The sequence below is a fragment of the Pelodiscus sinensis genome, chromosome 16, assembly GCF_049634645.1.
Source record: "Pelodiscus sinensis isolate JC-2024 chromosome 16, ASM4963464v1, whole genome shotgun sequence".
Classification (NCBI taxonomy): domain Eukaryota; kingdom Metazoa; phylum Chordata; order Testudines; family Trionychidae; genus Pelodiscus; species Pelodiscus sinensis.
Window position 1 is genome coordinate 20584255 of NC_134726.1, and position 243793 is coordinate 20828047.

Genomic DNA, 243793 nt, shown 5'->3' on the forward strand with positions numbered 1-243793 from the left:
ATGTTTACCTTGACCTAAAGCAATTTTTAAAACTTTTTTGTTCACCAAAAATAAGAAAGTTTTCATTTTTGGTTTAACCCTCTCCTCCCCCCATAAGATTTTTCTTTTAGTTGCCAAGAAGCTGACAATCAGTTTGTCAGGCTCTGGAGAAAATGATTAGCCACTGCTGTAGTATCACAGTGTTCAGGATGTCCAGCTTTATCTGGCGATGCTCTCTGTGAACTAGAATCCTGCTCTCAGCAGAAGGGCATGGGAGCCATCTCCCTGTCCAAGTATTCTTGGAGCTTTCCCTTTCAGAAAACGGTGGGGGGAGGGAGCAGCACAATACTGAGCAGATGGCACCAAGAACATTAAGAGCTAGTGGTTTGCTGCCCAGACTCCGTTATGGTGTCTCTTCAGTAATGTTTTTATGGTTCCATCAATCTTATTTAAACTTCAGTGTAAATAAATTGCAGCACATTCACAGTCAGAGCACAGTGCTCTGACTCACCCAGTCCCAGCAGAAAGACATTAAATTAATTTTAGAATGAATTCAAATACATTTTGTTTCATCTTCTACAGCTAAGAGGTCTCTATGTCATACATTAGGGCAAAGCAACATAGGGTGTCTAACAGGTGGGCTTTAAATAGGCGGAAAGAAGCCTCATTAGAACTGAACTCATGAATTATGTAGGTCTACATATAAATGCTCTTTCCTAGCATCCCCCATCTCATTTGTTTGGTGGGGGAGGAGAGATAACTGTCATAAGGGAAAGATATCCCTTATTTTAAGAGGAATAAGGGATCTTTTGGAAAAGGCTTTATTTTCCGAAAGATCCACATCTAGACTGGCGCTTTTTTCCAGCAAAGCTCCGAGACGGAAAAAAGCGGCAGCCATTTTTATGCTAATGAAGCGGGGGGGATTTAAATCCCCACTTCATTTGCAATTGCGATATGTCTAATTTGCATCCCTTTTACGGAAAAGGGATGCAGTCTAGATACAGCCCTTGAGTATTTGTATGGACTTCAGATTTACTCTCTTGTCACTAGGCCCAGGTCTACACTAGGGAGTTATTTTGAAATAACCCCCCTTATTCTGGTGGGAACTGCACAAGAACGAGGACATTAGGGACAGACATATAACACTCAAAAGTTCTATTAGTAGTTTACACATGCTGCATCCAGAGGACTCTCTCAGATGTTTGTTTCAATGCTCCTTTGGCTAGTCAAATTTCAGGGCTTTGTAGGATTGTTTCTGTCAAGAAGAGAGATGGATGGCACAAATCAGGTATATCCTTCGGTGTAATTTTGTTCATTTACAAAAAAGGTAGGCAAAGTCCTGCTTCTCTGAACACTGGAAACAAACAGCAGGCAGTTTCCTGGCTCAGAAATTCCAAGTGGGCCACTCTAGCAAGCTCTGTGCCCAAGAAGCTCGGTCTCTGCTTCCTGTCAGTCACACTCCCGTCTCCTTCGGCAGGTTTTCTGCCTCGCACACCCGCAGCTGGCACAATATCCTAGCCCTTGCGTTTATAACTGGGGAAATCTCTCAGTCCACACAGATGAGCCTAGATCTACCATGCAGCCCATTGTCTTGGGAGGTAGCCTTTCCTGCCTTCAGTAGGTCTTTGTTAGGTACATTTAATTGTTCATTCCACTGAGTATGAATGTGTGTGCTTGGCTTGAACAAGGCTTGGGATTGTCTTTGGATCAGGGGCTACCCTCTGCACTCTCCCCAGTACCAGGGCAGCCATTGACACCTTTCTGCGTAGCAATATGATAACGATTGGAGAGGTGCCTGAGTCACACAACTGGGCTAAGCCAGATTTGGATCTGAATATAAACTTCAAAAATCGGAGCTGTTCAGACTCGGTGTTCCAGTTCAGCCCCTTACAGAGACGGATCTGAGCCACACGTTTTTGGGCTGGATCGGCATTAACCCCTTCATTTTCCAGGGTGTAGTTAGATTTGCTTGGGGTGTTTCAAGCTGGGCACCCATAAATCAAGATGTCCCCAAATTAGTGCAGGTATGTGGGCCGCTACTCCCATCTAGATCATAGACTGAAACCATTGTTGGAACTCCCATGTGTGCCCGGTGTGAGTGTACCAAGACAAGGCAACCATTTTTGTGTATGTTCACTGAGGTGCATGGACAGTCTCATGGTTGGGGGTATTAAATTTATGGTCCAAGGATGGGTACTGCATCCCTGTACTGTTTTTAAAGCTCAGCAATTTATGATGTGTGGTCCTGGCTTAGGCACTGTCTTAGGAAACAGGAGACTTTGATTCTAATCCCAGCTCTGCCGCTGATGTGCTTTGCGACCTCAGGCAGTCTCTTTAACTGCTCTATGCCTCAGTTTCCCCAACTGTGAAACAGGTATGTTTCTTTTTCAGGCACTTTGAAATGTATAGATGAAACATGCTGTGTGAGAGCTAAGTATCATCATCCTATATATCAGAATAATACTCTTAAACTCTTAATAATACTCTTAATATCTCCGAATTTATATTAAAAGAAAGAGAATTCATCCAAGACCAGTCTCTGAAAACTTGTGAGATGACACAAATGGCAAAAATGATGTTATTTTCTCACCCAGTTTATTTACTGGAAAGGCATGTGTGGGTACTTGTAAGATGGCTTTATTTTCAAAGGATGAAATGATGTTGAGATGGGAGTTATGATGGCAGTAGTGTCAGGGAGTTGCAGTAACATTTTTCCAGGTGGTTATAGCATAGGAATTCAGCAGGTGTGATTTACAGCGACTACAGCAAATGAACAATGGGCTAAACGTAATGACATTGCAGGAAATGCAAATGTTGTCCTGGCACCCGTGGTCTTCTGCCTTGTGCCTCGCACTTCATCACAAATGCCCCCCCGTTCACTGCACCACCCACTTTGCAGGAGTGCTGTGCAGGTGCAGAAGGACTAAGCAGGCCCTGTGTCACTCAGAGCAACCACTTCTCCTAAACTGCACAGCACCCACAGGACTGGATCCTGCAAGGTGCAGAGCAACCTCAGCTCCTAGTGCAGTTACTGAAAAAGGAACGTGCACCTGCCCTTGCAGACTGAGCTGTAGGTGCAGTACATAAAGGGACTGCTGCAGGGGAGAAGCTTGGCTATGCAGGAGCTGTGTTGTAATGGGCATGATTTCAAAATCTACCACTTATCCATTTTCAGGTGATTCCAACTCTGTGAGTGCAACCAAGAGAATACAGAAGTGCTGAGGAAGATGGGGTTCCTCTGGTAATGGTCACACGTGTCGTACCTGGAAAAAATGACCTAAACATTTCCACTTGCAGCAAACAGAACCTATAGCCCCCACATTCCTCATTTATATCAGATTAGAAGATTTGCCCGGCGTTGCTTGGGTCCTTAACTCAAATAAGGTTTTTTTTTCTTCATTTAAATCATTGCAGTGGGTTGGGGTTGGGGATGAAGAGTTCAATATGCAGGGGTTCAGAGAGAGGACAACCCCAGAGCTCTGTCACCACAACAGCTTGGGGCCAGGTGAGAAGTGCCTGTCCATGGCTGCTGCAGATGCAGTGGTCACACCTGGAGAAGGGGTGCATGCATGTTCCCTGGCTGGGGGACAGACAGACACAAAGACAAACAGACACACAAACAGACAAACTCTCTCAAATATATAGTAGATAGCTATTCCTTTCTCCACCTATGCCCCTGCTGGCTCAGTGGGGTTATAGCTGTCCTGATTCCCATCTCTGACCCCTGGCTGTCCCCCATGGTCATTCTTCAGTATTACTGTCCCTCCTGCCAGACCCCTCTCCTTCCATTTTATAGGAAACAATCGAATTCCAGGCACATCCTATTGTCCTGGCATAAATAAACCCTGACCTTGCTGAATTTGGTGGTCCTAGCTCTTACCATTTAGGAGGAGTTCCTGAACTAATGAACTCACAGATGGATGGACCACAGACAGACAGACATACTTTCTAAGGGTATGTCTCCACTACAACGTTAGTTCGAACTAACAGACGTTAGTTCGAACTAACTTTCCTAGGCGCTACACTAGCGCTCCGTTAGTTCGAACTTAATTTGAACTAATGGAGCGCTTAGTTCGAACTAGGTAAACCTCATTTTACGAGGACTAACGCCTAGTTCGAACTAGCTAGTTCGAACTAAGGGCTGTGTAGCCCTTTAGTTCGAACTAGTGGGAGGCTAGCCCTCCCCAGGTTTCCCTGGTGGCCACTCTGGCCAACACCAGGGAAACTCTATACCCCCCTCCCGGCCCCGGACCCCTTAAAGGGGCACGGGCTGGCTATGGTGCCCGTGCCAGGTGCAAGCCTGTCAGCACCCAGCTAGCAGACCCTGCACCTGGCACGGCACAGAGCCACCCACCCGATGCCCCCCAGCCCACCCCCTCTTGCCGGGACCAGGCTGGCGGCTCCCGGGAGCTTGCCCTGGACCGCAAGAGGCGGGCACCTTCCTGGGCTAGTGCGGACATCGTGGACCTCGTCCACGATCTCCGCACTAGGCACAGGAAAGTGGCTGGCTAGGGCAGGAGAGCTGCCAGCCTGGCCACCCAGGAGCAGGTGTGCATGAAAATCAAGGGGGTCCACTGAGACCCCCGACCCTGAGCCCTGAGCTTACAATGGCCGTCCTGGGTCAGACCAAAGGTCCATCTAGCCCAGTAGCCTGTCTGCCAACAGCGGCCAACCCTAGGGACCCTGGAGGGGATGGACCGAAGACAGTGACCAAGCCATTTGTCTCGTGCCATCCCTCTCCAGCCTTCCACAAACTTTGGGCAGAGACACCACTCCTACCCCCTGGCTAATACCACTCCATGGACCCAACCTCCATGACTTGATCTCACTTGCCTTTAAACTCTGTTCTAGTTGTAGCCTTCACAGCCTCCTGCAGCAAGGAGTTCCGCAGGTTAACTATTTGCTTTCTGAAGAACAACTTTCTCTTGCTAGTTTGAAGCCGGCTACCCATTCCTTTCCTTTGGTGTCCTCTAGTCCTTCTTTATGGGAACTCAGGAAGAACTTTTCTGAATGCACCGTCTCCACCCAACCCCTGCTTTTAGAGACCTCTATCCTGTCCCCCCTCCGTCTCCTCTTTTCTAAGCTGAACAGTCCCAGTCTCTGTAGCCTTTCTTCATCTGGGACCTGTTCCCAACCCCTGATCATGTTAGTTGCCCTCCCTTCTCCCAGCCTTTCTCTTCCCCTCTCCCACCTCCTTTTCCCAGTCTCCCCCAGTTTTGTTCAATAAAGACAGAGTCAATGTTGGAAGAAACGTTATCTTTATTTTGTACATCAATAAGAAGGGGGTCTAGGGAAGGGTAAGTGGAAGGAGGTGAGGGAGGAATGGGGTACGAGCCCCCGATGGGGAGGACTGGGCTGGCTCTGCGGGCTTCTGGGGGTGGAAGCTCTTCTGCAGCCCCCCAATTGCCCCCTCTCCCCAGATGGCAGCCTGCGGCAAGTGCAGCCGGGCTGATGGCCGAGTGGTGTGATGTGCCCAGTGTGGGTACTCCGGGCACTCCAAGCCAGAACTTCTTTGCAAGCGGGGCACCCCTTAGAACTGTGTGTCCGGGGTGGGGGTCGGGACTCTTTAAGCGCAGCCCTCGGCTAGCCTGAGACAGCATCTCCATGCTCTAAATCCTCCTTTTATGCCCTGCCGGCACTGCTTCCAGCCATCCTTAAGCCCTGTTCAGAGTCCACTCAATGTGGACTTGCTAGTTCGAATTAGCAAAACGCTAATTCGAACTAGTTTTTAGTTCTAGACGCGTTAGTTCGAATTAGCTAAGTTAGTTCGAACTAGCGCTGTAGTGTAGACGTACCCTCAGATATATAGCGGATTGTGTTTTTGCATGTAAAGGAAGTTATGTGAGATGTCAGGGGGGAAAGTCAGAAAAATGATTTTCAGCAGATCTTGTCTAAATACGAATATCATCAATGCATATGAAATTCTAAGAATTGTGTTGCATGGTCTTCACTAAAATATGCTGCGAGTTTGGGAGGCACCCAGATACTAGCTTTACAGGGCCAATGCACCAAGTGGGTGCCGTAGAACACACTCACCAGCCGCTGTCCTGTGAGGGAGCTGCAATGCAATGACTCACCCCCATGAGAACACATCATGGGGATTGCTCAGCCTTGCCTGGGGACTCAGCAATGCCCAGCAGACATGCCTGTACTTGGTATTCTCCAAGCACGTGACCTAAGGACATAAAATCCAAACATGGGGTAGGGCTATACTTGGCCTTTCTCCTTGACCCACCTGTGCTGCAAACAACAAGCAGACTGAGAAGACTGGAGATTCCAACTGCTAGGACTAGCCCAGATTTCATAGGTGAAATCTGTGTATTATGGACTGTAGTATCCAGTGGGATGAGAAAAACTGCTCAATCTACTTACTTCCTAGCCTAATAGGGTCAGGGATTTATACTGCATGTTTATATTTTCTTTTGGGAACTACTACAACTTTTTGCCTAACATTTATAGTCACGTAAATTCTATTTTTGTCATCAATAAACTTCTTTTACCATTTACCTTTTCCTATGAGCTTGTGTGAGGTGTGTGGCAAATCGGCTGAAGTTTAATAAAAGCTGGTGTATGTGCACTCTCCACTGATGAAATGGTGAACCAGTTAATACATTAGATGATATATCCCTGAGTACAGGGATGGAAGCTGGGGTGATCCCATCACTCTCTCATCATTCCTATGCGTGTCATTAGCAGGTGCTGTTTCTGTGGCCACCCTGCCTATCTGCTTGAAGTCCTGATGCAGCCTCCTGCACACTAGATTTATAGAGACCTACATGGGTGCAAAATTGGTATCTGCATCTGCAAAAACAATCTGCAGATATCCATGGGTTTGCAGGGCTCTGTAGATTGATTGCTGTAAGGAAGATGAGAATCCAGCTAACTTGTATTCTCTCTCTTGGGGTCATGAAAGGTGTCAGAGAAAGAACCCTGGAGAGGTGCACAATAACCAGCATAAACATCCCTAGCACTTCACCTTTAGCTTCAGCACTTTTTTTGAAATAGAAGGCAGCTCCATCTCAGTGCTTATTAAATGTTTGGTCTTTCTGCAAAGCCTGCCAATAATATTCACTATGCTGGTAATTTGCCATCATATCACACAATCTCTATGACCTGATTGATGCCTCCGACCATTGCAGCCCCAGATAGTCATCAGATGACCTAAAGCTTCAGAGGGGTAGCCGAGTTAGTCTGTGTGGCTGTGTCCAGACTCAGGGGTATTTTCAAAAAAAGTAGCCTTTTTTCGAAAAAACTTCACCTGCGTCTAGACTGCAGCCGCGTTCTTTCGAAATTAAATTGAAAGAACGCGGCTTTTCTTTCGACGGCGGTAAACCTCATTTCACGAGGAAGAACGCCTTTTTTCAAAAGTGCTCTTTTGAAAAAAGGCGTTCTTGAATGTAAACAGGGGTTTTTCGAAAGAGAGCATCCAGACTGCCTGGATGCTCTCTTTCAAAAAAGTGGCTTGCTTTTTCGAAAGTTCCGCTTGCAGTCTAGACGCTCTTTTTCGAAAGAGGCTTGCAGTCTAGACATAGCCTAATTGGAAAACCATAAAAGACTATGAATAATCTAGCAGCACCTTAAAGACCAACAAAACATGTAGATGGTATCATGAGCTTTCATAGGCACAACCCACTTCGGCAAGGTAGAGGTGAGTGCCCACGAAAGCTCATGATACCATCTACATGTTTCGTTAGTCTTTTAGGTGCTGCTAGACTATCAGATGACCTAATAGGTTTACCATTGGTCCCACAGAAGCACAGTTCTCCTCATCTCTAGCATCCCCTGCCAGCAGTCAGGCCAGTCCAGAAGTGCTTTCCTTTCTGGGAGGTAATGACTCAGCCCTTTGGACAGGTCACTATTGGAGTCTGCCCCATTCTGGGGCTTAGGAATTTCAGAATCTGACAACATACTTAGAAGTCCAAGAGCCTTCAGTCAATGTTCCCTCTAATTTTTTTCCATCTATGAGCAGAATAAATGTTATGCATGAATGTGCATCACCAGTAAAGTCACGGACGTTAAACCTTTTCTTGGTAACACACACATACACACACACACACACACACACACACTGCCCTGACCGCCTGACAAGCAGCCCCAACAGCCTCTGAAGAGTGAAAGCATAGGAATATAAGGACTGCCATACTCGATCGGACCCCAGCGTCCAGGCAGTCCTGTTTCCTGTCTCCCCCAGAGACTAGCCTGAGTCATGTCTACTGAATTCATCCAAGCAGCTGGAGATGGTTTTATTTTCCCTTAAAACAAGCAAGTAAAGATTTTATTTCCTGACATCACATCTCAGCCGTGTGTGGCTGTATCTTTTGTGCAGAACATGGACAGAATTGGAACCCAGCTGTAGTTCACCACGCTGGGAAAACCAGGCCTTGGCTGTGCACCCTGTGAAACGTTGCAAGGACCAGGCCAGCTGTCAGGGCCTGCCCATGACCACTCACCATCACTGATGGATGCAAAGGCAGGAACAAGGGCCTGCATGTACCTGTGCAATGTTTGGATTCAAATGAGAGCGGCTTTCACTCAGAAAAGGGCATTTGTTTGTTTGTTTATTAGAGTTCAGCATCTCCACAATTTATTTTTCCTCTGCAGGGGAAGTCATGTATTGACAGCCCTACATGCCTGATATGTCACTACACTAGATGTCATAGTCAAGTAGAGAATTTACAGATTCCCACCCTCTCCCTCCCCCGTGGCATGCGTTCCTAGGAGAGGAGCACATAACCCATGTTTCCATCAGCATAGGAAACGAGGACAAGAAGGAGTGGGTGGCTGTTCATGGTAGCTTTTCAGAGCGGCCATATTGGTTCTCCTTTCCGGATCCTGGCTCTGTGCTAAGCGCTATGTCCAACAAGGCGAATGGTACAAGCGACCTCCCCGAGAAGGGGCGGGGGCTCATGTTTCCTCCCTGCAAAACTCTCAAGAGGGAGGATCTGTATGGCAGTGGATACTCCAGCCCAACTCATTTCCTTCCCCAATCTCTCCAGCCTGTTGCTACACAACATGCTTCACGGCATATTGGAGACCCACATGGGGCCTTCCCCACTGCCTACCCCTGCAGCACAGTGGAGTGCCACAGTCCTGTTGCAGCAAAGGGGATCCCCAGGGCTCGCCCCAAAAGCAATGGGCAGAAGGGAAAATGCCACAAGTCAGTCTCTTACCAAGGATGCCCCCACTCAGAATGGCACAGCAGTAATCCAAATGCATAGCATGATCACTGCTGTTTGCAGAGAGGATGCCAGCTACACCGTAGCCCCTACAGCTCAAGGTTTCTAGCCCAAAGAACATACCAAAGAAAGGGCAAACAAATTTCTTTTGTAGTAAAAAGGTTTCGTTTTAGAACAAGTAGCAACTAATCAACTGTTCAATCAACTAATCAATACGGAGTGGGGAACCTAAGGCTCAGGGGCTGGATGTGGCTCTCAGCTTGCCTGGATCTGGCCCCCAATGCCTGGGGCTCCCTGTTGGGCTGGAGCACACAACATCTACTAGCCTGGGCCCCCCCTAGGCTCTGGTGTGTGAGGGGAATATGGAGAGTGCCTTTTTCCTATTCAGTCAGGGGCCACACCAGTGCGGGTTTGATTTGGGTTTTTTTTGCTTCTCACGTGTGTGCAGCCCCTGAGTGATTTTTCTGTAGGTCAGCAGCCCCCAACCCAAAAAAAGTTCCTACCCCAGTTTAACTAGTGCATTGTCAGAGATAGCGAAGGAGCTGTGTGAAATAAAATATAATTGATCATTTCATAAACATAACGGCATGAAAAATACTGTTGGCATCTGACAGCATGTCAGAGCTTTCTCACCCCTTTCCAGCCATGGTATTAATACACTGCCCATGAGATCCTACATTACATTTGCTCAGTAGGGTCCATATCCCTCAGTCTTTAGCAGACGAAAATCCCATTAAAACCATTAGTCCCAGTAGCAATTACAATTCTCATGAGCCTTGTAACAACTGAAAAATAAATTCCATCCACCAGAAAAATTTAATATTGAATCCTATGCAATTATTTTTCAGATGCCTGTTTTTTTTCCTTTTAGAAGCAACATATTAAAAATGCTGTGTCTGTATGAACCCAGACAGTTTAAACACTCATTGAAGCATGACCTATCCCAGTACTATTATTCATCAATAAAGACTGGAGTTACTATAGTAACTGGATGACATCACAGCTGCTTTGCTCCATATTTGTCCAGCACATTTCTTCTTTCTTTCTTCCCTTTGCCTCTCTTTCTCCCTCCCTTTGAAAAATGGTTGCCAGAGCCATAGCATCTATAAGGGAGCACAGAGAACTTAGTGATATGGATGATGTGAAACCTTTCGGAGCTTTAAAAATAAATGTCTGTGTTCAAGTACAGTAGGACTCAAACCAACCTGATGGACTCAAATAATCTAAATAGCTCCCAAACTTTGGAAAAGTTCATCCCCGGATCCTATTTCTAGAGCAAACTGAACCGAATTATAGCCTGAAATACCCTGGGGTCTGATTCTGTACAGAATGGGAAAAAATCACTTCTATACAAAAGGGACAATGCTTGAGTCCAACATTAATAATGATGGTCATTTCCCTGAAAATACACATCTGTTTAATTTTAAGTAGCCTTAATGAAATCAATGGGACTATTCACAGGCTTATATTAAGGACATCTGCAAGTGTTTGCAGGATCAGTGGCTGGTAATGTATGTTGGGATACATTACTTTATTTGACTAATGCGGTGCAAACTGAGAGGCCAGTTGTGGAACACTGGTGAACAGTTATTCACGTGAGACTTCCACTAAATCAAGGGCAGGCCACTGATGCACAGAAATATCAGTCGGGGGCAGCAAACAAGTAAGAAGTAAAAAAACCCCAACAAAAACAAAACCCTCACTGATGTGGCCCCTAACTGAGAAGGAGAAAGTCACTCCCCACGTTCTCCTCCCACATCAGAGCCTAGGGGTGCCCAGCCCTGTGGTGGGGAAATGGGGTGGCTGGAGTACTACTGCGGGCTCCCTAATATTGGGGTCCCCTGAGCCTCAGAGGCTGGATCCAGGCAAGCCAGGGACAGCATCCAGCCCCCGGGCCTGAGGTTCTCTAACCCTGCACTAAATGAAAGCTAAGACTGGCAACAAATCTAGTTATTGCTGAAGGGAGCATCTATGAAAGTACTCACGTGAATAAGTGATGCTCAAAATGTGTAAAAAGTTGGAAAAAATCAGATTTCAATGTAGCATTGAAGCATTGTTTCAAGTGTGATTTTTATACATTTTTTCTGATTCTTTATAACTTGTACTTTGATGTAATCCATAAGGGCTAAACTCTGGGTAGATATAATTCATCCCCATTTCTAAATGGGAAAGTGATGTGCAGAGAGGTAAATAACTTGTCCAAGATCATAGAGCCAGAAATTGGATTAGAACCTACATCTCATAGTTCCTAGACCACTAACTACAACACAAATGTTTTTAGTTCCCCATCTGAAGACTAGTTTGGATTCTATTGGTGATTGATTTCTCCCTAAAAATACTGGTGGTGTTTCACAGTTTGATCAAATTATAAATGGCCTAGAACAGTGGTTCCCAAACTTTTTGGCATCACGCCCCCCTTTTTGATTTTTGAAAAACCCTCCCCCCACTCCCCCAAATAGCAGCAATACTTGTTGAGAAAAAAAAAGAAAAAAAAACTGAGCAGGGCAGCAAAACTTGATAAGGGGGGAGGCTGGGTCGCCTCGCACCCCCCCTGAAATTTCTTCATGCCCCCCCCATTTGGGAACCCATGGCCTAGAAAACATAACCTATGAGGGAAGACTGAAAGAATTGGGTTTGTTTAGTTTCCACGTCTACACTAAGAAATTATTTCGAATTTACTAAATTCAACTTATGGACTCCCAATTTAACAAATTCAAACTTCCACATCTTCACTATGAGAAAGCATCAAAATTAGTCCAAGGCAGGCTCTGTTAATGTGGAGGCACTACCTTAGACACAAAGACCCAGAAAACACTCTGGGGGGCTGCAGAAGGCCTCATGGAGGCCAATTAGTTTGAATTAGTGGCACTGGAGCATCCACACTAATGCTATTTCGGATGTACAAGTTCAGAATGAGTGTTATTGCTCATGAAAAGAAGGAATACAGAGTTTGAATTCCGCAAGCCCTTGTTTTGGAATAACGAGCTTGGTAGTGTGGATGCATCACTTACAAGTTTGAACTTGGGGGTGATTATTTCTCACTAGTGTAGACAGACCTGAGAGGTGAGATGATAGCCGTTTCTAAGTACCTAAAAGGGTGTTGCAAGGAAGAGGGAGAAAAATTGTTCTCCTTGACCTCTGATGATAGGACAAGAAACAATGGGCTTAAGTTGCCATGGGGGAGATTTAGGTTGGACATTAGGAAAAACTTCCTAACTGTCAGGGTGGTTAAATACTGGAATAAATTGCCTAGGGAGGTTGTGGAATTTCCATCACTGGAGATATTTAAGAGCAGGTTGGATAGACATCTAGCAGGGATAATCTAGATTCTAGAAGGTGATTGGTCCTGCCGTGAGGTCAGGGGACTGGACTTGATGACCTCTCAAGGTCCCTTCCAGTTCTAGTACAGCCGCTCCCTGAGTTGCGAACGGTCGAGTTACGACCATTCACACTTACGACCAAAGCTTCCATGGAGCGGTCGTAAAGGCGGTCCCCGAGTTACAAACGTGAGCCACGCTTATGAACAGCGCGGTCACAAGTAACTCAATGGGATCCGAGTTACGAACAGATCAAGTTATGGCCAAGTGTTTGGTCCGTAACTCGTTCGTAACTCGGAGAGAGGCTGTATTCTGTTTCCATGAAAATTGAAAAATTCTTCTTGTAAAGATTTTGGAGAAAAGTTATCCATAAATAGCAAAACAGAAGCAGGCAACTAATATATCTAAATAGCTGAAGTGTTTAATAATATCCAACAACACCAACTGTACAGCCTACCAAGAATGTCTAGTATTTCACCACAAGCCTGTATACTGCAACCTGTTTAACACAAGTAGTTGTACATATCTCTTGATTTAGTCTACAAACCTCTATATTTTTTTGAAGTTTCTTCTTACATTTTCTGTTTCCTTTCCTCTTTGAAAAGGCAAGCCTTGCAGATAAACCCTTCTCGAACTATGCAAGTGGGGGAAAAAAAGTGTTTCTGTATTGATGGATATCACTGTACCTGCTGATACCCTGGAACTGTCAAAACAGAATCCATTTTCTCTTTCGGAGGGAATGAAGCTGGTGGATTTTCATGGTTATGCCTGTGACGGATGGATGTGTCAAACCAATATTCTGGGCAATTATGCTTAGCACAGAACATGATGCTCACCAGAAAATGAACAGACATTATGCTTTCTAAAGTTCAGTTTTGAAAGCTACTGTGACTAGTGGCAGTATTTATCATTCAGCCTTCAGCAATGCACAAGCAGTAAAAAATAAAACCAGCAGTACAATACAGCACATTTACTAGTGCATCGTAAAGTCCATCACCAAACTCTAAGGAAAGTGCTAACTATATAGCTCTAGGGATTATTAACTCACACTCATGAGGACATTAATAAGCTTATTTGGAACGCTTTAAGGGCAACTGCAGATTATGTGGGGTTAAATCTTGCTTTGTACACCTATGCAAGGCCTGTCTGTAGAGAAAGCAAAGCATTTTTGTTGCATGGTAAGTTGAGGGGGAGGGGGTGAAGAGCCCATGCAGTGGTGCAAAAGCAAAGGAAACATCTGCCATGACTCTGCAATGCTTGGTGAATGTAACAAGGGCATAGACAGTGAGCTGGTGTCCACTATGAAGCCATGGTTGCCAAACCCTGAGAAGGCAGGACACAGCAGGCCATGTTCTCTCACCCCACTATGACCTACTAGCTGTACAGGTCTAACAATCCTGACATACTTGTTGGGGTTGAAGAGTCCTTTCAAGCGAGCCCGCTGATGGGGAGGGGAGACAAAAGGGGGCAATTGTGCTAGAGCCTAGCGATTCTAAGGGCCTGCGCTTAAATTGCCACCAGAGAGCTGTGTGGCACTCTCTGGGCGGTGCTGAGGGCTGGGGTAAGGTTACTATATTTGACCTATCAAAAAAAGAGGACACTCCTGAGAGGGTGTGTATCTGTATCAGTATCTACCAGCTCCCGTTGTATTAATGTGTTATCTAGAGTACATTGATACAACGGGAGCTGGTAGATACTGATACAGATATACTCCCTCTCAGGAGTGTCCTCTTTTTTGAAAGGTCAAATATGGTAACACTAGGTTGGGGTGAAGTTCTCGTTGCACCAGCCATGCCCCTTCTGTCTGAAGCACTGTGCCTTGCAGGAGTCTGGGACCGCCCCCCACTAGAGTCCAGCATGGCTGTCAGGTCCCTTATCACCAAGTTCTCTTCAGAGCAGCCTCCGTTCACCTGCCTGTGCCTTGTGCCATTTCCTGGAATTTGTCCCTTGAAATGAGTGAGAAGAGCAACTCCCTGGTCTGACATGCTCTGTGCAGCTTCTGCACACTTCGGCAAAAGGAAGCTCCCTTTCCATTCACCCGGTTGGGCAGCCAACTGGCAACACAGCCCAGGGCTCCCACTTCGAGCTGTAGCTGCAAGAGATGCACAGCAGTTCTGGCCACTGGAGAGGAAATGCGGCTAATCAGTGATATTTGCTCCAGTGTCTTCGCACCAGCTGAGCCCCCCAAACTGTGCTTCCTGCTTATTTGTAGGGGTGTGTATCACAGGCACCACTGCTGCCAAGAGTTAATGGAGCTCTCCCTGTCACTCAGCTGGTAGGAAGCAGTGCAGGAAATTCCACAAGAGTGCAGCGCATGCAGCGGAGTGACATCTGCAAAGCTCCCTTTGGCAGGGCCTGTGCAGGTTTGTTACCAGCCTTAGTGCTCATTCTGTGCTTTATTTAGCCAAGGTGCTGCACCTCCAGTGTAGAGAATGGGATCTGGTAGCAGGGTTCCAGTTCCAAAGAAAGTCTCTTGAATCTACAGCCCGCTGCTTCAGAAAAAAAACACCCCTACTCCCTGGTTCCCTGCTTGTTTGTAGGGCTGGTTGCTCGTGACATGCTTTCTGAGTGGAAAACTCTCAGCACCCTTCTTAGTGGGCCAAAGGGTCCCTAGAATTAGTGCTGGTTGTGCGACAGTGAGATATTGCTTTCCACGCAGTTCTCCCTTGAGGAATCTGGAAAGTGTCAGTGTGGCTGGTCCTTGCAGACATGGGGATTTTGCTCCTACCTTGGTGCATCCACACAGGGCTGGCCAGAATCTACCCTTCAATCTCCACACTATCTTGGTGAAAGTGTTTGCTGCACCTCCAGGAGGTACAACACCCACAGATGCGACTTTAAGCTCCCCTCACACTCTTGGCAGTCTGGTTGATTGGGACCATTCCACCCTCTTGAGTAACTTAGAGCAACCCTGGGCTGCCAATGGCCAGCTGAGAAGCTTGGAGCTGCCCCAAATCTGGTAGTGCCATATGCCGCAGCATCCCTCTCCTGTCCCCCCTCACGCCTTCTATGTCTGTAGCTACTTGTTTACTCATGGAGCCACATACAGGGCCAGTGGATGCGGGAACTGAGGCGGGGGGAGATAATTTCTCCTTGACCTTTTGGTTGCACAAATAAGTAAGCTAATGGGAATTTTTGCTGCATAAAGACTGCAGCACTCAACAATTAAAGGAGAGCCATTTAAAAAATATCAAAAAACTCCACAGGACCACAGAGATTAGAGTAGTGTGCCAAGTAAGGATTGGTAAAGCTTTCCTTGAAAACACAAGCTGCTAACATAGCTCCTCTCCAACCTTCCTGATTTACACAGGGTGACTATATTTTCCCTATGCTGAATACAGGACCCTTGGGAAAATTACCCATTTTCAAGCAAGTTCAATGGCAACCAATAAGAATTATGCAGGACAAATGTTCAACTTAACATCAAGTTGACTGAGACCCTATTAAAAAAAAGTGATGCCTAGTTGGAGTCTTTTTATTTACCTTCTTATCTTTAAGGCTTTAGTGCTCACACAGGGAAAGGTGACACACACTCCTGTACCTTTCTCTCACACAGAGGGAAAGACCAACCATCCCGACCTTCCCTGCCTGATCCTCTCCACACTCTATGCCAGGCTGGGCCCCGGAACAGGCCTGCCTGGTCTGGTACCTGATGTCATGTAATCCTGAGGCAAAGGAAGTGGGGAGCCCCATGCAGGGTCATATGACTCCTCCTCAGATTTCAGCCAGTGGCTATGTCCACACAGCAGGCTTCTTTCGGAAGAAGTTTTTCGGGAAGAGATCTTCCAAAAAAACTTCTTTTGAAAGAGAGTGCCCATCCTGCCAAAGCGCACTGAAAAAGCAATCCGCTTTTTCAACAGATAGTGTCCACACTGCATGGACACTATTTTGCATGTAAGCTGTGATTTACTATGGGCAGAGTGGCCATCAGGACACCTGTGCTTTTTCCTCTTCCCCATCCACACCTGCCTTTTTGCGAAAGAGCTCTTTCGGAAAAAGGCTTCTTCCTCGTAGAAAGAGGTTTGCCAATGTCGGAAAACCCCCTCCATTCTTTCAGGGTTTTGGTTTGGTTTGTTTTTGAAGGAATGCAATTGCAATGTGAATGTAAGTGTAGTTTTTTTGGAAAAACAAATGTTTTTCTGAAAAAAAACCACTGTAGTGTAGACATACCCAGAGTTCACACCAAAATGCACTACGAGGAAGGGGAGGGATGTGTGTCCAGTTGCTGTGGAAGGAGTGGGGGAAGGGATGACCTGCCCCATGTCTTTGCAGAGCTCATCTTTCCCTCACCTCACTTCCCTATGACTGGAAACAGCTTGTCCCTTCCTGGCTACACAGTGTCAAAAAGTAACTAACACCTCCAGGCTGCTGCTGGCCACCAACATAACCTAGTCACCTCCTATCCCACGCCTACTGTGTGAGCAGGAAAGGAGAAAGCCCTAAGGATGCATTACACACCAGGGTCCGGGAAACCTGACTGCCGGGGCTTCAGTGAACTCAGCAGAAGGATGGGTCAGTAGGGGAAGGTGCCAAGGGAACGGAGAAGCCTGCCTGCAAATGCCACAGCTCACAACATGTAGCCAGTGCCAGACAGTAATGGGATGGGAGTGGGGGAGAGTCCTGCTGGCTGAGAGCTGGCATGTAGCACAGGCTGTACTGATGAACCAGTAGGGAGAGCAGCTGGCCCTGTACACTGCAGATTTGCTCTGTCACCAGCCTGGCACACCCACTTCCATCTTCAACCACTGGACCCTCCCACTCACTTTTAAGAAAAAGTTGGGACACCTGCAGGAGAGCTTAAATACAAGACTGTCCCTTTAAAAATGAGATATCTGGTCACCCTCGATCTGCATAACCAAAAGATGGCAGCACTCCCTCACTTATGTACTGTATCATACTGAGCACCCTCCTTTTAAGGACATATCACAGGCATTACGTTAAGATTTGCACAGGAGTTATAATTGCAGATGCGGAACTAGAGTGGAATTTTTCCTGCATCATCTGCCTTAGCAAGTCTGGCTGTAACAATAAAACCATTAAACTCTCCACTAATCGGTGATTTGTCTTAGTCTTTGTTCAATCACTCTCCCAATTTTTGTGTCATCCACAAACTGTCAGTGATGATCAGGTTATTGATGATAATACTAAATAGCATAGAGCCAAGAACCAGTCTGTGTAGGATTCAATAGAAATATATTTGCCCTGTAGTAATTCCCCATTTACCATTACATTTAGTAGTACATATCAGTTTTTAATTCATTTAATGTCTGCCATGTTTATTTTGTATCATTCTAATTTCTTAATCAAAATGTTGTGCAGTAGTTCAAATATCTTACAGAAGTCTAACTATGTTACTGCAGCACTATTACCGTTAGAAACCAAATTGTGATCTCATAAAATATATAAAATTAGTTGGATAAGATCTATTTTCTATAAATTTGGTGATTGGCATTAATTATATTAGCTTTTTTTAAATTCTTTATGAATTTAGGCCCATATTGATTGTTCCATTATTTTGCACAGGGTCAATTATCAGTCTGACCGGTATTTATAATTACTTAGGTCATCTTATTTACTCTTTTAAAATATTGGCATGACATAAGGTTTCTTCCATCCTCTGAAACTTGATTTGTTAAAAATCAAACATAGTGGATCAGAGAGTTTCTGAGACAGTTCTTTTAAAATTCTTGGATGTACAATATCAAGACCTGCTGATTTAAAGGTGATTAATTTTAGTAGCTACTGTTTAACATTCTCCTTAGTTAACATTGGAATGGAAATATTTCATTATCCTCATATGATGTATATATATCATCTGGCTTTTTCCTTCACACAGAACAAATATTTTATTGAACTCTTCCCTGCATAATTATTGATAAATGTACTATTTCCGGCTAGTAGTATACTACTATTAGTATAAGGATTCCTTTTGCTCCTAGTATTTAAATGTCTCCTCATTGTCCTTAGCTCTATTGGCCATAGATTCCTCCTTGCATTGGTTTGCTTCCCTTATCAATTTTCTATAATTTAGATTTACTGTCAACTTTCCCTTTTTCTCCTTTATTTTTTTCTTTATTATTAATGCTTTCGGGCTCCTCTAAGACAGATGGGTATCCCAAGCTGCCTCTTCTTCTGGGTCTTTTTCCTGCTTTAACTTCTTTCTTCAACCTATCACGCCTCTTCAGTTGCAACAGCTAAGGTCAATCAAGTTCTCCAGGATTATCAGAGATCTCTGACTCCTTTTTAACCCCTTCTGCTCCTGTGCAGAATCAATGCACCTGATCATGTCTTCTTTCTTGATTGCATGAATGTGACTTTGTGAACACTTGGAAAATGTTCTTAAACATTATTATTCAGATTTATTTTCAGTTGCCAATCATCATTCATTTTTTTTTCTTTTTAAGTTCTTTCTCCCTGCTGATTTAGCTTTTAACTGTTTTCAGCAGTATGAAACTATCCATAGTAAGGCATCAGGTATATATATATAGGGCTGAAAATAGTTGTAGGGACTGGGGCACCCTGAACCAGGCCCGGCATCCTTAGCAAGGGGGGTGGCTCTGAGCCCCTGGAAGTAGCAGAGTGTCAGGTGGAAGGGATGATGTTGGGGCAGAGTTCCTCCCCATTACTCCTTCATGGCCGGTGGCCAGAAGCCCAGGGACTGCAGCCGTGGAAACTGAGAACCCCAGGCCATTTTAAATGGATGGACACTAGGACTACTGCTCCTTTTGCTCCCTCCTGTTGGCAGCCCTGCCGTTGCCTCTTTTGCCCCTGGATGCAGGTCAGTCCAATGGCTAATTCTTACTTGTGTGCTGCACCAGCATTCACTGGTGGTAAACAGCTTTCTCTTCCCTGATCTGTGGTGTCACTTTAAAAGGTCTCCCCCAGGCAAGGAAGGGGGAAGAAAAGAGTGAGGGACAGAAAGGAGGAAGTGCTGTGTGAGCCGAGGACTGACAAGCAGGTACCAAAGGAAAGGTTCTGGGAGGGATTGTTTGTGGAAGTGGCCCAGGGAAAAGCTCCCAGATGGTGAGTGGCAGTAACCCTGCCTATTGCTGCTGCCTTAGGGTCCCTGGGCTGGAACCTGTAGGAGTGGGTGGGCCCGGGTTCCCCACAACCTCCCCCACAACATCTCAACCTCTGCCTTGAGAAGAGAGATAGAAAATATATTACTGGTTGGGACTGTGTTGTGTTCGCACATAGCCAGTGTGATCTAAGCAATCAATAACTTTTAATTCAGTGATCAGTTTTTATCTGTCAAGACAAGGTCGAATAGAGAATTTCCATATGCTGGATGAAACACTTGTGGAATTGCAATGTTTTCAAGAACAATGTTTAGAAAGTCCAAAGATTTTTTTAGTATTGGTGGCATGACAGTTACAGCCTACATAGCTCAGAGGCAGTTTTCTCACTCTATGTTTTATAGACATATGCTTAAAGAGCCAGCCATCCTGTTTTCTAATGGTCTGTAGCCAGCACCTAATGGAACCCCATCTTGTGCTTATCTCTAGACTATCGATCCATACAAGATTATTGGCTTCCAAGCTGTGAGTCTCTTGAGAACAGGTAATGCCACTTTTGATACAGAGTTCTACTCCTAATTCTCTTTTGCCCACTCCATTCTTCCTAAATCGCTTATAACCAAGGGCGGCCCAAGACGAGCTGCCGGCGACTGGCGCCCCAGGCGGAATGTGCGATCAGCGCCCCGCCTCCGAGACGAGTTGACAGCAACTGGAGCCCTAGGCAGAATGCGCGATCGGTGCCCCCGCATCCAAAGCCCACAACGGCGGTGCCTCATCATTGGGCGCCCCATTTAACGTGGCGTCCTAGGCAACTGCCGAGTCTACCTATATGCACGGGCCGCCCCTGCTTATAACTGGTGATTTTAACATTCCAACCATGTCAATTTTCCCATCAGGTTTAAGTAATACCACCAAGGTCACATTTATGCTCATAAGTAACCAATTCCAATTCCTCTTGTTTATTACCCAGCCCCCCAGCATTGGTGTCTAGGCAATTATAGAACTTCTTCTCTGTGTCCCTTGTTGCTTTGATACATTTTGTTCTTGAATTCTTGATTTTGTGCTAAATGAATGCTCACTTATTCCTCCATTTTACCCTCCCATTTTGTTGTCACATTTAATAGCCTTGCACCCTAAATCATCAGAAGAGTCTGAGCTCATCCATTGCAGAGATCTAGTAGGTGGATGGTACAACGACCTGAATTATAATCAAGGAAGTTATAAATGTCACGATAGGTTTAAGGCAAGTTCCTCAGAAAACAAGTAGAAGTGCCAAAGTGTCATAATTTGGACAAACTGGGAATTCATCATCAGCGACGTGAAAGGTGACTGGCTTCACTGAGATGTCAGGGAGCTAGTAGAAGTAGAGGTAGAGCTCGGCCTATTGAAAGAAAAGGTGTGCATGGGTATGTCACACTTCCCCGGTGTACATGACTGAGACCTTATCCACGCACAGAAGTTGAACTCATCCAGGGCCCATCCCGGCTGGTGCCCTACGCAGCCCACCACTGATACCACTCCTAGGGAGAGAAGTGGCCGCTCCACATGGGGGGCTGAATCTGTGGGGGAAAAGGGGCTGCCAGCTTTCCCAGACCAGATGCCAGTTACTGTGAAGATGTCTAGTCCCTCTGGTCCAGGAGAGTTGACACCCTGGAACATGGCTGGAGGAATCCAGGGTAGGAGCAGGCAGTCACACAGCTGGCCAGAGAGAAGTTGTGCTTTTAAGGGGAAAGCGCCACTTTCCTCCAGCCACCCGCTGTGCAGCTGTCCCCTACTCAGTCCTCCAGCCCACTAAGATATCTGGTGAGTGGGGGCTTGGTGCTGAGCCCTGGAGAGATGACTAGGAGATGGGGATGGGGGTGGCTGGACTGGCAGTGAGCTGGGCGTGGCAGCAGGTGAATGGGGGGGGGGGGTTGGCTGGAGCAACTCTGAGCTAGGGGCAGGGCCGGTGAATGGAGCAGGGGGCAGCTGGACAGGCATTGAGCTGGGGAGGGCGGAGCGGGCTGAGGACAGCCAGAGCCCTAAGCAGCATGTGGCTGCCTAGGGCACTATGAAATTTGGGGCAATTTGGTACCCCAAATTTCATAGTGCTCTATGAGGTTGCATGTTTTACATATGGGTAGAGATGGCCCTGAACCCGTGTAACTAATAATCAGTTTAAAAACACAAGGTAAACTGATCTAACTGTGTCAACAGAGGGTTTTGCTCCAGGTTCACTAAATCATGCCAAAGATATTATGTTAATTAAGCTGATGCTGTGTCTGTTTTTAGACAAGACCTAAGAGGAAGGTGAGATGGTAGATAAGGCCTGAGCCCTGGAGGGAAGGTGGCCGGGGGATGGGGCAAGGGGCTGCCAGACCACCGCTGAGGGGCTACTAGGGATGAGGTGGGTGCAGCTGGACTGGCTTTGAGCTGGGGGGAGGGAGTGGCAGGGAGGAGTTGGCGGGGTTGCCAGACTAGTGCTGATCCCTTTCCTTCTTTAACTGATTCTTGCCCCCAGGGTACTCATCTCTAATGTTTCCAGCAGTAGAATGCCGCACATAGCCTCTCACTAGTGTTTTGGAAAGCTCTCCTGTCAGATCAGAACTTCAGTACTGAAAATATAGCTTTAATATTGTGTATCCAGTAACTTTCCATGATGCCTACATATGTCTGTTGTCTCTATTTATATCACAATCTGTGTGCAAAAGCAATACATACTGAGCATATTGAAATCGCGTGCATAGCAATAGCATTTTGTCCTGTACTTTGAGTGGTTACTTACGTTTGTGCAAAGTGATGCAAAGGGATGTGAAAATGCTACTGTCTGCGGTTAGTTGCACTTACATCTACTTTGCACTGGTGTTGATGACTGAATGCGATGCAACAGACGTAATGGAAAGTTGGTATGTTCATAAATGAATTTTGGCTAAAACAATCTATCTAAGACATAACATTCATATACAGATCCTCCAACCCCACTACCACCACTCATTGATGACTTGGATTACTCTTGCCTTCTCAGCAAAGGTCTTAGGCCTCATTTACACTGAAAGCATATGTCGAACTTAGCTGCATTAGGTCAATTTTCTAAACAATGAGTTGACACCACCAAGCCTGTTCCATTGACTTTAAGGCCCATTACAGTTGATTTCTATACTCCTGCTTTCACAAGGAGTAACTGCTAAATTCAACCTTGCATGGTCAACATTGCCGTAATGCAAACGCAGCGCTTTGAAGGTCGATGGTTTCGGCCTCCAAGTGGTGTCCCATAGTTCCCTGTAGTGACCGCTCTGGCAGGACTTGTGACTCTCCTGCTCTCCAACAGGAGAAGCCCTGGGAAAATTTGAATTTCATTTCTTGTATGGCCATCATGATGAGCAGACCTCAGAGGAGGCAGCACATCTGAGCAGCACACCTGACCATTGAGCTCCCTGAGTTCCCAGGATCACAGATGAGTACCAGCAAGGAGTGTGCAGGAGGTCCTGGACTTCATTGCTGTGTGGGGAGAGGAATCTGATCTCGCAGAACTGCAAAGAAGCAAAAGAAACGTTGAGATCTATGCCAAGATTGCCCAGGGCAGGGAGGAGAAAGGACATGCCAGGAACACCGAGCAGTGCTGAGTGAAAATAAAGGAGCTCAGGCAGTTGTATCAAAAGATAAAGAAGGCAAATGGACAGTCTGGAGCATCGCTGCAAACATGTCACTTGTATGAGCAACTGCATGTGATCACTCAACCAGCTTCCCTAGCCAGTTCATAGATTCCTCCCAAGACACTCAGGCAGCCTGAGGCAGCAGCGTGGAGGAAGAGGATGAGGAGGAGAATGGCCAGCAGGCGAGCAGAGCAAGCAGGCAAGCAACCGAGGTCACCAAGAGCCGAGAGCTTTTTTTAAACATTGGAGCCAGCCCCCTCCTCCCAGGATGTCTCCTAGTTGGGCCCTGATCACAGGGAAGGGCACTTTTGTTGAGTTCACATTTTGTATTGTGCTAAAAGTAGGTTAAGGCAATTGGGTGTAATCAGTGGTGGTCAATCTGCCTACACAGCAGGAGTCTCTGGAACAGCTTATTAATGTGTCTGGAGACGGGGGGGGGAATCTTCCCTGCACATCTCCATAGAGTTCTCATAGAAAAACTCTTTCGTCCTTTTTACAAGGTTTCTGGGGAGATTCCATCCAGTCTGATTCCACCCTCTACAGCAGTGAGTGGTCTGGCATCATTGAAGCACAAAGCAGTGCAGCATAAGGCCCAGATTTCTGGCCACATTCAGTCAGCATCTGCTCCCTGTCACTGTGCAATTCAGAGAAGACTGATATCGCGCATGGCAATCTGGAAGGGGAAGCTATTAGTCCCTGCCTCAGCAGTAAACCTGTTTGTTCATCCGCAAGGAAGCCTGGCTTGAGACCCCTGCCCTCCTCTTTTGCCATGTCCAGGCCCCCACCCCTCCCACCTGACCACTCCTGCGGGAAGTGAAAATTGCACTCTCCCAGCAAACGGGGTTGCCAAAAAACCAGGTGCCATGTGATCCCCTGTCCTGCCTGTAGGCTCCTGCCTTGTTTTGTCCCTTGCCACCAAACAAAGACCAGCTGCACCCCTGAGAACTTTTGTGTGTTCCTGCTGCAAAGTGGGCAGCTAAAAGCATAACTGTGGCCTTGTACACAACAATCCCTATTGTCTTTAGACAGACCTTCCTTTTATTCTAACAGATGAGGCTTTATGTTTTACAATGTAGTTCCTGTAACGTCTGCCCTTCACTTTTCATTATAGTGGGAACAGCTGTGAGCCCGCTTCATACTCCCAAGGCTGGCCTTCTCACAACCAAAAGGCAAATTGTAAACAATACTTAAAGCTTTTTTAGCTGTAATTGGAATTTCCACAGTGGCTATGAGGGCAGCCTTCATGCTGAAGCGCAATATCATTTATGACACTAGTGTGCAGGAACGCAGTAGAAGAAGCCATAAAACATTTTTCACATTGCTTGAATAAAATGGCACAATCCTGTAAAAGAGCGAAGCAATCAGGTCAGTCAGAGTTGAGAATGCTCAGCATTGTACGAGATTGAGCTCCTAGTGTTTACTTCATAAGCACCATTTTTCAAAACTAATTATTTTGTTTTATGTTGTAGCCAGGAAAGGAAAGTGAAAGAAGTGGTTTGTTCTCTTTCATGGCTCTGCAATAGTGCTGACATGGAAGGGTGCTGTCCCTCAGTAGGATGGCCACAGGGTCAGAAATGCCAGGAGGAATTGTTTATTTTTAAACACTCGTAACAGGTCATTCACAATGAGAAGAGTTTCTTTTCTATTGGATGTGTAGACTGCTGGTGTGAACAAAGTGGGGCTGTTTTTCCTTAAGGATATGTTGTTGGGATGCTGGGAAAATGTCTCTTTTAAATTCAGCTAAAGTCTTACAGGATCACAGCTGTCCCTGTCCATCATGAGGAACAAAAGCAAACCGTAAATGAAGGGAATCAGACAGGGCTTAACAACTGAGATTTATCATCTCAGAGGAGCTGAAACAGGCAAGCCTCCTTTTAGATGTCCTTTTAGGTAAGGACAAATGGCAGAGTTAAGAAAAGTTTTTCCAATAAAAGTATTTCCTCAAAAGAGCATCTAGATTGGCACGGATGCTTTTGCGCAAAAGCATCCATGCCCAGTATAGACGCGCTTTTGCGCAAGAAAGCTCCGATGGCCATTTTAGCTATCAGGCTTTCTTTCGCAAAAAATTAAGGTGTCTGTCTACACTGGCCCTCTTGCGCAAGTATTCTTGTGCAAGAGAGCTTATTCCTGAGCGGGAGCGTCAAAGTATTTGCGCAAGAAGCACTGAATTCTTACATTAGAATGTCAGTGCTCTTGCGCAAATTCAAGCAGCCAGTGTAGACAGCTGGCATGTTTTTGTGCAAAAGCGTGTGCTTTTACGCAAAATCTTGCCAGTCTAGACGCACCCCAGAAGTAGCTTTTTCTGTCTTGTAAAAACACAGTGGATTGTTGTATTAATCGCTGTCATGACTCATTTGCACTAGAAAGTGGAAACATGATGTGAGCATAGTAGAAATATACTGTTCTTGTGGGCCCCACACCGCAAAAATGCATTGACTCCTTTGCCATGCTTCATTCAGCTCATGAAGTCCAGGAGCATGGACACAATCCATGATAAAGAGATGCAACCAGAAATAGCAGATTTAATTAGAAAGTTTAACACAAGCTGTGTCATCTAAGCTAAAGGATGAGCACTGGAAAACACCTGTCCCCATTCGTGTGCACTGAGCAAATGGGTAGGTACTTTTACCCCCACTTTACAGATGGGGAACGGAGGTATAGAAAGACAATGATTTGCCTAATGTTCCATAGTAAGTCTACAGCAGAGCAAGGAATTAAACTGAGGTTTCTTAAGTGTCTTAACCACCTTAAGCTCAAATGCACAGACTCATTCCTGGCTGAGGAAACACAGGCTCTTTTTCGAACATTATTTTTTCAGGGGCTAATGCTTTAGAACAGTGGTTCCCAAACTTTCCAGCATCACGCCCCCTTTTTGATTTTTGAGAAACCCTCATGCCCCCCCCCCCAAAAAAAAATAGCAGCAAAACTTGGGGTGGAATTGATGGGGGTGTGCATGGCTGGGTCGCCTCACGCCCCCCGGAATTTCTTCACACCCTTATTCAGGGGCAGACTGGCAATCAAAATAGGCCCGGGAAATGGGTTGAGAACAGCCCACTTTTTCACATCAAAGAATTTTTTTTTTAATTTACTCTTTGACCCCCATTAGCCACACCCCTGACCCCTGTTAACCACGCCCCTGATCCCCATTAGCCACACTCTCTGACTCCCATTAGCTAGACCTCTGGAGGTAACACTCTCGGGGCAAGATGGACACATGACCAGAAGTAAAAGGTGTCATGTGACCCCCTCTCTAAGGACTTTTCCCACCATGCGCCTACCAATAGGGATTAGTTTGGCCCCTACCAAACCTCCCTCATGCCACTATCCTGCAATTGCATTAACTCAATATGTGTGACATTAAGTCGGAGGTGGAGGGGGCGGAGAGGCTGGGGGGAGTGTTCCCTCTAAGAGTTTCCTCCAATGAGCAGGATGAATTTTGTGTTATGCACCAGAACTGAGTTCACGTGGCTTGTTTGGATTTGTCACTGTTGCACCCAAGTTATTAATAAATATCTTAGGGTATGTCTACACTACAAAGTTAGTTCGAACTAACGGACATTAGTTCGAACTAACTTTAATAGGCGCTACACTAGTGCTCCGCTAGTTCGAATTTGAATCGAACTAGCGGAGCGCTTAGTTTGAACTAGGTAAACCTCATTCCACGAGGATTAAGCCTAGTTCGAACTAGCTAGTTCGAATTAAGGGGTGTGTAGCCCCTTAATTCGAACTAGTGGGAGGCTAGCCCTCCCCAGGTTTCCCTGGTGGCCACTCTGGCCAACACCAGGGAAACTCTATGCCCCCCTCCCGGCCCCGGACCCCTTAAAGGGGCACGGGCTGGCTAAGGTGCCCGTGCCAGGTGCAAGCCTGCCAGCACCCAGCCAGCAGACCCTGCACCTGGCACAGCACAGAGCCACCCACCCGATGTCCCCCAGCCCACCCCCTCTTCCCGGGACTAGGCTGGCGGCTCCCGGGAGCTTGCCCTGGACCGCAAGAGGCGGGCACCTTCCCGGGCTAGTGCGGACATCGTGGACCTCGTCCACGATCTCCGCACTAGGCACAGGAAAGTGGCCGTCTAGGGCAGGAGAGCTGCCAGCCTGGCCACCCAGGAGCAGGTGTGCATGAAAATCAAGGGGTCCACTGAGACCCCCGACCCTGAGCCCTGAGCTTACAATGGCCGTCCTGGGTCAGACCAAAGGTCCATCTAGCCCAGTAGCCTGTCTGCTGACAGCGGCCAACCCTAGGGATCCTGGAGGGGATGGACCGAAGACAGTGACCAAGCCATTTGTCTCGTGCCATCCCTCTCCAGCCTTCCACAAACTTTGGGCAGGGACACCACTCCTACCCCCTGGCTAAGACCACTCCATGGACCCAACCTCCATGACTTGATCTCACTTCCCTTTCCACTCTGTTCTAGTTGTAGCCTTCACAGCCTCCTGCAGCAAGGAGTTCCGCAGGTTAACTATTTGCTTTGTCAAGAACAACAACTTTCTCTCAGTAGTTTGAAGCCTGCTACCCATTCCTTTCCTTTGGTGTCCTCTAGTCCTTCTTTATGGGAACTCAGGAAGAACTTTTCTGAATGCACCGTCTCCACCCAACCCCTGCTTTTAGAGACCTCTATCCTGTCCCCCCTCCGTCTCCTCTTTTCTAAGCTGAACAGTCCCAGTCTCTGTAGCCTTTCTTCATCTGGGACCTGTTCCCAACCCCTGATCATGTTAGTTGCCCTCCCTTCTCCCAGCCTTTCTCTTCCCCTCTCCCACCTCCTTTTCCCAGTCTCCCCCAGTTTTATTCAATAAAGACAGAGTCAATGTTGGAAGAAACGTTATCTTTATTTTGTACATCAATAAGAAGGGGGGCTAGGGAAGGGTAAGTGGAAGGAGGTGAGGGAGGAATGGGGTACGAGCCCCCGATGGGGAGGACTGGGCTGGCTCTGCGGGCTTCTGGGGGTGGAAGCTCTCCTGCAGCCCCCCAATTGCCCCCTCTCCCCAGATGGCAGCCTGCGGCAAGTGCAGCCGGGCTGATGGCCGAGTGGTGTGATGTGCCCAGTGTGGGTACTCCGGGCACTCCAAGCCAGAACTTCTTTGCAAGCGGGGCACCCCTTAGAACTGTGTGTCCGGGGTGGGGGTCGGGACCCTTTAAGCGCAGCCCTCGGCTAGCCTGAGACAGCATCTCCATGCTCTAAGTCCTCCTCTGATGCCCTGCCGGCACTGCTTCCGGCCATCCTTAAGCTCTGTTCAGAGTCCACTCAATGTGGACTTGCTAGTTTGAATTAGCAAAATGCTAATTCGAACTAGTTTTTAGTTCTAGACGCGTTAGTTCGAATTAGCTTAGTTCGAATTAACTAATTCGAACTAAGTTAGTTCGAACTAGCGCTGTAGTGTAGACATACCCTTATAAACCTCTCCCTTTTCCCTCTGCTGCCCTGTCTCCTCCCCTTACTCCATCAGCTCCCCTGGTGCCTGCTGCTCCCCCACCCCTCATCCTCCTCTGATGTCCTGACTCCTGCCCTTCTCATTGCCCTCAGCCCTTCTGCGACCTGCCCCCCTCCACTAGCCCTTCTCTCCCCCCTGTGCCCACTCCTCCAGTAGTCCCACTCTGATCATGTGAGCTACCCTTCCTCATCCCCTCTCCTAACACCTCCCTGTACACACCAGCTCTGCCTCTCTCCTCTGGTGCTGGTCCCTCCCCTGAAGGTGTCTGCCCTTCTGCTTCACCCTCAGAATCCCCTGGCACCTGCACCTTCCCTTACTCCTGCACCGTCTCGGTGCCCCCCCCCTCACTGTCCCTGCCCCCTTTGCCTTCTTTTTCCCTAATATCCACCCCCTCATCACCCTCTGCCCCCATTCCCCTCATGCCCCGGTGCCCTCACACATGACTTGCTCCATCCCCACCTTCCTCATGCCCACCCCTTCTTTCAAGCCTTCTCCCAGCACCTCCCCCTCCCTCTCTAGCTCCCAATGCCCTTACCCTCTCCTCTCCCAGCATAAACCTGTGCCCCCTCCTCCCTGCCCTTTTCCTCATTGACTGCACTTGGACCCCTGGCATTTGTCTTTCCTCCACCCTGTCCTTTGGTGCCTTCCCCTTCTCCTGACCTGCCCTCCTCCCCTCAGCACAAGCCCCTTTCTCTCCCACCCCTTCTCCCTATTTTCCTTCCTCCCCTCCCCCACCTCCTGCCTTCCAGTTTGCAGTGCTGGAGTCTGTGTTTGGGCCCCAGCTGCTTCCGGGACTCCAGACCACTTCCTGGGCCTGGAGTTGGGTCACGTGGTGCAACTCTGGGCTGGGCGGTTTTAAAGTCTTGGGCTGTGATGTCACAGCATGCCCAGGCGTCTCCCCTCTCAGCTGTTGCGCGGTGTTTGAGCACGCCGCGCATGTGCTCCGTTGGCCCCACCATGCCCCTTACATGGCTGGCGCCAGGGAATTTAAAGTGTGGGGCTGCGGAGCCCCGTCACAATGCTCCTCCTCCAGCAGCCGCCAGCCGGCCCTTTGGCCCTTCAGAGGACTGTCCACCGGGAAATTCCCAGTATCCCACCAGGAATGCCCATTTTCACTGGTGGGTGCCACAACTCTGCCTACAAAGATGCATGTTAATTTGGGGTTTGCAAGTGCAGCTGCTGCAGTTGGCCCAGTGACGCATTTATTAAGATGATTACTTCCAATTCCCCAGAAGTCTATCCCAAGTACTAATTTAAACCCTGGCAGAGGGTCCATGTTGAGATTGAAGTGTACATTTCCAATCACCTCAGAAACAGCTGGAGAGAAGGGTAGGAGTTGTGAAATACACAGTGAAAATTAGAAGGTGGGAAGGTCCGATGGGGGAAACATTAAAAGACATGTTTGGCTTGGCTAAATGATGACAAAAGCCTTGATCCTGCAAACTGCTCTGTATGCACAGAACCCTGGGGACCCATGGAGCCAACAGGGGAAGAAACACAGTAATCTGCTTACGGAGAGCAGTTTGCAAGTTCAGGGCCTTAGAGGGAAGATACCAATTTGTACTAGGATTTCAAAGGTAAAAACCAGCAAGGGGCAACCTAGGCTAGTGAATGTGCCACATGAGTGGCCCTCCTGCATCTCAGTGGGCTGCAAGATGGTCATAACCAAGATGGTCTCCTGGGATAGAGTAGTTTTGCTAACTGCACTTGTGTATCTAGAATTTGCAGGATGCACCAATTGCTCTAGCACTTTGTCTGGGTGCAGAGATAGTGAACGGTTTTCCCAATGTTGTGTGCAATCAGCACACATCTTACTTCACGTGCCTTTTCTTTAAGTTTAAAAAACTACATGGCTGAAAACCAGCAGAATCTGACAACACTGTGCATGGGCAGCAGCAAACTAACTGACTTATGGGCCACACACAGAACCCCAGTGGCTGCTTGCACCCTCCACCCCCACCCCGCCACTGACCTAGGACTTACTTTGAACCTGTTTGAGGCTGGGATTTGCTGTAGGCTTTTTCACTGTGCCAAAATATAAGAAAGCAGGGGAAGGGAGCAGCTGCACGAATGCAGCATTTGTATGGCATTAATTTGCCAGGGAACAAGCTTAACAACTCTGCAACACAGTCCCCTCTTCACATGGCATGAAAATAGCAGTTTGTTGACCAGAGAGTATTACCATGCTAAAAAAGATGAAGGTAGGTCAATGGAAAGCTAAGCCTGCTGTATGAAGTTGTTTATATTAAGACTCTTATCTGCAACATGGGCTAATGGCACAATAAGAGCATGTTCTGTTAAGATAATCATATCTATAGTACATTAAGATATGAGCTGAGTCAGAGCGGAGTGTGTCTAGCCCCTGAGGGGCATATTTAGCAGAAATCCTGAGGACTATGACTATGATAGAGGATGCTACATAGGCTCTTATGATTCAGCTGTTGCAGAGCTGAACTAAATGAGACACTCCCTTTTCCTCAGGGCTTCTCTACACAGAGCAGCAATCAATGCTATGGGGCGGGGCAGGAGTGATTTCTAAAACATGTGAGTGTGCTGTTCATTCATTAGTCTATGTAGGCTCTGCTAGTGCTCACTAAACGTTCACCAGGGAAAGATTAGTGCTCACCCACTGGGCCTAGGTGCACCAATGCAGTGCATCGTGTTGAGAAATCACACCTTGGGAGAGTGGCTTGCTCCACCCTATAGACAAGCCCTCAGTCTCTGGGTTTAGGATACATTCACATGGCTGTTATGGCAGTGATGGGCTAGTGAATCAAACACAGAGCATCTTGGGAAGAAGCTCCCAGAAAGAAGTGAAGTGGAAAAGCTTGAGGGATTGGGAATGTGTCCCTGTCCATACTTAGGGCTTTGTGGAAATGGATCTCCCGGGGTTCAATTTAGCAGGTCTCCTAAGGACCTGCTAAATCACCTGTTGATTGTGCCCCCATTGACTTTGGTACTCAACTGGGTCATGAGGAGTAAGGGAAGCTGATGGGAGACTTTCTTCACCTCTCACACTGGTAACACCGCAGAAATTCAACCTAAAGTACATTGACTACAGCTACACTATTTATGTAGCTGGAGTTGCGTATCTTAGGTCGGCTTTCTCCCCGAGTGTAGACCTAGCCTTAGGAAGTTTAACAAAAACATTCCTCTGGGTCTGCTGCTAGTTCAGCTGCTCTGCTGACAACATGGGTGGGAGACCCGTTGAAGGCTTTTTTGTTATGTATAGTACAGTAGCATTTAGAGGCAACAACTGGCCCTGCTGTGGTAGTCGATAAATGAGCATCCGATAAGGAGTTCACTGTCTGTGGCCACCTGACCCTACAAACACACGTGTATATCACTTTAAGTACATGAGCAGTTTCGCTGAAGTCACGGAACTACTCACATGTGTTAAGCACATGTACAAGTGTTTGCAGTAGGGATGTTAAATATCGGTTCATTGAATAGTCGAGTAACCTCAAGAATTCTTATTGCTTAGTCAACTATTCTATAGTCCCTGGGGGCGGGGCTGGCAGCCAGTGCGCTCCGGCCTCGCTCCTGAGGAACCCCTCACCACTCTGCACTTTTGCCTCTCTATCAGAGGCAGCAGTGCAGGGTGCCAGGTGGGAGCTGGTCCACCAGGGGAGCCAGTTTAAAAACCAGCTCCCCTCGTGGACCGGTTGCCTGTCACCCAGTGCTGCTGCCTCAGCAGGGGGTGGCAGCAGCCTCTGTCTAGGGTGGGTCTGAGCTCCTGGACCTGGTGTGAGCCAGAACTGAGCCAGGCTGCCTGCCCGCCTGGCTCCTAATACATTTTAAATGCAGAGCTGCAGCAGGGCTAGGTCCCAGATACATTTCATGCCAGGAGTGAGATGGACTGCCAGCCTGCTAAATTTACTGGCAAGTGGGGGGGGGGGGAGGCGGAGGAGGGGGAAGGGGGGAGGAAGAGGAATGTGTGTAGTCTATAGCATTAACCTATGAACATTTGCTTATCGGCTACACTATTACATCTCTAGTTTGCAGGGTCAGGTACTAAACAGACAAGGCAGCTTGAGGGTGACATGGGAAGCTGTATCCTCATTTCTTGGAGAGGGAGTAGTAACTAGGGATGTAAAATGTGTTTATTTTGGTAAATGTGTAACAATTGGAATTTTCAGCTGTTACATGTTTACACTTGGGCGGGGGTGGGGGGGGTGGGGGGGGTGGGGAGGAGAGGTGGCTCCGCAGGTGCTGGTACATGTCAAGAGCTGGTTTCATTCCTGTAAGATGGTGCAAGGCAGTAGTGGGTGGGGGAGGGAGGCGGAGCCAGTGCTCACAGAGCCGCTTGTCCCCCCACCCCTGCGCATACCAGCTCCTACCTGCTCTCCTTTTTCTCCACCCTCCCAGCAAAGGGGGGGCCACAGCACCCCATGAGCACCAGTCCCCGCCGCATAGCTGCCTCTGATACAGGGGCAGTGGTGTGCGAGGGGAATGTAGGGAGTGTCTTTCTCCTCAGTCAGAGGTCACGACAGTGAGGGTGTGGGGGTGTTTTGTTTTTTGCTTCTCACGTGTGTGGCCCCCAACTGATTTCTTGTAGGTTAGTGGCCCCCGAATCAAAAAAGGTACCCCACCTCTGATTTACACGATCACATCCCTAGTAGTGACAGTAAAGTCTGCGCACACTTGACAGCAGTAGACAGGAATTTTAGGGCCCAATAATGCAAGCTTTTTCTTGGGTAGCACCTAGTCACATGTGTTGTCCCATCACCTTCCAGTAGGACTAGTTTGTGACGCACTATTACAGAACAGGGCCCAGAGTTACCACACGTTTGAAGGGTACGTCTTCATTTTGTTGATTACCTTAGGCTCCTCTTCTGCAATTTGTATACATGGTTCTTTGTTATATTGATTGCCTCACTGTTATGTATTAATCATTACAGATTTTGTTTCATGGGACCCGTGAGGATAGCTACACAAATGGAATAATAAGGGGAGTAAGTTCCTTTTAATTTGCCTTTCTACTAAGTTGTTTCATCCAGTGTTTAAGTGCCAGGTAAGTCCTCACAGCCCTGTTTCTGCCTAAGGCACTGATCCTACAATGCACAGGTAGGCTGCTGCACACATAAGGAGTCCCAAGTCAATGTGCAGCAGTCCCCCAGCATACAGCGGGTGACAGGATTGGGGCTTATAGGAGAGTGATAAATAGCAGAATTCCCCTGGTCACTTGTTTCTGTTGGATTTTGCATTGGTGGACATGCATGATGGGAGTGAGCTTGTAACTAAACTCCCTCACATGAAAAGAGACAAAGGTTTATATCTTTTAAAAACCAATTTGTTTGTTTTAAACTAAAGTGATTTTAAAACAAAAAGTAGTCCTGTGGCACCTTAGGGTACGTCTACACTACAGCATTATTTCAAAATATCTTATTTTGAAATAGTTAATTTGAAATAAGTTATTTCAAAATAACACGTCTACACAAAAATGCATTTCGAACAGTGTTTTGCTATTTCGAAATAGCACGTCCACACTGAGTGGACGCTGAATCGCATTTAAGGCCGGCCGGATCCATGTCCAGCAGGGAATCAGGTCAGGAGTTACTTTGTGTGGCTGCTGCCTAAGGTTATCTGAGGCCTGTGCTTAAAGGGACCCCCCTGGACAGCCAGCTCTCAGGTGTCCCTGCTTGCTTGCCTACCTCGATGAGGGACAGCAAAGCATTTTGTCTCTGCGTACTCTGGTTGCCCTCACTCAGGACACCACAGCACTCTGCAACATGGAGCCAGAGCTGCCCCTGGGCACTCTGGTGCTTCTCGTGGATGCGTTGTTGTGAGCATGGCTTCCACCCTGAGGAGCACTAAGCGCCACCCTGGTCTGCCCCACTGGGGGCTTATGCCTCATTCCTCCCTCACGTCCTTCCATTTACCCCTCCCTAACCCCCTTCCTGATGTAAAATAAAGTACACATATTTTCATAAACACAAACTCTCTTTATTTAACATAACTGAGAGGGAGAGGGGGATGAAACTCTGGTGAGACTGGGGAAAGGAGGCAGGAGAGAGGAGGAGAGAGTGTGGGAGAGCGGAGGGGGAAACCTGGGAGGAGGGAGCTGGAAGGGGGAAGCAAGGAGAAGAAGGGGGAGGGGAAACTCAGGGCTCAGGGTTGGGGGTCTCGCTGGACCAACTTTATTTTTTCATGAAAACCTGCTCCTGGGTTTGCATGTGGCCTTTGGTGGCCAGGCTGGCAGCTATCCTGACATAGATGGCAGCGTTCCTCTGTCTAGTGCAGAGATCATGGACGTTGGGGGCATCCCCCCCAAAACCTGAATAAGGTGCATGATCTCCACCCTGGACCAGGAAGGTACCCGGCTTCTCCAGGCCCTGGCAGGCTCCTGGGAGCTGGCAGACTGCTCCTGGTAAGCAGTGGAGGGCTGGCTGCCAGTGGCTTGCTGGCTCATGTTTTGGGGCCACTGGGTCGGGGCAGTGACTGCTGGCTCTGTGCTGGCAGGCTTGGAGCTGGCACAGGCACTGTGGCCAGAGTCAACCCCTTTAAGAGCTTCGGGGAGGGGGACGGAGAGGAGTGTTCTTGGTGGAGGCTGGAGTGGCCACCAGGGCACCCTGGGAAGGCTGGAGGCCCCCTGTTTCGATATGTGTGTCTACACAGCACTTATTTCGAAATAACTATTTCGAATTTGGTGTTATTCCTCGCGGAATGAGGTTTACTAAATTCAAAATAAGTGCTCCGCTATTTCGAATTAATTTTGAAATAGTGGTTTGGCTGCGTAGATGCTAGTAAAGTTATTTCGAAATAACGGCTGTTATTTCAAAATAACTTTGCTGAGTAGACATATCCTCAGAGACTAACAAAAATATATATAGTATCATGAACTTTCATGGATAAAACCCACTTCCTCAGATGATGAAGTGGATCTTACCCATGAAAGCTCATGATTCTAACTATTTTTGTTAGTCTCAAAGGGTATGTCTACACTACCACCCTAGTTCGAACTAGGGTGCTTAATGTAGGCAACCAAAGTTGCAAATGAAGCCCGGGATTTGAATTTCCCGGGCTTCATTTGCATCTTGCTGGGCACCGCCATCTTAAAATCCCGGCTAGTTCGGACTCCATGCCCGCGGCTACACGCGGCACGGACTCGGTAGTTCGGATTAGGCTTCCTATTCCGAACTCCCAGTACACCTCGTGCCTCATGCCACGAGGTGTACCGGTAGTTCGGAATAGGAAGCCTAATCCGAACTACCGAGTCCGTGCCGCGTGTAGCCGCGGGCATGGAGTCCGAACTAGCCGGGATTTTAAGATGGCGGTGCCCAGCAAGATGCAAATGAAGCCCGGGAAATTCAAATCCCGGGCTTCATTTGCAACTTTGGTTGCCTACATTAAGCACCCTAGTTCGAACTAGGGTGGTAGTGTAGACATACCCAAAGGTGCCACAGGACCACTCATTAGTCTGTAACTTGAAAAACAAACTACCCCTCAGACTTTTTAAGGTGATTTTGAGAGAGAACAATCTTTCTGAAGAGAGTTCTGTCTGATTTGACAATAGGACCCACAGATGCCATTACTTTGCCATGGTTTAATATGAGGGCACACTGTTCTGCTTCAGTCTTTCTGCAGCCTCTGTCAGTAAGTTCTGCTAAGCATGGACCCTCAAGTTAAAAGCAAATTGCAGCATCAGGTACATTGCTGCTGAGTGCATGGGAGAAACAAGTCTGGAAAGCGCCCAGGACAGAAACTAATTAACAACAGTGTGACATGAAACCCGTGGTTTTCTATTTCTCTCATTTAAATTTCATTATCTTCCAGTATCACCTCAGAACAAGTCCCCACTGAGTTGTTTCAGCATGAAGGGGTCTTTTATTATGTGAGTGTTTCTGAAGATGTTGCACTGCACCAACACAGGGAATGAGAAGAAAGCCAAAGACCTTCCTGTCAGGTAGAAAGCTAGGTTGTGCCTGTCCCCTGCTGGGCTTTTCTACAGTGACACAAGGCCTATTTTCCATAAGCTGGTCTCTGAACTCTTCTGAGCACTGATGCCCTGCCTAGGTATCAGCCATTTCAGAAAGATCTGGGAGATTCCCCTCTCTAGTCAGCAAACCCAGGACTGCAAATAGAGGGGAACATGCAGTAGCATTTAAGGGTGTGTTCCCTGCGTGTGCCTGGGAGTCCTGTGTGTACCCTGAACAGAGTGTCTCCCTGAGCTATCCCAAAGTACTATGGCTCCATGTTGCCCCAATTGAATTAAGACAGGGGTCTCAAACTCCCAGCCCATGGGCCATCCCCAGCTGGAGCGATTGTGCAATCTGGCCTGGGCCTCAGGGATCACAGAGGGGGCCCAGCGTGGCTGCAGTGGGTGCGCCCCCTGTGCTCCCCGTGGCAGCAGGATCTGTGGGTAAGCAGAGTGCCGGGTGCTCCACTTCCCCCATGGTTCCTGTCTCTGTGGGATGTGCAGGGGGGACCAACCACTGTGCCTCCCCACACCAGGTCCCCTCTCTCCCCCCATGATCCCCAAAGCCACATCCTCGGGGGATGGGATCCCATGGGGAGAGAGGGCAGGGCAATGTACGAAAGGGGCAGGATTTGGGGCCAGAACAGGCCCTGCCTTCCCAGCCTTCTGGTAGTCCCCAGCTGAATTGCACAATCCTCCTGGCTGGGGATGGCCTGCAGGCCGGGAGTTTGAGATGCCAGGTTGAGATAAGCTTGTAACATGCAGTGACACTGCAGTAACACTGCAGTGTTCAGGCAGTATCCCGTCCTGGGGTCTCCCTGATACGATCTCTACCTGTACTGCAAAAGTATTTGAATCTAGCATCAGATCCTGTTTCCAAGAACTAGTTCTCTGGTCCTTCCTTGGTTTTAAGCACTACACTTTACTGTATGGGCTGTATAAAAAAATATTATAAGGGTGGAAGATTATCACAGTATAATTGCCTGTGTTCCTGCACCTATAGATTTCCATTTGACAGGGGGAAGACAGCTTAGTCTTCAAGCAGAATCTCTCTGTGTGCTGCTCATCCATCACATGAAATGGAAAACAGGGATGCATGATAACCTCCCAGTTTGGTGGGCATGCTCAAGACAATCTTTTTAATCCTCTCATAGGAGCCAGCATCTCAAAGGCTGATCTGGAAATGTTTTCTTGGAGCTCCCTTTGTTAAAAGAAAATTTGTAAAATGTTTTCCCTGAAGTGGAGAAAATTGCTACGTCAGATGCTCCGAGAGCCCCACTTTGTATTTTTCTCTGCACTGCTAGATTAGCATTGCTCCATCCTTTCTGTGCATAAAGCTAATACAAAGAGCGATAGGCATGGACTGAAAAGTTCAGACCCAAACTTTTTGAAGGGAGGGAATGTGAGGTTCAAAGCAAAACCCCAGATGCATGTCAAATCCAACCAATGGAGGAAAAGTATACACACACAGCATTCTTTGCCAGTGTTTTTTATCTGTATTTAAAACAGAAATTAGTTTCCATTGCAAGATTTGTTTAAAAACTTTGAGATAGTTGTTGTATTTGGAAAAAATAATTAATTACAATTTAAAAGAAAAGCTTCAAAACAAAAGCTAGTGGCAAAACACAGACTAAAAATTGAGACAAGCAGAATATTAAAAGTCAGAATATTAAAAGTCAGAGGAAACATTGCATTTTTCACTCAGAGTGGATTAAGAGAGTGGAGGACTGTGGGAAAGTAGAAGCAATAATAGGTATGGAATAAAGGGTATGTCTACACTACAAAGTTAATTCGAACTAACAGACGTTAGTTCGAATTAACTTTGATAGGCGCTACACTAGCGCTCCGCTAGTTCGAACTTAATTCGAACTAGCGGAGCGCTTAATTCGAACTAGGTAAACCTCATTTTACGAGGACTAACTCCTAGTTCGAATTAGCTAGTTCGAATTAAGGGGCTGTGTAACCACTTAATTCGAACTAGTGGGAGGCTAGTCCTCCCCAGCTTGCCCTGGTGGCCACTCTGGCCAACACCAGGCAAACTCTACTGCCCCCCTCCGGGCCCTGGAGCCCTTAAAGGGCCACGGGCTGGCTACACTGTTTGTGCCAGTTGCAAGCCTGCCAGCACCCAGCCAGCAGAGCCTGCACCTGCCACAAAATGAGCCAGCCACCCGATGCCATCCAGCCCCCCACTGCTCCCCAGGACCAGCCTGGTGGCTCCCAGGAGCCTGCCCGGGGACCAAGAGGCGGGCGCCCGCTTGGTCAAGTGCAGAGATTGTGGACCTCATCCAGATTTGGAGGGAAGCCTCCAATGTCCACGATCTCCGCACTAGCCACAGGAACGTGGCCGTCTACAGCCGCATGGCTGCCAGCCTGGCCGCCAGAGGCCACCAGCGCAGCCGGGAGCAGGTCCACTGCAAAATTAAGGACCTGCAGCAGTCCTACTCCTGGGCCTGCCTGCCAGGGGCCGACCCGGAGGCCTGCCCCCACTTTCAGGCTCTGGGCCGCATCCTCGAGGCTCACGCCGTCCATGCCCCCCAGGTGGTGATTGTCCACGGGGCAGAGGGACCACTCCCGGACACGGAGGAGGAGGAGCCGGAGGACGCCAAGAGCCAGGAGCCTGCCAGGAGCCTGCCCAGGACCCAGGACCCCCGAGGCACCTCACTGAGCACGTCTCCTGTGTCGTCCGAGGCTGGGGAGGCCTCCACCTGTGAGTACCATCATGCTCCCCTTATGTGTACGGAGGGGTGGGGGGGACAGGGAGCCCAGGGGCCGTGCGCCTGGGCCTTGCCCACCACGGAGCAGCAGCTGGGTGTCATGCAGGGGCCCTGGCCTTGCAGAGGGGGGCTGGGTTTCACCCACCTGGGCCCAGGGGGTATGTCTACACTACAAAGTTAATTCGAACTAACAGACGTTAGTTCGAATTAACTTTGATAGACGCTACACATGCAAACCGCTAGTTCGAACTTAATTCGAACTAGCGGAGCGCTTAATTCGAACTAGGTAAACCTCATTTTACAAGGACTAACGCCTAGTTCGAATTAGCTAGTTCGAATTAAGGGCTGTGTAGCCACTTAATTCAAACTAGTGGGAGGCTAGCCCTCCCCAGCTTTCCCTGGTGGCCACTCTGGCCAACACCAGGGAAACTCGTCTGCCCCCCTTCCGGCCCCGGAGCCCTTAAAGGGGCACGGGCTGGCTACGGTGCCCGTGCCAGGTGCAAGCCTGCCAGCACCCAGCCATCAGACCCTGCACCTGGCACGGCTCAAGCCAGCCACCTGCTGCTACCCAGCCCTCCGCCCTCTTCCCGGGACCAGACTGGCGGCTCCCGGGAGCCTGCCCAAATCCGCAAGAGGTGGGCACCCGCCTGGTCTAGTGCAGACATCGTGGACTTCATCCACGACCTCCACACTAGGCACAGGAAAGTGGCCGTCTAGGGCAGGATAGCTGCCAGCCTGGCCACCCGGGAGCAGGTTTGCATGAAAATCAAGGTGGTCCACTGAGACCCCTGACCCTGAGCCCTGAGCTTAGAATGGCCGTACTGGGTCAGACCAAAGGTCCATCTAGCCCAGTAGCCTGTCTGCCGACAGCGGCCAACCCTAGGAACCCTGGAGGGGATGGACCGAAGACAATGACCAAACCATTTGTCTCGTGCCATCCATCTCCAGCCTTCCACAAACAGAGGCCAGGGACACCATTTCTACCCCCTGGCTAATAGTACTCCATGGACCCAACCTCCATGACTTTATCTCACTTCTCTTTAAACTCTGTTCTAGTTCTAGCCTTCACAGCCTCCTACAGCAAGGAGTTCCACAGGTTGACTATTTGCTTTGTGAAGAAGAACTTTCTGTTGTTAGTTTGAAGCCTGCTACCCATTCATTTCATTTGTGTCCTTTAGTCCTTATATTATGCTAGTTCGAATGAAGAACTTTTCTTTATGCACCCTCTCCACACCACTCATACTTTTATAGACCTCTATCATATCCCCCCTCAGTCTCCTCTTTTCTAAGCTGAAAAGTCTCTGTCTCTTTAGCCTCTCTTCATATGGGACCTGTTCCAACCCCTGATCATTTTAGTTGCCCTCCCCTCTCCCACCCTCTCTCTTCCCCTCTCCCACCTCCTTTTCCCAGTCTCCCCGAGTTTTGTTCAATAAAGAGAGTTTCTATTTTTGAACACACGTGTCCTTTATTTGGTACATCAGGAAGGGGGCCTAGGGAGGAGTAAGTGGAAGGAGGTGAGGGAGGAATGGGGTACGAGCCCCCAATGGGGAGGACTGGGCTGGCTCTGCAGGTTTCTCAGGGTGGAAGCTCTCCTGAAGCCTCTTGATTGACCCCCCCCCCCGATGGAAGCCTGCGGCAAGTGCAGCCAGGCTGATGTCCGAGTGCAGTGATGTGCCGAGTGTGGGCACTCAGGGCACTCCAAGCCAGGACTGCTTTGCAAGTGGGGAACCCCTGAGAGCTGTCTGTCCGGGGTGGGGGTTGGGTTCCTTTAAGCACAGCCCTCAGCTAGCCTGAGGCAGCAGCTCCACGCTCTAAGTCCTAATCTGATGCCCGGCCAGCACTGCTTCCGGCCATCCTTAACCTCGGTTCAGGGTCCACTCAGTGTGGACATGCTAGTTCGAATTAGCAAAACGCTAATTCGAACTAATTTTTTAGTCTAGATGCACTAGTTCGAATTAGCTTAGTTCGAATTAACTAATTCGAATTAAGTTAGTTCGAATTAGCGCTGTAGTGTAGACATACCCCTCGGAGAATTGAGCACTGCTCTTGTTTCACCACAGCCGCAGCACCTGGGACTGCAGGGCGCACCACCCCGCCTGCAGCAGCCGCCTGCGCCCGGGCCAGCAGGCGTGCCAGGAACCAGGAGGACTACCAGCGGCGGCACCTCTGGTTCCTGGAGCAGCTGCTCCGCAACCAGGAGCACTGGGTCTGGGAGGACCTTCGGCTGCACCAGCAGATTTTGGAGGTTCTGGAGGAGCAGAGCCGTGCCCTCAGAGGCCACCTCCAGACCCTGGTCGACAGGTTCCTGCCTCCTCCTGCTCCAGCTCCTGCAGCTGCCCCAGCTCTCGCTCCTCCTCCCACCCCTGCTGCCCCTGCTCCCCCTGCTCCCCCTGCCCCTGCTCCCCCTCCCATTCCTGCTCCCCCTCCCGCTTCCTCCGCCCCCCGTCCCTCCTGCCCCACCCTCCACACCTGCTCCCCCCCGAGGTCCCCGCACCCGCAGTGTTGCGAGATGGGAGAGCCAGCCGGACCCCCAAACCTGAGCTTTCCCTTCCCTTCCTCCCCTTCCCCCCCATTCCAGCTCCCCCTCCCAGGTTTCACCCTCCCTTCTCCCACCCTCACTCCTCCCTCCCCCCACCCCAGTTATGTACAATAAAAAGAGATTTTGTTTGCCAAAACAGGTGTCTTTATTTTACATTACTTAGGAGGGGCGGTTAGGGAGGGGAAAGGGGAAGGGGGGAGGGTGGAAGAAGGCCCAAGTGGGGCATGCAGGGAGAGTTCAGTCCTCCTTCTCCACCTGGAAGCTCTTCCGCAGAGCTTCCCGGATCCGGACGGCCCCCCGCTGGGCTTCCCGGACGGCGGCAGTGCAGGGCTGAGCGTACTGGCCAGCCATGCAGTCAGCCTCAGCCATCCAGGCTGGCAGGAAAGCCTCCCCCTTTCGCTCACACAAATTGTGTAGCACAGAACATGCTGCCACCACGGGAGGGATGTTGTGCTCGGCGAGGTCGAGGCGGGTAAGGAGGCACCTAAATCGGGCTTTCAGTTGCCCGAAGACCCCCTCGATCACGATGCGGGCCCTGGTCAGCCTTGCATTGAAGGCCTGGTGGGAGGGGTTGAGGTGCCCCATGTAGGGCTTCATGAGCCAGGGCTGTAGGGGGTAGGCCGAATCCCCCACCAGGCAGACGGGCATGTCCACGTCTCCGACCCTGATGTAGTGGTCGGGGAAGAAGGTCCCGGCCTGCAGTCTCTGGCACATGGAGGAGTTCCGGTACACCCGGGCGTCGTGTGCTTTGCCGGACCAGCCCACATGAATGTCCGTGAACTGTCCCCGGTGGTCACACACGGCCTGCAGGATCACGGAGAAGTACCCCTTGCGGTTCACGTACTGGGAGGCCTGGTGTTCCGGGGCACGGATGGGGATGTGCGTCCCGTCGATGGCCCCCCCCCCGCAGTTGGGGAAGCCGAGGGCGCCGAACCCCCGGATGACGGCGTCCAGGTCGGCGAGGCGGACCACCCTGCAGAGCAGCACCCGGTTGATGGCCTTGACCACCTGCGGAGAGACACAGCAAAGCACGAATCAGTGGGGCGCCCGGGTGGCTGGGAGTGTTCGTGCCCTGGCAGTGCCCCGCGCCAGCAACCCCCCCGGGCGGCATGTAGTACGGCCAGGAGAGACCGGCCCCTCCAGTGTGGGGCACTTTTGCCTCCCCTCCCAACCCCCGTTTTCCCTGGGGCGGCCCATCCCCTCCTTGCAGCCCCCCATTGCCCCCTGTCCAGTGGCCAGTGAGTGCCGTACCTGCATGAGCACCGCTCCGACGGTGGATCTCCCCATGCTGAACTGGTTCCCGACGGATCAGTAGCTGTCCGGCGTGGAGAGCTTCCAGAGGGCGATGGCCACACGCTTCTGGAGGGGGATGGCAGGCCTCATGCGAGTGTCCCTTCTGCGCAGAGCAGGGACGAGCCACTCACAGAGCTCCAGGAAGGTGTCCCTCTTCATTCTGAAGTTCTGGGTCCACTGTTGGTCTCCCCAGCTCTCCAGGACGATGCGGTCCCACCAGTCGCTGCTGGTGTCCAGATGCCAGATGCGGTGGGGCATGCCGGCGCCCGGGCGCCGCCGCATCTGCACCATGGCCCCCAGCGTGGCCAGGCGGAGAGGCAGGGAGCTGACGTGCACCAGGTGGTGCACGGCAGCCTCCACCTATAGCTGGCAGGCTTGCAGCAGCAAGTCCAGAAACTGCACCAGAAAGTGCAGGGGGAGCTCTGGCTCCATGTTGCCACCTGTGGCAGCGTTCCCGAAGGGAAGCACCGACACAGACGGGCACAGAGACCAACGCTTTGCTGTCCCTTGGTGAGGTAGGCAAGCAAGCAGGAAAAGCTGAGAACAAGCTGTCCAGGGGGGTCCCCTTTAAGCATGAGCCTCAGATAGCCTCAGACAGCAGCCACACAAAGCAACTACTGACCTGATGCCATGCCAGAACCAGTTTCAGCCGCCCTTAAATGCCCCCCTGCGTCCAATCAGTGTGGACGCGCTAGTTCAAATTAGCAAAACGCTAATTCGAACTAGTTTTTAAGTCTAGCTGCGCTAGTTCGAATTAGCTTAGTTCGAATTAACTAATTCAAACTAAGTTAGTTCGAATTAGCGCTGTAGTGTAGACATACCCAAAGAGAGGAGAAAGGTATTAAGAGGAATAATGTGACACTGGTTAAGTGTGTGACTGTCTTGCTTTAGTCCAACATCTAAGATAACCTATTACTATTGCCCACTATTGGAGCGACTTTAGTCCAACGTAAGTGGCAAAAGACTGTGGTTTAGGTCTGAAGGCCACACAAAATGCAGAACCCCGAAAAGATTCACAAAAGAATGCCAAAGTGTACATACCCCAAGTGGACTAGCTATGTTATCCAATACATATGTTAGATGTAACATGCCACATGAATGGGTATTATATACATGGGATTAATATGCACATAGATGTATGTGTGAACTGAATGCACTCTGTTCACCCATATCATGTGTCCCACAACACTTAGCAAAGCTGAAGTCAATTCTGGCTTTAGAAAATAGGAAGCCAGCCAAAGTCAAGATACATGAATAGTTGTAATGTACCTCTACATCCAGTCAGTTTGAGATGTCTTCTCTTTTTTTGGATATCACAAGCAAACAACAAAATAAGGAACAATTCTGGACTGGTGAGTTGGATTTTAGTGTTGTGTAAAGAGTTTTTATACTTGTAAAATCATATTACAAATACTACTGGCTGAAATGTATATTTGAAGCACACTGTGAAAGGTAAGGGGTGTTACTAGCAAAGGTGCACTAGTAAGCTAAATTTGGTGTGGGGCCAACTAGATGGTAAATGCCTTTGTCCCAGAAGGTGGTCCAACCTGGAAACCACTTTATCTATCACTGGCGGATTTCTCCAGTCCGAAATAAACACAGACACGAATGTCAAATTTAAAAGATATATTGAATACAACAGATAACAGAACACTATGCTCAGTGGGTTCGTCTAGACTGGCAACATTTTGCGCGAAAGCAACTTCTTGCCAGCTGTCTAAATTGGCCACGAGAATTTGCGCAAGAACACTGATGATCTAATGTAAGATTGTCAGTGTTCTTGAGCAAGAACTCTGATGCTCCCGCTCGGGAAAAAGCCCTCTTGTACAAGTGTTCTTGCGCAAGAGGGCCAGGGACAGGAATTTTTTGCATAAGAAAGCCCCGATGGCGAAAATGGCCACTGGAGTTTTCTTGTACAAAACTGCATCTATACTGGGCACAAATGCTCTATCAGAGGCAGCAGCAGCATGGGTGCCAGGTGGGAGACGATCCGCAAGAGGAGCCAGTTTAAAAACCAGCTCTCTATGCAGACTGGCTCCCACCTGCCACCCTGCGCTGCAGCCTCTTCCCGGGGTGGGTCTGGGCTCATCATGCCTCTGATAGAAGCAGCAGTACTGGGCGGGGGCAGGTGGCACCACTTTTAAGCCAGCTTCCCCCAGCACCAGCTCCTACACCACCCTGCGCTGCTGCCTCTATCAGAGGCAGCAGCCTGATGGAGAACAGTGAAGCTGCCTTGAAGCAGTCTCTGCCCATGACAAGCCCAGGCCGGCCATGGTCAGAGGCTGATATAGAGGCAGCAGCTGCTGATACAGCAGCCCCTGTCCATGGGGAGCTGAAACAGAGGCAGCAAGGGGGAGAATGTGAGTAGTCAACTAGATTAATTGATAAACCTAGGCTTATCAGTTAATTGACTAGTCGACTACTCATTCACATCCCTAGTACTGCCTGATACTCAGGAACTGCTTCTCACTCTTCCATAAATGCTGGCAGGGTTTGTATTTCCTCTGACCCTATTCTGTTACACCTACTTGCTTCTGTTTCCCTCTTTCCTCTCTAATAGTCCCGTGGCATCTTAGGGACCAACAAATATATAGGATCATGAGCTTTTGTGAGTAAAACCCGCTTCATCAAGCTGCCATAGGACTACTCACTGTTTTTAAAGTTCCAGACTAACATGGCTACCCCTCAAAGACAACTAGGTCATTCAGACAACATTTCTCCATTTCCCTTTTAAGAGTTTATCCTCCCACAACACGCAAACAAACAAGGATGTATAGCCATTTTGCTTTTCTGAATTCTCTGCTGACCCAACAAATGTAACACACACACACACCAGCAACTAGATGTGTGAAACTGTTGGAGAGGGGTCAAGGACTTGCATTCGAATGGTACAATGCCAGCCCCACTTGGCAAATAGCATATGATAGTCTAGGCAAATATGTGCCCACATTCTTTAGCCAATTATGGCAGGTTATGATCCCAGATCTGTTTATCTTCCTTAAAAGTCTAAGCAGTATTACAATATTTAGCTCTTGTCAGAATAACCAATAATTGGCCTCAGAGCCTACTGACAAAGGAATGAATGGGGACCAATTATGGGTTAGCCAGAAACTACAGCTCTCTCCTACTTCCTGTATTGTAAAATTTTATTCTGATCATGTTGTCTGTTTTACTTAAATGAGTGTCATGGAAAATGGCGAGTTAATTTTCAGGCTAATTCCTAATTTCATTCACCCTCCTGTCCACATATGATGAGCTGTAGGGCCAAACTGTGGTAAAAGACTAAAACTTAATGGACTGTGATGGATCTGCACCCATGTACCTCAAGGATGGGTTTGTCTTCACATCCACCGTGACATCAGCCTTATTGCCACTTGGGATTATTCCTGGCTCTGCCACTGACCTGCTGAGTGACCTTTGGCAAATCACTTCACCTCTGTTTCCTGTCCAAAATACAGAAGTTATTTACATCCTTTGTGAAGTGTTTTGAGATCTTCTAATGAAAAGCACTGCATGAAAGCTAATTATTATTACTGACACAGCTCCCAGTAAGTATATAACCCTGAGGCTGTGTCTAGGCTACAAATTTTTGTCAGAAAAAGGTACGTAAAATGCATGGTGCTATGCATTTTGCATACCTTTTTCCTATTCTTTTGTCAGAAGAGGCTTTTCCGACATTTGGTCCGTTTAGACTGGACCAAATGTCAGAAAAAAACCCTCTTTTCGAAGCCCCCTTCTTCAGGAGCTTCTGAAAAGAGCACGTTTGCTCTTCTGCAAAAAAAAAAAAAAAAAAAAAAAGAGCAGAAGAGCAAATGCATTCCCTGGACATGAAGGCATTTTTTCCTCTGGTATCCCGAAAACCCCCACAGTCTAGCCGTACCGTGAGTGAGCAATATTTTATGAAAAAGAAAAGATTCTTCAGGAAATGCTGAGTGTTAACCATGTTTAAATGGCTTCTTTTTCTTCATTGCAAAAGACCAGCATTTTGCCTGTGGATTAGTTTGAACCTTACTGCAACAGGGCTGAGAATGACAGGCCTTGTCAGAAGCTCATCTGTTCTCAGTTAGTGAGTGAACAGAAGAGAATCCCTGTTGAGATTCCAATGTCTTGAGTAGATTACAGATAAATATGGGTTCCCCCAGGAACTCTTCTGCCTGGGGAGAAAGAATGTGTGTGAAGTGTAAAATTGTTACTTACAGTGATGACACATTTTAACAAGGGAGGCGGCTGGTGTCAATCAATAGATTTCATAACAACGCAGTTAGGTCTCTGTTTTTAAACTTATATTTAGCAGAGAGACACATTTTAAACAGCACTTTGCCATCCTTAAAATGGGAATATCCCTCAATCTGATGGGCTGGATTCTGCACTGATCTACATGCCCTGCAACTCCAGGAAAATCAATGAAGATGCACAGCATGAAAGAGCAGAATTTGTCCCCCTGCTCTTTATATAAAATGTAGTATATGTAGTAATAAGTGTTTTTGCAATTGTTTCAATTACTAGAAGATTAACCCAGTGTTGCTAAGGTCTTTAACTCAAGTAATTTTGGGGGGTTTTTGAAAATAAAATGAATGTATACGTGTTTCATTTAAAACCATTGTTCTGGGGATGAGGGGTTCGGTATGCAGGATGCCCCAGGAAGAGAGGCATGTGCCAGCCCTCTCACCGCAGCTGCTTGGGACCAGGTGAGAAGCTCCTCTCCATGGTTGCTGCCTCTCCAGTGGGCACAGCTGAGGGAGGGGTGCATGTCCCCCAGATTGGTCAGGTCCAGGTTCATCTGCCCCTGTGCTCCCTAGCCAGAGTGAGGATTGCAGAAAACTGCACTTTCCCATCACTCCCTGATGAAGGGGAACAGCCAGCAATGTTCCCATATGAATGGAGGGTAGGGGAAAGTTTCAGTGCCCCACCCTCCCTAAAGGGCGTCTGAGTGTTAAGAGGCTTGAGGATGGGGCAGTCCCAGGGGGGTGAGGGGCCCTCCACCAGGCAGACCCTTTCACTTGCCTGATGAGTCTCTCTTTTTGGGGGCCATGTCTACCCTGAGAGATAAGGTCGAATTTTTTAAGGTCAATTTTTTTAGCAGCCAGTTTTGTAAAGTTCAAGGTGCATGTCCCAACTGTGCATAAGCATTTGACGTAGTTTGAAGTAATGCGGCCTCCGTAAAGAGACTGCTGTTGAGTTTGAGAGTGGTGCACTATGGGTAGATATCCCACGGTGCTTGTGCCCCTTTGCATTCTGGGTTATGTTCTCAGCACAGACTGGGACCAAAACTGTGCAGCAGGTAGTTCTGGATACATGTTGTCAGTGTCCCATAATGCACTCATTCCCTCCCCCCGCCTCCCATTCAAACCAATGGCAAACAGTCTTTTTGTACCCTTTTTTCTCCTGTTGGTTATCCACGCAGACACCATGGCAGCATCAGCATGGAACACATCATGGATCCCATTGTGCATCAAAGCATGATGATAATGTTAACCTTGGTGCGCCTAATGCTGGAATATGTCCAGTGTGTATCCAGGGTTCGCCATAATGAGGAAGAATCTTGGCAACCGTGAATATAACTCAAGTGCTTTGCAGAAGAGTGAGTGAATTGCAAATGCCGCCAGGACTCAATCCTATTGATACAGTGGAATGCTTGTTCTGGTGCTGTCAGATAAGCACAGATGAGTGGAACCTCTCTGTTATGCAGGATTGGGATGATCAGCAGTGGCTGCAAAACTTTCACATGCATAAGGCCACATTCATGGAAGTTTGTGAGGGTATGTCTACACTACCCCGCTAGTTCGAACTAGCGGGGTAATGTATGCATACCGCACTTGCTAATGAAGCCCGGGATTTGAATTTCCCGGGCTTCATTAGCATAAGCGGGGAGCCGCCATTTTTAAATCCCCGCTGCTTCGAACCCCGTGTAGCGCGGCTACACGGGGCTCGAACTAGGTAGTTCGGACTAGGGTCCTATTCCGAACTACCGGTACTCCTCGTGAAACGAGGTGTACCGGTAGTTCGGAATAGGCACCCTAGTCCGAACTACCTAGTTCGAGCCCCGTGTAGCCGCGCTACACGGGGTTCGAAGCAGCGGGGATTTAAAAATGGCGGCTCCCCGCTTATGCTAATGAAGCCCGGGAAATTCAAATCCCGGGCTTCATTAGCAAGTGCGGTATGCATACATTACCCCGCTAGTTCGAACTAGCGGGGTAGTGTAGACATACCCTGAATTACTTTCCCTGGCCCTGAAGTGCAAGAATACCAGAATGAGAACTGGCCTGACAGCGGAGAAACTAGTCCTGTGAAAGCTTGCAATACCAGAAAGCTACTGGTCAGTTGGGAATCAATTCAGAGTGGGAAAATCTTCAGTGGGAGCTGTTGTGAACCAAGTAGCCAAAGGTATCAATACCCTTCTGCTACAGTGGATAGAGACTCTGGGAAGAGTGGAGGACACAGGGGAGGGTTTTGCCTCAGTGGGGTTCCCTAAATGAGGTGGGGTGATTGATGGAATGCACATCCCCATTTTAGCACATGACCACCTTGCCAAGCAGTACACAAGCTGCAAGGGATACTTCTTGATGGTGCTGCAGGTACTGGTAGATCACAATGGCTGTTTCACCAACATCACCGTGCAATGGCTGGAAAAGGTGCATGATGCACGCATCTTTAGGAACTCCTGCTTCTTCAGCAAGCTGCAACTTTTTTTCAGACCAGAAAATTACCGTTGGAGACATTGAAATGCCAATAGTGATGCTTGGCAACCCAGCCTTCCCTTGCTCCTATGGCTCATGAACCTGTACACAGGCAGCCTGGATAGCAGACAGGAGCAGTTCAACTACAGGCTGAGCAAGTGCAGAATGGTGGCAGAATATGCTTCTGGGCACTCAAAGGGAAGGTTCCACAATCTACTGACTAGGCTAACCCTCTGCAAAGGCAACATTCCAATTGTGGTGGAAACCTGTTGTGTGCTCCATAACATTTGTTAGCACAAGTGGGAAAAGGATCCATCAGGGTGGACTGCTGAGGCACAGCATCTAGCCAGGGACTTTGAGCAGACACCAGGGCAGTAAGGAGAGTACAGCCAGGGGCAGTGCAAATCAGAGAAGCTTTGAAAGTAGTAGCAGAGGAGGGCATGGGCCCATGTGGAGCCCATGTGTTCAAAACCCCCCAATTACTGGGAGAGTGCAACTTTCCCTGCCAACAAGAGCAGGCGGCTGGGAGGGAAGACATGTGCTTGCGGGCATGGCAGCAGGACAGGGGTTCATGCAGCACCCTGTGTTCAGCACCTCTTCCTGCAGGAATGAACAGGAGGGATTGAAGTTGGAGGGAGTCTGGGTGTAATGGCAGTGCAGGGGCTCAAACTATGCTTCATTCACTAGGGGATGAGCAAGCAAAGGTTTACTGCATCAGCTAATAGCTTTCTCAGTTCATCCAGGTCGCCATGCGCGATATCAGCCTTCTCCGAATCACACAGAGTGACAGGGAGCGGATGCTGACTGAATGTGACCAGAAACCTGGACCTTATGCTGCACTGCATCTGCACTACCAGAAAGACAACCATGCAAGATCAAATTTTGTGGTCATGCCTCATGAAAGCAGGCCCTTAAAGTTGATGGAACAAACATGGTGATGTGGACTCATTGTTTAGAACAGGGCTACTCAACACACGATCCGTGGGCCACAGGCGGCCCATGGCCTGTTTGTTTGCAGCCCGCGGCATGATTTGGGTCTACACAGGGCTCAACACACAGACTGCGGGTGGGAGTCAAAACAAAAAAGTAGTCAATATCGTTGTCTTCTATTGATATGCGTTTTAGTAGTTAAATTCCTGGACAGTCATTGCTCATTAAAAGTGCTGTCATAAGGGTGGAAATCAGATAAATATTGCATTTTATTAATATCAGCAGAACTGACTTAAATGGGGCCTGTGTAGTCTTGCCTTAATCTTTGTATTCATGCCCATCAGTGTGAAAGAAGCTATTTGCATATATTTGCCTGTATATGCAATCACACATAAATTGTGGCCCTAGGCATGTGCTGTGAGTATCATTGTGGCCCAAAGTTGAGTAGCCCTGATTTAGAAAATCGACCTAATGCAGCTAAGTTCAATCTAAACTCCCAGGCTACGTCTACACTAGTGCGACCTTGTGCAAAAGCAGCCGCTCTTGCGCAAAAACCTGCTGCCTGTGTGTTCTTGTGCAAGTAAACTGACATTCTAATGTATAAAATCAGGGCTTCTTGCATGAGAACTCTGACACTCTCGCTCAGGAATAAGCCCTCTTGCGCTAGAGCTCTTCCAGAAGAGGCCAGTGTAGACAGGCAACATGAATTTCTTGCGCAAGAAAGCCCTATGGTTAAAATGGCCATCAGAGCTTTCTTGCGCAAGAGAGCATCTACACTGGCATGGATGCTCTTGCGCAAAAGCACATCTCTTGCACAAAAGCACATGCCAGTGTAGACACTCTCTTCTGGAAGAGTTTTTGCAGAACTCCTCTGCAAAAGAGTTTTTGCGTGAGAACGCACCAGTGTAGACGTAGCCCCAATGTATATCATGGTTTTAAGAGCAGCAATCCCATTCCAGGCACATCCCATTTTCCTGGCGCAACTAAGCCCTTACCTTGCTTTAAATTATGATAAGAGGAATTTGGTGATCCTAACTCTTACTACTTAGGAGATTACCCCATCCTTAATATTTTTATCTGTATCCATAAAATCCTCATGTCAGCTGGATTTCCAAACTTGGAGTCAGATCCAAACTTCGCTGAAATCAATAGAAGAACTTTCCATTGACTTCAACAGGTTTTGGACGATGCATTGGCAATAGGAAAATTACCTTACACAATGCCTAGCTCTGTTATGTGAATAATTAATATTTTCCCACATAAATTCTCTATTGTCATTTGAAAGGCCCAGCTATTCAAAGATATGTAGGTGCCTAATCCCTATTGATTTCAATTTATTTCAATTGGCGTTAGGCATCTAACAACCTTTGACGATCCAGGCAAAACTGATGATAACGTTCTTTGTATCCTTGACTAAATTTTTCCCTTGGGTTGGGGGAGGGGTTGCAAAGTTTCACCCCAGAGATGACTTTATTTTGGGAGAAACGATTCCTTTCATATGGCCTGTATTTTGGACAAGTAGGTGGCAATGTTTCTAAGGTGCATTGGGATTCATTGGGATGAAGAGAGCTATATAATTGTCAAGATGGTAACTATTAATGGCAGCATCGTTGTCTGGTAACAGAGTGTGCATGGCTATGGATCATTTTCCTCAGTGGAAATGATGTTTCTAGTCTCTTAGCCAACAACTGATCTCCACATAAATACTTTTGACTGTCCATTCCCATTTCTGAGGCTAGTACTATTAAAAGAGTGATTATCTGGACAAAAGGAACAATGGTGGAATGCACTCCTGGAATGTGATCTTAATCATGTAATCAGGGCTGTGCAATTACAGATCAACAAGTCAATTATGCTCCTGGGCGACTCTAGTCAGGTAGAAAATAGTTTACATGACATGGTCTCTCGAGACCGAAGGATTACCAATTGTGTAAACTATATTTTTCCCCACCAGGTCATACCAATGAGGAACAAGCTTCTCCCTCTGCTGACATTTGTGTCTATTAGTCAGAAGAAACAATTAAACATTTCAGTGATTGTTGGGTATTTCTTGGTTCCCAAATCCAACAAATTAATAAGGCTGGGAAGTGAACTGCCTGAAAACAGGGTTTCTTGTTTGCATGATCAAGTTCCATGTGACGGCAAACAGGGCTGTGCTATTAAAAGTGTTATTTTTAATGCATAAGTGACTCCAAGGAAGAAAATATTTCCAGCAGATGAGTCTCTCTACTGGCAAGCACAGGCAGGCGTGCTGGAAAAATGTGTATGGGGGAGGTGAAAGCCATTGAACCAAACTGTAAACCCTCTATATAATGGACGCCACTCAAGCCAGGGGATGCTGCACCACCCACCACACCCCCTAGCTCCAGCACCAATGAGCAACAGAAGCTGTCCTGACTTTTCTTTTAAAAAGGGCAACTTGTCCCCTATTTTCATCTCTAGTGCTCCCCCTGCTGGTCAGTCACTGTCAGTGTAGCTGCAGCCACCTCCTGTTTGTGGTTGGCAGGTGAATGCGGCAGGTGGTGGCCAGCAGGTGGAGCTCTCAAACAGGGTGCAGAGGCTGGTAGGAGAAGAGGCAGCCTATGTGTGATAGAAGGGTAGGAGCATGGGGGTAAGTGAGGGGTGTGTGCCACCCCTCCTCATGGTCACCCTAAAGCAGGGGACCTGCCAGGCCTTTCCCCGGCATCTGCTGCAGGACTTGAAATCTGGATCCCAGGTGGCCCTTCTGAAATTTCCACCTCTGAAGCCCTGATCTGTGGGGCACGCCCTGAACCACACAGTTGAAGCCCTGATCCTCAGCACGCCCCTCTCCCTGGATAGCAGCCCCAATCCCTGGCATATCCCTCCCTCCTGGGTAGCAGCAAAAATCCTCCACACTCCCTCCCACGAGGGCTGAAGCCAGAAACCCTGGCAACCCCTACAGGGCTGAAAACAGGAGCTGAGGGGCTGATGCCCCAAGCCCCACTCAGACGAAGTTGAAGCTGGGAGCACCAGGACTGAATCTTGTATCCCACACACGCCCCATACAGCAGAAGCCCCCAAGCCCATTGACAGAGCTGGGAAGCACTGGGGATGTTGTGCCCCCCTCCCTGCAAACTTCAGTGGAAGAGACCAGACCCACCACTCCTCTCCCCCCGCCCTGGGGCCAGTTTGGAGACAGGAAGCTGGAGCTGAGCAGGGCAGAGCAGCTGTTCTTCTGGCTGATGCCATGGCACAGGCAGCTGTGCTGTTCCCTCCTCTCCTGCCACTGCTGCTGATGCAAGGGGGTTGAAACTGCCCCTCAGATCCCAGCCCCCTTTTCTCACACAGCCGGTAAGAGACACTTCATGTCTGGTAGTGCCCTCAGGGAACAGCCCTCCTGACACACAGCCCCTATCTACCCCTTCTATAATCCCTGAAGTATTCTGCTGTGCGCAGACTTAGCTCCCTCTGGCCACCATAACTCCTAGTTACCCCCGCCCCCAGAACTAGCCCTTGGCGACACAGTCCCTAGTGGCTCCCTCTGATGGGATAAACACAAACATTATTGAATTTTCTTCTTTACCATATGAAACATCTGATAAGCAGGGCAGATTTCTATAGCAAGTGGATGAGGCTCTTAGGCTACGTCTAGACAGTGGTGCTATTTTGGGATACAGCACGTGTCCTGAAATAGCTATTCCACATCTTTAAACACGCTTGTAATTTTGAAATAGATTTCGAAATAATGGGCACGCTATTCCAGTGTCCCTGTAACCCTTGTTCCACGAGGGTTAAAACAATATTCTGACAAGTTCCTTATTTCAAAATTAGATCAAAATAAGATACGCAATTTGAGCTATGCACATTGCATCTCTTATTTCGGCTCACAGGTGCAGCGTACATGCACCTTTAGGCCATGTCTACACTGCACTCTAAACTCGAAATAAGATACCCAATTTGCGTACTTATTTCAAGTTTATTTTGAAATAAGCTATTTCAAAATTTGGAGCTGTCTACGCAGCACCAAATTTTGAAATAAAGTGCTATTTTGAGTCATCCCTTAACCTTCGTAGAATGAGGGTTGCCGAAATAATGCACCTGTTATTTCAAAATAATGGGTGGCTTGCAAAGACACGGGGGAGCTATTTCGGGATACACTGAATTATAGACATACCCTTAGTGAATAGCTTGTTGGGCTGTGTGCAGATGATACCGATACAAATTCTGGTGGTGCTAAATGTGCTGGGAAAAACAACATATGGTGAAAACTGCAAGTCAAGTTAGGGGAAAGATTTTTGGTTTTGGTTGTGGTGCTCACATCATTCATAACTGCTGCAAAAAGCAGCTGTCAATCTTCCAATTGTTGTGGAGCCCTTTAGTGTGAAAGTGTATAAATATTTTCACATTTATACTGTTCCTATTGAAGAACTGAAAGACTTTTCCCAATTTGTTGACCTTGAGAAGTTTAAATTGTTAGAGAATGGCAGCACACAATTTCTTCCTGTGGGACCAGCACTAGACAGAATTTTGTTGATTTTTGATGGGCACAGGGCATATTTTCTCTCTCAAGACACATTCCCAACACTGTTCAAGAAAGGCTTCAGTGACTCTTGCACAAAACTGGGGCTTACTTTGGCTAGTAAGCAAATAGCCACCTTTCTGAAGTCGGTAGAGGCAATTGAGAAAAACGACTCATAGGTGACAAAAGTTGCACTGCATATTCCTACCCTTTAAAATAATTTAGCATGAGGCTCAGAGAAAGATTTGTCATATCACATACAGACCCTGCAGCAGTCTTTGGTTGAGGTGACGGTGAGGAAATTAAGGAACAGTAATTTTACAATGCAGTAAAGAATTTTTATTCAACATCTCTGAAGTACTTGGAGCACTGGAAACCTGTCTGTGAGTGCACAGAAAAGCTTGAGTGGGCCCTGTTGAGAAGCATGCTGGTGTGAGAGAACATACTGAGCAGTCTTGCCTTTGCCACACAACAATTCCAAACCTACGTTTGATAGAAAATCATCTTTTTGAAGAATGAACAAATGCAAACCCACTAATATCTTGTCACATGTTCCCCACGGTGTCTCCTGAGGGAATGCGGACCAGGCCATGACTCCCAGCCCCTCCTTCCCAATGGTGTCTCCTTTATCGGGGCTGGGCCAAGACATTTTCCAGTGCCCCTGGCAGCTCTGGGAGTATGGGGCTAGGAACAGGTCAGGGTTCCCAGTTTTCCTGGCATCTCTTCCTGTAGGAAGCAGGGCCAGCCCAATGTATCTGCCCCCCCACTCCCCCACACACACATTGTTTCCTGGTGAGAGGGCTGGGGCGGTGCTGTATGGCCCTGATAGTGGTTCAAGGGCTGAGGATCAGGGAGTAGAAGTTTGGAGCTATGGGACCACTTACCCAGTCAAGTGCCCGGCAAAATGGTGAGCCCCTTGTCCCAGCTAGCCACTGTCTTGCTAGTGTGTCTGTCCATGGTAGTCACTCCACAGATTGAAATTTCCATCTTTTAATCTCATTGAATATCCTGTTGCTCTTCGTGCAGCTAAGGAAGCGTGTGCGGAGGTAGGAGGAGGTGTTGCTCCTGCTCCTGTTTTTTCCAGGTACTGGACAGGTCTCTGTTGTGAATTAGAGCAACCTAGGTACTGCTCTAATTTACTTTCACTATTTATGGCTCCAAAAAGCTTTTATGTAGGCAGGGATGCCTGAGGCGCAGGTATAAGCAGTCACACTCATGCTTGCACTGGCAATAAGCAGGAGGGTGTGGGCAGCCACTACATCAGTAGTGGGCAGCCAAGACTATTGAGTGGGCCATGAGAGTGGCCTTCCTTTGTCTCAGTGGACCACATGAGCAATGGTGGGCAACCTGTGACTTGCAGCCCACTGGGGTTCCACCTGCAGCCCATGCCCCCTATCGTGCACTGGGGACCCACACTTCCTACTCCTTCCCCTTCCTCCCGGCACTTTCAGAGTATCATGAATCCACTCATTTGCTTTCTGTCCCCACTCCGTCCCTCCCTCCCAGAGCTGGAATGCTGCAAATCAGCTGTTCAAGGGAAGGGAGAGGAACCAGAACAGAGTGAGAATCAGTAGATCTATGGCATTCTGAAAGTGCTGGGAGGGTGTGGAAGGAGTAGGAAGTGCAGGGCACCAGAGTGGCAGTGCACAAGAGAGGTGTGGGGGAAGAGAGCAGACTGGAGCGGGGGCTGGGGGGGACAGACTGCAGGTTGCCCACTACTGTTTTACATCATCTGAGGATCCCCGATATGCAGAAAAAATTCTCCCAGCAGGCAGCTAATTCAGGCTAGAATGATGCAAAATGGTCAGGCCCCAAATCTTCAGAAATGGTAATACTCCATCCTGGCAATACACCTTCTGGAGGGACAGAACCTCAATGGGAGTCAAACAGAACAGATCCCTAGGCTCCAGTACTCTGACTTGCAGACAGTGGCACACTTCATATTCCAATAGTGGCTGGATTCTGTTCCTACTGACATCCCTTTTCAGGCTGGATAAAATCAAATTTTTAAATTTAAATCAGATTTTGTAAAATGTCAATTAAATTCATGTTTATTTTTTAAAAACTAAACAATTTTAAAATGAATTTTGAAAATTGACAGCCAAAGATAAGGCTTAAGCTTATAATATATTAATATATTTAAAACTAATAATAACTATTGTTATATGCAATAATAAGCTGTACATGTTTGCTGCCAAACTTAAAAGTAAATCAAAGAACTGAACTTGTGGAAGTTACCAGCTAAACATCTAGAACCAGAGCTTTGTCAAGTATTTAAGCAATAAGCTTTTCTGCTAGTGCAGAGAAAGTATTTTCTTAATTTCAGATAGTTTGTTTCAATGACTAGTTTATAATAAAAACTAGGTGTGATAGGGTGAGATCTATTAGCTTTGGGTACGTCTAAACTACATGGCTCCGTCAACGGAGCCATGTAGATTTGTTTGTTTGGCAAAGTCAAATGAAGCCGCCATTTAAAAGATCGCGGCTTCATTTAAATTTACATGGCTGCCGCGCTGAGCCGACAAACAGCTGATCAGCTGTTTGTCCGCTCAGCGTGCTAGTCTAGACGCTCCCCTGCCGACATCAAAGCCCTTTGTCGGCAGCCCTGGTAAACCTCATCCCACGAGGAATAATCATTTAAATCGCGGCTTCATTTGACTTTGCCTGTGTGTCTAATCTACATGCCTCTGACGACAGAGGCATGTAGTCTAGACACAGCCTTTAATACCATGGAGGACCTGGTGACCAGAAATGATTATTTCAGTTATCTAATCGGTGAATTCAGATAAGATTTCCTTTGTTTATTAAATCAGTTAATTTAAATGAAAAATGTGTTAGGATACATTTGATATAAAGCATATGCCTTATATATCTAGCATATTTAAGGTCGTTAAAATAACACTAAAATACAGTTTTGTGCATTTAATTGAATTTGCATTTGCATCCAAATTGAACTTTACAACAAATCACAAGTAAAAAACATAATCGTCATCTAGTAAATAAGAAATGCGTAATTTTCTAACATAACACAAATTTTAAAATCTAAATAAATGTAAGTTAAGCTATGTAATTGCTTAAATAAATGTGTATAGATGTAGTGTATCCTCTTGCTTTACAAAAAAGAAGTACTACATTTAGTGTAAAGACTATTTTCAGCTGAAAATCAAAATTCCTTTTAGAAAATAATAAAAAAGTAGAAATGCAAAGCACAATTGAAATAAACAATCTAAATCAAGGTTTCCTTCTCAGTGACTTACATCATGATTAAAATTGGTGATTTAAATTGCTCTCATTTTAAGACCATCCATCCTGCCTCCTCCTAATTTACTGTGAGGAAGTGGGAGGAAGAAAAAGCTTGTGCATTTATTTATTTTTTATAATAGACATCAACATGTTTTCCTTCATCAGACTCTGGTTAACGCCAGTGAACTGATGTCCATAAAAGCTCAATATTGATTTTAAAATAAAAAAAATCCCAATTAACCATTCAAATAGATTAGTTTAAAATAACTCAAATGAAAGCATTTGCTGTGCGGCATAACTCATACTCATTAGTATTAACGGCTCTTAATAAAATAGACTAGAGGGGCAATGACACTGTGGGCCTGCTGAGATCATCTGGTTCCTGCTGGTAAGCAGACAGGGCTGTGTGCTGAATTCTTTATAAACGATCTCAGGCAGCGAGCTGCTGTTTACAGACTGACTGCTCCAGAAGCCGTGTAATTCCCTGGCAAAAAGCCCCAAGCCACAGAGAGCCGTGTTTCATAGAGTGTCTGTGCTACCGATTTGATCGGCCACATCATCTAATGCCGGCGGAGGGTTTGATAGAATTGCTTGTAAGGTTTGTTGGGAGTTCAGTGGTGTAGCGAGGAGTGTGGGGGGGCAGTTGCCCCCCAGGTGCAACACGAGGGGGGCACCAATTTATTCCCCCTCTGCTACCCCTGTCATCCCTTGGCTTTCCTGCTTCTTCTTAGGGTTGCCAGATGATTTCCACAAAAATAATGGACACACTTAACATTACATCACAATCTACATTACATCTTGTTTAGAAAATACTGGACACTTATATTTTCTCAATTTCTTTCCAGAACAGAAAGCTCAAATACTGGACTGTCCGGTTCAAAACCAGACACCTGGCAGCCCTACTCCTCTTCCACCTGGGCTGGAGCCTCCTCCCCACCTCAAGTCCGACCTTCCTCCATCTCTGCCAGGGGGTTAGTGTGTCCAGGAAGGCTGGCCCCAAACTGGAGGGGGCAGGGCAAGAGGCGGTACAAGCTCCCACCCCTCCTTCCAAGGTCGGGCTCAGCCGTGTGCCAGGTTCGGGGCCCCACCGCATGGCGGGGGTGGGAGGGAAAGAGAGAGGTGCAAGTTCAGCCTTTGCCACCGGGTACATAACACCCTTGCTACACCACTGCGGGAGTTACTAATTCCTTCTAAGCTTTTTGTGAAACCATGGAGCCAAAGGATCAGTATCTGTTGCGTCATTTAAAAGACTGATCCTTGCAGATCTACCCAGTCTGAATAACATTGTTTTTGTATATTCAGGAGGAGATATGCAAGGGCACAAATTGGAGACAAACCATCATCACTCATTGACTTTTAATAGCAAAGACAACCGCACTGGCTTTTGTGCCTTTGAAAATCCCTTGCAGAATTCACGGGAGCGTCAGCTGCACTCAGCACGCTCCTAGCACTTGGTGCTACTCCGGTGATGCTGAGCTGCTACAATCCCAGTTAAACCCATGGAAAGTCAGTGGGATTTAATCGTGTGCTTAAAATTAAGCATGTGTTGAAGATCTTTGTTGAATACAAAAAAAAATCATGACAATGACATGATTCTACCTGCTGTTTGCACATATCGTCAGACTGCTACACAGCTAATCACACTTCAGTATGCTACCTGCTGTGGACAAGGCCAGAACTGGATTACCAGGGTGACTGAGGTACACTGGCAGACGGGGGAGGAAAGGAGTTTATACATGGCATGCTCTCTCAGTCTGCTTTTATAGAACCAGATTCAAATCTCATTCAAATCAAGAAAAGACTCATTAGCTAGAAGAAGTCTTAAACTCAGCCAATAGTCCCTTACTTGATCCTATTTTCAGTGATACAGAAGCAGATTCACAGTATTCAAGCTGATCAGAAAATCATACAGGGTATGTCTACACTACAGCGCTAATTCAAACTAACTTAGTTCGAATTAGTTAATTTGAACTAAGCTAATTCGAACTAGCACATCTAGAACTAAAAACTAGTTCGAATTAGCGTTTTGCTAATTCGAACTAGCGTGTCCACACTGATTGGACGCTGGGGAGAATTTAAGGGCGGCTGAAACCGGTTCTGGCAGGGCATCAGGTCAGTAGTTGCTTTGTGTGGCTGCTGTCTGAGGCTATCTGAGGCTCGTGCTTAAAGGGACCCCCCTGGACAGCCGGTTCTCAGCTTTTCCGCTTGCTTGCCTACCTCGCCGAGGTACAGCAAAGCGTTTTTGTCTGCACCCATCTGTGTCGGTGCTTTCCTTCAGGGACACTGCCGCAGGTGGCAACATGGAGCCAGAGCTCGCCCTGCACTTTCTGGTGCAGTTTATGTACTTGCTGCTGCAAGCCTGCCAGCAATGGCTGGAGGCTGCCTGGTTCCACCTGGTGCACATCAGGGAGCAGGGGCAGCAGGGGTGGGAGGAGGAGCGAGAGCTAGGGCAGCCGCAGGAGCCGGAGCAGGAGGAGGCAGGAACCGGTCCACCAGGGTCTGGAGGGGGCCTCTGAGGCCATGGCCCTGCTCCTCCAGCACATCCACACTCCGCTGGCGCAGCCAAAGGTCTTCCTGGACCCAGTGCTCCTGGTTGCGGAGCAGCTGCTCCATGAACTGGAGGTGCCGCCGCTGGTAGTCCTCCTCATTCCTGGCACACCTGCTGGCCCGGGCGCGGGTGGCTGTTGCAGGCGGGGTGGTGCGCCCTGCAGTCCCAGCTGCTGCGGCTGTGGTGAAACAAGAGCAGCGGTCAGTTCTCCCTGGAGACAAGGTGGGTGAAACCCAGCCCCCCTCTGCAAGGCCAAGGCCCCTGCATGACACCCAGCTGCTGCTCCATGGTGGGCAAGGCCCAGGCGCACAGTCCCTGGGCTCCCTCTCCCTCCAACCCCCCCGTACACATAAGGGGAGTATGATGGTACTCACAGGTGGAGGCCTCCCCGGCCTCGGACGACACAAGTGAGGTGGTCTGTGGGGTTCCTCGGGGGTCCTGGGTCCTGGGTCCTGGGCAGGCTCCCGGCAGGCTCCTGGCTCGCGGCATCCTCCGGCTCCTCCTCCTCGGTGTCCAAGACGGGTCCCTCTGCCCCGGGGTCGATGACCACCCGGGGGGCATGGACGGCGTGAGCCTCAGAATGCGGTCCAGGGCCTGAAAGTGGGGGCAGGCCTCCGGGTCAGCCCCTGGCAGGCAGGCCCGGGAGTAGGACTGCCGCAGGTCCTTTATTTTACAGCGGACCTGCTCCTGGGTCCGCTGGTGGCCTCTGGCGGCCAGGCTGTCAGCCATGCGGCCGTAGACTGCCGCGTTCCTGTGGCTAGTGCAGAGATCGTGGACATTGGAGGCTTCCCTCCAAACCTCGATGAGGTCCATGATCTCTGCACTAGACCAAGCGGGCGCCCGCCTCTTGCGGCCCCGAGCAGGCTCCTGGGAGCCGCCAGGCTGATCCCGGGAAGAGGCGGAGGGCTGGGTGGCATCGGGTGGCTGGCTCATGGCGTGTCAGGTGCAGGGTCTGCTGGCTGGGTGCTGGCAGGCTTGCAACTGGCACAAACTGTGTAGCCAGCCCGTGCCCCTTTAAGGGCTCCGGGGCCGGGAGAGGGGCAGACAAGTTTCCCTGTGTTGGCCAGAGTGGCCACCAGGGAAAGCTGGGAAGGGCTAGCCTCCCACTAGTTCGAATTAAGTGGCTACACAGCCCTTAATTCGAACTACTTAATTCGAACTAGGCGTTAGTCCTCCTAGAATGAGGTTTACCTAGTTTGAATTAAGCGCTCTGCTAGTTTGAATTAAGTTCGAACTAGCGGAGCGCTAGTGTAGTGCCTATCAAAGTTAATTTGAACTAACGCCTGTTAATTCGAATTAACTTTGTAGTGTAGACATACCCACACTGAGCCCAGGTTTCAGACATAGGCTGATAGAGAGGCTGACAGAGCATTTGGATGCATAAATAGCCATTTTATGTGCTTAGAGATTAATCTGAACATCCAGTTGCACAATATGAATAACCTATTAAGGTCCTGATGTTTGAAAATCAGATCCAACTAGTCAACTTGTCAGTCTCTCTAGAAAACTTTACTGAAACGTAGGACTTTCATTTTAAATAGCATTTAACAAAAATTCATATTTCAGCTTCCCCAATTAGTCAAATTAAATTTTGCTAATGAGTGGCATATGCAGCAGCTTCCTATGGAATATAAACAGCCTGCAATTAAGATCTGTAAATCCATCTCAGACAACAAATCACTCAGAACTTTAAAATGAAGAAACTGAACATGCCATTCTGTAGAAGTAAGTGACCAGCATGTAAATGGGGGAAGCCAGTGGCCATGGATGATGATGAAGAGATTTTAAGTATTTTAACAAATCACTACTTTATCTGTGGGTGAGATTCTGAACTCAGTTACAGCAAGAGCTATCAGTTGTTTGCGTCCTAGCCTTGAAGAACTATAGAGAAAATGAACCACGTTCACCCTTGGAATTAACTCCCTTGAACCTCAGTGAGTTGCACTCACGCCAGGTCTAAATGGGCCAAGACCTTGAGGGGCAAGGAAGATGGAGGGTGAAAAAGGCAGGTGGGCCTTGTTCTGTTCCACTTGTTGGAGGCATTGACTGATGCCCCAGCTACTTTCCTTGTGGCTGTACAGATGATGGCTTGTGCAACCCACTTTTAACTGTGTACTAACTAGTATTAAACTCATACATTTCACATGCTTAATCTTCTGGCAGAAAATAATTACCACAGATTCACAAGAATGGCTACTAGCCCAACAAGTCACAGAATGCCAGGGAAATTTTCCTCTGCAGGCTAATTTGATTAATTATCTCTCCTTTCTCAGTACACTTTGCAGTTCCTTTTGGAGATAGCAGATGCTAATTAAGACAACATGTTTCGCACATGACCTTGAAGGGCCAAGCGATACTTTGCATGAAATATCTTATGATCCCCACCTGCATCCAATTGATTTGTTAATTCTGGAGAATGGTTTAATACTGAGACCAGTGTCTACAAAATTAAATTATTAAAATGTTGAGAAGCAGGAAGGGAACAACCATCACCAAGCAGCCTGGATTTGGCTCTGAAACCCTCTTTCCATAAAATATAGAAACACTTTTGCTTCCATGTAAGGTATTTATACTGAGCTGTGAACTGTAGTCTTTTGATTTATTGGCTTTGAAGTCAAGCTTTTATGTACATCAGACATCAATAGAGATGGTGATTACAGAAATCAGCTGTTCTATCTGCCATAAAAATGGTTTAATTGTAGGACCTGAGTGGCGGGAAGATAGCCTTGATTGTTGGTCCTCCAAATGTCTGAGTTATAAGCATAGCTCATGTGGAAAACATGAGTGAAGCTCAGACTTTTCTCTCAGTAGCAGAGTATTCATAATTGTACTTTGCTCCCAGACAATTGTTTTGTCTCCTGGTCATTCTCTCTGATATGGCAAATTGTCAGCAAGGCCAATGGTAACCTGTGGATTCCTTGCAATCTGTATCAAGAATTCCACAAATATGTGAAAGGGGAGGGGTTCTGTCAGCAAGTGGATAGGGCAAGAAATAAGAGCTGAAAAGGGAAGAGCATCTGAGGAAAGCACAGGAGACTGTACTAAGAATAGATCTTTCATGGAATGTCTGAGAGGCAAGAGGACAATGGAAGTGGTATCAGAAGTGTAGGAACCTGGAAGGAATTTGGGTAGAAGAGAACAGGTTGCAGGAAGGAAGAGTTTGGAGCAGGCATCAGGAATTCAGTCTGTGTGTACATGGTTGGAATGTTAGCTACAGCTTCTCTATAAACAGTTCTTTAATCAAGGGGCAGTTTAGTTCAATTCTTATTTTTACTCAGCATGCAGTACGTGAAACAAGAAGTGAGACTGGATCTGTTGAGGAATGCAGAGGGAAGGCCAGCCACTGAAGAATCAGGTATGGTAGTGATTCTGTAGCTAAGGTAGATCTAGAATGGCTGTAGTGAGTAATTAGAGAAGTTGTGGCACAGCAATCTTCAAAGCAGAAGGTATTTCCAATAGAATTTCCATAATTAAATATGAGTTTTGTTCAGCCTAGTTATGAGTCTATTTATGCTTCTCTGGAATGAGTCAGAGAATAGTGATGGTAAAGTCTTTGAACTAAAAATGAAGTTTAGGTTTGTAAATGCATCTTTGTCTTCAAAAACTCGTTAAATTTGCTTGATCGCTAGCCACCCTGGAGAACAGCAGATGCTCCATTAGGAGTGCCGTGTCTTTTGTTCTTTACACAACAAACCTAATACAAAGAAACCTGCATTTACTAACTTTATGTAACATGAAAGTCCTCACTACATATACACGCTGCTGCCCTAACAGGGGTTTGGTGGCTTCTCAAATACAGAAGATGTGGAGGACCACTAATGGGCTCACAAACTGTTTAAAGGGACAGTACCCAATTCTTACACACTACAAGGTGTCGTTCTCGATTTCTGCTTTCCCATCTCAGCAATAAAGCCTTTAAGAAAAGTCCACTGTGGCATGCAGCACAGAGATTACCAGTATGCCCCCTCTTGCCACATGTAGGCACCAACAAATCACATATAGATACGCTTTATATTTTTGAATGATCAAAATAATTCCTCATGAGCTAGAAAGGCAAGTGAAAAAAAGTCAAGCTCAGTCACAGAAGAATAAAGATGTGGAGGCAGGAGCTGAGCCCATTTACAAAAGGCTACAGAAACACAGGCTAGTCAGCACACTAAAATATCATACAGTGATTTCTATCTACTGCTCTCTATACTATCCTCTGAAAGCTAAATACAGTATTTATATTCCAACTAATTTATTTTGTAATTGTGGTAAAAATATGAAAGCCAGCCATGTTTCAGTAACAGCACGCTGAGATACAAAATCCAACATAAAAATACAGGAGTAAGCAAGTCATTTTGAAGTGAGGTGAAACCTGGAGGAAAGCAAGACAAATCAGATTCCAGAAAGGTGAACCATGGTCTGGAAAGTTGAGAGCCACTGACCCAATTCACACAGCTCATTTTGGAGCTACCAGAGTGAAAAAACCAGTAAGAATGATGGTTTCTTTATAGACACCTCTATAATTCTAGCATGCTACAGTGCCCTGGTCTACACTAGGGAGTGATTTCAAAATAACCCCCCTTGGGTCAAATTTATAAGTGGAGTGTCCATACTACCAAACCCATTATTTCAAAATAATGGGATGGTTATTTTGAAATCTGTATTCCTGCTTTTCTCATGGAATAACGTTAATTTCAAAATAGTTATTTCAGAATAGCGTTCGTGGGGACGCTCCGGTGCTGCTATTTCGAAATAATTGGCCTCCAGGGACCTCTCACACCTGCGCTTCTGACCACTCTGGCCACACCTGCCATCTCCACTGCTCCCCTCTTCCTGTGGAGCTTAAAACTCCTGGCAGCCAAAGAAGGGCTTCTCACGCATGGCCAGCTTTGGAAGCCCCGTGCGAGACAGCAACCAGCAAGGCATCCATGAACCACCCCAACACTCCCTCAGAGCCTCCCATGGCTGCCAGAATTCCTGCTGTTCCCTCGACTGCCACTAGCCAGGGACACAGGGGAGCTCTGGTCTGGACTGGTGCAGAGATCCTGGACCTTATCGAGATCTGTGGGGAGGATACCAACCTCCAGGATCCCCACACCAGAAAGAGAAACACAGAGGTCTATAGCCAGATTGCCACCATGCTGGCTAAGAAAGGCCACACCCAGACACTGGACCAATGCCGGATGAAAATCAAAGAGTTCTGGCAGGCCTACCACAATGCCATTGAGCAGACCAGATGCTCTCAGGTGGCACAGCTGCCACTACTACTACTAGCCATTCTAGGAGGGTGGCCAGCCACCTCCCCTATCATTTTGGACACACCTGGTGTCAGCCTCCAGGAGGGTGGGGTAGTGGACGAGGAAGAGAAGGAGATGGAAGAGGCCAGCCAGGCAACCATTCCAGACCTGCTCCTCACCCTGGAGCCAGTCTCCCTCTCCCAAGATGTCTCCCAGGCTTCGGATGAACCCGAGGAAGGTACTTCGGGTGAGTTCTATAACATTCCCTATGTACACATAGGAGCAGATGATGGGCTGCACACTTCTCTCTCAGCCTACGGGCTGCAAAACAGCCTATTCATGTGAAGAATCAGTCTGGAGCACTCAGCCCCATGATGCTCTCACACAGGAACCCTATGGTCTTTCTCACAAGGTTCTTGGAGACGACTGCCTAATTCTGACCTCTGAGGCAGGACACCTTACATATGGAGATATACCTATCTCTGAAGAGATCATTGAATCCACTCCCCTGCCCTTGTGGCAGGACCAAGTACCATTCCTGACATTTATCCCAGATTCCTAAATGGCCCCCTCAAGGATTGAACTAACAACCTGGAATTTAGCAGGCCAATGCTCAAACTACTAAGCTATCCTCCTTCGCCCGACAAGCCACCTTCCTACAACAAGCCACCACTAAGGAGTCTGTGGTCATGGACCCACACAGCAGTGCAGAGGACATTGATCCCATGCATGGGAACCTGCTGGGGGAGGAAGAGGAGGGCAACCCAGTAGCACTGTCTCCAGCAAGCGGCATCTGCCACTCATACGCACCTCCCCCAACACACACACCCCAGCAGGCAGGGATAGATGTTCTTTCTCTGCGCGACACAGACAGTGCCAGACCTGATGTGTGTGGGACACAGTAAGAAGCTGAGCTATCCCATCCCCCCCCCCCTATCTGCAGGCTCCTGGCCTGGCTGGCACCTTCCCATGCCTTCATGTCCCGGAGCCTGGGTGCGGTGATGCTCCCCTGCGATGTCTATGCCCCGGCTAGAAAGTGCCCACTGTCTAGGCAACATATGGACCATTGTGCGAACCAAGACCTTTGGTATTGACTCAGAGATTAGGGCTAGGCTTCATACACAGTGTCTCCTGGGATGACTGACCTTGTCACTTTTCTTCACAGCTGAGCCAGCTGTGAGCTTGGTGTGTCCCCCACCTCCCACGCCATCTACCCAACTCTGCAGGATCCACAGGAGGAAACGTACCCACAAGGACCTCCTGAGGGACCTCCTGGCCTTCCTTCAGTTCCTCATCCAGGGTATTGAGGAAGAGAGCCAGCAGCAGGCTGCCAATTGGGAGGAGCACCAAGCCACCCAGGAGGAGCACTGGGCTGACTGGGAACAAAGGAGGGTTGCCTGAGATCAGCTGGGGTGCCAGCATGATGCCATGTGCTCCTCCCTCACCTCGGTGTTGGAGCACATGGCATCCTGCATAGAGTGGGCCACCATAGAGTGGTGGAGTCCAGGCCGCACATGTAGGGCTTCATGTGCCAGGGAGCAAGGGAGAGGCTGTGTCACCCAGGATCACAATGGGCATGTTCATCTCCCCAACTCTAGTGGTGCAGTTGGGGAAAAAAGTGCCAGCGTGCATGATCAGGCCATAACAGGCAGGAGTTCCAGAAGGTGTGGGCATCATGCGCCTTTTCCAATCGGCCAATATTGATGCTGATGTCAGTGAAGTGGCCCATGTGATCCACAAGGACCTGCAGCACCATGGAGAAGTACCCCTTCTGGTTGATGTAGTCTGAAGCATGGTGGTCAGGGGCCAGGATGGGAATGTGCATGCCATCTGTGGCCTTCCCTCCCCTCCCCACAGTTGTAGAAGCCCATGGCAGCAAAGCCATCGACGATTGTGTCCATGTTTTCCAGAGTCACGACCCTCCGTAGCAGCACCTGATTGATCGCTGTGGCTACCTGCAGGAGTACAGCCCCAACTGTGAATTTCCCCACGGTGAACTGGTTCCTGACAGAGCAGCAGCTGTCCAGTGTGGTGAGCTTCCACATTGCAATGGCCACATGCTTCTGCATGGGGATGGCGGGTTGCATGTAGGTTGTCCTGTCTCCTGAGGCCAGAGGTGACTCACTCACAGAGCTCCAGGAAGATGGCCTTCCGCATGCAGGAGTTCTGCAGCCACTGCTGGTCATCCCATCCCTGCATGACAATGCGATCCCACCAGTCTGAGTTTGTGTCCTGCCATCAGAAGCGGCGTTCCATAGTGTCCAGGAGATTGAGGGGCATGTGCAGCAGCAGGAACACCAGGATCTGGGTGAGTAGGGATGTGGTCCATGCTGGGGTTCATTCTGGTCCTCTTTCTGCTGGAGCAACATGCAGGAAATCTGGATAAATTGAGCCATGAGATGCAGCACGAGGCTCATGAGCAGCAGCTCCGGCTCCATTCTTTGAGTGCTGTGGCATCCGCAAGGGCAACCAGAGCACACTGCTTCCCTTTTGTGTCCCATGAGGGGGGAGGCATTGGAAGAGCTGTGCATTAGATGCAGCCGTAGAGAGGAGCCCCTGAAAGCAGGCATTGCAGCTTGCCTGACCAAGCAGCCACAGGAAGTATCTGCCCTCCTGGTGCCCTCCCCAGAGTGCTTCCTGGGGCGCTAAGTCTGAGGCAGTCTCCAGTCAATGTGGACGCGCTATTTCAGAATAATTCGTACTGATTTTGATGCTTCAATGAAGTGGGAACACGTTATTTTGATTTTGTTAAATCGGGAGTTGTGTCAATTTTTCTTATTTCAAAATAATTGCCTAGTGTAGACATGACCTTAGAGAGAGCTTCTCTGAGGAGCCCTTGAATTCTTGGTAGACAGTTGGTGGAAAACCCCTGGGCTTCCTGACCTGCCATACTGGGGATAGAGGGTCACCTAGGGCTTGGTCAGTAGAGCAAGCAGTTGACAGTGAGAATAGGATTGTTTCTCCTTCTGGTCTGTGGAGGTGCTAGATAGCTTGGGGGCAGTAGCCCACCCACAAGCACGCAAGACCCTGCTTGTTCTCTTTGGCTCCTCTGAATCCAGAGAGCAAGTGACTGGAGGGAGGCACCAGATATCTACTCTATTGACAGGTTGACGGGAGAAAAATGACCACTAGATGTGACTGGAACCTTCAGTTTTTTGATTCGGTGCATTAATGGGAGAGGCCCAATTGGTAAAGTTCAGAAGCAGACTTTCCTTCAAAGTTTGATGAGCAGGATTTAGTGGCAGACCTTCTCTAGTGACACTTAAATGAGCTTCCCACGGAAGACCTTTAATCATTTCTCTGAAATAGGTCCATAAAATCCTAAGGGCGCAGAGAAACCCTTGTTACTGTGTAGGCGTTAGAACAGAGTAGAACTCCTTTGGGCCCCATAACATAATGGGAAAACTCTGGATTCCCGACATGACTCATTTAATGAAAGCAATGCAAAGAAGAAATGTCAGCATGGTGTTGTGGGATTGTGGTTTTTTTTGTTTTGTTTTGCTCTGGATTTTTTTGCAATGCCTCTATTGTACTATGAAAACTGATTGGGTGGGAGCACTGCATCAAAGGAAACGCCCTGTAATGAATCTAAATATATGGTGGTCCTGTAGCACCTTACTGGCTAACAAACATATATATATAGTATCATGAATTTATGTGGGCACAACCCACTTCTTCAGATAAATCTCTTTTGAAGAAGTGGGTTGTGCCCACGAAAGCTCATGATCTTATTTATATATTTTTGTTAGTCTCTAAAGCGCTCCAGGACCACTTGTTTTTTAATTTTTTTTTAAGTTACAGACTAACGTGGCTACCCCTCTGAGACTAAATATATGGATTTCTTTCAGCTCTGTACTCGTGACTGCAAGAGTCTTGATAGATTGTAGACTCTAGCTTGTAGACTCTAGCTATGTCTACGCTGTGGCTATGTCTACACTGGCAGGTTTTGGCGCAAGAACATCTTGCGCAAGGGTTCTTGTGCAAGAACTCTTGCGCAAGAACACATCCACACTGCCATGTGCTTTTGCGCAAGAGCATCCATGGCAGTTTGGACGCTCTCTTGCGCAAGAATTCTCTCATTGCTATTTTAGCCATAGGGTTTTCTTGCGCGAGAAACCCCTGCCATGTGTCCAACTGCGCTCTTGCGCAAGAGAGCTTATTCCTCATGGGGAGAGGAATAACTCTTCCAGAAGAAGCCCTGTTTTCCGACGCTGTACTGTATATTTACTTGCGCAAGAACTCACATGCAGTGTAGACACCCGGCAAGTTTTTGCACAAAAACAGCTGTTCTTGCACAAAAAGCCTGCAATGTAGATGTAGCCAACGAGTTTTTGTGGCAGAAAATATACTAATGAGGGACTCATTAACATAAGTCATGATCTCATTTGCATATTTTCCGCTGATCCGTTTTTGCGCTGGGGTTTTTGCTCAAAAACAAGCAGTGTAGATGTTTCCTTTTTGCGCAAAAAAACCCTTTTTGTGCAAGATCAGTATACCTCCTTTTTTGAGGCATAAGGAACTTGTGCAAAAAGGGGTTTTCGTCCACACTGCTTGTTTATGCGCAAAAAACCCTAGTGAAAAAACGGATTGGCAGAAAATATGCAAATGAGATAGCGATGTATGCTAATGAGTCTCATTAGCATATTTTCTGCAGTAAAAACTCGTAGTGGAGATGTAGCCTCTAGGTGAAGTTTTTCCTGCTGTGTCTGTTCAAGACAGAAGCAATGGTAGGAAAATGCTGCCTGATGTTTGGGCCAAATAAGTAAAAATTGAAGGATGCTGGACAAGCCTAACGGACAGTTTTTAAGTATGTCCTTTTCCAAGCCCCCAATATCTCCTGCTAATCACTTAAATCTTTGCATCAGAATTATTTTAATTAACTCTCCCAATTAATAACTGTTGGTAAATTACTACCTGATTATCAGAAGTAGCTGCTTTATACATCAATATAGAAGTTCTCTTTATTTCATGACTCTGACAACTATCTGCAAGGCACCCTATCCAATTATTAATGCCATCCCTTCATGCTCATGTCATAATGACATTTCATGACCAGGAAGTCTACATTCACTAAAGGCACATTGTGTACTTGAACCGGTTCTCCTAAACTATGCTACATAGTTGTACAATATGACTCCAAAGCACCAGAGAATAGATGGCTACAACAGATAACTCAAAGATCCACTACCTAAGAACAACATGGGCAAATAAATTCCAAGGTGACCTTTAACGGTGCATTATAGTTGTAAATGTTATTTCTATCTTGTTTCACTGTTGCAGACTTGCATTCCCTTCTATTTTCCCAGCAAAATAAAATCCACAGTAACTTTCTGTAGGAGATATATTCACTCTTTTTTCTTGTTGAGCATTTATTTAGGGTCATAACTTTGCATGACACTTTACAGAGATCAATAAAAACCACACTCTTGCTTCAGAAAGCTTCCAATTAAAATTGCACAAACAACAGCAGGGATGAGGCTTAGAGCTAATAATAATAATTAATAATATAATATATATTTATAAATCCTGTTCAACAGAGACTGAGTCTGACAAGAAGTGGGGAGGAAGGGGAAGGGGAGAAGATAGCACCAGAGAGGAATTAATCATGAAAGTAAGACAAGGAAAGTGGGATTGAAAGAAGAGAGTAAGAATTCTTGGCATAGAGGAAGAGGTATGGGGGGATAGTGAAACAAGAGGCGCTACAAGGGCATGAGGTGCAGAACCAATGGGAAATAAGAGGGAGGCAGGAGTTGAGCAGTCGCAAGCATTAAGATCAAGGTTGTTATGCTGGACAGTGTTACTGTTTGCCATAAGGTACGTCTTTGCAAGGAAGACAATCACAGACCTGATTATAGCCAATGATTGTACTAAGTACCCTTTTCACAGGCTAAATGGAAAAAACAATTAATGTCTGTTTATGTACTGAGAGAGCTGAAAACGATAGATGGTACTGCAACACTAGCAGACCCTGGTCATCTGTGGGCGGAATTGAACCTGGGACCCCTGGAGCTTAGTGCATAAACCTCTACTTAGCATAATCTAAAAGTCAACAACGGCCTCTGAGCTAAGGCTGTAGAGCAGACTCTTTCTGTCTGCAGATGGTCTCAGTGCCTCTAGCTGGTACAGTACATCACATCCAGAAGGTGTGGGGGTTATGCTACCACCCAAGAAAACAGAGCTAATGGCAAGGCCCAAGCAAAAACTCAGAGGTTATGTCTATATTGCACTCTCTTGTGCAAGAAAATATGCAAATGAGGCAAAGCAGTGAATATCGCCATGCCTCATTTGCATACTTAATGAGCTGCCATTTTTGCTCAAGGGCTTTTGCACAAAAACGAGCCATGTACACGGCTTCTTTTTGCGCAAAACCCCCCTCTTGCACAAGAGCCATTCTTCCTAGGAAAAAAGCGGCAGAACGGCTCTTGCGCAAGAGGAGATTTTTGCACAAAAAGCAGCTATATAGGCGCAAAAGCCCCTTGCACAAAATGGCGGCTCATTAAGTATGCAAATGAGGTGCAGCGATATTCACCACTTTGCCTCATTTGCATATTTTCTTGTTCAAGAGAGCGCAGTATAGACGTAGCCAGAGAGATTGAGGGATTTCCTTTGGACTGGTTGCAAACACAGCGGTTAGGGATTGTTTGGCAACAATTTGCACACCTGAGAAGCAGGAAAGACAGCGGAGAGATGCAGCCATGTACATGGCCCTGAAAGGCAACAGGCACATTGTTGCCTGGACCTGGAACTCAATAGAGAGGCAGGTTTGGTGATTTCAGAGCAAGGAAACTGCCTGCTGCTGTTTGTTCCTACTGTGTTCAGGGAAACAGAACTTTATGATTCTTTGTAAATAAACAGAATTGTACCAATCAGTGTGTCTGATTGTAATATCAATTCTTCCTTCTAAAGGAAACAAGCCTGCAAAGCCCAACTATTGAGTAACCACTCAGGCCAAAGAGGAAAGGAAGACAAAAGTGTGAATTGCATGCAAGTAAAAAGGCTTGGGGGAGTAAGGTGCACCTCCTCCAGAGGAATTCACAACAGTGATAGTTCCTGGGGTGGTTCGTAATGCCAGTGCATGTAGGAGTATACAGCAAAGTGCCTGATTAAAATTAAATTAATATTTCATCATGCAATTTGAAGCGTTTCCTGTTTTTAAACTTATATTCCAAAGGTTAATAAAAGTGTATTTTAAAAGCTGCACTTATAAACTCAGAAGCAAAAGCCTAATTATTCCATTAGTTTTCCCTAATGGGTTAGATATCCATTTTGTACACAAAAGATGGATTATCAGAAGATCTGATATAACATCTCTTCATTCCTATTTTATCATCTTGTCTACATTAAAAAAGAGAGGTGGAAGGCACTGATGTCAAACATGTTTCAGAAATTAGACAAATACTCTGCTGCTAACACTGACTTCCTAAAGAGCGCTTGTTTTCTCATAACTAGCATCTGAGGTTCTATGTTGACTGTGTCTCAATGATGTTCTGCTCAAATCTGCCCAATCTACAGAAAAAAAGATGTTCATTCCTATCTACTAGCCCTGAAAATACAAGCAGCATTCTGGTAAGGTCTGGTTTCCAGAGGCGTGGAGTATCAGGAATTCTTATTGAAGTCAGCTGCAGGTAAGAATATAAGGCCATACTGGGACAGCCCAGTATCTTGTGTCTGACAGCAGTCAGATCATCATCACCTCTGCAAATCAGATCCTAAAAGTCAAACTGGATCCTTTCTAGTTTATGCATCACCTGCAATAAAGACTAAAACTAAGGCCAAGTCTATATTACGGGGGAAGGTCGGCTTGGGTACTCAATTTGTAACTTATGCCAAACTTCAGCATCATTCCTACAGTGGGAGGTTGACAGGAGAAACACTTCCATCAACTTCCCTTACTCCTTGTGACAGCAAACAATGAGGCGTACTGGAGCCAATGGAGCACCCTCAGCATTTGATTTAGTGGATCTTTAGTAGACCCACTAAATCAAATGCCAGAAGATTGACCGCCACAGCATTGCTCTTTCTGAAAGTTTAGACATGGCCTAAGTTAACAGGATTCATGACACAGAACAGAACCAGCTCCTTCTCCCACAGCTGTGCCAGCTCTATAAAGTGAAACAGAGAAAAGTAGTATAACCGTGCTTTGGTCTGAATTTTCCAGAAATACCTAAGGTTGCGAAACCATTGATCTCCCATGAAAATTCAAACTCAAATATAGAGTTTATATTGTATGTGAACCACAGAATGGAGTCAAGGGATATTTCTCATTTTACGGCACTACCGAGCCCCTGTATAAACTGATGAAATTCCACGCCACTTGTCACCATGACTAGCTGAGCTCGTCAAAGTTAACATGTATACAGGCGACATATCTTGAGAGTTGGCTCAGTATTTCATGGTTGTGGGGTTATCCCTGAGGGTCATTTGCTCAGTTCATACATACATTCATGATCGAAGTAGAGGTTGGGGATTGGAGGGAAATTTAGTCGCTGCCACAGACTGATCCTTACTTCCTGTGCCTGAGGTGAGGATTCAGGTGTCCTGTCAGGGCAAAGTATCTGTTGGGATGGTCTGCTCTTAGAGACTAATGGAACTAGGCAGTTTCTTGGGCTGCACGACACTGTTGTGCCAAGCAGATTGGTAATGGTGATTCATTAGGACTGTATACCAGTCTTTTGTCTCTGCCATTGAAAAAGTGGCCTTAGGCATCCTCTTCCACAACTTCATCCTCAAAGGTTACATGACCTAGACCTTGGTTTCCAAATGATTTTCAACAAACAAAGCTAAAGGGAAGATGTTAAGACAGCTAGATGGTACGTTATCTGTGTCCTGGAAACCTGGTATATGATATTCAATAATAAATATTATTGGCTTTCATGTGTGTGTGGGGGGGAGGGTTCTAACTATATTCTGAGATCTCACCATACCATGAAATCCCAGTCGCAATTTTTTTCTAAGGAATCACACTTCAGCTAGTATTCTCCTAGCCCGTGGAGAAAACCACAAATACATTCTCCCTATCTGTTTGGAAGTGGTCAGCGAGTGGGTCATGAATTCCATGATTGCATAGGAAGATTGGCAGGGAATGTGTGGAGTAAAATTAGAAAATGTATCAGGTTTAACAGGCTAGTATTACAAAATTATGTACACTACTATATGCTGAAAAGAAGGCAACATTTTATTAGTGCTCCCTTGCAACACAAAGGTTGTTGTGCAAGGCTCAACCACACCTGTCAAGCATTTCCCCTTCAAATGTAACAAACATAAAGGCATTGTGTTCAGACAGTTCTCTCAAGAAGAGAAAATGCACCACTGAAATATTTAGGTAATTTCAGCCTAATATTGAACAGTGACAAATTGATACAGAATGTATAACTGGATGCCTTTATTGTTCACTTTTAGTTGAAGTGAGGAAACATGAGGCCAATTTAGCCCACACTAGATTTCCATGGGAGGGACCTAGTTGTAACGTACATACTGTTCCAGCAAAGTTTCAGTTCAGAAATCTGGTACATAATTATAACAAAATCAACCAAATAAAAGCATTTATGACAAGGAGCAATATACCAATGCAACTATTCCAAAGTTGTAAAATGATGTAATCCAGGGCCAATAATGACATTTTTGAGAAACACAACAATAAATATGTAGTTGACATGGTAACTAGAACCTCTGGGCCTAGATTTTTACAGGTCATGAAATATAGCCATATTTAAAGAAAGACACAATAACATTGGTAAACTCATGAACAGATGCCATTCAATATTTCTGATAACTGTCATCCTTGGTTTTGTACCCTTCCCAGAGCAAGGAAAATAATAATTGTGCCCAACTAAATCAGCAGCCCTGTACATCTATAGGCTAAATTCTGCCCATAGAACACACATACTGTCCCTTTGACTGCTGTTTGCATGAGCAAAGCATGCAGGATTTCGACCATTCATTGTATTTGTGCATTACTTCTGAATTTTTAAAATTCTATTACCACGCTTTCATTGTGTATTTTTCTTTGCCCATGTTAATAATTCAAAAAATCTTTTTACCTTTTAACACACATGTATCCAGCACCATCCCTGAATGTGACACTTCACAGACTATAGAAAAGATATGCAGCCGGGTCCTCTCCCTGGCCTTTTTGCACCACTCCAGCAGTGCAAACGGGCCGTATTTGGGCTCAGCCTCACCAAGGGTGTGTCTAGACTACATGGCTCCCTCGACGGAGCCATGTAGATGAGTGTACTCGGCAAAGGGAAATGATGCGACAATTTAAATAATCGCCGCTTCATTTACATCAAAATGGCCACCGCGCTGTGCTGATCAGCTGATTGTCGGCACAGCGCAGTAGTCTAGATGGGGATCAGCCAACCCCAGAACCCTTTGTCATCAGATCCTATAAGCTTCGTTTCACGAGGCATAAAGGATCTGATGACAAAGGGTTCTGGGGTTGGCTGATCCCCGTCTAGACTAATGCGCTGTGCCGACAATCAGCTGATCGGCACAGCGCGGTGGCCATTTTGATGTGCCGGTTCCTTGTGCGCGGTGGCCATTTTGATGTAAATGAAGTGGCAATTATTTAAATCAACGCTTCATTTCCCTTTGCTGAGTACACTCATCTACATGGATCCATTGACGGAGCCATGTAGTCTAGACACACCCTTGGTGAGGATTCTCCTCGGATAGAGGAATCTCCTGTTAGTACAAAGCTGGGGGGAGCTCCTACTCCACACCTAAAGTTTGCACTGAAAGGGATTTGCTGGGGCTTTTCACTGAGGAAAAAATGCATGACTGGAACGGGCTATGTTCTACTGAAACTGAGCAAGCAGATGGCAGGCTATGTTCCTCCAATGGGGCTAAGGGCAATTAGAGCTGCTCTAAGACTGCTCTAAACTATGCCAGGAGCGTATATCATTTTTAACTAAAGCATTCTGACTGATTCACAATTTTTGTGCTGGTTAGTAGCCATTTCTCTACTGTATCACCTACATCCTGGCTCTTTGGCTTTCAGTGCTTTTTAAAAAAAACAAAAAACAAAAAACCTGAAAACCATACTAAAATTCCTTGTTGCATGTATTGTATTTCTCTTAAGTAGCTGTGGCAATTTTCAGCCCAGAATGAATTTTTATAACCAAGTTATTAAGCCCATACAAATCAGGGGATTTTAGTAAAAACATAGACTCCCCTTTCAACAAAGTGTACCCAAAGCACTGCAACAAAAGTAGAGGAAGGCAAGTTCACTGAGCAAAGTTCTCCATTAGGACACCTACTAAGCATAAATATTTCCTGGTCCAAAACCTTAATTCAACCTTGGTCCTGCTTGCTCAACCATCATTTCTTTAGTGTGATTATCCATTCAGTGGCATCTCCAAGTTTAAATTTATACCTCAGTGATTTCTGGAGCAGTTCATCCCTCTGAGGAGAAAACAAACACAAGGACAGGAAACAAACATATCACTGCTCTCTTGAGCAGAAACAGCTGTATCCACAGCTGGTCCAGAACACTGCTGTGTAAAGCCCGTGGTAGCTTAGTAATCTTCTTAGTCTTCTTGAGTGTGAAAAATGTGAGGAAAAATTATTGTGGAGGACAACGTTTCAACCAGCAAAACAAATCCACGAGGGGGGCTTTAACATGTAACTTCACACTTACACAACCGATCTAAAACATTCTTAGAACTTTATCGTATCTTTTTGTTCGACTTTCACTTAAAGGGCACCTAACAGCTAAGCCCATCAATTTGTGCTGGTTCCTTGATCAGTCATGTAAGGTTTCACCGTATTTCTGAAATTAGTGCAAGTAGATGTTTAATTAAAGGTGGCCGCTTTGTGCTCTGTGCAGTTTTTACTCATGCCAAAATCCTATTCTTCATGCTCTGATCTGCTGGACATCTGATTGGAAGAATGACCAACTGTCTTTCATGCTTAAAAATCTGTTTCTCACCCGATCCATACTCCAATATGCCTATAAGGAAATTTGTTCCACAACAATTCACTTTTCTCAATTAGCCTTAAGTCTTTCCAGTTTACTCATTGATAGCATAAGAAATAGCTGCTAAAAGTTGGAGCAAAATAAGCCTCCATCTGAACATAAGAAAAGCCTCAGCTAAGCAAACATGTGCTGGACAATATGAGAATCTGGGCACACCCCATAGGGCCAAATGCAGCTCACCTCAGTCACATGAGCACCCTTGTTGGCTTCACTGAGGTTGCTTGCATAGGGAAGGCAAGAGGGGATTTGGCCTAAAAGGCTTTCTAAAATGAATTTGTAATGCAGGGTGGGTAACAGACAATATTGTTAGACATCAATGTTCCCTCTTTTTTCACCATGTGCAGAATAAATTGCATTATGTGCATCAAGGTATGTGTGGATGTATGCCACCAGTAGAAACACATGCTCCTGGCTGTGGGCACAGTGGGCCCTCTTCTAAGCAGCTGGATGGCATTTGAATCTCTCCTGGTTGGCCGCTCAAGCATTCAGCTTGCCAGGAACACTGTTAGACACGCTAAATGGTTGTATATTAAATACTAAGGCATGGATTAGGCTTTACCTTTGGATCCCTACTCTAAATCTGGACAATTCTAAAATGTAGGGAGATGCCAAGTGCAATAGAATTGACAAACAATTGTGTTCACTTATGACAGCTGCACAGAACAATGTGTATTACATCATCATTGAAAGGGAACCAATCCTGATGCTCCATGGACATTGAATTCATTTTCTTTTATTTCAGTCTCCTGCCTTCAGGAAACTCAATTAAAACTACAATTGACACATTGCATTTAATTTGGATATTAGCTTTTTTTATTCTCCACATGGAAAAGCAGGAGATCCAGTAACCAGAGACCAGAGCTAGTTTAAAACTCTATCAGAAGAGACATAATTAACCCATTTAGCTAGTTAATTCCCTTATAGCATAATCAATCTTCTTCAGTCAGATTTTGGAGGACAAATTGATTTTTCTGTGGGTCAGTGACCCCCCAACCCAAAAAAGGTTCCCCACCTCTGCCATAAATAAGAAAATATTGAAACCTTTTGGGTTGGACATAAATTAATAGTTTACTTTATTTAAAATGAAGTTTGTTAAACTAACGTGAGAGAGTTAAAACATTTAATCTGTTTCACAATTTAAAGTAAACTGTTCTCCCTAGCTGCGGTTGGTTCAGAAAATATGGTCGTCATACCCAGCCTGCCCCTGGCTCCTTCCTCCCTTTCCCTTCATCCCCCTGGTACAAAGATCTGCAAATAAGTTAAATCTTGGCATGCCACTTCTGAAAGGTTGCCTACTCCTGCCCTAAACAGTTGTTCTAAATCTCTCTTTCACAAGCTAAACAGCCTACTACCTCGGGCCCGATTCTTCTCTCGGTTCAATCTTAGATGTTTTCAGCAGACACCTTAGGAGGCAAATGGGTGGATTTCCTGGTGGCTGGCAACTGTTTAATTGTTTGGTTCCTCTTCCCCCTTATATCCCTTTTGCCGAAGGTGAGAATTCTTTTTGCTCAGTTCAAACTTTTCTGACCTCGAGTAGAACAATACAAGATCCAGAATGGGTTTCAGCATCAGTTAGTTGGGCCACATGTCCTGGAATGACCAACCATAATCTGGGACTACAGAAAAAACAGAAGCATCCACAGATCATTGACTTGATCACCGAGCCATTAAGTTTCTAGAGCATCAGTGATGGCCTTCTTAGCACATTTAGAATTATAAATAGATCCACACTCCTTATTTCTAACTTCACATACAATGAATGACACAGGCACAAAATAGGATATACATACTCAGCAGATTAAATTGACATGTTACGTTAGGGTATTTTGTCTAAAGCATCTTTGAGTTATACATTTTCATAAGCCAATTCTCATAAGACATGGGGGAGGGCTATGGCACATACGTCACTTTAAGCATGTTAATAGTCCCAATTGATTTTAAGTGCACACACAAAGGTGTATCTCCCTGGTTTGTCAGCATCACATCTGGCAGTCAGCACCAGCCAAGGAGGGGAGCAGATTTATTTTGTTTAGTTTGTGTTTGATCTGTGAGTGGGTGTTGTGCTATTTCGTTTTTGATTGTTCAGTTTCTTTTCTTCCTTGGTTATTTTATTACCTGGCTATTTTGTTTTTGCGTAGCTGCAATGATGGGTTTTCTGTAATACAAACCCTAGCGTGGGTAGCTGATATAATTTATCTTTATATTTGTTTGGGGATTTTTTTTTTATGAGCAACCTCACTTCCACAGTAAATAAATAAATGAAATCTACCTTCTGAACTGCAGACTATGTTCTCCGATTCCAAAACTAAGGCACTACAGAATAAAGCAAGTTATTAATGAGGGTGAAAGCTCATGGAACAAAGAACTCTGATGAGCAGTCTGGCCAGCTGAGGAAAACAGCTCTACAACTTTCCTTATCCCAGAAATCAGTCTTTTTTGCTGACCACAGTCCTCAGCAAAGTGGCTAATCTTTTTAATTAACAAGTAAAAGTGCAGCAATGCAAAACAACAAGGCCCAAAGTAGCACAGACTTTACATTCCCAGCTATAGTGAAGAAGAAAGAAAGGGTGTGTCTAGACTATTGAGTTTTGTCGACAAAAGTGGACTTTTGTCGACAAAATTATACCTGCATCTACACTACCGCTGAGTTCTGTCGACATAACATAGACAGAACTCAGCAGTTTTGTCAACGCTGGTAAACCTCATTTTACGCGGCATTACACTTTCTGTCGACAGAGTTCTGTCGACAGAAGGTGTTATTGCCTGTAGGGTTGCGTCTAGACTACAGGGTTTTGTCGACAAAGCAGCTTGCTTTGTCGAGAGAACTGAATGTGTCTAGACGCTCTATGTCGACAGAAGTTTTGTCGACAATATCTGTCGACAAAACTTCCGTAGACAAAACCCTGTAGTCTAGATGTACCCAAAATTACAAAATGTTTAGAGGGGTGGAAAATTCAGCCCAGACCCAGCCTGAAAAGTCTCAGTTAGAAACCAAAGAGGAAAATCCCGTGCTGATTGCCTGCTCCCTGGGCAGGCTGTCTGCTTGCCATATGCCATTAACACTAGTGCACCTTAGGAAGGAGCTAATAGAAAAAGTTATTTGTCTTTGCATGTCCTGTCTATTGAAAGTTAGGAAATAAAATAATATAGAATTAAAAGTGAACATGATCTGTGCTGTCTTGATCCTCTTCCGGTGCCCTCCCTCTCATCGTGTATCTAAAGGCAGCTCTCATTCTCTCCTCAGCTTCCTTGCCATCATTCCAATTATCTCCCTCTTTCGCCTTCACCGGACCACTCCAGCCTCTCCCCATTGCCCTAGGATTTCTTACGTGATTAGTTACATAACATGGCACCTAAAGACCCAGTCCCAGGTCAGGGTCCTTTTGTGCTAGGCATGGTACAAGAGGGTCCAGTCTAATTGACAAAGAGTCATCAGGGAAACAAGCAAGGAGGGGCAAAGCGAGTTGCCCAGTGTTTCACAGCCATTCAGTGGCAGAGCCAGGAATGCTACACAGGACTTGTGACTGACAGTCCAATGCCCTGTTCCCAGGACCTCTCTTGCTACCTCTTATGCTCTGCTTCAGTCACCTCTTTCTCTTTGGCTATGTCTAGACTGCAGTATACAAAGTTGTGACTTTTTATATTGGAACAAATATTTCCTTTACCACCGTTCCTTCAGGATTACAGTGCTTTTGGGTTCTTGTTTCACTCTTTTTTGCAAAAAAGGACAAATTTGTTACATGGCAGAATAACCAATAACTTATATGATATATACAAAGCACATCTTTGCAACTGGTCATTGTTTAACTAAAAAAAGCCAGGTTATTAGTATTAGTAGTATTAGTATTTATTGACTGTGGATTGCAAAAACTAGTGCAGTGGGAACATAAGAACATAAGAAATATTTCTCTTAAATTGAAAGAATGTTTTACAAATTACTAATAAAAATGCAAAACAGCTAAAACCATGTGCAGCTGGGGATGCTTCTGTTACAATTTTATAGATTTAGGGGCCAGATCTTCAGCTGATATAAACAGGTCGATACAAGCAATGTCCTTGGTATTTTGTGCACCTTGTCATACTCAGCTGACAGTTCCCCTCCATGTTCTGTGTCTTCTGGACTCACATCTGCACTCACAAGATGGACATTTCTGTCCTCAGATGCTCCTACTAAGGAAGAACAGATAAATCCAATGGGAGGACAATTTTGTAGCATTTCCTGATCCTGTTGTTCCTCTCTTATTGGTTTTATTACGGGAAAAGAAGAGTTATCACTCTGATTCTCCTTTTATTATTTTTAGCACGGTAGTACCTTGAGGCCTGAAGATCAGGCCTATGTTCTGCCAGATACTATGCTACACTCCTTACAATCTAAATAGACTTGCCAAAGTAGATGCACCATTTTACAGAAGGGAAACTGAGGCACAAAGGCTAGTGACTCATCCACGGTCACATAGGAAGGCTGGGGCGGAGCAAGGAACTGAATCCAGGTCTCTGAAGTTGTGCCTTTACTACAGGATTATCCTTCTAGCACTGTTTTCAGCCTTGCCTTGAGTAAAAGGGACTGGACTAGATGACCTCTCAACGATCCTTCCATGCCTACATTTTCATGATTTTATGACGTTAAGTAGTTTTCAGGGAACTTTGTGTGTGTGTGTGTGTGTGTGTGTGTGTGTGTGTGTGTGTGTGTGTGTGTGTGTGTGTGTGAGATAGAGAGACGCAGAGAGAACTGTGGGTATGGTCCAACTAGACTAAGGTCTTGCTTGATATGGTTGGTTGCTCCACACCATCCCAGGGTTTCATTCTTTTGCTGTTTGTCTCACACAGCAGGGAGCCTCTCAACCTTTGGTTTTTTTATATTGCCGCTGTCCTACATATTATCCGTCCCTCTGCACAGCGGGTGAAAACACAGCATTGACTAAACACTCAGCCTTGGCCGTGCCTCTCAACTTTCATGTCTTGAACTGGCATCATTTGGCACTTTACTGTGAGGGCCAGTTCCATTGAAAAGGAAGCAGGGAATCATTACAAGTATTAAGTAGAGCGAATGGACAGCTGAGTTGTGGGATGACAGATGTATTAGCTGGAGCCAATACTACCAAAGAGCCAATTATATTTTTATCCAAAGGAGGAATCATCTCAGAAAGAGATTTCTACTGGAAGGCTTGTTGTTTTTTTAACCTTTACACCTGTGTCAAGAGCATGCTAAAATCTGAGGGCTAATTGCCTTTGAAACAGATGAGTGAAAGCTCTCCTCATCTCCTACCATGTATCTGCTGCCCAAAACCTCTTGTTGGTCCTTATTTGTCTAGAACTGAATGCGTATCAATGAAGCTAAGAATATAAGAATGGCTCTACTGGTCAGACCAATGGTCCATCCAGCTCAGTATCCTGTCTGCCAACAGTGGCCAATGCCGGATGCCCCAGAGGGAGGGAACACAACAGGTAATTCTCTTGTGATCCCTCCCCTGTCACCCACCTCCAGAGAAACAGAGGCTACGGATGCCATTCCTACCCATCCTGGCTAATAGAGTCCCTCCGAGGACTCTTGTGCATTTCAAAGCTGGCATGTTGCATGCAGCCCGGAGTCAGTGGGACTTCGACTAGTCAGCCCGTTCCACGAGGAGTAACGGTAGTTCGAATTAGCCTAATTCGAACTACCTACTCCATGCCGCGTGTAGCCACAGGCACGGAGTCCGAACTACCGGGGATTTAAAAATGGCAGCACCCGGCAAGATGCAAATGAAGCCCGGAATATTTAAATCCCGGGCTTCATTTGCAACTTCGATTGACTACATTAACCACCCTAGTTCGAACTAGGGTGGTAGTGTAGACATACCCTAAGATATTTTCTGTCTTATTCTCTATTCCTTTTTTAATTATTCCTAACATTCTACAGTGAAACCTGATTTATCGGCACTCTGTTAACCAGAAAACTTTGTTAACTGGCATTGTCCCCAGCCACAATACTGTCACATCTTCAGGTGCACAGACCTGGCTTGGTTTACCATGATTGGCTTAACAATTTTTTATTTAAGAAGTACTAATCATCTTTAACTCAAAATAGAAATGTGAGACCAACTGCCTCATACTACAATACTTCAATATTTAAAAACTTGAGTTTTACTATTATTGTCCATTGGTTTTTCCTAGGTTGATGAGACCCTCAGATAACCAGAATTTTTAGATAACCAGAAAGCCCTAATCCTTGAGCGTGCCAGATAACACAGGTTTTACTGTATTTGCTTTTTTGTCTGCCACTGCATATTGAGTGGATGTTTTCAGAGAACTATCCAAAATGACTCCAAGATCTCTCTTGAGTAGTTGTAGCCAAATTAGTCTCCATCATATTGTATGTATAATTGGCATTATTTTTTCCAATGTGCATTACTTCACATTTATCAACATTAAATTTCATTTGCCATTTTGTTGCCCAATCACTTAGTTTGGTGAGATCTTTTTGAAGCTCTTCACAGTCTGCTTTGGTCTTAACTATCTTGAGTAGTTTGGTATCATCTGCAAATTTTGGCACCTCACTGTTTACCCCTTTCTGTATAGCATTTATAAATAAGTTGAATAGGATTGGTCCAAGGACAAAGTGTTGGGGGACCCCACTAGTTACCTCTCCACTTCAGTAGCTCCCTTTGTGAAAGATTGTACAGCAACCACCAGGTTCCTGCAAGGTGCAGTGTGCTTGGGCCTCCATCCTTCTATCATGTAAGCAACTTCTTAATTCTAAGCAGCTGTAGTATGTGGGCATATCACACACTGTAATCTCAGGTTCTCTCTTTCCCATAGAAAGGGCCATAGAATCTCAGGTTCTCTCTTTCCTCCTTCCAGATGAAAATAATCATCTTGCTAAAGTGTGTGGTTATGAAAACAAAGCTGCCCATAGAAGAAGTGGTTCAGGATTTGTTGTGACTGCTTGGAGCTTAAGAAACTCTACAGCCTCTTTCCTGTTCTGCCTCAAGTCCTCTGTGTCACCCTGGGCAAGTCAGTTAAATCTCCCTCTACTCAGGTTAAGAGGGTGTTCTTGGGATGGGGATGTAAACTGAAAGACAGTGAGGTGCTCGGATACTGTGTTGATACAGACCATGAAAGAGGGATGTATGATTCATCTTCCTTTCTGCAGGTGGCGATGTTTAGGGCCATTCTGTGCAGCTTTCTAGCCTCTGATGCTTTGGGATGTGTTTCTTTTCCATGCTCAGTGTTATCCCATCACAGTAGATACACTGACTAAAAGAAACAAATCATTCTGTCCAGGGGATAAATTACAAAACCAGCCACATAGATGGACTCGCTAATGGTCAATGTCTTGTGGAAGGAAACGCGATTCATTATTTCAAGCTGAGGCATAGACTCATGACTAACGGCTGAACTGTGATTCCGTGCCTCATGATCAGGAGCAGAGAGCTGGTCAGGAATTTTCTGCTCTCACTCAGGAAAATAATAGATGAAAACAAATTGTTTTGTCCACATTTTTTGAGGTTTTTATTTAAAAATTATTTTCATTCCGTGAAAAATCTATTTTTTAATTTAAAACGTGGTCTGACAGCAAATTTTCTTCCTCTGAAACCGGTGGGGTACAATGCTACTCACTGCAAGCAAAGGGTTTATAGTCTGGACATGGAGAAAAGCATGGAACATTTCAGCCAGATAGGTACCAACTGACACATTGATTAGAGTGACTATATCTCAACTTCAAAATAAGGGCAGGAAAATAACAGTAACTGCTGGAGTAGGTTGAAGAGCGCCAATAAAAACAAAGTAGCGAAGCTCCATAATGTCCGATCAATGCTCAGCACAAGAGCTGATGCATTTCAATGTGGTTCCTATGTGCATTTATCAATTGCTGTCATGGTTCTCTGATTTTCCTCATAGAGAAGTTTGCTTTTGTCTTGAGGAAAGACATTAGAGCAGGGGGATGGGAGTTAGGTTATATGGTTTGTATTTTCTCTGTGGTCACCAGCTCACTTATTACAGACCTTGAACAAACCACTTTCTGTGCTCCAGGGTACTCATCTGTGAAAGGGGTCTGATACCTAATGGGATGCTGCAATGCTTAATTAACTGATCTTTGTAAAGCACATGACCCTCCACAACGCAGATGCTCTGTTGAAGGTCAAAATAATGTGGTGTTATGCTTTCAGTTTAAGATAAGCTCCACCAAATGAGATCTGTCTGTTAACATTGAAATAGGTGGCCAATAAAAAGTAACTGAGTATTCTCTCTCTCTCTCTGTATTTCTGGTGTCACTGCAGCAGCTGCCTGCAAACTCCTAGGAAGCAATTCCTGATGGTCAGAAAAATGGTTGAGTGTCAAGCCACTGACGTTAACTTTCTCCCAGCCAATTTTTTTCTGCTTGTATCCATGGAAACAAGGCAGCCTTTCAAAGCTTCTTAGAAATCTGACAGATGCTCATCTTAACACAAGGCAATGTGGCAGACATAGCTTCCCAGCAACATTTTTTCCATGAAGGGAGTATAGTTCGTTAGATGTAATTAGTTAAGTTTACCTTTGAAATGCTTTGTACGGCTGAACTCTGGGTGCAATTGGCTTGCTAATCCATTATTTAGAAATGGAACAATTCCATTTGGAAAATTGGTTTGTATATAAGCAGGGGATCGGTGCATGGTACACATCACTGTTGGGGTCATAACTAAATCACAAGGATATGTCTACACAGCAAAGTTATTTAAAAAAAAAGCCATAATTTCGAAATAACTTCACTAACGTCTACACAAGCCAATAGCTATTTCAAATTAATTTTGACGAAATATTCAAAATTAATTTGAAATAGCGGAGGGCTTATTTCAAAATTTGTAAACCTCATTCCACGAGGAATAACACCAATTTTGAAATGGCTATTTTGAAATAAGTACTGTATAGACACTTATTTCAAAATAGGGGGCCTCCAGCCCTTCCCAGGGTGCCCTAGTGGCCACTCTGGCCACAACCAGGAAAACTCCTCTCCTCCCCACCTTCCTCAGAGCCCTTAAAGGGGTAGAGTCTGTTTGGCCACAGTGCCTGTGCCAGCTCCAGGCCTGCCAGCCCAGAGCCAGCAGTCACTGCCCCTGACCCAGTGGCCTCAACATGAGTGAGGCAGCCAGTGCCAGCCAGCCTTCCACCGCTCCCCAGGAGCAGTCTGCCAGCTCCCAGGAGCCTGCCAGGGGCCGGAAAAGGCAGGCACCTTCCTGGTCCAGGGTGGAGATCATGGACCTGATTGAGGTTTGGGGGACTCCTCCAACGTCCATGATCTCCGCACTAGACGGAGGAACACAGCCGTGTACAGGCAGATGGCTGCCAGCCTGGCCACCAAAGGCCACGTGCAAAGCCAGGAGCAGGTGCGCATGAAAATAAAGGAGCTGCGGCAGGCCTATGCCAGGGCCACAGGGGGCAGCTCCCAACCAGGGGCAGACCCAGACTCCTACCCCTATTTTGATGCTGTGGACCGCATCCTGGGGGGGTTGGATGGTCCATGCCCCCCAGGTGGTCATCGACCCTGGAGCAGAGGGCCCTGGCCATGAGACCGAGGAGGAAGAGGAGGAGGAGGACGGCCAGGAGCTGCAGGAGCCTGGAGGGAGCATGCCGTGCACCCAGGATGCCTGAGCCATCCCAGTGAGCCTGTAGCCAGTGTCATCCGAGGCCGGGGAGACGACGACATGTGAGTGCCATCACTGTCCCCTTATGTGGCCGGGAGGGAGGAGAGGGAGACCATGGATTGCACAGCAACCTGTGCATGTGCCATGCCACCCTTGGGCATGTGGCCCCAGATGGCTGCCACACAGGGGCCTTGGCCTGTTACCCACATACGTGAATGTATGAAGGCACATGACGTGCTCCTGACCCTGAGGTGGGACACTGCATGATGCCCTCCCTCCACAAGCCCCCTCTACACAGGAACAGGGGACATCTCCCCACCCCCACCCCTTCCCCACACTATATACAGCACAGGGGCAGGGTGCAGTCCCGGGCCAGCTCCCACTCCTGGGGATAGCAGGACATGACGAACATGGCCTGTGTGCAAGCACATCCGCTCCGATGGTGCAGAGACCTGCTGTCCTCGCCTTGAAGAGGGGGGCTGGGATTCACCACTGTGTCCCCAGGGAGAACTGACCACTTCTCTTGTTTTTCCACAGCTGCAGCAGCTGCGAGTGCAGGGCGCACCACCCCGCCCAGGACATCCTCCTGTACCCGGGCCAGCAGGCCGACCCGTAATTAGGAGGAGTACCAGGGGCAGCACCTGGGGCTCCTGAGAGGCCAGCACCGCACCGTGGACTACTGAGTGCATGAAGACCTGCAGCTGCGGCGGGAGAGGTGGTGGGAGCTGCTTGCCCAGGGCCGTGCCATCTGCAACCACCTGCAGACCCTGGTGCAGAGATTGCTGCCTTCTGCCTCTCCAGCCCCTGCTGCTGCCCCAGCTACTGCTCCTCCTCCCACTCCTGCTCCCCCTCTCGCGTCTTCCTCCCCCTTCCCCTCCCTCTACCCGCCACACCCTCCATACCCATTCCCCCCTGGGGACACCAAGGCCCCCGCACCTGCAGTTCTGGGAGACAGGTGGGCCAGCAAGACCCCCAACCCTGAGCTTCTCCTCCCCCTTCCAGCTCCCTCTTCCCAGGTTTTCCCCTCCCCCTCCCACCCTCTCGCTTCCCCTCTCCCATCCTCATTCCTCCCCCACCCCAGTTTTGTTCAATAAACAGAGTTTGTTTTTGTCAACATGTGTCTTTATTTACATGAGGAAGGGGGGTTAGGGAGGGGTCAGTGAAAGGATGTGAGGGTGAAATGTGGCACTGGGCACACCAGGGAGACTTTAGTTCTCCTCTGGGTGGAAGCTCTTCCACAGGGCCTCCTGGATATGGACAATCCCTCGATGGGCCTCCCAGCTGGCAGCTGTGCAGGGTTGCACGTACAGGCCAGCCAAGTGGTTGGCCTCTGCCATCCAGGCTGGCAGGAAAGCCTCCCCCTTCCTCTCACACAAATTATGCAGCACACAGCACGCTGCCACCACATGAGGAACATTCTGCTGGGAGAGGTCCAGGTGGGTGAGGAGGCATCTAAAATGGGCCTTCAACTGGCCGAAGGCACCCTCCACCACCCTGCTGAGCTTGGTATTAAAGGCCTGTCTGGAGGGGTCCCATGTATGGCTTTGTGAGCGAGAGTTATAGGGGATAGGCTGCATCCCCCACCAGGCACACAGGCATGTCCATGTCCCTGACCCCAATGTGGTGGTCAGGAAAGAAAGTCCCAGTGTGCAGCCTTTGGCACATGGAAGAGTTGCGGTAAACCCCTGCGTCATGTGCTTTACCGGACCAGCCCACGTTAATGTCCATAAAGTGGCCCCAGTGGTCAGACACAGCCTGCAGGATGATGGAGAAGTATCCCTCCTGATTTATGTACAGGGAGGCCTGGTGTTCTAGGGCACAGACAGGGATGTGTGTCCCGTCGATTGCCTCCCCCCTCAGTTGGGGAAGCCCAGGGCACCAAAGCCCTCGATGACTGTGTTCACATCAGTGAGGTGGATGACTCTGCAGAGCAACACTCTGTTGATGGCCTTGATCATCTGCAGAGGGACACACAAAACCGAGAGTCACTGGGATGCCAGGGTGTCTAAGAGTGCTTCTTCCCCGCCACTGCCCCATGCCCCCACTTCCCAGGAGCAAGCCCCCCTGCAATCCTGGCCACCACGGGCAGTCAGTAGTGTGGGCAAGACAGAACAAACCCTCCTGGGGAGAGGGACTTGCACCACCTCCCCAACTTTTCCTTAGGGCAGCACATCTCCTCCGTGCACCCCCACTCCTGGCACAGTGGCCAGAGATTGTCCTACCTGCATGAGCACCGCGCCGATGGTGGATCTCCCCACGCTGAACTGGTTCCCCATGGATCGGTAGCTATCCGGCGTGGAGAGCTTCCAGAGGGTGATGACCACATGCTTCTGGAAGGGAATGGCGGGCCTCATGTGCATGTCCTGTTCTGCAGAGCAGGGGCAAGCCACTCACAGAGCTCCATGAAGGTCTCCTTCTTCATCCTAAAGTTCTGGGTCCATTGTTATTCTCCCCAACGCTCCAGGACGATGTGGTCCCATCAGTCACTGCTGGTGTCCAGACGCCAGATGCGGCGAGACACGCTGGCATCCAGGAGCTGCAACTGCTCTTCCATGTACCCTAGGAGGGTCCAGATGACATGGGGGGGGGGGGCGGGTTGGGCTGCAGCAGATGTTGTGAGGCAGCCTGCAGAAAGCGCAGCCAGGCTTGCAGCAAGACATCCAAAAGAAGCACCAGAGTGCCCAGGGGCAGCTCTGGCTCCATGCTGCAGAGTGCTGTGGTGTCCCAAGTGAGGGCAACCGGAGCATGCAGAGAAAAAAATGCTTTGCTGTCCCTCAGCGAGGTAGGCAAGCAAGCAGGGAAACCTGAGAACCAGCTGTCTGGGGGGGTCCCTTTAAGCACAGGCCTCAGATAGCCTCAGGCAACAGCCACACAAAGTAACTCCTGACCTGTTCCAGCTGGCCTTAAATATGATTCAGTGTCCAATCAGTGTGGAAGTGCTATTTCGAAATAGCAAAACACAATTTGGAAATGCATGTTGTGTGTAGATGCGTTATTTTGAAATATCTTATTTTGAAATAGTTATTTCGAAATAAGCTATTTTGAAATAACGCTGTAGTGTAGACGTACCCAGGAAGTTTTTCAGCATAGCCATCTGTGATGGGGTTGGATTAGGCCCCCTGTGGGAGGGCCATGCCATACCCTGCCCTAGAAAAAGGCAGTAGAGATAGTCTTCCAAACTGCAGTGTGGGATTCAGCCAATCAGAGGGGCTGCAGGGAGCAGCCAATCTGTGCCCAGCAGGCCCATATGAAAGGAGCTGCAGTGCAGATCAGAGTTCAGTTTCTTGCTGGAGCTGGAGGAGTGTGGCTGGCTGAGGGAGCTACAGGACCTCAGACAGAGCAGTGCTGGCAGAGACCAGCAGGTTGAGAAGGCTTTCTGGGATGGTAACTGGGATTCAACCAGACAAGGCCCTGGGGTATGGGTGAAGAATGTCCTAAGACTGTAGCCTGGGAATCATAGTAGCAACACTGTTTAGTTAAAGGAACTCATTATATGGCTGCTTGTTAAGGCCCCTGGCTGGGATCTGGAGTGAAGGGTGAGTTCAGGTGCTCCCCACCAGTCACTGAAATAATGGCCTGGACTTTGACACCCCCCTGGAAGGGGAATTGAATGGTTTAATGGTCCAGCGGGAAAGCTGGGGCCAGAAAGGCCCAGAGAGGTGAAGAGTATCGGGGGAGGGGGAGGGTGTTCTAAGGGATGTGGCCCAACGCCAGGACTGCTTGAAGAGCAGGACAATTTGAGAGAACACAGAAGGGGCTGAGAAACTGTCTAAACCAGGGTACTGGGATGGGCAGATTGAAAATCGAGACTAGGGAGAAGGCTGCAGATGAAAGGACGTTCCGAAGGCGCTGACAGAGGTTCCATGTTAGGCTAGTAGCCCAGAAGGGGGTTGTTTTTTGTTTTATCTCACCTACAGACCGTGTGTAACTCGGCCACAGGGCTGAGTAGCTGAAGACTCCATTGCAAGCCACAGAGAAAATGCAAGCACATACACTCAGACAAGGGGGGTGCTCGTGAGGAGTGATTGCCACCTCATTACACCATCTAGCGTAGTAATTCTTTAAATAGTGGGCCAAATTCTGCACTGATTTCTAGCCCACATTTTTTCACTGACTTAGGTGAGTCTGTCAGCACACTGGTAAGTAGCCTCCTGCCCCAAACCCTTTTCCCACCTCCCTGCCCTTGGCTGCAGTGCTGGAGGTGAGGAGAGAACAGGCCCCTAGCAGTAGGGGGACTATGGCCTGGAGGGGGAGAGAACAGGGCCTGGGTGGGCTGGGGAGCGGACCTGGGGGTGAGAGAGGGAAAAAGAACAGCCCTTTAGCCCTAACCCCTCCTATGCCCCCCCCCCAACCTTGCCCTGAAGGACCCCGGTAATGCCAGATAAGTCCTCTAGTTACTTCTATAGTGAGGTGCGGTTTAAGAGCCCAGTCCTACAAACATATGTGTCTGTACTTAACTGCACAAGCAAGTAGTCCCAAAGGCATTGGACTGGTCACGTGCATCCATTTGTATGGCTAGATCTGGTTTTCTCAGCTTGCAAACCCTACTAGGTGGAACGATGATTTCGGCTGATAGTAAATGTAAGTTCTTTGGAGCAGGAAGATAATCTTTCACTTGGCATATACTGCCACAGGTGCTGCTGTAGCCCCTGGCTAGAAGCAGCAATAATAACCCAAATACCTGGTTTCCACCTTCAGCTCCTACACCATGAAATCTGGTCCAGTACCACTGTAGTACTGCTACAGCTTTGTAGCACTGTTCATTCTGAAAATATTACTAATAATTTGTAAGATTTCTGTTCATCCCCTCTACAAGCAGCAGTCCTTTCTCTTCATCCCCCTTCTCCTGCAACTCTGTCCCCCAGCAAAGCCCTGAGATCTTGAGAGCAGCCAAAACAACTGGAGTTATCACTAGGTTTCATTATCTCAACTGCCGGTTGTAACAGTGAGTTCCAGAAATAGCACCCGTAAATGAATAAGAGAAAAACACACTAGAATGCTAGAATTTGTTTTGTAGCTGAAGGGACCAGGAGATGCATTGTCAAGTTAAGATAACCCAGTGCTGAAAATAATAACTTTGTGAGCATCGTAATGAAGTATTGAAGACATACACACAGCTATAAATGCCCTGGCTCACTTTTTGTTTGCTCAGCTGACAAGACCACATTTATTTTGTATTATCAGAGTTCTTTTGAGTCAACTAAACCGATGAATATTAAACCAAATTCTGTTTTTAGGAAATAGCGTTGTTTCCTTCAGAAAGACCAAACAACACTTTTTCCCTTTGCCACTCTGTCTAAGATTCTGGGTTGGCAATAAGGATGAGAAAGGGAAAAGACCAAATAAATCCATAGCATAATTTTGTTAAACAATTTATTGTAATTCTAGAAAAAAATGTATCTAGTGTAAATATAAAAAAATAAACCACAGCAACAAGAGGTTCCAATCAACCAGTGCCCAGACTGATTCACTATCTACTATATATTTTAGAGAGTTTGTGAATCTGTGTGTCTGTCCATCTCTTAGTCCATGTGCTCAAGAACTTCCTATTATGACCATGAGGGTTAGCCAACAACCTGGGCACTAAGGGGATAACTATGCCCCTTACCTAAGCCAGGTAGAGTCAGCCAATAAGAAAGTAAGTAGGAATTTCAAACTGGGACAAAGGAATTTTTGGTTTTTCCCTCCTTTGGGTCTGGGCAGTTTCTCTCCAGCTATTGAGGGAGAAAGACAGTATGGCTCCCTCCAAGAAAAGATTCTTCACTATCTGTAAGTAGGATAAAGTTTAGATAAATCCATTCGGTTTTATTGTTTTATGGTGTGGGAAATGGGATCTGATGTCTGTGCATTTAGAAATGGGTTTTGCTCTCCTTTGTAATTAAGTCTTGGCCCATGGTGGGGTTCCCCCCATGAGTATATTAATTTATGACTTTTTCATCTAGTCATTATGCTTGCAACAGGAATATTGTGTTGATAATAAAAGTTCTTTCTCTTCTTTTTATTAACCTGGAATTGGTTAATTTTAGTGTCCTGGTTTTTATTTTAGGGGTGAGATTTCCCAAGTGATCTCTCCCTTGATTTTTCTTATCCTTACTTGGGTGCGGGCAGTGGATTTTATCCCCAAAATGTAGGTTTTTAAGATTTTGGGGGAAGTTTTATACCAAAGCCTGGAAAGATAAGCTTCTGGGCTACTTTTGCAGGCCCCCACTGCTGCATTTATCATGCCAGAGTGGGGAAGGAACCTTGACACTCCCCCTAAATCAGGGGTGGGGAACCTCAGGCCCAGGGGCCAGACCCCTGGCTTGCCTGGATCTGGCCCCAAGGCTCAGGGCCTCTCCCTCCCACGCACAGTGAGGAGCTCATGCTGGTTCTCCAGCCCCACCTCCCACTGTCCCACTGCAAGGCTGGAAAACACAGAAATTAGGCTCGCCCCCCCCAGCTCTGGTGTGCAAGGGGAATGTGGGGAGTGTCGTCCTCCTCAGTTGGGGGTCTCCTCAGTGGCCTCCGACCCAAAAAAGGTTGCCCATCCCTGCCCTAAATGGTAAGAGCTAGGACCATCACATTTGGTATCCATCTTCCTCTTCTCATAATTTAAAGCAAGGTCAGGGTTTGGTTATGCCAGGACAATGAGATGTGCATTGAATGTGATTGTTTCACATCAAACAGAAAGGGAGGAGTGTGGTCGCAGGGACAGTTATACTCATGAATGACCACAGGGGGGCAGCAAGCACCCCAGCACCAGGTTGCAGCCACTGGCCCCCTGGGAGGGGGGGCGGCGTCAGCCACCCACCCTGGCTGCACTGGGCAGGCCCTGTGGAGCATCTGGGAGTATCCACCTACCATGTTGTGCAACTCCTGTCTCTCTACGTTGGCCCCGGGAAGCAACTGGTAGATAGGCTGTGTCACTTCCCCTGCTCCGGGGAAGCCCCAGGGATAAGCTGAGCTGACCCTGGACTCAGGCAACACTGGATAAGTCTTCTAGTGATATAATACATAGTAAAAATAAACAACTAGAGATAGTCATAAATCAAGCATACATGTGTAGTACTTATTCAGGGCTAGACTGTGGGCTGGACTACGTATTATACAAGCAACTGAAACACCGGACATGGGCTGCCTAGATCTCAGTGAAGCAAGTGGGGGAATTGCCCTCTTACTATGTCCCCAGAGAGGTAGGTGGGCAGCTGACTAAGAGGAATGGGGAAGGATCAGCAGCTTGGCTCCAACTGCTCGCTGGCCAGAGTAACAGCCTGTGGCATGGCTAGTCACAGAATGTGGCATAGGCTGGCAGTAAATCACTAATGCCTTGGTTCTTTGTTGGTCCCATTGCTAGAAGAGCACCTGTGCTTTGGAGGAGTGTCTCTGACACACAATCCTTCCTGGAACAAAAAACAGGACTATGTAGCACTTTAAAGACTAACAAGATGGTTTATTAGGTGATGAGCTTTCGTGGGCCAGACCCACTTCCTCAGATCAAATAGTGGAAGAAAATAGTCACAACCATATATACCAAAGGATACAATTAAAACAAATGAACACATATGAAAAGGACAAATCATTTCTATCACAATCCTTCCTGGAGCTACTCCTGGTGTGGCTCAGTGTACACAGCAATCCTTGCTTTAAGGCAGAGCACCCACTATGCCCGAACCCAATTTCTCTGCTGGCAACTGTCAGGCTCCTCAGGCTACATCCACACTGCAGGTGGGTATTTGTCAGCAGAGAGTATGCTAATAAAGCACTCATTAGCATTTGTCACCCTGTCATTTGCATATCTCTGCCAAGGCTTTTTGCGTAAGAGGTTTTTGTGCAAAAACGAGCAGTGTAGACAGGGCTGGTTTGCGCAAAAAAACCGTTTTGCACAAGATCCTGTATACCTCTTTTTTTGAGGTGTAAGGACTCTTGCACAATAGAGGGTTTTTTGCACAAAATGGACCCATCTACACCGCTTGTTTTTGCGCAAAAACCTCTTGCGCAAAAAGCATTGGCAGAGCTATGCAAATGACAGCACAACAAATGCTAATGAGCGCTTCATTCGCATACTCTCTGCTGACAAATACCTGCAGTGTAGACAGAGCCTCAGAGGCCAAGAGCTAAAACACCCTCTCACTCCTAGAGCTGGTAGCTGGAAACTATCACAAGCCTTGATTTTCTTACTTTTTTTCTTTTTCTTTCGGAATAGTTCTCCAGCTTATTCTAAACATATTGGCCATCTATTGAGTGAGTTAATCGGCTACAGGTGTCCACACTCTCAGGAATGGCTTATGACAAGATTTCTAAAAGCTATTGGAGCTTGAAATGTGAACAGCAAAGACCTATCAGCATAAATCCTGTCATATGCAAGTGCACATGTATCCTGTCCTAACAACGGTGCCTTGACATGAAATTCATAGTGTGCAGAGCCCTGTTGTGTAGTGTGAGGCTGTGAGTGTTGGAATTTATCTGGCATGCAGCTGGTGAGATATTGAAGGTGCCATTGTTGAAGGAAAATGTAAAATTAAAGTATTCATCATGGCTTTCTTTAAACATGTCACAGGAATAAAATGTGCCATAGGTCATGTGTTCTTTGGTTAGCTGCTTCATTTCTAGATAAAAATAAACTTCATTTTCTCCTTGATTTTTTTCAGGCAGCAAAGTTGCTGCTGCTTGATCCAAAAATGACTTTTCTTGGCTTTATGGTGCTAGTTATAATCCCTTTTTTACATTTTTACACATACCCATATCTATTCCCTTTCTGTTGCAATTAAAAGCTCAGGTCCATATCCTACTAAAATTGCTTGGTCTCCCTTGATAGCATTATCTTGGAAACACAATACTTTTTTGGAACAATTACATTAAAGAAAATGAGCCAACGGCCATTAGGAGGTTGTAGAAACTTGACATTGTTTTTTCTGAGAAAATACGTTCAACCTCTACTAAAAGTTTGCAATTAAATTTCAAACTGAGTTTGCATAAATCTTTGCCATCCAAATGGAAACCCTTGAGTTTTAGCAGCTGTTGTTAAGTCAGACAATACTCTAATCCCTGATCCTATTTTAAATGCTATTGGAGAAAAGATGATAAAGCAAGTTACATTTTTTAGTGTTGAAAAACAGGAAGATGTAACATTTATGGCGTGTTGCATAAACCCTGGCTGCCCCATGTCTACGCTGGAATTATTATTATTTGTATTGTGGTATTGCCTAGGAACCTCAGTCATGGATCAATCCTCCATTGTGTGGCTGGGTAAAAACAGCCAAAAATACAATCTATAGGCAAAAACACTGACAAGCATAACTGAATTCAACTGAGTGGTCCAGCAACTGAACTTCATTTGAAAAGCAGGAAGTTAGAGATCAACATGGCTTCCATCTGTAAAATTGTAACTTATGGATTTGCATATGCAAAATTGGGAGTGCAAAGAGGGAGGCCATGGTGAGGACACTATAAAAATCAGGCTATTAAAATCTGTGTAAAAAGGATTGAAATATTGAGATTTTTTTTGAATGAGTTTGGACTTTGTATGTTGCTTTGCATGGTTAGAGCCTGGTCTATAGCTCACTTAAGTATTTCCATTAACGCTAAAAGGCTTTAGACTTGGTCTTTTGAGCCCAGTGCTCCCTCATACTACACAACACCCTGTTCATTGACTAATAATAATAGTCTTTATAGTACCAGCAGATTTCATGGTGCTATGCTTGTTGAAATGGAGAGAGATGTTATCTACGATTGTGTGGCATGCATTGTTTCATTATTTGGTCAAAATAACAGCAACAACAAAGAGGCAATCCCTTTGCCCATATCTGAAATCCACATTTAAATATTCACTCCTGATATATGAAACAACCATCACAGTGCATGTAACTTCATGGAGAGGATCGCCTTTCACAGCAATATTTTAAACAAGGTCTTTTCCAGAGTGCTCAATTTCCTGAATGCAATAAAGGAAGAGCGTGATAAAGAAGTAGTTGTGAAGAGGACACTTCATCTTGTCCACCTTCTTCAACTGAATTGCCATGAATGAGGCAATGTTGCGTAGTTCATTCTGCAAAACATGCCAAGTACAAATCTGCAATGGTATTTTGCTGATCCGGAATATCCAGTCTTCAGACTTTGGGAAATTTAGCACCAGATCCCAAACCAAATTCCTCTTTAAGATGGATCTAAACTAGAGCATTCTTGAACTTTAGGTTAGTTCAGCTCCAGATACAACTTTCCCCTCTCAGGTCATTTTCCACTAAATGCAAAAACTGTTATAGGAGATTGGCTATTTAACCAGTTAACCTAGTCTGGACAATACACCTAATGCTAATCCCCTGACATTATCTGACAGCCTGATGCTATAGTGAGGCAGTGCCCCCACCCCAACCCAGAGAGGGAGGGACAACCACACCACCACTACAGAAAGATATACTGGTTTTGTTCCTGCCTTTTTCAAAACTTCTGACAGAGATCATAGCAAGTTTTTTAGGCCAACTTTTATTTCATCCACAGCCCCAGCTGCAGTCAGGAGCAATTAGGATAGCTTAGCCAGTCTGAAAATCAGGCCCTGGGTATCTCAAGCTGGGCCTCTTAATCAGTGTTCCCTCTAATTTTTTCCATCCATGTGCAGAATACATTTTGTCATGTGCACTCAGCATGTGTGGATGTGCACCACCAGTAGAAACTCATGCTGCTGTGGGTGCTCTGATGATCAGCTGGGCGGCATCTGAATCTCTCCTGGGTGGCTGCCCAAGTGCTCAGCTTAGAGGGAACAGGGCTCTGAGTAGTGAGGCACCCAAAATTAGAGGTCTCTTTTAAAGTTGTTCATCATCAACTTTCTGAGCCTCTATTTCCTCTTTCATAAAATGGAGACAATGGGTATGTCTACACTAGCTCGTTAATTCGAGCTAGGTAGGCAAATCAGGCAACCGGAGTTGCAAATGAAGCCTGGGATTTACATTTGCAACTCCGGTTGCCTGATTTGCCTACCTAGCTCAAATTAACGAGCTAGTGTAGACATACCCAATAATACTTCAGAATGTTGTGATCTTTGTAAAACACTTTGAAATCCTCAACTGGAAGGGGGTGTAAATCAGTGGTTTTCAAACTTTTTGGCCTGCAGCCAAACTGGCTCAATACAAACTTTTTCATGGACCACCAGTTGCTAATGGAAACTCGCCATTAATTACATAATCACGCCCAAGCCACTTTGCTAGTGGTGCAGCTAGGGATAACTGTTTAATTTAACCAGTAAGAAAGGAAATATTAATTTACATTACTAAACAAATTAAGTGCTTTAATTCTCTCATGTTAGTTTATCAAACTTCATTTTAAATAAAATAAAATATTAATTTATGTCCAACACAAAAGGTTTCAATGTTTTCTTTATTTATGGCAGGGGTGGGAAACCTTTTTTGGGTCAGAGACCTCTGACACACAGAAGAATCAGTTGGGGACCACACAAATAAGAAGAAAAAAACCAGTCCAAAAAACCCCCCACCTTCACAGGGAATTCATGGGACTTGAACTCATGGAACCCATGGCCAGGTGAGCTGCTCATGTATACTGCCTGCTCTGAGGTATGCTTGACACACTGTCCACACAGGAAATGAAATTCATATTTTCCCGAGGCTTTTCAAATTCACCTGGGGAGCAGTAGAGTTGAAAGTCATGGCCAAATCGGTCATCATGAGGCATTGTGGGACACCTTCTGGAGGCCAAGAATGTGGACTTTCACTGTCATCCATGCAGGAGTACAGAAATTAACTTTAATGGCCCTTTCAGTTGACTGAATGGGCTTGGTGGTGTGGACTCATTGTTTATAAAATTGATCTAATCTGGCTAAATTCGACCTAAACTCCCAAGGTGTGTCTAGACTACAGGGTTTTGTCGACAAAAGTGGACTTTTGTCAACAAAACTATACCTGCGTCCACACTACCGCTGAGTTCTGTCGACATAACGTCGACAGAACTCAGCAGTTTTGTCGACGCTGGTAAACCTCATTTTACGAGGCATAACGCCTTCTGTCGACAGAGTTTCTGTCGACAGAAGGTGTTATTGCATGTAAACTGTCCTTTGTGTCTACACTACCATGTCGACAAAGCAGCTTGCTTTGTTGACAGAACTCAATGTAGTCTAGACGCTCTTTGTCGACAGAAGTTTTGTCGACAGTATCTGTCAACAAAACTTCTGTCGACAGAAGCCTGTAGTCTAGACGTACCCCCAGTGTGGATGAGGCCTCATTTACCCCTGTGCAAAGTGAGTGTAAAATGCTATCAAATTAAAATGACAAGTGTTATACACCCGCTTTGCACAGGATGTAATATAGTGAGAATTATGCTTTTTCTTTTAGAAATATTGTATCTTTACCCAACTGGAAAATATCTGATGTGCAATCTTCCACCTACTTTCTAGTAGTCATAAGATGAAGGGAAACTTTCTCGCATCTGTTTTCACTTTTCTTTTGACAGATAGATAAGTTTAAGAAAGGCAAAGTTTGCTGGAGCAACGTATGTTTCAGTTCATTCTGCATGAGTCCCCCTAGCTTCTATGCTTCCTTGTTTACATTTTTTTATGCTGTTGCAATGAATTCATGTAAAATAAAGTCAAAACGCATTTCTGGCTAAAGGCTGTCTCATGCTGCTAAGGGAAACCAGGCTACCTCTGACAGTTCCCGAATGGTGGAAATATTTACAAGGTCTTGTTCACCTTGAAACCGTTCCATATAAGCCAGAGAGAAAGCTGAGGATTTTGACAAGCATCTATTTCATCTCTAAAGAGCTGGCATAATTAGAGGACCCAGAACTTACTCTGTTCTACTTTGAGTCATGGTATAAATGCAATAAAACAATTAACACTTATTCCATTTTTGGTGAAATCTGTTATCTGTTCATTTAACGGTTTGACAAGCAGTGATAATACATTTATACATTAATTAGGTTATAGTTTTACTCGGTTATTAGAGACACAGCTTACTGTACAGCTTGCAGAGATTAATAGTGCTGAACCCCGGATTCCCTTGTTAGAGGTGAAGTCTCTAATACATTTCTTTACTACATTCTAATTTTGAAGGTTTTTTTCCCCATCCAAAACCACAAAACTCAATGTGGGGGTGGGGAAGCATAGGAAAGGATTTAAAAGGTTTGTCTACAGGGCACACTCCTTACAATGGCATCCAGAGTACATCTCCAGCAAGCCCCCTCCCCCTCCCAGCAGGGGTATAAATAGAGTGTAGTGGTGATGTACTGCTTAGGCAGGTAAAGACAAGCTGAATCCTGCAGTTATGTATTGTACCAGCTCTCAGTACCCAAGTGATGCCTCTGACATCTGCATTGCTATTTTTATCAGTGTAGTGTCCCACAGGCCTCTTCTCTTCTCCATTAGAGCCTTTCATTGACATGTGTAGCTACATCCTACAGTGTAGACACACCTTGCTTTCCACTGCACCGAATCCCTACGCACACCATGCACACCGGTATCTGTGGTGCACAGTGTAGATGTTGCTTAAAACTGCCTATTGCAGCATCTTTTGGATAAAGTAATTAGGGGCTGTTGAAATATTTCACAGTAGGCTAGATTGTCACAGCTCTGACTCAGCCATGCAGGGGATTAAAGTCCCCCATTTACTCCCCTGATGGCTGCAGACTGGCTGCAGTGGGGAGAATGGAGTTACTAGTAATAACTCCCTGCTTTCTCAGTGTTCTGTGAAAACCAGCCCCTGGACTTCAAAATCAGCCTCTGCTGGCTAAAGCAGACCCCAGCCATGTGTAGGGTGTGGCTGGTTGGAAGAGGAAAACATTTGAAAAAACCCAGTCACCTCTATGACATCTTCCACTATGTCGAGCATTAAAGGTTTTGGATGTCTTATTGCTATTGGATGCCCAAATAATCACGGGGCAAAAAAAACCCTCCATTTGGTTACAGAATCCAGGCAAGAGTAACTTCCAGGCATGTGCCCTGAAAAATTTCCATAGAACTTTTAAAGTAACCCTATTCAATTTCTAGAACGATCGGGTGGTTTCAGTCCCAATTCAGTAAGTCCCATTCATTGGGATTCCATATTTGCTTAGAGTTGGGTATGTGCTTAAGTATCTATCTTAATTTGGGGCCTCAAAGTAAAATTTACAAAGTATCAACAGGATTTAGGAGACTAAGTGCTTGGCTACACTTCAGAGTTAATGTGGATTAAGGTAACATGTGAATTCAATGTACAATAGCTCTCCCCCGCTCCCCCCGACACACATTGGATTAAACTAAACAGAAAGAAAGCTCTTTTACTCCAGAATAAAGTTGCCCTCGCCTGAAGTTCATCAGGAAGAACTCCATGTACAAAAAAGCCCTAAATCCCATTTGAGCCAGGCCTAGTCAGCAGCCTTATAAGAAGGCAACCAGAGTGAACATAGTGAGCAGTGAACAGGGCAGTTTGCTTGGGAAACATCCGAGAGGAGCTCAGGTAAATGTGGCTTTTGTGGGGGCTGTGTTGTGAGCTGGTGGGGTGAGTATCAAAGTGTTTGTCTGACTCTGAGCTTTTGTTTGGCGGTTTGAAAGGAGCGGCAGTTTGAAAAAAGAGGCATTTGGAAAAGTTGGAAAAGTGTGAATTGGGACTTTATTCAGCACTGGTGAGGCCAGATCTGGAGAATTGCGTCAAGATCTGGGCCCCCCACTCTAGAAAGGATGTGGATACATTGGAGAGGGTCCAGTGGAGGGCAACCAAAATGATTAGGTGGCTGGAGCACATGACCTATACGGAGAGGCTGAGGGATTTGGGCTTATTTAGTCTGCAGAAGAGAAACGTGAGGGGGGATTTGATAGCAGCCTTCAACTTCCTGGAGGGAGGTCCCAAAGAGGAGCAATGGTCTCAAGTTACAGTGGGGAAGGTCTAGGTTGGATATTAGGAAAACCTATTTCACTAGGAGGGTGATGAAGTACAAGAATGGGTTACCTAGGGAGATGGTGGAATCTCTGTCCCTAGAGGTTTTTAAGTCTCGGCTTGACCAAGCCGTGGCTGGGTTGATTTAGTTGGGATTGGTCCTGCTTAGAGCAGGGGGTGGACTTGATGTCCTCCTGAGGTCTCTTCCAGCTCTATGATTCTAGACTTTCAATGAAATTTAGGCTCAGATCCTCACAGGTATTTAGGGGGTGAACTCTTATTGAAATCAATGGAAATTAAACACCTATGCACCTAAGTCACTTAGGTGCTTTTGAATATTTTACCCTTTTTTACATTTTTCTAAGACAGTTTCATAAAAATACCCCAAAGAGCATGCTTTGTCTCCTGTACCTGCAGCATCAGGAAACATCCCTGTGAGTTCACTTTGGCTACGTCTATACTGCAGCCTTCTTCCACAAAAGCTTATGCAAATGAAATGCGGAGTAGAATATCTCTGCACTTCATTTGCATAATTAATTAGCAGCTGGTTTTGCGCACGAGGTTTTTGTGCAAAAAGGAGCTGTGTAGACGGCTCCTTTTTGCACAAAACCCCCTCTTAAGCAAGAGCCGTTCTTCCTGAAAAAATGAGGAAAAAAGCCTCTTGCGCAAAATGGCTGCTAATTAATTATGCAAATGAAGCACAGTGATATTCTACTCCGTGTTTCATTTGCATAAGCTTTTGCGGAAGAAGGCTGCAATATAGACACAGTCTTCGAGTTCTGTGAAACAGCCACAGAGACTGACTCTGTCACCAAATTGCAGTCTCTTAGGAGCTCATATGTAATTCATTTTGGTAAAGTAGGCTCTCTGTTTGTATAGCGTAATGGAGCACACTTGAGGGTCTGAAGCATCTTGCAATTTTGCAACAACAAGCATATTTTCCTCCCTACTCTTTTTGTCTAAGAAAGTACATTTCTAAGTGCTAGGAGTTAAGAAACCAATTTAAGTGTCTATGTTCAAATTTATCTAATAATGAAGTGACAAGCTGCAGTGACCCCCATAAAAACAGGGAGTGCGTATTATGGCTTATTTGACCTGCTTGGAACAAGCATTATTGTATCTGACAAGGCAAGCCCCAGGTGAACATGAGTTTATTTCACATTGTCATTTTGATTGCCCAATCAGACCTCTGAAAACTTCATTTCTCATGGATTAAAGCCAGACTTCAGCGCCAGCACTTGTGCTGTGGAATAGTTTCTCCTCTACTTATTTAAGCAGGAAGTCAAAAGGATCATATAAAGGGTTCATTTTGTTAGCTGGACCTTCCCTTCAGAGACTTAGTAATTCTAATAGTTATAATTAGGTATGAACCTTCTCACCAGGAGGAAATCCTCTGAACTTATACATAAGACCAAAAAAAAAAAAAAGGGTTTCTAGGGTGTAATCAAAATTCATGAAAATTCAGTGTTTCCTATGAGAACTTTATCATGATCACAGCAAGTAATTATGTTTATGGGCCACAGTGGTGACATCTCACCCTGACACAAACCCCTGACAAAAAGGAGCAGCAGCAAATTAAAGTGTCTAGAGACGAGTCAGAAAAATTTGCGTGTGGGAGTTTAATCTAGTTATTTGCTAGGCATGGGTCATTATCTTGGGGCAGTTCTACACTGCAAAGTTTTATCTGCATGGCTTTGTCTTCTAGGAGTGGGATGGAGTACAATCTGTGACTGACATGCCTGTTAAAAACAATGAGTAGTCCTGTGGAACCCTAGAGACTAACAAAAAATATATATGGTATCATGAGCTTTTGTGGGCAAAACCCACTTCTTCAGATGAGCTCAAGAAGTGGGTTTTGCTCATAAAAGCTCGTGATACTATATATATTTTTGTTAGTCTCTAAGGTGCCACAGGACTATTAGTTGTTTTTTAAGTTACAGACTAACACTACTATTCCTTTGAGACTTTTTAGACATACCTGTGTCAGTGAAAGCCCCTAATGTAGAAGCAGTTATACCAGCAAAACAGCTTTTGCTGGCATGCTTATTTTACTCAGCCTGGTCTATACTAGGAGATAAGTTCAAATTAAGATACGCAACTTCGGCTACATTAATTGCGAAGCTTAAGTCAAAGTATGTTAAATTGAATTTTGGTGCTGTCCAAACTGTGGGAAGTCAAATGGAGCACATGCTCCCTTCAACTTGCCTTACTCCTCATAGAAGCAGGACTACTGGAACAGACAGGAGTGCCCTCTCAATTTGAATGAGCATGTCTTCAGTAGACCCACTAATTTGAACCCTGGAAGATCGACTGTGGCTGCTCAATCTTATCTGTAGTGTAGACATGGCCCCATGGGACTAGAATAAGACAGACCAGCATAAGTGCAGTTTTGCTAGTATAAGATGCATCCACATAGGAGCCCTTTGCCAGTCTCATCTACCAGTATAGTTATACCAACAAAGCTTTCCAAAGTTAGACCTGTCCTATGATTCCCTTCCTCAGTAAAAGTCTGATCCAAAGCCCACTGAAGTTAGGGGAATTTTAGCATTGACTTCTATGTGGACTTTGTTCATTTAGAGCTTGGATGAGCTCTGTTTTAATGTTATAATTAACAAGGTGAGTGGCCTGTGGTGGAAAAGGGCTATAGACGTGGTGTCTTATAAACATTTCATTTTTGTTTACATATCTCCTGACAATTGTGGCTTTCTAGTATTTCAGACTTCAGCTCTCTCAAGTGTCATTTATCTGGTGTACAAACACTCAGATTATTTATTGTGTGCTCCAAAAAAGACTGACCTTGCATTAGATTGCACTGAGCACAGAGCCCCAGTTCCTCAAAGGTATTCAGTGGAAGGTGGGACCCTAAATATTTTCTAGGATCTGAGCTGAAGGCAGCCGCTTTAAGCAGAACACCTAGCAAAGCTTTTGCTACTTATTGTACTCCGTACCACCCCTAAAGCAGGGCTTTGTCTGTGTGCCACAGCTGAATCAGTCATGTTCAAGGTTCTGTGCAGGGATCTGGCATCCAATCATGGTCCATCTTCTGCCTGTAAAGCCCTGCTCAATGAATTGAACTGCTGCTCTACCTCACAGAACGTAGCATCTTACTCTACAATTACTTTACTGGGGTTACTTCCTGGAGTGTGCTGCTACTCAGCATATGTGGGAGTAGTCTGGCTCATAGAGGCAGATTCTCTTTTCATTTACATGGATTAACTTGATCATCTTCACAGGAGTTTCTCTGGCTTTATACTGGTGCAAACAAGAGCAGAATCTGGTCCAGGCTTAGCCACATGTAACAAGAATCAGGTAACAAAGCTGCAACTGTTTATGTCGCACATGTCAGGTTACCCTAACCAGACAATAGGCCTTGACATTTCAGATACCAGGCTGACGGAGGAAGGTTACGTTTCATGTTCCCAAAATTGCCATGAATTTAAATTTTAGATATTTGATATTCCTGTCTTTGGTTTCTCTAAACAAAAGCTCACTGTTGCAATGATTGCTTTGCTGATGATATTTACATGGCAAAAATATGCAAAACTGTTAAAACCTCCAAAATAAAGGACTGTGGCTGACACATTTAATAATGATGTAGAATACATCAGTAACAAAACAGCTGTGGAGGAGAGGATCACCATGATTTGTAGATGCAGCAGATGTGTTTTCTTGCTCATCTGTTTTACTTAGTCCTTTCTTTTCCATAGGCTGGTGAGTTAAGAACTGCAGAGCTCATATCCATGATTACTGCTTGATTACAAGGACAGTAGAGGGAGCTCACAGACAAAGTGCTTTTCATCAGGAGACCTTGAAACAAAAGGGAGGTCAGGAGCATTATCCCCAGTTTAAAAATAAGGAAACTGAACCACAAGAAAGGGAAGTGTCTTGCCCATGGCCATCCAGAAGTCTAGTAATAGCAGCATCAGGAAAAGAAGCCAAGTCATCTGAGTTCTGGTTCTGTATTCTATTCATGAGTATGTCTACGCTACAAAGTTAATTCGAACTAACGGATGTTAGTTCGAATTAACTTTGATAGGCGCTACACTAGCAAACCGCTAGTTCAAACTTAATTCGAACTAGCGGAGCGCTTAGTTCGAACTAGGTAAACCTCATTTTACGAGGACTAAGCCTAGTTCAAACTTACTAGTTCGAATTAAGGGGTGTGTAGCCCCTTAATTCGAACTAGTGGGAGGCTAGCCCTCCCCAGCTTTCCCTGGTGGCCACTCTGGCCAACACCAGGGAAACTCTATTGCCCCCCTCCCGGCCCCAGAGCCCTTAAAGGGGCACGGGCTGGCTACAGTGCCAGTGCCAGGTGCCAGGTGCAAGCCTGCCAGCACCCAGCCAGCAGACCCTGCTCCTGGCACAGCTCGAGCCAGCCACCCGATGCCCCCCAGCTCTCCCCCTCTTCCCGGGACCAGGCTGGCGGCTCCCAGGAGCTTGCCCGGGACCGCAAGAGGCGGGCACCCGCCTGGTCTAGTGCGGATATCATGGACCTCGTCCACGACCTCCGCACTAGGCACAGGAAAGTGGCCGGCTAGGGCAGGAGAGCTGCCAGCCTGGCCACCCAGGAGCAGGTGTGCATGAAAATCAAGGTGGTCCACTGAGACCCCCAACCCTGAGCCCTGAGCTTACAATGGCCGTACTGGGTCAGACCAAAGGTCCATCTAGCCCAGTAGTCTGTCTGCCGTCAGCGGCCAACCCTAGGGACCCTGGAGGGGATGGACCGAAGACAGTGACCAAGCCATTTGTCTCGTGCCATCCCTCTCCAGCCTTCCACAAACTTTGGCCAGGGACACCACTCCTACCCCCTGGCTAATACCACTCCATGGACCCAACCTCCATGACTTTATCTCACTTCTCTTTAAACTCTGTTCTAGTTCTAGCCTTCACAGCCTCCTACAGCAAGGAGTTCCACAGGTTGACTCTTTGCTTTGTGAAGAACAACTTTCTCTTACTAGTTTGAAGCCTGCTACCCATTCCTTTCCTTTGGTGTCCTCTAGTCCTTCTATTATGGGAACTTTTCTGTATGGACCCTCTCCACCCCACTCATGCTTTTATAGACCTCTATCCTATCCCCCCTCAGTCTCCTCTTTTCTAAACTGAAAAGTCCCAGTCTCTTTAGCCTCTCTTCATATGGGACCTGTTCCAAACCCCTGATCATTTTAGTTGCCCTCCCTTCTCCCACCCTCTCTTCCCCTCTCCCACCTCCTTTTCCCAGTCTCCCCCAGTTTTGTTCAATAAAGAGAGATTCTATTTTTGAACACAATTGTCCTTTATTTTGTACATCAGGAAGGGGGGCTAGGGAAGTATAAGTGGAAGGAGGTGAGGGAGGAATGGGCTACGAGCCCCTGATGGGGAGGACTGGGCTGGCTCTGCGGGCTTCTGGGGGTGGAAGCTCTCCTGCAGCCCCCCAATTGCCCCCTCTCCCCAGATGGCAGCCTGCGGCAAGTGCAGCCGGGCTGATGGCCGAGTGCTGTGATGTGCCCAGTGTGGGCACTCAGGGCACTCCAAGCCAGGACTGCTTTGCAAGCGGGGCACCCCTGAGAACTGTCTGTCCGGGGTGGGGGTTGGGTCCCTTTAAGCACAGCCCTCGGCTAGCCTGAGGCAGCAGCTCCACGCTCTAAGTCCTCATCTGATGCCCTGCCGGCACTGCTTCCGGCCATCCTTAACCCCGGTTCAGGGTCCACTTAATGTGGACATGCTAATTCGAATTAGCAAAACGCTAATTCGAACTAGTTTTTTAGTCTGGATGCGTTAGTTCGAATTAGCGCTGTAGTGTAGACATACCCCATGAGACTACCCTGCCTCTCTGTCGCTCATTTCTACCTAGATGTCAATGGGTTAAAAGTGATCTGTAGTTTAAGGTTTGCTTGGATTGATTTCTTGAACTAATCAGAGTGGAATTCACGTGCCAGTACATTTTGTAATGAATATGATTGTTCAGAGCCTTTTCTTTGTATATGACATGGGAACTCTGTTATACATAACCAATAAAATTGTATATACAAATCACTAATCATAGCAGTGCACTAATCATAGCGAGGAGAACAAAACGTATTTGGATCCAACAAGTGAGCAAAATATCAATGCTCAGGGGCCCAATCTGGGGAATCAAGTACGTAAGCAACCACCCTGTCTGTGAGTTCCAGGGGTCATTAGCTGAGGAGCAGCAGCTTAGGGAATTCCCTACTCATGGGTGGGGGGTAACTGCCCCAGGGCCCAGTGATTCAAGATGGCTTTGAGTTCCTGCCTGCCACTGTTGCAGCAGCTGGAGCCCCGGGCCCTTGAAATTGCTGCTGGAGTGCTGCACAGTGTGGCTGCTCTGAGGGCTGCTTGGGTGGGGTGAGGGTGGCATGCTCAAGTAAACACTGAGGGCTGCCACCAAGTTCCCCCCCCCCCTTATAGGAGCACAGAGCCAGGTTCCCTCTGCACCTTCCCAGGGGCCCAGCAAGTCTGTTGGCCCCAGTGTACACAAGCTTCATGTCAAGCTCCAGTATTTAGAGGGAGAAAAGCCTGTTGAGAGTCTTTGGGTTAAGTTTAGAGGTGGAAGCAACAGGAGTGATGTTGTGGTTGGTGTCTGCTATAGACCGCCGGATCAGGTGGATGAGGTAGACGAGGCTTTCTTCAGACAACTGAGAGAAGCTTCCAGATCGCAGGGCCTGGTTCTCATGGGGGACTTTAATCACCCTGGCATCTGTTGGGAGACCAATACAGCAGTACACAGACAATCCAGGAAGTTTATGGAGAATGTTGGGGATAATTTCTTCGTACAAGTGCTGAAAGAACAGACCAGGGGCCATGCACAGCTTGACCTGCTGCTCACAAACAGAGAGGAACTAATAGGGGAAGTAGAAGTGGGTGACAACCTGGGAAGCAGTAATCATGAGATGGTAGAGTTCAGGATCCTGACCAAAGGAGGAAAGAAGAGTAGGAAAATACAACCCCTGGGCTTTAGAAAAGCAGACTTTGACTCCCTCAGAAAACTGATGGGAAGGATTCCCTGAGATGCTTACATGAAGGGGAAAGGAGTCCAAGAGAGCTGGCAGTATTTTAAAGAAGACTTATTAAAGGCACAAGAAGAAACCATCGCAATGTGCAGCAAGAAAAGCAAATATAGTAGGCGACCAGATTGGCTTACCGGGAACATCCTTGATGAGCTTAAACACAAAAAGGAAGCTAACAAAAAGTGGAAAGTTGGACAGATGACTAGGGAGGAGTATAAATATGTTGCTCGAGAATGCAGGGGAGTTATCAGGAAGGTGAAAGGTTAACTGGAATTGCAGCTAGCAAGAGATGTGAAGAATAACAAGAAAGGTTTCTACAGGCATGTTAGCAGTAAGAGGGTGATCAGAGAGGGTGTGGGGCCCTTACTGGATGAGGGAGGTAACCTAGTGATAGATGATGTGGGAAAAGCTGAAGTACTCAATCCTTTCTTTGCCTCTGTCTTCACGGACAAGGTCAGCTCCCAGACAAACACAGTAGGCAACACAGTATGGGAAGGCGGTGGACAGCCCTTGGTGGGGAAAGAACAAGTTAGGAGCTATTTAGAAAAGCTAAACATACACAAATCCATGAACCCGGGTTTAATGCATCCGAGGGTAATGAGAGAGTTGGCAAATATCATTGCGGAGCCTTTGGCCATCATCTTTGAAAACCCATGGAGATTGGGAGAGATCCCGGATGATTGGAAAAAGGCAAATGCGGTGCCTATATTTTAAAAAGGGAAGAAGGACAATCCAGGGAACTACAGACCAGTCAGCCTTACTTCAGTCCCTGGAAAAATCATGGAGGGGATCCTCAAGGAATCCATTTTGAAGCATTTGGAAGAGGGGAAAGTGATCAGGAATAGTCAGCATGGATTCACGAAGGGCAAGTTGTGCCTGACCAATCTGATTAACTTCTATGATGAGGTAACTGGCTCTGTGGATATGGGGAAGTCAGTGGATGTGATATACCTAGACTTTAGCAAAGCTTTTGATACGGTAAATATTCTTGCCTGCTAGTTAAGGGAATATGGATTGGACAAAGGGACTGTAAGATGGATAGAAAGCTGGCTAGACTGTTGGGCCCAATGAGTAGTGATCAACAGCTCAATGTCAGGTTGGCGGTCAGTTTCTAGCAGAGTGCCCTAAGGATCTGTTCTAGGACTGGTTTTGTTCAACATCTTTATTAATGACCTGGATGAGGGGATGGATTGCACTCTCAGGAAGTTCGCAGATGACGCTAAGCTAGGGGGAGAGGCAGATACGCTGGAGGGCAGGGATAAGGTCCAGAGTGACCTGGACAGATTGGAGGATTGGGCCAAAAGAAATCTGATGCGGTTCAACAAAGACAAGTGTAGAGTCCTGCACTTGGGACAGAAGAATCCCAAGCATTGTTACAGGCTGTGGACCAAATGGCTAAGTCGCAGTTCTGCAGAAAAGGACCTGGGGATTACAGTGGCTATGTGTGTTTCTACAGCTTCACTCTTTGATCACAGAAATATAATTTGTAGCACCACAAAATGCATTTTGTGCAACTTCTAATGCCAGACTATACGGAAAAAAATCAACTTGATTAACACTCTGTGGTAACAAGGAAGCAGCACCTTCCTCAGCTGCACCTGAACCTAAGAACATAAGAATGGCCATACTGGGTCAGACCAAAGGTCCATCCAGCCCAGTACCCTGTCTGCCAACAGTGGCCAATGCCAGATGTCCCAGAGGGAGTGAACCGAACAGGTAATGATCAAGAGATCCCTCTCCTGCATACATACAGAAGCTAGGGACACCATTCCTTACCCATACTGGCTAATAGCCATTAATGGACTTAACCTCCATCAATTTAGCTAGTTCTCTTTTAAACCCTGTTATAGCCCTAGCCTTCACAACCTCCTCAGGCAAGGAGTTCCACAGACTGATTGTGCGCTGTGTGAAGAAGAATGTCCTTTTATTTGTTTTAAATCTGCTGCCCATTAATTTCATTTGGTGGCCCCTAGTTCATATATTATGGGAACAAGTAAAAAACTTTTCCTTATTCACTTTCTCCACACCACTCATGCTTGTATAGACCTCTATCATATCCCCACTTAGTCTCCTTTTTCCAAGCTGAAAAGTTCTAGTCTCTTTAATCTCTCCTCATATGGGACCTGTTCCAAACCCCTGATCATTTTAGTTGCCCTTCTCTGAACCTTTTCTAATGCCAGTATATCTTTTTTGAGATGAGGAGACCACATCTGTACGCAGTATTCAAGATGTGGGCATACCATGGATTTATATAAGGGCAATAAGATATTCTCCATCTTATTCTCTATCCCTTTTTTAATGATTCCTAGCATCCTATTTGCTTTTTTGACTGCCGCTGCACACTGCGTGGACGTCTTCAGAGAACTATCCACGATGACTCCATAATCTCTATCCTGATTAGTTTTAGCTAAATTAGCCGACATCATATTGTATGTATAGTTGGGGTAATTTTTCGAATGTGTATTACTTTACACTTATCCACACTAAATTTCATTTGCCATTTTGTTGCCCAATCACTTAGTTTTGTGAGATCTTTTTGAAGTTCTTCACAGTCTGCTTTGGTCTTAACTACTTTGAGCAGTTTAGTATCATCTGTAATCTTTGCCACCTCACTGTTTACTCCTTTCTCCAGTTCATTTATGAATAAGTTGAATAGGATTGGTCCTAGGACTGACCCTTGGGGAACACCACTAGTTACCCCTCTCCATTCTGAAAATTTACCATTAATTCCTACCCTTTGTTTCCTGTCTTTTAACCAGTTCTCAGTCCATGAAAGGATCTTCCCTCTTATCCCATGACAACTTAATTTATGTAAGAGCCTTTGGTGAGGGACCTTGTCAAAGGCTTTCTGGAAATCTAAGTACACTAGATCTACTGGATCCCCCTTGTCCACATGTTTGTTGACCCCTTCAAAGAACTCTAATAGATTAGTAAGACATGATTTCCCTTTACAGAAACCATGTTGACTTTTGCCCAACAAATTATGTTCTTCTATGTGTCTGACAATTTTATTCTTTACTATTGTTTCAACTAATTTGCCCAGTACTGACGTTAGACTTACCTGTCTGTAATTGCCGGGATCGCCTCTAAAGCCCTTTTTAAATATTGGCATTACATTAGCTATCTTCCAGTCATTGGGTACAGAAACTGATTTAAAGGATGGGTTACAAACCATAGTTAATAGTTCCGCAATTTCACATTTGAGTTCATTCAGAACTCTTGGGTGAATGCCATCTGGTCCTGGAGACTTGGTACTGTTAAGTTTATCAATTAATTCCAAAACCTCCATCTGTGACAAATCCTCAGATTTGTCACCTGCATCCTTAATCTGTTGCCACACTTTATGGGGAGGTTGCTCGCTGATAGAAGGTTTTGCCCTTACTATGATGTTTTGGGACTGGCCCTTTAAAAATGGCAGAGCCAAACAGCTGTAGCCCTAAAGAGGCTATTATATAACTGGCTGTTGCTAGCTAAGTCTCCATTGGCAAGTGCTTTTAATTCCTGTTATATTGTCCCAGTATGTCTTTTCTTATGCCTGTGCTCTCCTGTTATGAGGTGTTCCCCACATGTGCAATTAACATCTTGGTAGCAAAAGCTATTGCTGTAAATGGACCAGTGGCATCTAGAGTTATACAGATGCTCATTGTTGGGGCTGAGATCCACTACTTGACCAAAGTCCCAAGAACAGGACTAGACCATCTTCTACTTCAGACAGAAGCTCTGTGAAGAAAGCACTTTCCCACTCCTCCTCGTTCTTCTTTGACTCTAAAGCAGGAGTGGGCAATCATTTTTGGTGGGGGGGAAGGAGGGGCTCTCCAAGATTTTGGAAAGTGATGAAGAACTGCACTTTTCTGTGGGAGAGGTGCAGGGTCGAGGGTGGAGGTTGGGTGCAGAAGGGTGCACGGGGCAAGGGAGTGGGGTGTAGGGCACGGTGTGAGGTCTGAGAGGGACTTTGGGTGCAGGAGAGGATTCTGGCTTCGGGGAGGAGTGTAGGAGGGTGTACAGAGTCTGGGAGGGAGTTGTGATGTGGGGCAGGGGGTTGCAGAGTGTTAGGATGGTGAACTGGGGAGGGCGTTGGAGCACAAGGGGGGAAGAGGTGCCAGAGGCAGGCTGTGGCACTTACCTAAGCATCTCTCAGCCAGCAGCCCTGCAGCACCACCAAGGCAGGCTGGACTCCCTGCCTGCTGCAGCCTCAGACTGCTTGAAAATGCAGGCTGTTCCCTCCATGTGGTTCTCAGCTCTGGAAGCGGGGGAGAGGCTTGCGTGGCCCTGTCCCCCAGGTCAATCTCTCAGCTCCTATTGGCTGGTTGTTTCCAGCCAATAGGAGCTGAGGATTGGGCCAGGGGCAGGAGATCACACAAAGCCTCCACCTTCCTCCAGAGTAGAGAGCCACACAGAGCAGCCCTGTACTTAAAACAGCGGCAGCTGCATGCTGGAGGAACCTGGCAGGGTGTCCACGGGTTCGATCCGGTAGCTTGGTAGGCTGGATTTGGCCTGCAAGACATATCTTGCCCACCCCTGCTCTAAAGGATGATGGCAGCATTGAATGCTTATACCATCTACCTGTTTTGCTCAGACCATTATAGAGATAAGGGGCAGTCACCATATTTGCATCCAGTTATGGGTTCAGGCTCCAACCTCCCCCAGATTCAGATTTGTGCTTCAGGCTCATTGTTAGTTCATGGCTGGATGTTTAATAAAACAAAGTATCAGCCACCAGTGTTCATAGGGCCTCCAACCTCTGCAAGTTCAGAAGAAGAGGCTAGAATTCATAACTGCCTATGCTTGATAGATGTTAAGTCAATAAGGACTTTCCCCCCCGCCCCCCGCAAATGGCATCAAACATTTCAAAAGAAAGGTTAAAATGTTCCCTTGGGAAAGTGTTTGAAGTACTGGAAGAATTGGGCTGCGCTGTGGAATGACTTCACTAAAAATACAGCTAGTGGGGAAAACTTGTGAAAACTGTCATCTCCAATTAACATCTTCATTTCCAGGAGAAAAGAAGGAAATATGCATGGGTAGCAAAACTGCAAGTCTACCCTTAAAATTAATAGGGTCTTTGTTATACAACCCCCTCCCCCCAATCTCTCCAAGCTCCAGGATCTGTTACTGAGAAACAACCACCTCTCCTGCCTGAGGGCTACTAGTAAGAGGAGATGCAATAGTGACCAGTTTGCTGCAGGCAACATGCCCAGGCTGCCAGGCTAAAACATGGGCTGCCAGATTTGTTTGCTCTCGTGGTCTCATTTGTGCATGTCATAGTGTCTGGTGATAGCTAAACGGGATATGGCTTCGAGTTCTGAAGCAGTAAACACTATAGCAGCTACTGCTATAGCAAACTAGCCACATTCAACTGCCCAAATAGCCACATTGTTCAAGCTACCTAGCCACACTCAACTGGCCAAATAGTCACATGTGACTAGTATGTTGGACACCACAGAGGTCAGTGATGGGCCCAAAAATCAGGTGCTTTCCTGAACTTCATCCAAACATAAGAACAGCCATGCTGAGTCAGACCAAAAGTCCATCTAACCCAGTATCCTGATCTCTGACAGTGGCCAATGCCTGGTGCCCCAGAGGGATGAACAGAACAGGTAATCATCAAGTGATCCCTACCCTATCACTCATTCTCAGCTTCTGACAAACCGAGGCTAGAAACACCATTCCTGCCCATCCTGGCTAATTGCCATTGACCTATTTTTCATGAATCTAGCTCTTTTTTGAATTCTGTTAAAGTCCTAGTCTTCACAACATCCTCTGGCAAGGAGTTCCACAGGTTGACTGCACATTGCATGAAGAAATACTTCCTTTTGTTTGTTTTAAATCTGCTACCTACCAGTCTTGAACCTGGAGTTTTGAGCTGGAAATCAAGAGCAGGCTCTGAGATTACTGGGATCTATTCTAAATGTCAATTAACTTCAGCCTCCAAAACAAAGTGTTTTGGGGATAAGTTTGAGTCCAGGATGAAGGCTGAGTTTAATTCTGTATCTCAGGTGGACTGGCCATCCCTAACACTGCCCACCTTCCTTCCTGCCTGCTCTGGACTTGGGGCAGCCAGGTTCATGTGTGGCTCCAATGCTCTTGAGAAGACTCACTTTGCTTCTTCTGACCCTAAGGCCGTGTCCAGACTCAGGGGTTTTTTCGGGAAAAGTAGCCTTTTCCCGAAAAAACTTCCCCTGCGTCCAGACTCAAGCCGCGTTCTTTCGAAATTATTTCGAAAGAACGCGGCTTTTCTTTCGATGGCGGTAAACCTCGTTTCACGAGGAAGAATGCCTTCTTTCGAAAGTTCCTCTTTCGAAAGAAGGCGTTCTTCAATGTAAATAGGCCGTCTTCGAAAGAGAGCATCCAGACTCGCTGGGTGCTCTCTTTTGAAAAAGCGGATTTCTCTTTCGAAAGATCCGCCTGCAGTCTAGACGCGATCTTTTGAAAGAGGCTCTTTCGAAAGAAGCCTGCAGTCTAGACATAGCCTAAGTGAGTGTCTCTGATCAGCAGCTTGCTCTGGGCCTGACTGTGTACCCTTTATTCTCAGGGGAGGGCACTTAATCATCAGACTACCCAGGGAGGGAGCAGCGGGGTGGCCTTGATGATGGCCAAAGGCTACTCCGCACAGTTTAGACTAAGGGTCTCTGCTGTATGCCACCCTGCCAGGACCACACCCTTCCCCACGCCTTGTGCCTGCAGGGACTGGCTGTCACCAGCTCTTTGGCTTTTACAGGGAGCCCTCTGCAGCCCCATTGTCATGCCTCCTCCTCTCACTGCCCACCCAGGAGAGTGGGAGCCATCTCCAGCTAGGAACTGTTTAGCAGCACTTCAAAGCCAGAGGTTCGTCCTCCTTGCAGTTCTGGCTGGGGGGTTCTGCTGTGCCCAGCCAGGATCCCAGGACGTGCACCCCAGTGTCTTGGGGCCACTGGCTATACAGGGGCTCATCTCCAGTCCTACTGCCAGCACTAATCCCAACGCCTGCCCTACCCACCCTGGATTCCCAGCTACTTTTGTAAAAATAAAAATATAAAAATCTTCAGCGTACAAATTGCTGTTAATTATTGCAATGGGAAAAATAAAAATCAAATGCTACCACGCCTGGACTTGGACACACCCCGGCAGTCGTCATCTCCTGGCTAGTTTAGATGGAACCTTCAAACTAGGGTGCAAGTCTAGACATACCCTCTTAGAATAAAGTAGCAGTCTGCTAATAGTGTCCCTGGGCTACTTCTGGGTCAACTGTCCACTGATAGAAACCTTTGTAAAAGAAACCTACTCAGATGCTGGTGCCAGTGACTGTGAGTAACAAATCACTGGCATAATGAACTTGATGTGCCACTGGAAAATCACTTTGGTGGCAAGGCCTTTGTCCAACTATATATCAGACCTGCTGCTTATCATTTTATCCAGCTGTGTAACGTGGAATCCTCTAACAGATTTGTAAATGATACAGGAAATGAAAGACTGTGGCGTGGTGCTATGAGATGAAAAGCCATGGTACCAACCAACCATGTGCTGGAGAAATTTGACGTCCTGTACAGCGCAGACAGTGTTTGGTCTTTAAATCAGCTTTGCCACTCAACTGCAATCTGAATTCAGTGTTTGCATCACACTGTGAATGTACATTTTTGTTCTACCTGGACTGCATTCTCATCCTGTTCATTTACCGTGTGCTACTCAACTCCTTGAGGTTTCTTATGTGCTTAGTGGCTGCCAACCTAAGTTTCTGGGGCAAAACCTCCCTCCAGGAAATGATCTTATTCCTGGTTGGAGCAGGACTAGACACACTAGACATCCTGATTTAGTATCCTCCCCTCACTGTGTAATGTCAATTTCTAACTTCTCTGTGAGATGTATGTTAAACTTCCCAGAGCTGACATGCCATATGACTCAATCAGCATTTCTTCAAAGGAACCTACCACAGAAATCTCACACCCGAAGGATTCACCCACACATCTTCAGGAAATCATTTCAAGATGACCTATCCAGTTGGATTTTTTTTCCCCTCCAAGTGTTTCTTAGGAACTACTCATCTTCCTCTGTAAAGTATCAAAATCAAGATAAGGTTAAGTAGCATATGGACCACGTTGGTAGTGAATTAAAATAATTATCCTCTGGGAATGGCTGATGTTCTCAGTTTGCTTCCTGGTGAACAGATGTCCCTATCACAAAACCCCGCATTACGATCCACATTCATTTGCTGCTTGCTGGCAAGACGAGCAGAGAAGTCACAGGCTGAATGAACGTGGAATATGAAGAACATATTGCAACCGTCCTGGTCAGGACTAAAGCATTAGATAGGCTGTGTAGGGAAGCTTCCATTGCTGCTGCCCATGCTGTAACCCTTTCTAAGGATACATTGAGAATTACAATCTGCAGTTCTGAGCGATTCCCAGCACTGAATTCACATTAGCCAGGAATAAAGGAAAACACTAAGCAGCGCTAAATGTTTGGTCACAGGTCTGATACAATTGCAATTCTAATGCTGTGGGACTTGCAGGAATCAACCTGGTACCACAGTAATGAGGTGACTGGATTTATTTTCTCTGCAACACAGAATTGGTGTCCCTTTTAATTTGGTATGTTATTGAAGACTATCAAAATGTCAGTGCTTCATTCTTCATCCATAGTCATGTCCCAGTATATCAGGGTAGGCACAGACTCAGAGCAGTGTACGTGACTTAACACTGGGTCATTTCCCTTAGCATCCATAGGCACTTTGCAGGTGAATCCCTATGCACTGTGGTGAGGGCATGTGGACCCTTTCTAGAGCATCACTTAATGAACTGATCTGAAATTTCCCTTTTCCCTCACCGCACCAGACTTAATACCATTTGAGCATAGTTTCTCTATTTGTATTTAGCTCTTTGATATTGGGATCAATTCTCTGTTTGATTAGATTAATTAGAAACAACTGATAGGGTTTTTCCTCTGTCTGCCTTATCCTGATTACACAAACTGAACGTGAGCCAGTTCTGGAACATGCTGGCTTCACTTGGTCCCTTGCAACAGAAAGCTGGACTGCAAAGCCTGACTGCATGGTAAGTGGTAATAGCACGCAATACTTCTCAAGAGGTGTGTGTGTGTGTGTGTGTGTGTGGAGGGATGCACTCCAATTTCCCATTGCAGTCTATGGAAAGATTTTAGTCGAAATTAAACCAGGCTCTAAAGTGATGCACCCCAGAACAACCTCATGCATGGTAGTAATTTCAGTGACAGGTTTGTGTGTACCAGACCAATCCTTGGACTATATTTTGCAACACAGAAACTTGGGGCAGGGACTGTTTTTGTGTAGAGAAGTGCTAGAGTCAATTAGGAAGCCAATTGGAGGGGTGTATTTTTTAGCCACGCTGAGAACTGACAGTGCTCATTGGATTTGTTGAAGCTCAGCTATTCTGAGAATTGGCCCCTTAATTACTAAACGTATATGCACACAGTAATCAAAGAAAAGATGGATTATAAACAATAATAATTTCTAATCTGGTGAAATCCTCATTTAGTCAAGGGGCTACTTGATCAATATGAGCAGCAGTTTGATTCTTAGACTTGTCAGTCAGAAAGCGTCAAAGGCATATGGTCTGGAAATCGGTGTGGTAAATACCTGAATCAGTGCAGGCTTGCAAACTAGCCAAAGGTTGATCAACATTATGAATAGCTCAAGTGGGTGAGAAGGGGTGGAGGTGTGGGACAGAGGAAATAACTTTGGCTAGTGCAGACAGAAGTGAAAAAATGGCCAGTTCAGAGGAAGGAAGAAGGCCCATGTTGAAACAAAGGCTATGTCTACATTACGGAGCTTTATCCAAAAAAGTATGCAATTTTTTGGAAGAGGCTTTTCCGAAATTTGGCCTGTCTACACTAGGCCAAATTTTGGAAAAAAGCCCTCTTTCAGAAGAGCCTCTCTTCCTCGTGGGAGGAGGAAGACAGGGCCTCCGAAAGAGCGTGTCTGCTCTTCCACAGAAAAAAGCGGAAGAGCAGATGCATTTCCCGGAAAAACCTATTCCCCTCTTAAGATTTCTTCAGTCAACTGCCAAAATTGAGTATAAAAGCTGGTTTGGTTTGCACCAGTGTAAAACATCCTGTTTAAGCTAATGAACTTATATTTTTCAATGGTGTTAGAAAAAAAAGGAATATAAGCAAGTTGTTGCCAATGTATTTTAGTTGTGAGAAAGCGACTTTAGCAATACATGACATTTTTCATGACTTAGCAGAAAATGACAGTCCCTGATAATACACACAGGCAAAATCATTTAGCGCAATCACCTATATTACTTTATGATTACAGTTGAGTGTTGCAGTAAAATAATTGGTTTCTTGTTATGTGACAGGTTGATATCTTTAAAACCTAAATATGGGTTCAAATCTAGAAGGTCCCTACTTAGTAGTCTGAGTAAAGAATGAACATGACCTGAGTATGGACTTTGATATTTCTCTTAAACTGCTTTATTTGTACAAAACAGTATAGATTTGGTAGCATCACTGATATAACTTATGAAGAATATTCATTCAAAATCATGCACTATAAGTCAGATCTGACTGATGCTTTTAGTTGGACTCCATTCTGACTTCCAAGTTCAGAAACAATGCAGAATGTGTCTTCTGTAGTAACGAACTCTAGTTTGCAATGGCAAAAAGGATTTTGTCCTGCTCCTCAGGATTCTAGAGAGATTTCCAAATCCTAGAACCAGTCTGACAGTCTTTTGTCACACAAAACTCCTACAGAGGGCAGCAAGACTCATTTCTGGAGGATGAGTACCGTAGAATTAGATTTTCTCACCGTCTTGATTCTTTTCATCTATTTAATTATACATGTAGGTTAAGAAATTATTTTTGAGTCACATGGAGGTCTGGATGGGGCTGCAACACTAAAATTGTTCCTAGACCATGGAAAATGTACTGGCTTGACTGTTCTCCAATGTTCTTTGGTCAGCCATAGCTTGAACAAAGAAAAGAGTCAGTTAAGGTATTTTCTAGGTGGTGTTGCTGCCATCAGACATATAACTAGTTATCTGAGCTACTAACATTGTCTCTGTTCAGACTGACTTTGTTCCAGTAACTTAGTTGCTGCTGTTTGTTATTGTGGGAGTGAGCTAATCGATTGCCAGTGATGGAATCTTGCAGACAAATGGAAACTCTCTGTTGCAGCTGTTATCATTCCAGGATCGTAAAGCTACAGGGGAGTAAGAATAAGAAGTTAGTTAAGGTTTTAAATGGAGGTGTGATCACATGATGGACAGAAATTCAACTCTGCTAAGTGCTCCATGAAGAAGGAATGACACACAATGTGGCCAGAAACACTAAATTTCCTATGCAAAGGATTTAGTTTCATCCCCAATCCTTAGTCCCGAAGAAAAGTCTAGTCAAAAGTCTCTGTAGTAAAGGCAGAATTCTGACAACTTCAAAAGCTGCATATATTTTTGCATAGACACAAGACCATGCTGGCTAGATATAGAGAAAACTACAGTCTTACCAGACCCAGCTCTGCATACAATTACTCATGCATGTATGTTGTGTTTATTCCTATGCAAAGTCTCATATGACAGAGAAAAAGACTTATTTGTAATGCTCCTAGTCTATCTTTTCCACCTCTCGGTTGTCTCCCTCTGCCCCCAGTGATTGCTTCCCTGCTAGTGTCTCTTTCCAATAATCAATCCCTGCCATTGCAGGTGACAGGTCTGGAACTGTCCATGACGGGTCTGGAACTGTCTCAAGGCTTTGTCTTCACATACAACTCTACAGCAGCTGCTGCCATGCTTTAGTGAAGACACTACTATGCTGATGGGAGAGCTTCCCCCTAGGGCATTGTTAATCCGTCTCCCCAAGGGGCAGTAGCTGTGTGGAAGGGAGACATGGGGGGTTATGTTGGCATAACTACATCACTCAGGGCAGGAAGGTGGATTTTTCACACCCATGAGCAATGTATTTATATAGATGTAGATCTGTATTGTAGACCTGGCCTCAGTTGAGGGAAAAGCAGGCAGGTGTCTTTATATCATCTTTGACTGACAGTTCTTTACCGCCTTCCATCTTGGGGAGAGGCCATGACATTGAACGCAAACAAATTCTTTAGAGTGGGGATAGACAAAGACTATGACAACGAAAATACCAGTAGTAATTTTAATTTTTCTTTCTTTCTTTCTTTCTTTCTTTCTTTCTTTCTTTCTTTCTTTCTTTCTTTCTTTCTTTCTTTCTTTCTTTCTTTCTTTCTTTCTTTCTCACACACACACAAAAGTCAATGGGAATCTGTCTATTGATTTCTGAGGGCTTTAGAGCATGCCTTTGGACATCTTTGAAATACATTCATTCCCTTATCCCAGGGGTGGGCAAAATATGGCCCACAGGCCAGCTCCAGCCTGCCAAGCTGCCAGATCCAGCCTAGTCCCAGCGGGAGCCTTAGGCAGGCTCCCTGCCTGACCACCCTGGCCATCACTCAGAGCAACTGGCTACGCCTACCATGTGCTTCTCTGAATGCCATTGGAAGCCAGGGTGGGGGGCAGGTTTTACACACTGTTCCACCCCCAGTACAATCTTGTAGCGCCTATTGGCCAGTTTCCAGCCAATGGGAGCTGCCTGTGTGCAGGAGAGAAAGAGCATGAAGTACCCCTCCCCTCTGTTCCTGAGCTCATGATGTTCAGAGAAGCTTATAGCCCTCACAGCAGGCCACTCTGGGCAGCATGTGAGGACATGGAAGCAGGGAGCCTGCCTGCTGGGCTGCTGGTCGGGAGCCACCCAAGTAATATCTCCTGGCCAGAGCCTACCTCTGGAGCCTCAGCTCCTCCCCCAACTCTCTGCCCCCTCCTGCACCCCTCTCCCATATAACTCAAACCCTCTGCACCCCCGATTCCTGTGCTCTTTCCCTCTCCTAGACCTTGTACCCCAATCCTCTTCCCCTGGTCATAACTCAAATACCTGCACCCCCTCCTGCACTCCTGCTCCAGGTCACAAACCTCTTCCAGACTCGGCAGTCCCTCTTGCAGCCCTCTTCCATGTCAGAATCCTCTCCTGCACCCATACCCTGTCTCAGACCTCAGACCCCAATTCCCTGCCCCAGGTCAAAACCCAGGCCCCTGTACCCTCTCCTGCACCCCTGCCTCTGGTCACAACACCCTCCCAGACCTTACACCCCCTTCCCCCAACACCTCTCCTCCACATCAGAATCCTGTCTTGCACCCATGCCCCCTCCTGGACCCTGCACCACCTTCTGCACTCCAGTTCCCTGCCCCTTCCTTTACCCAGACTGCCTCCCAGATCCCACACCCACTCCCCAATGCTGTACCCCAAGCTCCCTGCTGCTTCAGCCCAGACCCCGCACCTCCCCCATCAATATAATGAAAGAATGAAGCACTTGATCACTTATCAAAATATTGGAGTGGCCCTCCATCAAAAATTATTGCCCATTTCTGCCTTCTCCCCTTTCTTCCCTTCTGCCATGATTATCGACAGAATTAGTGAGCGCCTTCTCCTATTTTCATCTGATTTACATGAGAGGCTGGTAACTGGCTGTGAAGAGATGACTCATCTGAATAATCCTCGGTGAGATTATGTCAGCATTTCATTTGTGCTCCTCAGGAAAGTCCAGAAAGGAGGCAAAATTTGAACAACTGGCTTGACTTTTAATTATGCCACTTGTGTGCTACTACAATGAGCTCATTGGGAATACAGATAGATGGATGCACAGAAAGAGGAATACACTGTAGCTTTGGCTGAGCCTTACTACTCTTTAAAAATCTTGCCATAACCTTTGAGAACAAGAAATAATTCAACTGTTTTTTCCTGTACCCTATGTGCTGTTGTAATGCCAACAGGCAAACCCAAACCTGGGACCTCTGGAGCTTACTGCATGAGCCTCCACAGCAAGGCTCTCCAACCTTTTTACAAGATCATTTTTTAAATGTCAGGGCAAGCCAAGATCTACCCCATCCTTCCCCAAGACCCCACTCCTTCCTTGAGGCCATGCCCTCTCCATTCTCCTCCTCTCCATCACTTGCTGTCCCCTGCCCTCACTCATTCTCACTGGGTTGAGACAGGAGGTGTGGTCTCTGAGATGGGACTGAGGGATTTGGGTGAGGGAAGGGGTGAGAGGTGCAAGCTCTGGGAGGGAATCTGGGTGCAGGAGGAGGTGGAGGAGGGGATGCTGGCTCAGGGTGGGGGCTCCAGGCTGGAGGGTGTTGGAGTCAGGTAAAGGGTTGGGGTGCTGAGCAAGTCGCAGGCTTGTGGATGTGGGGATGCAAGGGTTTGGGTTGGGGTGTATTAGGGACTTAGAGCAGGGGGGTTTGGGTGTATGATGGACTCTGCACAGGTTTGTGGTGTGTGGATGGTGCAGGAGTGTTGTGGCAGAAGACTGGGTAGGTGGGGGTGCAGGAGTTTGAGGATGTGAAGGGCTCAGGGCTGGGGGTTCAGGAGTATGATGGGCTCAGGGTCAGAGTCTGTTGGGAGTGCAGGAGTGTTATGATGCTGCAGCCAGATGGGGGCTTGGCCCCAATTGGGGGCTTGTTGGCTGGGATTCAATTTAAATAAAATATTATGATCAATACAAAAGGTTTCAACATTGTCTTTATTTATGGGAGGGGCGGGGAACCTTTTTTGGGTCGGGGGCCACTGATCGACAGACACATCAGTCGGGGACCACAAAAGTGAGATGCAAAAATCAACTCCTTCAAAAACCCCCAATCCTCACTGAGGTAGCTCCAATTGAGACACCTCACTCCCCTGGCACTTCAGCCCCGTAGGAGGGAGGGTAGATAGGACTGAGGTTCAAGGCCCCAGGCCAGATTAACTCTTCTGGGGTTCCAGGGTTAGTGGATCTTGTGTCCCCACCCCCAGGCTCTGGGGTGGGCCAAAAATGAGGGGTTAAGTGTGCAGGACAGGACTGCCAGTGAGTGGGATAGGGATGGGGGTGCAGAATGTGGGTGGGAAGTAGGGTACAGGAGCAAGCTGGGAGTAGGTGTCTGGCCAGGAGGGAGAGGGCAGGAACAGGGTGCTGGTGGGTATCTGGACTGGGGGCAGGAGCAGGATGCTGGGCAGAAGCAGCTCAGCTGGTACCTTGGGAGTCACCTGGCACAAGTATCTCTTGGGCAGGATCTGAAGGCTGCACTGGAAGAAGCACACGTGCCGCTCCTTTAAGAAATCCAGCTCCTCATACCCAAAGTCCAGATCCTCTGTTGCCATGTTAGCTCCCATCCCCAACCCTGCCTCCCTGGAGCACGGAGGAAGGAAGGGAAAATAAGAAAGCACGCATGTTGGTGGCAGTGGGGAAGGGAGAAGCAGCGTGCGCATGCTTCCCGACAAACCAGATCTGCCGCACAGCCTCAGGACTCCCCATCCTTCCCCCCCGCCCCGCAGGAAGCCGGTTCTGGTTCCAATTTTGTGAGGGGCAGGAGGCTATAGCACCAACACGGGCTCTTTGTTGTGGGGGAGGAGGAGCAAGACAGGGGCTGGGAACACAGAATCAAGATCAACTGCCAGTGCCTCTGCGATCGACCACTCAATCGCGATCGACTGGTTGAGGATCACTGCTCTACAGCTTCAGCTAAAAGCCAGCTGGCTCTGAGATGAAGCTGTAGAGCACACTCATTCTTTCTTTCTGTAAGTGGTCTAAGAGCCACTGCATGGGGAGTGAACCACATGCATTAGGTGTGTGGGTTACACTATGGTTATATAAATACAAAATATGCGGGGGCGGGGAAAGTGGTCTGTTTAACTTACTTAGGCACAGAGGCAGGCAATTATAGCAACAGAGACAATACATTTCCTCCTCCATAAAAACAATATGTTAACTAAAACATGCTGGCAGTGTGATTATTTTATGCATAGAAGGGTGAGCCAGCGGCATGTCACTGAGTTTATTTGCATGTGCTTGCTGGAAAGCACGGTGTACAGCCCGAGATACCTACCACTGTTGTATCTGTACCAGATCTGCACACAGTCCTCCTTCTCGGGAATAGAGTGGATACCATCATCTGGCTGGTTGCCATCCCAGTAGTTGTAATCATAGGAAGAACCATCTGTCCATTCAAAGTGGCCTTCCTATTAAATACCAGTCGGAAATTAGGCAGGGAAATGGAGAAGAGCTAGGACTTCAGCTGTGGAAGTCTGGACTCCAGGACTGGCCACCAGAATAGTCTCTTCTCCCTTCTATAGAGTGTCACCCTCAGTCTGACCTCGTTCCTATGTCTAGAGAGCAAACACTGAGACCACGCTGAATAGAGGCTCTTCTTCCATTGACATTTGCACTCTGCTAGCAAACTGTTTGAAGTCCTAGGGTACAGCTACACTGCAAAGAAACACTCACAGCATCGAGTTTCAGAGCTGAGGTCAGTAAACTCTGGATCATGGGGCTTGGGCTGTAGGGCTAAAAATAGAAGTGTAGGCATTGCCATGGCCTTCCCCTCAGCGGGTTTCAGAGCTCAGCTTCATTGGTTTTCCTTCTGTTACCGTGAAATTTTCCAAAAGAGGATTTTAAAAGTTACCAAGTAAGACAAATAAAAATGAAAGTGTGCGGGGGGAGGAGGGCTAAACATCATTTATTGTACTGCACATGACAGGGGAGCTGGACACTTCCATCGTGGGATGCTGCTCATACCCATTGACTCAAACTGGAAACCCTGACTAGGATGGAAGACAAGCATTGCATTGCAATTACTTCAGACCAGCGGGTGCTGGACTGCCCGTGCTTGTCCCCTACCGTACAGTCCCCACCCCCCAAACAAATGGAGAAAGGAGGGACATTTTGTAAAAAATTCACACACTCAAAAATTGTTCTGGTTCAAACCATGTGACGTGGAAACAACTTTGAAATTTCAAAATTGATCATGAAATTGCTTTCCTCCTCCCTTTAAAAAAAAACACAAGCATTGGCTACCTCATGGTTGCGAGGCCTGAATTATCTGCTAATGTTCATAGGTCACAGTTGAAACAATGGAAGGGCAATGTGGATAAGCAGAAAATCTTGCTCTCTAGGGCTAACTGCTAGCTGCGTTATAGTCCGGGGGGGGAGGGGGGGCGGAATGACAGGAAGAAAACAGAAAATATAATTTAAAAATATAATGTTGCCTTTTATGTGCATCTGATGCAACTGGCCAAGGGTTACATGCCAACGAGCCCCTGACTGAATAGATTTCCAGTTCTTTTTTATGGGAAAACCTGTTTATAGAATGATCAAGCAGGCAGTAGCTGTGCTGTGACAGTTTCTCACCTGTCTTAGGTCATGAAGTCCCATCCAGATATCAGTGGGTATTCCAGGCACTCGGCTGTTAACCAGGTCATAAACAAAGACATTCTCTGCCCAACTGGTAAAGTCCCATTATAAGAAATAGGAGATTAGTATTAGTGGAATGAAGTCAATACTATTCCTAGGCATTCAGGCTGCAGTTTGGCCAATGGGATGCAATTTTTAAACTATCCTTGGAAATTAACCATAAAAATTTTGGATTCATTTTCTTAGTCTGTGTAGGAGTATGGCTTAGGATAGCAAAACCCAGAGCTGTTTGGAAATTCAGGGAAAAGCATGTGACAGTGATTTCTAATCCCCCCCTTTCAAAATTAAAAAATTCGAATGTTCAAAAATTTTAAATAATTTCACTGGTGGCACCAGCAAGCAGGAGCTGTGGAAATATGAGGCATTTATTGCGTGTGCTCTGCCACAGCGGTGTGAAGTGAATCCCAGCACATCAATGACCTGCCACATCTTAAAGGGTGTGTCTACACTACCGGAGGGTGGGGGGGTGTCTCAAAAAAGTGGCCTGTTTTTGAAAAAACTTCCTCTGCATCTAGACTGCCGCTGCGTTCTTTTGAAATTAAATCGAAAGAACATGGTGGTTTTTTCGACCACGGTAAACCTCATTTTATGAGGAAGAACGTCTTTTTTCGAAAATGCTCTTTTGAAAAAAAGGCTTTCTTGAATGCAAACAGGGGTTTTTCGAAAGAGAGCATCCAGACTGCCTAGGTGCTTTCTTTCGAAAAAGCAGCTCGCTTTTTCGAAAGAAGTAGTTGCAGTCTAGATCAGTGGTCCCCTACCATTTGGAGCTGCCGGGAGACAGGGGGCGGGCCCGTTTGCCCGCCAAGTGCCAGAGGGCAGGGACACTTCTGTGCCCGGGGGCAGAGCTGTGCCTACGCCACACCCCCAGGAGCCACATGCCTGGGGCCAGCAACTCCATGCGCCACGTGGCCACAGGTGGGGCCACCCATTCGCTGCAAGCCTGGGGCCGGCGCCCTCCAGAGCCACACGCCTGGGGCAGCACCCCCCATAGCCAAGCGCCTGGGGGTGGGGCGGCCAATTTGCCGCATGCCCAGGGCCGGCGCTCCCCATGCGCCATGCGCCTGGGGCTGGCACCGCATATGTGTGGCGCACCTGGAGCGGTGCCGCGCATGCACCACGCGCCCGGGGCGCGGCCAGCCCCAAGCACTTGGTGGGCGCACACAAATGCCCCCACGGGTGCCATGACGCCCACGGGCACCGTGTTGGGGACCACTGGTCTAGACCCTCTCTTTCGAAAGAGGCTTATATTCTAGACGTAGCCAAACTGTCAGGAGTGGCTGGGCCTTGCGATGGAGGGGAAACCCCAGAAACAGGACATTGCCTCGTGAATGCCTATTCACTTTCTAGGGGCCTGCTTCAGTGCTCCTTGAGGTCAAAGAAAACACTTCATCATCTCTCAGGCAGTTTCTAATATTGGCCGTAGGAGAGGTGTAGGGAGAGGAGATTCTTGAATTTCAGGTGGATTGTAGATGTGCCCATGTAGCAAAATCTGCCCCTGATCTTGAAACCCAGCGTTTTGCTTTAGGCCCCATTTCCAATCTGGGTCCGTGAACTGATCCAGTGACCAGGAATGGAAAACCTTCCTATTTTGCAAGTTGAGAGTCAGACAAAATTATAACCAAAATTGTTCTTTTGAAACCAAAGCCACTCTCCTCTCTCCAGGGACTGCTTAGTATCAGGGGTGTAATATGGCAGTTGTCCGTGTGGAGTCTATTGGTGTAATTGAGGCCCTCTGCTCCTGCTGTGCAGTTTCCATTCAAATGCCCGGGGTTTGCATTGTATGCACATACAGGCAGCCTCTTGGAAATGCAGCCCTTTAAATTACTATGGCAAACCCAGGGTGAGCCAAATAGCTTTGTTGTATTGCAGAGCAGAAGGGGATAGCTTGCTATTTATGTTAAGGTAACTAAACAGTATTAGAGACCAGGGCTATTCCGCAAGCGACTGTGGGCTTGACTAAGAACAATGGCCACAGATCTGCTTCACAATTATTGGCCTAAGCTAAATCTGATAGGGTATGTCTACACTACCACCCTAGTTGGAACGAGGTGTACAGATAGTTCGGAACAGGAAGCCTAATCCGTACTACCTAGTTCGTGCCGCGTGTAGCCGCGGGCACGGAGTCCGAACTAGCGGACATTTAAAAATGGCAGCGCCCGGCAACATGCAAATGAAGCCCGGGAAATTCAAATCCCGGGATTCATTTGCAACTTCGGTTGACTACATTACCACCCTAGTTCGAACTAGGGGGGTAGTGTAAACATACCCACATAGGGTATGTCTACACTACCCCCCTAGTTCGAACTAGGGGGGTAATGTATGCATACCGAACTTGCTAATGAAGCCCGGGATTTGAATTTCCCGGGCTTCATTAGCATAAAGCCGGCGCCGCCATTTTTAAAAGCCAGCTAGTGCGAACCCCGTGCCACGCGGCTACACGCGGCACGGACTAGATAGTTCGGATTAGGCTTCTATCTGTTCGGTATGCATACATTACCCCCCTAGTTCGAACTAGGGGGGTAGTGTAGACATACCCATAGAGATCTAATTAATGCAGTTGAGGAGTTTTCATTCTGTCCATTAGAGGGCAGAGATACACATGCACACAAGCTCATGCACTTCAATACAGAACTCCCTACAGTGGTAATGGGGCTTGAATGGGTTTGTTTTCTTGTAGGAAAGTTAAACTCCAGCAGAGGAATTATTTTGCTTATATATTTATTTATTGCAGCAGGCATTGTTTACATGGATGTTAACAATGTTAGGAGCCAATTTCTTTGGTTCTTACCTGTGAATTGATGCTAATTTGGCTGATTTTATGCCACTGGAAAATTCAGCACAGTAGAGGTCAGCTTCTGCCCATGTTTTATTGATAGGAAAATATCTGTAGCAGTACCCTTCATATTCCGTCCAGAACAGTGGGCAGGAATAGGATTGAATTGGCTCTGGCATAGCTGGCGAGACAGGAAAGAAAATTGCCAGAACATTGAATGTGCAGCAGATGCAGGAATCTCAGAAATGGTGAATGTTTCTAGTTTTAAGATCTGGCTCAATGTCCTGGTTGATTTTACAAAAAAACAAAACAAAACCACCACCACCACCACCACCACCACCACACACCAAAACCCAACAGCCTAGATTAGCACGATACCTGGAGACTTTGAATGCCTCTTTTTTTGGTTTCCTCCTGGAAATACCTGAATGTCAGAGGCTACGAGCTAAGCGCTGTGGAAAGTTCGAGCAGTATTGGCCATTTTTGAGTAGGCCAAGCAGAGAAGAAACATACTTTTGGATGCTACTGTAATATAAATAGTTACTAACCCTATTGTACACTTTCCAAGCAGGACTGAAGTGGCACTATGGAGTTTTGAAAGGGGTAGGTTTGGGCCCAGTCTCATTTACATCAATGTCTGGAAAGGGCAAACTTGTAGGAGATATTGCACTTACATTGCAAATAACACAGAGAAGAGGAAAAAGACTGAAATCAAAGGGACTGGAACAAAAATAGGAGCAGCAGTGGGAAAAGGATGCTTGCAACTTAATGCAGTAAAAATCAGTGAAAATAGTATAGAAAGAAGCTAAGAAGCATTATCCTCTAAATGGTCACAAGGCACAAGACACCGTGGGAGAAATAATGAGCAGAAATTTAAATCCATCAGTCACATTTCTGGGAGGCAGTTAAGACAGTAAATAGGGCCTTAATTCAGCAAGATATTTAAGTACAGGCTTAATTTGAAGTACACGCCTGGTCTTGCTGAAATCAATGGGATGATCTATGTGCCTGCAGTTAGCACGTACTTAAGTATCATGCAAGACTGAGGCTTTAATCACAGCACACATCAGAGAATTTGAGGAAGCTCTGTTATCTCCACTCTATCATTTCCTAACCAGTTTCATTTTCCAACACTGTTCTTTGTGTGTGTATTTGTTTTACATCAATGGATTCATGCGTACTAACCATCAAAGCTGGCTCTGGTGGTACTTCACAAAGTACAAGAGAGACTCCAGCTATAGAGATCACTGAAGACATAGAAAAGGTAGAGCAAGAGTGAAATGCTCCAGGATTTGGAGGAAGGGGGAGGAAAATGCTGCTGATGCTCTTTAGAAGAGAGGCAGCACAATAGATGAGTATGAAATGTTGAACAGTGCAGAGAAGGCGGATGCCACAAAACTATCCAAGCAAATAACAGGCTCAAGCCCCAGAGAGTTCAGAAAGGAGCCGGTATTAAGGGACTTCCAGGGAATCATCTTTACAATGACCCATAATTAACCTGCAGACAAACTCTGCTAAAAGCAGCAACTGAAGCAGCAACCACAAGCATATTAAGAAGAGGGGAAATAGCCAAGTCTCAGTCATCACAGGATATAAATGCTAGAACTCGCTGGCTTGACCTCCTTCCATCCCCACGTCACTATGTGAAACTGCCTTTGGCAGTAATTTTGCACCCCATTTCTTCAGTTCCTTCCATATAGGCCCTCACAGCATTTTACAAACATCTGTCAATTCAGCCTCCCTAAAAGTCCCTGTTGCTATAAGCATTGCACTCAATTCTCAAAGAAAGGCCACCTGCGAGGCAAAGGTGCTCCCTGAAGATAACACAGTAAGTCCGTGCCACAAGGCCAGCGTTAGAACCCAGTTCTTTAACCATTTCATCACCATTCCTGTGTAGAGAACATAACGCTGGCTCTGGATTATATCAATCAATTCCCCAGAAGCAGGGAGTCTCTCACTGTCTATGGCAGCAGAATGACTCAGATACCTGGAACTGGCTGTTCCCAGTATTTCACGGCTCACCAAAGCTCCGTGAAACGAACAGCAGGTGTTCAGGGGAAGGGGAGTGCTGTGAGTCAGTCTCTCCTGCTGACCCAGGTTATTGTATGCCTCCATAATGCCAGAAATGCTGAGTCCAGTGATTTCAAGTACTGCAAACCAGGCACTATTTTGTGACTATCGTACACAGCTATCTTTCCATTGCCTTCCTGTCAGCCCCAGCCTTCACCAACCCCCTGCTGTCCCTAGAGCTCAGATAAGATCCTTCTTTCCCTTCTGCAGTGACCCTGCCCTTTTTCCCTCCAGAGATCTTTAGAAGACGTATCCTGATACAAGTGCTCTTGGAGCCAGTTCCAGTCACTATCAGCCTTGAGAAGTGCCAGGCCTCGATAATTAGGGTCAGTATGCAGCTCATATTGGAAGAGCCAAGTCACACCGAGGAACGAATGAGTTGCTTTCTGAACACGGCGTGACTGTGCTAGTGATGAGCTATGCTCCAGTTGAAAATCAGGAGAGCGTCTTGAAACACAGAAGCAACTTTTTAAAACTCAAGCGAATTTGTAGTCAGTTAACTGCAAGACGCAGTGTTGAGTCCCATGGAGCCCTTCCTGCCATCATCTCGCAGAGAAAACAGTGACTCAGGGCTGCTTCCCTGCTTAGTGTAACAAAACCCAAGACAGAGAGAGCGGCAGCAGGATCTGGACACTCTATGAGTTTCAACCTCCAATGAATGGAAGGGAGAGATTGGCTCCCAGCCTCCACAGAGCCCAGAAATCCCAGGCAGGAAGCATCAACTAGCTGCAATTCCCCCTGGGCTCTGCCTTCCCTGATACATACTGAGGGGTCAGTCATAGAGTGGAGGTTAGTGGATCTCTCAGCCTGGCTATGCACGTTGTCCCTTGACTCACTCCTTTCCTACTCCCTGAGCTCCCACGGAGGGTGAAAGTGCCTGGAGAGGCCTCGGTGAGTTTTGGGGAGCATGGTGCCCGGCACAAAGCTCCTCTAGCTTTCGCCAGCTGCATGCCAGGCTCTTCCATCGGCTCATTTTACTCCTCTTTGCTCCCTGTCACAGCTCTCTGGACAACAGGGTCCTCAGACAGGCAACCCATTGATTTCCATGGATACCTTTGCTTGAGGGGCAAACCCTAAGCCCTTGGAGATCAAGAGGAAGCCGCCTGTTAATTTCAGTGGGATTTTGGATAAGATCTGAGCTGGTCCTACATTCTGATTCTCTATATTTTTTATGCTATTGATGTCACTTATTACCAATTCCAGATGAAGTCACATTGGCTAGACAGCATGCTTCTTCCTGCTCTCTGTGGGCTCTGTACAGCAAGATGGCAGGGACTCCTATGAGCTGAGAGCACCCCTAGCTTCTCAGGAACACTCAGCACATGGAAGGACTGAGTCCTGCCCAGCAACACCCAGCGGTACTTAATTATTGGCTGGAATAACTAAAGACACTGTGAGCTTAACAGCCTGTCTCATCGTTGATATTTTTGGAACATTTATTAAAGGTGGCTGCAAACTCTTCCCCTTTAGCCTCATGAAGCACAAGGGACAAGCACGGCAGCCGTCTCAGTGTTTTCCTTTTCATGTGAAGCGTTACGGCATGTTTGATGTGTACTGTTTTAAATTTCAATTAGGATGGCCCTGGCTTCCCTGAAATTTTGTGAGCAAAGCGTTTCCCTTGATAGAAATAGTTGAAACAGTCATTGGAGCGAGGTGTTCAGACAGCCTTTGGAAATCCTATACCATTTTCCCAAGTAGTTATTATTAATTTGATTAGCTTCAGTGAACAAGAGGTGCCTGGAGGAATTTAAGGTTAAATATACCAGAAAAGAGAACAAGGGTAAGTCAATGCTTAATTAGCATCTTTTCTGTTAGATCAATGTAGGAAGCCTTTGCACTCTTTAGAAGAGAGGTTATTATTCTTAAATTCATAGGAACTAACAGAGCAAACCACTTTTATTCTAGAACACTGAGGTATATTTTTATTTTAAAATCTGTCAGACATAATATAGCCAACAGGTCCACTTCTCAGCAGGAAAACTTTAACCAACCAAACCCAGGAATTCACAGGGGAATTTACTAATAAGGAAAACAAAGATCAGCCCTATCAAATTTCTACATGTTAAACGACTTCAGCAGAACACCTCTATAACCAGGGCTAACTCCACACTGGCACTTCACAGCGCTGTAATTTTCTGGCTCAGGGGTGTGAAAAAACACCGCCCCCCAAGGACAGCAAGTAACAGTGCTGTAAATCACCATTGTGAACCAGGCTGTGAGCCATGCTCCAGCGCAATTAGTTACTCCCCCTCCTGGAGGTGGTTTACATAGAGTGCTGGGAGAGCTCTTTCCCAGGGCTCATGCCGTAGTCACACTTTCAGTTTAAAATGCTGCCGCAGCTGCGCTTTAAACTTTTAAGTGTAGACAAAGCCCAGGTCAGACAATGGTAAAACGCTTTGAGCTCTCCTGCCAAAAAGAGCTAAATCCTTTATTATTCTTATCCTTGTTGACTCTCTGAGCGAGGCAGGAACATCTGTGAGTAAGGCTGTGGGCTGGAAGTCATGATTACTTGGGTGTCATTCCTGGCTTTTTCTGGGTGACCTCAGGCAAGTCACCCAAACTCTGTACCTTGGTTCTCCATCTGTAACATGAGACCAAGTCTTTGTGCTTACACCAGTGTTTCTCAAACTGCGAATATCTCCTGGGGCTCTGCGAGATTGACAAACTGGAAACATCGATAGGTACAACACATATAATCAGTGGACCGCTGGGGCACCGCATAAATTTTTACACATGTAAAGGGCTCCGGAGCCCAAAGAGTCTGAGAATCGCTGGCTTAGACCAGTGGTCCCCAACGTTTTGAGGCTGCCGGGCACCTAGGGGCGGGGCCGCTCACGCGCTGGGCGTACGGGGGCGGGGCTGCTCACAGGCCACGTGACTGGGGGTGGGGCCAAGCATGCGCCGCACACCCGGGGCCGGCACCGGCACGTACCGTGACCCCGGGCATGGGCCCCCCATGCGCCCGGGGCTGGCACCTGCCGCACACCCGGGGGCGGGGCCAGCCCAGATTGCTCCGCGGGCGCACATAAATGACCCAGCGGCCGCCATGGCGCCTGCGGGCACCATGTTGGGGACCACTGGCTTAGACTATACACTCTATGAGGCAGGGATGGCCTCTTTCTCTCTGTATATACAGCATCAAGCACAACAGAGGCCCAGTCGTGGTTGAGACTTCTTGATGCTCAACCAATATTTTCCTTGGATGCTACTGAGAAAGAAAAATTAAGAACAACCTGAGCCCTACAGAAATCAGATTCTCGAGTCTTTTTTTTTTTTCCATAACAGATTCCAACGTAAGACTGTAGGGATGTTTCTATGATAAAAGCATAACACTCTGGGTCTAGGTCTAGAGCAACACTGTCAAGTCATGTCAATCCTGGTAGCATTCCTGGCACTTCAAAGCACTCTCACCGCACCTTTTCAACAGCTGATTATTACCAGTCTTGTGCTGGAAACAAATCACTATCTTGCTGAAGACTATCAAAGGGCTTGATTGCATTATGGGCTACGGATCTATCAGTAAGAGTCTAAAATTGTAAACAAGCCATTAATGCTCTTAAAAAGAAGATTTAGCAATTCAGAGGAGAGGGTTCAAAGGATACCCTAGGGCTACCAAAAAGGGTTATGTGGCTTTGACTGTGTCGGCTACAGAGATCCAAAAACTTAATAAACTCCCAGCCCCGTGGGACTGCCAGCAGCCCCATGCAGAGTTTAACCATTAACAGTAACCAAGAAGCATCAGCTTATTGGTTAACCAGTTAAACTCTTACATCCCTACTGAGCACCTCACAGGATCAGGCTCTTAGAAGAGACTAAATGAGAAAAGACTCCCTTAACATGTAATGATCAAATGAGCTTCTTCTATGGAAACCATTCCTGGACCTCTGCTGTGACTAGCTAGCAGCAAACATTCTCTCTTGAACATGCAGCTAGTGATATCAGGGATCAAGGGGCGAGCACATCTGGGGGGAAAGGGATGTTGATTTTTCTCTTCTTTTTTCTAATTTAGTTCATTTGCTTTTTCATCTCATTTAGTTTACAGTTTGCCCTTTGCCACAGGACTAGCTGTAAATACAACATGAAAGCCTAAGACTGGACCTGATGTTCCATTTGTGTCTGTTCACAGCCTCATTTCATACACAGAGTGAAATCCTGGCCCCACTTATGTCAATGAGAGATTTACTATGAACTTTAGATGGGACAGGATTTTCCCCAGAGTATGATGAAAAATCAAAGCATTTAAAAATGTTTGGTGTAAAGAACTGAAAATTTTTTTGTAGAAGAAAATCCCAGTCCTAGAAGGTTTAATTTACTGTCTCATCAGCAATGGGACAAATCCCGTGGGAAAAGCCAAGTACATACTTTCAGCAATTCAAGCAAATTTAAGCAACACATCAGGAACTTGTTAATTCCTTAGAGGTTTTTAAGGCCAAACTTGGCAAAGTCCTGGCTGAAATAATGTAGTTGGCATTAGTCTTGTGTTGAGCAGCATGTTGGACTAGATGATTTCCTGCAGTCTCTTCCAACCTGATCTTCTGAGTCTATGAATTCATTCAGATCTATCATTTTGGAAAGGGCTTGGCACACAACATCACCTATTGGTGCTGTAGCTGGCATTAAGCAGGATCACAGAAAATTCAAGCAACAAATATGCACAATTCTGGAAGACATGAGTATGCAGAAAATGGGGCACGCTTTACAACCTCCATGAAAAAATTCATATAAAAGACTTCTTCTGCAGACATAACCTAACAGTAACTATACACACCCAGTGGGGATCCAAAGCACCACCCTAAGACAGAGCCATAATATCTCCCCAGGCTAACTTTGCTACATTCCTCTTACACTACACTCGTCTCAATCTATCGATCTTCCCATTGTTGGATAAAACACACTGCCAAAGGAGAAGCACAACAAGAGGAATAGAAAAAAAATAAGCCATTTTTATTAAGCATCACTGAGAGATTTTATATGAATGAAGGCTGCAGTCACGTCCTTAAGTAAAGACACCAAAAATGACACTAGGGTGTCTTCAATATTATTATAATGCAAAGTTTTTAATGTGGATGATTATTTGCCTCTTTTCATTATTAAAGACACATCCATGTACATGACTGCTTTCAAAACCAGCAGTTTTATCTGAAGTGGATGTGTGTGCATGTATTGTACTCTGAAAGCCAGCTGCTCCTCTCTTTGCAGAATGGCAGAGTAGAGTTGGAAGAGTGACGTGTCTAGTGGTGAATATGGAGATTATAGATTATCCAGGCAATGGAATGAAATTGCAAAAGTGTCACAATCTCAGTTATATTGGAGTATTTTTTTTATCAAAATGAAGTTATGTGTATGGAATACAATTCTTTATGGTATTTTATTTAAAGATGTAAAAATACTACAGTCAGTTCTATAGATATCCTGCAGTACAGAAATACTATACGTCTAGTTAGTTATAACCAGATAGGAAGCATCTTTGATTTTTCTCTCCTCAGTTAGTTTTGAGGACGCTCCCATTGAGTTGTTGCCTGGCCCTAAAGCCAAGCTTGTGAGAATTATTTTTCTCATTAGTTCAATAAACAATACTTATTGAGTGAGATTCTGCTCACAGTTCCATGTAAATCTAAAAGAATACTGTCAAAATGAGTGTAGTTACTCTGGGATTACAATGTTGTAAATGAGAACAGAATTTGGCTTATTCTGTCCAAACAAGTGAAAAATGTATGGCAAACATGGGTAATACAATGAAATCATTAAATTTTGTTAAAATACATCTCTCACCCGAAAAAGTACACTTTGTGATTAACGGTAGACAAACTCTGCAGCTAGTTGTGCGTGTGTTATATGATTGAATATATAGAGGTACAGTTTTATCATATGTTAACTTCACTTTATGGTAGAAAGGGCAAGTAAAAGAAACTTGTTGTTCTCAACTTTTTGCACTTCCACAGAAAGATGAATATCTGAAGAGGCACAATCCTGTGCAACTTGCAATTGATTTATTAATTATGACTGTTATTCCTGTTGAGTGCAATTCCTGTTGTTTGGACTATTATCAGACTAGGAGCATTCTTTAGCTTGTAAACATAATGTAAACTTCTTGGCACCATCATACAGGATCACATACTGTTTATAAGATTAAACTGAACAAGCTTCCAAAACAAAGAAATAAAGCCAACAGCAAGAATCCTCAACACACTGGAACGGAAAAGATTAGCATTACTTGATAATACATCCTCCCAAACTAAGCCAATTATTGAATTTACAAGTTTGGTCTTTATGGCAAAGTTAGCAAAATCGGAAAGGAGAATTGTATACTTTACAGGATGTGTTTGTAAAAGGGCCTGATTTTAAGTCATTGGTAAACTTTTTTTTTTTTAATTAATCCAAGCTCCCGGTCAGTGGTTTGCACTCACCTTGACTGATTTTAATGTTTGTCTGTGGGAAAGCCTGGGTAGAAAGCAACACCATTGAGATGAGCATGCAGAAATCCCATCTGTTCACCATCTCTGACCGAGGACACCACTTCAGAGAGCCAATGACATAGAGCCTTTTCTTAGTTCGGGTTTGCCTTGCTCTGCTGCTGAGATTCCTGGAGCAGATGTGAATATACTCTCTGCACTGCACCCTCCCCCGCAACGCCAAACTTTCACAGTGACATGCGAGGAAGGCTGGCCAAGCTCCCTCCAGTGTAATACTACAACAACCAAGAGCTTCCCAGCAGAAACGCTGCTACATCCCCTTTCACTGGTAGGTCAGGTGGTGAGGTTTTAGAACACAGGCATGCACACTCCCTAGCAGCAGAACTTCAAATGTTAAGTCCTCTATTCAAGCAAACCACATTCCTTTTGTGCTTTCCTAGCTGCTTCCTGAAAGGTTTTGTTTGTGTCTATTGACCAATCAGTGTTTTTCACCAATCTTAGCACAGCACAGGAGAAGTAGGAGAGGTCTTGTTTGGCAATACAGTCCTACATTCCGGAGCAGCTGTGCTCAGAATGGGGCCTGATTGGTTAGACCTTACAGTTCGCTGCTGCAGAGATGTGCAGTCACAACTTCAAACAAACACTAAACCAGTGGTGGGGGAAGTCTATGTGAATGTCAGCAAAAGATGGACATGCCTGGCAGCCAGGGAGATACAGGCAGGCTAATTTAAGCCCAGACACTGCAAGTTCTCACAAATTGGTGGATCCTGGCACACATATGAACCCCCCTCTGAAGACCACCCTACTGAAGTCAATGGATTGTTGCGTGTCCACGGGGTCTGTCTGTGTGGAGCAGCTTGAGGGATTGGGGCCTTATTTGGTGCATTTCTATATTTTTTAAATCCATTATTCCTTATGAACCATTTCTGAATGCTTTCAGCTCCACCTAGATCCAGCGGTGGGCGCCTGCAGCAATGCAGGCAGCTACGCACTGGGCCCTGGGATGGCTCATGCCCCCACCTCTGTTTGACCTCCAGTCTGAAGGGTTGAGCAATGAATGCAAGAGCCCACTGCTTATTATAAAGGAATTACATTCAGAGTAAAGGATAGGCTGAGAGCCCCATGGGCTCTCTCTGACCATTCTAACTGGCATTGATATGGCTGCAGAGGCTTGCCCTCACAACATGGATAAACACTTCTGAAGATAAGAGGGACATTTCTCCCTCTCAAGTGGAGATAAATAAAAGAAAACAGAAACCAGCCAGCAATGTCACGGCTTCCTTTAATTCCATTATGTGTTTATTTGTATATGGACTCTGTACACAAAGGGGTGAGATTCATGAGCCTTTTGTGCAGAGGTGGCAGTTTTGATAGCCAGAGATGAAAATGAGACTCCAAAAGGCTGATCCTGCAAGGGGGTGTGCTCTTTGGGCCTGATCTGAAGCCTTTTGGAGTTCAGTTCCCATTAGGTTATGGCTCAGAACCTATATGTAGCTCGAATTCTCCTCCCACATCCAAATTACAACAGTGTAACTCCATTGGTTTCACTGGAGTTAACTTGTGATTTATTCTGGTAAGCAAGAAGAAATTTACGGCCAACAACTTGGTTTTTCTTTTGGTTGTGCAAAACCCATAACAGATCAAATTGGACACCACGCTGAGTCAGGCTAAGAAGTTCCCCTTCAGTATACATGGCACAAATAAATAGATCTTTATTTTCAATAAATATACACTCTCCATCATACCAGACAACATGTCGTGAAAAATGTACAGAAGCATCCAACAGAACAGACAGCTTGACTGTAGCTAAAATTCACTCTGTGGTTTGAAAAACTACCTTGTTTCGAACATAAAACACAGAAGGACCCACTGCAGCCTAGCCTGTTAAGAAAGGAATTAAAACTCTGTGTTGTTCTTATCTGCAAAAGCTCCCAAAGCAGGTTCTTTTGCACACCATAAGAAAAGTCTTTAAAAGCTTGCCATGGCTTTTCCAGAACACACTTAATTGAAAAGGTTTATTTTGCTATATCATACTCTACTTTACATACACAGATTGCTATACTAGAGTGGCAGGGTCTCATTACTGACAACATTAGCTCCATGTTATACATGGTTGTTTGTGAGAATCTGTGTGTGTAACACTGCACATGCACACACACAAACACATACACACACACACCCAGACACAAATTACTAACAGGAGTTTAATTTTGTTAAAACTAGTACAAAGACAAAACTAGAGTTAGAAGTGATTTTACCACACATTCTATCATTTAAAAAATAAATACTCTAACCGATTTACCACATTCACCAAAGAGAACACACAGGTACTTACATCTCCAATAAAACGAGTCATGGATTGGTACTGTAAGTGTTGCGGAGGTAACTCAAAAAATTTCCAGTTAACTCAGAATCTACCTGGCAGATCAGCATATAATGTGCTTGGCAATACGTTGGAGCAGACAATGGACACTTCTGAGCTAATCGTGATCTTTTGAATAGTTTCCATTATACCATACATGGATTAAAAACAGTGGTGTGGATGAAGCAGATAATGCAAGTAGTAACAGGTCCAACAGGCCACATTGGTAGTGGCCCTGTGAGAACAAGGGGCGCATGAACAAGTGATATGTAGTTTGCATTATGAAGTTTCACTGAGGCACGTAGGCTAACGCAGCCAGTTTGTTACCAGCAGCTGTAACAGTTATTTTCAATTCCATGGCGATCACATGGGAGTATGCGGGGGTTTGATTTGTTTTCCTCAGTTGTTTGCTTGCTTTTGTGGCTGCCGGAGGACCATTCTCACGTCACCTCAAGAGATGCTGGAGAGACGCGATCACACTCAGCCCTGGACCGCAGGCTGTGCCACTGCTCCACGGCTGTCCGATGGGAATTGAGCATTCGACGCCAATGGTTTGACTCTGGTGAGCCTGTCGAATACTGACCAATCACAATCCTTCCAATAAAGTCATTGCTGCTTTTCACATTGTGGCCATAAGCTGAAGAAAAAAATGAAAGAGGGTCAAGATCAACATCTACAACAACCTTCCCCACCACATCAAGCCCATCAACAGCAATTCTGGGCCCCAGGGCAGAACTATCAATGACCTCCCTGCCCCACTCCGTCGGCCAGGTTCCGGGGCCCAGTAACCCCACCCCAGAAGCTGCATGGGGTAAGGATGGTAATCGTGTATTTGTGCAAATGTGTAAGCGCTGAAATTTTTAGCAGTTACACATTTACACACAGGGGAGAAGGCTCTCGACTCCACACCGCCTCTGATAGAAAGGCAGCAGCGCCGGGGGCAGGTGGCTCAGCGGGAGCCAGTATGTGCAGGGAACCGGCTTGAAAGTCGCTTCCCACGTGTACCATTTCCCACCTGCCCATATCAGAGGTAGCAGCACCATGTGGGGGAGGAGGGGAAGGCAGGCGACTCAGCTCTGGGGGTGGACGGCTCAGTGGCAGTCAGTATATGCAGGGAGCTGGCTTAAAAGCTGGCTCCTCATGTGCACTGGCTCCCATCTTCCCCCTGGGGGCAAGGATGCCTGTCACCATTAGGAATAAATGATAAGCTCAGGCTTATTGGTTAATCATGTAAACGAGTACACACTAACATCCCTAGCATGGGGCATATCAAACGTGACTTTGAGTCAAGAGATCCTTTCCCCAGAGCAGGCAGAGCTACCATGGCCCCAGCCAGTGTCCCTAGGCCTGGTTAAATCTCCATGGACCCTGGGCTATTGTCCCCTCTGGCCCTCCCCCGCATTGAGGGGGCTTGCATCACATCTATAGAAAACCGCCCTTCTTGCTGATCCTAACACTATAGCCTATGAGTGCAACCAGCAGTACTGCAGAAACCTCACCCGGTGGGAGGGACCATTTTAAGGTCCAAAAAAACATTTCACAGTCAGATTTGTACAAGAATCCATCTAAGTAAACTGCAGAACTCATGTACCAACCAAGGTATCCTCATATCCCCACAAAAGAATACTGCAGCAAAGGTAGGGAATGGTTCATAGGGAATCTAGAGCAATCAACAAGAGGCATAATAGCAAATGGTCCTCAAGAATGAAATCCTGGCCGCACAGTTTGGGGAGTTTTCCCATTGACTTCAATAGGGCCAATATTAGACAAGAACATGAGAGAAATCCAGTAAGGGCACAACCCAGACCACTGAAATCAATGGAAACAGATTTCTCCTGACTTTGGTTTTGGATGAGGTCCTAAGATTAGCAACCCCTTTGGCAGAAGGGAAGAAGGAATCTTCCTGCAGGAAGATGATCAAATGTACTTTTGCATTAGATCATATGCCACAGAGGAGAGGACATGGACAGGGCATGGAATCTGGCATGTAAATTTGTTATTGTAGACAAAAGATTTTGCAAAAATTGTAAGTAAAATGAGCATTTTGGCCCACTAAAAAGATTATGCAGACCTCATCAGCTGCTTGGAAAAAATTAAATATGTTCTAGATTACAATAAAATTCTAATCAGAAACCGGAGCCCCAACAAATCAGAGCTTGTTACATACTCGAGGAAAAACAAGGGAGGAAACAGTTAGCCCATATGCCATTATAGTTGAATTTCTTTATGTAAAAAGAGATTGAAATTCTGGTGCAAACATTATTGAATGATGAAACAGGTAAATATAATGAGAGACTTTAAATGAAGTGATGCTATATAATCCTTTCATTTTCAAGAGTCAAATGTGCTAGTTAAAATTATCAGAGCTCTCAGTCGACAGAAATCAGTCAGATATGACCAGGCTGTCCAGTGTGATGTCTATAATGAGCCAATTTTCAGTAATTACTAGAGCTATTTGTTAAAAGTACTGCTAAATATCAAAGAGGAAGGAATGAACCTAGTATTCTGTTCCTTTTGTTAACCTCCCCTGGTGGAACAAATAGCCACCCATAGTGACAGAAATCAATATAAAGGCATGATCCTGAGAAGCGTGCAGCAATCCCATGAGACTGAACTGAGGGCACTCAGCACCTTGCAGCAGGAAGGTGGAGGAAGGGGTTTGAGAAAGCTAAAGGTTTTGTCTATATTAGCACTTTTGCTGGAAAACTTTTGTGTGCCAGGGGTGTAGGAAAAATAAGCTCTGAGAGACTAAACAACTAAATTTCACTGACAAAATCCCAGTGCACAGTGCCATATTGGTGGGAGATGCTTTCCTGCCAAAAGAGCTACCACTGCTGATTGGAAGTGGTTTAATTATGCTGGTGGGAAAATTATCTCCCATGGACAGAGCAGCTAAACAGGAGACCTTACAGTGGTGAAGCTGCAACAGCTGTGCAGTTGTAAGATCAATAGGGCAGACACAGGGTTCTCAGAATTGAAGGATCAACAACAAAGTATTTAAAACTGGATGAATTTCTAGGACTTCCAGTGTAAACTGATGCAGAATGCAATTCTTCTAGGGGATCAATGCAGACAGGTTACCAAGCATTGGATGCTCTATCTCTATTCCCTACAAGTGTCTTTTTATGACTATTACACTACCACCACCCCATAAACAGTGCTAATTAACTAAGTATAACATTCTGTTCTTAGCAGGGGCAGCCTTTGGGTTGTAAAACAATCAGAGCCTGAAGCCTTGGGCTTTGCCTTTTCTGTCCTTTTGGCTAATACACCATGCTGCCCTAGGCTGCTAACGCAGGGCCCAATCTGGCTCCCCATCAAAGTCAGTAGCAATATTGCCATTAACTTGAGCAGAACTGCGCCCTTTGTTCATGCCTGTGTGTGGTCCCTCACATCCCATTTAGAGTCGTACATTCTCAGGTTACACCTTTGGCATTATTCCCTTGTGCAACAGGAGCAAGCAGAAGCAGGGGACTAGATTTTGAGGCAGTGCCAGTCAAAGGGCTGCACATACAAAGAGCCATCTGTAGAGGGGGGAAATTTATCAGGAACCTCCAGACGGTATTCCTGACATCACCAGAGCCCTACAAATCCGTCAATATCTGCTTTATATCTGCAGGTGTCTGCATCCACAGATGCGATTATCCACGGCTCAGTTTTGCGGATACAGATGCAGATGCGGATACTAATTTTGTATCTGCACAGAGCTATTCATTGTCACTTGGGAACAAGGTTTTGCAAGGACCGGACGTAGACCTGTCCTTGTGCACTGTTCCCTGGGGCCTTCTCCCTGCATGGCACAGGTAAGCACAGCTTACACACCAGACCCTTACACCCCTGGAGCAGGAGATACAGCTGCAACTCTCAGCATGAACTCCCACAGCTGTTCCCAGTGGAGTTCTGCCCCATCCAGCAACCTGAGGCTCTCCAAATGCATGATACTTTCTAGGGGAAAGCAGGGAACAGTGGCTGTCTATAACGCCACCTCCTCTTTTCTATCAGATTTGGGCTGTATCTGGAGATACAGCTACTCTTCTGCACAGTGGGGTTGATGTGATCGCTGCACTTGCCAGCATCAGGCAGCCAGAGACACTGAACAGCCATTAGCCCAGGGTGTCTGGGGAAACCCCATGTTCATGACAAATATGCCACAGGCACTTCAAACCCATGACTAAAAACAGGGCTGAGAGTGTCAGCTTTTAAGTTTTGAACACACAGAGTAAACCACTGGGAATTCAGACACCAAATTCTTATTTAATCATTCAACTCCATGGAAATGAACATCACTGAAAGGGGTATACAGCAGGTGCAGAATTTGACCCAGTGCATTTAGAATGGAAGGACTAATGACTGTTTTCATCCTGCTACAATCCAAATCTGTAAGTCTTAAATATTTTAATCGGCATGCTTAACCCACTCAGCCATCCGCTCAGGCAACCCTAACAACTAGCTAGCTCCCCAAATCCCAGGATACATATGAGGGACGTAAATCCCATTTAATTAGTCAAACAGTTCAATGATTAAACGGGGATGGGAGTTGCTGCATCCAGCCCTTTACACCCTCCCCAGGTTGCCACTTCCAGCCTCATGTAAGGCTGCTGACTCCCAGTCCACATGGGAGCTAGCAGCCGCAGCAGTTAGGGGGCTGTTTCCGGGTAACTGGTTACCCCTTCACGTTCCTAATACATATCTGTTGGAAGTTAATTTATTTTGATTTTTGTGGCAGTAGGAGCTTATAAGGAAGCAGACATAGCAGTGACCAGACTCTGCCACATGGCTTTGAGTCTAGACCTGAAAGCACAGTTTGTCTCAGTGGAGAATTTCATACACTCAGGGTTATGGAAAAGACCAAATGCTGGAGTAGCCTGCCTTGAAAAATCTGTTAACATCGTATCTGAAACTGAGGCCATATAGTGTCACTGTCATCTGCTGCTGGAGGAGAGAAACTCCAAAAGTCATAAAGGCAAACATGTGACGCAGAAACACCTACACAAATGGCTTAAAATAGAACCCAGTCTATCAAGTCAGGAAAGACTCAGGCAATGCTGTGTTCAATTGTTTATATTAAAACAGCAACCCAGTACCCTCATTGCATTGCACAAGCACATGCACACATTTCTAATGGAAACTATTAAAATGCATAAAAGTTTTATCTCTCTCAAATTCTTTGCAGACCCAGTTGAGAAACAGTTTAGTTCATGTCATTCTGCTGAGCCTGTGCTATAAAAACAAAATGAGCTCCAAACATGGTGGGCTGTGTTCAAAAATTTGAAAATCGACGGCAAGACGTAGTGTAGACTAAGCCTTAGGCTATGTCTAGACTACAAGCCTCTTTCGAAAGAGATCGTCTAGACAGCAACCAGTATTATCTAAAAAGAGAGCCGCTTTTTCGAAAGAGAGCACCCAGGCAGTCTGGATGCTCTCTTTTGAAAAAGCCCTGTTTGCGTTCAATAACGCCTGTTTTTGAAAGAGCACTTTCGAAAAAAGGTGTTATTCCTCGAAAAAATGAGGTTTTCTGCGATCGAAAAAACAATCGTATTCTTTTGATTTAATTTTGAAAAAATGCGGCAGCAGTCTAGACACAGGTGAAGATTTTTTGAAAAAAGGTTACTTTTTCGAAAAAACCCTGTCGTCTAGACACACCCTTAGGGTACAGCACGTGTCTCCTACCCCACTTACGCAAAGGAGCATTCTACTGCGTATCTGGCAGTGTCAGATAAACAGCATATTGAATCTTAATGCTAACTGTAAACAGCGTACTGCTACCATTATTAGTACTGCCATCGTAAAAACTCCAAATACCGTGTGTCTTTAAATGACCATCAATATTTTAATTTGATTTATAACCCCAAGACAGGAGGCCAGATGCCAATCTCAGCTACACCAGTGGAGATCTGGGTAACTCGATTCATTCTAAGGGAGCTTCTGCAAAGGGAGGGATGGCATAATGAGAATCAGCCCTGTTTTATGTGAAAAGGCTACGCTTCAGCACGCGAGGCAGCATTTCAGACTATCCGTCTCTTTAACTAGTACACAGGCTGTCGGAGTTATTAATGAGTTCTCATAGAAGACAATGCATCTCAAACATCCCCTGCAGGGACTTGGAGAAATGCTTGAAAGATTCCAAGGGTGATTATCTGACAGTAAACAAACATTATGCAAAAAATAACAACCAAAAGCTCCCTGAACAAACACCCTCACCCAACTTCTATAAAGGTTTCGCCCCCCCCCCCCCCTTGTTTCAATAACTAAAGAGAAACTAGAACCCTGAGCTAGGATACCATGTAATTTAAACCACCAGGGATCAGATGTTCTACAAGTAATCACAGCACAGATTAGCAAATGCAAAGTGTTCCAGGCAATGAAAGGTTCTTTAACAATTAGTTAATGTTGGCACTGTAAGCTGAGTAGCTGAGTTCAAATGTGGGGAACATGTATTGCTCTGTTAATGCTAGGCACATTGGAGTCCAGTGACTTTAACTGCACAAATTGAAAGCTTGCCTTTTAAAGTGTAACTGTTTCAAACCAATTTCTTTAATTCCAAGTGAACTACCTGAAAGGGCTTTTCTCCACTATGCAGTGGGTCAACACTGCAGTGATCGATCCACCAGCAGTCGACAGATGCGATAAATTGATTTCCGAGTGCTCTCCTGTCAACTCCTGTACTCCACCAGGATGAGAAGAGTAGGCGGAGTCAACAGAAGCGCATCAGCTGCTGACTTTACCACACAGAAGACACTGCAGTATGTAGTCTAACTAGGACGACTTCAGTCACACTATTTGCATAGCTGAAGTAGTGTATCCACGGCAGGGCATAGTGTAGACTAGGCCTGAGGGTACAGCACTCATCTCCTACCCCACTTACCCAAAGCAGCATTCCCCTACATATCTGGCAGTATATTGAATCTTTATGCTAATTGTACTACAGCGTACTGCTACTATTATTAGTACCACTATCATTGTTAGCACTGAAGCAGTTCCATAATTGCTGGAAAATGAGTAAAGAAATTTCCTGCTGTGCACCTACAGACTGGATGATGTTAGACTTCCTTCAGTCGGGTGGCATGTAACATCTAGCCTCATCCTCTGCTACAGTATCTACAACAGACTCAGTAAATTCACATCTTGAGATAATAAAGGCTGCTGCTCGCTAAGATAAAACATCTTTGTCTGCCAAAAATTCAGGTCCATTTACCAGTCCATGAGCTCATTTTAAAATTTTAGAGCAGTTCATCATTGGGACATAATTGTTTTATTCTACTGTTAAAACGGTCAGCATTTGCTTGGTAAACCATCTGTAATGCCTCCAAGGAACAGACTGGCTTAACAGGCTCGAAGGCTACAGTTGTGAAATTAAGCCTCTTTTTTCAGCAGATTCCAGCACTGAACTTCTTTTCCTGCTAATTTTGTGTCTTACAAGAACAGCTTGGGCAGGGAAACTGGAAGATTCCATATGCAGGAATGAGAAAAGATCAAACTGTAGAAATGGACTGTACCAAGGAGATGTGTAGCAATTTTCCCTCACTGGTGCATGTTATAATGTGCTTCATCTCTCAACTCCTGAGGAAGAAGCTGTTATTCATCACCTACTTTAGAAGCAGAACCTCCTTTATCAGAGGGCCTTGCTCAATACTGCCTTGTACGTTGATAAGGGTGTACTGACCATTCTCCCTTCACTGCATTATTTACGCTGTTGTAGTAATTGCACACACAGAGGGGTGCTTTATGTTTCGACTGAAGGCCAATCGTGCGTGCCCTCTTCTCCCGGCGCACTTACACTCAGAAGGGTGGCAAAGATGCTCAGCCATTGCTGGGTTTGTCCCATTCCATAAACTTGCAGGCATCTCATCTATTTCGTCACATTAAGAGAATTAGAGTTTTGCCAAGGTGCCATGCAAGCCACCAGGCTGGCACAGTGAAGGGAACTGAGATGCTGCTGGGCACAACCTCTGCGACAGGAATTATTCCAGCCGGGCAAGATTCCACAGAGAGGGACGGTGAAGTGGGGCAAGTAGCACTTGCCTGATGGCCACACACATGCATGCTGACTGAGGGGGTACAAGTGCCCCCTACACACAGGACACACCCGTGGGATGTTCTGAGTGAGCTAACTGCTGCTTGTACCATGGCTATAGCCAGCCCACCTACCTTTGGGCATGGGGAAGAGGTGCCAGATGCCCTCTTTCTACCACCCTAGTGCCCCAGAAGGAAGCACATAAATACTGATTATTAGTATTGCTTCAGATGAGGCACTAGCTTTCCCCAGGTCCTGGAGGTGCTCAAGCCTCCTCTGCTCCACCCCCGGCTCTGCCCCCACCCAGGGGGCAGCAGAGAGAGCAACTGCCCCAGGGCCGGTGACTCAAAAGGGCCTAGAGCTCCCAGCTGCCACTCTTGCTACTGCAGCAGCAGCGACAGACGGAGCCCTGGGCCCTTTACATCACGGCCAGAGCCCCATGCAGTGCACTCAGGGTGGCACTGAAGGCTGGTTGGTGCAGAGGGACGCACTGCGCTCTGCAGAGTGAAGAGGGCTGGCTGCCCCCAGCCTACCCCTTCTACCCGAGGCCTTGCCTCTTCTGGGAGCACGGAGCTGCCCCCCAACTTGCTGTCCAGTCTGTTCCCCCCAAACTCCTTCTCCCAAAGCTTCACCCTTGCCCCACCTCTTCCTGACCCTACCCCAGTGGTGGGCAATAACTTTTTGCCGAGGGCCACTTCAAAAATTTCTGAAGCGGTCCAAGGCTGCACCGGAAGGGGCGGGGCCTCGAGCGGAAGGGGTGGAGGTGGGATCCTTCCGGGTTCCACACCCCAAGACCATGATTGGTCTGGGTGGGGGGAGTGCCTTTGCCCACCCCCCGCCCCTACCCTCTAGGCGCCCATGCCCCTGGCTGGGAGACTTCCCATGCTCCCCTGCCCCCAGTCCAATCAGGGCCTGGGGGCAGGGGAGAGTGAGAAGTTTCCTTCACTCTGTCCCCACCCTGCACGGTGCTTAAAAGCACCACGCGCTCCTGGCAGGGTGGGAGGAGGCTTCGTGTGCTCCCCTGCCCCCAGTCCAATCAGGGCCTGGGGGCAGGAGAGCGTGTGAAGTCTTCTCCCACCCTGCCAGGAGCGCACAGCACTTCTAAGTGCCACGTGCTCCTCACTGGGCAGGGCCAGGGCGGAGGAAACTTCGTGTACTCCTCCGCCCCCAGGCCTTGATTGGCCTGCAAGTGGGGGAGCGCGTGAAGCCTCCTCCAGCTTTGCCTGGAGCACGTGGCGCTTTTAAGCACCGCACGCTGCTCGCAGGGCAGGGACAGAGGGGAGGAAACTTTGCACACTTCCTCCATCCCTAGGCTCTAACTGCGTGAAGGACACTGCCCAAAGGTGCAATGGGAGGTTTGCCCGAGGAAGAGGTGCAGGACTAAGCCTTGCCGCTCGAGATGCGCTGAGGATTTGTACTTCTCTTAACTTCATCAGGAGCTGCAGGTGCTTTGCCCCTCGCAAGACCGGGCCCTAAGCAAGGCATTGGGGAATGCATAATCATTCTATTGGTTTGTGTGTGATCCTGTCCATCCCTAGAGGCTGGCCCAGGTGTCCACAGTAGCCTGCTTTTTCACAGCTAAAGGACTTTGAGCTGCAGAGACCCGAGTCTTCAAATACGCTGAGCACTATTAGAGGATTGTGATCAACCGTTCTCAGTGTCCACTGACGGCAGGAAAAAAGAAGTTATTGGCTTAGTCTGCAGCAAGGAAGGTTTAAGTATATTTACAATAGGTGTAATTATAAGGATAGTGAAGGGCTGCCACCTAAGAAGGTTATGGAATCCCGGGTCACTGGAGGTTTTTTAAAGGACAGGTTAGACAAACCCACCAGGACTGTACTAGGTATACTTGGATCCTGCCTCAGTGAAGGAGGGATGGAGAAGACGACTTCTAGAGGTTCCATCAATCCCTACATTTCGTGGTTTTCTATGTTCATAATGCTGACATTTAAGGATTCAATTGGCCCTGATGACAGTGGTGTCTTTATGTTTATGGTCATGGTTCATTATAAGTGGACTGAGCAACACTATCCTTATACCCATGTACACAGAGTTTAATACCAAGATGAAAATCTTGTGAGTTATAAACACTACCTTTAAGGCTTTGTCTACACTTAAAAGTTCAAAGCACAGACAGGGCAGCACTTTAAACAGAAAGTGTGGCCACAGCATGAGCACTGGGAGAAAACGCTCCAAGCACTCTTTGTAAACCACCTCCATGAGGGGAGTAGCTAACAGTTAACAAGGGAGTAGCCTGGTTCACACTGGCAATTTACAGTGCTGGAACTTACTGTGCTCTTGCGAGGTGGAGGAGGGGAACAGAAGGGTCATACCCCTGAGCCAGAAAGTTACAGCATTGTAAAGTGCCAGTGTAGACTTAGCCTTACTGTCTAACAAGCTTTTAGATTTTGCATTTTATTAAACTTGTCCTAGGTCTACAAACCTGATAAGCCTCACAGCTTTGTAAAGCATAAAATAAAATACTTTTCTCATCATCTGGATTCCCCCAAACTCAGCCAAACTCTGGTTATGACCAGGTGGGCACCTATTTTCCATCTTAATAATCCCTGTTCCTAATAGAAATTGAACAACTGGATCTGAGGTATTTCTGCAGCAGAGCAGTCATTGCTGTAACAACAACATCCATTTCGAAGCCAAGATAAAGCAAAAAGCAATTAAAAAGGAAGAAATCGAGTGACTGGACATACTGTGCTAGTCTAACTAAATCCTTCTGTATCCGCACATACCACAGCCGGTCATTGAAGAAAGCCACTGTGGAATAAAAAGGATCCCCTTTCCTTTTCAACAGAAATGTTGAAATATAAATGAACATTGATTTTTTTATGTGAACCAAAAGGGCTGCATTTTAAAGGATGAAGGATGTGGCACAAACAACATAGTTGTATGTTTATATTTGTGTTCTTCCTAAAAGCTTTGCTCCCCTAGCTAACGTACTGACTGGAATTTGTGGACTGTGATGAGGTTGTCTCCAAATTCAGTTGTGAAGGATTGGAAGAAACAGATCCAGCCACATAACTCCCTCCTCCCACGAGTTCTTGCGCAAATTCTTCTGATGCCTTCACATGAGAAAGGGGTTGTTGGATCATGCCCTTAGGCCTACCTCTGAGGACAAGTGTCCAGACTGAGTAGCTAGGCCAAACACTGGGCAGATGTGTGGAGAGACACCTCCTACCAAGCCTGCAGAGTAACTGTTGAATGGCTCTCATAGGTTATTTCAGTGCTGTGCATATTCCCAATGCGGACCCCCATGGTACTGGCTATTGGGAGAGCCAAACAGCAGCATATTCCCAGATGTGTTCCTTTGCCAGCCAGCCATGCTGGCCCAAACACCGCTACATGACATCTCTTGTCCTCTGTGCATAGGAACCATTCAGTTTCCCTGCTAAGCAGGCCTCAATGCACATGAGGGACAGGGCAGCAGTGTGTTTGTCTTGGAAAACAGGAACATTTCGCTATCTAAAGTCGCAACTCCATTTGGCATAAAGCATTTATAATGGGACCTGCGCACCCATGAGCCCCAGTGAAGTAAACACTCTCTTGTGGCACTCAGACCCTCTAAGCCACATTCTCAAGAGAGCTCAGTATGACGCACAAGTGTGTGCGGGGGGGCTTTTCTAAACAGCTGCACCTGCTATCAGAACAGGAGTTGGTGGGTACGGAACTCTCTCAGAACCTGGTTTTGTGTACCCTTGTCACAGATTACTCTGTGATCTCACTTGTTTTCTAAAAAACACAATGCAGACCATCCTGTCTCCAGAACATTTGCAATTACTTTCCATTGGGTAAATGTTGCTAATGGTTTAAGGAGGTTTCTTTTTTACAAGTCCAGTTAACCTGTAGGCAAAGTGACTCATTTCAGTGGCCTATTTCAGCGACACAAACATAGGGTTGCCAGATGGTTTCAACAAAAATACCGGACACACTTGACATTACATCATAATCTTATTATGTTCTTATCTTCATTACATTATATTTAGAAAATACCGGACATTTACATTTTCTCAATTTGTTTCCCGAACAGAAAGCTCAAATACTGGACTGTCTGGTTCAAAACCAGACACCTGGCAACCCTACACAAATGTAACTGGTGCATTAGGCTCTGCAGTTTAAACAATTATTTGCAAAGGTGCAATTCACAGGTTTCAAAGCTATATTGGTGCTAAAAGAACCTATCAATGTAGGCTAGGACAAATCGAGAAGTGCAATAAAAAGAAAGCAGTAAAACAATTTTAAAGAGAAAAGCCAAATTATATTTTCATAACAACAGTCCATCAGCCAACAGCGTAAGTCCAATACAATTAAAATAAATGGTTGGCTAAGACACAACAGTATTTTGCATTTCTTTGGGAAAGATGGCTTTTTTTGGGCTCACTCTCATTTTGAAAAATACACCCCATGACATGGGTCTAATGGAAAATAAATCAATTGCATCTGGGGATGGGGTAGAAAGCAGATAGAATTAGTGAATTAACTGCTTGGGCACTCCAGGCTTCCCAGGACACCAAAAGAAATGGTACATAACTCATTAGAGATACCTTCAGTTTGCATTAACATAAAATTCAGATCTCCTGGGCTCAGCATGTTTGCCACTATGTAACATGTAGTTTTCTTTTGCATACTGAGTATTTTGCCTCTGCAGTACAGATCTAAAGACATGTCTTCCATGCACATGGCTTCCACTAACTTTCATATGATACCATTATTTTGCTTATCAAACAAGACTTTCAATTTAAGCATTTCATATTGACAAGTCAGACTGGAAAGCATTAGCAAGCACAGATTTATGGGCAATGCTAACCAATACATTGTATTAAAATATGAATTCCTCCTTTGAATGATCATAATAGTTATGATCTGCATTCAGCAAGGTATTTAAGTATGTGCCTCATTTTAAGCAAATAAACAGTTCCACTGAAGTCAATGTACACGCTTACCATTAGGAATAAGGTTAAGCACCTTGCTGAGCTAGGTCTGTAAACATCTACAAACTCTGAAAAATGTGCAAACTTGTTATTTAGCCATTACTGTAGCAAGAGTAGTAGGGAGTCTAAACAAGCAGGAACTCTGCTGCCCCCTGCAGGCCAACAGGTTGAATACCCAAGGAACTTAATTTAAAAGTCATACATAATTTAAAGTTATTAAGAACCTGATCCCAAAAGGTGTTGAGAACCCCACAACTCTTGCACAAGTCAATGGGATTTGCAGGTTCTAGTCTGCTTCTCTCAGGATCAAGCCCTAAATCAATGAAGAGATGCTGCACCAAATTGCTCAACACCGAAAGGAAACAAGAGAGAAAATAATGAAATGAACAAATCCCTATTATTTTATCATTTCAGCTCATTTCAGGATTCCCTCATTGCTTCAAATGGAATGTTTCCCCTCAATAAATCTAAATTCCCCATTAATTTACCTCTGTGGTACATAATTCATTTCCTAACAAATTTTACCAAAGTTGTGTTTAATGTATTTGCTCTCACATTGCACATTTTGAGACTTTAAATAATTAAACGCGGCCTTGTGCACGACATGCATGCATCTGCTGCAGAAATTGCATCACAACTCTGATAATACACCCAGTATGAAACCAGTGCAATACTGCCCTATGGCCATTTCTTATCTATCCAAATGCAGTCAAACAAAACTATACAGCAAAAGGAAATCGAAACACTAAGAAAATCCTGAAGTTTTTTCATTTTTATCAATACAATATATGCCTAATTTTTTTACATCTTCTATTTAGAAAAACTCCAGTTTAATTTACTTCCCTTCAGTTGTTCTGAGTGAGACCACCCACTGGGTATGCTAATTATCTCGCTTTAAAGCTATATTAACAGCTTATTAATTATTATATTGACATTATTGCTATTCCAATAGCACCTACAGGCCTCAACTGAGCACAGAGTGGGATGATGGTAGAGTGGGAGCTATGATAAATGCTGCACAAAACACATAGTAGGTGACATTCCCACCCCAAAGAGGCTACCAGATGATCTGAGGCAAAAAGTCATCCCCAAACTAGAGCCTGATCTGGCATGTGGCTGATGTTGTTATAGTGCCAGAGTCCAGCCACTCCACAAGTCAGGGTCTGGCTCATAGGGCAGGTACCTAAGCTTCACACAGCAGCTCAGTCTCCCCAGTGTGGAATAAATTGCCCAGGGAGGTTGTGGAATCCCCATCTCTGGAGATATTTAAGAGTAGTTTAGATAAATGTCTATCAGGGATGGCCTAGACAGTATTTGGTCCTGCCATGGAGGCAGGGGACTGGACTCGATGACCTCTCGGGTCTCTTCCAGTCCTAATATTCTATGATATGATTTAGTGTAATGTCATAGATTAACACTTTCTCCTGCCTGATCGTGGTGGTTCACTCCAGTCTGCTCCAGCTCCATCCTTGACCCTGTCCAGCTCCCAGCCCTATGCTTCCTCTGTTTCCACCTGTTTTTGATTCTTTATTCTGGCTCTGACCTCCAGCTCTGATTGCTTGCCTGACTGCCACTTCATCCACCACTGGTGCCAACTGCCATTGCTCCAACCACTAGGCATGACAGTACTGATAGATAAGCAGACATAGGGTGGGGAGGGGAAAAGTCTTTCCCTGGATTCTGGTCAGTGCCAAAACTAGAACCCCACATCTCCTGACTCTCCACTTGAGTGTACAACCTGCCTCCCCTTCCCCAACCACACTCAGACTCCAAAATGGGCAGTGCTCCAGTTACACAAAAGGCAGCTGGCATTTCCTCCTTTGCACTTCCCAGGCCTGAAAAATCTTAGGGAAGAACTATACTTTTGAATTGCAAACATCATTATTAAAAAGCCATTAGTGTAAAGAGCACAAAGTTAAGAACATACCACCATGGGATTCTAATGTTATGCTACTGGTGAGCAATGATTAAGGTCCTAAAATAAAGAGTACCCCTCATAGTGTCAAAAGCAAGATTACAAAGTTATTTTATTTTTAAAATTATTTATAAACATGTTAAATCATGTTTGGCCTAGAAAGTCCCTTGGAAACCTACATGTGAAGATGATAAAGAAGTAGTGACATTTTAAAGCCACGATGCTCTCTAGTCCCACCCTTCCCCCAAATAAATTCAGGGTTATCATTCTATATGAGTTCATACATATATTGAATGATGACACTGAAATATAAAGATGAAGAATTGCTAACTGGCATAATTCAGTGCTTAATAATTTATACTTAATAACTTATAATTACGGACAGTGAATGAGTTTAGATGAGATAACATTTGTCTGAGCCAAGGCATCAGCCTCACTTTGTCTGGCTTGAGTGTTGTTTTGCCATTTTTTTCCTCTTACTTGGATGCTGGCAGGACAAAAGGGATGGTTTGTTTATGGAATATCATGCATTTGAAGATTGTAGGTAAAAAGCCAATTAGCATGATAAATATACCAACCTGTAATACTAAAAATCCCTTTTCCTGAGAAAAATCTGGGCAAGATGACATGAATACATAATGCAATTATAATAGTATAAACAGCAAAAGCTGTGAAAATTGATGCTGCTCATATGCACAGTACGGTAAATGCTTAATGATGATTGGTGAAAAACTAAGGAATATGTAAATGTGGAAACATATACAAATCCAAGTGAAGGAGGGGCCCATGCTGGAGAAATAAACTCCAAACTGAAGGAACAAGACTAGGAACAGAAGCAGCAACAGTCATTGTGAAGTACAGGAGAACTTCCCAGTACGCCAGAATTCAGGTGACATGGGCCACTATCTAGTATAAGTTCAGGCACTATAACTGCACGTGATTCTTTTCTGCAATTTTATAATGAAGGTGAACGTGTATTAAGCCTCAATTGGATGGACACATGACTCAATTTCCCACCTTATGGTAAACAACTGGTTCACGGGTATGGTGCAAATTCTGCCTTAAACTCTGCTGACAAAAGACCACTTGAAGTCAACAACTTCAGGGTAACTCTAATTCTGCCTACATGATTTATCAGAGAAAAAAGAAAATCAGAGACAAGAGGCAGTGGTTTGACATTTATGAATATGGTCCAAGTGAGTCTGTGAACTGAATTTAAAACTCATTTATCAGAATTTTCCTTCGTTAAGCTACTCTCTGCAACATCTGCTAATGTTAAACTGCAGATGGAATTTTAATCATGATAGCTAGTTATTTAATCCTGGTGCTAATGTTGGGCTGCTGGGATTGATGGTGCAGAGTGCTATGCTTCATCCGGCTGCTGCCTTCCGCAGATAACAATACTAACCAACTTAAGGAAACTCTGTCTTGGCAAAATTATTTCCCTTTCCTGGTCTTGCTGCAAAGACAGGCCCATATGTTGGCCTAGACAGCATCTGGACAAAAGAAAACCCAAAATATGAGATTAGCCGTGGGCTTCTAAAAAAAGATTTGGCTTCTGGTGTATGAAGTTTGTCCAATAAAAGATATTATCTCACCCACTTTATCTCTCTAATATCCTGGGATCAACATGACTACAACAACATTGCACATCAGGAATGTGAAATTTAGGCATGGTCATGAGAATTCTCTTAGGCTATGTACATACTACAGAGTTTTTCTGGGATACCAGATGTATCCCAGAAAAACACCATGTCCAGGGAACGCATCTGCTCTTCTGAAACTTTTTTCGGAAGAGCAGATGCGCCCTTTCGGAAGCCCTGTATTCCTCATTTTATGAGGAATAAGAGCTCTTCTGAAAGAGGAGGTTTTCCCGACATTTGACCCCATGTAAATTGGTCAAATGTCAGAAAAGCCTCTTCCAAAAAAAGAATCGGAAAATTCCTTTTTCTGAAAAACACCCCCAGCAGTGTAGACATAGCCTTACTGTACCAATAAAAGAATGGTACCAGATTTTGTGGGCAATATCAACAATCAATATATTATTGTGAGTTCAGTAAAACCTTGTTATGGATTAAGTTAAAACCCCATTGAGATTGATAGGTGTGAATTTCCCAGGCAATTAACATAACTAAGCATAAGGCTGATACAGGACTCAATTAATAAAGAAGTAAACAGGGTAATAATGAATGCATATGATCATGGGTTTATAAAAAAATATCACATTAGTTTGACAGGCTATATTTTTGATGAGATTACAAATGTGGTTGATAAATGCAATAGTGTTGGTGTAATATGTTTATACTTCTGTAAAACATTTGACTTGGCGCTATGGGATATTTTGATTAAAATACTAGAACAATATAAAATGAACATGGCACACATGAAATGGATTAAAACTGGCTAACAGACATGTGTCTCAAACTATAACTGGAAATGGGAAATAATTATAGTGAGGGTCCGAAGGGATCAGTTCTTGGCCTTGCACTATTTACTATTTTTATCAATGACCTGAAAGAAAATACACACTTATCACTGACAAAATCTGCAAATGACACACAAATTGGGGGAATGGTAAATAATGAAGAGAACAGTCAGCCACAAGCAAACAATATGTGTTTTAATATAGCTAAAGATAAACGTATACTTCTAAGTACAAACAATGTTGGCCACATTTACAAGATGGGAGACTCTATTCTTGAGAAACAGTGACTCTGAAAAAGTTTTTTTGAAGGGAGGAGGGTGGATAATCAGCCAACATCAGCTCCCACTGTAATGCTGTGGCTAAAAGAGTTAATGTGATCCTTGGATGTAAAACCAGGGAACTCTCAAGTAGGAGTAGAGAGGTTATTTTACCTCTTATTTGGCACTAGGTGCAATTGGTGCTGGAATATTTTGTCCAGTTCTGGTGTCAACAAATTCAAGGATGTTGAAAAATGGAAGAGGGTTCAGAGAAGAGCCACAAGAATGATTAAAGGATTAGAAAACATGCTTTATAGTGGTAGACTCAAGGAACTCAATCTACTCAGCTTAACAAAGAGAAGGCTAAGGGGTGATTTGATTACCATCTTTTAATACCTACAAGGGCAACAAATATTTGATAATAGGCTCTTCAATTTGCAGAGAAAGGTGTAACATAATCCAGTCACAGGAAGCTGAACCTAGACAAATTCAGAGCAGAAATAAGGAGTAGGTTTTTTTCCACAGTAAGGTTAATTAACTATTGCATTCATTTACTAAGGGTTGTAGTGTCCTCTTCATTACTGGCAATTTTTAAATCAAATCTAAAAAAATCTGCTGTAGGAATTATTTGGGGCAGTTCCACAGCTTGGTGTTATAGACGCTGTCTACACTTAAAAAGTTTCAAGTGCAGCCACAGCAGCGCTTTAAACTGAGAGAGTGGCCACAGCACTAGGTAAACTACTTCCAGGAGGGGAATAGCTAGCAGCACTACGAGTGCGGCTCCTAGCACTGTAACCTGGTTCACACCGGAGCTTTACAGCTGCATTTGAAGGGGAGGGAGTGTTTTCACACCTCTTAGCTAGTAAGTTACAGCGCTGTAAAGTGCTAGACTTGGCCATATAGGAGATAAGATGACATGATCCTTTCTGGCCTTGGAATCTAGGAGAACCCTCACCTAAAAAAAGGGGTATGTGAATCTTCCCAGGAGTTTAGCTGAATATTGGTTTGGGTGGGGGGAGGCACAGACAAAAAAATCGGCGAGCGAGCGAGCAGCTGAAGGAGCAGCTGAAAGCATGGTGGATGCCTCTGGAAGGAACCTAGCGAGAGGTTTTTGGTATGGGATCCAGGCTGAATAGAGTGCCCTGGGTGTGCCAACAAAAGACACTCTTCTCTGCAATGTGATGCCTTGAGTGCATCTACACAGCACCCTAAACTAGAAATAAGATATAAGATATGTAATTTGCACTACATAAATTAAGTATCTTATTTTGAATCCATTTCAAAATAGCTAATTTTGAAATCTGGCTTGTCTACACGGCACCAAATTTTGAAATAACGAGCTATTTCGAGCCATCCCTTAATCCTTGTGCAATGAGATTTACCGGGATGACGAAATAGCGCACCCATTATTTAAAAAATATTTCAAAATAACGGGTGGCTTGTGTAGATGCAGGGTATTCCCATTATCCTGAAATAGCCATGCAGTATAGACGTACCCCTTGTGAGTTCAGAGATATGGGGCTTTGTACGTGTTTTGCAAACAAACATGCACCAAAGAAATATCTGTCACTAATTTCTCCTCCTAACTAGAACAACTTACGAGACCCTGAATTTTTGCCTAGTTATTTCAGTCAAATGAGGCACTAAGAGGCAGCCTCTACCAGTGCAGTGATTACATTCTGACATCTCCACCTCCAGTTCGCAATGAATGTCATCTACAACTGGTACTGCTGGTAACGTGCACAGACCCTAAAAGGTTCTTCTACACATAAGACTGTCAGTCTACACATAAGACTTCTTGGGAGGCAGGACAAGGCACCCTACAGAAGAGTGCTGAGATCCCTAAGTAGCAAGAAACATGTTAGCACAGATCCTTGTCAAGAAGAATGCAAACGCAGCCAGAAATGACACCACAGGAAATATGATTCCAGAGTGAATCAGAACAAAATACTAGGTATACCAATGTATCATTTTCCAGTTTTTCAAAAAGAAGTTGGTAACGAGAATACATGCAATTTCATGTGCAAGTAGACCCACTCATCTCCCTCTCTGACCATCTATTCCCTGCACCATTGGACCCAGGCCCAGCTAAGTATTTAAGCATTTGAGTGACTTTAAGCATATTTCCATACTTCAAAGAGATTATTCATATGTATAAAGGTACCCATCTTATTTAAGTGCTTTTCTGGGTCAAGACCCTGCATGTGCCGTCCCTCTGCCCTGCTCTTTAGGAACATTGCATGACATCAATGTTAAATAGAAGATGGCAAAATTTACAGTGAAAGATGCTTTATTGGCAGCCATTCCTGTGTGTAGTACAAACAACACAGGGCAGGGGACGAGGGGAGAATTCAATGAAAAACTATTTGACACTCCCCCGGTAAGTGTCACTTCATGGTATTTACAGCAGCAAATCAATTATCTAGGGCTATGTCTAGACTGCAAGCCTCTTTCGAAAGAGAGCGTCTAGACTGCACGCGGAACTTTCGAAAGAGCAAGCTGCTTTTTCGAAAGAAAGCACCCAGTGAGTCTGGATGTTCTCTTTTGATGAAGCCCTAGTTACATTCAAGAACGCCTTCTTTCAAAAGAAGCACTTTCGAAAGAAGGCGTTCTTCCTCGTGAAATGAGGTTTACCGCCGTCGAAAGAAAAGCCGCGTTCTTTCGATTTATTTCGAAAGAACGCGGCTGCAGTCTAGACGCAGGTGAAGTTTTTTTGGAAAAAGGCTACTTTTCCCGAAAAAAACCCTGAGTCTGGACACAGCCTAGGAGGGGCCATTTTTTTCTTCTGGAGCCCTATTGTTTGTTTTCTAATAAAGCGGACAAATAAAATGGCAGTCCACACACATAAGAGTTAAGATGTATATGGGGATTTACAAAATGACCCAAGACATCTTTCAACTTGGGGTTGTGCAAACATCAGGCTCTGTGAGGTGATCTGTTACAACTGCCATAGAGTACAGATTAGAAACTGGATATTTGTTCCAAATACAGGTGTAGAGGAGAAAGAGGATTATATAGTGTGAAATATAAATCGAAAGGCTGCATGGCCGAAAGGAAAGAAACTTTCCACTGTATTTACATGGAATTCAGCTCGTGTATCAGTTCTTTTTATTTTCTCTTCCCTTTATTTTTAAACCCATTTGAATAAAACAGGTGACTACAACCAGATACTGATTCTCCTTTGACTTGCACTGGTTTATATTAGTGGACAAATCCATTAATTTCACCCACGTTAGTCCTGAGTTACATAGTTGTAAGCAAGAGCAAAAACAGGACACTAGAGATGAATCCTGGGCTGCACAGAGCTCATGTTTGCAGTAGATGGGCAAGGAGGCAAAGCCGCCTTTGTACCTCCCCACATTCCAGAGGGGATTGGGACTGAACTGGCCCTGGGCTCTTACACTGGAGAGGCTGACCAGAACACAGAGCAAAGCGCACTGCAACTCTGTTCCTTTTGCCCCCTGGAACATCTCCTCTTACCCCAGAGTGCTTTCTGCACAGCAGGATGGAGGCACCAGGAGAGCTGGTGCAGAGAAGGCTACCATCAGCTTTATGCGAGCTGAGGATTCCCCTCACATTGCAGTAATGCCCATGTAGGTCAGGGTTAAGGTCCCTTCGCACCATCTCACAGGTGCAATGGGGCCCCAGCAGGGCTGACAATCTGGCTCCAGTTGCTTCCACCTTACCTGACATTTTAGGGCCCGATCCTGCAATCCTGTTCCAGGCAAAACTCCCACAGAAGTTCTGTGAAAGAATGGAGGATCAGGCCCATATTCCTTCATGCATCTCCACACTGCCTCCAGCACCAGTGGTGGCTTTATTTACAGCTGTGATCTGGCTCCAAGGATCCAGCAGTAGAGATGTACATGGTAAGCCTGAGCATGTCAACATACACCACAGCCTACAGCTATCTGCATGTCTTACAAAATAAGCTAATGGGACATATTTTCAGACAGTTATGAGGCAGGGCTTACACTCATATTTTTGTCACATGCACAGTGAACCATAGGCATTGATATGAACAGCTATTCCTTGAACCTCTGGATTTGCAAACTCCTTTTCGGGTGCCACACCTCTCATACCCACTCACAACAGAATTGCGGGTGCACATTTTGTAGGTCCAAAGCAACATTGCAAAAGGAGAAGCCTTTATCTCTCAAAATTGTTCCTAATACCAGTAAATGTAAGGAATTGCATTGGGATCCAGTTCTAGAGAAAGCATTTCACCCTGGGATTTAGAAAGGGAATAACGGAGCTGATTTTAAAACCGTCACAGGAAAGGTAATTATATTATCAATTTCACTGCAGACAGTTTATTAGGAGAGAAGCAGCACTGAAAACAAACTAAGGAGATAAAGGAATCTGATGGGAAAGAGAAATGTAAAAGCCATATTTACATGTGAAGAGCCTTGATTGTAATCCATTATTGCCTAGCCTTGCTTTGGAGGCAAACCGGATAATAAAAATAATAATGAGTAGCACCATTGCTATGCAGCATCTTAAAGTCAATGGTCTCTGGGTTACAGAGACAGACTCTGCCACCACATTCACATATATTATGTGACAACTATGGAAGCAAAGATAAATATCTGTTTGAATGAGACTGTTTTCCACACTCAGTATTTTCGCTACTTGCACTTAGGGAGTTTTAGTTACATGATGCATGGAACAGATACAGGCTAATAACAAACTGTAATGAATCCTTTTACCATAACAAACAAACACGAGACAGATAAGCCAAAGAGGCAGACAGACATAACACAGTACATATTAATGCACTTTTGCAAAATTGGCTAGTAAGGTAAATCAGCTTGCAAATAAAAATTTTGCTAAGTTCTGTCTAATTATTATGCCAGAGAGACTCAACAAAGAAATATTAGATATACATGAAAAACAGTTTATTTTATACTATGGCTAAAGTTGCATATAGTCTGACACACCTTCTTATTAAAACATTCAGCAGAATTTGAGAGTCTAATTTTACCTTTAAGGAGATGATGCCATATTGACCAAAGGACAGCAACTGCACTGCACTACAAGGACTTCTTGCTTTCACAGGTATTCATTTTAAAGAACATGACTATTCTTTCCCTTTCTTATTTAATCCATTCCACATGATCTAAGGAGCCAGATTCATCCCTGGAAACTGGACTAACAGCACATACTCCAGTGGAGTTACATCAAACACACGTTTGGTCAAGTTGTCTAGACCCCAACTGCCTGCTCTGCATTTAGCCTGACTGGACATATCCCAGAGTGCCCACTGAGGGCTGGATCCACGAAGCATACAGCTAGTTTGGATTAGGAAGCCTAACCGAACTAGCTAGTCCGTGCCGTGTGTAGCCGCGCGGCACGGGGTCCGAACTAGCCGGCATTTAAAAATGGCGCCGGCCGGCTTTATGCAAATGAAGCCCGGGAAATTCAAATCCCGGGCTTCATTTGCAACTCCGTATGACTATATTACCCCCCCTAGTTCGAACTAGGGGGGTAGTGTAGACATACCCTAATGGCTCGCCAATCGCCAGCTTGAGAAGAACGCCAGTGCTGCTAACTCACGTGGAGTCAATAGGACAGCTTGGGGGCTGGCAACATGAGACAAATTCTTCCTCCTCTAGGTCACCGTTTCAAAATCCGTACAGACCAATTTGTGGCTGACAGTCAATGTTACCAGCAAGCAGCATGGTGAGCTGCAGGACTTAACACTACAGGAGTCAGGCAAATCATACAGGACATCTGCCCTGCTACAGTACAGTCGCAGGAACAGAGCACATTGCTTTTCAGGGCAGAGCTGTAAAGGGAGGCGGGGCCATAATGTTTACAAGGGAAGCCCCCTGAACAAACACCCTTTGCTAGAATGCCAGATGCCCTGCAGGCTGGCCTTCATGGGAAAAGTCATGCCATGAATGCAAAGTCATGGGATGCTCTGGTTGTTTCCCCATCATCTTGGAGCTTATCCATAGTACAACGCCAGACAGGGGGACGGACTAAGGGGATTCCTTCTCAGAACACACTCCTAGAAACAAGGCCATAACTACAGCAGAGCTCAGCAGAAGACAGTCACATCCGCACATGAAAAGAATCTCACAATCTAACTTGGAGGTTGGGAAAGAATGTTCATTAGATTCAGATTCTACCTATGGTTTCCAAGGCATCAAGAAAGGATGTTCATTAACAGAGACAGAAAAAAAAACCACATTATTTCCTGGTCCATTAACAATACACCCATTTTTGATCAAAGGCTTCCATGGAGTCGTCATTTACTAGCAAACCATGCACTTGAAAATGATTCATTAAACTTCCTTTGCACAACTGGCTGCAGCTGGCTATGCATGTGAGTTCATGCCTAGCGGAGAGGCAGAGAGAAGGGAAAGGAAGCGGGAGAGGGATATATCTGGCATGTGTAGATTCCTTCTTACTATTAGTATTTGCAAACAGCATCATACACAACTTGGAGGGTGGTTTGTATTCAGTTAATACTGATCAAGCCTTTACAGGAAAGCCCCAGTTTGGTTAGCTTTGTAATTCAATCTTAGCAGATTTCAGGAAGGGGGGGGATCAGACCCTGCCCCCACTCAACACTTGGAAGCAGAGATCAAGAGGGCATTGTGCTGATACTGTGTGGCGCAAAGATGAAAAGCAGTATCCCAGTTCCTTGCTGCTGAACCATTATACAAGCGTTTCCCATCTTCTGTCTCCTGGATGGCTCCAAACATCCCAGGGCTTCCCAATATCTGATTTCAGTGTAGTGAATGGTCACTCTCATGTAAGTCACAGGATCACTCAACTGTTCCTGAGATCAAGGGTCAATTTCCTGTGACATGTCTGCCATCTGTATGTCAGCATCCTGCAGGCAGAGCTTATTCAGACCTTCCAAGGCTAAAAAGGACCATTTGGCCTGACCTCCCAACTTCACCTAGCTTCTGTCTCTTCAACTGCTGCCCATGGCCATTAGGATTTAGAATGCCTGGCTTTTACACTTTTAGAGCAGGGGCAGGCAGGATACAGCCCGTGGGCCATCCTGCTGGGATCCTCAGGCCCGAGTAACCACAGACCAATCAAAGAGGCTGGCTGCTCCATGTGCCTTTCTGTGTTGTGCACCATGGGGTGGGGAGAGGCTTTTCCAGCCCCAGCATAATCTCTCAGCTCCTATTGGCCACTAGCTATTTTGAGCAACCTAGGGCAGCAGCAGGCAGAGAGCCTGCCTGAGGGTCCTACTGGGCTGCTGGCTGGAAGTTGCTTAGGTAAGTACCTCCCAGTCAGAGCCTGCCTCTGGCACTTTACCCTGTCCTGCACCCGAACTCTCTGCCCCACGTCACCACCTGAACCCTCTGCACTCCTTCTGCCCCAGGTCACAACTCACTCCCAAACCCTGCACCCCTTCCTCAAGACCAGAATCCTCTTCTGTACCCATACCCACTCTTGGATCCTGCACCCCAATTCCCTGGTCAAAGCCCCCTCCTTCACTCAAACTCTCTCTTATACCCTACATCCTCTCCTGCACCCCAGTTCCCTACCATGATCTCCCTTCTGCACCCAACCACTGTCCCAGACCCTGCACACCCCCCATAAAAAAGTGCAGCCCTTAACCACTTACCAAAATCTTGGAGTACCCCCCCCCATCAAAAAATATTGCCCACCCTGAGATAGAGACTAGAACAAATAATTCCCTGACACTTTGTGCTGTACTTGGGCTTACTTAATTTATTAGCTATTATTTTTATTTAAACAACCCTCAAAACTTGCAGTTTCTATTCTGCATGAATTCCTGTTATGGTTTAAGACTACTTATGATTTATTGCTTTCACCTCTAGGTCACCATTTTGAAATCAGGACAGATCAGAGTGTCCCCCACCTATCAACATTGTGTCCCCGGGATCCCAAGGCTCCCAAAAAGGTTTGCTTTCCTGACATGTTCTATCAAGACCATTAGGAACACATTCTGAAGCCTCAAGGACCTGGAATTAGGGATGTTAATTAAGTTAATTGAATAGTCAAGTAACCTCAAGATTTCTAATTGGTTAGTTGACTATTCTATAGTCCCCGGGGGTGGGGATGGCAGCCAGGGCACTCCGGCCTCACTCCTGAGGAGCCCTCTGACACTCCGCACTGCTGCCTCTGTATCAGAGGCAGTAGTGCAAGGTACCAGGTGGAAGCTGGTCCATGAGGGGAGCCAGTTTAAAAACCAGCTCTCTTCACAAACCAGCTGCCTGTCTCCCTGTGCTGCTGCCTCTGATACAGAGGCAGCAGCACAGGGTGGCAGCAGCCCATCTAGGGTGGGTCTGAGCTCCCGGACCCATCGCAAGCCCGGCTTTAATACACTTTCAATGCAGAATGGCAGCAGGGGTAGGTCCCAGACCCATTTCAAGCCAGGACTGAGCCAGGCTGCTGGCCAGCCTGCTAAAAAATGTACTGGAAAACAGGCAGGGGAAGAATGCGTGTAGTCTATAGCGTTAACCTATATGCTTTTGCTTATCGGTTAATCAGTTAATTGACTACACTATTACATCCCTACCTGAAATAATACCTGCCATACACATGGGTGGCACTTACAGCAGTTGTGTGCTCTTGTTAGAGCTCCAGATCAAGGACTGTAAGGTATGCAGTGAACAAATCCGTGAATGCTCAGTTAAGGTTACTTTAAAAATCCTGACCCAAAAGGCAAATTCTGATCTAAGTGCAAGAGGTGCAAATCCTAAGAGACACCACTTAAGAGTCTTTGCCTATGATTGGACGACTTCAGCCTTTGAGAGTCAGGAACGTAGAACCTTTGGATATAAAGAACCAAGATGTTTCACAAACAGCAAGATCCGCGAGGAGCTCGTTTAACGGGGAATGCGCCCATCAAGAAATGGAGTTCAATAATGAAAGCCTGGGCCTAATTAAAGGCTAAAGGAATGTCTACACTGCAACAAAACACCTGCATTTGGCTCATGGATGCTGACTTGGGCTCAGGCTGCCGGTGAAACTGTCCAGCTGGAGCCTGACCTCTAGCATCCCACAAAGGGGGAAGGTTCCAGAGGCCAAGCTCCCACCGCACCCCAAACCTCTACACTGCTCTTTTCAGCCCCACAGCCTGAGTCTCATGAGCCTGAGGCAGCTGACCCAGCCAGGCCACAGCTATTTTATTCCAATGCAGCCATACAACAAGGCGCGGCTCCAGGGAGGTGCGCACAGCCATGGAGTCTCTCTGAAGGGAGCAGAGCTCAGAGTCCGCAGACCCCAAGGAGCAGGGCTTATGCAAACCCTGAGCCAAGAGGAGAGATTTCGTGTCAAGAAGTGGGTTGTGCCCACGAAAGCTCATGATACCATCTACATTTTTGTTAGTCTCTAAGGTGCTACAGGGTATTTGTTATTTTTTTCAGTTTGTTTCAGTTACAGACTAACACGGCTACTCCTCTGAAAGTTTATTTGTGTTTAATAAAGTACAATCCCAGAAAGGGAATTTTCATTTGTACCTTTTTGAACTCTGTGAAGGCCTTAAGGGATCCAGAGAGAAAAGAAACTTAGGCAGGGAGCACCACACTAGATCTGGAGAAGAAGGGGGGCACCACAGGGCCAGCATGCTCTGTAACAGCATTGAAAATTCAATGGAGGTTGCCTAGCAGCAAGGTAGCTATCCCTCTCTGTAGCTTAGCATTTCTATGGCTCCCATCACCACAGTATAAGAGCGCCTTGCAAGTCTTTTAAAGTAGAAAAAAAAATTATTTTCTTATTTCCCACCCTGGAAGAGAAATAGCTTGATTTACTTACAGGTTTTTTTTTTGGGGGGGGGGGGGGCTATGTTGTTTGGGTATGAAAGCAAGAGGCTCTCTTGTGTGTCTAAATGCATGAAAATTTTTTTGACAGAAAACTAAGAGTAGGACATGAGTAATACTCATTGAAAGATGGGTCATGTTCCAGCCCCACACCTTCACCATTTGCAACCCCTCCAAACCAGCAGTTAAAGGGGATGCTGAAATGTAAGTACTTAGATATTTGAAGATACTTGAACAATTTACAAGTTTCCACACTGGCAGTTCAAAATTCAGGTGCCTCTCTAGTCATATCTGCAGATGAGGCCAATTTCATGTTTCAACATATAAAGCTAATTGGAAAATGTGAAGAGCTGGAGCCTTATGATGACAATATGAACGGAAAGTACCAATATCTCAATGTCTTCATCATGTGACGGATTTTTTTGCAATTCAAATACTCATCAGAACATCTGCTCCTTTAACTGTGATTGCTAAGAGGCAGGGAAAAGATGAGAATGATTTTCAGTCAGGTTTTGTTTTTCCAAAAAACAAGCCAGTGGCAGATAAACAAGACCTGCATATCTGAACCTTGAAACTTAGGCCTGCGTTTATCAACCTTCATTTCAATCACAGATGAGCCAAAATGGGAGTGGATGCATTTCTTTTTACAAAACTTTGTGCCATGGTGGTTTTGCTTTGCAAAATAAGGAGGCTTCAGATCCATTTCCCAAAATCTTGGGCATGTGGGTCAGTTAAATAGTTCTGGGTTTGGCACATGCTTAGCTACAATTTTTATTTCAGATAAAGGGCCATATTCGTCACTGGCACAAACAGGCACAGCTCTTTTAATGTCAGTGCATTGCTCCTGCTTATACTAGCAGTGTACTTGGCCAATGTACACCTTGAGTTCTGGTTCAATAGTATGCCAAGCACATTTTCACTCAACTAGAACATCAAGCAAAGCCTCACCAGTGAATATGCCTTGCACAGAAAAGGTCTCTACTTCATTCAAGAGTCCTACTATGAAGTGTGTAGAGTACAACATAGGCAAAGTAAAGCATCTCTAAGATGCACGATAATGACAGATTACTCTACTTCACTGTTCTGCTTGACTAGCTATTAGTGTCCAGGTATTCTGGGTCACTAAAAGATGTCTAAAACCATGGGTGCTGGGATTCCCGAAAGCCATTCAACTGCACTGTAAACCCAATATATGATGGAAACCCCTAATACCAGCTCCTTAGGCCTTACATAAGCATTCATCACCTACAGAAACACAGAATTTCATGGAAGCTGTAGTTCTTCTCCTCAGGTTATAATGGCTTTTAAAAAGAATGAATATCCTTAAGCACAAACAGTATGCAGCTTCCTCAATCCTACATGATGAACAGAACCAAACCAACAACAGCAAAACCCAAACCAGAACTATTCTAAAAATGAGAAGAACTATTCTGTACATTTCAGATGTCATTAAAGCTCCCTTGAAACCTCTGTATGAGGGAAGAGAGGGGAGAAACAGGTTTGTTTTACTACTGGGCAGTGTGATTTGATTATTTTAGCCAAAGCAATTTCTATTAAGCTGATGTTAACTGGAGCCTTGGGCTAAAATTTTCAAAAGCACCTAAGTTGCTAAGGGATAGGGGTCAATGGCAGTGAGGCATCTAAAGATGCAGATGCAGCTAGGCACCTACTGGATTTTTCATAAGCACCTAGATATCTAATTTCCATTGAAATCAGACACCCTAATGCACCTATCTGAATATTTAGGCAATTAAATATCTTGGAAAATCTGGCTCTAAGTCACTAATGAAAACGGGACATAGACACTTTGGGCATGTCTATACTAGGGAGTTATTTTGAAATAACAACTCCCAAAATAACAATTTTGAAATAGTGCTATTCCCCTTCACAAGCAGGAGTTATTATTTCAAAATAACAAGCCCTTTATTTCGAAGTAATGGGCTTGGTAGTGTGGACACTCGCCTTATTTCGAAATAAGGAGTGTTATTTCAAAATAATTCCCTAGTGTAGACATGCCCTTTAAAAGCTACACCGTCAGAGTGTACTGAGAAATAGCACCGTGAGAGGAAGAGGGAGTCAAACTGAAACCTACAAACAGTTTAGAAGATTTCACTGACTGTTACACAGATATACCCAAAGCTATAGGCCAAATCCTGCAATCTGCATTTATACCAGGCCTGCACAAATCGGAAAGCAGTGATGGCCATATTACTCCAAAGAAAACAGCTACAGGCCGCAAGTACAGATGCTCTCCTAAAAAATACACGGGCTAAAAACACGCAGGCTAAAAATTTTTGTAGAGAAAAAAAAAAAGAAAAGAAAGAAACAACATGTGTCTCCACATGACCCGCTGGCATTTGGCTCTCCTGCACCCTGCCCCTTGGTGCCTTCCCCTTTCTCCTAACCTACTCCCCTACCTGGCTTCTGCCTTCCAATTTGCGGGGCTGCCAGAGCCTTTTTGAATCTGGCAGTCACCGGCCAGGACGTCACAACACCATGTCACGCCAGCATCCTGGCATCTGCCGGCGTCCCGCCCTCTGGCTCGCGCCCCGACTCCTCGCACCGGAGCTGCATGCAGGCAGCCCAGCAGTGAGAATCGCCGCACTTCCCTCTCCCCGGTGGCGCTCTGATCCTCCGCCCAGCCGGCAGATTGGATGAGGCCGTGCCGCCTGGAGTCGGTACGGGCTGCACAGTGAGCCCCTGCAGGCCACATGCAGCCCTCGGGCCGTATGTTGTGCAGGCCTGATTTATACAGTGCCAGCAAGCAAAAGTGTCCCAAGCTTCCTTCCCCCCTGCTTTACCACACATCCCTTTTAAGAGCTCTCTGTTGTATTGCTACTACTCCATTTTAAAAGTAATCTCCTGCTTCGCCTCCTACTGTCTGTTACACAGCAGCCCATTTGGGTTCCACATGTAGCCCGCGTCCTCCCTGATGTCCCCTTCCCTCACACCCCTTGCACACTGGGGCCCCACACTTACCTACTCCTCTCCCTCCCTCCCAGCATTGGAGCACTGTGAATTTGCTGGACCAGGGGAGCTCCCCTGTCACTGGCCCCCAGCCTGCCTCCCCTCCCCCTGCTATTAGGCTCCCAGCTCTGGTAGGGATCCCAGCCACTGGCGCTCCTGCTACTGGGCTCCAGCTCCAGGACTCTCTGGTCCACCAACATCCAGGGTCCATTGAGGGAGGTACAACTTGTAGTATTAGCAACCACATAGAGCTAGCATCTTTTAACCCAAAGTACTGCACAGCTACAGTCAGCATTTGCAGAAGTTTAGACTGACTTTTCAATACAGCACTCAAAAAGGAGGCCTCCAGACGCCTAAGCCGAGATCCACATAGTTGTTTAGGCTCCAAAAGAGCTGAAATTGAAATAAATGGAAATGAGAAACCTAAATACCTCTGTGGATCTGGGCTCTAGTGCCAGGACACCTTGCCACTTCCCATGTCTTAACACCATCTCCTCCAAAAATTAGGCACCACGTGTCTCAAGCAACACACATAACGTATAACTGTGTATGTTCTCTTATGAGAATCATTTCACCAACCACTGCAAAGGGGGAGGCACCATAGCAGACAGATGACCAATACAGAACACCAAGCTATACAAACCAAGGATTTACATAATGAGATACTTAAACAAGGCGCAAATAGGATCTCAGTTTAATTAAAAATACCCACCATCCTAAGAAAGCAGCGGTCTGGAGCACTGAGTGTCCACAGCCACATTGTGCTGGGTTATTTCTGATGGGCAATAGGCTTAACTGCAGCAAGGGAGGTTTAGGTTGGACATTAGGAAAAACTTCCCAACTGTCAGGGTGGCTAAACACTGGAATAAATTGCCTAGGGAGGTTGTGGAATCTCTATCTCTGGAGATATTTAAGAGCAGGTTAGACAGACAGCTAACAGGGATGATATAGATGGTGCTTGGTCCTGACGAGAGGGCAGGGGGCTGGATTTGATGACCTCTCGAGGTCCATTCCAGTTCTAATATTCTATGATTCTATGATCCGGTGTAGCTAGATTACGCACAGGCAGTCCAATTGTCAGAGCTCAGCGTGTGGGGACTTTGTCTCTGATGTGGGCAACATAATTAAAAAGGGCCAATCAGCAGTGGCCAGTCATAATTTCAGTCTCTTAAGGCCAGTTCTCAATGATACATTAATTTCTGATTGTAAAAAAAAAAACCCTCAACCTATTTTATATCCAGTCATTGTCACCGGCAATGCACCTGAAATGCCTCCAGGTTGTCTTGTTTAAGCAATGGCCAGTTTTCAGATGCATATAAAAATATCGGAAGAATGCAGGTTTGATAAATCCTTACTTTTGTATATAGTTTCACCATCTTTTAGCACCTCACCTATGCAGGTCCTTCATGACTGAGGCTGCCAAACCAATTCTCTTTTGGATACCTGGCCAGCTGCACCTGCTTAAGGACAGCCTAAGTACTTAGATCAGTGGTCCCCAACCATTTGGGGTTGCCGGGCGCCAGGGGGCATGGCCGTTCGCCCGCCGGGCGCCCGGGGAGGCGGGCCCCCCCCCCGAGCGGGCCCCCCACCCATAGCCGCGTTCCCGGGGCCGGTGCTGGCGCTCTCTTCCCCCTCTCCCCCAAGCGCCGCACGCCCGGGGCCGGCGCTGGCGCTCTCTCCCGCCCCCCCTTCCCCAAGCGCCGCGCGCCCGGGGGCGGCGCTCTCTCTCAAGCGCCGCGCGCCCGGGGCCGGCGCTGGCGCTCTCTCTCAAGCGCCGCGCGCCCGGGGCCGGCGCTGGCGCTCTCTCTCAAGCGCCGCGTGCCCGGGGCCGGCGCTGGCGCTCTCTCCCCCCCCTTCCCCAAGCGCCGCGGGGGGTCAATCCGCAGCGCCCCCGGGGCCGGCGCTCACCGTGCACCACGCGCCCGGGGCCGGCTCCAGCACCGCGCATGCGCCACGTGCCCGGGGCCAGGCCAGCCCTGAGCACTTGGCGGGCGCAGACAAATGCCCCCGCGGGCGCCATTGCTCCCGCGGGCACCGTGTTGGGGACCACGGACTTAGATGAAGTCACCCACTATTTCCACAGTTAGTCCAAAAGCACAGACATCCTGTATCACAACTTTGTGTCAATGCTCTGGATTTTTGGTTTTGCTTCATGCTGGACAAGGGTGCCATTTCAGGTGCATGTGGGGGGTGGGGCAGCAACCATGCATTCCGGGAGGCAGCTAGCTTTTCATCCTGTTCCCCAGATGCTAAGGGAGTGAGGGGAAACTGCTTGCATTCCATGCAAGAGAGCTCACCAGCCAGGTGTGAGGAATGCACAACATGCAAGCACTTTTCCTTCTCTCCCTTAGCATCCAGGGAATGGGATGAAAAGCAAGCCATGCTCCCCCTACTTGCCTAAAATGTTGCCCTTGATGCTGGAAGCTCTCTAGTGCATCTTGGAAACTGTTTGTACCCACTAAAAAGAACAGCATCATCCCCATAACCCAGGCCAGTAAAAGGCTGTACCGACAGTTACACTGGTATTTGCAGAGATACGTTCAGGGAGCCAATCTACTGTACAGCAGAATAGGGCTGGGACCAGGGTACATCCCTACTTCACCCTGACCAAGTGTGAAACATGTCAGACCTAAACGTATCCTAGTGCACATGTGTAGATCCTGAATTAGTCTGCCTGAGAGGAACTTCCACAAGGCAGCTCTATTGACAGAATCAAAGGTTGCCTTTAGATCAACGTATGTTATTGTCTAAGGCCAATTAAATTCACAATGGATCTCAGGTTCAAAATGAAGAGCAAATATAGCATCCACTGTGGATTGCCTGGTGTGAAGCCCAATTGCTCCATGCAACGGAGTTTCACACAGTATGGCGGGGGCCGGGTGAATAGGACACGTACAAGCCCTTTAGAGTTACCAGCTCTGAGGACCAGGGTGGGCAGGGACTCACTACACAGTTTGGATGGCACTAATGGCTGGCTGCATCAGCCCCACCCCTTCCTCCCAAGGCTCCACCCGTTCTGGAAATGGGGAGCACGTCCACACACACACGTTGCCTAGGGAACAGCAATCCTGTCAGTGTCCCTTGACATGTGTGAAGATTTTTCCAAGAACAGAGGGCAGTTAACTGGCTTATAGTTACCACATCAGTGTGGGGGGCTGTTCCCCCCCTTATAGAGCAGGATAATGATTCCTTCTTCCCACTCCACTGGTACCTCAGTCCAAGCCCAGACAAAAAGTTGGTGTCATGGTACAGTTATGGGCTCTGTAGCATACTTGAGACGTTCAGGAATCATGCCGTCAGACCCAGCAGCACATGCACTTCATTGTTTCTTTATGGAACAGCAAACATCTTCCAATATAGGTACAGCTACAAACGTTTACAGAACTTTTTCTTGGGCAGAGCATGTTTTACCATCTGCCTTGTTAGTCAGCACAGATCCCATGCAAAGTTCATTTCTGGACTGAAGTGACTAGATAGCTTTGAATGCCTATTGTAATTAGGTCTTCTTCCCCTCTTTTGCCAAGTTCTCAAAACAAGCTTTAGGAGTCACTTTTGCTCACACTTGAAAAATACCTCATAAATGTTATGATCAGTGGCAGCAGAGCACTGTCTTTTTCTTTTGCAATACATGAAACATCCCACTGTACAGCTGGAGGCATCGTATGTAGCATTTCAGTTCTGGGATGGCCTCCACTGCTTTTCACAGGTTTGTGCTTATGACTGTCCAAGCTAATTCTACGTCATCTAGGAGAGTGACAAGTGTGTCTAATTTGTTTTTCCACCATGACAAACTATTTATTACCAAGTGCTGAATTTCCACAGATGTGTTGGGCTTTATGTATTCATGTGAGGCACACTTTTATGTTAAAATAGAGAAGCAATTGCCATTTTAGCAACAAAGTGACAATAGTCAGCATTCACCAGCGCTTATGCACCCCTGTACACCCATATCCACCTCTGCAGACCTTCATTAAAAGTGACAGCGCCTGTATGCGCTTTCCTCCACAGTACCCTTAAAACAATGCAGTTTAAACAAATGTACACAAGAAAAATACACACACAAGTCTTACTGCTCTAAAGCAGTGGCTCTCAAACTTTTTGGCCTGTGGACCACCAGTTGATAATGGAAATTCCCTGTTAATTATATAATTACGCCCAATCCATTTTGCTGGTGCTGCAGCTAGGGAGATGGATTTAATTTAAATTATTAAACAGACGAAGTGCTTTAACTTTCCCATGTTGGTTTATCAAACTTCATTTTAAATCAAATAAAATATTAATTTGTGTCCAACATAAAAGGTTTCAATGTTTTCTTTATTTATGGCAGAGGTGGGGAACCTTTTTGTGTCAGGGCCACTGACCCACAGAAAAATCAGTTGGGGACCACACAAGTGAGAAACAAAAAAACCTCCTCTAAAGACTCCCCAATGCTCACTGATGTGGCCCCCAACTGAGACACCTCACTCCTCTGGCGTTCCCGCCCCACAGGGTGAGGGGAAGGGAAGCAACAGGGAGGACTGAGGTTCAGGGCTTCCATAGGCCATACATTTCTGGGGTTCTGGAGTTAGTGGATTTTATGGAACCTCTTAGGCTTTGGAGTGGGGACAAACATGAGGGGTTCAGTGTGTGGGACAGGGTTGCCAGTGAGTGGGATAGGAATGGGGTGCAGGATCTGGGAGGGAAGTGGGGTGCAGAAGGGGGTGAGGGTGCCAGGTCTGGGTGGGAGATAGGGTGCAGAAGCCAGCTGGGAGTAGGGTGTCTGGCCAGGTGGAGGGAGCAGGAGCAAGGGATGGTGCAAGAACAGGCTGGGGGTAGGGTGTCTGGCCAGGAGAGAGGGTGCAGAATCTGGCCTGGAGGAAGGGTGCAGAAGTGGACTGGGGGTAGGGTGTCTGGCCAGGAGGGAGGATGCAAGAGCAGACTGGGGGTAGGGTGTCTGGCCAGGGGCAGGAGATGGGGACAGGAAGTGCATGGGGTTAAAGCTGGGGGCAGAATGGCTGAGGGGGTTCAGGGAGATGGGGGGCAGGGTACTCCTGGGAATAGGACTGGGGTCAAGGTGGCTTAGTGGGGTTCAGGGAAATGGAGGCTGGACGCATCACAGCAAGGAGGGGGCAGGCAGGTAGGTGACCCCAGGATGTCCAGCACTGCAGGCTAGCACAGTGGAGGCTTGCCCATCCTACCACCCATTGCAGCTGCTGCTATACCACTAATTTTAGCATGCTAGCTCAGCTACACCAGCTACACAAATAGTGCCAGGATCCTCAGCTGGGTAAGCTGGCATTGCTCCACTGAATTCAATGAAACTATGCCAGCTTAAGACAGCTGTGGCTCTCATCCAAAATCTGAAGCTACTGACATGGTTTATTGAAGATGATCTAGCTCCTGGCTGGCCTGGGTGCTTTTACAGATCTACAGACCTTCATGGAATCAAGAGCCACCCTTTGCAGCATGATTGCTTTCCTGTCTAACTGGCTCTTTTCTCATCAGCAAATTTAATTAACTGACTTAGGGGATGCTAGTGCAAGCAAGAACAAAAAGAAAAAAAGGAAGTGGCTTTAATCCCCGTTGTGCACACAGGGGTAATGAAAAGATCTGGATTCTGCTCCTCTTATTTTTACAGACAGAAATTCAGCTCTGATGAAGCAGAAGTGCAGATTATTGTCATCTTCCTTCCGAGGATTTCAAAGCACTCTGCAAGCATGAACCAATCAAGCCACACAATACTCCAGACTCTCACCATAGGTTTGTATAGCAGAAAGGGGCCCTAATCTGGGCTGGAACCTAAGTAATGTCAAGAGGAACAGGGCTTCTCAGAGTGCTATACTACTTAACATGAGGCAGGCTGTCAGAATCTGGCCCTTGCCAACTATTGTGTTTTGATGATGCAGTAGTAGGTCACAGATTTCAACAATGACTATTCTGTGCCTTCTGCTATGAACAGCCCTGGGATATGATCATTTCAAATCTCATCAGTTACATCTGATAGCTGTGTAACAACATATGACCATTTATTTTTATGAATCAGCTTCTGATTGACTCATTTAAAAAATATATATATATATTTATCCATAATAAAAGGTCAGTCATCCAGCCATCTGACACCAACTTCATTTACTCAAATGAATTGTGCTGTATTTCATTTCTTGCTCCTGATCATGGAGAGCTGGTTTTTGTAGGTAAGGAGTATTTCTCTCCTGCAGAAAGAGATCACCTGGATGAAGACTCCAGGAACAAATTCATCATTACACATGAATGGGAACAATCAAGATGGTGTGCATGTCAAGCCGTGTTTAAATATAGCCTTCTTGTGCTGGAAATTTCTGCGCATGAAGGGCAAGATTTAAAATGCTGATGAGCATCAATTATGTTATGAAATGTTTGGAAACAAGTTAATGGATTGAATTTCAGCATTTTATGCTGATTTAACATCCATTTCTGCCATAGCAGAAACAGATGTAAGAGCTTCACCATAATATTTTCTTTTGGGTGCAGATTATCTTTTCAATGGCTCAGAAACATTGTTGGAACATTGCAAAAAAAGAAAAAAAAGCTGAGTGCAGCAGGCCAGGAGGGCAGCGGAGAAGGCTGCCAGGTGACTCAGGCTCCCACTGCCTGAGTGGCAATTGGGGGAGGGGGTTCCTAATGCCACCATGCCAAACCCCCATAATTCCTCAGGTCTCTCCCATTCATAGGATAGTTGAGGCAGCCACTGTGGGGGCCCCAAAAATGCAGGGCTGGAGGCTAATTTGTCCTATAGATAGGACAGCTCTGGCTCTTTCCACTTCTTAGTGATGTGACAAAGTTCCCACCTGGATCCAAATAGTCCCCACGTTCATGTGAGTTTTCAGGTCTGAGATTTTGCTTTAGACCCATCGTTACCTTTCAGAGTGTAACAAAATCCAAACAGTGAATAATAAATCCCAGCACTTACTCTGGAAGGTCAGTATAGGTGGGACCTCCCTGATCCAGCACCCTCGGGACCTGAGTGGTCCCAAACAACAGAGTTTGCCAAACTAGGGGAGGTCAAGGCTCCCCTCCTGGCTGTTGCCCCTACTACCCATCACAGGCCTGCTGCCCCCAGCCCTGCCAGGGCTACACTTCTTGCCTGGGTCTACACTCCCCAGCATGCAGTCTCCAGCTGCACTCCAGGGTGCTTCTACATTGCACTGTAGCTCCAAATCAGCTACTCAATTTGAGCCACGCAAACTGTAGATCTTATTTCAATCTTATTTTGAAATAGCTTATTTCATCATTTGGCGCTGTCTACACAGCTCCAAATTTCAAAATAACTCACTATTCTGAAATGTCCCTTACTCCTCGTGGAATGGGGTTTACAGGGACATCGGAATAGCGAGCCTGTTATATTTTGAAATAATGGGCTTGCTGTGAAGACACGGGATAGCTATTTCAGGATCCTCCAGTATTCCAAAATAGCATTGCAGTGTAGACATAGGCCCAGGCTCCAGTCTGGGTTGCACTCCCCGCTGTGCCAGCCCTGCTACCACTGGGGCTGTGCTCACAGGCTGGGCTGGGCTCCCATTATTACCATGCCGGCCTCATGCTCCCCACCACCAGCCCAGCCCCTGAACCTGGCCAGTTGGGGCTGTTTGGTCCAGCAATATCCGCGATCCTTCCAGATCACAGATATTGCCCGACCAGAGATTCCCAAATTTCAACCTGTACTTAATAATGCCCTTTTAAAAGTACAGGCATAAACAAACCAATTTATGTGCCAATGTATAATGGGCTAGTACAAGGCATGTGCACAGTCCTCAAAGTAAAAATTACGTGGCATCCCAAAACAATTATTATTTAAAGGTCTAGGTGGACTATCATCAGATTCTTCCTTCCACCTGTCTCTCATTCCTCTGTCTTCTCTATGAAGCAGTGTAGGGCCCAGTTTAACTAGCCTGCCTCTCTCCTCAGTGGAAACGCTTTCCCAGCAGCGCCAATGAAGAGTGATGATCACAAGGTGAGTTCCTAGACAATTCCATGCTACAGGTGCTAGCGCCAGGAAAGCTTCTATGCAGAGAAATGTGATGTTCATTAAGCTCCTCTAGAAATGCCAGAGCTGATTGGCCCATAAATGATAGTTTGCTGAAAAAGAGGATGCCTCTGTGTAGGCGAAAGTGCATGCATTGGGGCAGCTAATTCATTTCCCTCTGAGACAGCCACAATAGCATCAAATCAATAGCAAGAATGCTTTTACCTGTAAATACTAAGCTGGCATTTTCCAGTTCTTCTTGCGGAACCTTGAAGCTGAAGGACTCGTTGTAGAAAGGATCTATCGTACCCTTCATGCAAGAGGTTTTCTTGGTTTTTGCTAATTTTAATCCATGAACCAGCTGAATTTTCACAAAGGGATCTGAGAGAAACACAAACGCAGGAGGTTAGGTCCATCAATGGCTATTAGCCAGGATGGGCAGAAATAGTGTCCTTTGCCTCTGTTTGTCTGTAAATGGGTGACAAGGGAGGGATCACGTGATGATTACCTGTTGTGTTCCCTCCCTCTGGGGCATCTGGGATTGGCCACTGTCGGCAGACAGGATACTGGGCTAGATGGTCCTTTGGTATGACCCAGTATGGCCATTTTTATGTTCTTATGTAATTCCAGCTTTACAGTTACAGGCAGTCAATGTTCCTGTCTCAGAAATGTCAATGTTCTGCATAGGTGGATCGGGAGTGTGAAGCTTCATTGTGGAGGAAAAATAGCTTGGGGGTTGGGAAGGGAGTTGGGGATCCGGATTCTTATGTCAAGGTACCAGGTGGCTTGCAGTGGAGATATACCAGGCTCAGGCAGAGAGTTCAGAATGTTTCTCTTGGCTCTGCATGGAATGCAGTGAATGGAGGCCTGGACGGAAGCCATCTCTCGCTGACAGATTTCAACAATCTGACGGCAGCAGCAGCTGGTGTAGGGAGTCAGGGAAATATATTGTGGAGTAGAAGGGAAATCACCAGCTGGCAGGCGAGTGAAACAGGCCTTTCTCCATACTCAGGTAAAGCACGAGAGAGGTGGGTAGATACCATAAAAAATCATAAGTATTGCAGAATGAAACCATCTTTATATTTAACACACACACACCACTCTACAGCTGCAAAGCAAAGCGCATACGTTAAGAAATAACCCTAAACCACATAAAAAGAGGCAGGAATAGCATTTAGAAATTCCTGATTCTCAGTCCTGCGCTCCAGCCAGTAGAACTGAATTTTCAATGTTTGATTTATATGCTTTTAAAAAAAAACACATATACTGGAGCTTTTCAAAGCCATGCATTAATTTTAATATGAAGTGAGTATCCAACTCATTAAGTGGCTTCAAAAATGGCAGCCTAAGTATACACGATAATTTCAGAGCACACACAAACATGAAGGAGTGATCTGAAAAATACACTGCCCTTTACTTTACCTGAACCTTGGCTCATATCTGTCTGAAGAAGTTGTTTCGCTCTAATAATGTCTACATTCAGTCTTCCTGCACTGGGAAGGTAATTTAGCGATAGCAGCAGCTCTCCCAACTCAACTTCATTCTACCAGGAAAAGGAAATTAATAATATACAACTGCATACAATATACAAGTCAGCTAGAGAGGCTGTTACAATTAAACCAACAATAACAGGCCCCTCTAATTGACTGTGATGTCTGAAAACATTTTAGCTCACATTCCATTTTCATCATCATCAGGAACCATTTGGGGCTTTGCACTGAACAAGATAAAAAAAAGAATACTATATCCTACTCGTAGGTTTGCTTTAGTATATAACATAATCACTGAACATGGTTCAATTTTAACTGCCATCACTACTCAGTAGTGAGTTTGTGTCAGAGTGCTAGGAACCAAGAGCTGAGATAGCACTCTGGTCACTTACACACCAAATCATTCTCCCCAGCATGAACCTGACAGGGCCTAATTAGTGGATTACAATAGATTGGATGAGGACTAATGAGGAAATCGGCCCATTAACACAGCAGATATAAGAAAACTCAAGAATGCAGTGCAGGAGAGTGAATGAGAACCAGTCTCTGGAGAGAGAATGCTTTCTCCTCAGCAGAGATCTGAGGAGAAACTGTACCTAGGATGGTGTGGAACAGAAAGGTTATGGGGAGAGCAAATGAAATAGACTGCACTGGGGTTATTAGAAGCTGAAAGGGCAGCTAGTCTGCAGAGAGAGAGCAGAAGACAAGAGCACTTTGTCACCCTGTCAGTACTTGTTCAACAGAATGCACCAGGAAGAGGCATCTCAAGATATGTAATTTTCCTTTCTTGCATCTGAAGTCTTTTAAGCTAGTTCTAATGTTAATAATTTAACATGACCAAGCTGCTGGTAACATACAAAATATGGGCCAATCCTGCAAAAGAAACCCACACAAAACTGCCACCGTAAGCCTTGCAAATTCTGGGCACTGAATGCTTAGAGAATCAGACTCTACAGGATTAAGTAACATTAGCTTTGCAGTACAAGCTGACAACAGGAAGGAAATTCAAAGGTGGAATTCACTTATGAGCTTGTGCCCTTATGCCTTGATACTGCAGCGTGTCACGCAGATATCTGAGAGCCAGGCTTACCAGTGTCCTTGCTATTCAGAAGAGAGTGTCCTGACCTTAACTTTATATAAGCATAACTGTTTATCCATTAATCCCTCTTCCATTGACTTAATTGAAATGAGTAAAAAAAGAACCCAAGTATCTAAAATACTGCTAAATGCTGCCTAAATGTGTGTTCAGTTTTACAGATGACTGGCATGCACTGCCTTTGATGCTTTCTATTGCTATTATTATATGAGTGTAAGGAAAATACACATCCAGCAAGTACTATTTTGTTGGTTTGACATTCACCTTTCAGATACTATTGTTACTGTTGCTGGTATCTTCCCATTCTCATCACCAGAGCTGAGTCTATCCCAGAACTCCCATATCCAAGCCTTGGAGAAGTTTAGACCCAGGTCTCCCCCAGACCTACCTTCTGCGGCCGCCCAAGGTTCTAGGTAGACAATGGAGTTACTTAGTCACAGTCTGGGGAGGCCAAGGAGAGAAATGTAGGGATGCCCCCCTGAGGATGGCCAAGCTGGTCAGAGAAATCAAGCAGGAGGGTAAGTCAAATCTAAAATGGGAGGAGATGTAAGGCACCAGCCTTTATGAGTCTCCCAGAATGATGGCCTGAACCTTCATCACTCCTCCCTTATCCAGGTGGCAACAGATGGCAATATAAATAGACAAGGGCAGATGACGATTTTGCGGGGCTCAGGGCATCACAATTTCGCAGGGTCCTCCCTTTGACATGGGGCTTCTTGAAGCGCAGGGCCCGGGGCGCCTGCCCCGCTCGCCCTGCCCTATATCCGCCCCTGTAAATAGATGCAGCACACACACAATCCAAATTAACCACTCACCACTCTCCATTTCTTCCCAAGAGAAACTTCATTCTGGTTGTACCTAAAAGAAAGATGGAGAAAGGCTCCCCCACCACCACCACCACCCACACCCTCACTTCCTCTTGTCAAGGAATTCACACAACTGTGATGCAAGAGACGAGCATTGCAGTCTAAATCTTCATTGCACAGGTAATTCCCTCTTGTCTGGAAGCAGGGGGGAAGTAACTTAAGTTTCTTACAGGTATTGTGTTATTGCACCCCCCTTGGTGGGGTTCAGGGCAGGAGATTGGGAGGGAGTGTGCAATATGACAATACCTGTAAGAAATTTAAGTCTGGGGTGGAGGGGGGGCTCAGAGAAGTGGGGAGCATGGGGGGTGCAGGACTTGGTTGGGGAGAGAGGAGAGGCACAGGGCAGGAGGGCATAGGGGGTGCAGGAATCCGGGCAGGTGGCTGGAGTTTGTAGGGCAGCGTTTCTTAAACTGTGTTCCGCGGCACACCAGTGTGCCGCGGAGAAGAACAGAATTCAAAATGGCCGCCCTTTTGTCTCAATAACTTTCCCCCAACTTTTTTTTTTTTTTTTGGTGTTCCTCATAAAAAATAATTATTTGGTGTTCCTCGGTCTTAAAAAAATTAAGAAACACTGGTGTAGGGGTTCAGGAGTTAGGGCAGGGAGCTGCAGGTGTGGGGGGCACAGAAAAGGAAGGATAGAGGGTACAAAATTCGGGACAGGCAGCTCAGGGCAGGCGATTGGGCTGTGTGTAGGGGTGAGTGGGGGAGGCAATGATGCCATTTTGGGAGGGGGGGCTGCATACACACATACCAGGTCCCTGTTGCTCCTCTTCTCCTTCCCCTGACTCTCAAGGAGCAAGGAGAAAGTGCACAGCCTACGTACATTCTCCTCTGCCCCTCCCCTGGGCAGCTGGGAGTGAGAAGGCTGCACACAAGCTGTACGTTTTCCCCTTGCTTCCTTATAGTCAGGGGAAGGGCATCAGAGTTACAGGCACACACAGCCATAGCCTCCCCACCTTCCCTAAAGAGTGCAGGGAGGGAGAGGAGAGGGCTAGGGGCTACGGCAGCCCCAGACAGGGGCCGAGGGCATGCATGCTCCCAACCAGCCCCTTTCACCTGCCTGCTTCTTAGCAAGGCAGCCTGCAGAAGAGCCTCAGGAGCCCAGCTGGAAGCGCGCCACCCAGTTGGCTTCTTCTTGCTGGAGCACTGCACCAGGGAGAAGCAGCTTACCATCACCTCTGTCTGGAAGGCACTGCCCATAGGAGATCTAAGTCTGAAAATATACACACTGTACTCTGCACCAAGGGTAGGTCCACACCAATGTTCCCTCTATTTTTTCCCATCCGTGTGCAGAATAAATTTTATGTGCACTGAGCTATGTGTGAATGTGCAGCACCAGTAGAAACACATGCTGCCAGCTCTGGGTGCTCTGCTAATTAGCTGAGTGGCATTGGAATATCTCCTGGGCAGCCACTCAAGTGCACAGTTTACAGGGAACACTGAGTGGCCCAAATCCTACCTAAGCACTGAACAGGTGGCTGAGAGAGTGAGATGACACAGGTGTTTAGGAAAAATTAGTGGAAATGTATTGGCTTTACCAGATTTTTCCTGACAAGTTTTTTATTGAAACTGTGTGCACGCTTGGGGAGCTACTGCCAACCATCTGTGAGATGGGCCCCAGCCCTTAATAGCTGGCTTAAGCTGGCAGCGATACCTTTGGTATATTACTAAGAATAGTTAATACCTTCCTTTTGGAGAGCAATGCACTATTCATGCTTCAACAAATGCTGCCTAGGCCCTTGATCAAAAAACTAATAGCCTGATCCTGAAGCCTTTACTGGTACCACAGAAACCCACAGGATAGCTGCTTATCTACTTGCTTACACATATGGCTGAGGTAGATGGTAGCTCGACACAGGGTCACTCCCAACATGGCTCTTCACACTCTATAAAATCAGTTTTGTATTAGTATCACAGATCCAAAACACTTCCCAGACATCACTGCACTTTATTTGATCATAGTACCACAAATCAGGCTGCCTATTGAAGGCTGTTGAACAGTTGACTCTGAATCCTGACAGATCAGTCACAGGTTGGCATGTAGGGTGTAAAGGGCCCACACAGTCTATGAGACAATCTGTGTGTAGCGCCCCCTCTCCACCCGGTTACATTCTTTAATGCCAATCTGCCTACAGGTTTTGATGGACAGGTCGGGGTTCTTCTGGATCCCACCACCCACTCAGCACAGTGTATCCTCTTTATGTTTCCCTACGAATTTATTTGGCGGTGCCTCCACCCCCCTCACTCCTTCCTAGCAGGGTCACCAGGGCAGCTTGGGAGGAAAATTCTAACCACAGGATAATCCCCAGTTACAGGCAGTCCCCGGGTTACGTACAAGATAGGGACTGTAGGTTTGTTCTTAAGTTGAATCTGTATGTAAGTCGGAACTGGCGTCCAGATTCAGCCGCTGCTGAAACTGACCGCCAGTTCTGACTTACAAACAGAATCAACTTAAGAACCCCAGGCGTCCCCAAGTCAGCTGCTGCTGAAACTGATCAGCAGCTGATTCCAGGAAGCCCGGGGCAGAGCAACTCTGCCTCGGGCTTCCTGTAGTCAGCCGCTGGTCAGTTTCAGCAGCGGCTAACTTGGGGACGCCTGGGGCAGAGCAGCTTGGGTGCTGCTGGGTTGCTCCAGTAGCGCCGCTCCTTGGTGCTACTGGACCAACTCAGCAGCACCCCATCTGCTCTGCCCCAGGCATCCTGATTCAGCTGCTGCTAGTCAGTTTCAGCAGCGGCTGAATCAGGACGCCTGGGGCAGAGCAGCTGGGGTGCTGCCGGGTTGGTCCAGTAGTGCCCAGAGCGGCGCTGCAGGACCAATCGGCAGCGCCCCAGCTGCTCTGCCCCAGAGTCCAAAACAAAAGCCTGGTCTGCTGGGGGGGGCACACTAGCTGCGCCCCCCCCAGCAGACCAGGGACACGGGGAGCAGAGCCGCAGCGGCAGCGGGGTGCCGCGCCTCTGAGGCTTTGCTCTGGCAAAGTCTCAGAGGCGCGGGACCCCGCCGTGGCTGCAGCTTCAGTCCCGGTGCCTGTGGTCTGCTGGGGACGGTCCCCAGCAGACCACAGGCACCGGGACTGAAGCGGCAGCAGCGGCGGTTCCCCGCGCTTCTGAGGCTTTGCTCTGGCAAAGCCTCAGAAGCGCGGGAACCCGCCCGGTGCCCCTGGTCTGCTGGAGACGGTCTCCAGCAGACCAGGGTCACCGGAGCAGCTTACGAACGGGGCTTTCTCGCCCTGGAGCTCGCAGGTAGCAATCCGCCACCTCGACCTCCGGGGCGAGAAAGCCCCGTTCGTAAGTGTGGATCCGACATAAGTCGGATCCGCGTAAGTCGGGGACTGCCTGTACTTGCCAGATAGTTGGAGACTTCCAAGAAATAACACAAACAGATACAATATATTCAACACAATAATTATATTAAACAGGAGACAAATATAATATAACAAGGTAAAACACTATTTTTAGAGTCCCACGCTGCTAATACCTGTGACTTGCCCCAGTCACGTGACTCGATGTAGCAAATGTAAGATTAGTGTCCTGCTGGTACGTGTACTTTGTTGGGGCCCTTGATGACCTATGACCACAAAATTCTTCTCCACAGTAGTTTAGCAGTGTGGCTGACTGGGTTCAGTACAGCCCAAAGGACTCACAAGCGGGATAAGGTGGTAAATCCTTCCACAGGTTTAATATGCAGCAGGTTATAAAATCCCCAAACCCTTACTCTCTGGCTTGAGGACACAGTTCAGGGAGTAGGGGGTCCCCAAAACAATTTCCTGACTGACTAACTAAAAGATGGTGCACTCACAAACTCCATGAATGATCCTCAGGTTCAGAGATGACTTTGGACTCCTCAGTCACTGCAGAGGGCTGATCTCTGCTAGCAAGGATCCTCTTCAGGCAGGAATCACGCTGCTTCGGACCCAGGATTTCCCCTCACCACAAAGGCGTGCAGATTACACAACTGTACTAAAATCCAAACCGGAGTCCCCTAGCCCAGCATCCATCCATCCATCCACCCACCCACACACACACACACACACACACACCCCAGCCCTGAACTAGCAGACAGAACAGAGCTGACAATGTGGTGACTAGTCTCACTCAGGGAACTGGAGGGCTAACTCAGTCTGGCTGGGGAAGTTTCCCAGCAAACTCTACAAACTGGGAATCAGGTGTGGAGAAAGGAAAAGCCCAGCTGAGGGATCTTGCTTTCAGGTCCCTAGAGGCCAGTTCTCAGGGGGGACTCTGCACGCAGGCCTAGGGCTTAACAACTCCCCACACAGCCAGCCTTGCCTTGCCTTAGCTGGCTCTAGACTCCACCCAAAAAAAATGGCTTCTCCCCTCTCCTGAACTCCCAGGGAGGGGCATTTCACTCCCTATTGGTTGCCAAGCAGACTCTCAGTTTGCCTTGGCTCCCCTTCCCTACCAGGGATAGCGTGTTTCTCCCTGAACTGCCAACAGACAGAGCCCCAGGAATTTAGGTAATTTCCTTGGGGGTTACATGTGTAATTCTGAGCCCTTTCACTGCCAATCATTTCATGTTCTAATTTAATCTGAATCTGGTATTCTTCCACCCCAATCAACATTGTTAAAATCAGTGGCAAAAGTAACAAGTTTCCTACAGGTACTGTTGTGTCGCATCCCCCTGGGGGCCTCAGGGCAGGGGGGAGGGGTGCAATACAACAATACCGGTAAGAAATGTAAATGTGAGGTGGTGTGGAGGGTCAGGGCAGGGGGCTGGCGGTGTGGGGGGTGCAGGAGTCAATGCTAGGGGATATGAAGAGAGGCTCAGGGCTGGGTATACGGGGGTGAAGGATTCAGGGCAGGGAGCTGGGAGGTATCTGGAGTGAGTGCAGGGGAGCAATAGCACCACTTGGGGGGGGGGGGATAGACTGCAGCTGCACATACCGGTCCCTGTGTTTTTCTTTTCTCCTTCCTGCTTCCTCTGACTCTCAGCAAGCAACGGAAAATGCAGAGCCTGCTGCATCCCTCCCACTCCCATCTGCCCAGGGGAGGGGCGCAGAGGAGTGATGCAGCAGGCTCTGCACTTTCCCTCCTTCGCTGAGAGTCAGAAGAAGCAGGAAAGAGAAGAAAGCCCACCCACAGGGACCAATATGTGAAACTGCAGACCCCCACCATCTGAAATAGTGGCAGGGGAAGGGGCTCAGGGCTGCAGCAGTCCCCAGAGGGTCACAGTGCACCTCAGCTAGCCCCTTTAACTTGCCTGGCTTCCTACTGCTGAGCACAGCAGCCTGCAGGAAGCTGGGAGCCAGGCAAGGAGCACGTCTTCTCTCCCGCTGCAGCCTAGTGCCCCATCTGGCCGGCCAGCTTCTTGCGGGAATATGCACTGGGGTGCATCAGGTTACTCTCATCTCTATCAGGTTACTCTCAATAGTATCAGGTTACTGCATCAGGTTACTCTCAATAGTAGTTAAAACATACTATTGGTTTGCTTTTGGATCATATATCCATTCTTATTTGTCATTTGCAGTCATTGTTTATCTGGTTCATTGCACAGTTCAGCTTTTGCAAGTTCCGCTTAGTTTGGAAAACACCAATTGAAACCCTGTGTTACATACTGTCAGATACTTTTCCCTGGAGTGGAACTAACACTCAGTAACACCAAACAACTTATTTTGTAAATATCCATTAAGGCATAAATAAATATAAATATAAGGGCGGGGAGACATTTAAAACTAGAATAGTTCTCAACCTATTTACCACTGTGGGCTGCATATGCAGCGGTCTATGTTATGCATGTTGTATCCACATAATATATATACTACCCATATGGTCCTGACAATGTCACATGGGCTGCAGCTGTTGAGAACTACAGATGTATAAAAATGCAGAGCTCTTCAAGTCACTCTAGGCTCAAGTACTAAACATCTGCACCAAGATTCAGGGGACTTACTGCTGGGTCCCATTTAGTTTCAACCAGCAGGGCTATGAACAGATAACCGGTTAAACAGTTACCGGTTAAGCATCATTCTTCCCAAGTGATGCTTACCAGGTAACAATTAACTCACGCATGAGAGCAGCCCTTCAGCCACAGCCTGCCATGGGCAGTGGGATGCCCCAACACTGGAGCTACGAGCTACCAGTCAGGCTTGCATGGTCCCTGGCCTGGGATCCCACTTAGTCAGTTAACAAGTTAAACATTAATTAACCGATTAGTTTAATCCCTGATTAATCGGGATTTTACATCCATACTCTGCAGGAGTTTAAAGTATCTCAGTGGCCCAAATGGATCTCCTAGGAATGGCTATCCTTATGCTGGTATTTATGTGGTTTTAGTGGGTTTGAGTCACCAGCACAGCCAGTCTCCAGGAAGTGCAAAGGAGAGGGCAGTGGCTCTGGGCATAGAACCTGATATGGCACTTTCTTGAAGGCAGGGTAGAAACTCCATGGCTGTGTCTAGACTGGCCAGTTTTTCCGGAAAATCAGCTGCTTTTCCAGAAAAACTTGCCAGCTGTCTACACTGGCCGCTTGAATTTCGCAAAAGCACTGACTTCCTACTGTAAGAAATCAGTGCTTTTTGCGGAAATACTATGCTGCTCCCGTTCAGGAAAAAGTCCTTTTGCGCAAAACTTTTGCGCAAAAGGGCCAGTGTAGAGAGCTGAGATTTTTTTTCTGCAAAAAAGCTCCGATAGCGAAAATGGCGATCGGGGCTTTTTTGAGGAAAAGCGCGTCTAGATTGGCACGGACGCTTTTCCACAAAAAGTGCTTTTGCGGAAAAGCGTCTGTGCCAATCTAGATGCTCTTTTCCGAAAATGCTTTTAACGGAAAACTTTTCCGTTAAAAGCATTTCCGGAAAATCATGCCAGTCTAGACACAGCCCATTTGTTCACCATAAAATTGGTGTTTTTAAACATTGCTTTCTTTTGTAGATACACACACAATTGGATTTGCACACACAGATCAGGCAGTCAGGCACCTCCCCACACAAATCTATGCTCCAAATGCAGGACGCTAAATGGATGGGACAAACCAAAACACTTTTTTTTAAATAAAAAAATATACCATGGTTTATAGTGAACAAACAATAATGCTGCCTATGGTATGATCCAAGTTAAGACAAAGATAATGTGTTAACACAAAGATAATGATCTCCAGTCATGCCCTTTTGCATATGCCATGGGCAGCTCTGGCAGAGTCTCTGTGAAAACATGGCTTTATATTTTACTGATAGTTTTGCATGCAATATTCAGGCAGAATGTGATGAGTTACAAACCACTTTGCATTATTGTCTAATCCAAAGCCCATGGAATTGAACAGAGATCCCCATTGACTTCAGTGGTCTTGGGGTCAGACATCATGTGCCTAAATTTCCCTTGAGGCCTTTTCCTCCATCACACTGCTTTCTAGCTTAGTGTCTGCAGTGTCCAAACACTGCAGGGTTCCATTAATTGCCTTGAAGGAAGTAATATGCAACCCAACCCAGAAAGACCACATCAGGATGGAAAAATGACAAAAAGTAATAGTCTTAACTATCTCGTTGTTGAGCACAGCTGGTAATGTGCTTGCCAGAATGACAAACAGTATTTTCAAAAAAGAATCCTATTCACTGAATAGCCTATCATACAGATGATTCAGGGACCTGAAAAGGCATTTAACTTCAGCAGTGAACTATATCTGATCTTATCCATGTTTATTTCCAGTTCAGTGGAAGGAATATGAATGCTGAATAGTTCAAATCCTGCTACAATGCAGGGAGGGGGATCAGTTGGCTACAATTCAGCACTAAAATATTTTCATTGAATTTGTAACTTTGCACTTCTCCTCTGGTAACTTAGATTTTGATCAACCCACTGTTCATTAATCAGGTTTATATGCTGAACTTGCTACTTGTTGACTTTATTCTTGCAGTTTATTCACCTATCATTCACAGTTCTCAATTGGATGCCATATAGAGTTATTAACAACCACGTTACAAATGCATCGATTGCTACAGAAAAACCCAGGCTACAGTTATGTCTCAAGATTTAGCTCCTGCCTCTCCGATGCACTCTGTAAGCCAAGTCCACGCTGCTGAATATGAGCCCTGAAGTCTGACACTGTCTAATTCAGGGCTGAACAATAATTTTTGATGGGGGGACCACTCCAAGATTTTGGTTAGTCATGGGGCTGCACTTCTATGGAGGGGGCGTGGGTTCTGGGATGGAGGTTGGGTGCAAAAGCAAGCTTGGGGCAGGAGGAGATGTGGGGTCTGGGAGGGAGTTTGGGTGAAAGGAGGAGTTGTGATCTGGAGAAGGTAATTGGGATTTAAGGCATAGTTTTCTCTAAGGTGGCTGCCTGCTGGGGCACCCTGTAACACGATGTGACTCACCACTGGGGCGCCTCCTGCTGGTCACTCTGGAAATTAGCTTCTTGGTGCTGGAGCGCCCCCTTCTGGCCAGTATCTCCCCATGTCTCTGCACTCTGGAGTCCCCCCCTCTGAGAACCCCTGGCTCCCTATACTCTCCTTGCCTCAGTGACCCACTGCCAGTCTTCATCTAGCCCCATACCTCAGGGGCAAACTGCAGTCTGAAATGGCCACTCATCATGACAAGTGGGTGTGGACTTGCTGCCTTTGCCTACCCTTGATGCTCCTCTGCAGCCTTAGTACACTCAGGCTTTGTTTCAGGCCCTGCAGCCTGGGAGCTTGCCTGTCCAGAGCTGCCCCAACTCTGCCTGCCCTCCCCAGTCCTGCTCTAACTACAGGAGAGGAGAAGGGCAGCTACAGATGACAAGAGTGGGGCTGGTGGGTACAGGGGGAAAGGGAAGGGCTAGTAGCGATGGATAGGAGGAGTGCTGGCCAACAACCGGTGACTAAAGGGTTACACTCAGGTAAGCTAGCAAGGATGTTGGAAAAATGCCAAGAAAGCCAATGGGAAAGCCTGTTGACATTTAAATTGACTATAGATACCTGGCTGCTGTCCTTTGTCTGAGTTCTAAGTTAGGCGCTGGAGGAAGCAAGATGGAGTAATCAAATGGAATTACCATGCCTACAAGAAAAACTGGGAATAGCCTGGGCCTGGAAGTATGGATCAGTACGGATCATGAGTAGATAGAAAAAAAATGTACGTTTGGTCACGATCAGAGTATTTTTCTTTATTTTGCTGTTTGACTAAACTTATACGTGCCTTTCTTTCCCCATTTACCATATCTTAGCTGCAGCCCAAATACACTGTGTTTCTTTATGTTTTGATCTGTTCCTTTCTTAGTTGCTCTGTAACACCTAGCAGCCAAGTATTCTGCATCAAGTACACCTTTTTGTTTTGTCAATGAAATCACGTTTTTTAAGGTGATGATTTGACTCTTGTGTGCTGGAAGGTAAGAGGAGGTCTGTGTGTGTGCTTGCCTAGCCTGAGAGGTCAGCTAGCAGAGATATAGTGTGTTTTCTGTGTTTTTTGTTCCTTTTTTCAAGCTCTCTTGTGGCTAAAGAGCTTGGGGACCCCGTAGGAAGAAGATCAAGTGTTTCTTCCTGGTTTTCAGGGTTTTATTTAATTCACTTGGTGGTAGTAGCCTATCTCCCAGGGCAGTGAATCTGTGACTCTGGGAAGTTTCTGTAAGAAGAGCCTATTGAGGCAAGGTATGTAAGGTCCTTCCCCTCTGCTCCCACCTTCTGCACTTGGGAGTGCCGGACTGGGAAACACCCAACACGGGTGCAGGAGTCAGAGAGGATGGGGTGGGGGTAGGTCCCAGGAGGACTGAGGGGAGTAAGAAGAGCAGGAGCCAAGACAGCAGAGGAGGGTGAGGGGTGGGGGTGTGCAGCAGGCACCAGGGGAGCAGATGGGGAAGGGGAGGATGGGAGACATGGCAGCAGAGGGGAAAAGGCAGAGATTTATAAGATATTTGTGAGGGTATGTCTACACTACCACCCTAGTTCGAACTAGGGTGGTAATGTAGGCAACCGGAGTTGCAAATGAAGCCCGGGATTTGAATTTCCCGGGCTTCATTTGCATATTGTCAGGCGCCGCCATTTTTAAATGTCCGCTAGTGCGGACTCCGTGCCCCGCGGCTACACGCGGCACGGACTAGGTACTAGCGGACATTTAAAAATGGCGGCGCCCGGCAATATGCAAATGAAGCCCGGGAAATTCAAATCCCGGGCTTCATTTGCAACTCCGGTTGCCTACATTACCACCCTAGTTCGAACTAGAGTGGTAGTGTAGACATACCCTGAGATATTTGTTGATAACTTGGGTGCCACAGTAGTACCCATCTGAAGAAGCGCACATGACCTTAATATTGATGCACAAGACAAAACTCACTCTGCTCATGGATGGAAAATTTTAGAGGGAACACTGCTGCAGGGTCAGGGAGGGGCACAGGAGAGGATGCTGGCCTAAGTGAGGGGTATAAGAAGGGGTGCAGGGTTTGGGAGGGAGTTGTGACCTGGGACAGGGAGTTGGGGGGGGAGTGCAGAGGGTTTGGGTGGTGACCTGGGGCATGAGGGAGTGATAATGGGGGCATGAAGTTGGGGTGTGGGAAGGGCTGGGGTGCCAGACGGGGAGGTGCTTATCTAGGCGGCTCCCAGCCAACAGCCCAGCAAGACCCTTGGGCAGGCTTCCTCCTTGGTGCAGCTCCAAGCCGCTCAAAGTGGCCGGCTCCTGGGGCCATGTGGCTCTCTGTGCTATATGCCAAGGGGGACAGCCACAGGGAGCTGCAATGATTGTGCTGGAGGTAGGGGCAGTGCATGAAGTCTCCCCCCTTCCCACCTACAAGGGGAATGCAGTGCCTAGAGGTACATGGCCCCAGCAGCATGCTGCTTTGAGCGGCCTGGGACTGTGGCAGGCAGGGAGTCTGCCTAAGAGTCCTGGCGGCCCGCAGGCCAGATCCAAAGTTCTTGGTGGGCTAGATAGAGCCAGAGCGCCGTATTTTGCCTACCCTTGGTCTAATTAGAGAAACCAGTGGAAGCATTTGGGTCAGAGATGAAATCCCGCACACTAGTAAGTGAGGGAGCTACACAGATTTGTTCAGCCAGCAAAATGGAAACAATTGGGGAAAGTCAGTAGGTGATGTGAGGTGGTTATGTTTATTATGGCAGATCAAGTGGGAGAATTGGTGAGATTGATGGAGAGGTTCTTGCTCAGTTTGCTAGGAAACAAATTAGAAGCCTTAGGACAATTCAGGTTGGTATAACTGGTTGGAAAGGAATATTTCTTACTCCTGAGTACCTCTCAGAGTTGTGAGGGCTCCCTCTCCATGCTTGCCATAAATACTGCACAACTCCATAATCATCAGCTCTTTGGTTTCCTTGCTTTTATTATATAAACTACGTCACATAGAAGGGCAGTGTTGCAATACCTTCCCTACTGATTCTATGCACTTAAGTATGTCTAGCTATGTTTAAACTACACCCCTTTGTCAGCACAGGGATGTAAATTAGATGTATCGAAAGTGCAAATGAAACCGGGATTTAAATATACTGTGCTTCATTTGCATAATGGTGTCCGCCACTTTTTTCAAAATGGGGCTTTTAAAAAAAACCCAGCAGTTTAGATGGGGCATTTTCAACAAAAATGCCCCATTTTGAAAGATCCTGTACTCCTCATTTTTTGGAGGTCTGCCCCCTTTAAATTAATGTTAGTTTTTCCTGATACAGAGCATGTATAGAGTTCAGTATTACAGGCAGGTTTTTTTCCAGTTCTGTCTAGAGATAGTGTAGAATATGCAAGGACGTGAGTTTTTGAACCTACGCTGTTTGCTGTGCATGTCTCCCTTAGGCACCATAATTTAAAAGTATAATTTCAGTTACAATTGTAATGCTGATGACACACTGGTTTGTGTTTCGATACCAGATGACCCTGGGAAAGCAATTTCCTGTTAGATTAGGTAGCTAAATGACATCCAATCTTGGATGTCCAAGATTTTCCTGATGTTCTGATTATTGCTTCATCCTCTACAGTTCCTTTTTATGGGTGCATTTTGCAGACTGTTACTAACTGGGGGGGGCGACAGGAGCGGCTTCGCGAGCCACACTTTTGGGAGGCAAGTGCCACGGGTTGGTCATGGCTGATGTTGAGGGAGGCATCACGTGGTCACCTCCCGGGTCTCTGCTGGTCACATGGGCCAGAGCAGCATGTGCTCTGCTCCCACCCCAGCTCGGTGCTCCCCTAGCGTGGTGCCCGGCAAGTGCCCCCTCCTATGCCTTTTCACTACAACTCTGCCATGCTCCTCACTCCACCACCCCTGCCAGATGAGGCGGGGAAAATTCTCCCCACCAGGCTTCCGTCCGAGGGAAACCGGAAATACCGGATATTTCGCATGTCCGGTATTTCCTGTTTTTTTTACTGGACGGAGCCTGAAAATACCGGACTGTCTGGGTGAATACCGGACACCTGGCAACCCTCCGCTCCCCAACCCCTCCAGCAGGCCTCGACCTCCCCCAATCCCGGTCCCCCAACATGCAGCAGGCTCTATCCCTCTCCTCCCCACAGCAGGTCCCAGCGCCCTTCCCCAACCCCTCCAGCAGGCCTCGGCCTCCCCTGCCATGCAGCTGCGGCAGGTCCCAGCCTCCCTGTCCAGCGGCAGGCTCCAGCCCCCCTCCCCTCTCCCAGGCAGGTCCCACCCCCAACTGCCAGAACAGGCCCCAGCTGCTCACCATGTGGCCGTGGCCTCACCCCCCCCTCCCAGCACCGCAGCCACTCTCCACATGGCCCCACACAGCCGGGCCATGTAGCGGCTGTCGGAGCTGGAACTGGGGCTACGGTGAGGCTGCCCCACTCAGGACAGACTATCCATGGCCCCAGCTCCAGCTCCAGCTCTGCCCGCCACCCCACTCACTCTGCTGCTACATAGTAAAGTGGGCAGAAGGAAATTCCTTTTTAGGGAACCCCAGCGAGCAGGGCTAATAAAAAACTGGGGTCATGACTGGGCAATGTGCTATGGCCCAGCAGGCTGGGGTTCGCAGCCCACTGCAGGTCCAGGGACCAGCGGTTGGGAACCTCTGTATTAGAATACTGCTGCTTTAGTACACCCTGTTCCTACAGGCTTCCTGCAGCTTCCTACAGTATATGACTCAAGGTTTCTGAAGGTCTGAGCTGCTATATATTATTCCATGACAACAATTTACCCATCTGTGATTAAGGTAACAAAGCCTGGTTAACACACAGTCATGAGATCTGGGCAGTTGTCCCACTCCCTTTGCCAGTGAATTCCTTCTACAATTTGGACTAGGCACTTATTCTCCCCAGCCTTATGTGGAGATAATTCTTTCCACCTTGCAGGACTGCTGGGAGGCTAAATTCTTTAAAATATGTCTAGCACTTTGAGTATTTGGGATAGAAAGAGCTAGTGAGCAGCACAGGATTATTATTACACCATCAATGCACCAAGCAGGGGTTTAACTGGACATGGCCCATTCAAATGAATGGGGATCACTTGGGCAAATCCCCATGCATCTCACCTATGTATCCAACAGAGCTAACTTAGCTTTTTGTTATATTCAGCAGTAACACAAGGAACCTACGGAGCTGCATCCTGTAAGACAATAGTTTAAGCAAGTCAGGATAAATATACCAAGCTTAGTAGGCTTCTGGGATAGATAAATGGCCTGACAGCTACCTGTAGCTGTTGGGAACCTAGGAATAGCTTGCTGAACAATGGATAGAATCATTGGCAAATGTCTAACCACAAACTTGCCTGAGCAATAGATGGTGTACGTGATAATGAGTTAAATGGCGTTAATATGTTAACCTGCAGCAGTGTTTCTTCTCAAAGTGGGCTGCTGGCTCACCTTGGTAAGCCGCTGGTGGGCCTGAGCTGCTTTCTTTATCTAAAGTGTCCATAACCACAGAGCCTCACAGCTCCCATTGGCAGGCCACCCCACTTCCTGCAGCTGTCCTGGGCTAGAAACGGCAAACTGCACCAATGGGAGCTGCCAGATAAACAATGTGGCACAGGTCTGCCAGCAACTTACTCTGGTGGGTTCATGGCCCTCCTTCAGAAACACGGACCTACAGGTACGGTTGCCAGGTGTCCAGTATTGACCCAGACAGTCCAGTATTTTCGCCTCCTGCTGGTAAAAAAATTCGGAAAATACCGGACACCTAAAATGTCTGTTTTTTCCCCCTGCCAGGGGAAAATACCGGACACCTGGCAACCCTATGACACACTCAGCAACTGGGCCCAGCCCCTGGACCCCCTGCTTACCTAGTTCCACAGGGAAGCTCCCTTCTGGCTTTACCAAGAAAACAAGATGGCCACCCGCAAAAAACCTAAAGACCTGAGCAAGGGGAAGTAATGCCTTTCTTGGGTCTTAGTGCTCCACCTCTTCTCTTCCTGTCCCTATTCTGACTCTGCATGCAATTAAAGGGGCCATGCTGTTTTAATGCTCTTTTTTTTTTTTTTTTTTTGCTTATTAACTGTTAGTGTCCTTTTTTCTTTCTTTCTTTTTTTGCTCAACAACTGTGGCCACCCTCCCACCCTTTTTTTTTGCGGGGGGGGGGGGAAATGTTCAGTATTTTAGTTGAAACCATCTGGCAACCCTACTACAAGATAAGGGCACATTATTAGGATTGAGGAAGTTAGATTTGGACCTAAAAGGCTGGGCTTTAGAATAAATATTCATGATCATGCTCAAGCCCTATTATAGGCCAAACCACCATGTGGAGGGGCGCAGCTTTTCATCTTTGGACCCTTGAGCTCTACTATTATCTACTGCCAGTCTTGGGCATTGGAGAATCTAGACCATTGGAATCATTTGGCATGCCAGGGACAGGGCTGGTCCTTTGTCTTTCACCATCAGGCTCTCAAGGAAGGTTGTAAGTATCTAAAAGTGTATGCAAGGGATGATACAAGAGATATCCCCAATACTCTATTGTTCATCTCTGTTTATGTGATTTGGGGATCTTCTGTCTTTATTATTGGTGCTAATAAAAATCCCCAAACAAAACTTTGCTCTCAGTGAGAGTGTCCTTTAAGGTTCCCTACAACGGTGGTTCACAACCTTTTTTATACCGCAGACTGGCAAACCCATTCACAAACTTTTGGCAGACTGACAACATTCATTATACAATGAATGAATATGCAAATAAAATGTTACCAATCCACCAAAAGCCCTGCCCCTGGAGCCACCACAAACAGTCGACTTCAGCTCTGGCAGTCACCATGTGGCAGGCAGCTGCCACAGTTCAAGTCAGCTGTTCTCAGCGGCTCTGGGGGCCAAGGCTGTGGTACACACCAGCTGCCTGAACCACCCAGTGCCAGACATAGCCCTTAGAGCCCCCCCTCCACTACCTCCAGTGCTAGCCACTGACCGCAGAGTCCCCTGCAGCCAACCCTTCCTGGTGCCAGCATCCCACCTTCAGAGCCCCCCAGTGCCAGCCCTCCATCCCAAATGCCTCAGTGCCAGCTCCTGCCTCTTAGAATCCCTCACCACTAGACCCCCCCTCCCCCAGTGCCAGCCCTGTCCTCAAAGACCCCCCAGTGCCAACCCTGCTCCCAGTGCCAGCTTCCCACCCTGGATGCCCCAGTGCTCCCCAGTGTCAGCCCCTCACCTCTTAGAGCCCCCACCCCTTAGAGCTCCTCAGTACTAGCCCTACCCCAACAGCCCCCCAGTATTAGCTTTGCCCCCAGAACCCTCCAGTGCCAGCCCCCCGCCTCTTAGAGTTCCACAGCACTAGCCTCGCCCCCAGTATCCACAGTGCCTGCCCCACACCCCTCACCTAGCCCTGCGCTGCCTCCAACTGCCAGCTGAGCACTGCTGCTCTAAGGCTGCTATGCCGGGCTCCACACAGCCTTCCTCTGCGCAGCGAACTGCTCTTCTGCATCTGAGAGGAGACCCTGCCCCTGCCCGGCGCTGGTTGGCTGAAAGGCGGGGCAGGACATGCCTCTCCCAACAGCTGTGGCAGCAGGGCAGGTCCTGGCCTCCAGAGCCTCCGCGGCCCGGCAGCCAGCAGTTTGTAGCTTGATGCCAGTCCGCAGACTGCTGCCCTAAAAAATACTGAAAATTCATTGGTTTTACTCCTGTGTAATCTGATTCTGGGACAGGAAATGTATTACCCTCAACTCATTATTTAGAACCAACTGTCAATCAATACTATCATTATTTTACATCAAGTAGGATTAGGCAACACATATAACCAATATTAGACTAAAGGAGCATTTTTCGAGCTCTGCTTTACGCTCATGGGGGGACTTTCTCTGAGGTTAAGTGTATGTATTTTCCACAGGTCACACATCAACTAGCAATGGCTCTGTGATCCTTACTGCTTCCTGGGAGTTTGTTTCCCCACTATCATTACAGAGGAGATGAAGCAGCTGCTTTGTGATGCTTCTTGGTCTCAGAATGGGGTTGGGAAGCCTCACCCCACATAAGAGGGTCACAGTCATATAGGAGGAAAAGTTCAGGTAGAAAGGGAGCCTGCTTTTATTACTGATACATATTACAGCCAACTGCAAACAGTGGTGCACATGTTCACTTGCAATGCTATGCACCCAAAACTGAAAAGTCTGGGAATTCTGCATACACAGTGGAGAGTTCAAATGAGTATTTAGTTTCTCTATCATTCTTCTTTACTAATCAATATCTCTGTTAGGGTCAGAATTGAGCAATGAGGACACATATCCAAACCCCGTAAGTCAGGAATCAAAACTAGAATTTCAGAGAACTGTTGGAAGCTTGAATCTGTTGTGAGCAATTTCCTTAAAGCTGAGTGCAACATTCAAGCAAGAAGCCCATTTGACTCCCATTGAGCCCTGTGCTTATGAACCTATTTTCCCAAAAAGTAAATGCCACTCAAATGAACAAGCGACATGAAGGTTCAATGGAGAGGTACAGCATGTACCCCTGTCTTTTATCAGCTGTAGCTCCATGACTGCATCTCTGGGGAGGAGAAAGGAGTTCTTACGAATTTTCACATATCAGCAAGACATGGATTTTCACTTGTGAAATACTGATCAATATTCGTCAAAAATATTTCATCTCCCCTACTCAGAAACAGCTCCTTTCCCAAGGGAAAAAAACCCTACGGGTGCTCCATGCTATGTTTCACCAATCTTTACAGAGAAATGTGAGACTCTGAGCATAGATATAGCGAGAACTTTCAACCTGCTTAACAACAGTTCGGCAATTTCACGGTATGGAGTTATTTAAAGAGGGTAGAACATTTCATATTTTCTCTGGCTCTGGTACTATTCTAACTGGCAGATCACTGATGACCCTTTTGGACACAAAGCCGCAAGGTGCTGAGTGTTCCAGCCCCCAATTCAGCCATACACTGAAACACATACTTGATTTTCAGCACTTTAAAAGCCCCCTTCAAGGTAAGCACCAGCTAAGGCATTCCACTCCTTATGGAACTGAGCCCTTTATCTTTCTTGTGAATTTAGCATCTGTTGAAGGCACGGGGTTGACAGCCTGGGTGAATATGAAACCCTTTATTTATCCACAGAACAGGGCAGGCTTGCGAAGCAGTGCCTGCCAACAGGCGCCAGCCCTGAGCTGGAGGGAACTTTCCTACGGGCTCAGGTACTTTCAATCCTGAGTGTCTCTGATAACAAAAACATCTGCTAGGATGGTGGATTTTGTGGTGTGGGCTCATGGTCTCTGGCCTGGGACTGGAGCCAAAATAATGTTACATGGTGCTGACTAACAAGCAGCCATCAAATTGTAAGAAATATTGCTCACTATTGATCTGGACTGGATTTGAACCAGCTCCCTAGAAATTAAAAGCGGTAGATACCATTATGAATTTTATGAGTGCTAAACAACGTGCCTCATCCAAACCCCAGTGAAATCAGTGGAAAGATGCCCATCAATTTCTAGGGGACAGAGCATGCCTTTAACTTAGAGAAAATAGGCAATTGCTTCTGTCCAGCTTCTCCCATGCAACAAGAGGTGCCCCCACGCCCTTGTCGCTGCTCATTTCAGGACCAGTTCTAAAGATGCACTCTTTTTTAAAGGCACCTTCTGTGGACTTAATTCACCCTACACTGCCTCACAGCCTCTGGAACCGATTCTCCGTGGTCCTGGACTGTGTCATTGTCATTTACACCTTGCCACAGTAAGCACAAAGTAATTGCCATTCTGATCTGGTAGCTTTTTATAGCTCTTCTCAAACCCTTGTCCTCTTTGCTTTTTCTCATTCTCACCGCTAGTCACTTCTCTCTTCTGTAGCTCTTGCCATCTGGACTTGCCTTCCTGTATCTCTCCAGCTCATGAAGGTTTCCATCTATTTTTAAATGTCACCATAAAACAGACATCTTGCCTTCTATCTTTACATAGCTCGTCTATGCCTCTTCATTTTTCTCTTCTTCTGTTAACGGTCTTATGACTGATTGTTTTAGCATTTTTCATCACATAAGTTTCACCACATTGATTGCTTTCTTTATCCTATTGGGGCAGATCCTCAGCAGGTGTAAACTGCCATAGCTCCAATGACTGCAACTAAGAATCTGCACCACTATGCTTCTGTTTTGTATTACTATTTCATTCTGTAATGCAAAATCAACTTTCACTGGATCGTATGCAATTTTTTTCTTCCAATGTATTAAGATTCCCAGAATTTGTTTGGAAGAAACAGATGTAGCAAATGCAGTTAATAAGGAATTTTAAAAGGCTGACAGTTAACTTTCTTCTTCATTGATCTTATAGGAAACATGCTCTCAGCTTCAAACTCAGCCATTTAAAAAAAAATAAGGTAAGTAGAAAAAGCTTCCTTAGCACAAGTATAAGCAACGTTTTTTTTAATTTCTATTATTGTCACCTTGACGACAGAACTCTCTGTTTATAAAAATAATAGCTACAAATTGCAAGCATACACCTTATCATTTCAAAACTTAAAATTATTCTCAATTAATATTTTACTTATTTAAATATCTATTTCTTCCTTTGATTCATGCAGGTTTTCCATATGTTATTCTGGCGGGGACCCATGCTGGTTTGAGTTGTGTCTGTGGGGAGCTTGCTTCGGAGGCTGAGCTTGGAAAGGTATGTGTAGGGAAGGTGATTGAAGGCCAGAAGAGAAGGCTCAGGAAAGATTTCTTTCAAGGAAGGGTGTTGCAGTTGTTTGATGATACTACATAGAGGGCCCAGGATGAGGTGGTAGGTGACAACAAGGGTTGTGCAGTCAGAGGGGGTTTTATTTCTATACTGAAGCAGCATGGGCAGTTGGTGAAGGTAGGGTTGGGGGAGGCAAGCCCCCATCCTCATCTTTTCTGCTGAGGCCCCACCCCTTCACTGCCCCCATGGGGAGGTGGAGCAGTGCACCACATACATCTCCCCCGCCACAGGGAGGGAAGGAGAGCAGGCTGGTGTCTGCTTGCCCCAGTCCCAGGACACAGGGGAGGGAGGAAGGCACACGGTGTGGCCCCAGCCTCTCCAGCCCCAGAGCACCAGGGGAGGGAAGAGGGTGCACCACACAGCCCCAGCCCTAGAGCACTGGGAGGGTAGGCACTGGGGGTAACAACAGTCACCTCCAGAATGCCTACAGCAGGCATTCTGGGGGCAGAGTGTGGGCGGAGCCATGCCTGGCGATTTGGGAAGGCAAAGCCTTCCCCCGCCTAGGCTACCAGACACTCATATGAAACAGGATATCTCTGGATATCTGGCTGGCCCACTCCATGATGCAATCTACTTCTCTGATGGAGTGTCCTTGTTTGGTTAAGGCAGTTTGGAGTGTGCTAAGGTGTACACTCTGGACTTTTTCCTCAGAGCGTATTCTGTGTTTTTTGTCACCTACCACCACACATAGGAACCCACACAGGGTATCAGCAGAACAACAGGTGTAAAACCTGCAGACACATCTTCACTGCTTCCATCATCAACAACAAGGGGTCCTGCACATGCCTATCACAACAGCCTATCATCCAGTGCATGAAATGCTCCAATACCAAGCCAGACAATGACTACTCTCTCAAATAAACTCACACCAGAAATGATAAAAAACAAAAACACTCTATTGCCTGAACAAAGCCGTCGCTCTCTGTTTGACCTGCCAGTCCTCATCCTCAAAGAAACCCTGCACAACACTTTCAAAAGACAAGTCAGGAGGCTTAAAAATCCTAATGTTGCTAGATACTAAAAATCATAGCCTTACTAAAGACACTGGATTTATGGCTTTTTAAAACATTCTTTAACCCACTAACCCCTTTTTGTCCTATGACTATAGTGGGTGTTAATAGGCCAAATCACCTTGAATGATCCTTGAGAATCTATGTATGTTAGTGGTCCCCCATTTTTTTCTGTCATGCCCCCCTTTACCCATAATTAAACCTATCCATGCCTCTCCCTGCCTCCATTGTCAGGAGCTGCAGCCAGGAGCTGAATCTGTGGCTGGGAGCTGGAAGCAGAGACTGGGACTGCATCCAGATGTGGAACCGAGGCTAGGAGCCAAGGCTATGGCTGCAGCTGGGGCTGCGAGTGAGTCGGCACCAGGAGCCAAGTCCAGGGCTGGGGCTGGGCCAGAGCAGAGTCGGGGACACAGAGGAACTCGGAGAATGTGTGTTCTGCCTGGGCAGTGCTCTGACTTGCAACCTCCTTCTCAGGGATGCTTAAGGGAGGCACTGCAGCCCAGAATTTGTGGAAGGTGAAGTAGTACGGCTACGTTCCCTCCTACACCAACCCACTGACCTCCAGAGATTGAGATTTAATCCAAAATGTTCAACCTCAAGGGGCCAAATTTTCAAAGGCAACAAGAACCCAGACCAGCAACTGGTCTCAGTGAGAGAAGAATCAGGCTACTGTCCTTTCAAATGAAATCCAGGCTTGATGAAGCCAAAACTAGGGATGTAAAACCCTGTTTAATTGGCTCACCAGGTAAACATAGGGTAACCTTAACCAGTAAACCTGGGGAGATGAGGGAGGGATAGGGGGCTGGCCAGAGGAGATGCAGGGGGGGACGGAGCTCAGGGGCAGCGCAGCTGGCCTGGGGAGATGGGGGGGGCAGCGCGGCTGGCCAGGGGAGATTGGGAGGAGAAGAACTGGCCGGCAGGAAGCAGGGCTCGGGAGAGGGTCAGGGGCAGTGGAGCTGGTCGGGAAGTGGGACTGACCCAGGCACATGCAGATCCCGGGGCGCTGACAGTCCTGCGCACAGTCAGGAGAAGCGTGAGTGAGTCCGGCTGCGGCTCAGGAGTAGGGACAGGGCTTCTCCTCCTCCCCAAGGCGTCAGATGTAGCCAGGGCTCCCAGCGCCGATCACGCCCCGCCTCCCAGCCACTCCCCCCGCCCCCGCCAGGCTTCCGTCTGGTGCCCAGCCAGAAATCCAGGAAATACGGGACTTTGCACATGTCTGGTATTTTCTGGATTTTTTTACTGGACAGAGGGCCCAAAAACTGGACTGTCTGGTAGAATACTGGACACCTGGCAACCCTAACCACAAGAGGCGGGACTTGGCCAATGCAGGGGCAGCCATTAGCCCTCCCACAGCTTTCCCTCCCCCTCACAAAAATTCCTGCGTGTGGGCCTGGTAACAGAGAGGAGAAGAGAGGAGGCCCACAGGATTATGATGCCGGGGTTGGGGTGCTCACCACCACTCAGGATCAGGCTTTAAATTTGCAAGTGAAGAGCAAGCTGCTTTGCTGTGGCTAAACAAAATCTTAAGTGCGGCTCTTCATATAACATGCCGCTGACATTTCAGTTCCTACACTAATGGAATACATCAGTCTGCTGGTAGTTTTGTTTTTTATACAGCCTTCTGTCTGCCAACTTAAAAATACAGCATGTATCTTCAAAACTCTCCTTGTCCCTAAACTTAATTATTTATTGATACATGATTATCACAGAGGTTTCAAGACACCATGCCAAATTCTGCTCTTGCTTACATATATGCAACCTCATTACATTCAAAGAGGTTGGTGAAAGCAGAATTGGGCTGACTTATTTTAATGCAACACAAGTGGACTAGAAGAATGCATAAAGCCACTGCTCTCTGGCAGAGAAGCAGCCTGCCCCAGCAGGAGCTCTGCTTGTTTTTGGCACAGTGAGCCTGATTCACCATTACTCTGTACTTCATACTGGCCGTGGCACACACATCATTGCAAAATGGATGTAAATAGCTGCCTGACCAGAACATTGGTGTTTTAGAATCATGGTGCACTGGCATTAGCAACAAGATGGGGTGAATCGGGCCCAATGCCTCTGGAATCCCTGGGACAGACTGGACCAGCAGAGACCCTTCCACACTCTTGGAAGCGCAGAGGGGGGCATGATCCCGCCCTCACCTTCTTTTGGGCAAGACTGTATGTTGAAGGAACTAAGCTCGAGAGGTTTTCGTGCACAAAGATCAGCCACTGCCCAGGGATCCATTGGCAGACGAAGCTCCTTGCAACATCCTCACAGAGGCTAGCCATGTATGCATCCTACTGAGCTAAATTCTAACATACTGTAGTCCATGGCTGGACAAAATTCAGCCCAGGGGCTGGATCCAGCCCACAAACCACCCTTATGGGATGCTAAGGCATGCAGCTGCCACAATTTAAAAAGCAGTCCCTATGTTTCTCTGCAGGGAGGGGTGAAGCGTCATATGATTCCTTCCCCCCCCCCCAGCCCAATTCTCAGCTCCTATTGGCCAGAACAACTGGCTAATAAGAACTAACCTTGGCCAATCTCTCAGCTCCTATTGGCTGGCTATTTTCAATTGTTTCTCAGCCAATAGAAGCTAAGAGATTGCCCTTGGGAGGCAGGGAAAACCAAGCCTCTTCCCCGACTCAGAGTCGAGAGGCAGGTGGAGGGAGCAGGCTGCATTTTCCATGCACTGGGGCTACAGCAGGCAGGGAGCCCAGCCTGCCTCATGGGTGCTGTAGGCCTACTGGCCGGGAGCTGCTTAGGTAAGCGCCTCCCAGCCAGAGCATGCCACTGGCATCCCAGCCCTTCTTGCATCCCAACTCCCTCCCCCAGGTCACCATCCAAGCCCTCTGCACCCCCTGCCCCAGGTCACAACCCCCTCCTACACCTCTCCCCCAGGCCAGAATCCTCTCCTGCACCCAAGCACCCTCTCAGACCCCACACCATCTCCTTCACCCTGGTCCCTTACTCTGTGTGCCCTTCTGCACCCAACCTCCATCGAAGACCCCGCACCCTCTCCACAGAAAAGTGTGGTCTTTTACCACTATCAAAATCTTGGCGTGGCCACCCACCCAAAATTATTGCCCACCCCTGCTGTAGTCTGAAATGCACCTTACAGCACTAAGATTCTGACCAAATGACAAGATGCAGTCACCTTCAGGATGTAGTCTGTTTTCATCACTAATATGAAACACTTGTGGTAACAGCACCTTTTATGGGTCAAATCCTCAGTTTGCATAAATCTGACATAAATCCACTAAAGCCAGTCCATTTGCATCAGTAGCAGGCCTGACCACATAGCATGCAGGCCAGCATGAATTGGACACTGTTACTGCCTTATTACCACACATATTAAGACCAGACCCTGTAAGGGGATTGACTTAAAGGCAAAGAACTACTTACATATTCAGGCCCTTGACCTGCATTAACATGATTCTGCAATATCATATACAGCATATCTTCAGAAGGTATAACAAGCATTAATCATACACAAAAAGCCAAGCTGGGAAAAATGCAAGGCTGCAATGGGTTTGCATGGCTATAAATGAGAACAAAATTTGGCCCTCTGTCCTCGGATACACCAGTGTGATGCTCACCGCCCTCAAGGGGAATTATACACCTATAGGAAGGCACAGCTTGGCTACAGATATTTATAAGTACAGATGTGGGAGAACAAGGGATAGGATGGAAGATAAGCCTTGTATTGGCTGGTGCAAGTGTTTCTCATCTAAACGCAGAACCCTTTGGCTGTTCTGCCACCCATCCCAATATCACACTCTAACCAGTGGAGCTAAACTCTGCTCTCATTTTCACCCATAGGGCCACGCACTTTGAATGGGGGAAGATTTTTTCCCTCTACATTTACAAAAAGTGTGCTTGCTAATCTCATCATGCTACTCGCTTTATTATAGAGAAAAGAAAAAAAGTAGTTATCTGCATCGTAACAGATAAATAAATAATATTGGGAAATCCAGAGCCCAATTCCCCACTGCCTTGTGCATTTATAACAGTGCAGAGTTAAAGCACGGAGCATGTAAAACACTTTCCAATCTCTTTGCACAGGTGCAGACGTCTACAGATGGTGTCACACAATGGAGAATCAGTCCCCCCAAAACTTTGGGGTTTTGGACATAAAATCCTGCCTCAATAGACTTTCATTCTGCAGCTTTTTGAATGCAAGAGATACACCTCGGCCACAGTCTGCCCTCAGCTGCAATAGTGTAAAACAGCGGTAATGCCAGTGAAGTCAACAGAACTACTTCAGATTGACACCAGCATAACTGAGATCAGACTTTGACTAATCCCTTAGCCCTGGCTATACTGGCCTTGGCCTTCTGTGAATTTTAGGTGGTGTTAAGCCCCAGAGAGATCAGACACTGCCTTATCCAAAACTGATAAGGGCATCTGAACAGAAGCATAGCAATGTAGGTTTTTTCTAATACTGTAGTAAGAGAGAGACCATGTACTAATGCTCCCAGGAAAGGATGTGGAAAGATGAAGACCCCTATGCCCTCTTTCCCCTCAGCACATCAGAAGGCAGAGGCTAGCCCAGTGTGAAGGTCTGAACATGCATAGGTGCAAAATATCATTACAATCCAATTAAATACGCTGCACATTCAACTTCCAACATGCACAATTAAAATAAAAATTAAATTCCGCCAATTGTTGGCCATGTATTTCTGGATAGAAATACAAAAAGAATCCTCTGATCAGCTGGACTACCAAGATGTCTCAACAAGGGCCATTTTCTTATGTGTTTGCTCACAAATTAACAGAAAACAGACCCCCACACCCCAAAGCCTGGTTCTGTTTTGATTATAATGATAGTGCTTTTGTGGCCCACATAAACTCCCTATAGTGACAGGGAACATAGCTTACTGAGGGGAAGGATTTGTCCATGAAGCTGTATCTGCACAAAACTATCTCCCAGAAACTGCCGATTCACAAAAGCGAATTTCAGCAGTTTCCATTATGCACAATATAGACAATCTTTCTAATTTAATCTCCTATGTGATCTTGTTCCTTTAAAGTCAAAACAGTGAACCTGATTCAGGTCTGACTTACACCAATGTAAATCAAAAAAGGTCACTGAATTTACAACTGTGCAATACAGGTATAAGCAAGATTAGAAGCAGAACCAATGATTTTTTAATGTAGAAGTGCTTTAGTACGTGAATGAGCATGGCTATTTAAAAACCTCTCATTAACCCCAAACAAGCAACGGAACCACAAAAACAAAGTAGAAATATTACATAATAACCATCTGAAAAATTCTGTTACCTGTGAACTGGGAACAAGGGCCTTCCACCAATGTCCACCCTTCACAAGGTCAACTTCATTTAATGGCATTGACACTTTGCCAATGACACAATGGCGTGAAAATTTGTCAAAATCCACTATGGTTAAAAGTAGAGTTCTTCTTTGGGCTTCTAAAAATGGGATTTCAAAGGTGTATCTTTCCTCAAACACTGGGTTCTGGGTTTTGCGTTTTACCCCTGTCTGCTTGGAGTTCTTCTGATCTGGAAGGAGGCAGATCTTGACATAAGGGTTGGAATGAGCCAGATCTTGTCTTGAACCGTCATATGAAATTGGAGGAGGCAGATCTCTAGCCTCAATTACCCTCACTATTAGATAATTATGCAGCAGATCATACTGTGTACTAAAATGCAGCATGCCCAGTTGATATTTTGATAAGATTTCCTCATCTGTCAAGGAGTCCATGTCATCACTATTAGAGTCAAGAGAATACAGTCTTGGTTCGAATTTTCTAAAATAGTCATCTGGGGTATATGTTTTTCTCAGGATAGTTGGCTGAACTATTTCTTTTTTAGCTCCTATAATTCCAAACTCAATAGGTTTAATGTCAATTAGTGGAGAACTTGGCCGCCTTGATTCTAGACCTAGGCAAAAGAAACATACGAAGAGCTGTATCTGTAACTGAAAAGATCTCATTACAACCCTATGTTATTACAGTCTGTCATTTTGTTCTGTGTTTGGTCAAAACCCAACACAATGATGGTGGCTTCTAGGAGCTCTCTCAACACAAATGATAAAATAAATAACAATATCATAACTAGTTAATCTTTAAGTGCAAACATCAAATAGATTTTGTCCCCTGCCCCTGTCTTACTCTGTGATTCTGTCACATTAATCCTTTAGCAAAAATACAAGTTTGATCCCTTTCACAGTCTCTTTGTAGAAGGGTTTAGAATTTTAGGCTTTGTCTACACTTAACAGTTTAAAATGCTGTTGTGGCAGTGCTTTAAACTGAAAGTGTGGCCACAGCACAAGTGCTGGGAGAAAGCTCTCCCAGTGCTCTACATAAACCACCTGGACAAGGGGAGTAGCTACCAGCACTGGGAGCATAGCCTGTTTCATACTGGCACTTTACAGCACTGTAACTTACTTCACTTTTGACGGGGGTGGGGGGAAGGGAAGGGGAGGGGTGATTCACACTTCTGACTTAGAAAGTTACAGTCCTGTAAAGTGCCAGTGTAGACTTGGCCTTTATCAACATGCTTTAGGCTTGACTCACATCTCTCTCTAAAAGCAAGCACTAACTTTGGTCTACCTGGGAAATTACATTCCTATAATATGGCTGACAGCCTTACTTGAAATCCGCCTTGTGAGGCTGTAAGTGGACCGTGATGTATCTGAAGATGATCGCCTTCTGTCAGGAGAAGAGTCCTGAGGAGTTGGCGGTGGCTCACTGGTTGTGTTATCAGAGTCTCCATCTTTATCTTCATTCTGATTGCTTATCCTGTTAAAATGACAGACCTCTGGCTGTATGAATCCAATAAGTATACAGTACACATAACAAGCAGGATACAAAGCCCTTTTCCCTGATACGTTAGATTGAACCTGGGCTGCTGGAGTTCATCTTCAAATCTAGTTGGAAACAGAAGAGTGCTGAGTTGTGTGGCTTCAAAGCCCTACAAAGCATGGATTCTCTATCCTTTATTGTGTCTTTCAGACTTCTTAAAATGTAACAAAACTTACTAGCAACATCAAGGATGTACATATGTATATAGATATGTTCATGTTTCACAAACATGCATGATACAGACTTTGGGGCATTATTGGTATGTGTTCACCTATGTAGTGAAAATATTTAAGCCATTACTAACTGATGTATATTTAGGGTACAGTGCAAAAACTTGCGGCGCATCCACACTACAAGCCCATTCTTGTGCAAGAAAAAGTACAGTTAATCGTAAGAATACAGGGCTTTTTGCGCAAGAGTTATTCCTTTTTCTACAAGGAATAAGCCTTTTTGCACAAGAGCTCTTGTGCAAAAAGGCATGTGTGGATGAGCAACAGGGGTTTCTTGCGCAAGAAACCCTGATGGCTAAAATGGCCATCAGAGCTTTCTTGCGCAAGAGAGCATCCACACTGCCATGGATGCTCTTGCACAAAAGCACATCTCTTGCGGAAAAGCACATGACAGTGTGGACGCACTATTGCACAAGAACTTTTTGCGCAAGGACTCTTGCACAAAAAGTTCTTGCACAACAAGCCTGCAGTATAGACGTAGCCCCAGCCTCTCACAAACTGCAGCAATTCTCATTAAACAGAACAAATCAGAATCTCTTAAGTTCCACTCGAAGAGCAAGAACAAACAAGAACAAAAATATATAGTTCAAAGATTTTGATGTCAATTATACTGGTGACAGTCTTTGATAAATCCAATGAAGTCAATAGTAGAACGACATTATACTGACACAACTAAGACTAGAATTTCACTTTTTTAACAGTATTCCACTCGTAGTGTACCACGATAAAATACATATTTCTGGTTAGGACACAAGACAAAAGAACGCTCAGGAAAATAGGAAATTGGGTACAGACAAAGTTAAGTAGAACATAAGCAAATAATATGGGAGCACTGCTTGAATTTTGTTCTCCATTCCTTCTTTCTATATTTCTACTTATGTTGGGTATAAGATAAATATGCTGAATCACCTGCCTCACAATCCATTTATGGAACTAGACTGGTAGAAATATTCTGTAGCAAGTAGCAAACTAAAAAAATTGAAAACCAAACGTAGGAATGGGCAGAAAATGGAAGTTCAGATTTGAAACTTCCTCTTCTCCAAGTTTCGGGGAAGAAGTGCAGATCGGGATCGTGTGGTGCTTGGTGAGCTGAACCCACTTGAGTGTTACAGCCCATTAATATTTAACAGATTTTAATTTCCATTCAAAAATCATGGACACACAATACCTAGCTTTCATATGCAGGTTGCTCAATTCCTTCAACTAGAGTAATCAAAACATCGGAGCATAAATGTATGCTTTTCATGCCAAGATGCAGATCTGAACATACTTATTAGGTGGATGGAGTGCCAACAGCTCACCAGAGGCTGACCCTGGTGAACGGCATCCAGCCCAGGGACCGGTTATTGCACACCCCGGCCTAGACAGTCCTGCCATGAAGGCAGGGGACTGGACTTGGCGACCTCTTGAGGTTCCTACCAGTTCTAGTATCTTATGATTCTATTATTGTGATTCACACACCTGAAAATTAAGCCTTCAGAATGGGGGCAAAGTAGGGGGGAAAAACTCAGAAAAAATATCATTAAAGATATTCTACACATGCTAAATATAAAAGTGAGTTAACTAAGTAACAAGCAGGTGACTTTTTGCAGGGAAACTGCTACTGAACCATGGTAATTTTTCCTCAAATAAACTCATCTGTTTGGAAAAGCTCTGTTTGTATTTAATCAAAACTTTTAGTAAGGAGACCTGAGTTCTAATTTCAATTTAACCTTGCAGCACACACAGTACTTAACTAGTTTTAAGGTAGGAGATTTCATACTATGCAGAGCTGAAAAGCACCCCAATTCCCTGCTAATTTTTTGCTAGAGCTAGGAAACAAACAATTGTGATGAAATAACAATAAGGATCTACCCATGTGCAAGTCAATACAATCAGATTTGCTCCAGAAAATTAAAAATACTTCTTTTAACACTGACGCTGTTGGGTGCTGTAAAAATTCAGGAAGTGCAAAAAGTCAACATCTACTGTAGGAAATGACTTAATTTCATGGCAGCTGGGCCCTATCCTGTTTCCCTAGCAACCCAGAAACTCCTCCTGATGACCATAGGAATGCTGGGGATGCAAAAAACAGAGGAGCGATGAGGACGTTAACGAGACTGCTCCCATACATCTCCAGACCATGAGAAGAACTGAAGAGGAAAAAATCTCACCCCATATGACAGCAATGGCCATGTAAGGCAGACAAAGAACAGAGGATTGGGAGCTCTTAGTTGTGATCCTTTAGGTATTTTTAGATAATTTTTGCGGGGAGGAGGGAGAGAAAGGGCAACACTACAGATGTACTTGTTCCCCAGACACAATACACATATCTAACAGAAGAATGTGGATCATTTTAAATCCAGGTGCCTGCCAGGTGTTACCCTGCTGTCCAGCACTACAGTAGGGGAACATTTACCATGCTAAATCAATTAACATAAGCAGACCCTGAGCAGTTCTGAGATACATACCAACATTAAAATAGCTCTTTTGTTGCCCAATTCTGCAACTCTTACACATGTCAAGTGGCACTTACCTATCTGATGAGTGTAGTACTGCAGACTCCAAACATTTAGAAACCTTCTCACCTCCCTGCACCTCAAGAAATAACAAGACCAGGCAAACGCCATTTGTCTCTACTAATTTCTGAGGTACCATTCTGTCCCTCTCCTTTCTCCTCTCAATCACTCTCCTGTCTTCTCTTCCATCTCTCCAGCCCTCCTCCTCTACCCTCCTTCTCCCCCTATACAAATATTCTCTCCCTTCCCCTTCAATCTACACCAGCTCACATTCTCCCATCATATCCCCCATATTAGCATTCCCCCAAATCTCCTGTGCCCGTTTTCCTTTACAATCTCTCTCTCTCATACACAACATCCCTCTCTCTCTATCCCATCACATTCCTTGGCTTTCTCAGCTGCTACCACTATGCATTCCCCTATGCCCTCAGTGCCTCCTGTCTGAGATACATACAGAAAAGAGAAGCTGCCATTTTAGCTGAGGGCATCTTGGATTCAATCATATAAAAAGTAATGGGAAACAGCAGCCATTTTGAATTAGTTTGCTGCCCAGCTTCTAGAGGCAAGAATCTTTAAAAAAAACACACACTAAAATAACATTTGTGAAAATATCATGAGCGCTCATGACTTTCATACTCTCTAGAGGGCTGCTAGCCTGACTATATGCTACACAGCACAAGTAAGGATAGCAGAATAAGATCATTTAATTGTATTTCATATAACCTTCTTCACTATTATTGAGCGCAAAAATTAACCAAGAGGGTTGCTAAAGGCAAAGGATCTGGAGCAGATCCATGGAACAGGTGGGAGGCAGTGCTTCTGTAGCCACATCAGCCACATGTTGCAAAGTTCAGCTCTCCAAAGGAACTGAAGAATTGCCCCACAGGTCGGTTAGCATGGGGCCAGAGAAGGAGCAGAGGCCCAAAGGTGGTGATCTACCCTAGCCAGAATGGAGGATCAGAGATCATTGGATTTACCACGTTAGGGCCCATAGGTGGGAATCTAGGGGTGGGGAAATGCTGCAGTACTCCTGGGCTCCTGGCCCCACATGTTGCCATCCCCACATGCTGGGATCCTGGCTGCCGCCCTGTCAACAACGCTACCACCTTGCATACTGGCTGCCTCTGCTGCTGGCTCCGCCCACTGGGGCATCTGCTGCCATCCTCACGTTCCGGCTGCCACCCCCATGTGAGGGTGGGGGATAGAGCTAAGAGGGCTGGATTTCAGCACCCCCACCCTTGAAAATGTTCCCACTGCCAAGGCCTGCCACTCCACAGACTTTAGTGAAGGTTTCTTCTGCCTCACCCCTCCCTGGAGCCCCTACCAAACCTAGCCACTTATCTCCAAATACTCAATCATTTCTGCAGCGTATCTTTCTAAGACCAATAAAAGCACTCTCGTCACTTGCACACGACGTTTCCTTATTTAGCATTGATTTTATTTCTAATTTCCATTAGCTGCAGATAAATGAGATTCTAGGCATAATTCTGACCCTTTAAAAACAGTTCCCTGTTTAATAACCACTTTAAAGCTGTATTGCTAGCCTCTCTGCACCTTCTTACTATACTAATTCAAAACAATAAACAAGCCACTGTAATCCAAACAGAAAAGGATGAATTTTATGTACCTTGTATACACAAACCTGATAGATCTGGCAGGGGAAAAAATGAACACAAGGACACTGGGGGTGAGGATGACACGGATCACATGTCTACCCATCTGTCCTCCGGCAACTCAGTGAAGTGCGGTGCATTAAGAAAGCAATTAAGGGAGCACCTCACCTGTTGTGGTTTCAGAAACGCATTGCACATTTAACCCTGGAGGGCCAACTACTCTGCTTCTCTGGGAGGCATTTTAGCCTTGCAGATAAAGCACTAGATTGACACTAGGGTTCCTGCTCTGCTAGAGGCATGCTAGGTGACCTTGAGTCACTTTGCTGCCCAGTGCCTCAGTTTCCCCAGCTGTAAAATGGAGATAACAATACTGGTCTCCTTTGTAAACTGCTTGGCTGTGTCTACATTGGCATGATTTTGCGCAAAAGCGCCTGATTTTGCGCAAAAGCACCTGCTTTTGCGCAAAAACATGCTGCCTGTCTACACCGGCGGGGAGTTCTTGCGCAAGAATACTGACGTTCTAATGTGTGAAATCAGTGCTTCTTGTGCAAGAACTATGATGCTTCTGCTCAGGAATAAGCCCTCTTGCACAAGTGTTCTTGCGCAAGAGGCCAGTGTAGACAGGCAACATGAATTTCTTGCGCAAGAAAGCCCGATGGCTAAAATGCCCATCGGAGCTTTCTTGCGCAAGAGAGCGACTACACTGGCACGGATGCTTTTGCGCAAAAACACATCTCTTGCACAAAAGCATATGCCAGCGTGGACGCTCTCTTGCGCAAATACTTTAACGCAAAAACTCTTGCATTAACAGTATTTGCGCAAAATCTTGCCAATGTAGCCCTTTAGTTTTGTTGTTGTTACTGTTGTTGTTTTAGGACCAGATTTTAAAAGAACTTAAGTGGCACAGGAATGTAAATCCCATTGGAAATTCTGCTTTCTAGGAGCTGTATTCTCTTAAGTCACCTTGGTGCTTTTGTAAAGTTCCCCTGTTTAACCTAGTAAATCAAAATAACATTAATAAGACCAAAAGTTTCAGAGGGCTAGCTATGTTAGTCTGTAACTGAAAAAAACTTAAAAAACAATAAATAGTCCAGCAGCAACTTAGAGACAAACAAAAAATGTAGATGGTATCATGAGCTTTCGTGGGCACAACTCACTTCTTCAGATGAATGGACGTAAGGGGTCCAGGTAGCAAAATAATAGCAGAGAAAGGGCATGGGAAGGGAAAGAAAAGGAAAAAAATGGGGGGAAAATTAGAGTGTTCATGCTAAATGAAGCTGATAGAGTGGGTTCTAAGTACTCTTAAGTATCCGGAGCTTGGCTTTTTATGTCATTATGTGGGATGTGGAATATAGCAGGTAATCCAGTTAAAGTCTTTGTTTACACCTCTATTGCAGGTACTTGTAAATGAAATTAAGTTCTGCAGCTTCCCTTTCAAGCTGTTTTTTTAAATTGGCTTGTAATAATATGGCAACTTTGAGATCCATTAATGAGTGCCCAGGCAAATTAAAATGTTCCCCCAACAGGTTTCTGTGTGTTACCTTTTTGAATATCTGATTTGTGTCCATTAATTCTTTGTCGTAGAGATTGTCCAGTTTGGCCAATATACATGCCAGAGAGGCATTGCTGGCACTTAATGGCATAGATCACATTGATGGATGTGCAATTATATGAGCTTTTGATATCATGGTTTATGTGGCTAGGTCCTGTGATGATGTTGCTAGTATAGATGTGTGGACAGAGTTGGCACTGAAGTTGATTGCAGGGGTGGGTTCCTGGATGAGTATGAGGGAGGTGTTATGTGGTTGCTGGAAAGAATATGTTTGAAGTTAGGGGGTTGTCTGTAGGCAAGGATTGGCCAGTCCCTCAAGGCCTGTGGGAGTGAGGGGTCATTTTCCAGGATAGGTTGTAGATTGTTGATAATGCGCGGGTGGGGATTATGTTGGGGGCTGTAGGTGATGAAAAGTGGTGTTCTGTTGTTTTCTTTGCTGGGCCTGTCTTGAAGAAGCTGATGTCTGGGTACTCAGAAGACCAGAATCAATTTCTCGGTAAGCCTCAAAAATAGTGTAGTAGATATCATTTAGTTTCACTGCGTGCTGTTTCTTTGCTATCTTTCTGCCTAGAATAATATTTTACAACCAAACTAAGTGCTCCTAAAAATACAGATTTATCCTGAAAATAACTAAAGTTAAGGGCTATTTCAGCCACTTTCCCTGGGGTTATGCATGGGTGCAGAGGTCCACCAACATGCAACAAATTACTGAATTAGGACCTGAATTAACCCTAACCCCAAATCCCTATTTGTCTGAACAGTTATCTGATGTATTGTTTATGGCTAAGGTAGATCATAAACTCCTCTGGTAGGAACCCTGTCTGTTATGTGCCCATAAATTACAGTGCATGATCTAAGTAATGTGATAATAATCTTCTTACTATATATTTTAGAAATGTGCATCTGTCTGTCCATTTGTGAGTCCATTTGTTCAAGAACTCTCTTAAACTCTAAAAGCAAGGACCGCCAAATTTGGTGTGCCGCCTTCTCTTATCATAACTTAAAGCAAGGTCAGGATATGATTGTGCCAGGACAGTGGGATGTACCTGGAATTTGAATGTTTCTTAACAAAATGGAAAAGGAGACGTCTGGGAGTAGGGACAGTTATACTCTGGAATGACCACAAGATGATAGCAAGGGACCAGAGATGGGGACCAGGACAATTACAATTTCATTGGGCCAGCAGAGGGAAGGGGTGGAGAAAGGGAGAGCTATCTACTATATATTTCAGAGACTGTGTCTATTTGTGTGTCTGTTTGTCTGTGTCTGTCTGTCCCCCAGCTGGGGGACATGCACCCTTCACCCCATCTGTGCAGCTGCAGCAGCCATAGGCAAGCGCTTCTCACCTGGCCTCGAGTTGCTGATGTGAGAGAGGGTGGGATGTCCTCACTCTCCAGGGCAGCCTGCATCTTGAACCCCTCATCCCCAGCTCTACCCCAGAACAATGATTTAAATGAAGAAAAACAAAACTTATTTCAATTAAGGACCCGAGCAACGCCAGGTAAATCTACTAGTAATAATAATAAATACAGACCCTCATAAATAGTCATTTGACTAGCAGTATGGAAAATTATGGCAATCAAAGGAGCAAAGTACTCAAAATAACACAGTCCAATTTAGAGATTTCATTAAACTTAAAATGAAAGGTATTGTCTTCTCAGCATGGAATACAAATTGAGGCCAATTACCAACTTGCTTTGTTGGCTTGTAAGATAGTTTCTGACTTAAGCTTCGGGGCAGCAGTATTTCAAGGACTGTAGCTACCTGAATTAACAGGATATGTTTAGTTTTACTGCAGTTATATGCATTGTTTATGTATTGTATACACCATTTCCACCCTTAACACCAACCCTTCCCACCAGTTTGTTATTATATGTACGCAATTAGCCAGGTGTGTAATATTTCTGGAGTCTTATAGCCCTGTGTTTATGCCTTCATCACAGACAAAATAACATTACCTTTGTCTTACTGCTATAAACTGGAGATAACATTTGCTTAAAATGCACATCTAAACTTACAGCCATGCTGGTGTCTGTGCAGGAAAAGGTCCCAGGATTTCAACTTCATCTTCGCTCGACTGACAGCAGCTACAGTCAAAACACTTCTGACAACAATTTCTACAAGTCCATCTGCACAGCAAGAGATCCGATATTCTAGAGAGCAGACCCTAAGGCCATTGGAAACCAAAGAATAAGATTACAACCAGTAGATCATTGGTAAGAAATAATGCTCAGCTGTATTTATGTTTGTGCCTCTACAGCAGAACATTTAGAACTATATTTATTCCATTTATATAAACAGACAAGTACCGTGCAGTTACTGGCACATTCTCACTAAAGCCATAACTAAGCAGAGAAATAAACATTCACTGCAGGTATTTTGTTTTATAGAATTATATGTACGTGGGCGAGACAGTGATATACAAAACACTGTGGCATAACAATATGCTAGAGCAGAAACATGCCCATTATTTCACCCACATTAACAAACTAATATATCAGCAAATTTGTGGCAAAGAGAATTGGAAACTGAAGATTAGTGACACCCCCACTTTTGATTTCACAAGTTGTTTCATAGTTGAAAAAAACCTAACACAACAATATCAATATATTTTAATACTGTATGTATTGTAATCATGTGATATTCATATGCTCTATATATGCAGTATTACAGCATCAAATTTGTCAGCAAAATGTATCATCTTCGGTACAAAATCTTTCCTGATTTTTACTATGATGATTAATTTATTGAAAAGTTGTTGTTGGTTTTTTTAAGTTATTTGCCCTGGATCAGTATAGAAGTGCCCTGCTGTATGGTGGCAGTAATAACTCCCTTACAGTGCTACTACATTTATTACATGTACAGTACATATATGTACATAGGCTAAGTGTATACATTTATAGCAAAGACGTGCACCCCAAGAAAAGAACTGTGTTTGAAAAAGCCACAGTTCTCTTCCATCTCCCCCTTGCCCCAAGAGCGTAAAATCTTGCTATTGGTTTATACCAATTACAAATAACTATCCCCTTCAGCCCCACACCCTTGCTGGTGCACTGACGAAAGAAGAAGAGGGGCAGGAAGCCAGAGGTCCACTCATTCCCCATCTACTCCTACTCCCCTTCCCCAGATACAGAGGGGCAGAAGAAGTGGTTTGTAAGAAGGCTTGCAGAGCAGTGTGTAGGACCCAGACAGACAGATTGTAGCTATCTGTTCTCAGTGGGAAGTGAAAACCCAGCATGCGTTATAAAACCTTCACAAAGCAAAAATTTGAGAATAGCCTATAACTGAACCAAAAAATCTTGAATCTTGCCGTGTTGAGCACTATCTGTATAGGGAAGCAGTCAGCACTCACTGGGAGGCGTTCCCTAGAAGTGCTGGGCTGCAGAGGACAGTAGCAGATTGATAGTAAAGCAGACTTTTATTCCACACCTGTATGGAATTCAATTTTTTCTTCTATTAAAAAAAATCACCGTTTTTCTACACATGAACCCAGGAAATCAGAAAAGCCACAAAGCAAGGAATCTGGCCTACCATCTGTACCTACGGCATTAGAAAAGATTCTGAAAATGCAGGACAACCTCCTCTGTATGATGAGACGAGACAGAATAGGGAAGAATCATCAGATTAACTCACCTCATTTATCGGTTCCAACTGTCCTTTTAGAGATTCATGATGAAGCAAAGGGGAATAAAATGAAAAAGACAAAACCAGTTTAGCAATGCTCAAATAACTCTAAATCAGCAGGCAGACAACATGCTTTAATTTCTCAGGGCATACTATTTCCCAAGCTTGTCCTATTTAATTTTAGGAAAGGGGGAAGAAGCTCTTGAGGGAGAGACAATATCTTCTTCTCTTTTTACCCTCCCACTCCTCTTTTATCCTCTTTTACCCTCCTGCTGCTCACAGCAAGAGAAATGCATGTCTAGCATCTGCCGTCAGCCCCCTCCCAGGTAGGGTTGCCAGGTGTCCGGTATTCTACTGGACAGTCCAGTATTTGCGCTCTTTGTCCGGTAAAAAAAAATCAGAGAATACCGGACATTGCAATCCTCTGATTTTTCCAGCTGCGCACCAGACGGAAGCCTGGCGTGGGTGGGGGGAGCGGCTGGAAGGCGGGGCCACGATTGGCGCTAGGAGCCTGTGATTGCGCAGAAGCCTTGTGGGAGTGGCTGGGACTCCCAGCCACTCCCCCTGCCCCGGCTAGGCTTCTGAAGTGCCCAGAGTGCCAATCGCGGCCTCGCCTCCCAGCTAGGGACTCGCAGGCTGGGAGGCGGGGCCACCATCGGCACTGGGAGCCTGTCATTGTGCAGAAGCCTGGCAGGGGTGGGGGAGAAGTGGCTGGAAGTCCGCCCCCACCAGGCTTCTGTACAATCACAGGCTCCCAGCACCGATCATGGTTCCGCCTCCCTGCTCAGCTGGGAGGTGGGGTTGCGATCGCCACTTATCCCGCGTTCCTTTTTTTTGCTCGACCAAAAAATACCGGGTGTCTGGTATTTTTTGGGAGACCATCTGGCAACCCTACTCCCAGGAGACCCATCATGTGCAATCACGCTCTTCATGTGTCCTTAGGAAATTACTTGATTTCTACAACTATTTTACTGCATCAGTTGCAAACCCAACCAGGTTGTAGATACACTACCAGCTGCCAGTAATAGAGACCTTGGTCTCAGTTCAGTCTTAGCAAAAACAGTTGCAATTCCAGATATTAAGACCCACACTTTTAGAAGGAGACACTAATTTTGAATACTCCCCTTTCTGTGTGCCCAACGCAAGTCACTCTGTACCTGAATTTTCAGAGGCGCTGAGCGCCTTAAATTCCCATTGTCTTCCATTGGGGTGATGGGTCCTCGGTGTTGGAAAAATCAGTCCCCAGAGAACTGTTTAACAGCTGAGTCACCCAAGATTACTGACCACTTTTTGAATATGTGAGCTGAAGTGACTTGCCCAAGGTCACACAAGAAAAGTGTGGCAGAGCCAAGAAAATCTCCCACGTTCCAACCTACTGCTTTAATCGCACCATCTTCAACACTTACTCACTTTATCAACAATATACAATCTATCCTGGAACATGACCCATCACTCTCACAGGCCTTGAGGGAAAGGCCAATCCTTGCCTAAAGGCAACCCTATAACCTCAAACAAATTCTTTCCAGTAACCATGCAGCACACCTCCATCATAATCATCCAAGAACCCACCCCTGCAATCAGCCCCAGTGCCAACTCTGCCCACACATTTACATAAGCGATTTCATCACAGGACCTAACCACATCAGCCACTACATCAGGGACTCATTTAACTGCACATCCACTAACAGGATCTATGCTATCAAGTGCCAGCAATGCCCCTCTGCCATGTATACTGGCAAACTGGACAGTCTCTATAATGAAAGATTAATGGACACAAATCAGATATTCAAAAAGACAACACACAAACACCTGTTGGAGAACACTTTTACCAGTCCGGGCACTCATTAATGGATCCCATGTTGTTTCAAGCCAATTCCACAAGCCAAATACACAGGGAAGCCTTAGAACTTAACTTCATTTACAAGTTTGGTACCCATCACAAAGGCATGAATAAAGATATTACCTGGATAGCACACTACCTTCCACATCCTAATGACTTAATCAACCAACAATGGGTACTTAAGAACAATTTGCACCTTCTTTATCAGCTTCTTGTAACATGAACATTCTAATTCATTATTTTTCCCTTCCTTACCGCCTCCCATCCCCTATTTGTTTTGGAACTGGACTTTTAATACTCCAATTATCTGAAGAAGTGGGTTGTACCCATGAAAACTCTACATGTTTTATTAGTCTTTAAGGTGCTGCTAGACTCCTCATTTTTTAATTTTTTTTTTCAGTTACAGACTCACTTTGTGTTATTCTTGCTGCAACTAGTTCCTTTACTTTCATGAACACTGAATTCACCAAAATTCATTAAAAGATCTTACTTAGAAAAGTTTGGATCTCTACTATAGTTGCTTTTCTATCTTCAGCCCTTCCTCATATACAGTAGTTTTCTGTCTCATGTGCCTTCTTTTAAAGATGTTTTCCTTAAGAGGCTTGTTCTCCCACCTCCTCCCTCACCAATAGAAAGTATGCTGCTTCTGTTGGCTATCTTCTCTTTGGAAAATATAAACACTAATACTATTCAAAAAGGAACAATGCAATTTAGCTCTGCAATAGCTTCCAAAGAAAACATTTTAACACAAATATCCATCTTCATGTTCTCACAAACTATTGCTTAGTGTAAATACTCCCATCTGTTTGAGGTAGCACAACACAGGAAAGTCCTGTACTGTAATATGGCTACACCCACAAACCATTAAAAACAGGGTTGTATCATCCCCCAGTTTACACTCTAAGGGTATGTCTACACTACAAAGTTAATTTGAACTAACAGACGTTAGTTCGAATTAACTTTGATAGGCGCTACACTAGCGCTCCGCTAGTTTGAACTTAATTCAAATTAGCGGAGCACTTAGTTTGAACTAGGTAAACCTCATTCTACGAGGACTAAGCCTAGTTCGAACTTACTAGTTCGAATTAAGGGGTGTGTAGCCCCTTAATTCGAACTAGTGGGAGGCTAGCCCTCCCCAGCTTTCCCTGGTGGCCACTCTGGTGGATGCCCATGCCAGGTGCAAGCCTGCCAGCACCCAGCCAGCAGACCCTGCACCTGGCACGGCTCGAGCCAGCCACCTGATGCCCCCCAGCCCTCCCCCTCTTCCCGGGACCAGGCTGGCGGCTCCCGGGAGCTTGCCCTGGACCGCAAGAGGCGGGCACCCGCCTGGTCTAGTGCGGACATCGTGGACCTCGTCCACGATCTCCACACTAGGCACAGGAAAGCGGCCGTCTAGGGCAGGACAGCTGCCAGCCTGGCCACCCAGGAGCAGGTGTGCATGAAAATCAAGGTGGTCCACTGAGACCCCTGACCCTGAGCCCTGAGCTTACAATGGCCGTACTGGGTCAGACCAAAGCTCCATCTAGCCCAGTAGCCTGTCTGCCGACAGCGGCCAACCCTAGGGACCCTGGAGGGGATGGACCGAAGACAATGACCAAGCCATTTGTCTTGTGCCATCCCTCTCCAGCCTTCCACAAGGGACACCACTCCTACCCCCTGGCTAATACCACTCCATGGACCCAACCTCCATGACTTGATCTAACTTCTCTTTAAACTCTGTTCTAGTTCTAGCCTTCACAGCCTCCTGCAGCAAGGAGTTCCACAGGTTGACTCTTTGCTTTGTGAAGAAGAACTTTCTGTTACTAGTTTGAAGCCTGCTACCCATTCCTTTTCTTTGCTGTCCTCTAGTCCTTCTATTATGGGAACTAATGAAGAACTTTTCTTGATGCACCCTCTCCACACCACTCATGCTTTTATAGACCTGTATCATATCCCCCCTCAGTCTCCTCTTTTCTAAGCTGAAAAGTCCCAGTCTCTTTAAACTCACTTCATATGGGACCTGTTCAAAACCCTTGATCATTTTAGTTGCCCTCTCCTCTCCCAGCCTCTCTCTTCCCTTCTCCCACCTCCTTTTCCCAGTCTCCCCGAGTTTTGTTCAATAAAGAGAGATTCTATTTTTGAACACACGTTTTCTTTATTTTGTACATCAGGAAGGGGGGCGAGGAAGGGGTAAGTGGAAGGAGGTGAGGGAGGAATGGGGTACGAGCCCCCGATGAGGAGGACTGGGCTGGCTCTGCAGGCTTCTGGGGGTGGAAGCTCTCCTGCAGCCCCCCAATTGCCCCCTCTCCCCAGATGGCAGCCTGCGGCAAGTGCAGCCGGTCTGATGGCCGAGTGCTGTGATGTGCCCAGTGTGGGCACTCCGGACACTCCAAACCAGGACTGCTTTGCAAGCGGGGTACCCCTGAGAACTGTCTGTCTGGGGTGGGGGTCGGGTCCCTTTAAATACAGCCCTCGGCTAGCCTGAGGCAGCAGCTCCACGCTCTAAGTCCTCATCTGATGCCCTGCCGGCACTGCTTCCAGCCATCCTTAACCCCGGTTCAGGGTCCACTTAATGTGGACATGCTAGTTCGAAATAGCAAAACGCTAATTCGAACTAGTTTTTTAGTCTGGATCCGTTAGTTCGAATTAGCTTAGTTCGAATTAGCGCTGTAGTGTAGACATACCCTAAGTTCCATCCAAAACTGACATGGTTTATTCCAAGCCTGCACTAAAATTAGGACCATTAGATTCAAGTTCTGCAACCAAGCAGCCCAGTATGCATTATGAGAAAAGGCTTTGTGGCATAGGGGAATGGGTGTGGGAGAGGGTGTGGTAACCTCAGGCAGGCCTGCATCAGACAACCCTTCTGTATTAGTTGTGCAAGCAAGGCGTCAAGTAAAACAACCTAGGATCTGTTTTAAAATAGGTCCTTGGACACCGAGTGCCACAGGTGCATGAGCAATGCTATGCACAAAGTCCATCATAATGCTACAACAGGCCCATCTTTAGAGCCCTGCAAATCCACAGGTATCTGCTTTATCTCCATGGACCACTTCTGTGGCTAGGAGGGCAGATGCCAATACACGTCGCATCTGTGCAAGCCTCTGATGTAAAGAGCTGCACAAGCAGTTGTAAGGAACTGCAGCGCAGATTCTCCACCTGCCCTGGGCTGGGGTGCCGGGCCAGGCCAGCCAAGGAGCAGACACGGACCTTCCACCTGTCCATGGTGCTGACTGTGTCCCTGCCCCCAGGTTCAGCCAAAGGAAGGTGAAAGGTCCACACAGGCTCCCCACTGTAGCCCACGCAGCTCTCCCCAACCATGCTCCGATGAGGTGGGGGGGGTGCTTTGGAGTCTCAACCAGGCCTCCGGTGCAGAGCCCTGCTGTGGATCAGTTTTGTGGATCACAGATTGGATGCAGAAACACATTTGTGTATCCGCACAGGGCTCTAGCCATCCTGTCTGTGTACTCAACCAAACTCCCTCTGAAACCCTAAGCAGGAACACAGGACTGATGACAGAGACAACAGGCAGGAACTAATCACCATACACAGCAGCAGCAAATGAACAGCCAGTGCCATAAAATTCATAAATGCACAGCTCCATGAAATAAAAGCAAACATGAACAGCTGTCTGTGTCCATGCCAGTCACATGCAGCAGGGGGGCTACCTCGGGGGGAATGGAGTACAAATGATATGATTGCCAGCAGTTGGAGTTTATGACACAGATAATGTAACAAACCCTAGCACACAGAGAGAGACTGCATCTACATTCAGATGGATCTAGCAGTCTACCGGGAATGCAAAAGGAATACCTCTCACATCACTGCTGCTCAGCCTAGCATTATACCAGCTCTGCCCATTCAAAATCAACTCTTTGACCCAGGAGCATAATCCATCTGGGACTCCCAGTCACTACAGTCACTGTTGTTTCAGAGATGAAAAGCTAAGAGGGCAACTAACCAAACAGTATTTTACAACCACTGTGCACTGATGTCAGTGATTGTGCAAAGCAGTGGAGCACCCAACCAAATCAGTGGCAGAGCTCAGATAAGAAGCCAGATTTCCTGGCTAACATCTCCCAGGAGTTTTTAAATCACAAACCCAGGGGTATCAAAACTCATTCAGGAGAGCAGGTCAAATTACATCTTTAATGATACACAATGGATCCGGTTTACAGTGTTAGGGTTTCGTATAAAACAGCCAATTCACCAAACAGCGCCTACCCTGGCATAATTGCACAAGGGACAGCCAGACCCAGTACTTACAGACCCCAGGGGCTCAAGGCCCCCTGCCCATCTAGTTCCTAAGAGCCCCTCAAAGTAACAACAGTGTTTTCATGGCCCTCTGCAAGTTGAGTGAGCCCCTATTTTGAAGTTCATAGTTGGTGGTAAGATGTATACTACACTGGGATCCCAGTATCTATATCCACAGTAGGCCCCATTGTTGTGAGGGGCACCATTTCAATTTCTGCGGGGATTCCCGTATGTGTGAAGGCTCCCATTTCTAGGTTCACAAAGTATAGGTTAGCATGTGGGTGCTTGGCTCCCACAGTGTGTGGAGAGGTGTCTCACATAGATCCAGAGCCTGCGTTTGCTAGGACCCGTGTGAGTGTGAGGGTCACTTCCCACCCTGCTGATGTTTCACAAGTCTGCAAGGTGTGAGAAGCAGAGTCATCTCCATGTGGGGGAAGCTCTGTGTCCTTTCATGTCCTTCTGGCTGGCTCCTGAGCCTCCCAGACCCTGCCTACTCCTCAGCAGCAGCCACCGAAGCTCAACTCAGCAATTAGTAGAAACAGCATCTATGGTAAGGCCAGCTGGACGGATGAGAGAGGAGCTGGTAAAACACGCCTGGCTCCTTCTCTCTACTGACTCTTGTTCCCACTCCAAATTCAATCCTACACATGGAACCCACAGTCAACAGCTGGATCATTGAACAGGCAATATAACAGCAGCAGAGGCAGCTGCAAAAACTGTTACTCTGTGTCTCTCCTTGTGCCCTGCATATGCTAAGCTGTAATAAGACATAAGAACCTCGCTCTGTCTTTCTCTCTCTCTCTCTCTTTCATACACAAACTCATGTGTATGCCGACATTCCCACACCTAGATTTGTGCACACTCCCTTAAACCCACAAACATAAGCACACCTGTGTACAAGCACCCACTCATCTGCATACAAAACCCCCCATGCACACAAACACACAGTCGCATACATACATCATCAGTCAGATGCACAGATTCACACAAACATGCATAAAACGGGATCTTCGGATTCATTCTTAGGCATGAAAAGAGATTCCCTCCCCCCCCACACACACACCCTTCTCCTGTAGTACTCCACAAAGTGCTTGCCACAGCCCACAGTTCTGGTCTGAATCAAGATACAATGGCTGTAACTGTAGCTATTGAACAGGTGCAAAAAGGGAACCCACAAAGCATCCGGCTGCCTGTGTCGCTAGAGTACTTAACCTTCAGGGACTGACTCGCACCCCCACACATATCCCGTGAAGGGGGAGCAAAGATGACTGTTGCCTGCGGGGAAGGTGCAGGGAGGGCCACCCAGCGGAACAGGGAGGGGGCACGAGGAGGCACCCCATTTAGCAATGAACATTGTGGTTGGGAGCAGAGGGGGCGGTGCTCCCCCCACAGGTTACCACAGTCACCTGTGGGGGGGAGAAGGAATCACTAGCCTGGGCCAAAGGGACATGCAAGGAGTAAATTCTGCTGAGCACTAATCCAGGCTGGAGCAGCCCGGGTCTCCCTGTGGCCTCCGTGCCAGAACAGAGGACGCTGCCTCCCCAGCTGCTCAGGAGCGCACTAGTCCCCCGCACAGCCCGAGCATGGCACCTCTCTCTACTGTGCCCTCCACAACAACGTGACTTGTCTGCTGGATGAGCACTGACCATCTCCCCCTGCCACTCCTCAGCGCCTCCCCCAGCATTTCCCTAGCATGGGGAGTGGGACGCCTCTGTCTGGCACTCTGGCTTTGCGGGGTCCTCCGCGCACCGGTGCGTGGCTCAGGGTGCATTTCTCCCACTTGGGCAGCAGCCCTGCCTCCTCCCGGGCTCGGCATTCCCCACTCACGGGCAGCCGTCTGGGCTTTGAGCCCCAGCCTCCCCTGCCACAGCCAGCGACATTTGGTGCAGAGCCAGACACCGCCAGGGCTGCAGCAAGCAACAGGGGCTGAGCCCACTGGAGGCAGCACCATGAGGGGATCACCTCCAGTGTGGCTGGGGCTGCCATCCTGAGGAACCGCCAGGGCGAACAGACTGCCTTTGGAAGAGCCCACTGGACAGCAGGCTCTGGGCATGGTGGGACTTGTGCATCTGATAAAGGGGGGTGGAGGAGCAAAGTGGGGGGGGGGCATTCTGAGGTAGGTGGGGGCAAGATCCTAGGTGAGCCCTGCAAACTGCCTGCTGCCCAGGAGAGGGCTCAGCCAGTGGTTAAAGGAAGCAGGTAGGGTGGGGATCCCCTGGCACCTCCATGTACAAGGCAGCCCACGGAACCACCTGCCACCAACGTGTGCTACAGCGGGGTCAGCCAGCTAAGGAATGCAGCGGGGGGCAGGAGAAGAGGGGGGAATCCCCCCAATATAGGCCCTGGTGGGACTTGTATCACACTCCATGTGGCATCTGTGGAGGGAACCCTGGGGGTAACACCAACAGGGAACTCACTAGGAGGATGCCACTTAATAAAAAAAAACCCTGGAGCCAGTGCTAACTCCAGAGTTTCACACACTACAGGACTGGACCCCAGCCCACAGCACCTGTTGGTGACAGGCCCTTCCATTAGCTCCGGATGCCCAACCTATCATTCACCGCAGCTGCCTTCATCCCCTCGCTCCATCCCCTCGCCCCAGATTAGTGCCTGAGAATCACTTTTGTTGTTTTAAAGGAAGTTTCTAGCCTGCAGGGTTGTTGAGAAATGTGACTCTCAAATGCCAGCAGGCAAATAAAAAGAACCCAACAGGTATTACCTTGTCAATGACTCAACTGTCCAGGGGGCCTGACTCATGAGTCTGAAACACTTGGGTTTGCTATACTCATTATTGCAAATGCGGAATGTGCTCTAGGAAACCTAAACCCTGTGCCCAACAGGGAAGGGGCATATAATTACTAAGGGAGCAATCACAGTATGCTCTCTTTGCAGGGGTGCCCAATTGGGGGGCATCCCATATGCAAATTAGCCCCCCATGTTCAATCTCCACTGTGTTCGGGAAGCCCTGTTTTGACCTTTGCATGAGGACCCCAGATGGGTGTTTGAACCTCTCTGTGCCGCCACAAGATCCCAGAGAGAATGTGTGGACCTGGCTTTTGGATTTACAGTGATCACTGAATGCATACAGGGATGCTCCTTTCGGTGCTCACAGGTGAAGGGGGCCACATATAAGTGTGGTCCTCAAGGCTCCACGTGACCTCCACGGGGCTCTTCCATGCTGACATTTCACAGGATTGCAGGCACGGAGTCACATAGCCAGCCAACACTATCAGGAAGCTCTGCCCTTTCATGCCCTTCTGGCTGAGAGTCCCAGATCCACTCTATTTGTATCTCTGGGGGCTGCTCTGCCTGGATCTCCATCTGCTGCCCAGCAGCAGCAAGCTCTCCTCAGCTCAGCAATTAGCAGGAGAAGCATCCATGGTAACATTAGGTGGATGGATAGAGGCTGGGGTTGTTAGAGCACCCCAGCTGCTCTCAGTCCCGTCTACCAGGCTGCTCTTGCTCACACACCACTCTCAGTCCCAGGAACTGAACCCTGGAGTTAACAGACGGATCATGGCACATAGAGCAGCAACAAGGGTGTCTTGTGAAAATTGTTCTTCTGTTTCACTCAGGGCACAGTTGCACACACGGTGCTATAAAGCATCAAACCTCTGTCTCTTACACACACACAAACACACACACCCTATATATGTACAGACATTCATACACATAGATAATAGCTACACATGTGTGAATGTAAGTCTCCCATATCCACAGAATCTCACTAGCACATTCATACACTAAGTATGTTACTTTCCTTTTGTTTTACCGATTTGTATTGACAACCTTAAATAACATGCACCCAGCGGATAGCTAGAAGGAATGCTTTCAATTTTTGGTTGTTTTTTTATTAAGATCCGATCAAAATACAATTTCCCCAAACTTATCTTGGAAGTGATTGTTTTGTTACGCTACTTAGTATTGCCAACCACCAATAAGCCACAGTTCTTGTTTCTAAATGCTCTACAAGCAAATATTACTATTGAGTGCAAAAATCAGAACCATTAATAATGCTACAAGTTGCATCTGTCACTAGACAACTTAACCTTTTCTGTAACTAACTCTCAAGTCTCCCAGTTAGTGGGAGAGGGAATCACTAGTCTGGGATGGATGAACATGCAACTAGTAAATTCAGCTGAGTTCTATACTAGGTTAGAGCAGACCTGGTTTCCCTATAGTTCCCTCCTCCCCAGATAAAGAGGACATTTCCTCCCCAGTGCTGTTCAGACCTACCTGTATATACGCCATCTTCACTAGGTATCACATTAGTTCCCAGCACAGCCTGAGCATGGCGTCTCTCTCCACTTTGCCCTCAAAAAAAAAAAAAAAAAAAAAAAAAGACGTGACTTGTATGTTAGATGAGCACTGTTCATTCCTCCCCTCCCTTGCTGCTCATTGCCTCTCCGTAGTGATCAGTGTTTCCTTCCCAGCATTTCTTTAGCCAGAAGTGCTGATTATTTTGCTTGATTCTAATATTTTTGTATGGCTTTCTGGGTTCCCAGGCTCTCTGTGCTGCGTTGGGCTGGGAGGGACGTGTTCTGTCAGCCTGTCACTGCTGCATGATTGATTTCCTTCTTTTCCTTCTTCTCTATGCTAGGCTGGTGATGAATTTTCCCCTCTTGGGCAGCAGCTTTCACACTTCCAGAGATCTAGATTTGGATCCCCTTCTCTCAGTGCATCTTTCCTTAGATTTGTTTTTCCAACTTAAAGCCTGTGGATGAATCCGGGGAAAGTGTCTCCTGCAAACAGCATCATCCATCTGTCTGCAACCAGATGGACAAGAGACTTTGAAACAGCAACATGTAGGAGGGTCCTTTTTGTCACAGAACAAGAATCAAAACGTGTCTGAAATCTATTGGTGATGATTTTCCACCAGCAAACCAAAAACCTTGCTCTTTATTTCAAATTCTGCGAGACCAGGTTAGATATCTACATATTGAAAGGGAATGGTGTAATGAAGGAAACTCTTTCATTATGAGTATTCAGAAGCAGCTGGTACTGAGTTTACAGAAGGACCAGCAATAAAATATACTCAGGGGACCTGGCACATAATCTATAGAGAATACTGTCACAATGTGCCGTGCAAACTCTCTTTTCACATGCACAAGGAAGCTGACAAAAATATGAGTAGAGGGAACCGCAATGTAACCTACATTTTGCCATGTAAGATGCTGAGAGAACAAACACTTTAATAGTCACCTTGATTTGCCAGCATCCACCTCTCTTTTCTGTTTTTATAATTAAAGCTCACATTGATTAGACCTGCCCCTTTTCCCTCTTACAAAGGGTTTTTTTTTTTAAGTATTTCACTACAGCTATTCTGCAACTGGGTGATTTTTAATTTAGGGAAGGTGGTATTGTTAATTGGTAGGGCTAATGAGAAGAATTAATAAATGAAGACTAATCTATAGACTCTGTGTGTTTGCATTATGGGGCGGAGTGCAAGTCCCTTTTGAAGAATGCTAGTGTCAAGGCTGCAATTGCAACAGGTCCTGTGCACAAAAGCAGAATAGCGACATCCAGAGGACATAACACAAAACTTCAGAGAGCTGGAAAACACTTCCCCAAGCTTATGAATTAACCAAGAGACACGACCCTATGTCTGGATTAGATTGGTTTCATAACACAATGGTATCATATGCTGGTAGTTAAAGTGCAATAAAACCTTATCTAGTGCATTTAACTAACAGGTCTTAGTAGAAGCAAATGTACCTAAACAGAGTTTATATCAGCATTTATCTTCATAAGCATATTATTTGCCACCAATAGCCTGCCATTATTATTGCCCTAGTCCCTGAAAAACCAAGGATTGAATCAACAAGTACTAAACTGTAGAATTCATTGTAACAGAAACTCATCCAAACCAAGCACTGTGCCTGATCTTTAAAGAACTGGATAATTCTATGAACATTAATTCACAAGCTAAAGGATAAGGATAATCAGATCTTGAAATTCACATCATATGGGTAAGTGGAACGGATAAGGAAGGAATTTTAGCCCATCTATAACATCACATATATTCCCTATTAGGAATTTTTTTACTCTGATGAAAGTTATTGCTGGAGGTAAGATATTAGTTTCATGTGGACTAATGATCCACTAATGAAAAATGATCCACTAGAAAAAGTGGAAGAGCACATGCATTCCCTGGATCTGGCAGAGTTTTTCCGGGATACCTCTGGTATCCCAGAAAACCCCCGTAGTCTAGACATAGCCTAACACAACTACCCCTCTGAGACCTTTCATACATATATATGACATGACAAAAAACAGTTATCTCTTTGCCATTTCCTCAGTGGTCACATAAGATGATTTTCTGTCCTATGTAAGCTGTATAGTTTATCTGATATGAAAACAATATCCGACATCATATGAGAAATCCATTCCTCCTTCTCAATCACTGGCAATTTCAGTGTGGTCAAAAATGAAACTGTATTTGATCTCTTTATTTTCACTCCATCAAGCATGACCCCTAACATCAGGGATCATACATTGGCTTCCTCCTGCTCTGCTGGTGAATTAGCAATCAGAAGATTGTAAAGGTAAAAGAGCCTGGTGAGAAATCAAGTTTAAGCTTAGGGATCTGATTCTCTGCTGCCTTGCACCTTGCAGAGTTCTTTACACCATTCTGATCTGGCAGTATTTGACACTTTGTGACCAAGGAATGCCTTGCAGTTCTTCAGAAACTATGGACTGATGAAATGAGACAGGAATGGAATAATCTATAGAGACAGATGTGGAATAATCTGTAAGAATCAGCATGTAAGATTCACTCTTAAAACTTTCCTCTTGGCTGCCTTCAGGGCTCGGAAGGCAGAAAGCAAGCTACCACACACAGAACTATATTGGAGATCTTGGAATTCTGCTCTCTGGGCCAAGAGTAGTCAGAAGGTTTGCAGACAGTGTCCCTGCAGACCCCATCCTGCTCCTTCTGAAACCAAGGATCAGACTTCTCAGCGCCTAGGCAGGAGTAGGGTCAGTGTCTTGAAAATAAAAGCACCTTCCTTTTGCTCTCCAGCAACAAGGAAGGACATTCTGAGCCAGATTCTGGGATGTTGTTCTTGAGTGCCATCTTTGCACATCCCAAATTATGGCCTTGTCTGAGGGAAGCTCTAATTTAAGTCTCCTGTCTGTGGCTCCCTGTGAAGCTGTCTAGCTGAACCTTGGTACACCCTTGCACAGATTTACACTGGACCGTAGACAGCCCTTTACTAGAAGAGCCATACTAACAGGCAGCAGGAATAGGCTGCTATTGTCCACATGCTAACCACTAAAGAAGGATGCATAGCACACTGAAACAGAGGTTTACATATCTACAAATAGTCCCATTTAACAGAGCATGGATGACTACTACTACATATGACACATTCTGAGACAATGTAGTTTATGGAATGAGACTGGACTCTATCCCCAACTAGTGTAATCTCTCAACTCTTACTCAATAAGAGTTGTGAAGGGACAGAGTTATTGCCAACAGATAGTATAAATAGTGATTTTAAATCAAGCTCTCCTGGTTCTTAATCCAGTCCACCTTCCTCTGAGTCCAAGGGTGTTTTGATGGGGCAGAGGAGAAAGATGATATAACTGTCTTGCCTGCGCCTTCTCCAAAGAATTTCATTTACCTGTGACATGCTGTAGTGATGCACAGAGAGTGGTTTATGGGCTGATGAAACATTGAGGGACAAGCTCTCCCTGGGGACTAAGGGGTTAACTGTAGCTAACCAGGTGGCAGTCGCCCAATAGAAATGCAGGTAGCAATTTCAAACTGGGACAAAGGAATTTTTGGTTTTTCCCTCCTTTGTCCCTGGGCAGTTTTCTCTCCAGATACTGAGGGAGACAGACATGTCTCTCTCTCTCCATGAAAAGACTCTTCTCTATCTGTAAGTAGGGTAAAGTTTAGATAAATCCATTAGGTTTTATTGTTTTATGGTTTGGGGATGGGAATCTGATGTCCATGCATTTGAAATGGGTTTTCCTCTCCTTTGTAACTAAGCTTTGGGCCCATGGGGGTTCCCTATGAGTGTATTAATTGGTGACTTTTCCATCTAGTCATTATGCTTGTAACAGGAATATTGTGTTGATAATAAAAGTTCTTTCTTTTTTTTATTAACCTAGTATTGGTTAATTTTTGTGTCCTGGTTTTACTTTAGGGCTGAGATTTCCCAAGTGATCTCTTCCCTAGTTTTCTTACCATTACTTGGGTGGTGGCAGCAGATTTTTATCCCCAAAATCTAGGTTTTTAAGATTTGGGGGGGGGGGAGATTTTATACCAAAGCCTGGAAAGATAAGGTTTTGAGGTACTCTTGCAGGCCCCCACTTCTGCATTCATTGTGCCAAAGTGGGGATTTGACCTTGACAAGCTGCCAGCAAACCTGCCCAGCACAACTCAGGTGGGAAATAATGATTGTCAGCTGCTTAGAACCAGGTCCAATCAGAATGGATTTTCATGGAGACAGCAAGTGGAACCTCCCTCGCCCATGACTCTAAGGGTACGTCTACACTGCATGGCTATTTCAGGATACCAGAGGTATCCCGGTAGCTACCCTGAATCTACATAAGCCATGCATTATTTTGAAATATTTTTTTTAAATACCAGGTGTGCTATTTCGCCATCCTAGTAAACCTTGTTGCACGAGGGATAAGGGTTGGCTTGAAATAGCGCTTTATTTTGAAATTTGGCGCTGTGTAGATGTGCCAAATTTCAAAATAAGCTATTTCTAAATAGATTTGAGATAAGATATGCAATTTCCGTAGCTCAAATTGCATATCTTATTTCGAGTTTAGGGTGCTCTGTTAGATGCACCCTTAGTTTCAGTCTCCTGCTGCAAACTCTGGGAGAACTGGAGTTCTCCAAAGAAAAGTATAACATTCTAGGCAGCCTAAATATATGTCCCACTATGGCTCCCTGCATAATGACAGCAAGTCCCTCCGGTACAGCACTGCTAGAGGAGACTTCCGCAATGCAATTTATATTTTAAGGGCTTGTTTCTGCTTTCTCTAAAGTCAACAGTAATACCCTCACTGTCTACATTGGCAATGGCTCCTCTGTTTCTTTTTAATATTTCTATTTCTTTTCCTCCTAAAGGCAGTTCTTGTTTAAGAAGCACAATTATCATAGTTTAAATGTAATCACTTCCCTCTCTCATTCTAGTTTTAGGGGGTGCTGAGCACCCAGTTAAGTTGCAGTGCATGGCATTTCTCAATTTTTACTACTTGTTTAATAGACTTTTTTATTCTACAAATAGCTTATTTCTAAGTTTAGCATTTAAAAAGTCAGTCTTCAAAAAACTTCAATTTGACTCACTGTCACTTGCGTGGGGCTTACAGTAAATGAATAGATGGAGTTTTTCCATATTGCAATACAGTAAAGAAAGGCTTGTGTCTTTAAAATAATTTTCAACTCATGAAACCATCATGCAGTGAGTCACATTAATCCAGAACGCATGACATTCTGTAAATGTCACACCACGTGTATTTGGTGTCGTGTATTTTCATGGTGTATTTTTAAAAGAATATAAGTATGAAGCTTATATAGAGAGAGAAACAATTTGTAAGTAAAAGATGAGACAGTCAAATCTTTTATAAACCTAGAATTAATCCTCTTGTTCTTACTTAGGCAGAAGTCCCCTCAAGTGCTTTATATTCTTAACACCTATAAACAGTTTGACATCCCCCCACCCAAAACAGAGAGGTTCCATGAAACCCATGAGAGCATTTTCTATTGTTCATTTTCCTTGGAAGGTGCCAGATGTTGTGATGATGGGCAGCTGTCTAAAACCCTGAGACAAAGACAAACTTGCATTTTTTTTAAATATGCACAAGTATTTGAATCCATATTTAGGAATTTTTCAAAGTAGTTACTGGCTATTTAGAAAGGCTTCTATATTAGGTTCTCTTACAGTTCAATAGATACACAGAGTTACAGTCCAGAGAACAAACTGGCTTCTAAATAAACAGCAGACAAGTGTGTATTGTAAACTCTAATTACCAGTCTGCATTTGGCCAGTACACTGATTAAGCTCTGCTCCTACAGCATTCAGTATAAATAGCTCCATTTGACAGGATGACAACATAACCTTTAGACTCCCTATGCTGCATGAAATGTGTCATACTGTGTATTTTATAGCATGTACTCTGTACCTTCTCATGTATAGAATGTGCCTGCAATATATACAGACTTGAAAATCTGGTATTTTTAACTTTTAAGTAAACTGTTAGTTTTCTGTTTTAAAAGTTACTTCCACACAACTGGAAATATTCTCTTCTCACTTGCATTGGTGCATCTCAAGAGTATCTCCTGTGAAATCAGTGGTGTTACACAAGAGTGACACTGGTTTTCATGAAGAATCAGGCCCATAGTAAACCAAGACCGAATACCTCTGAATATGTGCGTGAGGCAGAATTCCCATCACAATAAGGTAGCAAAACCTGCTGCTAGTATAGCAACTAGTTCATATGCTAACTAGACACATCGGAATATGCAGTAGATGTGTTCAAAACACATATTTAAAACATACCAGATACTGTACTATTAAACCCAACCTAGAAACTAATTGTTAAGCCTGCTGCTGGTAAAGCAGCACAAGTGAACCTCAAAAGTGAGTATCAAACTGAGGGTGGCAAAGATGAGACTTAGCAGGCAACTTTGTTTGAATCTTACCAGGGGGAGTCTGGCAGCATTCACCAATATAGCAGAGCATATCTGTCCAAGATGGGAAGTCTTACTCTGCTTTCCCAGACTGAACCCTGGTCATACTTACTTTACTTGAGCCTGCTGAAATCATCTGCTGCCACCATATCTTAAAAGAAGCCTCCTCATTTTTAAAATGGCAAATCACTGGAGATGGTGCTTGCCCACTGCTCTTAGCAGCTTGGTTTTGCCAAGATGACAGGTCAAGCTTCACTGTCCCACAGGCAGTCTCCTCTAACAATGCCAACTTTTTATTTATATCCCTTGTTCCAGCTGCTTGTTGAGTAACATGCTTTACTGCTGGCAGGGTTTCATTCAGGCATAGTTCTCCCTCGGCTGCCTACTTGGCCTTTATGTACCTACATGTTTGCAGCTTCTACTTCAAGTCAGTGCAGTACTAGGTATTTAGATGCTGCCATTATCATATTATTATTATGTATATGCCAACATTACTGTCGAGTCTGAGAACCTGCCAATCATTAAAAGTAACACCACCTCAGGAGGTAGGAAATATTGTTACCCCCATTTTACACATGAGGTACTGAGGCCCAGAGATGCTATGGGTATGTCTATCCAGGCTGCAGCAATAAGATTCTCAGCTCAGGTCAACAAACAATGGCTGTGTATGCACTGCAGCTTGGGCAGGAGCTCCTGAAGCTTACCCAGGGAGGTGGGGTCCTAAGCTCCTGCTAGTTACAAAGTACTGTTTACACAGCTATTTTTAGCACAGTAGTGCAAGCCAAACTGTCACCCCAAGCTGGGAGGTTCCCTGCCACAGGCTGCCACAATCTTTGCAGAAGTAGTCTGTGTAACTTGCCCAAAGTCACCCAAGAAACCTGGGCAGAGCAACAAATTAAACCTAGGACTTCAAAGTGCCAGACTAATGCCCCAACCACTGTGCAATCCTTTCTCCTTAGTTCCCCTCTGTGAGGATGGCCATGGAGCTGACAGAATTTCCACCAGCTCACGCCCTTTGGAGCAGGGACAGGTTGCCACCGTAGCTCTCAGAATGACCAGGGAATTCAGCCTCAAATCCAGAGGTTCTGTGAGAACCAGAATCAAGGTGTCGGTAAGAAGCCCAGGCAGTCCATATGTGACGGACCGGGCCAGGTCTGGTCACAGCTGAGGATGTCCACTCAGGGCGAATTGCTCAAACTTGGGGCTCCTTACAGCCCCAGACTGGAGACCTTCCCAAATAGGCCACAAACCAGTCACACCAAGCTCTTCAGCTGCCAATCTGGCCAGCCAGAAGCCTCACTAGCAAAAACCCTCTGACACCCCAGCTCTTCTTGTGCCCCAATCAGCCCTGGGCCTAACACACAGGTAAGGAGATATAGAACCTAATCTCACCTACCCCGAATGGGTTCTTTTGGTCCCAAGAAACCAGCCACAGGTCTCAGTCAATTTACACTCTGGATCTTACCCACAAAATCACGCTGAGCCAGTCCTTTAGAATCTAAAATCTAAAGGTTTATTACTAAAGGAAAGAAAAGCACGAGAGTAAGCTTGTTAAAGAAAATACATTACATGCATCGAATCACCAAGTTCTCAATGCAGGATCTTAGCAGAGATGTTATAAACTGCTATCTTATGAGTCTCTGGTATACATCCTATGTCAGGATAGGTCCACAGTTCTTTTCGGCTCGTTGTTCCCTGCAAGTCTGCATCTGGGATCAGGAACTGAACTGAAGACAAGATGGAGGGTGCCACATGGCACTTAAATACCTCTCCTGGCATCCTCCTGGCCAGAGCAGGTCACATGGTTGAGCGACCTATTTCTGTTTTACATGCTGTTAACCATTATGCCCTGGCTGGTTTGCAGGTATCAGTCACATTCCTCAGGTGTGTATTGGCACCTAGAGATTCATTGTCTCCTTGCTAATAAGCATAGCCACTGGCTGAACATTCTTTGCCCATTGCTCTGTCTCAGACAGAGAATTTTCCAGCATAAGCAGAGAACATGTTTATAACTCCACATACATATATTATACAAGTACATTAATAGCACATACAGAATCAGTAGAACATAAGCTTTCATTTGACACCTCACATGTCCCCCTTTGTACCGACTTTTGGGGCAAACAGCGCCCCCCCATGGGTGCAGCAATTATCTGGCTGCTTCCCTTAAAATTCAGTAATGTGACACCATGCATCTACGTAGTCACTGCGATACAGCCCAAGCACTGAAATTGTGAACGAAGGTGCCGTGTTTGTTACAGTGGTTACTTTTGCGATGTCCACTGGGAACTGGACTGAAGTCAGTAGGTCTAAGGTGGATAGATTTGGACTAGAGGTGGCCTAAAGGCCAAAGGCAGCATAGCCCAGCTCCACATGCCACCTGGTCTTCTGTCTTTTGAGTTTCTAAATTATACACACTTGCAGATGTGGGATCCCATTTCACGTGTTCCTTTGCTTATGTCCTGAAGATGATAGCCAGCTGTTCTTTATATTTCTTTTCCCTCTGTTGCTCTTCTCTGTAATTTTCCTTGGCATTATTCCTTTCTAGATTAGTATTATCTGCCCACCCATTTCTCTTTTTTGTTGGGTCCTTTGCATCCCTCACATCCCACTTGCCTCATTAAAGCATAATAAAGAATTAGCCGCCAGACTGCCTGCTCCCCTCCTGTTCTTTTTATTTTGCCCTCTAAAGCTTTATTCTGTTTTACTTCAGAAACAGCCTCAGCTGATTCCACATCTTCTGCAGTGCATCTGGATTATTATCAGGCCACCTGTCAACTCTCTAATTGGCAGTATCAGTAAAAGCACATTTTTCTCTTTTCTTTAAGTCTCCAGATGAATAGCTTAAATTTGATCTATAAACCTCAGATCCCCATTGCCTGATGTCATTTATAATGTACTTGTGTGCAGTGTATAACCACAATTATGCTCTTCCCCTCACACACGCTTTCTGTTCTATCCTTAACATACATTCCTGCAAGAACGGAGATTGAATAATGCTGGGAAAGGGTTTGAAAACAGCCAGAAGCACACAGCTACTTCTAAGCCACGTCCCTTTAGGAAGTCTGTTCTGTATATCGCTTTAGCAAGAACATTAAACACAAATACTTGTGAAGGAACATGCTCCTAAGAGCTGGTCTTCACTAGAAAGTTGGGCTGTTAGAACTAGGCCTTGCAGAGTCAGGTTAACTAACATGACATTGACAACGCCTTAGCAATAATTAATGTAGAGGGGGCCCATTGTATTGAACAGTGTGAGCAACTGAACCATTAAACACAACGTGCCCCCATCTAAACCAAACACTAAGTCATTTTTAACATGTTTGTTAACATGACTCAGGTCATGATCTACCACCATCTAACTTTCTAGTAAAGCCTAGACCTAAATGACATGGGCTCTATCTACTTGCAAGACCTACCTTCACCTCTCTCCTCATGCCATACTGCTACAACCATATCAGTAGAAGAGTTCATGGTAGGGCTCCAGGAATTAAGAAAGGGGCTGCTGATGGTGCTTCCTCCACGAAGGCTCCTCCACTTTGGAACTCACTCCTCTCATTTTGATTCAAAACAGCCTGAATCTGTTGACCTTGAGGGCATGCTGCAGAGGTCAATTTTTGCTCAATTACTTTATGATTCAGTATGCTTCTGAGTGATCTATTCAAGCTGAAAGAATTGAGGATATAAAATCATAAAATAGAACCATAGGACTGGAAGGGACCTCAAGAGGCCATCTAGTCCAATGCTTTGCACTTATGGCAGGTCTAAATACTACAGGGGTGGCCAACCCGCGGCACACAAGCCGCATGCGGCTCTTCACCCCTGAAAGTGTGGCTTGCAAAGCCTCCCCATGTGCCCCTACAAACAGCCCCTGGTCCCAGCATGGCAAAATGGCATCGGCCAATGAAATCCTGATGTGACCAACCCACAGTTTTTAAAGGGGCATTGCTCAACAATTCTGGTGCAGCGCTTCACATTTTTTCTGCCACTGTTTCGGCTCTCTTCGTTTAATGGGTTGGCCACCCCTGAAATATTAGGTGGATGCCAGCTAAATTTGAGTGTCTAATTTCTGACAAACAATAGACAGATTTTTTTAGTATAAATCAAGAAAAATATTAATACAATATTTTTGTGTCTGCATATCTCACACTCCATATTCAGATGAACTTCCCATGGAAATATGATCCATTTTTATAATGCTTTCAATGGATATAGTATTTCCCATCAGAGGATCTCAAATGTTAGTCTCTCTGTCCTGGTCTACACTAGAGCATTATTTTGAAATAACCCCCCTTATTTTGAAATAATAAGTGGGCTTGTTATTTTGAAATCTGTACTCCTGCTTTCCTCGGGCAATAATGCTTAGTTCAAAATAGTGTTAGTGTTGATGCTCTGCTGCCGCTATTTTGAAATAACTTCTCCCCAGAGTAATTTGAAGTAATTACTCCCCAGTGCTTCATGGGGCTCTAAGTCGAGCACATACACAATAACGGAGTCTGCCACAGACTAATTTCGAGGCTCCCCCATAATGGGGACACACTATTTCAATTTTGTTATTTCAGAAGTTATTCTTTCAAATGTCATTATTTTGAAATAATTTCCTAGTGTAGACATGCTCTGTGAGGTAGGTAATACTTGTCTCCATTTAAAGTTAGGAAGACATACACATGCCAGGTTACGGGATCAGAACCATATCCTCAAAGGTATTCAGGTGCCTAAGTCCCGTTGACTTCCCATGGGATTTCGGCACCTAATTACCTGAGAGATCAGACCTCTGTCCTGCCAACTGAGGTTGAGACTATTCAGCAGCTTTCAGGAACAAATGTTAAGCAACTTGTCCATTGTCAAAGAAGTCTTGGAAGAAGTAGGGACATGTCTACACAGCACCAACAACATTTGCAAAAGGGTGCAATTTATAGAGAGCTCTAACATTCTGCACTATAACTGCCCTCATGTAAACTTTGCTGAGTCACACTAAGGAGCACCAAGTTTGTGTTAACATGACCACATTAAAGCAAACTATGCACCCTTTAGAGCACGCTAGCAGTGTCTATAAGGAGCAATTAGAATGCAGCACATTTGTGCACTTTACATATACACATAGATGTTGACTCTGTGAGTACTCTAACCCCGGAGCACACACGGAAAAAAATTAATGGGTGCATAGCACCCATGAGCACCCAAGTTCCTCTCCCCTCCTCCAGCACTTCCTGCGCCTGCTGGCAGCCCTGCAGATCAACACTTCGCCCTCCCTCCCACCTGCTGCAGATCACCTGTTCCTCAGTGTTCTGTGGGAGGCAATGGGAGGGCGGGAGAGGAATAGGAATGAGGTACACTCAGGGGAGGGGCGGAACTGGGCAGGAGGAGATGGCAAAAACATTATGGGGGAAGAGTTGAGGTAAGGAATTGGGAGTAGAGTTAGAGTAGGAGTATGCACAGGGGCTGAGCACCCCCAGGGAGATTTGCAAGCTAGCACCTGTACTGGTACCTTTAGAGAGCATGCCAGCAAGATCTACATGGGGCAGCTAGAATATAGCATATAGAGTGCTTCACAAATCACAGCCCTCTGACATGCTTTGCAGCACCTTGTAGACAAGCCCAAAGAACACAGTCCAGATCTCCTGACTCTCCGGTTAGCACTTTTGCCATAAAACAGACTAACCTCTTCAGAATCTTTTGTCATGATTTCCACCATAAGAGCAGGGAAGTATATTCCAGGGCTAGAACCTAGGATGGCAGGAGACCTGGTTCATTTCCATGTTATTCCACAGACTTCCTGTGATACCTTGGGCAACTCACTCAGTCTCTCTGTGCCTCAATTCCCCACCTGTAGGATGGGGGATATTTCCCTACTTCACAGGGCGTCATGAGGATAAATACATTAGAGAGTGTGAAGTGCTTTAAGATCTAGAGATGAAAATAATATATAAGAGATAGGTATTATTCATCTACCCTCATTAAGGACAGAACAGACTGAGTTTGCCCAAGATCATCTATTTAAGGTTTGGTGGATAAACAGTAAAGTAGCCATGAAGATTGTTTTGGTTATATATTATAGACTTAATGCTAACTCATGTTAGCAGAATATTTCTGTCCCCTAAAACATGTGAAAAGTATTCCTTGCAATACAATATAAATTCTGAATTATTAAACAGGAATATGTGAATTAAACATTCTTCAATCATTTTTTCTCATTCATTGGAACTTATAAAATCATTATTATTAAAACAGACTCAAAAAGATACTTAATTAGCTCCTACAGACAGTCTGGACTCCAACAGTGACCTAAAAATACTGGTTAGCATAAAAGGGCTGGGTCTCATATGGGGCAATCACTTTATTATATGGAAAATCATTTACATTTTTAACTATAAATTATTTTTAAACCAACCCAGCAAAGTCTTTATAATTGCACCCCTAGACTGCACAGCTATGAAACAGGGGAAATTGTCAAAATATATTTTGAGCTGGAGAATACTGAAAAGAAATGTTAACGAGAAAAATCTTTAAATGATTGCCAAAAACAGAAGATTTAACTCATGTTGCCCTGGAGCTTCACAAATACACCAGCTCCTGGGCATTTATGGATTAATTATTTGCCAACATCAAATCATTCTCATATTGGACATGCCCCCAAGTTTACTTTAAAAATAAACAGATGGTAAAAGCAAGAGTAATTTATAATCATATATATTTAATATTATTTTATGTCTTCCTAGCACTCTGTTACTATTGTCTCTATATTAGCCTACCAAACAGATGTGCAAACTAAACCCAAACACTGCATTTTAAAGATATATCTTTTCTATATACATATATTAGAGTGTGTCTGTCTGTGCATTTGTCCATTTAAGAACTTCTCCTAAACTGTAAGGCTACATCTACACTGCAGGCTTTTTGCGCAAGAACAGCTGTTCTTGCGCAAAAACTTGTGGAGCATCTATACTGCATGTGCGTTCTTGCACAAGTAAATTTACAGTAAAGCGTTGGAATAGAGGGCTTCTTGTGAAAAAGTTATTCCTCTCCCCACAAAGCATAAGCCCTCTTGCGGAAGAGCTCTTGTGCAAGAAGGCAGTATAGATGAGCAACAGGGGTTTCTTGCGCAAGAATACCCTATGGCTAAAATGGCCATCAGAGCTTTCTTGCGCAAGAGAGCATCCACACTGCCATGGACGCTCTTACACAATAGCACGTGGCAGTGTGGACGCGCTCTTGCACAAGATCTTTTGCGCCAGAACTCTTGAGCAAAACAGTTCTTGCGCAAGAAGCCTGCAGTGTAGACGTAGCCTAAGAGTCAGGAACACCCAATATGATATGCAGCTTCCTCCTACCCTAACTTAGAATCATAGAATACTAGAACTGGAAGGGCCCTTGAGAGGTCATCAAGACCAGTCCCCTGCCCTCACAGCAGGACTAAGCACCTTCTAGATCATCCTTGATGCCTTAAACCAAGGTCAGAGTTTGGTTGTGCCTGGAAAATGGAAAGTGGCAAGAATGGGACTATTTCCCATAACATGGAAAGAGAGGGCAGAGAGAGGAGGAATTCAAAAGGGAGGGGTATGGGAGACGGATGCGATACTGAGTGTGGCCACTGGGGGCAGCTGCAGCACCAAGAGACTGGCCAGCAAGACTGAGGCTCTGCCATCTTGCCTGCCAGGACCCTGGTAAGGAGCCCTGCCCAAACTTGGAGCCAACCCCCTCCTGTGGAGAACCTGCAGGTGGTGGGGGGGTCTGCTGAAGTGGGGGACAGCCCCCAGAGCCTGGCCCCTCCCCAGACAGCCTGCAGGCCATGGGAGGGGTCTCTGGAGGAGGGAGCAGCCCCCAGAATGTATCAGAGACAGCTGGACAGGTGGGGGAGGAGTGCAGGAGCTAGTGGTCACGAGGAGCCAGCTTTTAAGCAGGCTCCCTGCGAGCATCGCCTCCTGGGGAGCCATCTGCCCCCACACACACTGCTTCCTCTGATACAGAAGCAGCAGTGCAGGGGGGGTGTCATAAATAGGAGCTGCTAAGGAGAGCCTGACTTACCTGAAGAATGAGGAAAGGGTTAAGCAACTGGAGATGCATCTAGGGAGGGAGTTCAGGCAGTCAGCCAATAAAAATTCAGATAGGAATTTCAGCCTGAGAGAGAGCGTTTTTTCTTTCTCTCTTCTTACTTTGAGATCAGAGCACTTTCTCCCAGGAACTGAGGGAGATGGGAGATGGGTTCTCTCCAAGAGCAGACTTCTTGAAATGTGTAAGTAGGGAAAAGTTTAGATGAGGGCTACTCAACATGCAGCCGATGGGCCACATGCGGCCTGCAGCTCGTTTGTTTGCGGCCTGAGGTGCGGGTTGGGTTTACGCAGGGCTCAACACACGGCCCGTGGGTGGGATCCTTTGAACATGGACTTCACTGGGAACACGATCCACAATGGCAATTCAATATAATGGTCTTCTGTTGATATGCCTGACCTGTCATTGCTCATTAAAAGTGCTGTCATATGGGTGGAAATCAGGTAAATATTGCATTTTATTAATATCAGCAGAACTGACTTAAATGGGGCCTGCATGTGTCTTGCCTTAATCTTCTATTCATGCCCATCAGTGTGAAAGAAGCTATTTGCACATATATATCTAATATATAGGAGAATGTTTGTATGTTTGTTCGCTAATAA

The 243793-nt window shown here is 46.1% G+C and overlaps 2 protein-coding genes across 3 annotated transcripts; both read right to left on the reverse strand.

The window, feature by feature from the left end:
- Positions 1-119652: 119652 nt before the first annotated feature.
- Positions 119653-138446, reverse strand: CLEC19A (C-type lectin domain containing 19A). Its single transcript, XM_006123155.4, has 5 exons — positions 138020-138446; positions 129558-129723; positions 126707-126800; positions 125406-125538; positions 119653-120682 (listed from the first exon to the last, which is right to left on the reverse strand). The coding sequence occupies exons 1-5, from the start codon at positions 138108-138110 to the stop codon at positions 120603-120605; spliced, it is 564 nt and encodes a 187-aa protein (XP_006123217.2). The 5' UTR covers positions 138111-138446; the 3' UTR covers positions 119653-120602.
- Positions 138447-139361: 915 nt separating this feature from the next.
- On the reverse strand, positions 139362-229691 carry SYT17 (synaptotagmin 17). Of its 2 annotated transcripts, XM_006123154.4 has the most exons (8): positions 228728-229691; positions 218428-218445; positions 216813-216961; positions 208690-208838; positions 207359-207978; positions 180067-180187; positions 178870-179025; positions 139362-141024 (listed from the first exon to the last, which is right to left on the reverse strand). In XM_006123154.4, exons 1-8 carry the CDS (start codon positions 228740-228742, stop codon positions 140828-140830), a joined length of 1425 nt encoding a protein of 474 aa, XP_006123216.1. In that variant the 5' UTR covers positions 228743-229691; the 3' UTR covers positions 139362-140827. The 2 variants fall into 2 exon arrangements, with proteins under 2 accessions (XP_006123216.1, XP_075755500.1); XM_075899385.1 differs by lacking the exons at positions 216813-216961; positions 218428-218445; positions 228728-229691 and adding an exon at positions 211647-211925.
- Positions 229692-243793: the final 14102 nt, after the last annotated feature.

Coding starts and splice junctions, on each gene's coding strand:
- CLEC19A (XM_006123155.4), bottom strand. CDS start 138,110: ATGGTGAACAGATGGGATTTCTGCATGCTCATCTCAATGGTGTTGCTT. Junction 126,801..129,557: donor AAATTAGCATCAATTCACAG/GTAAGAACCAAA, acceptor GGACTTTACCAG/TTGGGCAGAGAATGTCTTTG. Junction 125,539..126,706: donor GACTTCATGACCTAAGACAG/GTGAGAAACTGT, acceptor GGTATTTAATAG/GAAGGCCACTTTGAATGGAC.
- SYT17 (XM_006123154.4), bottom strand. Junction 207,979..208,689: donor CCTCACAAGGCGGATTTCAA/GTAAGGCTGTCA, acceptor TCTTTTGCCTAG/GTCTAGAATCAAGGCGGCCA. Junction 179,026..180,066: donor AGATATGAGCCAAGGTTCAG/GTAAAGTAAAGG, acceptor TGTTTCTCTCAG/ATCCCTTTGTGAAAATTCAG.